Source organism: Tenrec ecaudatus, chromosome 14 (genome assembly GCF_050624435.1).
Source record: "Tenrec ecaudatus isolate mTenEca1 chromosome 14, mTenEca1.hap1, whole genome shotgun sequence".
Taxonomy (NCBI): domain Eukaryota; kingdom Metazoa; phylum Chordata; class Mammalia; order Afrosoricida; family Tenrecidae; genus Tenrec; species Tenrec ecaudatus.
This window is the reverse complement of record NC_134543.1, coordinates 110,566,032-110,853,524: the sequence shown is the minus strand read 5'-3', so window position 1 is coordinate 110,853,524 and position 287,493 is coordinate 110,566,032. Positions and strand designations below refer to the sequence as shown.

The 287,493-nt window shown below is 42.4% G+C and overlaps 2 protein-coding genes and 1 pseudogene across 5 annotated transcripts; 2 read left to right on the top strand and 1 right to left on the bottom strand.

Annotated features, from left to right (window-relative positions):
• Positions 1–72,833: 72,833 nt before the first annotated feature.
• On the bottom strand, positions 72,834–248,459 carry GALK2 (galactokinase 2). Of its 3 annotated transcripts, XM_075531290.1 has the most exons (11): positions 235,475–235,629; positions 220,945–221,033; positions 209,706–209,829; positions 200,306–200,396; positions 196,555–196,701; positions 142,947–143,045; positions 139,064–139,216; positions 120,373–120,583; positions 92,072–92,273; positions 73,185–73,397; positions 72,835–73,096 (listed from the first exon to the last, which is right to left on the bottom strand). In XM_075531290.1, exons 1-10 carry the CDS (start codon positions 235,525–235,527, stop codon positions 73,190–73,192), a joined length of 1,377 nt encoding a protein of 458 aa, XP_075387405.1. In that variant the 5' UTR covers positions 235,528–235,629; the 3' UTR covers positions 72,835–73,096; positions 73,185–73,189. The 3 variants fall into 3 exon arrangements, with proteins under 3 accessions (XP_075387406.1, XP_075387405.1, XP_075387404.1); XM_075531291.1 differs by lacking the exon at positions 235,475–235,629 and adding an exon at positions 248,321–248,459 and having other exon boundaries at positions 72,834–73,397; XM_075531289.1 differs by having other exon boundaries at positions 72,835–73,397.
• Positions 248,460–248,748: 289 nt separating this feature from the next.
• On the top strand, positions 248,749–278,799 carry COPS2 (COP9 signalosome subunit 2). Of its 2 annotated transcripts, none has more exons than XM_075530527.1 (13): positions 248,749–248,840; positions 259,131–259,244; positions 259,929–260,006; positions 266,657–266,782; positions 269,143–269,232; positions 269,350–269,427; positions 270,860–271,034; positions 271,467–271,645; positions 271,739–271,791; positions 274,219–274,316; positions 275,546–275,628; positions 276,113–276,171; positions 276,762–278,799. In XM_075530527.1, exons 1-13 carry the CDS (start codon positions 248,787–248,789, stop codon positions 276,904–276,906), a joined length of 1,332 nt encoding a protein of 443 aa, XP_075386642.1. In that variant the 5' UTR covers positions 248,749–248,786; the 3' UTR covers positions 276,907–278,799. The 2 variants fall into 2 exon arrangements, with proteins under 2 accessions (XP_075386642.1, XP_075386641.1); XM_075530526.1 differs by having other exon boundaries at positions 269,122–269,232.
• An 8,102-nt stretch (positions 278,800–286,901) lies between these two features.
• Positions 286,902–287,493, top strand: part of LOC142426749 (ferritin heavy chain pseudogene) — a 4,821-nt pseudogene continuing 4,229 nt past the window's right edge.

Below are 287,493 nucleotides of genomic sequence, written 5' to 3'. Positions count from 1 at the left end.
CATACAAAATTTACAGGGTAAAAAACAAAACAAATTTAAAAAGACTAAACAAAAAGATAGCAAATATTAAAAGAAAAATTGCTAGTAGTTCAAGGTCCTTTCGTTGGCCTTTAGGAGTGTTTTCTAGGTGTAGCTTGTGAGGCGCCACGTCCTGGCCCGGAAGACCATCCTTTCTACTCCCTCAGGCTCCCTTTGCTCTGCTTCCTCCGCTGCTCCATTGCACGCCCCCAGTGTTTGCCTCAGTGTGGCGGGGTCAGCTCAGTCGCCCATCCCCCATTGTGTCTCAGGTGCTGTCCCGTGTAGGGCCATGTGTTGGTGCAGGATGTCGTATCTCGCAGTGTGGCCAGTTGTATGGTCCTCTCTGTACTATGGGCCCTTTGAGCTGGTCTATCGACCTTGGGCTTGGTGGACCCAGGTGTACTCCACTACGTCCTTTCTCCTTCCTTTGTTTCAGCTTCCTTCTGGATGTGGTGTGGTGGGTCAGTTCCTTTCCCACTCCAGACGATCTATTTTTGTTTTCTGTGGTATTCCCTTCGAGTGTGGGGGTCGGCCTAATTCTGGTTTGGGCCGGCTTGTCGTCCAGCCTCTTTGTGTAGACCTCTGTACTTTGCGTTGCCCTCCTTGTTTGGTGTGTCGTGTTGGGGTCCGTATGCATGTTCCAAATCTGTGGGGACATAACTGATACTCTCCCCCGGGTGGGTTAGTACCCTGCCCCCCCCCATACCATCCATTCAGATTCTCCCCCTCCCGGTTCTCCCTCTCCCTACCCCACTACCCCTTCTTTATGCTGGACTCTCATGTACCTCCCTAGGTGTGGCCTGTCCTCCCTCCAACTATTTATGCTTCCTCCCGTTTATTGTGGGATGGATGTTTATTCTTCTATTTCTGTCATGCTGATTGTACTTACCTCAGGGGACTCATGTTGTACCTGTCCCTTTGGGTCTGGCTTACCTCACTTAACATAATTCCTTCCAGCTCTTCCCATGAAATAATGTGTTTCATGTGCTCATCGGTGCTTTTCAGTGCTGCATAATACTCCATTGTGTGTATTTGCCAAAGTTTGCTAATCCACTCGTCTATCGATGGAAACTTAGGCTGTTTCCAAGTCTTTGCTATTGTGAATTGTGCCGCAATAAACATTGGAGCGCATATGACTGGTCGTGTTTTACGAAGCCAGCATTACTTTGATACCCAAACAGGGAAAAGACCCCACAGGTGTAGAGAATTATAGACCAATATCTCTAATGAACATAGATGCAAAAATCCTTAACAAAATATTGGCCAATAGAATACAAAGGAACATCAAACATATCATTCACCACGACCAAGTAGGATTCATCCCAGCAATGCAGGGATGGTTTAACATCCGAAAATCCATCAATATCATACACCACATCGAGAAGAAAAAGGATAAAAACCATATGATAATATCCATAGATGCAGAAAAAGCATTTGACAACATCCAGCACCCATTCCTAATCAAAACACTCATGAAGATAGGATTGGAAGGTAAGTTCCTCAAGCTCATACAAGCTATCTATGAAAGACCAACAGCCAACATCATAGTCAATGGAGAAAAGACAAGAACAATTCCACTGAAAAAGGGTACAAGACAAGGATGCCCCCTGTCCCCTCTTCTATTCAATATCGTTTTGGAGGTTCTGGCTAACAACATAAGACAGCGGAAGGACATCAAAGGGATCCAGTTGGGAGAGGAGGAGGTGAAACTATCGTTATTTGCAGATGACATGATCCTATACATTGAAGACCCCCAAAACTCCACAGTTGGAATACTTACAGCAATAGAGGAATACGGAAGAGTAGCAGGATACAAGATCAATAAACAGAAGTCGGTAGGGTTTCTATACACATCGGACAGGGCCATGGAAGAGGCGATTAAGAGGGAAGTACCCTTCACAGTAGCCAAGAACAAACTGAAATACCTAGGAATATATTTAACAAAAAATACTAAAGACCTTTATAAGCATAATTATAAAACCCTATTACAGGACACCAAAAGTGACCTTCACAAATGGATGACCCTCCCCTGCTCATGGTTAGGTAGGCTGAACATAGTAAAGATGACAGTTCTTCCTAAAGCACTCTACAAGTTCAATGCTATACCAATCCAATTACCATCAACCTTTTTCAAAGAATTGGAAAAACTGACCACCAACTTCATATGGAGAGGGAAGAAACCCAGAATTAGCAGAGAACTCCTCAAGAAGAAGGACACAATTGGAGGACTCGCCCTACCTGATTTCAATGCCTACTACACAGCTACAGTGGTCAAAACAGCATGGTACTGGCACAATGATAGACACTCAGACCAGTGGAAAAGAATAGAAAGCCCAGGAGTAAAATCATCAGCATATAGGCAACTGATCTTCGACAAGCGTCCCAAAAACGTCAAGTGGGAAGCAGATGCCCTCTTTAATAAGTGGTGCTGGAAACAATGGATATCCACATGTAGAAAGTTGAAACAAGACGTCTACCTCACCCCATGCACAAGAATACACTCAAGGTGGATCACAGATCTAGAAGTCAAACCCCAAACCATCAGGACCATTAAGGAGTGAATCGGGACTAATCTCAGCGCACTGGCCCAGGGAGCACATAGGCTCACTGCAACAGGGAAGGGGACACACACAGGTGATCTGGAAATCGACAAATGGGATCTAATAAGAATAAAACACCTGTGCACCTCGAAAGACTTTGCCAAGAGGGTGACAAGGCAACCCACAGACTGGGAGAAGATTTTTAGTAATGACACATCAGACAAAGGGCTCATTACTAAAATCTACAACACCATCGTGACCTGCAAAAAGAGGAAAACAGTTAACCCTCTAAGGAAGTGGGCAAAAGAAATGAGAAGAACTTTCACTAGAGAGGAGATCAATATGGCCAATAAACATATGAGAAAGTGCTCGAAGTCCCTTGCCATAAGAGAAATGCAAATCAAAACAACCATGAGATACCACCTAACACCCCTGAGGCTAGCCCAGATCAGTAAATCAGAGAGCAACAAGTGTTGGAGGGGCTGTGGTGAAGTAGGAACCCTCCTCCACTGCTGGTGGTCGTGTAGATTTGTACAGCCACTGTGGAAAGCAATCTGGCGATACCTAAAGAAAATGGAAATTGATCTACCTCATGACCCAGCCATCCCTCTACTGGGCATATACCCGGTTAGCTTAAGGTTTAAAGATGATCTCAAAGAAATAGTTTAAGGTATCCATGCAACCTCTATAGCCCCAGAAAATATGGATTCTATGAAAGTTTGTAATTATGTTCTGCATTTTCTCCCTTTTGATCAGAGGGTTCTTCTTCTAATCTCTCTGATCAAAATGTTCAGGAATGGATGGCAGTCAGACATCATCTAGCTACAGTTTAATGTCAAAGGAGGCAGTTGTTCATATAGTAACTTAAAAACCGATTCCATTTCTTCTTCTAGTCCCTGATTCTTTCCTCGGTTGTTCTTAGGAAATGGAGACCAATCTCTGTATGCTGTGAGTCCATAACTCTTTAACGAAATCTACAGGGTTGGGGACTGGACATACAGAAATAAAGAAGGCATCTTGGAGGATCTGTAATGAACAAAGGGTTTTGAAAGGGAAGATGATTCGAAAACTAAAAGGTGTGCTGGAGACGGACAGTGACCTTATACAGGACTTCGGAAACTGTAAACTTTTATGGAAGCAGACAGCCTCATCTTTTTCCTGCAGAGCAGCTGGTGGGTTTGAACTATCGACATTAGAGTTAGCAGCCCAATGCTTAGCACCTGAAGGAGGCTTGTAAACCGATAAGGCATAGCTGAATACAGAAAGAAAGAAAAAGAAAACTCATTGGCTGGGCTGTATCTCGAGCATAAATCGACATAGTATGGCACACAATTTTCTAAACACTTTGTAAAATTAAATGATACATTATTAGCTTATCCTTATATTGCAAACAATGATAACAATCTGTTTTTCTAGAACAGGAAGAGAAGTGAGATGAACTTCAGTAAACTTTGGGTCACTCTAACCAATACTTGAGGATAACCTAAAGGGGAGATAGTTCTGAATGTTGGGAATATAATAGTCATAATAATATAATATACACCATAGTGAATGAAGGGGGAAGTGCAGAGTGGAGACCCAAGGCCCATTTGTTGGCCACTGGAGATCCCCTCACAGAGGGGTTTAGGAGAGGAGATGGGTCAGTCAGGGTGCGAGGTAGTACCGATGAAGAACACAGCTTTCCCCCAGATCCTGGATGCTTCCTCCCCCCAACTACCATGATCCAAATTCTACCTTGCAGGACTTGATAGGGAAGAGGTTGTACACTGGTGCATACGGGAGCTGGAGACACAGGGAATCCAGGGTGGACTATACCTTCAGGACCAGGGGTGTGAGGGGCGATGCTGGAAGAGTGGAGGGTGAGTGGGTTGGAAAGGGGGAACTGATTACAAGGATCCACATGTGACCTCCTTCCTGGGAGATGGACGGCAGAGAAGGGGGGAAAGGGAGGCTCCGGATAGGGCAAGATATGACAAAATAACAAACTATAAATTATCAAGGGCTCATGAGAGGGGGGAGCGGGGAGGGAGGGGGTAAAAAAAGAAGACCTGATGCAAAGGGCTTAAGTGGAGAGCAAATGCTTTGAAAATGATTAGGGCAAAGAATGTACTGATGTGCTTTATACAATTGATGTATGTATATGTATGGATTGTGATAACAGTTGTATGAGCCCCTAATAAAATGTTTTTTAATTAAAATTAATAATAATATAATATACAAATCAACAATAATAATACAACATTCATTGAGTCCTCATTATGTTACAGGAACTTTTCTAACTTCCTTATAGATATAAGTTCATTTAATAAGAGATAACATCATGTTTTAAGTGCACAGTGACTCTTTTGTCCTCTATTTCCAGGTGAAGAAATGAGACACAAGAGTGTAAATAATGTGCTAAAAATAGGGAAGTTTGTCATAAACTGGAATATTTATGCATGCTGGCTAATCTGGAATCATAATCACTACTGCTTTCGACGTAGGATTTATTTTTGTGAGAGATGAAGAATTCCTTCAATGAGGCTCACTTCTCTGTGCGTGCAATTACCTTAGAGTGAAAGATACCGATTGACATAGTCAATTCACATGCAGAGAACGCACCGGAAGGAAGTCTTCCAGTTCTGAGCAGAACTTGATGAGGAAACACCTACCCAAATGCAGAGAAATTCAGGCTAGTCATCTCGAACTCTAATTCTTTCTAGTGTGATTCTGAGTGTGTGTATGAACCGAGGAAGATAAATATTTGGAGAAAGGATGAAAAATGGTGGTCCATGTAAAGGCACCGAAAAAGCAATTCTTGAGAAAGACATGTGCTTTGCACTTTCCCCACCCGAAGCCCCTAGTGAGTCACCATCACATCACCCACCATAGAACTTGGCTTCATCATGCATTCTTCAGAAACTCCCTTCACTTGCCTCTATCCTTTCTCTCCTCTCCCATCGATGTTCCTTGTCTCTCTGAATAAACTGCTTGTTGATGAGTCTGCTTCTTAGGAATTCGGCTATGCATAGGCACAAATAATAATAATCCTAAATATTAGAGTAATTTTTATTTACTTGGTTTATAATGCTCATAGAGTGCAACAAAATTTTTAGTGGTTCAAACAAATATATATATAGAGAAAGCAAAATCACAAATATTGAAAATTCATCGATCTAAATAGAGGTACGGTGTCAAAGTGAAAACTCATATAACATTTTTTCAACTTAAGAAAAATTGGAAAAAACTTAAAACTTTTAAATGTAATTTTAAAAATCATTTCTGAATGTAACTTCTCGGTGTTCTCCGTATGTTTAGAGAGTTTTATATGGAATACGTCTTGATATGAATTTCCGTTCAAGGACAGGCTGGTTTGAAAATGGTAGCTTAAAGTTCATGCTTTCCTCATCATCGATGGTATCCGACAACCATCACAAGACAGCACCACAAATTCCATCGATGGTAAATCTGGGAGGTTGTTTTTGTTGTGGGTAGGTGCCATCGGTTCCAACCCACATGACAACAAAACACTGCCTGGCCCTGCGCCACCCACACAGTCCTTTGATGCTTCGATGCCACTGGGTCGACCCATCACCTTGAGGGCCTTCCTCTTTTTGGCTGCCCCGCTACGTTGTCAAACATGATGTCCTTCTCCAGGGACCAGCCTCCTGCAAACATGTCCAAAGGATGCGAGACAAATCCCTGCCATAAAGACAGATCAATCTGTCCTTTATCGGTCCACAGTACTTTCACTGGAGGTAATTTAAACGGCAGTATCCCAAAGTAGGTAGAAGGGCCACCTTAAAACAAAGGGCAGGGAGGGGAGGGAATGCAGATGTCAGAGGAAGGCTTTTAACCAAAATATGGCACCATGAAAAAGGAGAAACCTGGAAATAAATATTGGACCACACACTTAAAACTGAATGAGGCGCTTTTATGGAGGAGAAAGACTACACCAAAAAGTCAAAGCTTCGTGGCGAGAGAGGGAAAGGATGTCAGAAAACTTGAAGGGGGAGTTGGAAGAAAATCAAAGGGGAATAAGACGGATGAAAGGCAGCAAGCAAACTAGAAGAAATAAGGAAGACGCCCAAAATGTGCGTCAGCAAGTTATCGATGTGAGAGAACACTGGACATAAAAAGGATAGGTAAGGAAAAATTCCTCATGAATCCAAACCAAAATACCAAAAAGATACATTAAAAAATTATTTTTTTAACATTTTATTAGGGACTCATACAACTGTTATCACAATCCATGCATATACATACATCAATTGTATAAAGCACATCTGTACATTCTTTGCCCTCATCATTTTCAAAGCATTTGCTCTCCACTTAAGCCCTTTGCATCAGGTCCTCTTTTTTCCCCTACCTCCCCACTCCCCCAACCTTCATGAGTCCTTGATAATTTATAAATTATTATTTTGTCATATCTTAATGAGGGTTCTTACAGCTCTTATCATAATCTAGACATATATCCATTGTGTCAAACACATTGGTACATATGTTGTCATCATCTTTTTCAAAACATTGTCTTTCTACTTGAGCCCTTGGTATCAGCTCCTCATTTTTTCCTCTCCCCCCATCCTCCCTTCCCGATGAACCATTGATACTTTATAAATTCTTCTCTCTCTCTCTCTCTCTCTCTCTCTCTCTCTCCCTCTCTCTCTCTCTCTTTCTCTCGGCTAACACTGACCACAGTCTCCCTTCACCCACTTTTCTGTTGTCCGTCCCCATGGGAGGGGGCAACATGTTGTGATCCGTCCTCCTTACTCCTCCCCTTCCCTTAGTATTGCTACTCATCTTATTGATCCTGAGGGGTTTATCTGTCCTGGATTCCCTGGGTTGTGAGCTCTTGTCTGGTCTAGTCAGATTTGTAAGGTAGAATTGGGGTCATGATAGTGCAGGGGAGGAAACATTAAAGAATGAGAGGTGGGTGTTTCATCAGTGCTGTACTGCACCCTGACTGGCTCATCTCTTCCTTGTGGCCCTTCTGTCAGGGGGTGTCCAATTGACTACTGATGGGCTTTGGATCTCCACTCTGCCCTCCCCCTCATTCACATCGATATGATTTTGTTTCATTTTGTTTAGGGTCTTTAAGGTCTGATACCTGATCCCATTGACGCCTCATGATCACACAAGTTGGTGTGCTTCTTCCCTGTGGGCTTTGTTGATTCTCAGTTAGATGGCTGTTTGTTTATCTTCAAGCCTTTAAGACCCCAGATGCTATATCTTTTGATACCCAGGCACCATCAGCTTTCTTCACCGCATTTGCTTATGCATACATTTTGTCTTCAGGATTCATGACAGGGAAGGTGAGCATCCGAGTGCCGTGTTAGTAGAACAAAATGTTCTTGTGTTAAGGGAATACTTGAGTGGAGGCCCAATGTCCATCTGCAACCATAATATTTTATAAATAACTCTATGTACATAGATATATTCCCCTATCATTATATATAACTGTATGTACATCGATATGTACCTGTATTGAGGCCTCTATAAATGCCCTTTGCCTCCCAGTTCTTTCCTCTATTTCCTTTTACTTTCCTCCTATCCCCCTATCATTGATGGAGCCACCCCCCCCCCCACCCCAACCCACGCCCCAAGCATCCTATGCCCTCTTCGCCATCAATTTTAGATCACTTGTTTTTCTCTTGTCCCTGAGTTTGTTGGCGCCGCCCCCCCACCTCCTTCCTTTCCACCACCTCCCCGTCTCCCATGTATCCCCAGAACCATCGGTCCCATTGGTTTCTCCTTCAGATTGTTCATCCCTCCTATCTTGTCCAGATAGATATGCATAGACACTAATATGCTCAAAAACAAAGCAAAACATAAACAATAAAACAACTACATAAATAAATAAACACCAACAGCATAAACAGAAACGGCCTCAAACGGTTCCAGGTCTGTCCATTGACCTTTATGAGTGTTTTCCAGTCAAGTCCACTGGGGTGCCACACCCTGGCCCCAAAGTCCACCTTTGGCATTCCCCGGGGACTTCTTTGTTTGGCTCCTCTTGATGCTCTGCTGCCCATCCTTAGTGTTTCAGTCCATTGTGGTGGGGTTGGATTGGGCACATCTCCCGCACCATGTCCCCAGTGCTGTCCCACATAGCGCTATGGGTCAATGGGGGATGTCCTGTCTCGTGGTGGAGCCCGCCCTGTGATCCTCTCTGTGCATTGGCTGCTCTGAGCTGGGATGTTGTCCTCGGGGCTTGGTGGGCCCGATGTGTTCCACTCTCTCTCCTTCCCTCTTTGTTTGCTCCTGATCAGATGTGCTCCACTTCTGGAGCTGCAGCTTCAGTGCTGTCCTCTGAAGTGTGTTCCTCTGGGGTGGGGCTTGGGGGTTGCTCATGTATGTTGCATTCATGGCTTGGCACACCGGGTTAAAGCCTGGTCCCTCTCTCCTTCTCCTGTGGAGATATAAACAAGACCCTCCCCTTGGGTGGATTAGTGCCCTGTTTCCCTGCTATCTATCTCTCTCACTCTCTCCCTTTTGTTTTCCCCTCTGAGACAGTTCAAGTTAATTTGCCAACCTGGCTGATAAATACATGTGGGGTTAATAGAAGGGCAGAGAGATAAATGGCTCTGTGAGCCTCACCTTTCAAGTTCTCAGGTATCTTGCTTTGTGATGGTCGGACCAGGTGCAGCTGCCTTAGCCAGTTCCCGGCTTTGGCTGGCGAGGCTCACTTCCTGCAAGACATCCCTGAGGAGAAGCCACATGGACCTACCCCAGTGCAGTCCTGGGTGCTGGAGCAGCCCTGTGGAGACCCCTGCCAGCGCTGAGATGCTTACACATCTACTGACTCGGCTTTCCTCCTGCAGTCAGCATCATTGTGTCTGTTTTGTGAGATGGAGGAGGACTTTGTGGATTGGTGTCAGACATATGGGTTAATGTTGGACTTGTGGGCTTGGGCAACACTGAGTTGGGATGTTTTCTTGATGTGCACTTACCCTTTATATAAAACTCTAGCTTAAAAAAACAACTCTTATTCATAGGGTTTTTGTTTATAAAAATAAAGCAATTTTTTAATTGTGAATTGGGTGGAAAATTTCAGAGCAAATCCATCTTCATTCAACAATTCATACAGATTGTGTTTCTTGTTGCTGATGATGTAACATCTCTTGTCCCACCCCCTCTGTTTCCCTTTTCTGTCTTAACCTTTCCTGCCTTCTGACATTTGTTCCTGCACAAAAGCTCCCCTTGGTACCTTGGATGGCTGGTTGTTCCAATGAACACTGCCTCCCTCGTGTTACTGATCTCCTTATAGATCTGTGTTTAGCTGGAAATTGAGTCACAAGGATGAGTTCCGTGTCAGGTTTGACAGGTGACTAACGGGCATGGTCTCAAGGGGCCCATCAACCTACATCAGCTCAGTAAGCAAATGCTATTTTAAAAATAATAATAATTTTCAGAATGGTATTTCTCTGGACTCTGTCATTTGTATCTGTAGAGTACATCACGTAGAATAAGCCTTGATCAGAATTTCTGCCTTGGCTTGCACTACAAGAAAGACTGTCCTCTTTAAAAAATAAAAGACAGTTCACTGGAATGGGTACTTCAAGAAGGTGTAAAGGATTACACAAAACATTTTATGAAATCATAGATAAGACGGAGAAATAAAGACCGGGTAATAATACATCTGCAGCAATTTAATGATAATATCGAAATTATGCTGTGCAGTGCCCTTGAGCTGGTTCAGACTCATCAGGTCCTATCTTGAACAGAACGAAGCACTCCCCAGACCTGTACCATGCTCACAATTGTTCTATGACGGAGCCTACCGCTGCAGCCACTGCCTTAGCCCATCTCCCTGAGGGCTTTCCTGGCTTTGACCGCCCTGCTATTTCATCAAGCCCGATGTCATTCTGCAGGGACTGGTCTCCCCTGACAACATGTCTGGAGACAAAGGTCTTAAGACAAAGTCTCTCGACATCTTTGCCTCCAAAGAGCATGCTGGCTGTTCTTCCAGGACCAGGAGTGACGTGTCTGTTCTCTTGGCAGTCCACTTGTTTGTCAGTTTGTTGTTCTGTGGTGCTGTACGTGTTGTGTCTCATGCTGGAAGCTCTGCCACTGGTATTTCGAATGCCAGCAGGGTTAGCCAGGGTGAACAGACTAAGCAGAGCTTCCAGACTAAAAACAGACCACAAGGAAGGTCTTTGCCACAAAGGGGAATTCACCCCAGAAAACATTATGGGCAGAATTGGAAGTTTACTGTTTAGCATATCACTATTAACCTGGGGGTAGTTCTCTGTCCTTGGGGTGGGCTATGTCCTTGGTATGGTTTGTCCCTTTACTAAATATGTTAGTAAGAACCTTGATTACACATCAAAGAGACTGATTGCCAGCACAAAGCTGGAAGTTATAGCTAACACAATAGGAAACAAAATCAGGAACCAAGAAGATCTTCATTAGCTGCCACCAAGAAGCTCGCTGACTCTGAGCCGGTGAGCTATAAAAGGAAGAAATAGCAAGCAAAGATGATGGATCCAAAATCCAGCTACAGGGTCAACTTTGAAAGGTAAATGACTAGTAACAGGAACCTGTATGTCAGTCAAGACTCCAACTCCACCTCCGCTTTCTCTTTCCTCCCCTTTGCGCCCCTGAGACCACCATTAGATGCCAGGGGAGTCGGGATGGTTCTTAAGACTGTGGGCTTTCACTCTCATTTTTAATATATTTTTAAAATTTGGTTTTTAAAGAAGCATATTCCATATGGGTGCACAGCCCATCTCCACAAGTGAAATCAGTAATAATATCCGATGAAACTCCCTATAAATGTGATTCTTGGATATTTTCCCCTCCAATCCTTCCTCCTACCCACTACTACACTACTATTTATATTTTATTGGAAAATAACTTCTTTTTTTAAATAATTTTATTGGGAGCTCGTACAACTCTTATCACAATTCATACATCCATCCATTGTGTCAAGCACATTTGTACATTTGTTGCCATCATCATTCTCAAAACATTTGCCTTCTACACTTGAGCCCTTAATATCTGCTCCTCATTACACACACACACCCCCACCAACTTCCCCCTACCTCATGAACCTTTCATCATTCATATATTATTATTATTATTTTGTCATATATTACACTGTCTGACATCTCCCCTTGTCCTCTTATCTGCTGTCCCTCCCCCAGGAAAGAGGCTATACGTAGATTCCTGTATTCAGTTCCCCCTTTCTACCCCACATTCTCTCCACCCTCCAGGCATCGCCACTCTCATCACTGGTTCTGGAGGAGTCATCTGCCCTGGATTCCCTGTGTTTCCAGTTGCTATCTGTACCAATGTACATCCTCTGGTCTAGCCAGATTTGCATGGTAGAATTGGGATCATGATAGTAGGGGAAGGAAGCATTTAAGTGTTAGTGTGAAATGGTATCTCATTTTTGTTTGAATCTGTATTTCCTGTATGGTTAGTAAACTCAAACATTTCTCCCCATGGTTGTTGACCACCTCCATGTCATCTCTGGTAATTTGTCTTTCGTGCCTTCTGCTCATTTTTATTTGTATTTTTCTTGTTAAGATGGTATAGTTTTCTGTAGATTTTGATAATTAGTCCTTTACCTGATGTATCATTACTAAAATTTCTCCCAATCTTTGGGTTCTCCTTGAACTCTTTTGATGAAGTCCTTTGATGTGCATAAATGCTGTGATTTTGGAAGGTCTCGCCCTTTATTTTGTCTTCTGTAGTGTGTATATTTTTTATTATGTCTGTTAACGTGTCTGCGCCTTGTCTCAGGACCCTTACATTCGTTCCTATTCATTCCTTGATGGTCTTGATGGTTTGGGGGTTTACATTTAGGTCTTTGCTCCATATTGAGTTCTTCTTTGTCCATAATGTGAAGTGTAAGTCCTGTTTCATTCCTTGTCCATAATGTGAAGTGTAAATCCTGTTTCATTCCTTTGCAGGCGAAGATGCAGTTTTTTCCAGCACCATTTGTTGAAAAGGCTATCTCTTCCCCACTTAGCGTGCTTTATCAAAAATCAAGTGTTTGTAGGTACTAGGTTGAATTTCTGGGTTCTCATTGCTAATTCATTGGTCTTCATATCTATCATTGTATCAATACTAGGCTGGTGTGATTACCATGGCTATATATTTGGCTTCTAACTCAGTTTTAAAGACCCAGTTAATAAACTGAAAGTACAGTACACATCACTATACTTTGATAGAAAGTAGCTAATGAAATTAAACAAATAAGAAAGCATAAAATGTTTTAATAGCTGCAGCCTGTCTAGGACAAAGAAAACAATCACGCAATTTGCTTGCTGGGCAACGCCTGGAGTGTTGTGTTTACCAAGAAGCAAAAATAGTAACTTGACTATAAACTAGATTGTCATCGCAATGACTAACTCTGTGGCGATAAAAGCTTCTCTAGGTATTGTCATCATCACACTGACGTTTCATAAGAACGCTTTAAAATTTATAGACTCTCTGTCCCTATCTGACAAATGAAGACTCTGATGTCAAACTTGGGGAGGCTTCTATAGGAATAAATGTAAATGTAAATGCATTTCACTCTCCAGCCTTTTGTTTTTTGTGTGGAAATGTCCATATTTAGAAAAGCTGAACATATACATTTTCTGGGCATATCCTTTTATGTTGGTAGTTGGTGGCTTTTTTTTTTTTGCTTGGTTTGGGTTTGGCTTTTCTGTTTGTCATTTAAAAGCAATACACACACACACACACACCATTATTGCCTACCTTCCATATTTCTGTTGACAATCTTATTGTACTCCTTTGAAGATAATACATGCTTTTATTCTAATCCACCTGTTTTTTCCCTTTATTTTTGTTTTTGTTTGTTTTTTAGTCTGAGTATGATATACCTAAATTTGGTCTTCTTTGCTTTATTCTCAGAGTTATGGCTGAGCTGTTTATGGCTTCCTTCTTCTCGAGGCAAAAATATCTATGCCAGGGCTCTGGAGCTGGGGCAGAGGGCAATACCCAGCTTCTCTCTGAGTGACTGCTGGAAGCTAAGCACTTGGTGGAGGACCACCAGCAGCCTGAGATCTGCTTGTCTTGCCTCTCCTGGCTTGGCACCATTGCTTCATTGCCTTGTGAACCAGGCTGAGGGTTTCAGGGGCCCCAGTGTTCTTAGAATGTCAGGCCCATGATAGAACCTCCATTGCCCAAGTAGAAATTGGGCAGAAAAAGCATCCCCCAGCATAATCACCCTCTACTGGGACTTAGTTTCCGCAACAGGTAGCTTGAGGCAGAATGAGAAATGCTGTGAGCCTGCAAGGAGTCCCAGGAAGAAAACCCTTGACCAAAACAGCAGGGAGAGGGAGCTGTGCCCTATCCTGGGCTGCAGCCCTCTGGGAGAGCCTCTGCTCCTGGGGTGGGACTTGAAGCAAGGACGTGGTCTTGGCTCCGTGCTCACCCAGAGCTTCCTTCTCACTGTATTTTCATAAATTAAAAAAATAAGTATATTCTTCATTTGCACATAGGATGATTTACACGGGCTTGAAACTCCCATGGGTTTTCATCAGCTTCGCCGACGCCAGTCGGCCAGGCTCGTGGCTATCATCTTAGCAATTGAACTTTCGAGATTAACAATTTTTACACCATTTGTTAAAACACCATTTTTAATCCTTCATCAAAAAAAAAAACCCTTATCTGACACACCACCCTGTGTGATCCAGGAAAGAACAGTACCAGCGCCTCGATTCGAAACACCCTGTTTGTGGAATCTAGTGGAACCCCAAAACCCACTTACAGGGTCCCTACACAGGGCGAGTTTCTGGTGAATCCCACTGACCACGGTCTAGGAATGTGAACAGCCTTAATCTCAGACAGCGAGCTCTGTAAAATGGATTTTAACAGCTGGAGCTCTGTAATATGGATTTTAACAGCTGGAATGTAACAGTTTGTCATTAGAGCTTTCTTTTTATCCATTTTGAATTTTTTACTGATTTGTTTTCAAATGATTTTCTTGGGAGCTAATTCCGACATCATATCATTCCATACTTCAGTCATATCAAGCAGTGTCGTCCAACACTACTAACAGCAGTTTCCAAACATTTTCTCCCCTCTTGACTTCTTGATATCAGCTCCCCTGGCCCCCACCACCCACTTCCCCCTCCACACCCCCCACAAACACTTACTCTACTGGCTGTCTTCATGGGTTTGCCTAGCCTGGGTTTCAGATCCTGGAAAACATAACAGAGAGTCGAGAAGGTTACCAACAGTGACAAAATACGGCTGAGATAAGCCCCAATATGAAAAAAAGAACACAGAAAATATGAAAACCAGATCACTCCCCAATGTCTCAGTCACAAGGTTTGAATAGTTCAAGTCAGATTTGTCATTTTAATCTACTGTAGTCATCTCTCCAATGCGCGCTCTCTCTCTCTCTCTCTCTCTCTCTCTCTCTCTCTCTCTCTCTCTCTCTCTCTCTCTCTCTCTCTCTGACGAGGTTATTCCCACATCTTAATTTTGAGAAGCGGGAAGTCACTGGAGGCTTATTGCCTGTGTAGAGCCTGCAATTATGTTTTGCGTTCCACATTCATCCACAGCCTCTGCACAGCAGAATCTCACGATTACAGCTCTGACACTATTCCCTCCTTCGAATTACAATGAAATAATTTACAATCTTGGATAACATGTTGGTGTGCCTCTTCCATGTAGCCTTAGTTGATCTCTGCCTTAGATGGCTGCTTGTTTGCAAACAAATTTTTAAGCCCCTAGACACTATTCTGTCTGATAGCTGGGCACCATTTAGTTTCTTTGCCATACGTTGCTGTAACATCCACATCTTCAATGTCGCCTTCATGAGGGTGAGTGTCAAGTGAGGGCCATGTCTTAGGAGCGAATTATTCTTGGATTGGAGCTAGGATTAAGTGTGAGCCCAAGAGCCATTCCTGAATCTATGTTTGTTGGTTGTTTTTATCTGCCTCTGGTTCACCTTAGAGATATCCTTATTAATTTATGGTAGAGAATCTTATCGATCATCTCCCTGGAGCATAAGGACCTTTTGTTTATTATGTAATTGATTAGCCCATGGCATTAATTTTAAAACACTATTGACAGAGGGAGATTGAACAAATATGTGCTAATTACATGTAGCAATACTTGGATTATTCACCTATATAGAAGAAATCCTTACATGACTGAACGCTATTTACACACAAAAATGGGAGTTGGTGGTGAGACAAAACTTACAATAATACTCACTGACCATGTCAGGCCCAAGTCTGTGGGAATAATACGTCTCTTAATACCACAAGTAGGGCTGTATTGGAATAAGAGGCCAATGTAGTCCACCTACACCACAGTTCAGTACTCCTGGGGTAGCTGTCGTCTGCTTCTTCACACTTCATGTAGTTTCTGTCCTAATTCCTCAAGTCTCAGGTGTGTTTGAAATAGAACCTCCTCCCTCTGGTGGGGTTTGCACACCACATCCCTCTGGCATGGCCTTTGGAGCATGTTTTGCATCTTGAAGATGCAGAGTTCCGCGTCCCAGTGTTCTATGGCACCGGGCCTGGGTCCCAGGAATAATGTATTCTTGTTTTATAAGTATTTTCTGCTTTCTTTCCTATTGAGGTTTGTCTCTGCTTCATTTGGTCAATGTTGTTGGGTCCCTTTTTAGTTTGGTTTTATGTGTTTTCTGTAGAGGGAAGTCGGGACAGGTAGCTATCTGAAGACAGCAACAGGGCGCACAGAAGGGGAGGTGGTGGGGAAGTAGGGATGGACAGCATTGGGACAAGGAAGGAGAAATGGTCCAGAGTAGATTGTGGTGATGATTATGCATTCCTTCTTGTTACGGTTGAACTATTGCATTGTGTGATATAGTAATTATATCTCACTAAAGTTATTTTTTTAAGCATACCTTCTGGGAAAGGCTGAAAATAAAACAATGGAAAAAGATAACGTAAGAGAACTAACTAAGAGAAAGCTGGTATAGTAATACTCATATCACACTATGCAAAATGTAAGGAAAGGGCATTGAAAGGATACAAGCAGATTGCCTACTTAAAAACACATTAAAAGGCTTTTGCAAAATGTAATTAAAATGGCATTGAAAGGATACAAACAGATTACCTACTAAAAAAATACATTAAAAGGCTGCTGCCTAGCGATGAAACAATCCAACAAGAAGACATAGCAGTGTGGACGGGCGTATTTTTCTGAGTGGACTTCTTTCACTTACTGTCACTTCGGCATTTTAAATGTGCTTCTCGTGGGAGAGATCTCTTTTATCATTATTTGTTGAGGGAACTCCTGGGAATGCCTGTGTTCGTTGTGATGACCCCACTTCTGAAGGCCTCCTTGTGATAGCCCTTCACGTTGTTAGTGGGATTTTTGTGAAAGTAGAAGTTCGGGCAGTTTTCGTGTCCTTATTGCACATTTTGGTGTGGGGTGGGGGAAAGATTACAGACGTGTTACAGGTGTGCTTGAAGTAAAATCTAGTGCAACTAGTGGGATTCCTGCCTCGTACCCTCTGTTGTGGCTTTTGGAGCATATTAGTTTTACATTCAACCAGATGTGCACATGTGGTCCACACCACTAGGTGCACTGCCCTCCATGTAGCAGCACTCTTCCCTGTGGGTCCCGATTTCCATGTGTCCTCCTTGCCTGTGCCCTCCTGACTTGTGAGTTCTCATCTGGGACAAATGCTGCCCTTTGGGCCTTGTACGGTGGCTTGCTTTGAATTGTATTCTTCGCGGGTCTTATTTCCATTGTGTCACCCTATCTGTCGTTGGACTGAAAGGTGGGCTCAATTCAAGGTTTGAAGTGCTCCCACCCATCACTACCAGCCAGTAAGTCCGGTCATTGTTATGATGTTGAATTTCGTCCTTGCATTTTCTCTCATTTTTTCCAGGGCCTTCTATGGTCCCAAACAGAAGCGTCAATAGAGGAGCCAGGAGCTGTCCACTTCTTTGAGTCCCAGAGTAGTGGAGGCTGTGTGGCTCAGGTACATTAGACCTGTTGATTAACTGTCTCTTAAAGTCTTTGATTTTCACCACTTTCTTTTGTTCCAGACAGATAGCTATAGTTTATTGTGCCAGCCTGGCCGATAAACGCAAGTAGGATTCACTGAAGGGCAGAGGGATAAATGGCTCGGTGAGCCTCGCCTTGCTTGTTCTGTGCCTCACTTTAAAGGGGTACACTACCTGTGGGATGCCTAGCCTGTGGACTGCGTCGCTGTAAGTTGAGGTTCCTTTAAGCCCACACGATTGGATTGTTCATCTCTGGAGCTGGGGACCGACAGATGATGACAGTTGGGGACCTGCCTTGCTGTTTGCTGCCTGGATATATATAGCCCAGCTCTCTCTACAGAAGGGGGTTGGCAACTGGCGGCTCTCAAGCCTTGAAGGACTGCTAGTGTCTCACTGCTTTATAATTTAACTTTTAATTTCTTGTATTATCTATCTGTATATAATTTAACGGTTCATTTCTTGTATTATATATATCTTTATAAATATATTTATATATAATTACTAACAATCTGGTTTGTCTCTAGAGAACCCTGTCCAACACACAGGGGGAAACCAAAAGTTGCATTCTAAGTTGCCACTCATAAGCTCAGAAGACCCCGGTCACTACTCACCAAAGTTGGAGCCAACACACGTCTTTGCACACTACGTTAAGCCATTGACCTGGATGCCCCCAATACTATGTTCCTAATTTCCCAAGCTCAGTGATTCATCCCCTCAAGGTTTCGGATATGTCTAAGAAGTTTGCCTAACTTTTCCCCTTTTATTCTCTCCTATATGTATGGATATGTTTACAACCCATACAAATGCGTATTTAGAAATATTCTCTGCCAAACCTCTATCTCCCCATGGGTGGACTCCCATTCACTAGCCCGTCTCTATTCCGCTTGCATGCCTCGTTATATTTTCCCTTGGGCCTGTTGCTTGTTTTTACGGAGCATGCGGGATTGTGGGCCTGTTGCTTGTTTTTACGGAGCATGCAGGACTGTGTGTGATCGCATTTGTTGCTGGTGCTTTGTGTTCTTGTTCTTCTCCCAGAGGCTCCGTCTGCCTGTTCATAGTGTGCACACCTCCACCTTATTGTCAACTATCTTGCCCTTCACCCAGGTGAGTGATCTTCCTTCCCTTCCCCTCCCATTCAGGATAGCTATCAATCAATGAATCCTATCGTGTGAGAGTCTTCTGTACTTAGATCGAAGTTAGACCGCATACAAAAAGGGGAGTTTTTAAGAGCTCCCAGGTGTACTGATGTCGCTTGATGTTCAAGAAACCCTTTCTCGATACCAGTGATTCTCAACTTTCCTAGTGCTCTGACCCTTTCATACCATTCCTCGTGTTGTGGTGACCCCCCCCCCACCCCAACCATAACATTATTGTTGTTGCTACTTCATCACTGTAATTTTTCTACTCTAATGAACTGGCGACTTCTGTGAAAGGGTCGTTCGACCCCCAAAGGGGTCACGGCCCACAGGTTCAGAACTGCTGCTCTATGCCTTTCTATTCTGGCCCATGTACTTCCCACTGTACTATAGCAGAGCCAATTATTTTAAAAGTAAAACAGAGCCTTTGATCACGTTATGGAAGCACTCAGTCTTTCTTCCTGAAGAAGTGTCACTACGAAGGACAGGTCTTCCCAAGATACCAACTCTTCAGACCCTAGCAATTCTGTTAGTGCCTTGTGGTCTTGCAAATGAAGTTCCTACTGGTGCTCCTTCTGTTGGTGTGATTGATTGGAAGTTTGGATTCAGTAAGTCTCAGCAGCCAGAGTAGGGGCTTGCTGGCAGCCAGATGAAAGACATTGGGATGAGCGACTTCTTAAGCACCACTTCTCATTTGAATCATTCATTTTAACTATTAATTGTTCACTCATTTAGAAAAAGCTTGGTTTAATTAAAAGCAGGATGAAATTTTGCAAAATCTGATCTCAGAATGTGGGCTTATTTTAAGGCTTTTTGTTAGTGGTGGATATTGAGAATCCATCCAAGGAAGACATTTGAGAGCCTATAATTTACTCTTTTTAAAATAAGAGAATAAACTGCCAGCTTCATTGTTCAGCGCAGAGTTCAGATTTATGGTAAACGTTAGGATGGAAACCTTTGGGTGAACGGGTGGGGACTGCCACTGTGTCACGAGGATTTCGCCTGGAAGTTTTCCCCTTGGAGCACAATGGCTGCCAACAAAGAGGGGAGGATCTGGGCGAGCCCCAGCACCGTCCTCTACCAGGGGCACGAAGGGGAGGCCAACACAAGAGCTCTTGCAAAACTTTTCTCTCCTCAATAGTTGCCCTCTCCACCACGTCTGAAAAGCAAAGCATTCAGGACATCGGCCCCCCAAAATGTGGCCCTTTGACCACTTTGACTTCACAGAATCAAGGTTTGGGGTTTTTTAATGAAAAAAGTGCTTAGCCTTACTCCCATATGCTCACAAGGAACTGCATTCCTTGGCTCCTTTCACCGCCACCCCCACCCCCCACCCCCCACCTCCCACCCCCCACCCCCCACCCCCCACCCCCCACCCCCATCAGCTTTCTCATGGTCGAGTTCATTGGTCCATTCCCATTGCTCTTCCAAATGACCACAAGTGGACTAACAAGAGGTTTGGAGCTTTTGGCAGAGAGCTTCTAATTACTAGATGGCAATTGATAAAAGACACAGAATTGCCTTCACGTCCAGTCGATGGTCATGCTACCTTTCTCCTGTGCAAACAATCCACGGGGAATGAACCTTAGGATAATCTAAAATAATGAGACTCATTAACAGCTTTCTGACTTAGGGGGTAAAACCACACCACTGGACTCATTCTTGAAGCAGCTATAGTATGGAAACAAACTAGTCATTTCACACCAATTATTCCAACGAGTCGCCAAAGAGATTGGAGCTTAGTACTTATTTCCTTACAGACACGTTTCTAAAAGCTGTGTGCCCTAGGATGAAGTCCATCTGCTCTCCTTTGTGACTTCTCCATTTCACCTTCGTAAAGTGAGGACATTCCCTAAAGTGGCCTATCCCTGCCACCAGGGTGCTCTTACCCTGGCCCTGCTCAAAGGCTGCCTTGTCTACACGATCTCTGTGCCCACACCACTGCCCTGAATTTGTTCTCAGTGTCCAGCCTTGCAAATTGGATCCGCGAGCAAGTCATCACCCGTCTCTAACCACTTCATCCCACAGTCTCTAACCACTTCATCCCACAGTCTCGGTGGCATCCTGCACTTTTATTTCTGACACAGTCTATTTTGGGTCTGTGTCTCCTTTGAACTTGGTAATACTTGTTGAACTTCTCATCAGCCTGCACTGCACATGTGTCACCAACGGAGTTGACTAGAATCGCCTCCTCAAAACAGAGACTGGAGCCTTTGCTTCTTGTGGAGCTTGCGGTGTTTTCCATGCAGTTCACAAGAAGTGCGTGTTGAGTAAATATGTAAATAAATGAGTAAAGCTCAAGAATCACGTCTGTGGTACCATCCAACCTGCTTGTCGTTGATGTTAGGGGCCACAACATCTAGGGGGGGGGGGAACACTCTGGCCCTACTTTTTGCCAAGACAGATTGGTTTGTCCTTTTAGTCACTCCTGGTACTCTCAATAGTCTCCACCACCACAATTCAAGTGTGTCGATTCTTCTTTGGACTTCCTTATTCAGACCCTGATAAGAGATAGGTCGATTTACTCTACATCCTAGTATATCGAACTGAAGCTGAAGAAAATAAAGCAAGCTCACAAGAGCTGAAATGTGAACTTGAGTATATCTTACCTGAATTTAGAGACCATCTCAAGAAAAGATTTGACACATGGAACACTAAAGGCCAAAGACCAAAAGACATCAAGAACCATGAACATGAAGAAAACAAAAGATCATTGAGGACCCGATGCAAAGGGCTTAAGTGGAGAGCAGGTGCTTTGAAAATGATGAGGGCAAAGAATGTACAGATGTGCTCTACAAAATTGATGCATGTCTATGTATGGATTGTGATAAGAGTTGTATGAGTCCCTAATAAAATGTTTTAAAAAATAACTAAATAAAAATTTAAAAAGAAAACAAAAGATCGTTAAAAAGATAGGAAAGAAGAGACAAAAAGGATATCAGACTCCGAAACTTGGCTTTGGGTGTAAAGTAGCAAAAGCAAACAAAAGAAATGATGACGTGAAAAAATGAAGCAAAAGATTTCAAAGGGAGACTTGAGAAGGAAAAAGTGGTAACATGAAATATGAAATCAAAAGGGAAGGGCACAGTTAGCATTTCTCAAGATGAAAGAACAGGAGAAAGAAAAAACAACCCAAGCTTTCAGTTCTTTGCCACTGGATAAATTATTGATGTTGTTGATTCAATTGACTCATCTTCCAGGGAGATGATCAGCTATATTTTTCTTTTTTTGTTTGTCTTTTTTTTTTATTTTAGAGTTGCTTACTTGTTTTGTTTTCTCTTGTTAGATTTTGTTTCTGTCATAATATGCCAGCCAAAGTAAACCAGAGCTGTTCATAACCCATGATAAGCAGATGGATTCTGGGCTTCCACTTAATTCTAGCCCCAATCCATGCCTACTTCTTATAACATGGCTGCTTGATACTCGCCTTCATGAAATGATCACTGCAGATACGAGCGCCGAAGTGAAGTGTGATGAAGGAAGCAGATCAATTGGAATCGTGTCAGGAGTCTTAAAGGCTGTATTCAAACAAGCAGCCATCTAAGTGAGGTTTCAGCTAAGTCCACACAGAACAAGCACACCAGCCTCTGTGAGCCAAAGATAACAATAACAAAATTCAAATACGATGGCGGGAAAAGTATCAGAGCTTAAATGGTGAACACCCAATTTGTAGAAGGCGATGGAGGGCAGTGGGAGCCCAACACCCATCTGCAGAGGCTCTAGTCAGATTAAGCCTCTGGCAGAGCCCCTCCAGCCTCAAGCAAGATCCTTAAACAGCTTTACCACCAGAGAGAGATTATTGTAAACTGATTATAATGGTATTTAATATGATATTTGATCAGTTGACCTCCCTCTTAACCCAACCAGAATTTGCTCTGGGCTCAAGTATTTCTTGCTTTTTCCACGAGAAAAAAATTCATCTCTGGCTTTCAAATATTGATGGTGGCCTTTTATCTCTTACTCTATCTTTATTTCTATCTTTATATTATTATTTTCTTCTTGTCTCCCTGTTTTGTTTTTTATTGTTTCTGGTGTGTTTCCCAGTTTGTGAAGCAGAAGGAGTGGATGCATAGAGATGGTAACTGATGCAATGGTTTTTCCTGGATTGAGTAGGGGTGGGGTGGGTAATTGGGGAGCAAACAATGAATGCCAGAGCGGGAGAACTGATTGTGATGATGCATATACAACTCTTTTCAAAAGTGACTTAACTACGGAAGTATATGACATGTGAATATTATATCAAGAAAATTACTTCAGTAATGGCTGCACAACATGAAGCGTGCAATCCATGGCACTGAATGATACGCGTAGAGGTGGTTGAATTGGAGAATGTTTTGTTGTCTGTATTTTTGCCACAATTTAAAAAATCACATTTGGGACTGGCCCCAATCCCAACTATGTGGGGACACACACACACACACACACCAAACACCTCAGAAGAATGCACTTCAGTGGACAGCACTGAGGCTACAGCTTGGGGAGAGGGGTGCGTCTGATTAGAGCAGACGGGAAAAACGAAAAGGGATGGAGATGGAGGAGAGGACATCCTGGTCCACCAAGGCCTGAGGACAGTATTCCTGCTTGGAGCAGACAACACACAGAGAGGACCACAGGGTCAGCCCCACCACGAGACATGACGTCCCTCACAAAACAATAGCACTGCAGGGACAACCTGGAGACACAGTGTAGGAATTGTGCACAATCTGACCCCATCACACTAAGGGCATGCAACAGAGCAGCAAGGGGAGCAAAGTGATGAAATCCCCAGGGAATACCAAAAGTAGACTTTGGAGACAGAGTGTGGCACCCCATTAGACTCAACTCAACGGAAAACACTCATAATGGCCAACAAACAGACCTGGAACTATTTATAGGCTTTTCCATTTTTGTCAGTGGTTTTCTTTTTGTTGTTGTTATTGTTTTGTTGATCTTGACTTCCTTTGTTGTTTTATTCGGTTTTGCTGGGTTTTTGCACTTTTTATTGTATCTCATGTCTATCTAGATAAGATACGCCAGATAAATACTTCAGAGATTTAAAAAATGGGGCAAATGGTTCTGGGGGGATACAGGAGAAGGGGGGGAAGGAGAAAGGAAGGGGGTGGGGGTGGAACCAACCCAGGGACAAAGGAACAGCAAGTGAACTAAAATCAATGGAGAGATGGACATAAGATGCCTAGTGGGGCTTAATCAAGGGCAATGTGGCAGCAAGGAATTACTAAACCCGAATGAGGCCAAACATGATGGTGGGAGAAGAGGAAAATAAAAGGAAATAGAGGAAAGAAGCAAGAGGCAAAGGACATTCATAGAAGTCTAAATACAGGCGTGTGGGGTGGGGGCATAGAGGGTATGGGTATGTGTGTAAAACGAGAGGGGAATAGAACTATATGCTCATATCTATATGTTAAGAATTAAGGTTGCAGATGGACATTGGGCATCGATTCAAGTACTCCTTCAACACAAGAACACTTTGTTCTCACGATCTGAAACTCCATGGTGAAGAAAGCTGAAGGTGCCAGGCTATTGAAAGACATAGAATCTGGGGTATTAAAGGCTTGAAGATAAACAAGCAGCCATCTAGCTGAGAAATAACAAAGGCTATATGGAAGAAGCACACCAACCTGTGTGATCCTGAGGTGTTGATGGGATCAGAAACCAGGCATCTAAGACCCAGAACAAAATCATACCCAAAGGGAATGGAGGGGTATGGGAGGGGGACTTGGAGTGGAGACCCAAAGTCCATCTGTAGACAATTGGACATCCCCTCACAGAGGGGTCACAGGGAAGAGATGAACCAGTCAGGGTGCAATATGGCGCCAATGAAACACATAACTTTCCTCTAGCTCTTTGGTGCTTCCTCTCCCCCACCACTATCATGAACTTGATTCTACCTTATAAATCGGATTAGTCCAGAACATGCACACTGCTACAGATAAGCACCCACAACACAGGGAATCCAGGATAGATAGCTCCCCCCGCCCCAAGGTCAACAATGGGAGTAGAATGGGAATAGAGATACCAGGAGGATTAGGGGAGGGTGGGGGGAGAAAAGGGGAATTGATCACAAGGATCAACCTAGAACCCCCTCTCTGGGGGGACAAACAACGGAAAAGTGGGTGAGAGGTCATGGAGGACAATATAAGATATGAAAGCAATAATCTATAACTTATCAAGGGTTCATGAGGGAGGGCAGATAGGGGAGGGAGGTGGGAGAAATGGGGAGCTGATATCAGGGGCTCAAGTGGGAAGAGAATGCTTTGAAAATGGTGAAGGCAGCATATGCGCAAATGTGCTTGACACACTGGATGACTGCATGAATTGTGATAAGAGATGTAAGAACCCCCAATAAAAGTGTTTAATTAAAAATACAGCAGACAACAGCATTAAAAAATTACACTAGTAATGAGTACAGGAAGAAGAAAATGTTCTAAAATTGATTGTCATAATGATGATACAACTTTTCTAAATATGATTAAACTATTGAATTGCATGAGATGTGGATGAAGTGCCAATAAATCTATTTTTAAAAACACAAAATGTACAGAGAAGAGCCATTTGAATATGCTCTAGGCATTTGTTATGCAACCAATGTGAACATCAGGCCAAAATCCACAGACTTTTGATAAGAAACCAAATATGTCTGTATTCTGACATAACAGAAGAGACACTATATTACATAGTTTTTTTCTAAATCAAATCAGGAGCTGATTCCAGGAGCCCAAGCAGAAAGCGAGTGTTTTGAGAATGATGAAGGCAACGAATGTCTAAGTGTGCTTTACACAATTGATGTATGTATGGATTGCGATAAGAGTTGTATGAGCCCCAATAAAATGATTTTAAAAATCAAATCAAGCCTTCATTATGAAAGCATTCTATGGAGAAAATATTGAATGAGGCAGACAGCATCAATAGAAAATGGAAAGAGTAAGTGACTATATATAAAAAAGATTGATGTTCAGTTATTTCAGGAGGTAGCACGTGATCGAGAACTGATGGTATCGAAGGAAGACGTCCAAGCTGCACCGCAGGCATTAAAATATCAAGATGTTTCAACACATGGATGTAACACCGGTGCGTCAGAATACAGACATATCTGATAAAGTCAGGTGGGGGGGTGTAAAAAAGAGGAAGGCCCTAGATTAGGATCCCTTTGAGTTGGAACTGACTTGATGACATCCAACAACAATTCTAAAATAACGTCATCTCAAATTTGCCCAGCACACAGATTGAGTAAGTATGGCAAAAGGATCCAACTCTGCTGCACACCTTTCCTGATTGTAAATCATGCAGCGTGCCCTGTGATGTTCAAATGACTGCCTCTTGTCTACGTACAGGTGCTGTACAACAAAATTGTATGAAATGTCCATTTTTTGCATTGTTATTAATCATTTGTTAGGATCCACATAGCTGAGTGCCTTTGCATGGGCAATACAACACCAGAAATCATAGTTCTGGTGGTCTCTGCTTTCATTGAAGGTGTCTCTGACATCCGCAATGTTCCACGCCCTTCCACATCTTCTTCTGAATCTAGCTTGAATGCTTTGGAGTACCCTGTGTCTATAGGGCTGCCGTTGTTGTTGAATTATCTTTAGAAAAATTCTAGTTACATGTACTATAAATGTTATTATTTGGTAATAGCAATCCTGTCGGACCGCCTTTCTTTCAAATGGGTATGTAGAAAGGTGGGTTCCCATCAGTTGTCCAGGTAACTGTCTCCGAAATCTCTTGTCATCGATGAATCCATACTGAGGCCTGCAATTCTCGGTCTTCATCAGCAAGTTCTCCTCAATTTCAGCCAGCAAGGTTGCGTCACCTGCATATCTTCCCCTGATCCTGAGGTCACATTCTCCTTGAGACTGCCCAGCTTCTCTGACGATTTACTTGGCACACAGACTGAATACGTATGGTGAGAGGATACAGCCCTGGCACACCACTGTCTTGATTGTAAGCCATGCGGTCCTTCTTGCTTTGTCTGAACAAGTGTACACGTTCTGCATGAGCCCAAGGAAGTGCTCTGTGATTCCCAGGCTTCTCAAGGCTGTCCATCGTTTGTTATGACCCAGACGAATGCCACAGTCAATGAAACACAAGTTAACATCGTTCGCTTCTGTCCTGCGTCCACTGACATCAGCAGGGTTGCCCCTGTTATCTGTCCCCTTTTGAATCCAGCCTGACACGCTGCCGGTTCTCCCTGTCAATGCACTGCTGCAGCTGCTGATGCATGCGCCTCAGAAAACTTTTACTCGCGTGCGATACCAATGGTTGTGTTCTATAACGTGAGCATTCAGCTGGTCATCTTTCTATGGAATGGGTACAGTATGGATCTTTTCCAGTCAAGAAGCCATCTTTCAGACGTCCTGTCATAGATACATCAGTGCTTCTGGTGCTTTGACAGCTGGTGGAAACATTGCAAACATTCCATCAGTTCCTGGAGCCTTGTTTTGGACTAATGCTTTCAGTATATTTGACTTCTTCCTTTAGTATCGTTGGTTGTTTCTTCTATGCTATCCCTTGAAATAGTCAGATGTCAACTTTTTATTATTGTTTATACACTGACTCTGTGTATTCTTTCCATCTTCTTTTGATGCTTCCAGCTTCATTCAATATTTTGCCAGTAGAATCTTGCAGTATTGAAACTCAAGGCTTGATTTTTCTTTTCTTGTGTTCTCTCAGGCTAAGATACGCTGAGCGTACTCTTCCCTTTTAGTGTCCTGATCTAGGTCTTTGCACATTACATTATAGTAGTTTACTTTGTCTTCTTGAGCTACCTGTTATATTTTTTCCGTTAGTTCATTGACTTCAGCATTTTTTCCAGATACCTTAGCTATGCGCTGATTAAGAGCAAGTTTCAGAGTCTCTTCTGGCCTCGATTTTGATCTGGTCTTTCCTGTCTTGCTCATGCTGTTTGCTTTCTTCGTGAATGATATTCTTGATATCAATGCACAGCTTGTCGCATCTTCTGTCGGCGGGTTCAGTGTGGTAAATCTGTTCTTACAATGTTCTGAACTTCAGATGGAGGATAGCCAAGGTTCTATTTTGGCTTCCGTGGTCTTGTTTGAACTTACATATCAGCAATTGATGGTCTGTCCACAGTCAGGCTCTGACCTGCTTTTAGCGGCTGATACTGAGCCTCTCCATTGTCTTGTCCCCCAGATGGGGTCGATTTGATTTCTGTGTGTTCCATCTGGAGAAGTCCATGTGTAAAGCCACTGGTTGTGTTGTTGGGGGGAAAAAAAGACATTTGTGATGAAGAAGTCAATGATCTTGTGAAATTCTATCAAGTAATCTCCAGCTTCATTTCTCTCACCAAGACTGTAATTTCCAACTACAATTCCTTCCTCTTTGTTTCTAACATTTGCATTACAACTGTCAATACTTATTCATGCATCTTCATTGCATGTTTGATCCATTTCAGACTGGGTCATTGGTAGAATTCTTCAATTTCTTCATCTTTGTTTCCAATGTTTGCATTTCAATCACCAATAATTATTAATGCATCTTGATTGCATGCTTGATCAATTTCTGACTAAAGATGTTGACAGAATTCCTTCATTTCTGCATCATTATTTTTAGTGGTTGGTGCATAAATTTCAATTAGAGTTGTGTTGATTGAGATTCCCTGTATTTTTATAGAAATTATACTATCACAACATCATTGTATTTCAAGTTTGATCCTGAATGTCCTCGATTGCTACAAATGTAACACCATTCCACCTAAATCTCTCATTCCTGGCATAGTAGACCATATAATTTTCTGATTCAAAATGACAAATACCGGTACATTTCGGCTCTCTATTGCCTAGAATATTGGTTTTAGATGTTTCATTTCATTCTTTGCAACCTCCAATTTTCCTAGCTTTATAATTCATACATTCCAAGTTCCAATTATCAGTTGATGTTTGCAGCTGTTTCTTCTTGCATTGAGTCATAGCCTGTCAGCCAATGAAGTTTATTGGACTCTGGTTCAGATAGCTTGCTTTGAAGGTGCCTAGTAAATGGCAACTCAAGATTACCATATATTTGCTATTTTCACACTCTCTTTGCTTTTTTAGTGACACCCTAGCCTAGCAGGCATAATTCTGCCTGTGTGAATGGCAGTACGTTTTTTCTGATCTGCAAGCCTCAGTGTCCAGTCACTTAATTTTTTAATCTGTACAAGTCAACACTCCATGTATTTTAATCTGAAAAACAGTCTTATCTGTGTAACTTTACATTTCTCAGCAGCCTTTTAAATTCTGTATCATCAATACTATCAATAGAATTACCATATGTCCCATGGAGATGATTTCTAAAGTTCCTCCAATAAAACCATAAGGATACCTTTAAAGTCAACTGGGGACATAAATAACCATAGATACATAAATAGATTTTGAGCTCACACTAAATTGTTGCCTTAATCTAAGATCAATGAATTCTTAGCAAGTGACCCTGCTCAATACTTGCTCTCATGGAAGAAATTTCTGAAGATATGGGTGCTACAGAAAAGTGTGGTGAAGAAATCAGATGGTGCCCGCCTATCAGAAAGGTCTTAACGACTGATCTTTAAACAAGTCGCTATCTAAGTGGGGTGTCAGCCAAATTCACACAGAAGCAAACCACCAGCGTATGGGATCCAAGGTCTATAAATAGTACAATCCAAGACTAGAAGAGGGAACTATATTAGAGTATAAATTCTGAGTACATGGTTTGCAGAATGATGTGGGTGCCAGTGAAAGCCCCCAAACCCTTTGCAGGGTCCCCCACATGGATGAAGCCTCCCGCGAATCCCCTCTGACCATCTGACCATTGACCAGGGATGTGAATAGCATTCTTAGCAGACAGAGTGCACTGGAAAGTGGATCCCTGCAAATGTAGTTTGGGTAAAATCTCCCTTTTGACACTATTTAATTTTGTTCTAGTTCTTGTCATTTTCTGCTTTCTTTTCAACTGAGGGTTCTCTCTACTTTATTTTGCTATTATTGTTTGCTTTTTCTTCTTCTTGGATGTGTTTTCTGTATATGAATATCAGGATAAGTAGATCTATAGTGACAGCAACTGGATTGACAGTTTCTTGGAATTCCGGCAGGGGACCTGAAGGGAAATGGGAAGCTGATAATGAGGAATACAAGAGAGAATAAAATGTTACAAATGGGATGATTGCACAGAGTTGTAATATGTTTAAACCATTGGATTGTATGGTATGTAAATTATATATCAATCTAATTATTAAAATGTGTATCTTCTTTAATAATTTCTTAAATTTGACAAAGTTTCCAAGAGACTCACCAAGTTCATCTTACCATCCCACTTTGAAGGAGGACAAATAGGATTATAGCCCACTGCATGAAATTGAGGTCCTGAAGTTGCGGTGATCTCTTTAAGATGAGCAAACGAGTTAGTGAGTCCAGTGTAGAGCGACAATGAGAACTCGGGCTTGCTCATTCTGCAGCCTGTGTCCATCACTGCCCAGTTCTTCCTTATCCTCACGTTGTTGGCATGCTTTTTACCCATTCGAATCATTTCATGTGCGTGAAGTATCTTCTAACTATTATAATTCACCCCATCAAGTTTCCAGCGTTCTACTCCTTTATCTTAATGTATCAAGTGGATTTTGTTTGTTAGCCACCATTCCCCCCGTGGAATCTATGGAACGGTCCTCACAATCTGCCTACTGCTTTCACTAGCAATGTGGATCTCATCTCCACGCTCTCAAGATCTTTTTGGCACATAGGTTTCATGCCACACAATGCAATAGAATCTTATTCTATCTATTTTAAATTATTACTTCCAATAAATAGGTGGCATATGGAACCACAGAATGTTTTTCTAATGAATCAAATAATGGGGAATTAGTCCATAAATGATTGTTTAATAATTTGGCTTTTCTTACTAAATGAAATAAATAATAACAATAGATGATGTCATAATGTGAAATGTAGCACATGAAACCAAGAGGTTTGCTTACAACTTCAGAAGAGAAGGAAGATGATCCATGAGGAAATAAGAGTTGACCTTCCACACCAACCATTACACATTTTCCTGGACCTCTCTCTTGTTTTTTAAATCATTTTATTGGGGACTCATACAAGTCTTATCACAATCTATACATATATCTATTGTGTCAAGCACAATTGTATGTATGTTGCCCTCATCATTCTCAAAACATTTGCTTTCTAGTTAAGCCCTTGATATCAGCTCCTCATTTTCCCCCTCCCTCCCCACCACCCCTTCCCTCATGAACCCTTGATAATTTATAGATTATTATTTTGTCATATCTTACACTGTCCGACATCTCCCTTCACCCACTTTTCTGTTGTCCGTCCCCCAGGGAGGAGGTTATATGTAGATCCTTGTAATCGGTTCCCCCTTTCTCCCCCGCCTTCCCTCCACCCTCCCGGTATGACCCCTCACAGCACTGGTCCTGAAGGGATCATCCTCCCTGGATTCCCTGTGCACCAGTGTCCATCCCCTGGACCTGGACCTCCCTTTTCTAGGACATGTTTAGATGTGACTCTATGGGAACATGGCCTCAGCATACGGCACAGCAGTTGTCATTCCACGCTCTCACCAACCGAAACAATGTGAAGAATTTGGTGTGGCATTTCTAGTCCAGACCGGCACGGATTCATTATAAAAGTAAACTCTCCCTGCCCGCAAGTGAATTCTGACTCATCATGACCCTTGATTGCATTGCTGAGACTGTAAACTTTTAGAGTAGCACACAGCCTATCTTCCTCCAGAAAAGCTGTTTCAGCTACCAGTCCTGTGTCTAGCTGGCCGACACCTAGCCCATCGTGCTACGTGATCTCTTTTTATGAAAATAAAGATGATCTCAATTCCTGCCCCCAATCCCCACCCCTGCCCATTAGCTGATTTTTCTGACGTAAATCAACAGGTCTTTTTTGCTAGTCGGTCTTACTCCGGAAGCTCCACTGCAACCTGTTCCACATCAGAGCTACACTCAAGCCCCCACTGACAGACAAGTGGTGACCTCACGTAAGGGGCGTTGGCCAGAAATCCAAAGCGGGGCTCTTGCATGGCGGGTGAGCTTTCCACCGCGGGCTGTCAGTGCCGTCGGTCTCCGTTCCTTTTCCTTGTGTAGTGTTTCCAACAAGAGCAGTGGCTATGACCATGTAAACAAGATAAGCCTTGATATTTTATATGTGTGCATACCTTTTATAGAGATAAATTTATTATGAGGAAAAAAATAATGTTTCAATGCCGCTCACACTTTGCTTCAGGTTCTATTGAGTAGTTGCTTTCTAAATGTTTTGCATTCTGTAAGAACCGTTTTAAACGTTTAAAAATGCAAGTTGCTTTCCTCATCAATACCTTTGATGACGATATCTGTTGAAACGCTAAGCTGTGTTACAACATGTATGTAATGTTTGCCTCCTTGGAGCCTCAGCTCTTTAGTTGTGATATGTGTCACTTTATCGTTGATACCAGAGTATAGAAGTGCTTAAAATTAATCAGTGTTTCTTGCCTTTTGATAACTTGTCCGAACAACAATTTTGTCCTAAAAAACACAAATAGAATTTATATTAAGAGTTTATAGAGTTCCTCAAAAAGTTCACCATAAATTACCAAACGACCCGGAACTGTCATTCCTGAGTATTTACCTGAAGGATCCCTGGTGGCCTAGTGGGCTACGCATTCGACTGTTAACTCATGATCCCCAGTACAAAACCACCAGCTGCTCCTCGGGAGAAAGATGAGGCTTTCTACTTTCCCAAAGACTTAAGGTCTCCTAAGCTCATGGGACGGTTCTATTCTCTCATGTAGGGTCGCTCTGAGTCCGCATTGACTGGATGGCAGTGGTTTTGATTGGTTTGGCGATGTGTACCTGAAGGAAGAAGTTCAAGATACACTGAGGGCATTAGAGAAAAATAAGTGTCCAGAAATTGACAGGATACTGGTCGGGGAAAAAAATTTTTAATGCGTGCACTGGAGAACAAGGGAATATTGCCTGGTTTAAAATCAGAAAAGGCGTTCATCAGAGTTGTGTTCCTTTACCAAAATGGGACATTAGGATTGGAGGAAGACTCATTAACAACCTGCAATGTGCAGATGACACAGCATTGCTTGCTGAAGGTGAACAGGCCTTGAAGCACTTACTGATAAAAAAAAAAAAAAAAACTACATGCAATCTTTAGTATGGAATACACCTCAACACAAAGAAAAGAGAAATCCCCACAACTATACTAGTAGACAAAATTATAATCAATGGTGGAAAAATGTTGACATCGTCAAGGATCTGATTTTACTTGGGTTCTCAGTCAATACCCATGGGAGCAGCAGTCAGGAAAACAGGTGATGTATGGCATTGGGCAAATCGGCTGCAAAAAAAAAAAAGATAAAATGCCAAAAAGCAAAGGCGTCACTTTGAATACAAAGGTGCGCCTGACCCAAACCATGGCATTTAAATGGCCTCATCTGCAAGAGAGAGCAGGACAATGAATACGGAAAGCCAAAGAAGAATCAATACTTTGAATGGTGGTGTTAGCAAAGAACCGTGAGCAAATAAATCTGTCTTCCCAAAATATTGACCGAAGGCTTCCGAGAAGTGAGTATGGAGGGACTTTGTCTCAGGATATCAAAGACATGTTATCAGATGGACCGACCAGTCCCGAGAAAAGGAATCATGCTTGCTAAAAGAGAGAATTGGAGAAGAGACAAAGACAAAGAGCCTGACACAGTGGCTCAAACAGTGGGCTCAGACATCACAGTTGTGAGGATGGAGCAGTGTTTCATTCTGTTGCACACTGGATGGCTATGACTCGCAGTCTACTTCACAGTCACAACAGCTACATCCCCAAGAGACTGGGCTACAGGAACTCAAAAGCAGTTATGTTCCACACATTCTGGCATAAGGTTATAAAAGAGGGCAGAAGTTCCGATTAGTAAACAAGATGTAGCAAACACAATAGCTTCCCCCATATTGTACATACCTCATAGTTTTTTTGATGCTAGGTATAGAATTATACATTACTTTTATGACCCATAATCTACATGCCTATTGAAGCTGTTGTTTTGTTGTTGTTGTTGTTGTTGTTGTTGTTGTTGTTGTTGCTAGGTGCCATCTAGTTGGTTCCAACTCACAATGCTCTGCTCAATCCCGGGCCCTCCTCACAACTGTTCCTGTGTTTGAGTCAATGTTGCAGCCACTGTGTCGATCCATCTCGTCAACGGCCTTCCTTTTTTCACTGCGTGACTGGTCTCTCTGGATAACATATCCAAAATACACGAGACGAAGTCACCCCCATTCTCCCTTCCAAGGAGCACTCTCTGCACATATTCCAACGCTGATTTGCACTCTCTGCACATATTCCAACGCTGATGTGTTTGTTCTTTTGGCAGTCCATAGTACTTTCAATAGTCTTCAACATAATTCAAATATATTCAAATATATTTAAATATATCAACCCTTCTATGATCTTCCTTGTTCAATGTCTAAGTCCAAGTTTCAAAATCATCGGAGATAACTGAAAATTATCTCATGACTTGTAGTCTGGTGTACCTTAGACCTCAAAATGGCATCCTTGTTCTTCAATACTTTAAAGAAAGAGATTCAAGTGTCCATCAATACTTGCATAGACAAGCAAACTGTTGTACAGAATCATACACATGTGAACTATTATGTAGCCATAAAGATAAATGAAATGCTGGTGCATTCTACAGCATGGATGAACCTTTAATACATTGTACTAGCTTTTGTGTTAGACACAAAAGAAAAATTATTGTATGATTCCATTTATATGAAATATAGAGAATAGCCAATTACACAGAAACAAAACCGTATTCGTGTTTACCAGAAAGGGAGAGAAAGAGAAATGGTTGCTAAGGGGGTGTACTGCATTTCTGTTTGGGGTGAGGAAAAACATTTAGAGATGGATTATGGTGGCAATTGTACAAGATGAATGTAATTCATTTCACTGAATTGTACACCTAAAATGGTTAAAAATGGCAAATGTTTTGCTATTATTTTTTAACCACAAAAAAAGTTTCAAATGATCAATCCCTCAAAATATGAAAGAATAATATAGCATTATTCTTGGCAACCAACGGTGATTTGAATCATTGCTTCCCCCCTCCATCCATTTGTGGGGATTTTTGAGGAGGTTAATAGGATCCGTAGCAGTAAGGATCTGGTCATGGGTCCATAGCAATGCCTCCACTCAGGCAGCAGCCAAGTCTCCCTCTCACCCTCAGCTACCTGGTCCTTTGGCTTCTCCCTCTATGGGGCTCTGTCTCGCTGCCCTGTGGTCTCTGTGCCGCTCCTCTGCTCTGTCCAATGGCTCCATGCCACAGTGCCTTTGGACTTCACCACTGTCACTTCAGACCAAGACCTGGAGCACATTCTTCTCGTGGTGCTAGGCTTTCTCTCTCTCGCCATTTTCTTGGAAGGTCCTCCTATTCTTGGGTATGCTACATTTAGTTCAGAATTGGTGAAAACTAAGTATTCTACTTAACACTTAAGTGCTAGCAAGGAAATTGTTAGCAATGTACATTTGTAAGTATTTGAACTTTAGAACTTGTCGACGAGGTCATTCGCACCTACATGAACAGCGTAAGTGGAACTCTACTAGAAGAAGGTATTTTATTTTATTTATTTTATTTGAAGGCACTGTGAGAAAGTCCTTATATTTCAAGTTGCCAATTGAAAGCATGACTTGCATGCAGAAAGGTGGGAAGGGGAGTCTATAAGGTAGACTTGTCAACTTGGTTTGTTTGAGGTCAACTATACACAAACCAATGATTGGTCCACTTTGTTGTTGTTGGATGATGTCCATTTGCCTCCAACTCATAGCAACTCTAGGTTAACAGAATAAAGCACTGCTCTGCCCCGCGCCGACATCACACTTGTTATGCTTGAGCCTTTGTGGGAGCCACTCCATCAATTCTTCGCCTTGACCATCTCCCCTGTCTTCACTTTCCCAAGCACGGTGTCCCTTTCCAGGAAATGAACAGTGAGACTGGCTTACCAGCCACCCTTGATTCTAAGGAAGATTCCGGCTGTTTCTCTTCTAAGACAGATGTGCTTGTTCGGTGGCCGGCATTTCACAGTTCTTTGCCAATGCTCTAATTCAATTGCGTCAATTCTTCCGAGGCCTGCCTCCTTCAATCTTCAACTGTCACATGCACTGAGGCCATTGAAAAACACCATGGCATGTGTCAGAGGCATCTTACTCCTCGAAATGACACCCTTATTGTTCAGCCTTTTAAAAGAGGTATTGCGCAGCAGAGTTGCCCAATGCAATATGTCATTTCATTTCTTGACGGCTGTTTCCATGCGCGCTGATGGTGGGCCCAAGCAAAACAAAAACTGGGCCAGCATATAGAGAAATTATACAGCCACAGCATATAGAGAAATTATACAGCCAGAGCTTATAGAGAAATTGTACAGCCACAGGGAGATATGGTGTAAGGATCAGACAAAGCTCCGGAACTATGATAAGGGAATAGACCCCAGAATACAGTAGAAGATACTCCTGAATATATAAGAACTTATTTGAAATAACCTTATGATCTTCTAAATTACTGAAATCAATTTATTATGATATTTTATTTCTTATCAGGCCCCACAACCCTTGCTTGTTGGCTGCCTGGGTTTTCTCTTTCCATTATTTCTTCTTGCCTTTCTGTACTGGACGGAAGAATCCTTCAGGGAGCAGTTCTAAATTAGGTAGAGTCGAGCGTGCAGCTCTGCACAAGGCAGAGCACGTCACGGGGCTTCCCGAGGTTTGTTTCCTCGGGTAAGTTATGGAAAATGTCACCTAACCCACCGAACTCTTTGTGAGGACAACACAAAAAGAGAATATAAGAGAATACAGTGTATGAACTCTGAAGACCTGTCTCGTTTAAGTTTCAAAAAACAAGATTTTCTCCGACCAGGCATCTCTAGCCCTATCCTAACGTGCTGCCTTGTAGCTTCACCCATTTCCATGGCTAGAATGAGAACAGGGGAGCGTGCTCTTCTATGGAAAAATATATCAGAGTTGAAGGAAATAATGTCTTTTCTCTTTCAGCGATAGACTTCAGTATGACAAAAATTTTAAAGAATCCCAGATCATACGTGATGGCCTTACCGAAGACAGAATCCAGGTTGACAAAACCAGCACTGAAGGTTTGGAGAATATTGATTATTGTTTTTAGATGCTCTTACTTGTTTCGATTGTAATGTAATTTGTGGCTTCAGCTTCACGCAGTGATAGTTATTGCCTTGTCCATCCATATTTCGGGGGGAAAAGTCAATGTCCAAATGCTATTTATTGGTGGTGCCAATCTTCATATTAATGTCTTATTTTAGTATGAAATTAAAGTTCTTATTTTAGTCTCTGTTTTTAAAGCTTATAGTGTTTATCTTTTCTTCACAATACTTCTGGGCACGGGTCCTCCCTCACCCAGTGTACAGATCTCAGATGTGTCTGCTTGACTCTGTCTCAGTAGACGGAAGTTAGAGTAGTAAGGAAAGCTTCAGCAGTGTGCGGTCTGCCCCCCTCAAGAACATGAGCAGTGTGGGGTCTGCCCCCCTCAGGTACATGAGCACTGTGGGGTCTGCCCCCCCTCAGGAACATGAGCAGTGTGCGGTCTGCCCCCCCCTCAAGAACATGAGCAGTGTGCGGCCTGCCCCTCCCTCAGGAACATGAGCAGTGTGCGGTCTGCCCCCCCTCAGGAACATCAGGAGTGTGGGGTCTTTCCCCACCCCCTCCATAGTGAAATAAGTGGCCACATTGAGATACTGCCACACTTGCGTCTTGTACGTGTCGTGTCTCCGCATTCCGGGAGGTGTCCAGCAAGTAGCAATCTCGTGGACTTGTCACCTCCTCTTGCCTCAGCTAAGATGTGGCAAGGTTATTGGCTTGAAATTTAGATTTGATCTCTGAGCCTGTAAGAAACTTTTGCCGTAAATATCTTAGTCTCTATTGTTCAAATTGTGTTTGGGTTATTGAATTTTGTCTGATCCATTATTTTCTATGGTGAATTATGCTGATAAAACAATATTTTCTGAAACAGCTAGTATTCCTGTGTCTCCTGGTCTTTTAATCCAGATGGTTATTGTACCTTAGGATCCCAGCCTTCACAAGGTTGCTGGGGGATGTGTGTGAGTGTGTAAGAGAGAAACGTGTGATCTCGAAGGTTCGATTTGGTGTCAGTGACTGTCACAGCACTTCTTTCCTGGGCAGAATTGATAGATTTTGAAATCAGGGAAATTGGATTTCTGGTCTTCAGCTAGCACTAAAAATAGTTTCTTGTACATTGTTTACAAGTTGGATAAATATAGACAGATGGATTTGTAGCTGAGAGTAGCAAGACAATTGAAGATACAGCTTTGATGGCATATCATATTGCTGCACGTTTGGCCCTGCCTGATACAAACCACTCTGTGAACAACTCGAATGTTTTAAAAAGTGGAGAGAGAGCACCATTTGTATTAGGTACATAACTATCATAAAGCTTAGAAGGCATGAACATACTGAATGGCCAAAAACTATTTTTAAGCCGGAGTAAAAGGTATATAATCTCAGAAAATGAGCTTTCATTAAGAGAAAAGTATAAAGGTCCAGAATTATAACCGATGAATATAGGATAAGAAAGCTTTGGCTTACAACCAACTTGCCTGTAAAAGATTTGGAAATATTTTAAAATAGCGAGCCTGTCTGTTCAATAGTAGAGAGAATATGGTTGACCCCATAGCTGCTGGCTGTGCTGGTCAGATCACAATTGGCGAGTTCCATCCATCTGGAGCTCATCTTTCTGAGAGCGATGAAGACAAGTAGAAGTGTCGTGAAATAAAAGAAGTCAGGAAGCGTAAAGCTCTACACGCCTACTGCTTGACCAGTAGGGTCAAATATTTTTTTAAGTATTTTCATGGCAAAGTAAAAGATTCTGGAAGCCATAGTAATACAAAGAGAAAGATTAGCCTTTATCTACAGTGTAAGGTTTATTAATAAATTTTTAAAAAACTATAGGTAGACAGAGTCAAGCTCAAGATAATGTCCTGAACGTCAGGAATGAGTGAATGACCTGTGGGTTAGTTACCTGTCGTTGAAAGTCTATGAGGGAAAAAAATTCAAAATGTAGCTTTCTAATGATTGTCAACCATTATCCTTTAGTAAATCACTGGGGGTGGGGGAGTGGGGGGAGGGGCACCGCAGCAGCCCTCAAGTTCATCTTAAGACTTAGAATGCCTTTGGGTTCTTTGAATTTAGTGCTGAGAAGTTACGTCTGACTACAGAAGTCTTGTTTTATGAAGTCTGAACAGTCCCCTGGCATTTTTCTGCCATTCTCTTTAATACCTAGTTCCAATACCTAGTTCTCCTCTTGCCTGGTCAGAAGACCCTTAACATTCAGGGATTCTCCTAGAGGAAACGGGAGCTGTGAACTGTGGTTTCCCTGACAAAAGAGCAGATAACAGCATACTTTAACAGCAATACCCATTTCTAGAACATCTGTCTTACTAGCTCCAAAGCAAAAGCAAATTACCACAAACCAGCTCTCTAGACAGACAAGATATTATTTTAATCCAGATCAGGCTTGAGCTGGTTTTGCACCCAGCTTAATGATCTAGCCAGATAGAACATGATGAAAATTCTTATCGGATATTAAGATGAGGAAAAATATTGGCATCATAGTAAAGTCATGCTATCATTGATATTAAGTTTTCATCATCAAAGAATTGCTTTTGATTATAATTGTGTCACCATGATTTGAAATGATGCTCAGAGAGTAGGGATCCTGAGGGACATAAAATCAAGCAAGGAACCATTAGCAACAAACAAGCAAACAGAACTTTCTGTGTCACTCACTCTTATTTCCCCCACAGACGTGGGAAGTAGAAGTAATAATAAATCTCTCATCTAATAATAGATGATTAAGGAAACACTTAAAATATGAGCAGTTGCTGTTCTAGCCTTATCTGCCATAAGGAGTCAGTAATGGAATATTGGCACGGTTATATGTGTAGCTGCTTTCTCCACCTACAAGGGGTTTGCCATCACACTTTGAGTAGGTCACACTACTGCCTTCTAGACTTCCTTGTTCCAATGAGAAGCCAGACATTAGTCTGACTGATGTTCCTTTGTTTGTGACGAGTTGTTTTTTTTCTTGATGCTTTTAAGAGTTCCTCTTTGGCTTTGGCTTTCAACACTTTGACTATGACCTGTCAAGATGTGGATCTCTTTGAATGTATCCTTCTTGAAGGTCACTGGTTTTCTTAGATGTGTTTCATAAAATTGGAAAAAAATTCAGCTGTTAATTCTTCATGTCTCTGTCTGTCCCCCACCCTCAAACTATTTTAAGTTTCTTTTACTCCATTTGTTTTGGTTTTTTTGATGTCTGCTTTGTTTTATTTTTGCCTCTTTGGTTTTGCTGAGTTTGTTTGTTTGTTTGTTTCCCCCCTTTGGAGTGATAACCTGTATTGACCAATCTTAAAGTTTCTGATAAACCAAAAGTCTATGAGATCTTTTTTTGCGTATTTTAGTAAATTAATTTAATTAGGATATTGTTTTTCAGAATTTCATTTCATTATATAAAATTTTTTATAGTCATAATGTTTGATTTATAGGTCTTTAAAAGTAATCATTTGTTTGATTTATTTTTCCCTACAGTCCCATTATATTAGCCCTGGTCCGGAGTTTTATCGCGTTCTGTTCAATTTTGGAGGTCAGAGTCCACTGATTTTATATTATCTTAAGATGCATGAACTAGCTGGCATTCCCAGTGCCTCTAAACAAACAAAGATTAAGCTCACTGAAGTTTTCAAAGAACCATATCCTTTTGTACGCTTTGCATTGATATTATCTGTTTCTATATTAACTTTTTACTGAATGTCTCAACTAAGAACAACTATTGGATACATTCTTTCCAATGCATTTATTTTAGCGTTTGCTTATGTTCATAATCATTTTCCACGTGTTTAGTTAAAGTAGCTTAAACTTAAGACTGACATTTTCAGGTAATTTAAAAAAAGCAAATAAAACCCCACCAATTCATATGCCTGGTATATTTTCTCTCTAGTAAATATCTATCTTTACAAGTTGCCCATGTGGTATGCATTTTCAGGTATTGTCAGCGCTGTCGCCATGGACTTCTAGGCTTCCCCAGAGAGTTTTCAGATATGTGGCTCTCAACCTTCTAATACTGCGACCCTGTCATACAGTTCCTCATGTTGTGGTGACCCCCCCTCCAATCATAAAATTATTTTCATGGCTACTCTATCACTATCATTTTGCTACTGTTATGAATAGGGCGACCCCTGTGAAAGGTTCGTCCGGCCCCCAAAGGGGTCGCAACCCACAGGTTGAGAACCGCTGCCTTAGTTCTAAAGAAAATGTATCAGAAATCTCTCTATTTAAATACATGAGTTGTGGCTCTTTGGTCGTAGCTGGAATTGAAGTTCTACCTAGTATTCTTTCATGCTCCCTCAGCTATCCTGGCTCCAGCCTTGCTGGGGGCTTTAATGATCCCTAAAAATATATGTGTAAGATCAAACCCAAATCACAAAACCCACTTCTATTGAAACAATCCTACCTCATACAGTGCTCCCAAATTGTACCAGGCTGACTCATAGTGACCCCCTGTGGCTTTCAAACTATTTATGGGAGTAGAAAGTTCCGTCTTTCTCCTGAGGAGCTTCCGGTGGTTTTGAACTGCTGACCAAGTGGATCATAGCCCAGTGCATAACCACGACCCCACCAGGACTCCATATGCACAGTCCTAGGAAAAGAAAAAATGTGTGCTCTTTTTATGTCTACTTTGTATCTTTATAAATAAGAAATGCATTCAGCTGTACTAATATTGAGTGAATAGTCCTCTTACCCACTGATATCTTCACTTTTACTGTGTATATTGTGATGAAAGCTGAAAATGGCTCCTTGCTCTTGTTCTTTTTTGAAGACCACATCACATTGTCGTTTACTTTGGTTGTTGAAAGAGAGAGACTGTGCCATCTAGTTTTAGCTAAACTAATGCTCACTGACAGGCCAGCACCTTGAAAATTCTCCTGAAAGTGAAGCTGCGAATTGACAATAATATATATAACACAATAAATGGGGGAAAAAGAAGCAATAGGAAAAATACTTCCTGCAGGAGCTCGGTTTCAGCCACACGTAGAGATGGTGCTTTATTGACTATGCAACGGCCTTTCTACCGTGTGGATCATGACAAGCTATAGCTAATATTTTGAAAAATGGGAATTCTATCACTTCACACAGTTAGGACCTATATTTGGAACAGGAGGTTATCATCCCCACAGAACAAGGGAATAGTGCATGGTTTATAAGGACGTGTAATCAATCGGGAAAGGTATATGTCAGGGTTGCGTCCTATCATGACATTTGTTTAATCTGTATGCTGCGCAATCTGGACCGTATGAAGACGAGAGCCGCACTGGGCTTGGAGGAAGACACAGGGACAACTGGTGCTATGCAGGTGGCACAAGACCGCTCACTGAAAGAGGTCACTGTCACTGGGTGCTGCAATTCAGTGCCAAGAAAATTGGAATCCACACAGTTAGACCAATAGCCAGAATCATGAGAAAGGAAGAACAGGTTGAAGTTGTCAAGATTCATTTGACTTGGATCCAGAATCCATCATCAAAATTCATGAAAGCAGCAAACCAAAAAACATGGTGCATTGGCAAATCTGCTGCACAAGACCTCTCTCTACAGTGTTACAGGGAGAAATGACAGAGATATTTTCAGTCACCCAGATGTGTGGGAAAGTGGGACACTGAACAAGGAAGACTGCAGAGGAACCGATGCCTTTGACACATGGAGCTAGGGAACACTATAAGAGAGCCATGGGCTGCCCAAGGAACAAACAGGGCTGTCTTGGAGAAAGTACAGCCAGCATGTTCCTTAGAAGCAACTTGGTGAAACTTCCCCGCGCATACTTTGGACACGTTATCAGAAAACCATGCTCTTTTCCAGGGACTCTTTTTAATGTCAATTATTTGTCTTTAAGCATAAGAAATAAGTTAAACTTTACTAATAGGTAATAATTAAATAAGCTCAAATATAGAACAAAATCATATTTAATCACAATGTTAGTTTTAAATCAGTCCTGTGTGATAGATGCATTTAAAAAATAAATTGAAGATCATAGCTAATATTTTAGTTGATGCAGAATGATCTACTAATAATGTGTAATCTATCAAGGGGTCATGAGGGTGGGGGAATAAAAAAAGGGAGCTGATACCAAGGGCTCAATAGAAAGTAAATGTCTAGAAAATTATGATGGTACCATGTACAAATATGCTTGATACAATTAACGGATGGATTGTTATAAGAGCTGGAAGAGCCTCAATAAAATGACATTTTAATTTAAAATAACTTTTTTAAAAGACACAGAGGGGAGGCATGTTGGTTGTCAAAGTTATAAATGATCTTTGAATTTCTTTTCAAAAACTTGATAACTCGGTTTAAGGGTTATGAGTTGCAAGCTAGTGAATTATTTAATATGGTTCTCTTAGCCATACCTCTGTTACATTCACCAAATAGCCCTCTTTTTTTATGAATCTGGCTAATGAAGAGGTGGAAAATATTGATTGGGTTGTACTATTTTGCTGTGAATGAGTGTTCACAGAGCCAAGGAGTGGAAAGCCAGGAGTGGAGCAAGTCCTTTGGACCTTGAGATCCCTGCACATCAAACTTCCTTGATCTAGGAGACAACTGTGGCACAAGAAGAGTGACAATGGAGCAGCAACCCCACAAGGAGGAGTGAGAGCATGAGGCAAAGCAGTGAACTTTTTACCCTACAAAAAAAGTGAAGCTGGATGCTTGGGGGCAGGAAATTGGCTTGTAGAGTGGGGTGTGTCTGGGAACTTAATTGGAGCGACTGGGTTTGCCAAGCCACAGAGTCGAAGCTGAATGTTTTCAATCTGAGATTTATGGTGGAGTGACAAGCCCTTTGGGCATTTATTGGCAACTCTGAAAGAACTTTGTATCGTTGCCCAAGCATGGTAGAGGCCACGCCAAAAGCTTGAGGGCCAAAGAGAAGCCTGCTTGTGTGTCTGACAGAGAAGAAACTGTCCTACACTGAATAGAACTGTACCCTGGGCATTTCTCCCATGAATTATAACCTGTGGGCTTCCCTGATAAGCTCATAGTCTTGAGTATCCTCTGTGAGTTTTGTGTGGCCAATGCAATGAATGATCACACCCAGTCACAGAAGTAGAGTGTCATGGGAGGAGCAGTTGATAAGGTCAAAGGGATGACGGGCGGAGGCATGTCTGACCTCTACCTTGTGGCAAACAGCCTTGGGAACCAGAAGTGGTCAAGCGTGGTCCCCATGCTTTTCTTCATAAGTAAAACAGGGGAAAATGCTGATTCCTAAGAGTCAAAGCTGACTGTGTAGTGCATCTCTGTCCAGAATCGTGTGCAAGATGCATTTAGGGCTCCTGATTTTCTCTCCACGTGTTGTCTGTACTTTTGTAGACTACTTCAAGTCCTTTATGGGTTGAGTGTAATCTAACCAAAAAAAAAATCCCAAAGACTAATGATATTTCACAAGTGGCACAGAAACTGTTAAAGACTAGCAACAACTAGCATGTGGGGCCCAGTTAAAAGAAAGCTCTATATGCTGAGTCTCTGTTTTTCGTGTGACTGTAGCCATATCTGGACTCAATGGAGTGTCCTCATGAGCACATGATGTCAGTGTAAACACAGGCTCCCCCAGTCACAAAAGCATAGACAGATATTTCTTAATGTCAAAACTATCTAGCGAAGGGCTATTTAAATGCTACAATTGAGAATGCTGTGGGCTATATCAACAGTCGCCCAGCATACAAAAATAAAAGCTATGCAAAGGAATCATCTGGTGTGAATTATCTGTGACGTGGGAGAAGCAAATTGCTAACAGTGAGAAGGAAAGACCAGGCAGGAACCCTGAGACCCAGGGAAGGTCACCGGTCTGTGCGGCTCTCCGTCTTCGCACCGTGACGGTCCATTGGGAAACATGAGCACCAGGTGCAACATATTTTCACATTATTAAACTAAAGGTGTCCAATAAGCTCAGTCACACGTGCCCATGTAGACTTTTTTATTTCCTAATAGCCAGTGCATGACTAATAACTAGGAGGTTGTTACCAAAGTTGCTATCAGTTGGAGTATTCATTTCAATTGGATGACTAGTTAATTAATCGAGATTAAGTACAATGTAAAGCACATTTTATAAGTACGAATTAGCTGAAAGGCAAATGCCTGAAAAGCACTTCTAATTCAGAAAGCACCTTCTAGTTATTTTTTTTTTTTCAGGAAAGCAGCAAAACTGATAATAGCTCACAGCCATTGAGTCCACTCTGATTCAGCGAGCGACCCCCCAGGACTGAGTCGGTCACTGTGTCACCAGGGCGTCAGTAAAGCAGTGAAGAGGAGAGCAAATGGTTTTCCTTCTCCGTTCCTTCTGCAATGCTCAGGGCCGCAGGAGCTGGAAAGCTCTCACCGACGGAAAGGAAGGCTGTTTCGTACTTTGTGAGTTTGAAAAAAGACATGTGACCCCCACATTCCTTTAACTTCAAAACTTAGGGTGTGGGCGCCATCATGTTATCTGTTAATGAGGTCTTTCGGATAATGGAAACCAGATCGTAGCTTGCTGGGACCCGAGGGCTTTTAAAATACATTTTGCTTCAAACACGCAATCCGGGAAACTGTGGCTGTACAGAGGTGAGACTCCCTCCTCCAAACCATGGTGGGGGGGCTACGCTTTCCTTGCAAACAAGGGCCCAGTGAGCTGCAGCTGGGAGAGGAAGAGAATATGAGGAAGCAGAGAAGAAACCTGAAATTTTGGGTCGATTTATATAGTTTCTTTATTTATATAGAAAAAAATGTTTTACTCTGATGTGAGCCTTCTTCTCCATCGACATGAAGCATTGGATGGAACGAGATGAATTTGCACCCTTTGCAAAATTATTTTCAGTTGAGGGAATTGGACTTTGTCACCTCCCTTGGCCAGAATTAGTAACGAGCTCAATTTTTCCCTGAAGTGATGGCATTTTCACGTTGTCATCTTACTAGAGAACGGTCTTCTTCTATGGCTACGCTAAGAAAAAGAAGCATTAGACACTCCCGTCCCGGTTGAAAGACCTCCAGAAGACTGGTGATTGCAATAAGGGAAGACGCCGCTTTAACGGAGTTTTAGTGGGATCTCACAATAGTGGGAAATGTAGAGAGCAAATTTTCAGGGTTTCAAAGCCATGTTGGGTGCTTTTAAAACCGCTCTTGCAAGACAGAGAATTACTTGGAATCAGGCAGAGTTTATGATCTATGGTGGGCAAGGGTCTTGAGGCGAGCCTGCAAGCAAACTACTTTAATTAGTTCATAGTCTTCCATGCTTGACACAATGGATGGACGGATGGCTTGTGATGAGTTGTACAAGCCCCCAATAAAATGATTTTTTAAAAGAAGAAGAAGCATTTCCTGGAGCAAGCAGCTAAGTTACTTTCGCTTGTGTTCAGTAACCTTAAACAGAAGGACAGAAAAGGATGTGTGGTCCCAGAGTTTATAACACAAGATAGGAAAATATATACAAGCAAGACTTCGAAGCATAGGTGGAGATACGGATTTTAAAAGACTGGGATTCCCCCACCATTTTTCGAAGCCTCCCCTGGATACTCCACTAAAACTTCTAGATTCCCTTCAAGAACAAACGACTTATTCTTCAGCTATGGGGGGAGTCTTCCCTCCAATCCTTGTGGCCGATAGCTGCCTATACCCTACAAGGATTGCCTCAACTGAAGATACAGGCCTCACCCAGGGTCATGCCAAAGGAAGTTTGCATTCTTCCAAAATGGCCATAATGATGTGTCCCATCTAGTTTTAATGTGACCAGTGAAGGGATTGCTATATGCTTCTCTATTGGGGGTTGCTCATTGGGAGCTCCAGAAATTGGTAGAATACCAATTGAAATGTTTCAAGAAGCCAATGAAGCACTGAAGCACTCACTCACATCTGTACCAGGAAATGTGGAAGACAACTGAATGGCCAACTGTCTGGGAGAGATCCAGACCCATGCTATAGAAGGGGTGCCCTGCGCAACACTCAGCTATAGAACAGTGTCACTGATACCGCATGCACGTAACATTTTGCTGAAGGTCACACAATGACAGTTGCGGCAGGGCATTGACAGGTTGCTGCCGGAGATCTAGGCTGGATTCAGAAGAGGACATGGAACAAGGAGATCGTTGCTGATGTCAGATGGATCTTGGCTGAAAACAAAAACAAAAAAAAAACCATGAGAACGATGTTTACTTGTATTTTATTGACGATGCCAAGGAATTCGTTTGTGTGGACCATATCAAACTGTGGATAACCTTGGGGCGAAGGGGGAATTCCAGAACACTTGGTTGTGCTCATGTGGAACCTGTGCATGGATGAAGAAGCAGTTTTATAAACAATGCAATGCTGCATAGTTTAAAATCAGAAAACTGTGTAATAGGGCTGTGTCTTCTCACCAGACTCACTCAATGGGTATACTGAGCAAGTAATCAGAGAAGCTGGTTTCTATGAAGGTCACATCAGGATCAGGGAAGGCTTATTAACAACCTGACACATCCTTGCCTGCTGGAAGTGAGGAGGACTCAAAGCCCTCGCTGATGAAGATCAAGTGTTGCACCCTTCAGTATAGATCACAACTCAGTGTAAAGAAAACCAAAAGCCTTCACAAATGGACCAGCAGGTTATATCGTGATGAAACAGAAAAAAGATTGACGTTCTCAGGGATTTTTGTCTTGCTCAGATCCACAATCGATGCTCATGGAATCCTATTCAATCAAGAGATCAAAAGATGCACTGTATTAGGCAAATCTGTTGCACAAGACCCACTTTAGAGTTATTGCAAACCAAAGATGTTACTTTGAGGACTAAAAGTGTGTCTGACCCGAGCCATGGTATTTTCCATTGCCTTCTCTGCATGTGAAAGTTAGGCGTTGACTGAGGAAGACCCAAGCAGGATTGATGCCTTTGAATCGTGGGAAGAAGATTGCAAGTACCATGGACTGCCGAAAAGGACAAACAGTGCTGTGTCGGCAGAAGTAAGACCAGAATATTCCTTAGCGGCAAGGATGCCGATCCTTCCCTTTAAAACTTTGAACGTACTGTCAGGAGAAACCAGTCCCTGGAGAAATGACCTCATGTTTGGTAAAGTTTCGGGGCTGCAAAGAAGAGGAGGGGCTTCAATGACATGGACTGACACAGTGGCTACCACAATGGGTTCGAGCGTAGGAACGATTGTACGGGTGTCGCAGGACCCGTTTTGTGTTCTGCTGTGCATAAGGTCGCTGTGGGTTGGAATCGACTGGAAGGTACTTAACAACAACAATTAGGAGCAATAGCTAATTAGAGTGTGTGCCCTTCCCAGAGAGCTCATCCCCATTGCTCTAACTCGGACCCACTCTGAACGCCCTACAGCAGTGGTTCTCGACCTGTGGGTCGCTACCCCTTTGGAGGTGGAGCGGCCTTTCACAGGGGTCACCCGATTCATAAGAGTAGCAAATGACAGTTTTGAAGTAGCCATGAAAATAATGTTATGTATGGGGGGGGGGGGGTTCACCACAACATGAAGAACTGTATTAAAGGGTTGTGGCATTAGGAAGGTTGAGAACCACTGACCTATAGGGTCAGCTGAGACATCTATTGAGACTGTACCCAAGTTCAACTACTCCTCTGCCCAATCCTCCTCTCTGGTATTACATACCACGGGTGTTGATACCAAGAACACTTTAGTCACCCCCCCCCCCCACACACACACACAGAGCTCCATCTGAGTCTGCTTCCCAGCTACCCAGACCTGGAGCAGTGTGCTGACTCCCAGAATTATGCCACAGGAGGACAAGGGTGGCATTGGGCTTGGTTCTTGTGTCATCAGAGAAAACAATCATCTGTTCCCCACGTTGCTTCAATAGTCAATTAAATGGAAGCAGCGAGAATTAAATAGTGTTACAAATCAACATTGTCCTGCGGCAATATTTATTCTGATGCTCGAAAATTGAGTCAGCTGCCAGAGTTCAGGTAGAATGGCTTCCAACCTGTACTGGAGTTCATTTTAGGAAAGGTAGACTTTAGCGTGAGATGGTGCGTTGTCAGAGTTGGACTGTTAACCCCAGGTCAGGGGTTCAAACCTACCAGTTGCTCCACAGAAAAAGAAGAGGCTCTCAGTTCCTAATAAAATTTGTAGCCTTGGAAATCCAATATAGGGTCACACCCTGGGGGCATGGTGGTTACATGTTGGACTGATAACTGCAAGGTTGGTGGTTTGAAACCACCAGCCACTTTGCAAGAGAAAGGTGGGTCTTTCTACTCCTGTAAAGAGTTACAATCTCAGAAACACACAGGGGCAGGTCTCCCCTGTCCTGTCGGGTCACTGTGAGTCAGCGTCTACTCCGTGGCAGTGAGAGCAGCATGACTGGTTAGGGACCAAAGTCAACAAACAATCCATCTCTGGTAGTTATGTTTGTATTGTTGGGTTTGGTTGGTTTGGTTTTGAAGACATTTAAGATTAAAAATCTTATGTAGAAGCAGTGTCTACATAGTGTCTACTCCAGTTCTTACTTTTGTCTGCAAAAGCTCTGCTAGATCCAAAGTGAGTTAACAAACCATGATGTCCTCAATGGGTGGCTTCTACGCAAAAGACTAGCTAGATTGCGAAAAATACATTGATGAGATATTTCCGGCCCTAGCATAGGCTTGGGCAGGTCATGGACCGCCCAATGTGGACCACCTGAATGGGACAGTGTATAAGCACCCACGCGGTGCCTGATGACTTTAATAACATGCTTTGAAGGAGGAAAGGGATGTACGCAGGAGAGCTGCTCTGTCTACTGGAGGGAAGACTATGCAGAACAGCAACCTCCTTATGCACCTCTTGACTTGATTTGCCTCTCTACTTGTGGCCCTGGGCTGGCCTTCTCTCCCCTGTCTCAGTCCTCCTTCAGGATCCTCGATGTACTGCCTGCTCTGGGCTGTATGCTTTTCCAGAGACTCCATCTTGCTTAATCAGTGTCTTACTCTGGCTATATCTTCATTGTGTGGTTCCAGGTGCCGGGCTCTTTCCTGCTGCTCATTTACAAACCTTTCCTGAAGGCCCCCTCTGTACCAGTCCTGGGATCTGTGTTGGAGATCTGAGCGCAGCCCCTGATTTCGGGGTACCCTCTATCTATTGTTTCACCGTGTGCACCCACCGGTCAGCTCCACACAACACGGAACTTTTCTCACCTTCCTCCCATGCTTGCCTGGAAAAATCCCAGTGCTCCCCTCTCCCCGTCTCGAAAAGGTGTATTGAATTGGCCTTTAGGAATGGTGACGTTCTACAGAAGCTCCCTTCCCTCGCCTGGCAATCAATGGAATCTACACAGAAACGGTATACTTTTTCAGTCAGTCTGGAAGCAATCAGGGGCAACATCTGAAACACAAATGGAGTGTCTTGGCGCGTTGCTCAAGGATATTTTGAAGAGAAGCTTAGTCTGGAAGAAAATAGAAAAGTTGCCTTTCTCCGTGGAACTAGCTACAAAGGGGGAGTTCACTTCCTTGCTATAATTACACGTCATTATCGGTGTCTACATAATCCAGTATCAAGACCTAGGAAAATCTCACCGGGAGTGAGAAACAAAGAGAAGAGGAAGTAGAATGGAGAAACCAGAGGCAGAGAAATAAACCAGGGAGGCTTTGAAATGCACTGGAGCCAAAAGCACCTGTCAACGTCAATTTTGATAACTCCTGGAGGCTACAATGAGGGGTCAGTTTCCTACGTTTTGGGCTCCAGTCTTCCCCGGAAATCACTGGTTGGAAAGCAAAGGACCTATTCATTCCAAGTCAAGGAGTTGCCGTGTTGCAGAGATTACAGGAAAACACTAGAAGGAGGAGCCACCAAGATAAAACACTGGACCACGAACACGGCAGATCCAAGTGCCCGGTGGGGATGCTCCACAGAAGTGGCTTTAAGCAATGGCCGTGCTGCCTGCCTCACCACTAGCCCGTGAACATGTCCTATCTTTTTTCCCACTAGCCTCATCCTAACTGGTGCCTCGAGTGAAGGAGCACAGCTTCAACTAGATAAAGATGGAGTAAACGAAGATTAGTATCAGGAGCCCTGGTGGCATCGTGGGTGATGCATGGAGCTGCGAACGGCAACATCCACAGTTCAAACCAACCAGCTGCTCCACAGGAGAAAGATGAGTCTTTCTGCTCCCGTCAAGGTTCACAGCTTGGGAAGCCAGAGGAGCAGTGAGTTCTGCCTTGCCCTGCAGGTATCCTGTGAGTCCGAATGGACTTGATGGGAGGGAATCGAGAGCTGAAGATTAGTATGTCAACCAGTCACCGCTACTTTCATATTATGTCAATGATGATGCATCCTAGTTCACAAGACAGAGTCAGGTGGTTTGTTTTTAAAAAAAAAAAAACAGCACTAAGTATTTATTATGTGTTTTCCTCATTCTAGAGCTGCACCGACCAATATGGCAGCCCTTCATGACGTGTGACTACGTAAACTAAAAATCATAAATTAATACACCTTAAAATAAGTGAAAGTTTAGCTCTCAGTTGCCTTGACCCCATTTTCAATGCTCACTAGCCACATGGGACTTGTGTCTGTCAGACTGGGTCATACAGGTATAAAACAACTTATTCCAGAAAGTTCGATGGACAGTACTGTCCAGAACAAGAAGAAAGGCTTTATGTGTTTCAAAGAACTGGAGCTATCGGCAGAGAAGCAGAGGGAGGCCACATGCAGGGAACTCTTTTGCCTTGCCACTCGTGGCCTTCTTGCTTTGGAAGGTCGGGGATTTCAGAGACTATAAATGACCTTACGCGGTCATTCGTCAGTCATTTCTCTAATGAAATTACCAAAGAAGTTAATTTTCCAGTCGGGCTCTGAAATTCTTTCTCCTTATTTTGCTTTTTCACAGTTGAAGTTTTTTTTCTTGTGTTTGTCTTAAGACATTTTTTTGTTTGCCTTTACTCAAAGAGCCTGAATTTCTAGGTCTTGAAACTTTTTATTCCATACTGCTTGGCCTCAACCCATAAAAAGAAATCTTACTCCTTTCAGAGAACTAGATTTGATAAGGAGCTTTAATATGTACAGAATTATTTGATTACCTTTTCCCATTGAGAATATTTCTGATCCTTTGACACCCTTTTATTTAATTCCCTTGGATGAAAATATAGGTCAATTACATAAAATAGACAATAACTCTCTTACTAGGATCCCAGGGATTTCTTTATTAAAGGGCCAGATTTAAATTTTTAACTGCATTTTAAAATATATCCTTACTACTGTGCTTTATGCACAGAAAACCATTGTGCAAGCATAGCCAAATAAAGGCTGAACTACTTAAATGTTATTGTTTGGGGGGGAAAGGAGGCTTCATGTTATTTCTAGATTACTTATAATTGAAGCTATTCTACACTTGGTTGCTAAGTTTCTTTCACAAGCTCTGCCAGTTACTCTCAAGGTGGGGGCCAGGTGTTAGAAGAAGAAGAAGAAATAAAGCGAAAAGACTGTCTTAGGAAGTTGGGGGACAAAGGGGTTTTGTTTCACACAAGTGGTCATGGCCTGTGTATTAGACGTATTTGAGAGCCACCTGGAGCCAGAGACCATTACAAAATTGCTTATAAGTTGCTGTTCTCTTTCTTGCAGGCCCAGCGTAGTTTCTAGTTAGGGTTTTTCCCGTCTTTTAAAATACAAGGCACAAACCACAATTCACCAAACTTGTTATTAAACTAGCTAATGAAATAAGTAGGCTTTCGTTGCCTTAGGAAATCAGGTCCAGGCACTGGGTTGTATCAATTTTTTTAGCCACAATTTGGACTTCAAACTATAAACACAGCTCAATGGAAAAACAGGGTGGGAGAAGACCGGAGTCTCATCTTAGACAGCTAGTCAGTCTCCCCGCACCCACCCACCCATGCACCACCCCAATTTCCTGCAAATGTGGTAAAGCCCAATTTACATCAAATAAGAGAAGGTTATGTTTGCAAATAGTTTGAACAAGCTTCCGAAGCTGAAGAAACAGATGTTCGTGCTATATATCCAATTGCTCAATAAATTCAAGGAAAGCCTAACTAAGCTTTTTGAGTGCTTAGAAATTAGGGCTGAAAAGCAGTAATTGAAGTTCGTACTTAACACAGTAAAAAAAAAAAAAGCAATGCTGGAGGTAAGGCTTCACCAAGTTGACAATCGACTAAAGAAACCATTTCACCACCTGGGCAGTCGGCAGGCAAAGAGGAAAATGCACAGAACATAAGACTGTCACCGCGGTGACATTGACCCCCATAAAAAACACCGCCGGCACTCGCTCCGATGGATTCTACCAGCAACCCCACGACTTCAGGAAGGAGAAACCCTAAGAAGCTCAAGCCCTGTTTATCCCAAGAGGGCCCAGGTCAGCTTTGGGGTGATTACTCCAGGTGTCTTTGTGTTCTCTTTTGTTGCTATTATTCGAATTTGCTTGATCGGGCAGCTCCAGAGTGTCATTCTTTGAAGGCAGGATGTGGAGATGTCATTTGGTCACAAGTAGAGGGCTGAGGAACTTGGCTGGAGTGTACAGTTACAAAGCAACACCGACGTCTGCATGTGGGTTTGGGATGCATTTGTAGAGATGAAGGGGATGAAGGAAATCCAGGGAGTGGCCAAGGTTCTCCTGAGAAACCCTTGAAGTCTCCACTGCTCAAGAGCATACATTATTTTTACATCCTGGAATCTCTCTAAATCAACAACTTGTTTATCCGGCCTCCTTGGGGGGTAAAATATTGCCCATAACTAAATTTTCCAGATAATTAAAGACAGCTATTTGAATCACCAATTAACAGTGTCTTTTTAGATTGTGGTGAAATCATGCAGGCCATCTCAACCATTTCTACGCATTACGTTAACTGTTTTAATCAACTTTTTTCTTAGAGATATTGCCTGTTTCCCTATTTTAACGAGAGAGAAAAAAGTAATTCCTTCTTGATGATGGGCTAGGCTTTCCAAGATGGACTCTCTGACTCAATCGAGGCCAGTAGACACGGAATGGTAAACACACCCCGAATCCTCCCCATGTAGCAGTCCTGGTACTGAGCAATCCAACAAGAGACAGGAAGTCACGGCACCAATGAAAAATGCTGGGTGTCCAGAGTCCTCACGAGAGTGAGTCATCGGCGCGATGTCAGGTTTACCGGTGGAACCAACACAGTAATTCAATCACCATTTGCAGTTTGTCTGAATAAAGCAAGGGTTTTGCTCGAAGAATAAGTGCAGGCACTGGTACAAAAAGATGTATCATTTCTATTCGGAGATGAACTAGTGCGTGACCAAAACCACTGCCATCAAGGAGCTTCCAACTCATGGCGACCGCTAGGACAGGGTCTAGTTGTCCCCCCCCCCCCCCCTGCGTTTCTGAGAGTAACTCTTTCTGGAAGTAGAAAGCCCCATCTTTGGACAGTTTAAGTCACTAAATCGTTTAAACAAACTAAACCAAAAATGTTATTGATGTTTTATAGAGAGAGTCATCTCATTAGTGTTGGTTACTGCAGTGTTTGAAGTCTCAAATATGCCATCTTACAGTAAATCACGTGGTTTTGAAAACTTAAAGAAAAACATTTTGTCACAGACTTGTCATAGTTGACATGATATTTATTAGAGATGCCATTTGAACTCACTCTTTCAGAACTAGTTCATCGTGTGTGTCTGTGTGTTGTTCGTTATGATGCATTTAAAACTGTATCCATGGATTTTCATCCTGAGTTGACTGTACAATCTATGAACTTGGTATTAAATTCTTCAACCAAAGAAGTCTTGCATAAGGGAGACCACATGAATCACCAAATTACCCTTAGAGGAATCTAAATTAGTAAATCACTACTAAGCAAACCAGGAAGAAAAAAAGAAGAAGACACATAGAACTATTCAACAGGAAAAACAGAATGAAGTGGGGAGAGGAAGAAGGAGCAATGTCCTGAGTTGGCTGGAAGTCAAGGTTCAGGACCATGTGCGATGACCCTCGGTGTCAGACGGCTGCTGGATGCAGCAAGGAGGGAGGAAAGCAAGCTGGCCAAGTCCCTGGACCAGCTGCTAACTGCCGACTGCTCTTCTTGCTCCACTGCCATCAGGAGGCAGGTGTCACTTGGACCCTAGACCTGGGGCCCCACAGAAGCTCTGTGGGACTCCTCTAAGGCAATGGTTCTCAACCTTCTTAATGCTGCGACCCCTTAACACAGTCCCTCATGATGTGGTGACCCGCAACCATAAAGTTATTTTCGTTGCTACTTCAAAACTGTGATTTTGCTTCTGTTACGAATCAAGCGACCTCTGTGAAAGGGTCGTTTGACCCCCCCAAAGCGGTCGCGAGCCACAGGTTGAGAACTGCTGGCTCTAAGGAGTATCACGAAGGATCAGGTACTAAACAAAGCCATCTGCCATTTCATTCTAGAACGTTACTGTCCAGCCAGAACGATCCGAGCAGCCGGCTCCGTTTCGGACTGACCAGTAAACTTTCCTTTCTGCCTTTGCCACCTGTCCCATTAAGATAAGAAAATGAAGACATTTTTTAATCACTTTATTGGGGGTTTGCACAGCTCTTACCACAAGCCATTCTTCCTTCCATGTGTCGAGCACAGTCGTACATCTGGTGCCATTTCTTTATGTCCCTACTGGTCACTTTGGTCCATGGGCTGTGTCAGCAAAGGTGGTGTAACATTTTTCTCTTCGGTGCTGGTATAAGCTGGTCTGAGACTTAGTTAACTCCAAGAAAACCTGATCGAAAGGGAGATTCTTTACTTCACTTATACTTGAAACTAAGTCTGAAAGACTTCCATCATCCTCTGAGGTTCCTCAAACATCACTTACCTGTCCGTTCTTCTTCAGAGCCATTTCCACTGCCGATACTATCACAGCCCTCCTTGACCTTCATAGCGGTCTAAGGTCAGCCTCGGTCCATCCGATCTTCCGGTAAAGTCTGATCTGCCAGCTGCCTATGGCCTCTTCCAGAATCACTCCGTCAGACAGTGTCTGCACAATTCCTTCAAAATGTCTTCACTGCCGCGTCGGCTTTGAAACGTTTGCCATACTAACCTGCAGGGAGAAGAGGTCAGAAGTGTTGGACGGCACACCTGTAGGGGTGCGGATTGAAATGGTTGGTAAGAAAGCAAAGAGGAAAAGTGGGGACCCCCAAAATAAGAGATGGGTGTTGAGATCGCCTCGGCTTACCTCACATACCTGCACTTCTTAGAACTTGAGCCTAAACTAAGATAACCAGGGATGCCATCCAGATCACACCAATAACCACCTAAATTGCTTTCAAACTTAAACACTGCTTAAGCAAATAGGAGGAGACGCAAATTAACTCGCGACCAATAGGCGACATTCCGGCTTAAAAACAGGAGTAACAGGAGTCTATTCCCAAGTGGTCAGCAAAGTGCTAGGAGAATGAGCAGAAGTCGCCCGGAAGACTTCCTGGATGTGGTATTCGAGCTTAAATGCCAAGCAGTGAGTTTACGGAAGGAAACTGGGGTTCTGAGTGAGAACTCCAAATCCATTTTGAGTCTCTCTATCACGTCAGCCTCCATTGAGTTCATTCTGACCAATGACCTACAGTCTAAAACGCTTGGCACCCAGGTAGGATATTTGCTGATACTCTCCCAGCCGGCCCTGGGAAGGGGTCAGTCTCCCCTCGGGGCCTTGCCTGAGAATGCTCTTGACAGAAAGCGGAGTCAGGATCCCATGGGGATGAGTCAAGTTCTGACCAAATGGACAACATGCCCAGACCCGATGCCGGAACTGCTCTCCCTGCGACTGTGCGTGCATCCCACTGTGCGGTACAAGCATGCCACCCTGACACACCCCGTTGCCCACTCTGGGGTCCTGCCTGGGACTGTGAGGAACCGATCTGCCGCCAGGAAGGATTTTGTGACAATTCCCTTTGCCTTCCGTGATTTCTATACGTAACCATGTGGCTGTGAACCCTTCAGACATCATTGTGGTCTCCTACCGATCATCTCCCCTTTCTGGATGCTTTGTCTGTGTCCTGTTGGGGTTTAAGAAAGGGTTCTCAATGCAGCATTTCTAAAGTTGAGGTCTTTCCCTCGTAGGACAGTGTGCGAGTTTTATCCACAACTGATTCGTTGCATAGAATTGGGGCTGTTCCCAGGTGCCATCTAGTCCGCTCCGACTCAGCGACGGCACGTACAAGAGACAAAGCCTTGCCCGCTCCCACACCATCCTCACTGTGGGGGCTGTGCTTCAGCCAGGTGGCAGTCACTATGTCCGCCCACCCACGGAGGACCTTCCTCTTTGGCCCTGACCCTTCCCTTGACCAAGCAGGAGATCTGTTTCCAGACCGGTTATTGTTTCATTTTTTTCTGGATAGCATGCCAAACTACCTGAGATGGAGTCTTGCCATCTTACCAGGAGCTGTACCCCTTTCAAGACAGAATTGTTTGTTCTTCTGGATGTTTCAGTACTTTCAATCTTCTTCACCAGTAGCATTATTCAAAGACATCAATTCTTCTCCAAACAAAGCGTTTGTAATCATTCAGCATTTGCCTGCACATGAGACCGTGACAAAAATCCTCTGTGGGGTCAGGCACACTTTAGTTCTCAAAGTGCCGTATTTTCTCTTAAGCACTTTGGAGAAAAAATTGTTTTACAGCAGATTTGTCCAATGCACTACCTCCGTTCATTTGACTGCGGACTGTGGCTCCTTAATGAAATCAATTAAATGAGATCCTTCCCTCTTTTCACCATTTCTCACGATGTTATCTATTGTCCCAGTTGTGAGAATTTGGGGTTTCTCTACATTGATCCAGGCTGAAAACTGTAGCCTTTCCTCTTCGTCGGTAAATGCTTTTCACTTTCAGCAAGCAAGGTTTCGTGGTCGTCTGCATATCACACGCTGTCAATGACCCTCCCCGCGATCAAGATGTTGTGGTCTTTGTCGGGGAGCCTAAGCTGATTGCTTGTCATACAGATTGAATAAGTAAGGTAAAGGGACACAACCCTGACACACACACACGGTCTGATTTTAAACCATAATTCACTCCTATGTTCTGTTCAAATGCCCATCTCTTGGTCTCTGTGAAGGTTCCACACGAGCACAATGAACTATTCTGCAAGGTTTATTCTTCACAGCGTTAGCCATAGTTGGTTAGGAACCATACAGCCACAAGCCCTTGCATAGTCAATAAAACAAGTCAGCCTCTTTCTAGAATATGATTAGGTCCTACAATGTCTCAGGGCCTGGTTATCTCTAATAATCTTTCATTATAAAGGGTGATCAAAGACCCTAGAGTCTGAATTGGTATCTGTAGTGTCTAGGAGCCCTGGTGGCGTAGCGGGTTACTCGTGGGGCTGCTAACCACAAGACCAGCAGTTCGAAACCACCAGCTGCTCTGCAGAGAGAGAGGAGGCTTTCTACTCCTAGAAAGAGTTCCTGTTGGAAACCCCCAGGAGAACTTCTACCCTGTCCTACAGGGTCACGCTAAGTCGCATCGACTCCACTGCAGTGAGTCAGGCTGTCCCCGAGGCAGAGAGATGAGGTTCCCATCTCCTGTAAAGACGGACAGCCTCCTTCAGGACAGCTAGGATCGTGTCGCGCTGGGCTCAGTGATGACAGTGGGCGAGCAGGATGTCTCCAGATTTTGATTTGTTGCATTCCAACCACAACTCTTTTCAAGTCCCAGAATGGGATAATTTTATCTGTCCCCAAATGGCCCCTTCTCTCTTTAATGTCCCCTCCACAGAGCGCATGGTGAAATGAATTGTACGGTCAGTTCAGACAAAGGAGCTGTCTAACGTGTTGCCACATTTATCTCTAAGGAATAGAAGACTTCCAGCCTTTATAATGTATAAGCTTTATATGCTCTATGTTCAACAGCCGGTAAAAACAGTGATGGCTTTAAGTAGCCAAAGAGAATGAAAAATCAGGGTATTCATTAACGTGCATTCACAGAACTCTGCTGACAACCGCAGTGATCGAAAAAGCTAAGGTCTTTGACATCATCAACATTAGTCAGCCCAGAACCTCAAGAGGCAATACAAAAGTATAAGCATCACTGGCTTTCTGGACAATTGGAATGACCTTATGAAAACATGTATATTCAATTTGCTTAATTAATACCATGTACGCAACATTAACACTTCTTAAGAAATAAAATGTAGTACTTTGTTTCAATACCAATCGTATGTAATGAATGTGCAAGGCAAAGAACATACAAGGAACATACAAATATAATGAACATACAAATACAAAGAGCACACAATGAATTCACAAATACTGCATCATGGAAATCAGACTCAAGCACATAATATAAATTTGTTGAAGGATCAAATATTTAAAATCTGGTAGTCACTCTGAAAGAGTAAATAAATAATCGCAGAAAGTAGCAACATGAAAGTCAAATGGAAGCAACTCAAGATTTCTACATAGGAGGAGGAGTCATCATCAGCTGTTCTAATCGATCCACTAGAAGATTGATACTCAAATCCCGCGCTTTAACTCACAGGTCTTAGCCTCTCTGTCCCTTGTACAGAGACATTAAAAGTACCCTGAGATTAAAAAGAGGACGTTTGACATCTCCAGTGTCAGTTGGTTCAAGAAGAATGCTGAGTCTTCTCTTATAAAGCTACTAGACTCTCTTATCATCTGTAACAGGCAAAAGTTGCATTAGGCCGGGTCGGCTAGAGAACAAATCCAGTGACACTCATTTGTGTGTAAAAAGAGCCTTATATCAAGGAGCAATTGTATATCAAGAGAGCATCCCAGCCCAGTCCAACTCAAGTCTGTAAGTCCAATATTAGTCCATAGACTCACATGGCTACACGCACAGACTCACATGGCTACACGCAATGGTGCGCAATACAGGAGGATCGCAGGCTGGTGGGTGCAGAGTCCTGTGGATCGAAGGGTGTTGGACCCATGGTTGGGCTCCAGCAGTCCTTAGGGTCAGTGGCAGAGAGAGAGTAATTCCCAGGGCCTCCTTATTAGAAAGCCACATCCCCAAGGAGACAGCATCAGGCTGTGACCTGGTGGGCAGGTCTGAGTCCACCCTAGCCAGGAGTGTCTAGTTGACATAAAATCATCCAAGGACTACAGGGGAGAAAATTATTAAAGGTGGAGCTACCCAGGATTACAGCAAGCTGCCTCCCTGCTACTCTCCCCAAGTCCACGTCCTTGCCTGTGCTTCCTCACTCCCAAGGCCTCTGAGCAGCTTCCACCTTCTGTCGCAAAACTAGGGTGGGAGGGGGTGTCGAGTGGGAAAACGATGATGGAACCAAGCAAGAACCCAGTCTCTTTGACCTTGGAGCTAAGCACCACTGTCTAAGACCCAGGGGGCCAGGCAAGGGCCAGGCTGGGGACCCTTCTGAACCTGTCCCTGGCCACAGCTGAGGCACCTGACTTTCTGGTGTGTGGTGTCCAAAGGACCTGCTGGAACATGGTCGTGCAGAATGAGCAAAGAAACTTGGGGCCAGGTGTTGCTTTGTCTCCACATGGACTCGTACGGGCAGATGGTTGGGGTGATTTGGCTAGTCTTGACGGCCCCGCCACTGCTGGCCTGCTGGGCACAGATACGTTGGTCCTAAATCCAAATGTCTTTGGGAAGTGGAGACGTAAACTACTCTGCCCCATGAACTCTAACTTATTCTCAAAAGAAAAAAAAGCCCCCACGCACCTTCTCAGCCCATGCTGCAAGGAAGTTGTCACCTCGTCAATCCAAAGGGACTTCCTCTTTTGGGGGGGGTCGAGTGGGGGTACTGGGGAGAAGATGGCAGCCCCTAGTCTGGGGATAAACTCCAGAAGAGAGCAGGCTTCTCCCACCCCCAAGGTTTCCTTGTGCTCGCAAACCCAACAAAGGACAAGCACCGACATTTCTATGGTGCTACCGAGAGTAGAGGGAGACGGTCCCAAGGAAGAAAAAGGGGGGTGAAGGGGAGGAGGGCTCCAGGGGGTGGACTCTTTTTGACCATGTGTGTCACCCCAACAGCAAACCAGGCAAGGCCAGGACAATCTTCTCCCAGAATCTGGAAAGATCTTTGGTAAGACAGGCATACACCTTCCTTGCTAAGCTTGCGGAGAGTATATATATATAACATATATATAACACATATATATATATATATATATATAAAACATATGTGTCTTTGGAATATTGAAAAGCAAAAATGTTACTTGGGGGGCAAAGCAAGCCCTGGTATTTTCAATGTCCTCCTATGCATGTGAAAATTGGACATTGAATAAAGAAGACCGAAGAAGGGCCGATGCATTGGAACGGTGGTGCCGGAGAAGCTTAGTGAAACTACCGTGGGCTGCTGAAAGGACAGAGCTGTCTTGGAAGAAGTAAGGCCAGCGTGCTCCTTAGCTGGAGGGAGGAGCAGGTCCGTCTCCCGTAGTTTGGACATGTTGTCAGGAGAGAGCAGTCCCTGGGCAAGGACATCATGCTTGGTGAAGTCGAGGGGCAGTGACAAAGAGGAATAGGCCCTCAGGGAGCTGGATGGACACAGTGACGAGACCCATGGGCTCAGGCACAGAAACAGTTGGGAGGATGGCACGGGACTGGGCACTGTTTCGTTTTGTTGTATCTAGGGTCGCTATGAGTCAGAACTGGCTCGGTGGCACCTCATGACGACAACAGCAACACGTCTATATTTACACACATTGTAATCAAAAGTACACATACACACCACACACACACTACCAGTATGCCAGTAGAACCTCTGGCATTCATACTTATCTTTTACAGACATCAGAGTAATGACTGTAGACCCTGCATGCACAATGAAATTGATATACAATGGTGGGTAAACAAAACGCTATTCCACTAGAGGGATAACGTGAAATACATATTCACCTATCACCTAGATAGAGAGCACTATAGAGTAATGAAAATATTTGTATATTTTAGAGATGAAACTGTGGGAGAAGAGAACTTTTCTTTTGATTGCATGAATCTGATGTGACGTTCTTGTACAATAAGACTTTTAAAGTCTTGCTGAAAAACTGGTCTGGTCGGATAGGTTTTGTAAGATTTTGGCTTTGTTCTTCTCTGATTCTTTAAAAGGATGCTTCCAGTACTTCACTTTTGGATTTGAGGACTCGTGGGTCCTTACTGTTGTCGTTTACGAATACCGAAAACATTGCTTGCACAGAATAAAATCTCAAAACCAAAGGGTGAAAGTAACGGTGATATTTCCACCCCACCACCGAAGTCTTCGTTGATATGGGGCACCATCCGGACTTGATTTAAATCAGGGGAGAACTGTACTTCCCAGAGACAATTGACTGCAGCAACCGGGGGGTTTGTACAGTGCAGAGCAGAAGTTGTACGTGTCATGAGTAACGCCATTATCAAGCTTCTCTCCTGGAGTTAAATGAGCTGCTCATAGGCCCTCACTGAAAACAAGGTCAAATTGGAAAACAAGGTCATCATGCAGCAAAGGTGTGTGGCCTACTGGGCCCGGCCAAGAGAGGAAGAGCTACGAGGATTCTTCAGAAAGGACAATACCGGGAGGAAAGGGCACTACACTTCTGTGATTTCCCCATTTGGCTTCAGGCTCTCTCTTGAAGGCTTCCTTGAGGCCCATAAGGAGGACATTCTCCCTGCTGCTCTGTCCATGCGACTGTCACTCGCAATCTGTCTCCTTGAGATGAGGACACTCTTACTGCACTGTGTTGGTTTTCGCTTTGTCGTGCAGGGAATTGCTTAATATCTTCTTCTCGCCAATGACTGCAAGGATTCATGCAGGTTGGAAGGGTTTCATTTCGTGGTGGTGAAGATGGCAGAAGAGGCTGATAGACTAGAATACGATTCCATTGTGACCGATTAACCGCGTGGACTATGATAGTGAAAATTTGGAGCACGCACATAAGAATTGATCCATTTTTGCCATCTGCTGGGCTTAAAGGGGCTATCTCAGAAGCAGGAAAGGGCATCGTAGGACCTTTTAGGAAGACGAGTCTGGAGTAGAGCTTGTCCTCAGAACCCCGAGTCCCTGCCCATTGAACTTCTTCCGACTAGAAGAGGGAGATGTGACACCAGAGAAGCCGACGTGGCAGCTTCTAGGGCACTAGACAGAGGGAGGACTTCCTGGCCCAGGGAAGAGGAGGACAGAGAGCTGAGGGCCTTCTGGCAGGGCACTCGCTGGGGGAGTGAGATGCCTCCAGGCACTTAATTGGAGGGGCTCTGTGTGCTGACCCATAGAACGAGCACTCAGCGCCTTCCAGCTGAAGTTTATAGCAGCCTGACCTTGGGCCATTTAATAGCAGCACTCAGCGAGTTTTTGTAACATTGCCCTTTCTGGGCAGAGGCCAATTTGCTATGTGCCTGAGAGGCTGCCGACCAGAGAGATGTGCCTGAGGCTATGGCTGAGAAGAGGTTGTATCCTGAGCATTTCTGATCCTTCCTTGCAACCTGCTGACTAACCCCAATAAATCCCACAATGAATATTGTCTGTGAGGGCTGATGAGTTCCTGGTGCCAGCAGAGGGGTTAGGGGTGCTTTGGGAGGGACAGATCACTAAAGAGGGTTAGAGGGTGGGAGGAATCAGTCTTGGGCTGCTGTTGACTTTGATGATCCTGTTGTTCTGTGAAATCAGGGGTGGTCAGGCAACCCCCCTCCACCCACCCCGACATACTGCAAATTCTTTTTGTTACATTGTAAACTCAAGGACCTCATATCACTGAGATTCGCAATAAAATGAGGCTCACCTTTTGAAAGAAAATTCTATTCTAAAGCCTCTACAAAATTGAGCTGGGATATAAAACTAGAAAGTATCCAGCAATCGCAGCAAGCTCCTCTCTAAATGCTATTTCGGGGAATTTTGATCTTGTCCATCACCACACATGCCCCTCAAATTCTGGGCTTGGTAGGATGCTTGCCAGTACTGTGCCCCCGTAGTCAGTGCGACTGCGAGCAAACGTGATTTGAAACAGATCGGTGACAAGGTAATCAATAGCATCTGGCATGATTAATACAATTGTCTTGACGGCATAGAACACCAGATGGTCTTTGTCTTGAGTCTGAAAACCTTTATGTTCAAATTATATGATGGAATATACTTTAGGGGAGCTTCATAGGTAAGACTAATTGAATTCAAGTTCATTATAAGAATCTTTGGTTTTTCCTCTGGTCATCTCAGTTGATACCCGATAAGAAAAGTAAGATCATACGTGAATGGCCTCCACGGTCCTGTTTCAGGCGGTAAATTCACTTGGCCTTTGCCCAGCCTTCTCAATCAAGATAAGTCGGGTTAAAATGGGCATCCAGAACAGCCTGAAAATTGGAAATAACTTCAAAGGGGGCAAACCACATGCAGAGAAAGGCGGGGGTCGTGCTGAAGCGTGGTTCAGGGTGGGGAGCTGGGCCAGTGCCCCTCCTGTGTCTTAGTGAGAGCAGAGCCTTCAGGGTCCTGGTAATCCCATGAGGCTATGGTCTTGCTTTAAAATAAGCTGCTTCCTTGAGTCACTTGTTCATTTGCCAATTGCTTCCCCCAAACGGAAGTGTCTGCTTTCCTAGACAAGGGTTGAGACCACGGCTAAGGACCCAGCCACAGGCTGACCAGAAACAGATGGGCCGAGAGCCCAGCCTCCTGAGCAGCCCGCTTGCACCTTCCGCGCAGTGAGCAGGCACGGGGCCGAGGCAGCCAACACGTGTTGCCAATTACCTGCCGAGCCTCTCAAGAGTCAAAAGGCACTTGGGCTTCTCCCATTTTTTCGAGGGTCTCAATAGACGTAAAACTGAGGAAATGCCTTTAAAGGAGGGGTTTAATCATTTTCATCTGTGTTTAATACTTACATTTAAATCGCTGATTTTAAAACACACACAAAAATGATTATGGTATTTATGACACAACTAAACCACAGCTCGCTCTGAATAGCGCTTCAGATGGCAAGACCCCAGTTACATGTTCTGATGTTGTCTCTGCCACCTCACAGTGTAAGTCCAGACACGGTCCTCCTGTGTACACTGGAGACCCTTCAGGATGGGGAGGCCCGGCCAGGTGGGCTCTCTTGGTCCACCTGTCAGGTGGACTGTCCACATTTCCCAAATGTCCTGAATCAGAAATGTTTCCTTAACCATAAGCCCAGCACGTTACCTGGTCCGACATATCGTGATCTCATAAAGGAGGCAAAAAAGCAATTTGCAAAGAACGAAAAGGAGTTTAGGACGTAAGTTGATGCCGTACGATTGGTAAGCATAAAAAACAGACTTATTTTTTGCAGCTGGAAGTGATTCTAGGAATCCCTTTAACTAAGCTCCTTGTGCTCATGCGAAGACTGGTTTCTGGGCATCTTGTGGACTCTGAGATTGCGTACACAAAAGTGTCCCGGAGCGGGGGTCCTGTCCAAGGAGCCGTGGGCAAGGGCAAGGTTTGGGGATGAAGGCAGCTTTGCCATGGCGTGACTTGGGGGTTGTACCCCAAGAGGGGAAATGTCAACAGAGAGCTCCGGGGAATAGACAGGGGTGAGCCGTCCCAGAATAAAGGTCAGTCCTAGAAGCAAAGCAAGGGCTCTTACAGGCAGAGTCCCAGGAACGTGGGTGACATCTGGGTGGTGCTGAGGAAAGAAAGGCCGTTTCTGAACTGTCCTCCTGTGAAAATGTTTGTGTGCACGTGTGCGATAGGAATGATTTCCCATAAACGACTCTGGTACGTATGTTGGGGAGCTGCTGCTGCTGCCGGCTGCCAGCCAGTCATTTCCCTGGGAACCCTGTGTGTGTGCAGAGCAGAGTGACGCCGCACGGTTTTCAACGCCAGGGCCTTTCAGAAGCAGATTGCCAGGCCTGTGTTTTAAGGCACCTCTGGGTACGTTCGAACCGCCAACCTGTGGGCTAATAATTGGACCTTTTCTGAGCCTCCCGGGACTTGGCCAGCAAGCTGTTGTTGTCGGGGGCCATCAGGTTGAGGCTGACACATAGAGACCCACTGGACAGCGGAACAAGCACTGCTAGGCCCTGCCCCTCACAATTGTTGGTTTTTTTATATTGTTGGAGCCCTTTGCCCCAGGGCCATTAGGAGTCAACTGCCTCTGGGAAGCTAGGAATGGGTTAAGGAGAGAATGTGTCCAGTTCTTAATAGAACAGATAGGCAGGGTCTAATTCGTTGATGGAGGACATCAAGGGCATTTCCTGGAGATGTTATCACCTTGAAGGGCAGAAGGGCAACCTCCCCATTGGGTAGCTGATGCTGTGAAGGAGACACATCAAAGGGGGGCGGTAAATGGTAAAGTGGCCTGCCAGGTAGGGCAGGACTGTGAGTGCAGCTTTCCACTGGCTCACCTCTTCTTCTACCCCCGCACCCCACCACACACACACACAACTTCATATTTCCTGTGCTTATGGGAGAACAAGATGGCACTGTGCTGGAGAGTCTGTTGAAGCAACAAGATAGCATCTGAGCCCTACTCAGCTGATAGGGATGAGGCCTTGGGTACAGGTCGGTACCTTGGATGTGCTGGGAGCTTCCGCACTCCAAGGAGGGCATCGGGAGGGAAGCCTGAAGAACTGGTTGGTAAGGGAGCTATCCTGACATGTAGAAATGATTGCCGCATTCCTTCACAATTAGGAAACCCCTGCCTTTTAACTTTACAACTTAACTCTAACCTTGATTTTTATAGAGAAAAGAACAAAATTAATGAAGAGATCAAAGTCCTCAGGCAGCGGCAGGACAGAATTGACAAGGAGGTTCATAGGTTTGTTTCTTATTCAACTTTTAAGAGTTAAAAAGATAGATTTTAAACAGATAAATTTATTACACCAAACTGCAAAGGGTTTGTTATGGTAAAATTCATCAACCCATTAATCTGCAAAGAGGTTTTCTATGCAACAGTTCATTTGAAATAAAACTTTCACTTTTCTTGTCCACAAAGTCACCTATTTGACCATTCAATTAACAGCCATAATCATCATCCTCTGAGTTTATTACCCCAATTATAGTCCTTATACCCAAGGCTTTTAAACATAAACCCATAGCCACGCTGGGTCTTGGAAAGATGTCACTGGCAAAACAGCTTATTGAACTTGTCTTCGTAGGCAACTTATTAGTTCCCCTTCTGCCCTGCTACTTCCCCAACATAAACACATATTTTTCCTCCCCTGAAGCCCGAATCAGGCTCAGTTTTCTTTTATAAATTAAGAATATAAAAGGGAAAGCTACAAAGTCGTGACACTAACTCATTTCTTCACACACACACACACACACAAGAATGACCATCAGATGGGTTTGCCCTTCAGAGGAGCCCCCTGTGAGAACACAGCCTTGGGCAGGCCACATTGCCACACTCTGTGTGGTTACTATTTTGGAATTTACAAAGCCAGCTTTCCAGCCACATGAGACAATCGAATCCATTACTTTAGAATTGTCTTTCCGTCCTCACCTGGTTACCCAACTTCCCCCTTCACAACACTGAAATGATCACATCCAGGTCCTCATGTGTCTTACAAATTTGCAGAATCCAAATCCACCAACACAGGGGGAAAAAAGGGGTTGGAGAATGTAGGCAATCCTCCCAGCAACACCCGAGAAACAATGACACATTGTTGGAGAAAGTGAGTGGAAAAAACCCTTCCCTTGGAGAGATGTCTCATGGTCTTATATTTACAGGCAGTCTTTAAGCTTCTATTTTTAATCTTAAAAAGAGAGACCGCCAGAGAAGGAAGGTCTGTTATGAATCGGCGACCCCTGTGAAAGGGTCGTTCGACCCCCAAAGGGTTCGCGACCCTCGGGTTGAGAACCGCTGGCAATCGCCTCCCCTCCTTCAGTCGTTCTCATCTCTCTCTTGCCCAGCTCTTGCCCTGGCCAATCTCTGTAGCCAAGCGTCCAGTGGGTTCACATTGGTTGCATTTCCACCGCACCTGTACTGACTTCTATGCTCGAACAAGGTCCCTACAGCAGAAGGTCTAACTGGAATAAAGCGGTTCAAAGCCCTCTCTTCCCCTCCCGTCATTCCTCACTCAATACCACAGCCTGTCATTCCTCACTCAATGCCACAGCCAGGTGCGTGCAGTCAGTTAAGGCAATTCCACGTGAGCCACCTTCCTGAAGACAAAGCTTCACACTTGGATGTAGTGTACACAGTGTCTGTAACTGAAGGCTTAGGTCAGAATCAGTCATTAGCCTCTACTACTTACGAACTGTAGTACCGTGGCCGGGTTTCTCCGTTTCTAAAGTGGGGTAATAATAGTACCTACGTTATAAGATTGTTATGAATGTGATTAGTACATATACTAATCAATGCTTGGTAAAGATCCTGCATATTAAATGTTTGCAAAGATTAATTGTTGGTGATGTCAGTATCAAGAGCATTAGCTTGGTAACAGTTTTCTATATTTTTATCTCTAGACTGCAAGAAAAGGCTAACAAGAAACCTTTCATTGTTAAGCATGACTATGAAAAGTTCCTGCAGGACCTGGTATGTCCCTGTGTTGGCCCGGATTGACTAGAGAAAAAAATTCATAGACACTTATGTATGTATAAGAAAGCGCTTTATATAAAAGAGGAATTGTATATTGAGAAAACATCCCAGCCCAGTCCAGATCAAGCCCGATATTAGCCCACATGTCCATTACCAATCTATAAGTTCCTCTTCAGACTCACACAACACATGCAATGATGCCGAATGCAGGAAGATCGCAGGCCAGTGGGTGGAAAGTCTTGTGGATCCAGTGGCAGTGGAAGCATCTCAGTGTTGGCATGGGTCTCTGTGTAGCTCCTCCAGCTCCAGGGCTCTGGCTCCATCAGTGTAGCTCCATGTGGCTTGTCAACAGGAATGTCTTGCAGGGAGAGTGTGTGTCCTGACTCCAGGGAGGAAGACAGGAGTTCCCAGAATCCTCAAGAGAAGGCCATGCCCACACCGAGGCTTCATTGGCTATAACCTGATTGACAGGCTAGACTCCACCCCTTCCTCGAGTTGACAGTAAATTATGTAACTGCCACAATCCCCTCTCTAAAATTAATTGGAAAGCACTTCTGTAGCTTTCCTTACAAAAATAATGTTTAAAAAGCAATACTTGGCTTAGCACCAAAGGTATAGTGGCGAGGCAGAATACATTCTTGTTCTTCACTCAGCCACATGCCCGTTTATGGCGATTGTGTTTGCTCACCAGTGCCACCTTATGCCCACTTACTCCTTACTTCTGGCCATGGGAAATGGGCAACTGGAAACGTCCAAAGGTATTCAGAATTTCAAATGAATACAACTGGTTTTAGAAGTCATTTTATTTTCCATTCATAATTCAAGTATATTGGAAATCCTACCACCGTAGATGACTAGTCTCGGGCCTTAATTAGCTGAAACGCAAGATAGAACAAGGTTCTAAACCAGGACCCAAGTGGAGGAAAGAAAGGAGGGGAAGCTGTTTTCTCTTTCCCACACCAGTTTTCCCTGTTCCTCCTTACAGGATGGGAAATCCTGTGAAGTCTGGAGGGCCTTCTATTCCAACAAATAGAACATGTAAAGAGCAGTCTCTCATACTTCCAAAAAGTAGACAATAGGAGGTCCAGAAGAAGACACTGGCTTTCAGCAGATTAGGATTAGAACAATCCCTATTGACTATTGTGTTATGTCAATTACAGAGGTTTTGTGTGGATAAGGGGACAGGACAGAGGGAAGAATCGGGGGGTTAGTCAAATGAATGATTAGTCTTGTTTCTTTGTCTTTTAGCATTTTGAATGCATATATTTCCAAACCATTTTATCAAGCAGTATTGTACAGTTGCTACCCCAATCCATTTCAAAACATTTTCTTCATTCTCGAACTCCCTGATATCAGCCCTCCTCATGCCACCTCCCCCACTGTACCCCCTAGGAACCCTTCTTCAAGTTGTTGTCTGTAAAGATTCACCTCGAATAAGACTATTCTTTATTTACACACACATGACCCCAATTTGGGGGCCTATCTTTCATACCCTTGATAGAGACAAAGGTATATAAAAACATCTTTTTTTTTTCCTTTGGATAATAATTTTTTTAAAACGTTTTATTAGGGGCTCATACAACTCTTATCACACTCCATACATATACATACATCAATTGTATAAAGCACATCTGTACATTCTTTGCCCTAATCATTTTTTCTTTCTTTCTTTTTTTTCCCCCTTTTCTTTTTTTACATTTTATTAGGGACTCATACAACTCTTATCACAATCCATACATATACATACATCAATTGTATAAAACACATCCGTACATTCCCTGCCCCAATCATTCTCAAAGCATTTGCTCTCCACTTAAGCCCTTTGTATCAGGTCCTCTTTTTTTTCCCCTCCCTCCCCGCTCCCCCCTCCCTCATGTGCCCTTTGTAATTTATACATTGTTATTTTGTCATATCTTGCTCTATCCGGAGTCTCCCTTCCCCCCCTTCTCTGGCCGTCCCTCTCCCAGGGAAGAGGTCACATGTGGATCCCTGTAATCAGTTCCCCCTTTCCAACCCACTCACCCTACACTCTCCCAGCATCGCCCCTCACACCCTTGGTCCTGAAGGTATCATCCACCCTGGATTCCCTGTGCCTCCAGCCCTCATATGTACCAGTGTACAACCTCTGCCCTATCCAGCCCTGCAAGGTAGAATTCAGATGATGGTAGTTGGGGAGAGGAAGCATCCAGGATCTGGGGGAAAGCTGTGCTCTTCATCGGTACTACCTTGCACCCTGACTGACCCATTTCCTCTCCTAAACCCCTCTATGAGGGGATCTCCAGTGGCCGACACTTGGGCCTTGGGTCTCCACTCTGCACTTCCCCCTTCATTCAATGTGGTGTGTGTGTGTATATATATATATATATATACACATATATATGTATATATATGTACACACATATATACACACACACACATACTTTTTTTTTTTGCATGATGCCTTATACCTGATCCCTTTGGCACCTCGTGATCACACTGGCTGGTGTGCTTCTTCCATGTGGGCTTTTTTGCTTCTGAGCTAGATGGCCGCTTGTTTATCTTCAAGCCTTTAAGACCCCAGACACTATCTCTTTTGATAGCCGGGCACCATCAGCTTTCTTCGCCACATTTGCTTATGCACCCATTTGTCTTCAGCGATCCTATCATGGAGGTGTGCAGCCAATGATATGATGATTTTTTGTTCTTTGATGCCTGATAACTGATCCCTTTGGGATCACTCGCTCACTCAGGCTGGTGTAAAAACATCTTTTAAAAGACACTGCTCTTGAGTTGATTGCAAGTCATAGCAACCATAGATAAGCCTTTGGATCTTTCTGGGAGCAGGAAGCCCCAACTTTCTCCCACGGAGCAACTGGTGGGTTGGGAAGGCTGACCAACACTTACCCGACAGCACCACCAAGGCTGTTAAAGAATCATGGCTCTCAGACAGGACCGGGCTTCAGGGCTGGGGAAAACACCTGGTAGTATGGCTCATTGGAAACCCTATGCTCATCTGAACAAGCGAGATCCTAATCTCAGCGCTTGTTCACTGCTAGTCCTGACTGGGCCCACAAATGCGTCAAATGAAATGCACCTACAGATCAAATGTAGCCTCTGGGCTATCAGCTTGCAACCCAGGTCTAAATGCTCCCTGGTTTTGGAGCTCTTGGGAAAGCTGGCTCCAGTCAGTATAGACAGTCTTACTCTTCACGTGTTCATGTAAGCCCTTCATTGGGCCCTCTGCACACGCCGTAATGGCCTGTACTTACATGGTTTGCTCAGCTGCGCTGACTCCTCTTCATCTTCCAAAGTCTGCTGATCTTTTAGGTGCTGGCCAAGTTCCATCTTGTACAGAAAGCTTTTTCCAATGGCCCTCGTCCATATCTTTCCCAGGCATTTTTTGGTGGATTTCATGACTTCTAGAACAACACTTGGTAATGGCCGGTGGAAGGATAGTTCTTTTCTTCAGGCCAGAAATGGAGACAAGCACAGAGGAGACCATGGTTCACATGACTGTGTCTGCCAGGGCAGACTAGGTGCCCAAGCTCACAAGGGCTGGACATTGTTAACTCAACCGAGGAGAAACATATGGTCAATAATTAAATAATACCAGTGAACCAAGTACCTTTAGCAGATTATATGCCTACCTCAAATCCTTTGTGGATCTGTGGTAGGTATATAATTTATGTATATATATAATTCTTTTGAAATTTATATATATAATTTTTTGAAATTTAAATAAATGTAAGTATCAGATTATTGGGTTAAAGGAATTTGAATTCTTTCAACAAATGTAAGCTTTCTAAGCTAATTACCATTTTTTCCTAACAATAAAAATGTTTCCGGCTTTAGAAAGGATATTGGCTTTACTAGTAATTTAGGCATAGCTGTTGCCCTTTGAGAAATGCTACAAGAGACTTTACTTAGGCTTTTCTGAAACTGAAATTTTAGATGATGACGTGTAATCTTTGAAATGCATATTAGCAAGCAAAAGCTATCCTAGAGTAATAGAAAATTGAGAGAATCTCTGGATAATCCATGTTTTAAGAACACTGCTATCCCAATTATGAAGATATCAGCAAAACACTTTATAGTCTGAATCATCAAACAACTCAGATATTATTCCCCACAGTCTATCCATTAAAGAATCCCATTGATAAATCGCCATTATATAGGCAAAGGTTTCCGCTACTTTCAAACTTCTCTGTCTTCTAAATATCCTAAACTTTGGCAAGCACTCATAGCTACCCACCAACATGACCAAAAGCAAACCCAGCACTCACTTTGAAGCCTTCTCCTACTCACCATTACCCACATCCCTGCGGCCTGTCCTATCCTGGTCTACCTGTTCCAGCACACCTGCAGAGATACTCAGGGAGCAGAAATCACGATATGGGTGGAATGTCCCAAGATACTACGTAGGCATGCTCTTTGGACTGGAGAGGCTTTTGAGAAAAGGTAGGGAAGAGTAGGCAGAAAGGAAATTCCTTGAATAAATCAAATTATGTGAATTATCATCTAGACAATTCTCCTTTTCAATGTGAATAGAAGTCTTTTATCTAAGTTTCTCTATAAAATGATGAAAAAGCTCAGGGCCCAAAGAATTGAAAGTGATTATACAGGTGGTATCACATGGGTAAAGCAAAAATTAAATGACCTTCTTATCTTAACTTGGGGGGGGGGGGTCTTATAAGTGTACAATGTCTAGGGGAAATGGTGCATCCTTAATCGTGTGTTATTTTAATAGCGTGATGAAGAGCGTGGTGACAGGGAATTTCTGGCCTCCTCATCATCATCGTCATCAGTGGAAGATTTTAAGGAAGAAGATCAAATGAAAGTAGAAAGACACACTATTCAAGAATAATGCATGCAACTCCATTTAATCCGTTTCATTGTAGCAGTATGTTTAATTCAAATACAATTCATGGGGAGGGGTCAATATTCAGTATGTATTTTACACTGCATCTCTAAAAATCTTCAAATCAATAAATCTCAGTAAACCATCCTTAAAAGATCTGTCAAACAGTAATCTTGGCTCTTTTTGGTAGAAAATAAAGTTCAAGAGGGAAAAATGATCATTAGGAAGCATAGAGAGCTTTCAACCATTTCTTTGGAAATACATCTTGATAATAGCAGCCATTCATCCTAATGAAAAACAGAAAGAGGATGAAATGACTGTGGCATAGCAAGTCCTGCCAGTTCTGCAATGCCCAAACAGTTTGAGATGTCTTACATTGTTTAGGCCTCAAGGAAAACCAAAGCCCCGCCTCCAGGTTTCGTGGCAAACAAACTCTGCTTTTCCGGTGCTGAGCCTCCATCAATCCTCTGGTAATACGCTTCCTGCACATTTGCTAGGAAGCTAGATAACTTCTCAGCAGGTACTAGTGACACGGTGCAGCCTCCCCATCCTGCTCCGGTCAGTCGGGATCCTTGAGCCCCAAACTTCCTACAAAGATGAGAGGAGGGGAGGGGAATCAGAGCGTCAATGAAAATGCCTTGTGCCTTATGCCTATAGAACACAAAGCCTACGTAACTTTGGAGACAACAAATGTGCATTTTTGGTGCTGTCAAACATGTTAATAATTTATACTCTTTCAAAAGGCGATTTGAAAATTAAATGTATCTAATGCTCATCCTTGGGTTTGAGCTCCAAATAGTACAAGTCAACGGCACTCCATTGCCCACTTGTAGTCTTGGCCACTGGACGAGTCCTGTAGCAAGCCTATGGGTGAAGGAGGAAGAGAGCGTAAAAAGGAGACAGCACACTCAACATAAGAAATCAGAGGGTCCCATCAAACGAGAGCAAACCCAAACTTGCCGTACACCTTCTTAGGCACAGGAGAGGTTCCTTTCGTGCCTAGTTCAGCTGTATTCTATTTTTTTCTTTCAGCTATATTCTTAAGATTTGACTATTTCACCTAAGAGAATCTAGCCCATAGGATAGCTTAGGATCCCCTAGGATGTCCATGCTGAATAGATTTATCAACAAAGAGCCTATCATTTCGTTCTAGGCTGAGTCGGTTTGCTTCGACCTTAATGGAACTTTGTGAAAATGGCCCCTCAAAGAGGAGGGTGGCCCCACAGATGCATGTTTCCTGTGTCCTTTGGAGCGGGCTCTGACAACTGGACTCAGAAGTCGCCATCAGCTAAACTGTGTCTGATTGGGATGGCCACTATGATGTGAACTCCCGCACGGCAAGAGGCAATTTTAGTCCCCACTGGCCAGGCGCAGTTACAAACCTAAGATCTGAACCGAATTGAAAGGCCCTGCATGAAGGGCAAGGTCACTGGTCTTTGAAAGATACAATTTATCCTGACAACAAAAGTTACCATGCACTTCCAATGCTTCCTAATGACATTTACTCCAAATTAGTAACAGATTAAACACTCCATAATTAACTTAACACAATTTTGTCCCTTTTTTCCATCTAAATGAGCTACTTGACTTCCTGGAAAATATCAATAGACTATTACCCCTACCCTAGAACATCAGAAATGTTGCACAAGTAATTCACTTTCCTCTCAATGATTTTCTCAATTGATTTCTTTTCATCGTGTTTTATTCAATAACATATGCTTTTCAAATTAAAATAGATGGCTAAAGAAGAAAACAAAAACTCTTGCAGGCAAATAAAGATGACTCATTTCATCCTGTCCCTCAAACATTAAGATAATGGTCGAGTAAGTGAACACCTACCTACAACCTACGCTAAAGATTTTCTCCAGCCAGGAGATTCTAGGATTATTTTGAGTTCCTATACTAGCCAAGGGCCCACTTGTTCGATAATAATCATGCTTTTTTTTTTAAGGATGCCATATGTAGTCACATCAAGTTAGCTTTCGCTGAAGAAGATGCTGGGGAAACTGAGGCGTCACTGAAGCATCTCTGGAAGACCCTAAACTTTAGTTCTCAGAAGCCCCTGGCACAGTCTAGAGAACCGCATTGCTCCTGCTTATTTTATTTCTCACCCACCCCAACAATGCCGTGCTTCTGGACGATCTTTCATCGTCTTCAGTGGACTTCTTGGCACACATTCTCTCACAGTTCTTCTCTCTGAACAGTTCTTGAAGACCAAGAATTTAAATTTGAACCTAAAGCTGCGCATCCTTTACAACTCCAGGGAGCAAAGGTTAACGATTTGGACCGAGCATGTGTGGAACCCATGACAACGTGGGACTACGTTTCCCAGAAAACCCTTGCTACCCCACTATGGAAGTTCCTGAGGGTCCCTTGCAAGTTGGGGGACCTTTACAAACACTTGATTGGCATGGTGGGGTGAGGTGGTGGTGCTAAGAAATACCGAGGCCAGCTGGGCTTGCTAGTAGGGTTTCCCCCCTCCCATAAGTTCCTAAATAAAATTCCCTTGCAATGCCCTATATCTTCCCAAAGTAAACCTTTCTCCTGGTAAGACAAGAAGCTAATTCCAGTAAAAAGGGGGTGTATCTTCCAGAGATTCTACAAGGTTCCAGAGCAGAAACTAGAAGTCTTGGTAAACACACTCACTCCGGAGCGCCTCGTATTTCTGGGTCCCTGGTGTGTTCACTACAATTGATTATGGACTGGAGAGCATCAACCACATGGTCGGAACAGATCAGCATTCTTATTTCCCAAATAGAGATGGTGAGTGCTGTTACAAACAACCTTTCCCCCTGAGCTCGTGGCACACGTGATCACAAGTCAGGTGGCTGCTCCAGCAGCGGGTCAGCCGCCTGGTTGCTACAAACACACAGCAGGATGGTTCTCCCAGCAGTGTGCCCCATTGGTTCACTTTGGCATGTGCACAGCAATTCTGAGAAAGATCTAAAACCCAGGAGACCAATATAAAGTTAACGGTAAGAGAAAGAAGGCAGTGAGAAAGCTATATTCACTAACGTTTTCACATTTGTATGTTGTTGGGTTTTTTCCCCACATTTGTATGTTTTTGTCGCTTTGTTTCCTGGGAGAAATCCTGTGAGAAGTGCAGGGGGAGACCGGATCCCTGCACATTCCTCTTATTCACTGGTGGGTCAGGATGAACCACACCCCAATGGAGCTCCAGAAGGAGGACCAGGGGAGACTGCCTGATCCCATAGGAGGTCACCAAAGGGGGATCACGAGTATTTTCCGACGCTTTAAAAATCCAACCTGTACCCACTTTAGCGAGAGCAAGGCTTTAGTTATCAATTTTGAAAAATTGGGCACCCGAGCCCCAGAAGCCAAAATGGGCCAGGGTGTGCAACAGACATTTTGCAAGCATTTTATAAATAATCTCCTAGTTCGAGTCCCCCCGCCCCCCTTCCTCATTGGCTGAGTAGTAGGACGTTAACAATTTTCCATGGACTTAGCCTACTTCCTTAATTTAAAAGTTCTACCGTCTGTGTTAGGCACCATTGACTAGGAAAACTCATACTCATAAATGTAAGCAAGAACTTAATGCCAAGAAGTCATTATATATCAAGAAAACATCCCAGCACAGTTCACCTCAAGTCCATAAGCTCAACACTCATCCATAAATCCCTCTGCAGACTCATGCAGCCACATGCAACAATGCAGAGAGCATTGAGGAAGGGCACAGGCTGGTGTGTGCAAAGTCGCATGGATCCAAGGTCTGGGGTAACAAGACAGGGCTCTGGCAGCTTTTAGGGTGGCCAGCAAGAGGGGCGAGGGGAAAGGGACCCAGTATCTCACACTCTTAAACCAACAATGAGTCATCAGGCTGAAAATTAACTGAGCTGCTTGCAGGTGCCATGTGTTGGCACCAAAAAAATGAACTATCCTACCTCCCCCACTCTATACCCCTTGATTAATCGGATTCGCAGGATATCATTCCCTGGGTACTTGGGTTCTAGCTTTTGTCACATCAGCTATCGATTTGTGCTCTGGCTACTTAGTAATGTCTTGGCCTTCTATTCCCTTAAATTGCTGAAAATGGCCCAGTTTAGCATTTCTTTCTCACAAGAAGACATTGAAAGCATATCTCTTGCACTGTTGTGCATCAGAGAGGCAATATAAGAGCCATGGATATCAAACTCCTAACATCCTCCTAAAACTAGATTGGGACCAATGTCCAAGGTCCTTGGTCTGAGCAACAAAAAGGAGCTTCTGTCTTTTAATGCTGGGTCTAAAAAACAAAGGCTGGGACACCTGTGGGGTAGAGATTATATGGAATTTTCACTTTAATCCTTTCATCACTGAAAAATATATTCCTATAACCAACTACCCAGCACGCGATATACTCAAAACTCACTGCCATTGAGCCCCTTCCGACGCATAGTGACCTTCTAAGACAGGGTGCAACTGCTCTTGCGAGCTTCTGAGACTGTCACTAATGCAAGGGTCAGAACGCCCTGTCTTTTCCCGGAAGAGCAGCTGGTGATTTCACAGTGCCTGACCTTCATGTCAGCAGTCCAGCATGGAACCACTACACCACGAGGGCTCCTGTGCACCCAGTAAGAGTCTGCCTAAAATTTTCTACATTTAAATGAAATAATTTGACCTATAAAGGAGCTCAAAAGAACCAGGTTCTTAGCATAAGGAGAAGTGTCTACCAAAGATGCAGGCCAGACTGGCCCCATCCCCTTTTCATCCTTCTGCGTAATGCTTATTCAAAGCTGACTTTCAAATGTCAGCTCCCCAGCCTACCTCAGGAAGCCTGAAGCCATCCTTCCCCTCTTCCCCAATTACCACAGCGTGCTCCCAGAAAGAGCATTCCCTCAGCTGACCCTTAGCATATATATCTACCGCTGTTAAATGACTAAACGTTGTAAAGCTAGCAGCGTAATGTTTAAAGGGGTCTTGCCACTTCGTGTCGGTGAAAAGACGATTTGGAAAGTGTCAATCAATCATCATTTTCTTGTCGTAAGCTCTTGAATTCTCTGTAGAAACCTCCTTTTGAGGCAGTATGTGGGGTTCTTTTGAATGGTCTAAATTACATTTTCTGTGCATCCAGTTAGAAAAAGAAAGGCTCCCAAATTAAACAGACACAATAGGTGCTTTTCTTTAAAAAAAAAATTAGGGTTTTAAGCCTTCTTGAAAACATAGAGTAAAATTTCTCCACTGCAGACCAGTGTTTGAAAATGAACAAAACAAAATAAGAAATTGTAATTCCAGATTTCTGTTCCCACTACTCACACGGTCCCAGGACCACCTCCTCCTGGCTGACTGTCTTTCCTGTCTTTTGCTGCTGCTTTCCTTCTCTGAGTCTGGGAAAGATTTCTCCACTCGTGTTTTCTCTGAACTTCCCCTTTTCCCTAAAGAGCATTCTGTGAAAATAAAGCCTTTCTGAAATGCCTTTCCATATCTGTCCTATGGCAGGTATTGCAGATCCCACCACACGCATTACATTTACTTCTTGGACGCAGAATTACCTAAACCTGCTAAAGGTTTTCCAAACCTGTGGAAGTTTTCTTCCAAGTTTGTCTAGGCATTTAAACCCTCTTTGAGTTTTACTAGCCTAGGATACTCAGTTTGCATCAACGGATCTACATGACAACTAAACCAACAGAGTCCCAAGTGCGTTTAAAACAATCTGAACAATGAAATCCCAACGATAATTTAGTTCTCAAAAAACTAAAGCCAAACTCATTGCCATCAAATCAATGCTAACTCACAGTGACCTAAATAAAGCAGCTGCCGAACTGTGGGAATATTGTCAGACTGTCAATGAAATGTCTCTAGCTATCATTCCAAAGGCTTCCTCCACCCCCTTGAATCGATGGGACAGAATTTACTCACACCTTCAAAATACAGTAGGGGTGTATAGGATTATCAGACTAGATTATTTTAAAGATTCTCTGAACACTCTGAGATTGATCCACCATCCTCTGGTCTTGCAGGAATTTTTAATATGGTGTTCATATACGGCCTGAAATCTGAACTGTCGGGCACAGTAAAAAGGCATCAACCAGGTTGGAAAGAGTCTCCTTTTTGTTGAGCTGCATCAATTTAGCTCATAAATCTTCTTAGGTATTGAAAACTAAACAAGCCTCTAAGACAAGTTAATAGTTTACCAGGTTTTTAAAATCATTTTATTGGGGGCTCGTACAATTCTTAGCACAATCCATACACACATCCATTGTGTCAAGAACATATGTACATTTGTTGCCACCATCATTCTCAAAACATTTGCCTTCTACTTGAGCCCTTAATATCTACTGCTCATTTCCCCCTCCCTCCCCACACACCCCCACCTTGTGAACCCTTCATCATTCATAAATTATGATTCTTTTGTCATATGTTACCAGTTTTAACCATTGCAGTCTCCTAACCAGCAGACTAAACCAAAGCCCTTTTGAGGCACTAAATCTAATAGCTAAAATTATTGCACGAAGCCCAGGCATTGGAAAAAGGCATGATTCTTGGATCAGCTATGGAATAAGAGGCGTTGCTGGGACACAACAGTGGCTTTTCCTACAGTAACATTTGCCCCTCAAGGAGAAACTCTCCTGTGGATTCACGGGAGACGTTGCAAATCTCAGACTGGCGCTGCTGCTACACTCCTCCTAAATCAACCCAAAGTTCTGAATCAGCCCCAGAGTGCTGGAACTTCAAACGTTGTCAGGGTAGCGAAGCAAAAACCAACTGTAATTCATTCTCGTTCCCTTGGCCCACTGAGGAGGTGCAACATTCTGTGCTTAGCCCTGATACTCGTGCCAATGCTGAGACCTTTCATCTGCAAAGGCCTGTCATCTGTGATCTTCTAAAACAGGAGAAATATCATTAAGCTTATCAGGCAGCACCCCCAGGAACATGAAATTAGGAAAGCCATTAAAGTTCTGATAGACACCTGTACTTCAATGTCCTTCATGCTCTCTTAAGTGAGAAACCAGAGAGGGATTCGCTCCTATGATTAAGAATTCCTTTCTACAGGATTGTCTCCTACACTAGTCTGTGTAACACCCTATACTCCCTAGTATGACATCTAATAATAGAGACTAGAGATTTATACAGGATTTTAGACTTATTAACCACGTAAGAATACCGAGATTTCCAGCAGTCCCACCATCTCACCTGCTGCTTATCGATGTTTGCCCAGATGCTAGCTATTTTACTGTGACTGATCTTTGTAATGTGTTTCCCAATATTCTTGTCCAACCTCAGAACCAATGTTTGTTTACCTTCACCTGGGAAGAACTACAATGTACCTGAACTATAATACCCCCCAGTGTTGCTGACTTTCCCAGCTATTTCTCTCAAATGTTCTATCCTTGATGATGATTTACTATCATTGCTATTTAAAAATGAATGTAAAACACTATAATCGTATTGATGACTTCCTTATATGCACAAATTCTCAACAAAAAAAATAAACCCTACATTGTCTTCTTAAAATTTTAGCTACTGGGGGGCATACGATTTCTAGAGAAAAACTACAATTAGCTCAAACTTCTGTTAAGCTTGGGTCATTTGATTTCTACAGCAGGCATTTCTATTGATCCTAAGAAATTTTTACTTTTCCTAGCTCTAAAACTAGGAGCCAACTGCTTGGGTTTCTGGGGCTTTGTACCTATTGGAGAAATTGGATTCCTAAATTTTCTTGTTAGCACAATCTCTCTCTATATATATATAGTTTAAAACCTCTGAATCACTTTCTTTCCGAATTGTACTAGAGGATCAAAAAGCAGACGAGCCTGCATTAGGCTTCCCAAACAGTCACCTCTTCTCTTTTTTCCTTGTTTGTACATGAAATCACAGGAACAGCGTTTTAACCCAGAAGCACGGAAAACCTCAGAAATGATGTGGTTCCTCTCCCCTACAGCTGGGACCTGTAGCCAAGGAGTTCCTCCCAGCTTTAGCATTGTTGCTGCTACCGTCCAACTAGTCAACAATGTAGACAAAGGGCTTGGAAGAGTTTTAAGTGTTTATGTTCCCTATGCAGTATAAAATTATTAAATCGGGTCTATGACTCTTGTTAGCTTTCAACTTGTTTGGATTTCAATTGAATCAGCTGGAGGAGCAACAGCAATCTAGCTGAGAGGAATTACTAAGGGGGCAGAAGAAGGGTAAGCAGGATAGTGGGACAGGAGGAAGATAAAAGGAAGCAGAGGAAAGCTCTCGGAAGCAAAGCTATGGCTAGAGGTATAAACATAGGTGTGTGCATATGTAAATAAATTAATTCATTAAAATGGAGGTATTGGCTTATGTACACATATTTATATGGCAATACATTGAGGAAGAGGGTGGATTTTGGGCCTCTGCTCAAGCCCTCCCTTTGTTCTAAGAACCTGGCATTATGTGATACTCACCTTCCCAACACGATCCACAATTGCTGAAGACAAAGCGGGTGCATAAGCAAATGTGATGCAGAAAGCTGATGATGCCAGGCTATCAAAAATATATAGTGTGTGGGGATCTTAAAGTCTTGAAGTTAAACAAGTGGCCATCTAGCAGAGAAGCAACGAGCCCACATGGAAGAATCACATCAGCCTGTGTGATCATGAGTTGTTGACAGGTTCAGATAACAAGCATTAGAAGACCCCAAACAAACAAAACCATATTGCTGAGAATGAGGGGGTTGGGGCAGCGACCCAAAATTCATCTATAGATAATAGGACATCCCCTCACAGAAGGGTTACAAGGAAGGGATGAGACAACTAGGGTGCAGTATAGCACTGATGAAACAGACATTTCTCTGGTTCTTTGAGGCTTCCTCACCCCCCTACCCCCCAATATCACGACTCCAGTCCAGACTTTCAGTTCTGGCTAGACCAGAACATGTGCACTGGTACAGATAAGAAAGAGCTCACAACACACAGAATCCAGGTCAGATAAATCCCTCCGGAACAGAAATGGGAGTAGTGAAACCAGAAGGGTAGGGAAAAAGCAATAATCAACACATAACCACCACCACCACCACCACCTGGAGGGGCACCAAGCAACAGAAATGTGGGTGAAGGGCGACAGTGGTCGGTATAAGATATGAAAATAATAAAAAAATTTATAATTTATCAAGGGGTCATGAGAGTGGGTATGAGGTAGAAGGAGCTGATACCAAGGGCTCAAGTAGAAAGAAAATGTTTTGGAAATGTTGATGGCAACATATGTACAAGTGTGCTTAGAACAATGGATGTATGGATTCTTATCAAAGCTATAAGAGGTCCCCCCAATAAAATTATTTATTTCAAAAACTAAAGTGTTACAATTTAAAAAAGTAAATGTTTAGAGAATGATGACAGCAACATATGTACAAATATGCTTGATACAGTTGATGTATTGTATGGATTGTTATAAGAGCTGCATGAGCGCCCAATAAAAAGATCTCTACAAATAATAATAATAATTCAGCTGGAATTACTAAATATTGGCAATGCTTGACAATACTCTTACGAGCACCTTGCATGTATCAAATAAACTTTTGATCTGCAAAACACAGAAATACAACTACTACCTAATATCAAACCAGGTCTATGTATGTTGGCACAATTAAAAGATTCCCTTGCGTCTCATTGGGAAGGACTACGTTTTGGCCCTTCTCGCTAAACCTTGTGTTGCCAAGTTGCAAGGACTGAAGAGCTGTAAGCCTTTGTCTCAACTGAAGAGAGCAAAAGCACCTTCCTGGAGTGTTCTGGAATTCCCATTCTTCTCAAGTCTATCCATGGTTTGCTGAGATCCACACAGTCAAGTGCTTTGCACACTCAGTGAAAGACAAGTGAACGTTGTCTGGTATTCTCTGCTTTGAGCCTAGATCCATCGGACATCCACAATGGCACCCCTTGTTCCCCTTCCTCTTCTGACTGTGGCCTGGACCTCTGGCCGCTCCCTGTCAACGTGCTGCTGCAACCTTGGCTGGATGATCTTCACGAGGAAAAGTTTACTTGCAAGTGAGACTGTTCTACAATTTGTGTATTCTGTTGAGTCCCCTTTCTTTAGAGTGGGTATCAAGTAGATGCCGTCCAAATTTGCTAGCACAGACAAGTCGGTACTTACAGTGCTTCATCAGCTTGCTGAAACGGTTCGATTGTTTTCCATCCATTGCTGGAGCCTTGTTTTTGACTAATGCCTTCGGTGTAGCTGGAGCCTGTCATTCCTGGCGTGGTTAACCGTAAGGTTGTCCTATTTAAAGCAGGCAAGGCAATACCGGTTCGTTTCAGCTCACTAGTGCCTAGAATGTAGGTCTTCATGATAGTTATACGTTCCGTGTCATTTTTGATGACTTTTCATTTTCCTGGATGCATACTTCGTACATTCAAAGTTCTAATTATTAATTGCTGTTTGCAGCTGTTTCTCTTTTTTTGAGTCCTTCCCCATCAGCCAATGAAGGTCAAGGAGGCTTTCCTCCCCCAGGCTTTACTCCATCCATGTGGTTTCGGTCAACTCTACTTTGAGAGGGCCTCAGGTTCTGGCACTACCTCTGGAAATGTTCTATGGCTATTCATGAGGCTTTCTGTATCTGACAGCGTTTGACTGCTATTCATAATGTGTTCAGTGGGCCACTTATCTGAAGTGGACAGCCTATTCCTTCTGGGTCGTCTGTTCTGAGTCTAGAAGCTCTGCTAAAACCTGTTTCCTATGGCTGACCCTGCAGGTATGGGGGTCTGGGAGTCCCCATCACTGGAACCAGTCCCCAGGAGCCACTCAGCGGTTATGGAAAATAAGACAGCAGGGCACAGGGGCCCCTGGTCCCTATGTCAGGACTGAAAGTGAATGTATTTTCCAATGGGGAGATATAATGGGGATTACAGACCTTTCATAAGCATGTAATGTCATACAGCTAACATATGACACAGTCAGAGGGTGATATCATAAACAAGTAACATAATAAACAGGCAATGAGGTGAATCACCATCTCAGCCTAGTGCTAATTGACCTCAAACCACTCTGAGCCCTCCCCAGAAGGGGTGCTACATTTTACAGTGCTCTGGCTATAGAACCTGATTGCTGTTGTCTGCAGATAACCTTCAAGCACAGTAACTAGCCAGACACGAGAATGATTCATCTTAAATGGTAGCTCCCTTAGGACATTCATCTTAAATGGTAGCTCCCTTAGGACGGCTCCTCAATGCAGGGCTATTGTGGGAGTGGGGGTGCACATTATTCAGCTGGAGAATGTGTATTTGAAAACAGTTCTATTTGAGAGCAATGGAGATCCATCTCAAAACAGGACGTTTTCTTTTTTTAATCATTTTTTAGGAACTCATACAACTTTTATCATAATCCATACATACATCAATTGTGTAAAGCACATTTGTACATTCATTGTCCTCATCATTATAAAAACATTTGTTCTCCTAAGCCCCTGGCATCAGCTCCTCATTTTTCCCTTCCCTCCCCATTCCCCGTCCCCTCATCAATCCTTGATAATTTATAAATTATTATTTTGTCATATCTTGCACTGTCCGACGTCTCCCTTCACCCATTTTTCTGTTGTCTGTCCCCCAGGAAGGAAGTTAGATGTAGATCCTTGTAATCGGTTCCCCCTTTCCACTCTACCCTCCCAATATCTCTACTCTCACCACTGGTCCTGAAGGGATCATCTGCCCTGGATTCCCTGTGTTTCCAGTTCCTATCTGTACCAGTGTAGAATTCCTCTGGTCTAGCCAGCTTTGTAAGGTAGAATTGGGATGATAGTGGGGGGTGGGGGGCATTTAGGAACTAGAGGAAAGCTGTATGTTTCATCATTGCTACACTGCACCCTGACTAGTTCATCTCCTCTCCGCAATCCTTCCATAAGGGGGTTCCAATTGCCTACAGATAGGCTTTGGGTCTCTACTCTGCACTCTCCCTCATTCACAATGATATGATTTTTTTGTTCTTTGATGCCTGATAACTGATCCCTTCAGCACCTTGAGAGTATGCAGGCTGGTGTGCTTCTTCCATGTTGGCTTTGTTGCTTCTGAGCTAGATGGTCACTTGTTATGCTTCAAGCCTTTAATACTCCAGACACTATATCTTTTGATAGCCGGGCACCATGAGCTTTCTTCGCCACATTTGCTTATGGACCTGCTTTGTCTTCAGCGATCATATCGGAGGTGAGCACACAATGATATGATTTTTTGTTCTTTGATGCCTGATAACTGATCCTTTCAGCACCTCGTTAGCATGCAGACTGGTGTGATCCTTCCATTGTTGCTTCTGAGCTAGATGGCCACTTGTTTACCTTCAAGCCTTTAAGATCCCAGACACTATATCTTTTGATAGCCAGGCACCATCAGCTTTCTTCACGTTTGCTTATGCACCCGCTTTATCTCCAGCAATTGTGTTGGGCAGGTAAGCATCGTGGAATGCCAGTTTAATAGACCAAAGTATTCTTGCATTGAGGGAGTATTTGAGTGGAGGCCTGATCCAGGACTAGTTTTCTATGCCCGTGGTTGCGAGTGTAGAAACAAGGCCAGATACACTCTACCAAGTCCACGGTTTAACACAGTATTGAAATACGAGTGACATAATTTCCAGCATCACAGCCACACACAAGCCACCACTGTATGTCAAAAACTGGCAGACATAATTATTATAACGTTCATCAAATGTTTCATGGAATGTTTTTAAAATACTGTACTCACAACGCAGCACTCTGTATTATACCAAATGTCATGCATTTTGAAGAAACAGTAATTCCTTAAAGAACAGCTTGGCTCTTCGTTTTGATCCAATGCCCTTGCTGATAGGTATATCTACTACTTCAACCATTCGTTAACACGCCTCTCCTTTAAAATTTTCCTTTTGCTGCCGTATTTTGGTGAATACCTAGAAGGTGCTGTCCAATCCTTGATAATTGTGCCTCTTCAATAAACTCTTTAAATTTACCCTTGGTCTTAGCCAAAAGGCTGAGAAGCAATAAACGCTTTAATTTTAAAAGAAGTTCCAGTTTGCTCTTTGACCAACCACAAAGCACCCAGTAAGCCCTTCATAAGGGGCAAGGTGCAGAGCTCTGGAGAAGGTGGAGAAGAAGTGAAGGAAGACACTCAGCTTGCTATAAAAGCCAAAAAGAGAAAAGAGTTGTGCAATTCAATTTTACTTCATTCAAATAAGCAAATATTAATGTATTGGACAAATGGGTTTTTAACATTCAGAAACATTGTCCCCAGCACAAACGTCTCCATTTGTTTGATTCTAATAAATGTTTGAATTATCGTATTTGCTTAACACATCAACATACGTGTGTGTGTGTGTGTGTGTATATATATATATATATATATATCTGGAGTACCCATATAGTCTTTACCTAAAAAGATTTTTAAGTTTTGTTATCTAGAAACTGGCAAAAAAAAATCTTGGGAAAATGGACCTTCCAGCACAATTTCTATCTTTCTTATAGCTGGACTAGAATATCAGATTGAATACTGATTCAATCTGTATGCTGAGCGAATAATCAGAGGAACTAGATTATAATAAGAAGAATGCAGCATCCGGATTTAAGAAAGATTTGTTAACAGCCTGTGATGTACACATGACATGACCTTGCTTGCTGAAACTGAGGAGTATGGAAGCACCCCCTGATGGAAATCAAGACTTGTAACCATCCATATGGATTAAATTCAATGAAAAGAAAATCAAGCTCCTTACAAGTGGACCAGTAGGTAGCATTCTAGTAAATGGAGAAACGATATAGATCATAGATTTTGTTTTGCTTGGATCCACAATCAGTGTTCATGGAAGCAGCAATCAAGAGATCAAGCGATACATTATAGTGGGTAAATCTGCTGGATAATCCACTTAGAAGTGTTGAAAAGCAAATGTGTTACTTAGTGGACTGGGGTGCACCTGACCCAAGCCAGGGTATTTCATATGCGTGTTTTTTTTCATATGCATGTTAAAGTTAGACATTGAAAAAGGAAGACTGCATTGTACTGCATTCTAATTATATCTACTTCAATGCATTTTAATTATGGATCTGGTGAAGAACATTGGAAGTGCCGTGGACTGCCAATACAACCAGAGTACAACCAGAATGCTCCTTAGAGGTGAGGATGGCGAGACTTCATCCTACGTACTTTGACATGTTGTTGGGAAAGACCAGTCCCTGGAGAAGGAAGACCTTCGATAAGAAGGGGTGCCGTCGTGGCTGCATCATGGGCTGCAACAAGGGGCTCAAGCATAGGACAATTGTGAGGATGGCATGCGACGAGGCCATGTTTCGGGCTGTTGTACAGGGAGTTGCTATAAGTCAGACTCAACTTGACCCCACCTAACAACAACTAGAGGCTAGACACAGTGGTTCCGGATGGCTTTAGATTCAAGAAACTCTGGCCTTCAAAACCTGTTCAAATGAAGAAGTGTAAGAAGATACGCGTGCCTGTAACTATTTAAGAAATGTTAGCCATTAAAGTTCACTGAAGACCACTCTTGACGTCCGGCAAACAGATCCTGTAGGTGTGCGTATGTCTATGTGTTTTGTTCTGTTTTCTTTCAAATAAGTGGAGGAGAGAGAACCAAAGAGACAGGAGTCCCCAAGGGCAGCTGAAATGGCTCTGTCCCCTCTCTTGGATGAGGATACGGATTAGCACAAAGGCCGGGGAAGAGAACACACCAATCAGGTTTTGCATTTGCTTCTTCCCCATTCTAGCCTGCTTGGCAGAATGGGTGCGAGAGGCTGAAGAGGTTGGCCATGGAATTGGAGTTGTAGAAAGACTCCTGAGGAAGAGCAAAGTAACTTATGTAACCTGGGTTGGCACATTAAAATCTGTCATTTCATCTGCCTTCATATCTTGGGCAATAATGTAGCAATGAATCCTCTCTAATTTCAACAAGTGTCAAAATGGAAATAAAAGGCACTACATATTTTGCTCTTAAGTAAAACCAGGGAACCGGTAATGAATGGGCTGTCTCACAGATGACTTGGTTTCAAAACTGTTTTGTGCTCCTCAGTGAATTCTACTTTAAAATTTAGGCATTGCTTAAAAATTTTACATTTTGTTCATTTACAAGAGATATAATGAGGTAAGCAGCATGCTTCCTTCATTGTTATATTTTGTCTTACATAACTTAAGTTTTCCTAGCATTAATTTAATAAGAGCAAACCGCCTAACTGCGTAAGTGAAGTTTCCTTCTTTCTCCCTGGTCCCTTCTTTGGATTCTAAACTGATTTCCTCCTGGAGGAGACTCAAGGGCTGACAAGAATTGATGATCTATCTGTCCTCGATGTCTTCCCTCTCCCCTCCACAAGAATCATAAAGTGAATTCTAAGCCAAATCTATAGGCTAACTGCTCGGCAAGGCTTTCTTTCCTAAGACCGTCTACCTTAGAGCTGAGATCTTAGCTTGTACGTAGTACCCTGAAAAATCTAGGCATAGGAGTTTTTCATCCACTCATTTGATTTTTTTCATCCAAATGCTTTCAAGCCAGTCTTCAAGGGGAGATAAAAAAAAAAAAACAAAAACGAAAGGAACTTTAAAGTTCCCCAAGTGGTCCAGGGGGAGTAATCCAAATATTCTTTGGTGGTCCTCCTTTCTGAATCCATTTCCATTTTCCTCCTCCTTCCTCTGGTTCTCCCTAGGACAATCAGTGTTCTCAATCTGCCCAGTCTTAGGCACAGCCTCCTCGCAGGTGTGAAAGGGGCAGGGCAGTGTGGAGATGGTGGTCGTTCTTAGACAAAACAAGCACTCTATCAGAGTTCAAGTTTGGGGCACTGACGGCCCATATAAGACCTTTTCAGGGCCATTTCTAATACATCCACCACATTTCCTGCCTGGTGCAGAGAACAAGGGCTGAAAAAGTGTCTCCATCTTTGATTTAAACCTTTCCTCATGCTATTACCTGCTGCTGCTCCTGTCTCGTCTATCTCTGTACACTTTTAACCGCTTTAGAGTTGTCACTTTTTTGCCTCATCAAGGACTTTCTTTGAGTACAACAGTGTGTTGACGATCAGGGTGTGCTGGGGCACAATAACGCCTAGGACACTGCTTTGATTGGTGGGAAGGGACCAGCTTCCTAACCTGCTATTGCTTTTGTACCGACAGTGTGGATGTCAACACCATTAGACAAAAGGCAGGTCATGTCTTTGTAATCGTATGACAAAAGAGATTTTACTTTGGGGGGGTCTCCTGAAAGGATTGTGGGGAAACCCATGGATCCCTAGCACACCCTTTGAGAACCACCGTAGTAGATGTAACAAGGAATTAATAAATAAATATGTTATATCCTTGACATGAAATTACTCACCATTTAGTCATGGAGGTCAATTCCCTGACAACTAAAGTCTGATGTGGAATAGGACAGATACTGTAAGATGTTAGATTCTGATTGGTCCTCTAGTCAGTTCCTGATTATCTTTCTTGGGTTACCAATAAGACAGGGGGTCCTCGGGCAGTGCCTCCTTTCTATAAATCTTATGTTGCTCTCAGTCTAAACCAGACAAGTTGCTGGCAAGGGGACTCCACCCTGGCATCCCCGGGTAAGTCAGAGTAGAACTGTGTTCCATGGGCTTTTCCTGTCTTTTGTTACTTCCTGCATTTTTGTTGTTTTTGCTAAGGACTATACACAGTAGGACATACACCAACTCAATCATTTCCACATAAACAATGTAGAACGTAGAATGTAATCAGTGATATTGATTCCAGTCTTCAACTTATGTACTCATTCTCACCCAATTGTCCCTCCCCCACTAACATACATTCATTGCCTCTAAGTTTCTTATATAATCCGTTGGAATTGCTGTTACAATTTGGTAGTGTATAATAGTTCTTAAAAGAACTCAACAGAAACACTTTCACTGATGCTAAATGGGGTTTTCCAAAAATCAAATCAAATGTGGGGGGAGGGCGGGGGGACTGCCTTTCCAACCCCGCTTAAGCTATAGTCACTAAATCTCTCACTACAATCGCATTTGGAAAATGTAAAGTCCCATAAACTGTTAGAGCAGAAAAGACCCTAGAGCTTACACAGCAAGGCACAAGTCCAAAGTCACAGAAGTTGGAATGAAGAGAGCCGGCGCTAGACCTCATCTTCCTAACTTCCATCCTATTCCACCCTGTGCCTCCCCGATTCAGCATAGCCTTGCTCCACTGTCCAACACCATAGCAAAAGCTTCCGCTATATCAAACTTAAAACCGAGAAGAAATTGGGCAAAAATAACCCAAAATTTACAAATATAGTCACATCTCAGTATATCCTAATAGGAAGAGCTGCAACTATCGCAAAACATTGGACTGTGAACCAGGCTTTCCCAATAACTCAAGATGTGCGCTTATTCAATCACTTCACTTCTTGGTGTCTTCTCTAGTCTCTGAGAGGACCCATCCGGCTCTAATATCTTAGGGTGTTATAATTCTGCCCCAGAATTGTGAAATCTGGCTCCTGAAAATATGGCTTTTAGGAAAGCAAGGAAAATTTGGGGGCAAACTCTTAGAAGTCGTGTTGATTCTCCTTCACCTACACAGCAGTGGTCTTGACCCTTCCTTCAAGGTATAATTGGTGTCCAATATCTTCTTGGTACTTCCGCTGTCCGTTCCTCTACTCAGAGCCCCAACAGCAATCTACAGGTGACACTGACTACTCCTCTACTTCACCATTACTCTCTCCATCTTTCACTGCCCTCTGGTCACCCTGACCCTCCCCCCGAAAGACCATCGGGGACCTAATGCACTTGATGGTCTATCTGCACTTAATGCTCTGCCCTCCACATAGCTGCGTGGGTCATTTCTTCACTCCCTTCTGGTCCTTGCTCTAATATCAGCTCCTCAGAGAGGTCTTCTCTCATCACCTCATTTAAAAATCACCTACCGGATCCTTGCGCGGCTACGTAAGTTTGCTACCATTCGCATTGTTTTTCACTGTCATTTGCTTCTTTCACTGATAGAATGCATGCTTCATAGGAGCAAGTGTTGGCTGACCATCCTGGGAAAGGAAAGGCCAGGAAAGAATTCCACGAGCCTGACAAACAGTCCTTCGCTGTTTTTCAAGTAGCAATCAAACGGCTCTCCAAGTAAAGACACTTCTCTCTGGTTTCCACACAAATCATTCCACTTCTACTGAGCAGCATGTGTCCCTTCGATTTATGGGACCGCTGATATTTCAGAGTGGAGCGCTTACAATGGCACCAACTCTGGACGCTCTCTGGCACTAAGCAAACTAAGATTGACGTCAGCTGAGTGGGTCTCCTCAAGTGTCTTGCCAAGGTGGGTTACACTCAAATGCCCGTTTCGATCATTTGAGCTACTCAGCTTACATTTTTCAGGCTGGTAATGTGACAATGGGTGAAGCCGCAGGCGCTAAGTGCTTAATTGTATTTTCATTATTAATTGCGTGCAGTACTGTATATCTTCGCTCAATGGAAATCACAGCTAGCTCTTGGAGAGTTCTCCCAATTTCCCTTTCAGTTTTCCCAAGATCAATGAACCTCAGACAAAGGACCAAACTGGGCAAGGAGAGCAAACGACATCTATTATATCCCTTCTCTGACAATTATCAAGAAGTTGTTCCCAGGATTTTATATGAGTATTCGTCTTTCCTCTGCTGTCTCAACCAGTCATTAATAAACGGGGCTTTCTTTGGTTCTTACTTTTCCAAATTGCTAAACTTGGGCGGGTAGAGATCCTGATTTTCTCATGGCTTCGGCGGCACCTCTCCGTAGGCATTTCTTCTATCAGGCCGGGGGCCTTGATTCCCTTCTTCTGGACAGGATGAAGCTACAACACCTGTCCGGACTTACTAGAACAGAAGGCCCACCTCACTGCTCTGGATTTGGGGCCGACTCATCGCTGCCTCTGTGGGTTTCTGAGACTGTAACTTGTCACGGCAGTAGAAAGCTCAGTCTTTCTCTTGTGGAACAGCTAATGGTTTTGAACTGCTGACCTTCAGTTTAGCAGCCCAACTTGTAACCACTGCACCACCAGAGCTACAGAAGTCCAGTAGACACCAGGAATTGAAAGAGATGAGGAAGGTGTAACTGAGCTCATGTCGGGGGTGGGGGTGGGGGAGTATCTTCCTGAAAAGCTTGATCATGCAAAGATGGGAGCTTCTTTATGATAATGTTGTACAGCGCTGGCTCCAAATCTGGGGTCTTATAAAGTCATAGAATGAGGTCCAGACCTTCCATTCAATAAATATCCAGGAAAAAACAAGCTCAGCTCTATGTCATGGATAACCCCATATAGACAGTGGAGGAGGATATACCTTCACTTAGCACGTTATGAAAATGCTACACTACTTAAACCGTTTTTGGACCACAGCCCCCTGTCCTGGCCCCGGCACTCTCCCAGTCTCACCGACAGATGTCCACCAGCTGGTCCAACTCTGGGCAGCTGCACTCGTACATGTCCCGGCAGCTCACGTGGCTTTGATTCATTAACTCCCCCAGCAGCTGGACTATGTTATCAGGGGCTTCTTCGCAGATCTTCTTAAACTGCAACACTCGCGCTGCCTCGCTGTAAACATGCTTTGCTCGCTGATAGAGTTTGAAGCTCAGAACTGCGGAAGAAACAGCAACGAGGTTAGAAGTAGTTACTGGAAAACCATGTACAAAGAAAACGACAATGGGGAGACAAAGGGCATTTATAGAGGTCTACATAAAGACATGTACATATGTAACTATATTTATACATGAGGATGGGGAAATAGATCTATGTGCATATATTTATAGGGTTAGTATTAAGGTAGCAGAAGGACATTGGGCCTCCACTCACGTTCTCCCTCAATACAAGAATACTTTCTTCTATTAAATTGGCATTCTATGATGCTCAACTTCCCATCACAATTGCTAAAGACAAAGAGGGTGAACAACTAAATGTGGTGAAGAGAGCTGATGGTGCCTGGCTACCAAAAGATATAGCATCTGGGGCCTTAAAGGCTTGAAGGTAAACAAGCAGCCATCTGGCTCAGAAGCAACAAAGCCCACATGGAAGAAGCACACCAGCCTGTGTGACCACGAGGTGCTGAAGGGATCAGTTATCAGGCATCAAAGAACAAAAAAATCATATCATTGTGTGCTTACCTCCCTGATATGACTGCCGAAGACAAATGGGTGCATAAGCAAATGTGAAAAAAGCTGATGGTGCCTGGCTACCAAGAGATATAGCGTCTGGGGTCTTAAAGGCTTGAAGGTAAACAAGCGGCCATCTAGCTCAGAAGCAACAATGCCCACATGGAAGAAGCACACCAGCCTGTGGGGTCACAAGTTGTCAAAGGGATCAGGTATCAGGCATCATCAGAACAAAAATTCTTACCATAGTGAATGAGCGGGGGAGGGCAGAGTGGAGACCCAAAGCCCATTTGTAGGCCACTGGAGATCCCCTTACACAAGGGTCTCAGGGAGGAGACGAGCCAGTCAGGGTGCAATGTAGCAACGATGAAAAATACAACTTTCCTCTAGTTCCTAAATGCTTCTCCACCCCCAGCCTCCACTGTCATGATCTGAATCCTACCTTGCAAGTCTGACTAGACCAGAGGTTGTACACTGGTACAGATGGGAACTGGAAACACAGGGAAGCCAGGACGGATGATCCCCTCAGGACCAGTGGTGTGAGTGGTGATACTGGGAGTGAATAGGGAGGATGGGTTGGAAAGGGGGGACCTATTTCAAGGATCTACATGTGACCTCCTCTCTGGGGGACAGACAACGGAAAAGTGGGTGAAGGGAGATGTGGGACAGAGCAAGATATGACAAAATGATAATTTATAAATTATCAAGGGTTTATGAGGAAGGAGGGAGGGGGGAGGGAAGGGAGAAAATGAGGAGCTGATGCCAGGGGCTTGGGTGGAGAGCAAATGTTTTAAGAATGATGAGGGCAACAAATGTACAAATGTGCTTTACACAATTGATGTGTGTATGGATTGTGATGGGAGTTGTATGAGCCCCTAATAAAATGATTTTTTTTAAAAAAAGAAGAAAATGACAATGACTGAGGCTTTCTAACTTTAATCCAAGTACCGTGAGGGACTACACAAAGGCATTCAATGGCACGGAACCTAACAAACTCTGGATAATTTTGCAGAGAATGGGAATTTCGGAGCTTTTAATTGTGCTCATGTAGCACCTTGGCTCATAAACCAAGAGGCAGTTGTTTGAACAGAGCCCTGTGCTTGCTGAGAGTGAGGAGGATTTGAAGTATTTACTAATTAAGATCAAAGACTAGCCTCCAGTGGGTATTACAATTCAATGTAAAGCAAACAAAAACCCTCCCATCATAATGCATGAAGAAAAGACTGAACTTCACAAGGCCTTCATTTGTCTTGGATCCACAATCAATGCTCAAGGAAGAGCAGTCAAGAGTGCAAATCAAATGCTGTATTGTACAAAACTGCTACAATAGACCTCTTTAATGTGTTAAACAGCAAAGATGTCACTTTAAAGATGCAGGTGGGACGGACCCAAGCCACAGTATTTGCAATTGCCTCAGGGGGATGTGGAAGTTGGACAATGAATAAGGAAGGTCAGAGAATGGACGCATTTGAATTGTGGTGTTTGGTGATGAATATTGAAAAGACTTTCAGAAGAACAATGAGCTCTATCTTGGAGGGCAGACAGCTAGAATGCTCCTTGGAGGTGAGGATGGCGAGACTTGTCTCATGTACTTTGAACACGTTATCAAGAGAGACCAAGCCCTGGAGAAGGACATCAGGCCCCAAAGAGGAAGAGGCTCGAGGAGATGGATTGACCACAGTGGCTGCACCAATGGCTCCAACATAAGGATGCCGGTGAGGGTGGTGCCGCCAAGCAATTTTTCACTCTGCTCTGCACAGAGTCGCTATGAGTTAGAGTGGACCCAATAGCCCCTTGCATGTCCATCTTTACAACCTAAGCGTGTCTATCTTCAAGTGAGTTTTACATTTTTCTTGATGCTGAATGAAACTTTGTGCGTATGCGTGCGTGTGTGAGTTAACACATCCCAAGTGAAGGGAGCGGGAACGTGTATGGAGTCCTACTTCTGGGGCCGGCGTCACCCAGTGGTTTCCATCACAGCGCTGAGCCCTACTCAACACCGCCACAAAGTGAGGGAACCCCTAGAGCGGCGTCTTCAGAAAGGAGAGCACATCAGAGATGGCTGACCCCACAGCAATGTTCTTTCCACTGTGCCCACAAGAAATGACCACTGGACATGCTTATATTGGTAATTCTGTTTGTAAAATGTATCCTACATAAGCAAAGTGATATGTACATATATCACTGACATCAAGTCAATTCCAACTTATAGCAAACCTACAGGACAGGGTACACAACTGCCCCCTTGGTTTTCCAAGACTGTAACTCTTTTTTTTTTAATTTTTTCAATAATTTTATTTTTTTTAACATTTTTATTAGGGACTCATACAACTCTTATCACAATCCATACATACATCAATTGTGTTTAGCACATCTGTACATGCTTTGCCCTCATCATTTTCAAAGCATTTGCTCTCCACTTACTCCCTTTGCATCGGGTCCTCTTTTTTTCCCCTCCCTCCCCACTCCTCTTTCCCTCATGAGCCCTTGATAATTTATAAATTATTATTTTGTCATATCTTGCCCTGTCTGACGTCTACTTTCACCCCCTTTTCTGTCCACCAGGGAGGAAGTCACATGTAAATCCTTGTAATTGGTTCCCTCTTTCCAAGACTGTAACTCTTTATGGGAGTAGAAACCCTCATCTTTCTCCCTGGGAGGAGCTGGTGATTTTGAACTGCCGATCTTGCAGGTAACAACCCGAGGTAACCACCAGGACCCTTTCTACACATCCATACATAATTCTTACATGTGTATGTGTGTGTTTAAGCAGTTAATATTGGGAAATTTTAATTTATGCTTAATCACTAAAATAATACTCCTGCTATTAAAATTCAGATTCCAGGACAATACAACAAGGGAAACTCTTTATAATATAACTATTATTCTTATTATTAATTGGAACTTAATACATATATCATATCATTCCACAGTTCAATCACATCAAGCAGAATTGTACAATTGCTGTCACAATCAGTTTCCAAACATTCTTTTTCTTCCTGGACTGCTTGATATCATCTCCCTTTTATACCACCGCCACCACATTATCGCCTGCTCCCCAAAACCCTGATCCTGCTTGCTGTCCCAAGGTAATATAATTTTTTTCATATTAAGTGAAAAAAAACAAGGCACAAAACTACATGTACAATATGACAGTGATTATGTATACTCATATGCATACAAAGGGACTTCAAAAAGTTCGTGGAAAAGTGAAATAGAAAAATCATGGAATTTTTCCCACCAGTTTTTTTTAATCTTCATTATCTATGAATAGTTACATAGAGAAACAACTAATAAGAGAATTTGAAAATATAAACAGTAGTTCTTGTTATAAAAGAGACTTTGTTTTCCGCTTGACACACTTGATATTTCCCACATTATCTGCACTATAACTCGGTAACTTCAATTACAGACACATATCCTTCCGCAGCAGGTACATCTGCACCGCCCACACCCTGCCATTTTCACCCATGCTGACGAGCGCCTGGGTCGGGATGGGGAGGCTGGGGAAATTCTGGGACGTGTTTGGAAACCACCTGGAGCAATAAGGTCACACATCCAGCAAGGGGAAGCAGCAGAGCAGGTCAGGGACGGCTGACCCCAAAGCCATGTTTTTTATTCCACCATTCTTTTCCCCCAAAATGGCCACTGGGAATGCTTATGCTGATGATTCCATTCATCCAACTATACCCCGGAGAAATCAATCCCAAACTCTTTGACACAAAGTCAAAGCCAACGCACAGCAGTTCCGTAGGACAGAGCAGAACTGCTACAAGGGGTTTCTGAAGCTCAGTCTTTATGGAGCAGAAAGACTCATCTTCTTCCCAGAGAGCTGCTGGTGGGTTGAAATTGCCAGCCTTGCGGTTGGCGGTCCTTCAAAACCACCCGCTGCTCCTTGGGAGCAAGACAAGACTTTCTGCCCCTAGAAAGTTAGCCTCCAAGAGAAGCATTCCCTTGGTATTGTGTTCCTAATTGGACACTTTTGACTCAATTTCTATCCAGCACTTTATAACCCAGGCCAAGTGCTGTCGACAAGTGGGACTTTAAACTCGGCCCTTTCAAGGCACACAGCATCCTTCATAAGCCACACCAGAAGGATTTTATTTGGAAACTCTTCTAAGGGAACTGGGTTTTACCTTAAACACACCTGTCGCAAATCTTAGGAAACCAAATACCCCCTTTAAGTTAAGGCTGAAACACACTAGTGTCAACAGAAGCAGATGACTGCAAGCCCAAGGTTATACAATTGGTGGCAATTGGAATGGGGTTCAGATCTCTTGCTTTGTGGGTGCCCAGTGAGTGGTGGCCCAGGACTACCATATATTTATTATTTTCTTGTTCCCTTTGCATGCTTTTTAAATAACATCTGCTAGTCTAGCAAGCATAGTTCTGCCTTTGTGAATGGATACTATTGAAAGTAGTTTTGCTCTATCTTCAACCCTCATTGTTTGTATAAAGAGTGTCCAGTTGCTTGAACTTTTAATCTGTACAAGTCAACACTTCACATATTGTGGCCTCAAAAGCCAGCCTACCCATGCATAATTTCCTCTTCTCAATCGTATTTTAAATTCTATACCATTGGCTAAATTAATGACACTGTCAATGGATTTGCCTTATGCCCCGTGTGGATGATTTATAATGTTCTCCATCAATATTATAATGATGTCTCTAAAGTGAACCAGAAACACATCTGAACCAAAGATATATGAATGCATGTGGGGCTTACACTTAATCATAGCCCTAACCTAAAAACAAGCAGTTCCTATAACATGGCCCTTGTCGATACTCACTCTCATGAAGAGATCAATGAAGATATGGGTGCTACAGCAAAGTGTGATGAAGAAACCAGATGGTGCCCCGCTACCCAAAAGAATAGCATCTGGGGTCTTAAAGAATTGTCTTCCAACAAGTAGCCTCTAAGTGAGGCATCAACTCGCCTGTATGATCCAAGCACTATGAATAATACAATCCAAGATTGGAGAAGGAAGCAGTATTAGAGCTTAAATTCTGAGCATTCCGTTTACAGAAGGGCATGAATGACAACGGAAGTCCAAAGTGCATTGGCAGGGTTCCCAAAGTGGATTAAGCTTCCAGTGAGCCCCCTCTGACCATAGCCCAGGAAGAACAGCCTAGCTGTCAGACAGAGTACAATGTAAAGTCAATTATAGCAGAAGTAGTTTAGGATAGAATATAACACCTCATCATTTGATCTCCCTTTTGACCCTTTAAATTTGTTCTAACTTTTCATATTTTATGCTTTCCTTTCCACTGAATATTTCGTTTTATTCTGTCTTTGTTGTTAGGTTTTGTGTTCTGTTTAGTTTTGTTCTTGTTTCTTGGTTTTGTTTTGCATGATTTTCTGTAAATGGCATCCAGGGTAGATATATCTAGAGCAGTGGTTCTCAACCTTCCTTATGTCATGACCCTTTAATACAGTTCCTCATGTTGTAGTGACCCCCAACCATAACATTATTTTTGCTGCTACTTCATAACTGTAATTTTGCTAGTGTTATGAATTGGGTGACCCCTGTGGAAGGGTCTTTCGACCCCCAAAGGGGTCTTGACCCACAGGTTGAGAACCACTGATCTAGAGAGACAGTAAGTAGCTGGATTAATAATTATCTAGAGCATGGCAGGAGAGACTGAGGGGAGTTGGGGAGCCTACAAAAATGACTACAGAAAGAAAAAAATGCTCTACAGCTGATTGTAGTGATGATTGCACAACTATTAAGTTGTACGATGTGAATTATTTGCCAATGAAACTATTTGAAAAAGAAAAGAAACTTTAAAAAGTAGTCTTGACATCCCACAGAGGCAGTCCTATCCTGTCCTCTGGGGTCTACGTGAGTTGGCAGCAATCGCGAGTTTGGTTTGGTTTGAACCCCACAGGATTGTCTGGGCGGTACGTGATCTGTTTATGGAAGCAGACCACAGATCTTTTCTTCCGTGATATAACTGGCCGGGTTCAAAGGGCTAACGTTTAGGTTAGCAGTCAACCTTACACCGAACATTTTCCTGGTCCTTAATGGAGGGCTGCTACAAGTCTGACTCAACTCAAAGACAGTGGTTTTTGTTTGTATTACCTCCTGAGTCTCTCTGTTGGTATGATCTCTCTCTCTCTCTCTCTGCTGCTCCCCTTTCAAAAGAAATTCCTCAGGCCCTCTTGGCCATTAAACACTTTGTACGATAGCCCACAATCTAGGATGAGGTGGAGGTATCTGCTTTTACAGGGCCCCTCCAGCATCCCCCACCCAGGGGTGGTATCACCCATTATGGGAAATACTCAGGTTCAGCCCCAATTTGCTATCCTACATGAGGCCATGATGACCCCAGCTGGAAACCATTTCCTGACGGAAGTGTAATCACATTTGCTATCTGCGCCCTCATTTAGCCATATGCTTTCTATAGTAATTTCTGCTTCTAGCTCCTCAAAGAGTTGGTGCAATGCTAACGGCAGAAACCATGCATTCCATCACCCCATGATCATGGAGTTTCCACACGTCCCACCACTAAAATCTCTCCCCCTGTAGATCCTCAAACAGTGCCGGGGGTTGGGGAGGGCGGGGGGGGGGGGTGAGGTGGGGGGGGGCGCGGCAGGGCAAGGAGCTCAACAGGTGCTCAATGTTGATGAAGAGATGATTAGGATTTCCTGCTCAGCACAGTTCAAAGTCAAGGTAGCTCCAAATGGGCGTTGTTGCTTATGGGTTTGGGGTTTTACTTTTTGTGTGATTTGAGTTCCAGAAGGAATTGGTTTTCCAATCAACAAACCATATAGGTTTTGCTTCATGACACTGCAAGGCAGCAGCCCTCTGCCCACTTCCTTCCTCTGTTTACTGTTTCCGTGCGTGCTTCTTCCCTATCCACCCTGCTTCTGCGGTTTCTCCCTGGGCGCATGCTGCTGCCCTTCTGGCTTGGTATGGAGGAAGTGCCAGTACTCATAACCTTACAAACTGTATGAGAAAAGGGGGCCAAATTCCATTTGCTATTGAATCTACAATACTCATACCCAGTGCAGATGAAAAGTTAGTGGAAAAGGAAAGCTTGCAAGTTAAATTCAGGTAGGGGTGAAAAAGGCAGTCAAATGTTTTCTTCTATCAGTATCCAGGTCATGTGAGTCTGTTATTTTCACCAATCAGTTCAACTGAAAAAGACTGTGACTTATATTAGGGTCTGGGTATCAAAAGATGCCAAGCAAAGAGAGCCTTACCAGTACTCAATCCTGGCACAGAACATCACCAAAAATGCTCTGGCTGAAGAAACAGCCCAGGTGGATCTAACAATAACAACTTCTCAAAAGTCTCTGAACAGAGAAAGAAAGGAACAGTCATTGGTTGGTGACAGTGTATTTAATGTGGGCCGCATCGGTTTACATAAATTAAGGCAGGTTGCAGAATATGCATTTGGAAAGGAAAGAAAATGACTTTTGTAACTGCAGATTAAGAAAGCTCTTCTCCTACGGCTGACGTTGAAGCAACATGTATAAAAGACTAGAAAGAGGATTCCATCTATTTCAGCTTTACATATGGACTACTTCATCTCCCTCAAGAAGAGGCCGAGCTACAAAATCAGAGGCTGGGAGAGAGAAAGAGAAGGAGAAAGGAGGCACCCTGTTTCATTTGTGTACTGTAACGTCCCATGGAGGAAGAAATCACCTAGTTTCCAGGTCCACTGCTGTTGCAGCTACTACACAAAAGACACACTCTAGAAACATCAACTAGTCGCAGGCACCAGGCGCTGTGCAGTCGGTTTCCCCACGTGTCAGAGTAGACATGTGCTCCGTGGGAAATTTGAGATCATTTCTTCTAAGGCACCTCTGAGTCAATGCAACCAACCAACCAACCGCTGGGGTAACAGTCAACATGCCGACCATTAGCACCACAGTCACAACAGCACATTGATTTGTCGACAAATCATTTCGCTATGCTCTCTCTGGTGAGAAAAGCTTTCTTTCAACTTTGAAAGTATTGAAATTTTCAAGAAGACAGGAAAAACAATGAACATGCTACATTTAATACCATTCTTTCAAAAGTCACCTATATGTAGCAATTAGTAACATTTGGCCATGTTTGCTTCAAGTGGGCGCCGCCTGCAGTGCTTTAAGATAAGTGATAAGGGGCATTTCCTCCCCATGGTGACAAAGGATTATGTCACTAGGAGCCGAGCTCAATGGTGAGGGGATCATGATAAAATAAAGACACTCTCTTGCATAATCATATCATTATCACACCTCAGAAAATTACCAGTAATTCCTAGCATCATCTCATATCCAGTCCATATTTACATTTTCCCAGTTGTCCACCAGTGAACATTTCTGTAGCTCTGAACCAAGTCCGAGCAAGCCCGTGCTTTGGTTTGTTGTTATGCCTCATGCATCTCTTTCCATCCAGGATTTACAGTGATACGGGTCCTCTGGAATCTCAAGACCACATACAAGGACATTTTACGACCACACCCTGTATTAAAACTCGATAGAGTCCTTTAGGAGGAGTGTGCTTTAGTTTTCCTTTAGGATTCGGTATTTCCCTTTAAGATAAAGTAGAAACTGGCCAGAGATGTTTTAGATTAAGCCTCAGGATCGGTGTTTTGATTTACGACAAGAAACATTCAGAACGTGCCAAACTGATTACCAGAACCTCCCGAGCCTGGCCCCTTGGTGTCCTGCGAGGGTAAGTGTTTCCCGGCAGGATTTCGGAGCGGGGATGTCGAACAAGGGCTCTTGCTGGGCATTCTGAAGGTGCGTGAGAGATCCTCACGGCTCACACCTCCTCACCGCTAGTAACTGACAGCAAGGGAAAGGGCAGAGAGGGCATCTGTTTTCGATTGTCCTTTGCAAACCTTGCCAAGGGCTTCGGCAGATTTGGAGACCACCCTTGCAAGGGAGAGCAGTTCTGTGCTGGCTGGGTATCACAGACGCTCTCGGGGCCCAGCATGCTGGCTCGGTAGGTGCTGGCAACTCATCAGGCCTCTGTTGTGCAGACACTCAAAACTCCAAGAAACTTTATAACTTTGTACATAATTGCTTTTGTCCCTGTCCAGTTAACACCCCTCTATCAGCTCTCATAAGCCTTGGAAGTAATTATTATATTAAATGATGACGGAAGTGGTTTCTTCCTGTGTTCGTTGGAGGTGTGATTACTGCCAAGCAAATTAAATTTATAAACTTCACACTAAAAGTTTTCTTGCAACACTGCTAATATGCCATCTCCATGGGAACCTCCATTTCAAAGCAGGAGATCCCACAGACACTTTGAATATTGACTTTCCTCTAATGGGAATCTGGAAGTCATGACACAGTTTCTGAAACATAAATGGTTCACAGCTATCGCATCCATCAGCATTCTCCAGAGAAATAGAGCCCACAGAATACATGAGGGGGTACCCCCCCCCCAAAAAAAAACCAGAATTTGTTTTTCAAAGCTTTGTATTTAAATTTTTTTACAAAACAACCTTTTCACCGTAAAAGTACTCTCCATGACACTTAATACATTTGTGAAATCCGCGATTCCATTCTTGGAAACATTTTCAAACTCGTCTGTTTGGATGGCTCACAGCACCTCCCTTGGTTTTTTTTCTTCACCTCTTCTCCCTCATCAAATCCCTGTCCTTTCCTGTTCCTCCTCATTCATAGAAACAAAAATTAGTTGCACGCAGCAAGGTCAGGGGAGTCAGGTGTGTGGGGAAAGAAAGGCATGCTGTCTTTTGCCAAAAACTGACCCACTGAGATGGCTGCATGAACAGGTGCATTGTCGTGGTGGCAAAATCAGTCCCTTGTCTGCCACAAATCAGGCCTTCCCCCCACCCGCTGCCCCCCACACTGCTATGCAATCTTTTAAGAACCTCTAAATAGAAAACTTGTTTAGTAGTCTGACCTGGTGGAAAGAACCCCAAAATCACTACAAGTCGACATTTGCATCCATTTGGTAAATTGACAGATATCCAGAACAAGGTTTGTCATCCATTGACATTTCACCTTTTTTGAAACAAGAAAACCTCTCGTACACTTGCGTTTTTCCCATAACGCTGTCCTTGTAACCTGTGCTCAACATACACAGCAGTTTCTGTGGCATTTTTCTCGAGCAGGAAACAAAATTTCATAGCTGCTTGCTGTTCTCTTAAACCAGCCATCACGAAATATGAAGTTCGAACGAACGTGCTTTCAAGAAGAAAAAAAAAAACCTCACTGTGACCAGAGAGAGCCTTCCCAGGTAACCCCACTGGTTGCACTAACTCAGAGTGAGTTGCTCATTGCTCACCTAGTGGGAAAGATACATACTACAAACGCTCCACTCCGCTCAGCGCAATTCCGGTTTTTGGGGGGTGGGGGTGGTACCCCTCATATGTACAGAGTCTAATTATATAAGAGAAAGAGACAAGTAAGAAAGGTAAGTCTGTGCTCAGGTCCCTGCTAGGAACGGTAAATCTGAAAAGAGGCTTTGATTCTATAGGAAGGTGCTGTGGGCTGAAACAGCGACAAATGTCGATCATCCCTAAAAGCACTCTTTGAAGTGGTTTTATATTTGTATGTATGAAATCGCCACTAAGTACAGATCAGTAAGTAAGCACAAGCGAGTCTGTTCTTACTTTGCTTGTTGTGAGAGTTATATAATCATTTTTCAAGTTGAGGATTAAGAGTGAAGGAGAGGAGTCTACCCTGTCAATGAGGCCACTGTGTGGGCATGGCCTTCTCCTGAATGTTCTGGAAACTCCTGTATTTCCTCTGTGGAGGTGGGAGACATAGTCTCTCTCTGCTCACTCCCTACTAGACGTTTCTGAGAAGCCACATGAAGCTACCCTGAGGCAGAGTTTCAGAGCTGAAGGAGCCACATGGGAGACCCCTGCTAGTGCCAAGATGCTTACAATGCCACTGAATCCACAAGGTTTCCAAAACACATATTTCCAATCCACTGGCCTGTGATCTTCCTGAATTCGACGTCATTGCATGTGTTTCATGAATCTGAAGAGGAATTTATAGATTGGTATCAGACATATGGGCTAATACTGGACTTATGGACTAGACCTGGACTTGGCTGGGATGTTTTCTCAATGTTCAATTGCTCTTGTATATAAAGCTCTTTCTTATACACATATGAGCGTCTATGAATATATTTCTCTAGTCTACCCGGACTAATACACTTATTGAGTAATCTGTCACTGGAAAAAGAGAGAGAATGAGGGGATGTATTTAAAAGAATTGGAAGCGAATTTCTCCAGTTTTTGCTTTTGAAGCTTTTCAACTGATTGAATAAGGCCCACCCATGTTATCAAAAAGCAATCCCTTTATTTAAAGTCAATTGATTCACAGCAGCACCTAATTCATATATGATTGAATAACTGGGTACTGTATCCCAAAGCTTCTTAAACTGTGCCACAGCTCCATATGGCTAAAGAACAAACAAACAACAGTAAAAGGCTCTGAACATGCAACGACCAAAACTTAAAATCAAATATGTGAGGAATCCGAGGTGTTTCTGGAGCTCTTGCTTATGTAGCAAATCTCTCATGTGAAAAGGGTTTTCCAAGCAGAAAGAAGCTGCGAAGCCTTGTTAGGCTGCCAAAAGACACTGGGAGAGTTCTCACCCACCACGCAGGAGACCTGGATTGGATGCCAATGAAGGCGCCTCCTTCAGTCACCGCCCTTCTGTCGGTAGAGCTTTGCCTGTTGCTGTGACAGTGCGTGGGTGGCAAAGACAGACTAGAGGGGAAGCCTGGCCATCGACCACTTCTGAAACGCAGTCAATGAAAACCCTACAGATCAGAATGATCCGAGCCGATGGCCCAGGACCAGAAGGCATGTGTTCCCACTGTGCATGGTGTCACGATGAGTCAGGGGGCCAACAAAAGCCTACCAAGATAAAACTAGCCCTTAGAGCCCAATTCAGTTAAACTGCAAAATAAAAATGTCATTTGTTGAATAATTTTTACTTGTAAAATAAATCCTGTTGCTGCTTCTAAGCTTTCCTTTCCCTCTTAACTCAGTGGTTCTCAACCTGTGGGTCACGACCCCTTTGGGGGTCAAATGACCTTTTCACAGGGGTCACCTAAGACTATCAGAAAACACATATTTCTGATGGTCTTAGGAACTGAGACACCGCTCCTCTATCCATCTATATCTCCAGGCGGGGTCGCCCACATGCAGATATGCCCACGTACGAGTACCCGGTGTGAAGACGGTGACCCATGCTACACCATGCTTCAAGACAAAATTTCATTGATTTGTAATTAAAAATAAATATTTCACAATATATAGTTATATATTGCTTTGTGACGAATTGCTACTCTTTAATTATGTTCAATTTGTAACAATGAAAATACATTCCGCCTATCTGCTATCTATATTACGATTCGTAACAGTAGCAAATGACAGTTATGAAGTAGCAATAAAAATAACTCTATGGTGGGCAGGGACCACCACAACATGAGGAACTGTATTAAAGGGTCACGACAACAGGAAGATTGGGAACCACTGCTCTAACTTCTTCCCAATTGCCTCCTTCCCTTCACGCCTTCCCATTGTGATTCTCAGACACTCAGTTGACTCCTAGCTGAGAGCAGCTGCAAGCTGTCCATGTGGAGTGTTCTGCCCATGCTCGTAATGTGGCTGATCCCTCCTCCTTGCTCTGCTCCCAGAGGTCGCAGCCTCGAGAAGCCTTTCCCTCAAGTCCCACCTAGTGTCGCTCCTACATATGCACACATTACCTCCACCCTATGTTAGTCTACCAGCCCTTATTACTTTCCAGTGTGTGTGTGTGTGTGTGTGTGTGTGTGTGTGTATATTCATTTGTTCACCATTGTTATCATCCATCACTAGAGGGTCAGCTAGGAGAAGCAAGGGCCTCCCTTGATTTTTCCCTCACTAGATCCCCAGCAGCTTTCATGGATTCAGTAGATGTCTGTTGGATAAAGGAGTGAATTGTGTTCCATCATTTGTAATAAAATGGCACTAAAACTCACTTCGTAAGCAGTTGTGAGACAATACTAAAGGGGACATAGAGAAGATCTACTGTTTGGGGCAGTTTTTACTTACTAGTGTTTTGACCAAAAAGTAAGTTATGTTGGCTAAAAGGAGCTGTGGAGATAATGTGCAAACTCCAATGTCCAAACTGTATTTACTACCCATTATCACAGATGACTGAGGAGTTTGTGGTGCGGTGGTTAAGGCACCCAGCTGTTAGCCCAAAGCTTGGTAATCCACTTACTACCCTGTGGGAGAGAGCGAGCGAGCGCAGTGTGCTTCTGTAAAGATTTGCAGTCATGGGGCTCCTATGGGGCAGCTCTGCTCTGTCCTATAAGGCTGTCAGGAGTTGGAATGGACTCACCGGCAGTGGGCTTGATTTGGCTCTCAGACAACTAAGAATTGTCTATATTGTTTTTTACTTCAAAGATGTGGGGGAAAGAAAATTTCCCCCAAAAAATGTGTTTCAAATAAAAAAGAAGGAGTAAAAATTTGGTAATGAAAAACTAAAAAGTATTGGCTTTTTTTAGACAGTCTTTGTAACAAAAAGATACCTGCTAACTTCAACCTTAAAAGATGGCTACATCGCTTGTGATCAGGAATGCACTTCTAATCACGTAATCTAAGCCAGAGGAAGATGAGGAAACTCCTGTGCTAGGTCAGCAGTAGATGTCTATTTGATGCCTGAAGAAATCCAGCTGAATTAATTTTTAATTCTGCATCCAGGAATTTGTGGTCTCTTCTTTATTACTTCATCTTCTACTCAAGATGATGTAAAAAAAAAAAAAGGAATGAGTAAGGTGACCCACCCACAGCCCTCGGGTCCTCAGGTTGGTCCTGAATCATAGCAAACCTATCTATAAGTCAGAGGATACCTACCCCTTGGGTTCCCGAGGCTTTAAATCTTAGCAGAAGCAGAAAGCCTTATCTTTCTCTCGTGGAGCAGCTGGTGGATTTGAACTGCCTTGACAATGGAGTTGAAGGGTTAAAACAAACTAAATAAGAGCCCATTGGACAGGAACAAACTGCAGTTGATATGCAAGGGCTAGAAATGCTGCAGGTGCACTACTAAGAAGGAAGGGCTGTGTGGCGGCAAATAGCAGTGAGGATCACCATAGGAGAGAGGCCAGCTGGCGAAACAGGATGGCCAAGGGGTGGAAGTAGAACAGGTTTGGTGCATGAATCAGGCCTGAAGAGAAAAGTCTCACTGGAACCCAATGCAGCCTCCTCAGATGGCTCCATCCTGCTGGAGGCTTTAGCATCCTCCCCTACACCCACTGCACAAACGTCACACTAACAAACCCTTGGGCCTCATCCGCACAATGATTCTTAAATTGGGAAATGTTACATGCGAATCTGGATTTCTGCATTCTCTTGAAAAACTCCGGCCTGGTAGCCCTGAGCCTGCACTCCTGCACAGCAGCAAGTCCCTGGAGCTGAGCAGCCGCTAGCTAGCCGTTTCAGAGCAGGGGCCCCAAGCTGTGCTGCCACGCACATCCAATCACTCATTCACCTCTCATTTACATGTCTGCCTGGCCCCTGTCAGTGTCTGCCTCCGGATCCTGGTCCAGTAAAGCCCTCCAGAGCCGGGAATTTTCAGCTGAGGTAGAGGAAGAAGGGCAAAGCTTTCTCCCCACCCCCTGTGGATCCTCTCTGCCTTAATCAGCTGCTATTACGGTTACTGGGAGTTGAGGTGGTCTGGGGGTTACTCTCTGGGCTGCTGACCACCAAGCCAGTCGGTTGCAGACCACTAGCCATTGCACGGGAGAAAGAGGAGGCGTTCTGCACCCTAAAGAGGTATCGCAATAGTTCTATCCTGCCCCACAGGGTGGCTGGGAGTCAGAAACGACTCCATGGTAGTGAGTTTCACTGTATCACTACCACTAATAAACATCACACCCCTTTGACTTAGTCTTCCTTTCGGTATCTCTTCCCTTTACTCTGAGTTCTGTTAGCCAGACACAGAATAAGACATTACCAGCCCCCCGGTACCTGAAGACCTGGTGTCTTGTACCCTCCATGAGGGCAGTTTGCATTCAGAGGGGCATGGAAAAAACTAGACGGTTTTGCTCTTCGCTCTCAAGAGGGGATCATTTCTTTGAGACAAACCATTCAATAAGGTAACACAAGACAACGGACGCTCAGGCAGCTCCCTGCCGTGACGGCACAGGTACAATGTGAGGGCGGTTTTCCGATGGGGGCTAAGCTCAAAGCTGAGCGCGACAAAGCCCTGGGTGCGGGCAGCCTTCTGACGAGAGGATCTTGGGAAGCGGAAGTTGATGCAGGCAAGCAGCGAAGGGAAAAGAAAGGGTGCCAGGTGAGCTGGTCACCATGTGTGCTGCCAGGGGCCCATGGTTGGTGGTGCAGGGGTACGATGGAGGTCCCTGTAAAGAGTCATGTAGAATGTGCTTCAGAATCGCCCCACCTGTCTGGGGTGTCTATCCACTGACACCCCCACTGCCTAAGCGTTGCCCGAGATGTTTCAACTTCTGCCCAGAGATGACTGGGGCAGTAACGCTGCCTTCTGTGAGACACTCACATCACGGCTGGCGCGGTGCTAGCTGCCAGCAGTCCTGAGATGGGAGGCCAAGCAGGTGGAGCACGGAGGCCATGAGCATCTGCTTACAGAAGCTCAGGGAGCTCCTTGGGGGTGATAACAAGGCCAAGTGTTAAAAAACAAAATGAGTAGGTGTTCAGAAAACCAATGAAAAGAAGGTTAGGTACAAAACAATAGCAGCATCATGGACTGGAAACGGAAGGCAGACAGGACATCGTGAGCAAACGCGCGGACAGCAGAAACGATGAGGGGCTACTTTTAGAGAAGCGTGGTACTTGGGTGTGACCAGAGCATGACTTGGAGACCAAGAAGAGAAACAGCAGGGACACAAGGAAAGCGAAGGAGGAGGGGCAGTGAAAAGGAGGCAGCCCCTCAACCAGATGGATTGACACCGTGACTGTACCAAGATCACTGCCGATGATGGCACGGGACCGGGTGGTGTTCCACTGGGCGGTACAAAAGGGTCGCTAAGAGCGGGACCTCGCTTGACGACCACGGCTCCCCGGACTCACGAGGGGTCTCCTGGGGGCAGTCAGGACCTCCCTCATTCTCAGTACAGTAAGGCTTTTGGGGAGCTTGACAGCGCCAAATGGAACAAAGGGTATGTGGATTTAGAAGAATACAGAGCTTGGTTTTTAGCGAACAAGCAAAAGAGCGATAAATATTTTGAGAATCAGACTGAAGTTGGATGAGGACTTCGTCTCAGGATAACTAATCAAAACTAAATAAATAAAGGGGCTGGGCTGCAAGGGTTAGCCATGTTTATCGTCTAAATGTGTAACGAATTCGTCTCTGTGCGACTCTCCTGCCCCAAATACTTTCCCACTGGGTGAAGGGCTAAAGGCAGTGGTGGCTTTCGCTGTCTCTGCACAATCACGGAGCTGCACGCTCACGGGCCGACCTCTCTGCAGAACAGGAAGCTGCACTGGGCTAAATGCAGAGTCTGGTTTCCAAGAACAGCACTCGGGAGGTGGATGGGGGCAAACCACTTCAGAACCCATGCCGGGGCCCTCTGTTTTCCTCTGCAGCACGGTTATAAAAAGCCCCTGCTCTGCTCTGAGGCATAGAATCTTGGAGAACGTGTGCAGTATGATGGGAAAACATGATATAGTCCTGACTGAAGTCGGGCTGTTGTTTCACATGTATTTTCCTCGTCATAATATTTTTTATAAATGTAAAGTGTCTGAAATGACCAAACCCACAAAAAATAAACTGCTGTTTTCAGCCACATTAGTATCCCATTCCCATGCTGCAAAGACTAAATTGAATTAGCATTTTACATTTAAAAAGAAGGGAGGGAAAAAAAGTCTCTAACTACCTTCTTTTAAAGGCAAAACCACGGATGAAAAAAAAAATAGATGGGCACTTTCAACACAAACCACATTAGTGCATGGAAAACTACATTCCGGGGGCGCAGGGAGTGGGGGGTGGCGGGGGAGAGATTTGTGAATATTTGCAAATCCACAGCATAAAGCCATGTGAGAGATGGAGGGTAACAGCCCCTCACATGTTTATAGCTCCCCTTTTCTCAGCCCTCCAAGAGGAGCAAGAGCCAGCACTGTCAGTCCATTATAAATTCTACACCTTAGACCAGGCGTCCTCAAGCGACGGCCCGCGGGCCACATGCGGCCCGCAGAGCACATTTATCCAGCCAACCGGGTGTTTTTGCCCCATTTGTTTGTGTTGTTTTTTTTTTTTTTACTTCAAAATAAGATATGTGCAGTGTGCATAGGAATTTGTTCATAGTTTTTTTTTTAAACTATAGTCCGGCCCTCCAACGGGTCTGAGGGACAGTGAACTGGCCCCCTGTTTAAAAAGTTTGAGGACCCCTGCCTTAGACCTTGAAACTTTTACCTCAGTCCTCTGTGGTCATTTTCCCCTGCCTTCCACACTAAGGCAATACACTGAACTGGTGGATTTGAACTACCAGCCCCCCGGTTAGCAACCTCATACCAGTAGCCATTGAGTAGTTTGTGATTCGTTGTAACTGACATGCGTCAGAGTAGAATGGGGCTCCACGGGTTTTCAGTGGCTGGTTTTGTTTGGAAGTGGATGGTTAGTCCTTTCTTCCGCGGTCCCTCCCAGTGGACTTGAGCCTCATCCTTTCAGCTAGCCTCCTTGCACCACACTGACCGCCTGGTGATAGCTCTGGAGCCACTCTCATGACAAGACAGGCCCACGGCCCCCTTCCTGTGCATTTCTATCCCCCTCCCGAGTTCCGACGCCTATCATCCGGTGTCTGAACCATCTGCGGTCTCCCTCTCTTTTCCAATCATCCTCAACACCGCTACCGTAATAAACTTCCAAATCATCATTTTGACAGTGGCATTCCATGCACTTCGTTGGATTAAACACTGGCCTGGCATCCCGTTGTCAGCACAAACTGCATTGCCAGAATGCACCTGACGTAAGGGGATAGGAAAGGATAAAAGGAGGAAACAGAAACCCGGTGCTCGTCTGAGGAACGAGGAGTGAATTTCCAGCGCAACACTTGGCCACTGTGGCCCTGTGGTGGTGGTAGGCATGGTCTTCCCATAAAATGCTAAGTTCCCTGAAGGTGAAGGTTATGCCGGCCTCACTCATTGGTGGTGCGCGGTACCTGCTAGCATAGGACCCGGATAAGCAGCCCTCGCTGAAGAAGCGCTGGCGAAACCAAGACTGCCTGACACCTTTACATTCTCCAATATGATCCAAAAGTAGCTTAAAACTTGACAGCAGTAGTTGAATCACGGGTGAAGCTATGTCATGCACCAAGCAAAAGGAACTAAAGCTTGTACTTTGAAGGCCGCACTTTAGCGCAGCCAAGGAAGAGCGATCGGAGCCCTGGATGAGGGATGGACTGAGAGGAGCGAGTCCTCACGCTTCCACCTGAAAAGTCCTGAAGGCAGCACCCTGCCTTCCACCTGGAGCTGGGCAATGCAGGGTGTGGTGCCAGGGAGATAAAAACGTGTTCCTTTCACAGACACCGAGTGAGGTGTCTCCAGTCTCCAGGGGCTCAGCATGTGACGTCCTGAAGGATGAGGGCGCACACTGCTCTCTCACCAGCGGCCGGGAATGCCCTTGTGTTTGTGCAGCTCTCTGGGGGCAGTGGGTGTGCATGAGTGTGAGCGTGAGCATGAGCGTGAGGGGCAGGGGGCGGGCTTTCTCTGGGTTTATGTTTATGTGCTGCCCCATAAACATGCCCTGGGGCCTCCCCGTCTCCCCTTGGTTTGGATTCCTTACCCCTTTCTCATTCTCCATGGGACGCTTTCTCTTTTCATCATCCTCCTCCGCTTCCTTTCCCCTTAAAAGGCTACAAGTCAGGAATGAAGCCCCGATCTTGCTGTTTCTTGTATCGGTGAAGCAAAATGTTAAACCCCTGTTCTTGGCGCATGTTGGATTTTCTCATTCAAGTGACTAAAGCCTATTGCTTCCTTGATGTGGTTGAGGAGGTGGGCTCCGGGCCTGGCAGTGTGATGAGTGGAATCGGAAAGGAACGCAGACATCACAGAGGAGTGTCCAGCGGGGAGACCGACAGAACACCTAAGTCTCGTGGAGAAGGCAGCATCCGGGCTGACTCAGTATGAGTGCTAGGAGGCCAATGCCAGAGGATGGGCAGTGAGGGAGCAGGGCACCTTCTGCTTCATCAGCCCCTTCAGCTCCATGAGTCAGGTGAAGCCCCGAGGTGACATCTGACCCCACTTCTACAACTATGCGAGCCATTTCTTGTTCCAGTGAGTCTAGCCCAACACAGACAGTTCATTGTGTCCTGTCAGCTTGCTATGTATTGGAATGGACTTGATGGCAGTGTGGCCAGAGATCTTCGATGGGCACACCAATGGCTCATCTTTTTTAGAGGAGCATGGTAAATGGATTCTCATTTGTATCGCTGTGGTTTGAGGGGATGAGACGGAGCTGCACAGCCCAGGGAAGGAGGGCTGTCATCAGGAGTGTGGCCAAATGTGCTCATTCTTCTCCTATGGGCCCAGAACATGCCGTTTGTCTCAGCCACGTGACTTGCTTTGACCAATGAAATAAGAACAGGAGTGATGAGAATAGGCATTCTCGGACTGACTTTAAGATGCACATAGTTGTGAAGACAGATAAGGAAGGGCTCTGGAGTCAGACCACATGGGTTCGAATCCCACCTCTGCTGTATTTTAGCTGTGTGACCTTCGGCGAGTTACTGAATCACTTTCTGGCTCTTTTCCTCACCAATAAAATAGAAAAACATTGGAACCTACCTCATAGGATGTTCCCAGCGGCAAAACCATCTGAAGCCAATCTTTATCCCTTCTGTTCCCCTGAAATTAAATCTAGGTAGCCCGTGCTTTATTTCATTTACATAGATATTTAAGAAAAAGCCTATTTGTAAATTCAAGTATCACTACCAAAAGCATTGAGACACAAAGGTCTATCAACCAGACTATTCTGTGAGAAGGTTGTACTGGCTGAAAAACATTGCTGTCATTCCTGGCTTACAGAATGAAAATTAAATAGTCATAGTTATTAATTAGCAAAAAATTTAAAACAAACTCATCGCCATTGAGTTTAATCCTAACTCATAGCGCCCCTGCAGGACACAACAGAACTGCCCCATAGGGTTTCCATCGCTTTCTGGAGACAGACACAGCAGAACTGCCCCATAGGGCTTCCATGGCTTTCTGGAGTCAGACTGCCACAGATTTCTCCCACAGGCCAACTGGTGGGTTCAAACTTCAGACACTTTGGTTAACGGTCAAGTGTTGAGCCACTTGTGCCAACAGGGCTCATGATTAATTAATAGCTATGCCAATAAACAGGAACCCAATTAGCATTTAATGGTCAAATGAGTTTGCCTTTTTCTGCTAAACAGAACGTAAAACAAGCAAATAAACACAACAACCGTACTCCAAAAAAAAAAAGGTCCTTATTCTCAAAGAGCTGCCTTATTTCGGGAGCTAGACTTTGACATTTCAATAGCATAAATATATTGGAGAGGGGAGGGGAAGTAGAAGTTATGGGTGACTGAATCTTTGCCTGGACATGTCTGAAGGTGTTTATGACACAGTTTACAGCCTTGGACAGCAGTGTGTCATTCTGGTCCTCGAAGCATGAGGGCCATATTACTAAACAAGTATTAGCAAATGTTTTTAAAGTACTTAACACAGAGGTTGGTACATGGTAAAGATCCAATAAATGTGAGTTATTGTTAATATCATCATTATTACTCATTTACATGTGTATAATTTTTTAAAGGCTGGACCCAGCCCCCTTCCCCTTTAGCCAGACATTAAGTGCATTCTGAATTGGCCTATTGCCCATCACGTCTCTGTATGAATAGGAAAGAATTAATTGAATAATTCAGCAAACATTGACCATGAACTGGAGGAATACAAAGAGGCATGAAGCACAGGCCCTTGTTCAAGGCTGTACGTGTTGTGGGAAGATGATGTCTTACGGCCCAATGTTAGCTGCTGGGGCTATTTCAGGATTGACTTCTGGGAAATGCCCACATGTGAACTGCTGAAGGAGAGCTTCATATGAGGCTGGAAACATTTCAAGGACAGCTTTCACAGCTGGCAGGAAGGTAGAAACCCCTTTCTCTTTCCCTGCCCCATGTATACCCCCCCCCCACCCTGACTGAATGGTCAACACACACAAGGGCAACCTTCTTAGAGTCAAGAGGACTCTTGTTTGGAAAGAGCATTAAAGTGCCCAACGGGCAACTTACACTAGCACAAAATCAACAGGAACTAACACATGACGAAGAACTGATCGGGAGACTGGCCTTATGCTCACACTTCAGGCCGTAGTCTTCCTAGACACCCTATTTTGTCCAAGAGACCATATATGGGACATCAAAAATAAAGCTCATTGGTCTAGCTCTCCCACCTTCTCTCCCTGCAGCTTCGGTCAGCCCTCGATACATGAGAAGCTTGGGGAATTCAGAAGGTGGAAGGTAGTTTTTAGAGAGGAAGTTAGCCTCATAAGTCCACTCTGGCCCTGGCCTGCCTCAGTCCAACATGGCTAGGTCGATTATGACTCCTGCCGGGGTCACCTCCTCCTCAATGTGGAACTCTTCAAATTTGTGTCATTGTAGCTCTTGATGGAACCTTCTCACAAGTAAATTAAAATTCTGGATTTTCTAATTTCCTGGTTTCAGGATAGCTTCAGGCACCTATCAATAGTCAAACCTATCAGTAGTCATGTGAGGTAAGTGGGACACTCTTAACCCCAGCCTATCATCCGTAGCTTAGGCATGGGGCAGCACACGATAATATCCTTTCTGGTTATAAGCTTCTAGTATGGATTACTTCTACGGAAGTTGAAATATCTATGATGCTATCTCTTTACAGTCACCGTTAATTAGGCAAATACACATTGCTATTTCAAGATGGAAAAGTGAGCCAGTGAATAGAAATCCATAAAATACACATCGGAGAAGAAGATGAAAACCCAGGAAAGAAGCATCCTTCCCAAGTGATCTTCCCAGAGATCTGGAATGTCAGCTCAGCCCATTTTTAAAACATATTCTTCCTTAGAAATGAAATCAGGAATTACTCTTGGCACAAACCTGTCCTCCCTGGCTGGACAGCTGAGATGTCCATTGGAGCCCAAGAACAAGGATAGGTCAGGCAGATGAAAAGTAAAAAGGACTAAATGAAAATTTTCCTCCATCTGCCTTCCAAAAACAACTTAAAACGTATCGTTTATGCATAACAACATAGTTACTATTTGATTTATTCTATTTACTTTGTTTCATACGAATGTTTTATCTTGCAAAAATGAAAACAGTCGACACTACTGAAGAACGGATCTTACTTGGTCTTATCAGAGGAGATCCGTCACACAGATTTTAAGGGTTTCTAACTGAACCACATCTAAAACCAACACAGAAAGATCTGCAGTTTCTTCTCGTCTTTTTAGGGAAGTTTTTTTCTTCTAGAATTCTAAGAACAACAATTGAATCTGTTGAAACCATAGTTTGTTTACAGCCTGGTATCTTCTAAGCTATTTATAAATCAATTTGTTTCATATCTGACAACACTTAATTGGAACTTTAAATTCTGAACCACTGACCCTTGTAAGGGAACGTAAGAAGCAAACAGCACAAATGTTATGAAGTGCCTTTTTCTTTTCCATGAGGCAGAGAGCTAATGAGTCAAGTTTGAGAAACTCACTGAGATCATCTATGAACATCGCGTTTTCACCAAATGAGAAAAAGCAGCTGCACTTCTCACCAAAGGCCATGCACTGGCAGGCCAGGCCGGCCAGGCCAGGGGAGCTTCTTCCTATAAAACGGTGTGGTGGCTGCATCTGATCTCCTTCACCTTCACAAGGACGAGAATCACCACCAGGATCAGCCCAAGGGGATTCCCAGGAGGAGGCGGTAGACCTGTCCCCCCCCCTTTCTGATCCTCTGTACCAATTCCAACACTAAGCAATCCCTCCAGAGAACGTACTTCTCTGCTGAGTTTGATGAGCTGTTGAAATGGCCAAACCCACAATTATGAGGTTTGTTACAGAAGAAATGGGTTATAATTCAAGATCAGGTCGCGCAGAGAGAGTTCCTCGATCAAGACTATCTCTTCTCAACCATGCTACCAGGCACGCCTCTCTTTGGTCATCCTCCTCCCCCCCCCCCACGGTTCTGGCAAGTGTTAACAAAACTCAGTTTTGCCAGTAAGTGCTCAAAAAGGCAGCCCACTTCCCCAGCAAGCCTCTTGCCCAGAGCGCTAAGCTTCCTGGCTCCACGGGCCTGAGTGCCCACCACTTGTGTCATGCTCCTGCTTCTGCCGCGGTCACCATTTCTCTGAGGCTGCTTCTTGTCATCTCGCTCCATGTCCAGGGACACAGCTCTGTCTGCCGAACTGAGAGATTTCACACACAGATTTGGGTTCCAGGTACGCGCTCCACTACTGTCTCTTGTTTCTCCTGAGCGATCCCCTTTCTGCACTTGGGACGGCTCATTTTAAACCTACGGAGACGACAAAACTAACTAAACTAGACGACAAAAACTCTCTAATGTTAGCTAACCAAATACTAGGGTTCCATACAGCTTCTTTGCATGGTCCCACCCCACAAAGGTGCCATACACCTTATTTACAAACTACCCAATCTCCTTGGTGAACCACAAGCTCCTCACATTTGCATAGTCCTATCAAATTATTTGTTAAGAACTACAAAGATTCTGTTGGGCATACGGTTGACTCAATGGGTCAGCTGCTACAGGTCAGAACCTAACAACAACAACAATGTAATAGTTACATACAATAGTTACATAATAGTTTCATATTAATTTGATAGATACAGTGAAAGGGTGGAATTTAGCCTGTCAATCAGGTCACAGCTTGATGCTCACTCCTGTAGGCGTGACCTTCTACTGAGGACTCTGGGAACTTCCTCCGTCTCTCCCTGGAGGTGGGCCACACACACTCTCTCTCTCTGCTTCACCATCCTGTTCAGGAGACACACACTCTCTCTCTGCCATCATCTTCCTGTGCACACGCCATGTGGAGCTGAGTGAGCCGTGCGGTGGAGACCTGTGGAAACAGCCCTGTGATGTTTCCACTGTCATTGGATCCACAAGAGTTTTCACCCACCAGCCTGTAATCCTCCTGCATTTGGTATCATTATGAGTGGCAATGTAAGTCTAAAGAGGAATTTATGTGATGTATGTATATGTATGAACTGTGATAAGAATTGTATGAGCCCCAATAAATTGTTTAAAAAAAAGAGGAATTTATGGACTAGTATCAGACATTTGGGCAAATACCGGACTTACGGACTTGATATGGACTGGGCTGGGATGTTTTCTCAGTGTACAATTACTCTTTGATATAAAGCTCTCTCTTACACATCTATGAGTGTCTGTGGATTTGTTTCTCTAGTCAACCTGGACTAACACAAACAACATGGCTAGAAGGGCCATATTAAGCAATTCACTACAGTGTAGGTCCTTAAATGAAACAAACGACTGCAGGCCACATAGCCTTAACTCTCCCGAGACCAAAGCTGTACAATAGGAAATGGTCCAAAGGAAACTCTAGTCACAAAGTCGCTTTCTTCACCACCTTTCCTTTTAAGTAATTGCCACTGAGACAATTCGGCCTCATACAGCAACATGACCTTATAGGACCAACTAGACCCACCCCTTGGGATTGCTGAGGTTAGAAATCTTTATGGGAGCAGAAAGCCCGAAGGAAAACAGAAGACTGGGACTGACAGCTCTCTCTAGCACTTGTCATTAGTCTAGTCGAGTTCTGTCACTCTCTCAGCCTCAGTTTCCTCATTGTATTGCACCACCAAGAATTGAAGCAATATTCACATCAGACGATGTGTGAAGAGTAAGTGCATAAGCCAGAAAGGGCCAGTTATTTTTGTTTGGGTTTTGTTTTATGGCAGAGGCTTGAAATGGACTCCTATCTGTGCTGGTTCCTAGTGCTTGCTCAAAAGCCAGTGAAGACTGCTTATGACTAGCGAGCAGAGGAGCCAAAATAGATGGTCAGCCGCTGATCGGCACTTTGTCAGGATATGCTCACAAAAGCCGGTCATCTCAGCCATCACACTCATGTCCAGCCCAAGAAAGTCCTACTCCATCCCAGTGAGTAGACGTGGCACTCCCCAAAAGAATGCTCCCCGGTTAACCTAGCCCCCAAACCAACGGACCCATTCTCTCTCTCCCTCCCCACATCGGTCCTCACTGAATCCTTTGTTTTCAGATGGGGTCCTGGATCTAGTTCCTGCACATGTTGCCCATCTTTGCCGGCTCTCGTCACGGCTTCCTCTTGCCTTCTTAGCTGCTGGCCTCAAAAAACACCTCTCCCAAATCAATCTGGTCCTGGGGCTTCTGAAACTCCCAATAATCTCTCCATGCGAGGCCACCTCAAGGTCAACATCCTCCAACTCACGCTGCTCTCCAGGTAACGAAAGCGAGATGGTGGCAACCAGAAAGAAGAGATCCCACGTACCTTTGAGAAAGACATGGGATTCCAGGCTGGGAAAAGTAGGGTAAGTCAGCATTATTTTTATAAACACAATGATATCGATTTTGTGGGGAGTGGGCACAAAAATATACATGGAGGTACATAGAAAGATACCTGCCCTTTGCTTAGCAACTTATCCTTTGTTTCCAAAGGTTTTCTTAGAAATTAAACCTACTCCCAAAGACTGTGGAAAAGGGGGACAGCCCTGTTGCGGGGGGCGGGGACTGGGGGAGAGGCAATGGCATTTATGATGAAAGGCTCAGAAGCCAGGTCAGATTTGCAAACATTAAGTGCCCAGGAGTGGTGTGTGGGCCCAAAGGGGAAAAGGATGAAGAGAAGCATGAATAGAGCGAGAAGAAACTTCACGTCCATGTTCAGGAAATTGGACAAGCGGTGACCCTCTGAAAACTGCTGCACTAAGAAGAGGCGCCACAGAGAGACTGTTTTGAGATGATCATTTGACAGCAAATGGTCTTCACTTCTATTCTGATTCCTGCCTCTCTGCCCAGAACCCCGAAATCCAATGGCACAGTTTGGAGTCCTTACCTGCTCAACAACTGTGTTTAGATGCCTTGCTGCCATCCCATAAAAACGCATACAGAACTTCCCCCAAGTCAGTTCCAATAACTCCCCAACATCCCCATAGTTCAGCCTTCCCTACCATCTTTCTTTTCATCTTTCCTTTTTTTTTTTTTAACCTTCCAACTTAAACATAGACAATTACTCATTCCAATTGAATTCTCGTTTACCAAGTCTGGAGACTCCAGTCACCAACAATTGCATAGCCCAGGCTCTTGTTATGGTTTCCCAGTCGGGATCCCTTTGGGCAGCCTTCTAAATGGCCAGATCACACTGCAATCAGGACTGATTTGCAAATGTTCTCCGAGAATCTACAATCCTCTGTGCCTCTCTGTCTTCAACTCTCTTCAGCCCTTCTCGGTCTGGAGAGAACCGTCATGTTCATTCAAGACCCAGCTCAAAATCAAACCAACTTCTCCAGGTATGTTGTCATCCTGACTTCCCTTCTGCCAGGGTTCCTTCTAAATACCGTTAGTACGGGCCATATGTTAGACTGTGATGGTGTGTGGCACTCTTCCCCCATTAGACACTACATTGCTATAAATAGTCCTGCTTATCTTGACATCCGAGGATCAAGCACAATGTCATTTCCAGAAAGCCTACGTATTGTAGGCTTTTCGGACCATGCAACATCTGCCCAAACTTTCCTCCTTTGCTGCTGAAGCACACGAGCAGGCATGGCCAATAAAGGGGCGCGATCTAGTCAAATTTTATTTACAAAAACAAGTGGCAGATCAGTGTTGGCCTGCAAGTCATAGTTTTCTTGTGTCGGTTCCAAACTGAACAGATGTCCATCAAATTCATTTGGGTCAGCTAATACTGGAAACCCAAACCTAGGCTTTGCCCTCTAATGATCACCTGATCTTGTCCCCAAGTGGTCCGTAGCGGGAGCCTTTAAGACATTACTTTGTAGGCCAACCTAGCAGCCAGTTGTAGCGCTGGCTTCAATGGAGGAGGAGGGAAATGTGGCTCTGAGGTAGTCACTGCATGGCTGATCCTCATGCCAAGTTCCTCCCCTCCCCTCTCCCCCAAAGGACTATTAGACCCTAGCGAGGTATCACTGCCTCCACAATTGGACCAAGTTTTACTTTTGGAGAGGATCGGTAAACTCAAACCCTCCAGCTGTATCTCCAACCTTTACTTGTTTCTCACCTCTGTGTCTGATGGTATCACTGTGAAAAAGCAGACTATTTCAAGCAGCAAATAGAAACAAGCCTCTACACTAGAGTGGGCCACAATCCTTAGCCTAAGCAGTGAAGCAATGCTTTAACTGAGACCTTCATGCTGAAGGAGCTCAGAAAGAGAGGGGATTTATTAAATCATGAGCTTCTTCAGGGTAGAAACCATGACTTACTCACCTTTACCTAGCTATCCCTGATGCCTGAGAGATCAGGAAATGTTTATTAAATGAGCGAATTTATTAAATGAAGAATTTAGATCAGTGAGTTTGGCGACATTTCAACATAACAAAGATCCAAAACCAGGAAGTGCCTTGCTGGGCCATTTTCCCGGGAACCCTGTCGAAGGTAAGACCCCTTCTCCAGCAGACTCACCGTCTTGCGTGTTTGGACTCAGAATCTGGGTCCGGAACTCCTCCAGGCTCATCCCCAGACACCTGCAGATCTCCTCGGGGCTGTAGGCTGCAGGGTGAAGGGCGTCCTCCACGATCATCAACATTTCTTCCAGGCTGACTCCTAGTTTGGCCTGGACTTCCTCCAGCCGCAGGATTGTATCCCAGCGCAGGTTTTTCTGCTTTGCCAGGAGCTGTGAGTTCAAAACAAGATAATGGGCAGTTTCCCTTTCAGCAGCTGAGATGTGCTACTTTAATTAAACAAATCCAGCTTTATACTGTTTCGAGGTTTTGGGGGGGTTGGTATTTGGGTTTTTTGTTTTTCCATTCAATCTATCCAAATTTTCCACCATTGCTTGGAAACATACACAGAATTCAGATGTTTGCAATTAAATATACTTATGTGACCCTCGTGGACTACAGCACAGTTAAGTATCTGTCCTTCCAAACAGACACACACACACAAAGAAATCCTCCACTGCTTTTTTTCCTGTCACTGCTATCCCTTGGGGCTATTTCTATGAATAATTCCCTTCTTTTATCCCTATTCAGTCCATCCCTACTACAAGTCTTTATATAAAGTCCACAGAAAACGCCTCAGATCTCATGTGACCTGGATCCTGAGGTGGACACTGCATGCCCGATCTCATTAGGGCACTTCCTGTTTACTACATGCCTCTTTGAAAATGGCTAATGAATGTAAGTATCCGGGCATTGGGAGCAAAGTCCCAGATTTTAAATGAAAACCTCATTGGCAACCTTATGAAAAAGCATGTCATTAAGTAGCCGGTAGTGGAAGAGCCGTTAAGCTTCCCAAGGTGGCTCCACGCTCACAGTCTGGTTTCCAGCTGCATTCTGAGGTCGCCCCTCAACCTGACGGAGGGAGTCCGTGTAAACCAAACCTTTGTCACCAGGAGCACTCCTGGGAACGCCACTCCAGAACACGTTTCCCTCATTCTTCCTTCCAGACCGCTGGCTGAGCCCTGCAGGGCAAGTGACACCCAATGAGGAGCGCTCACGCCATGAGGTCTCTTCAGTTCAGTCCCTGGGGGTCGGGACAGCAGGTGCAGACCATACCAATAGCAGACAGAGGCAAGCCAGCAGCGGGGAAATAAGTCTTCGAGAAAATGTGCATCTGCTTTACTTTCCTATTACGCCCATGATTTGATTTTCTTTTGGCCGGGAAGCGAGACTTACCAAAAGACCATTGTACTTTGGTTAGGGCCACTTCTGAAGAAGGTTCGTAACAGAAGTTCTTGTAGTCATTAATCCTCTGTTTAAAATCCTGGCTCATACAGTTGAAGGGAGTTAGTGATTTTCAGGAAAAACTGGGAAACAGACAATGGAATGATTTTTTTTCCTGTTGAATTATTTCACTGAACATGGTGCCATTTTTAAAAGTGGGGCCAGGAGCTAAGACCCACTGTTAATCCAGTTTGTTTAGCATTAGAAGGAAAACAAAAAGTGTCACAGCATCAATTCCAACTTTGGGCAGCCCTATAGGACAGAGTAAGCTGCCTCACCATGGTCCGCAGTAGGAATGGTGATGGAGCAGCCTGCCACCTCTCTTGGTCACAGACAGACTGGTGGGTTCAATGCTCCCCTTTGGACAGGGAGCTTACCAAGAGGGGCAGGGTAAGGAAAGAAAGATAAAGCAGTAGGCTAGAGCAGAGCCGGCAAGATTCTGAGACACAAGAGCCAATCCTGTCCCTCGCAACACTTTAAAAAAAATTATTTGAGAGTCATAAATATGTTTTTACAAACAAATGGAGTCACCATTATCTGGATAATATCCTTTAAATTTTTTTCAATTTTACTTCAGAGCCACATGTACCTACCGAAAGAGCGCCGCCTGGCTGGAGAGCTGAGTTTGCGGATCCCTGGACTGGAGGGTTGGCCAGTATGAACTCAGGTGAAAGGGAAGACAGTAATCCCCGAGAGGGAGATGAGAAATCAGAGAGGGGGTGGGCAGGGACAGCTATTAGGGGGGCAGGTTGGAATATAGTTTAAACGGTTGAATCCAAAACTGATCATCTGAAATAAAAAGTCTCTGCCTACTTCACAATTTTTTTAAAAAACTGTTGAAAACATTTTTTAAATGTTGCCTTTTGGTTAACGGCAGAGTGCTTAATCTGCACCCCGAGGACACATCTGGAGTTCATTATGGGTGCTGGTTGGATAGAATTGAGTCAGTCTACGGGCACGTCTTTCAATTCCCTCATTCACGTTCCATATTCTACTTTATTTTTATTTTATTAAGGAGGATCTATTAGACTATAGATTCACAAACTGATTTGGCCTACTACCCCCTTGTCAGAAACAAAAAGAAAATTACTCAGTGCCCAGTGGTAATTAAGAACTTTTGGATTATAGCCCCTATACCAAGGGATCTGCTTTTGCAGGTACCCTGGGGGCAGGATCACCCTCACTGGGACATACTGTCTTAGACTGAAGCTTTATCACCACTCCAATCCAGACTCCAACTGAGATAAATAATGTGGTTGTGTTATATTGGATTTAAAATGTACTTTTTTATTCTTTTACTCTTCAATAACATTGTGAGATGGATATTACTACTCACATTTAAGAAAAAGGAGAGTGACTGGCCCAACATCACCAAACAATGAAGAAACAGAGTTGAGAATCAAACCAAGTCTTGTCAGCGTCTTGCTTGCATCCTCAAGGCCACATTCTTAATGAGATCTGTATGTGTCTATGCCATGCTACGCATAGGAGGGCAGATTACTGCTCGAGTCTTAAAAGTGCAGGCTGAGACCTGTGCTAGTAGTGAACATTGCACTGATTTTAGAAGTCCATGTAGATGGGTGAGGAATGGGGCAGACAAGGAAAGCATCCAAGAACTACCTCAAGTGATGAAGAGTGGCTCCTTCCTAAGAACCTTCCAGTCAACACTGAGCTTCAACTTCCATCTCTAGTCAGCCCCACTGGCAGGTCGGCCACAGGCCCTCAATCCCAGGTAACTAAGCCAGTGATGTGGGGTAGAAAGTCTGCAAGGGATGCCTTCAGCCCACAAGTCTCCATTTTCAAAGGCAGAGTCCTGGTATGCTTCTTCAGCAGATAGACGCATTAACAATTGTTAATTAAGCAATTGTTAATTAACAATTATTAATTAAGCAATTGTTAGCCCAGTTGTCCACTTAACCTGTATCTGGAGGGGCTTACACAATCAATTTGGTATATAGTTCAATTAAGGATGGAATCTACCACATACCCTTGAGCAGTTGAACAGTACACTCCACTGAGGGAGAAAAATCTGAAAGCCACTGAAGCTCTTTAAAAATTGGCTCTAGCATTGGATCTCCACTCAAGCACTCCCTCAATACAAGAACATATTGTTCTATTAAACTGGTATTCCATGATGCTCACCTTCCCAAAATGATCGTTGAAGACAAATGTGTGCATAAACAAATGTGGTGAAGAAAGCTGATGGTGCCCAGCTATCAAAAAATATAGCATCTGGGGTGTGAGGAAAGGTCAAAAGCTTACAGACATCCTCCCCAGGGTAGTTAGTCACCAGAGTACAGGGTAGGCCTCTAGGGTGAGTAGTCACCAGACTGCAGGGTAGGCCTCTAGGGCAGTTAGTCAACCAGACTATATGGCAGGCCTCACTGCCTGCTACTGGGGACAATAAACTATTCCTCCTGTGACCGAGTGTTCTCACCCCACCAATAATGATCTCTACCAACTGAGTCAGGGAACAGGCCAAACTGACTCTGTGACATCCAAAGTTAAGTTATACGCCCATGTTATCAAATGTATACCCCCAATTCCTCCTCTTACTGTTGCATGTTTGTCCCTAGACCACCCCTTCTCATTACTGTATTACCTATAGCACAACCCCTCCCTGTGACGTATGTACTCACCTGTAATTAGGGGACTTACACGTCCCTAGAGAAGATAAAAAGCTTGGGCTAACATTAAAAGGGGAGACTCTCTCTCCCTCCACGTGGACCATCGAGTGGAGCTGAGGTGAGCATGCTACCATGAATTGTGACTGACTCCCATTTATTTCAATACTTCACTTCTATCTCTCATGCTCTCTATGACTTTACTATGATCTTTACTTATTATCGCTGTACAATTGCGCCTACCAGACCCATAATGATGTGTTAGGGGCTGGCTTCCCCTGACACTGGGGTCTTAAAGGCTTGAAGCTGAACAAGCAGCCATCTAGCTCAAAAGCAACAAAGCCCACATGGAAGAAGCACACCAGCCTGTGTGATCACGAAGTGCTGAAGGGATCAGGTATCAGGCGTCAAAGAACAAAAAATCATATCATTGTAAATGAGAGTGAGTGCAGAGTGGAGACTCAAAGCCCATCTGTAGGCAACTGGACACCCCCTTACAGAAGGGTCTTGAGGAGGAGATGAGCCCGTCAGAGTGCAGGGTATCAACAATGAAACATACAAGTTTCCTGTGGTTCTTAAATGCTTCCTTCCCCAACTATCATGATCCCAATTCTACCTTAAAAATCTGGCTAAACCAGAGGATGTACACTGGTACAGATAGGAACTAGAAACACAGGGAATCCAGGGCAGATGATCCCTTCAGGATCAGTGGTCCGAGTGGCAATACTGGGAGGGTAAAGGGAGGGCGGGGTGGAAAGAGGGAACTGATTACAAGGATCTATATATAACCTCCTCCCTGGGGGGTGAACAACAGAAAAATAGGTAGAGGGAGATGATGGACAGGGTAATATATGACAAAATAATGATTTATAAATTATCAAGGGTTCATGAGGGTGGGAGGAGTGAGGAGGGAAGGGGGAAACAAGGAGCTGATTTCAAGGACTCAAGTAGAAAACAAATGTTTTGAGAACGATGAGGGCAACAAATGTACAAATGTGCTTGACACGTGGATGTATTTATGGATTGTGATAAGAATTGTACGAGCCCCCAATAAAAGGATTTTTTAATTGGCTCCGGAAGTGGAAAGATGACTTGCAGATGAGAGAAGTGGGTGGTAGGATCACTGCTGCTCAAAGACACAACTTCCTGAGGGAATTTATTACTTGTGGCCATGCTGGCTGGCCTACTTCACATTGATGAAGTGGTCAGAAGTCATGGCTAGGGGCATTTCATCACAAGTTCCTTAATCTGTAGCAGCATGTAAAAATAAGGGAAAGCAGTCCTTTGTCACCATTCCCCATTTTCTTTTCATCAACTGCAAATATTAACTACTCGTGCCGGACTATGGGGAAAATCCAGAGCTATGGTCTATGCTCTACGAACTTGAAAACCGGCAATAAGTCCCTTGTACCGAGTCGTGGACACAGCACTGAAAAATACCACTACCATCCTATCTTCGGTTGGTTTCTCCCAGAAGCCAGCCTTCAGATAGGAAGTTGATAGCACCAACTTACTCGGGAGGGTGATCCCATTGGAGGGGGAGTGGAAATTCAGACAGAAGTAAGCCAATATAAGATACACTGATGTGGTCAAGTGTTGGGACCTCTGGAAGCTGTATGGTGTAAATCTCGATGTGACCTATGGAAGGAGCAAGAATGCTGGGACAATAATTGGGATCCATAGGACAAGACTGGCTCTCATCCATGACTGGTTGACCCATCATCGGAAGAGGGCTGCCCCAATCATCAGGTAAACTCCTCTACACCGCCTAACTGCCTTAAATGCAGACCAAGCATTCTTCTGCAGCTACGAAAAGGCCCTAACATATAGTCTTGCACTAGGTCTTGGTACTTAGAGAACTGAGGTGATATGAGGGGAAGAGATGGTGCAACATGTTTGCTCCTAATACATGTGTTTGCCTGTCAGAATCCAACTACGTTACTTTAGACTTCTGGATTACATTTACACTAGTCAGTGGAGCAAGCACCAAGTCTTCTCCCCATCACGTCAGGAAAGGATAAAGCTCCTAATCCTTTCTCGGTGCTACTTCTAAAATAAGAATTCATTGCATAGAATGTTTTCCATACAACAAAAGAAGTTGTGTTATTAGCCTTCCTGGTTATGTAAATCACACACTCGTTGTAAAAACTTCAAACACATAAAATTTGGAAATGCAATGCCCAAAAATTCGGAACTCCATCGAAAGCACTATGGTAGTGAACCTTAGAAAAATCAAAGTTCTAGTATATCTGGGTAGGGTGACATCAAAACTAAATTGAATTTCCACTTTTAATGAATAGATAGTCTCATTTCTGAAAAACGAAGCCATTCAGCCTTTTTCTCTTCCTTGACAAAGTATTACTGTGCTATATTTTCCTTTGTGCTAGTAATGATGAAGAAAAGAGTCAGAATTTCTAGCCTAAATGACAAAGTGTTTACTTGGTATTTTAACTTCTCTTTTAATCCCCAGGAGGATTTGTTTGAGCAATCATCACTTAACCAGGTAAACTATGTTTTACATCTCAGAAGCTTCAAATTAGAGTCCATTCAACCCTCTCTCCATCTAAGCCAAATGAATCCATTTTACATATGAAGGACCATCAACCAGAATTGGCCTGATCTACATCTAATGACAAGACCCCATGCCCCATCAAACCATCGAGCTAGTGTGCTTTAGTCAAACGATCTCAGGAGATAAAACATTAATATTGTTATTGTTAAAAAGTGAGTGATTTGACAACTCCTTCCACATTTTTCCTCCCTTACCCTGCACTTCTTTCTTGGCTGGAAACCATTTCCCTTTGTCCGTTTTTGCCAAATAAAAACTGGATTATCTCTCCTACAAGGGAGGACCCTTGTGCATTTTCTCCTAAATTGCCATGTTCCTCCACTTCATGAAATGCAATTATTCCTTTAAGAAACTTTTGTTTCTAAAGGATCTTCTGTCTAGTGTTTTCCACTAAGTCCAGTTTCTGCCATTTTGATAACCATGCTTTCATGCGTTTCTTTAGCGATCCGCACATGCATATGATTTGCCAGAAATGAGATCCTGGCATAGCTGTTGTTACTGTGGAAAGGATAGGTATAGGTGGATGATATAGATAAAGATAGATATAGAGATAGATAAAATATTTTTTACACTCCCTGCCAATTACAGCAGAGCGTTTCCCCAGGATTCTGCAGTACTCATGAACTTCAGTGTCAGTCTTTCACCCTTACCCATCATGCTTTCCCCAACCTTGAGTAATCCCCGCTGTCTGAGTTCTCCACATTCATTTTCAGACCACAGAGTAAGTCTTCAGAAAGCTTCCCAGCTGTGCAGAAGGGACCTAGTACAATTCTCCCTGGACTCTCCCAAAAGCCTCTTTTTCCCAAGGCAAACCACGCATTCTGTGCTCCGGATCTCGTTCGTGTCTCACTCCCTTGGGGGTGCAGCAGAAAGAGCCTGGGCTGTCTCGTTAAACAAGCAAACGTGTATTTAAGACAAGTCACATCTATCGATGCCTGAAATGCTCACAAAATAAAACCAGGCGCTTAGGGCCATTCAACACGCTCATGGTTGTTGTCCACATTAACTAAGATAACAACACCTGCAAAGGACCTGACATACACCAAAAGAGGCCTTCGGTGGAGGTCTCTTGACTTCCTTCCCACATTTCCTCTCTAGATCTTTCTTCCTCATTTGACACCTTCTCTTCTACCTTAAAATTGCAGGTTACTAAAGCTACTTCTCTTCATTTCTCCCTGCTGTTTCACTGTTCAACAGCTAGACCCAGAGGCCCAGACCCACAGCCTCTGGGCTGTTACTAACCATTGTAACTACTGACTGCGGCCTCCTGAGGGTCCTTTCACAATTCTAAAACCACTGACAAATTCATGTGTTGTCTCCCAATCCACCATCCAATTCCTCAAGCGCCTGAAGAACTCTGTGGTTTCTGACACTCTTCAGTACTCACCTTGTTCAAATTCCCTGCTTTATTAGCTTCTGTAGCATTGAATTCCCTTTGTTTCTCTCTGGCCTTTATTCCAAATGGCTTTTTTCAACTTTCATGACTTAATTGAAGCCATGTCTCAGGCTCAACCCCTAGCTTTCTGATCTCCCCTTGCCACATTGTTTCCTTCAGTTACTTGAACTTAGTTCGTGGCTTCCACTGGACTCTCAACACAAACACATCTGAAGGCGATATCCCTAGCCATGCGATCAGCTTCCAGGCTCAAATTTCTAACCACCTGTAAGAAAAATCCACAGGAATTTCCCCCACTTCACAGTCACCTTCTACCCTGCTCCAGCCATCATCAACTCGATGCGTTTACGTAGTTTGTGCACATCTGTGTGCATTTGAGTACTTACTTGAATCTACCACTTTCCAGGCCATAGGGAGTAAAACGAGTCTTGACCACAGAGAGCTCGCAGCCCAGTACAAGGGTCAAATGTTCAACCATAAGTACATAAGGGAGTACTGTATACAATGGTGGGAAAGGGCTATCACTGAAAAATACAGGTCATAGTGAGAGATGGTTATTAGAGAAACTTCCTAGAAGTAAAAGCATTTGTTCCAAAAGGAAGTCAGGAACCTAATTATATAGCGCCTTGTGCCCAACCCTTTCCTAGGTTTAGTCATGGCTTCTCTCCTAACAGTGCCTCCTTGATTATCCTATCCTCACTAACGTCTAGACTGAAACAAGAATTGCTGATGCCAAAATAATATTTCTGAGATAGCATACCACCCCTGTCATGTCCAGGACCAAGCCTGGTGATCTTTGGCACCGTTCTGAAGGTCCTGGACACAATCTGGTTCCACTGAACCTATCACCCCTTGATCCCCAAGTGGCAATGCTCTGTCATTCTGCTGCACTCACCATTCTATGAAGACTCCGTACTAGAGTCTCAGTAGCGTTTGCTCTGCTGAATCAACAGGCTGAGAGAAATTGGCCACATTATTGGATATTTGATTATTTTTCTCCACTCAAATTCAAAGAAACTGCCAGCATCCGGACGACATGATGCCAACTTCTCCTCCCATCCTACCATCACACAAAGAAGAGATTCCTCATTGACCACTAAGTGGCAGGAGCAGAAAAAGTAGATGAGTGATGGCCCTTAACCAGACAGGTCCTGCAACGAATCATACTGCAAATTCTCCTTGAAGTGTCAAGGACCACAGGGAGCGCTCTCCTTCACTGCTTCACATGTGGCCATAACGAGCACCGGATATGCACAAAAGTAAGGGCATAATTCCCCTTTCCTTCTTGATTTCCCGTAACATTTATTACTGGCTTCACACATTTTACCCCTCAATATAATTAAAGGATTCTCTCTTTTATAAATTTAAAACATTTCTGGAAGCGTTTATGCCATTAACTTTCAGAATAGAGAGCAGAGAGAAGACAGAATGAAATTGTAAAAAAAAAAAAAAAAGAAAGAAAAGAAATGCGTATAAAATACTAGAAAAGCTGTGCCCATTAAAGACCCCTGGCTACTTTGTTAATTTAAATATATAAAAATGTGTTTCACTTAAAATTTCTTTTATGCAAGTAATGATTATAAATTTCTATTGAGTTTGCTTTGAAATGCTTTTAATTTTAGTTCAAATAGCTCTACAAGACTGGACTTTAATGAATCTGCATCATTAGGCTTTTGCCAGTTTTCCTGAAACAAACAGTAAAGCTGACCAAAATTGAGAAGAAAGAGTAAACAAAAGGACAAAGAAAGAAGGAGAAGAAAAGGGAATGAACGAAAAAGTCAATCTGAGGACAGCTGAATTGTCAACATTTTAAAAAGAAGAAGAAATTGTTTTTTTATGGGCTTGGTATACTGACCTGTGCTAAGTAGTTACAGAATACATCCATATTTAAAAAGCTAGGTAAGGTAGGAGGAGAGAAAAGTAAGGAAATGTTATTAATTTCACCTCTGCTATGTGCCGCTCCCATCAGTCTCATTTTCAAAACTGCACAGATTTAGCTATTTCTCCACAAGCTTTTCATATGTGTTATCTAAAAAAAATAGAATGTGCCCATATTGTGGTAATTTTTTTACCCTTTTACGGGGGGGGGGATTTAGTTTCTTACTTCATGGAACTATTTCTAAACAAAACTTACTTTCTTTCAAATGTTGCATAACGTGGAAGGAGAAGAGAAAGCAGGCATGTGTGACACAAGCTAAATTCAGAAGCCAACTTCACTGCCCCAAGTACCTCTAAAGTGTGTTAGGCAGTTAAACTCAGAGACATCCTCAAAAGTGATAGGTGCTAAGGTGACTGAAGAGCTGCACCTTTCAAAATAGAAGACCGAACTAGGAGGCACAGGGCATTTATAGAGGTCTAGATAAAGACATGTACATATGTAAATATAGTTATATATGAGGATGGGGAAATAGATCTATGTGCATATATTTATAGGTTTAGTATTAAGGTACCAGATGGATATTAGGCCTCCATTCAACTACTCCCTCAATGCAAGAACACTTTGTTCTATTAACCTGGAATTCCATGATGCTCACCTTCCCGACACAATCACTGAAGACAAGCAGGTACATAAGCAAATGTGGTGAAGAAAGCTCATGGTGACCAGCTATCCAAAGATATAGCATCTGGGGTCTTAAATGCTTGAAGATAAACAAGCGGCCATCTAGATCAAAAGCAACAAAGCCCACATGAAAGAAGCACACCAGCCTGTGTGACCATGAGGTGTCGAAGGAATCAGGTTATCAGGCATCATCAGAACAAAAAAATTATATCATTGTGAATAAGGGGGAGTGTGGAGTGGGGACCCAAGGGCCATCTGTAACAATAGGACATTCCCTTACAGAAGGGTCACAGGGAGGAGACAAACCAGTCAGGGTGCAGTATAGCAACGATGAAACATACAACTTTCCTCTAGATCGTAAATGCTTCTCCCGCCCCCCCCCCACTACCATGATCCTAATTCTACCTTACAAATCTGGCTAGACCAGAGGATGTACAGTGGTACAGATAGGAACAGGAAACAGGTAATCCAGGACACATGAACCCCTCAGGACCAGTGGTGAAAGTGGCAATAACAGGAGGGTAGAGGGAAGGTGGGAACTTAGCACAAGGGGAACTTAGCACAAGGATCTACATATAACCCCCTCCCTGGGGGATGGACAACCGAAAAGTGGGTGAAGGGAGATGTCAGACAATGTAAGACATGACAAAGTAATAATAATTTATAAAGTATCAAGGAGTTATAGGGGAGTGGGGAGGGAGGGAAAAAATGAGGGGCTGATACCAAAGGCTCAAGTAGAAAGCAAATGTATTGAGAATGATGATGGCAGCATATGTACACATGTGCTTGACACAATGGATGGATGGATGGATTGTGATAAGAGCTGTACGAGCCCCCAATAAAATGATTTTAATTTTTAAAAAGCTAAAAGAATGTCCTAACATTTCATTGAGAAGGGCAGCGGCCAACAGACCACATGGCTCAGAGGCATGTGAAGGGTATGGCTATGAAGAGGCTGCCCTGAGTGAAGCAATGCCACCTGAACACTTATGATCCTGATGTGACCTGTTAACTTCTCTAATAAACCCCGTCATCCTGAGTATTGTTTTTGAGTGTGGCCATTGCAGCAGATGATCCCTTCAGGAGAGTAGAGATTGCCATGGGAGGGACAGTTGGTATAAGACTTGATAAAGAAGGTTGGAAGGTGGTGGCATGTCTGACCTTGGCCTCGTGGGATTGGCCTTGTACTGATGTTGAGTTTGACTCTATTACCCTCCTCCCCAATGAAATTAGAGAAAGGAAGACAGCCCTCCCATACCATTTTTCCAGAAGGCTTCTCAGAGACACATTTATCCTGAGACTTCAAAGAGACCATGGGGAGGAGTGTCTGGGCAGAGAAAAGAGCAGATGTGACATAGCTCGATGTGAAGAAGCATCAAGGCGAGAGGACACTGGGCGTCTTTGCTTTTGTTCCTTTCCATTGAGTTGACTCTGATTCCTGGCGATTCCGTGTTTGCAGAGTAGGATTTCAAGGCCATGATCTTCAGGAAGCAGTTCACTAGGCTATCTTCAGAGACCCCTCTGAGTGGGCTCCAACTTTTCAACTAGTAATCGAAGGTGTGGGACACAGGATTTCTCCAAGCTGTCTCCCTCAAATATATGCAAGACAGCTGCTTGGGAATGACTATACTTGGAGGTCAACCATCTAGAGCAAGTAGTCACCACTGTTTATCCCACAACAAATAGGGCCCACTCCCTTCTGATAAGGATAGTAGCAGCCTGTTTCCTTGTAGGAGACCCCTGAGAGGTCAAACCCGCCCAAGGATGATCAAAGTTAGGTCGCCATCTTGAATCTAGGGCCCGCCCATCTTGTCACATGTATAACCCCAATCCCTCCCCTTCCTATTGCATGTATGTCCCTAGACCACCCCCCTCTCATTACTGTATTACCTATAGGACAGCCCCTTCCAGTGACGAATGTCCTCACCTGTAATTAGGGGGCTTGCATGTCCCCAGAGAAGATAAAAAGCCTGGGCTAGCATTAAATCTCTCTCTCTCCCTCCACGTAGACCATCACACAGGGCAGAGGTGAGCATGCTACTATGAAACGTGTTTGACTCCCATTTATTTCAATACTTCACTTCTATCCCTCATGCTCTCTATAACTTTACTATGATCTTTACTTATTATCGCTGTACAATTGTGCCTACCGGACCCATAATGATGTGTTAGGGGCTGGCTTCCCATGACACGAAGGCTTAACTATTTGTGCCACCCAAGAACTCCACAATGGGGGTAAAGAGGGAAAAGAGATGAAGAAAATTATGCATGTCGACACCAGATCTTGTGGGGTTCTCCATGGAGTAACGGACACTTTTTATTCTATTCTGGTGAAATGGGAAGCGTTTTGGAAGGTGTTAGGGAAATCATCTGTTTGCTTGAAATTTCTAGACCAATATTCTAATGGCTCGCTGAAGAATATTTGTCAGACAGACAAGTGTTTAACATCTCTAATACATTCCATAACTGTGAGTATTGTGCCTGAGTTCTATGTGGCCATTCCCACAAATCTGGAATCAAGGAGTAGTGAGAAAGTAAATACAATAGCAGGTAGACTGATGGAACCCTGAGAGAATATAACATTTGTGAGAGGAAGATTGTGCTCATTGTTTTTTTAACCAATGTTTCCTTAGAGAGGTCTTTGATTCACTCAAAGGGAGATTTTCAATCAGGAGCTGTATCTAGAGGTTTGAAACTCAGCAAAGGAGACCTGAGTTGAAGCAATTGATTAAGAATGTGTCAGCATCTGAGAGTTGAAGTTGTGAGAGGACATGAGGACAGAGCACAATAAAGGACGAGAAGGCTAAAGACATGTCCTAGAAGAACCTCAACATCCAGGGATTGGAGGAAAATGAATTCTCCTCCCCATTCAACAAAAAACTAAGAAGGATGGCCATAAAAATGGAAGATGTGATAGGAAGTAAATTTTAATGGAAACCAATGGAAGAAAATGTTTTAAGATTGATTAAATGTATTGAAAAATAAGGATATAAGAATGAAGAAAGAAGAAGACTGAAAAAAATGTCCACTGAAATTACCAAAAAGAAAATCCTGGGTAGCCTAAGAAAGAGCCAGTTCAATATTGTAGAGAGGACAGAGTTTCATATTGGAATCAGCAGGATGTAAAGGAGTAAAGAGTACACATGTAGAGCAATCTTTTGAGCTGTCTAAAGCTGTGAGGAAAATGAGAAAAATAGAAGTACAATAGTAGTTGGAAATATATGAGGTCTAGGGAAAACATGATAGAATATGTCAAGTCTGATGGAAGCGATACAATAAAGAAATGCCAAGAACTAAATTCTAGCTCCAACTCCAGAATAATTCATTCTTCCATCTTGGTCCTGATTGATACTTGCCCTCAGGAAGGGAACACAGAAGGTATGGGTGCTGTAGCAAGATGTGGCGAAGAAATTGGATGGTGTCCAGCTGTCAGATAAAATAGTGTCTGGGGTCTTAAAGGCTTGTCTCCAAACAAACAGCCATCAAAGTGAGATGTCCACTAAGTCCACATGGAAGAAGCACACCATCATCGGTCACCAAAGGATGGCAAATCATATCATTCGAAGTCAAAGAAGGGATCAGTATCAGAGCCTAAAATGTAAGAAGCTGATTTGCAGAAGGCTATAGATGACAGTGAGAGCCCAAGATACGTTTTTGTACATAGGAACCACATAGGAAACAAACCTCCAGTGATCTCCCTCTATTCATAATTGAGGGATGGGAGGAAAGCTGTTACTAAACAGAAATTTCCAAGAAGCCCATAGGGTCGGCCTCACCAAAGACACGACATCCCTTCACTGACCAACAGCACTACAGGGGGCAGAGACACAGTGCGGGAATTGTGCCTGGTCTGACCCCCACCCCACCCCCACACCAGGGCGTAACACAAAGGAAGCACAACAGATCAGCAAGGGGAGCAAAACAACAAAGTCCTTAGGAATTCTGAAAATAGGCTTTGGACTCGGGGGGCAGGGTTTGGCACTACATCAGACCAGTTCGGAAAACATTCATAAGGGTCAGCAGACAGACTTGGAATTAGTCATAGGCTGTTTTTTGTTTTGTTTTCTTTCATGTCTATATAAGATGGGCAGGATAAACAATCCCAAGGAGTAAACAAGAACTGACCGCTCCAAGGGACAGGGAAGAGGAGCAAGTACGGGAAAGGAAGGGAGCAACCAGCAAAGCCAAAGACAAGGGAACAACAAGAGATCTAAAATCAATGGTGAGGAGGGAATACAATACCTGATGGGGTTCAATCAAGGGCAATGTAGCCAAAAGGAAGTACAGAGAGCGAGGAAAGTAAAAGGAAATAGAGGAAAGAACTGGGAGGCAAAAAGACATTTATAGAAGTATAGACATAGGCATGTACATTTGTAAATACATTAATATATAACAATAGTGATATAGGTCTATGTACATATATTTATAGGTTAAGTATTAAGGTAGCAGGCAAGACATTGGGCCTCTACTCAAGTCCTCCTTCAATGTTCTAATAAGCTGGCATTTTGTGATGCTCACCTTTTCAACACGATTGCTGAAGAAAAAAATGGGTGCTTAAGCTAATATGGTAAAGAAAGCTGATGGTGTCCAGCTGTTACAAGATATAGTGTCTGGGGTTTTAAAGGCTTGAAGTTAAACAAGTGGTCGTCTAGTAGGGAAGCAACTATGCCCACATGGAATAAGCCCACCAACCCATGTGATCATGAGGTGTTGATGGGATCAGGTATCAGGCATCAGAAGACCCAAAACAATCATATCAATGTGAACAAGAGGGAATGGAGTAGAGACCCAAAACCCATCAGTAAACAATTGGACATCCCCTCACAAAAAGGTCACAAGGAAGGGATGAGCCAGCCAGGTTGCAGTATAGCACGGACAAAACACACAACATTCCTCTAGTTCTTCAATGCTTCCTTCTGGCCTGTCTGCACCCCTCACTCCCACTATCATGACCCCAGTTCTATTTCATAAATCTGGCTAGACCAGAGCATGTACACTGGTACAGATAGGAGTTCTCAATCCAGGACAGATAAACCCCTTAGGACCAAAAAATGCGAGTGGTAATACCATGAGGGTAGGATGAGGAAGGTAGGGGAAGAAGGGGGCGAAAGGGGAAGCCAAGTGCAATGATCAACATACACGCTCCACCCGCCAGGGGGATGAACAGCAGAAACATGGATGAAAGGAGACAGCAATGGAGTAAAATATGAAAATAAAAATAATTTATAAATTATCAAGGGTTCATGAGGGAAGGAGGATGGGGGAGGGAGGGGTAAAAAGAGGAGTTGATACCAAGGGCTCAAGTAGAAAGAAAATGTTTTAAAAATGATTATGGCAACATATGTACAAGTGTGCTTGATACAATTGATGTATGGATTGTTATAAGAGCTTTAAGTGCCCAATAATACTCCCTCCACACAAGAATGCTTTGTTCTAACAAGCTGGCATTCTTTGATGCTCACCTTCCTGACATGATTGCTGAAGACAAAATGAGTGCATACGTAAATGTGGTGAAGAAAGCTGATGGTGCCCAGCTATCAAAAGAGATAGCAGCTAGGATCTTAAAGGCTTGAAGATAAACAAGTGGCCATCTAGCTGAGAAGCAACAAAGCCAACATGGACGAAGCACACCAGCCTGTGTGATCATGAGGTGTCGAAGGGATCAGGTATCAGACATCTAAGACCCAGAACAAAACCATACCCAGTGTGAATGGGGATGGGGGTGGGGGCTTGGAGTGGAGACCCAATGCCCATCTGTAGACAATTAGACATCCCCTCACAGATGGGTCACAGGGAAGAAATGAACCAGTCAGGGCGCAGTATAGTACTGATGAAACACACAACTTTTCTCTAGTTCTTTGGTGCTTCCTTCCCCCCACTATCATGACCTCAATTCTCCCTTATATATAAGACTAGACCAGAACATGCACACTGCCAAAACTAAGAACCTGCAGCACAGGGAATCCAGGATAGAGAAACCCCTCAGGGCTAAGGGGAATCTCTCCCCTCTAAGGTTAGTAGAGATACCAGGAGGATTAGGGGAGGGTGGGGGAGAAAGGAGGAATCAATCCCAAGGATCAACTAGAACCCCCTCCCAGGGGGATGAATACTGGAAAGTGGGTGAGAGGGGACAGAGGATGATGTAAAATATGGAAATAATAATCTATAATTTATCAAGGGTTCATGAGGGAGGGCAGGCAGGGGAGGGAGGTGGGAGAAATGGGGAGCTGATATCAGGGACTCAAGTGGGAAGAGAATGCTTTGAAAATGATGGCAGCATATGTGCAAATGTGCTTGACACACTGGATGAATGTCTGGATTGTGATAAGAGATGTTAAAGCCCCCAATAAAAGTAAGAAGGAAAAAAAAGACATGTTTCACAATTTTAAAAAGAAACTAAAAAAGTACCCAATAAAATTATTTATAAAAAATTAATTTTAAAAATATATAAACAATAACTTTGTCAGTTGATCCCCCCTCTGGTGCACACTGGACCTGATTTGCTTTCAACATTTTCTGTATTTTTGTTTTGTTTTTGTTTGATCATATGAGGGTTTATCTCAGAGGTGTTATATCATTGGGGGTCACCCTCTTGAAGTTGTGTTATATGTTTTTCTGTTTTTTAGAATATGAAACCCATGATTGCTGAGCCTAGAAGGACAGCAAGTAGAATAAGAGTATTGGGGTGGGGGGTACAGAGGGAGGGAGGAGGATAAAAGAGAGACACTGTCATGAAGTCCAGGAAGAAAAAGAATGTTTAGAAACCGATGTGGTAGCAATTATACAATCCTGCTTGACGTAATTGAACTATGTAATGACATGATATATGTATTAACTCCAAATTAATAATAATTTTTAAAGAATTCTTTAGTTCTCAATGTTTGTGATTTTTTTAGAAAAAAAATGTATATACTGTTAGTTTGATTTTAAAAATAAATTATCTTTCAAGAAACAGAGAAGAGGAGAGGGAAAAAAGATGCTAAGAAGCAAAGTGAGATGCCTGAGACCATAAATGAAGAGTTGGCCTATGCTGGGAGATGTGCAGATATAGGGAAATATGGGAGATGCGTAGACAGAGGAGAGGCAGAGATGGGTGGCAGCAAGCCAAAGTCTGTGTGATCTAATCTGTTTCCAACATGAAGTACAAGATTAAATCACTTTTGAAAGTTAGTTAGGTGAGTTGGGTAATGTGGGCTTGAAGGGAGTGAAAAAGCTAAAAAAAATGGCAGGCTGCTTGTAGGACTTGGTAAAAGCTGATGGTTAAGAATGTTTGGTGAGTTCCATTGGGAGGAGGTCAAAGAGTAGAAAGCAGTGGAGCTCCTGAATCCATTCCCTAGCCATCTTCAGTTCTCCCATGCTTCCTCGTTGTACCACGTGCCATTCCAAATCTTCCTAACAGTTCACGTCTACATCACTGTGCAGCCCCTGACTCAGATGAGTTTCTTTAACTATTTCACATCTCCCAACTCGTTATATCGTATAACCGCTTAAGTACCTGTGACTCTAGCAGGAAGAGGCACAGCCAGAATGCTCCTTAGACGTAAGGCTGGGGACATTTCATTACACATACTTTGGATAGGTTATCAGGAGAGACAACATGCTTGGTAAACTAGAAGGGCAGCAAAAAAATAAATATAAAAAGGGAAGACCCTTGCTGAGATGGGCTGACACAGCAGCTACAACAATGGGGTAAAACATAACAATAAGTCTGAGGATGGAGCAGGACTGTGCAGTGTTTCATTCTGTTGTAAGTCAGAACTGGCCCGACAACCTCTCACAACAACAAGAGCATGCTGTTAGACATAAATGACTATTACTTCTTAAATAGACCCTAGGTTTGATTAGTAAGGTCATCGAAACTATGGAAAAGACAACAACCCAGACTCTCTGCTGGCTTGTTGCCCCCACTAAACATGGAGAAGTCTTCTGGGCACAAGGGGTTACACTGGGCCTGGTTTTTGGTGGTGCTGCTGGTGTGGTTTCTGTTTTGGTTTTGTGGCCAGTGCTGGACTGGAGGATGAGCGTACCACCACTCTTCTCAAGGAAAACAAACCAGGTGTCATCACACTCCACCGATTGACCCCAACTCCTCTCTTTCTCCACACCCAATGTGTCTTCTAAGCGTGGGATCTAATTGCTTTCTATCCAAAGACCTTGTGTTAAAATAGTGTTGCTCTCAAATTGTTGCCGTACAATTTAGGGAAAGAAACAAAGTAATGGGGGACATAAAAAGTGAGGACAAAAACCAGCGCTGCTTTCCCTAGTCTTGCCTGCTCATACCTTAGCAGCCAGGCGACACTCCGTCACCCTGATATTGAAGTGAGAAGTCGCTGCCTTATTCATTTCCACACGGCTGTTGGCAATCACGAAGACGGCTCCGCTGGGGAGTTTCACATCAGTGGCCCTCAAAGGGCTAAATTCTATCAACTTGGCCTGTTGGAAACGTAATGACCAGTGAGTTCTAGGTGATTATAATTCAGAACAGTTTAAACAGCTATGCATTTAGTTACCTCACCAGAATGCTTTTACAAAAATGCATACATTCACTCAGTCATTATTTGCTTATTTATTTATTGACTTGTGGGCAGTGTTCTAAACACTGGGAATACATAGTGAGCTAGACACTGTCTACAATCTGGTATTGTATTTTTACACAAATAAAATACAGAAGGGTTGTTTTTCTAACTGCACCCTCCCCACAAGGACATTTTATAAGTATATGCTATGCTGAATTCTTGATACTAGATTGACTTATACCAGCACACTTACAAAAATATTTTGGGGGGTGGACATAAATGAAACAAATGTGCAACACATGCATTATTTTGGTAGAAATAAAGTAAAAAAAAATACAGCTAAGCAAATGGACAAGAAACATATCCAGGTTGTGTGACAAAGCAAAGCCCATGGAGTTATAGAAACAAATGCTTGAAGCACCTAGCCAGATATAGCCTTGTATAAACACTTTTCAAAGAGCAAAATATAACCTGAACCCAAAAGAATGAAAGAGAGCACCAAAAAAGGAGGGGGGAGTTGTCAGGAAGAGCATAGACAAGTCCAGAGGTGATGGGAGATTATATTGGACCCAAAAGACAATGGGAATTGTCCATCAGCTCTTTGAAGCATTCTTATATGATCTGTACGCATCTGCACACACATACACCTATACACACAAGGATAAGTCATTGTTAGAAAATCTTTAAAATTTTTATTGGACAAAATATATCAAGATGTGAAGTTATTGTTCCTCAGCATATTGTTCATCTAGGTCCGTACACTTCTGAAGGTGGCATTTCCATCTCTCTGACCCTCCCCTGAGGAATTCTGTACTCTTCAATTTATAGTACCTCAAAGCAGCTGTTCTGGCATCCTTAGGTACTCAATTTATGTTCCTTTTCAATAGTCCTTGAGTTTGGAGAAACCAAAGAAGGTCTGAAAGGGCAAGATCAAGGTTGTAGGTTGGATAGCGTAAAGTTTCCAATGAAGTTCTCCTAGGACAGCCCTTCCTGCCCTTGAAGAATAAGCAGGTGCATTGTTGTGATTTAAAAAAAAAATCCTCAATGCAAATTTCTTGGGTTCTTTTCTCACCAATGCAGTTTTCAATTTTCTTGAAAATTTTCCAAAAGCTCCCTTGACCATTCTGGCTGCTTTAAGAAGCTCTATCAAGATTATCCCTTGGAATCTAAAAGAAAAAAAACTGTCACCATATCCTTCTGAGCAAACCTCTCTGCTTTGAATTTTGAGGGGTTCACTGGCCAGTAGAACCATTAAGGAAGGTCCTCTGAAGAGAACCTTTTTGAAAGACGGTTCCCAAATAAGATGTTTAGAAGAAGCCTGTGGGTGTATGCGCTGAAACCTTAGTAGCGATACGCCTTACCTAACACATGGGCCTAACACACGGGCTTGCCCACGCTTTGCCTAATACTCTGACACACGGGCCTGCCCACTTTTGAGATGGACGAGCCAACCCTGGCCCTCACAATTCAAAAAGCATTCAAAAGCCATAAATATATGTTTATAAGCAAATGAAGTCACCATTATCTGAATAATATCCTTTCTGTTGTTTTCCATTTACTTTAGAGCCACATGTAAGTACACAGGAAGAGCAGCATAGGGCTCTTGAGCTGCACTTTGCCGACCTCGGCCCTAGGATCACCTATGATAGGTATGTCTTGATAGTTAAAATAAATGTCAGTGTCATCGGGTTATGGACTAGTATCTCTTCTTGGTGCTATCTATCTGGAGGACCGTGACTGCTCACACACACATGCGCACACACACACACACACACACACACACACACACACACAAAGGGGTTTCAAAAATTTTGTGGGGAAAATAAATCCCACAATCATTTCATTCCATTTTTCCATAAACTTTTTGAGTCTCCTTATATAATATGCATGTACAATTTCCTCCAGCTATCCAAAAGTAGAGTTTTTCCATGAAAACTTTTCACTGTTAAAATGGAAAAAGCAAAGATATAATTATCATTCATTTATATGAGCGTTCCCAGATCCCCCCCACACACATGCACAAAAACAACAAAATAATGACCAAGACATACAAAAATCATATATGGAATCTAAAAGAACACTAACACGATATTCACAAAATTAGTTCAAAGCTATGGCAGATGGATGCAGAAAGCAGCTCCTGAGGCAACCCCACTCTCCCTGCTTGGAGGGCACCCCACCTCTTGAAGTGGCTCTGTACAAACAAATGAGAAACTTGAGTTTGGCTTTTTGCTTCTTTGTTTGGATTTGGTTTTATAAAACACAAAAATCCCCTTTGTATTCCCGTTAGCAGAAACAGGCACTAATGTTGGTTTCTGATAAAAAGCAACGTAATATACAGTGAAATTTCAAAAAGCAGAGATGCTTACATAGGAAGAGAGAGGGAGAGCAGACAAGCAGGCAAGCAATTCAGACAAAAATTGATATTACAGCCGTGAGTCCAAAATCAGCACAGCTGACCAGCAGGCTGGATAATCGGGTAGGATTTCTATGTTACAACCAGGAAGCCTTGGTGTTGCTCTTACTGCCTTCAATGGATTGGATAAGGCCCACCCCAAAGTGAATCTCCTTTAACATCTACCAATTTTAAATGTTAATCATATCTGCATTCACAACAACCTTCCAATTAGTGTTTGACCAAATAATTAGACACCACGCCCTAGCCAATTTGACACTTCAAGGGTGTTTGTGGAGCTTTGGGGATTAAAATTTTATTTGAGAGGCTAAGAAATAACAAGAGGCTAAAGGGATAAAGTGGACTCAAATCAATAATCTGGGTTTTGCTCAGACACTAAAACTAACACCTTAGTGTAAGGACTCTTGACATTATGTCTGCTTGCCGAGTCTCATCCAAAACTCCCACAGTTTTATCTTTGTATGAAATCAAAATTTCCTCATGCCCCATGTCTTTGGTTTAGGGAATCAACAACAAATATTCTTCATAAGAAAGAACCCAGGTGTTCTTGGATAACAGCCAAGTCTGTCAGAATCTGATTTTAAAAGCTGAAAATATATTTTTTTTAATGTCTGGTTCTATTTTGGAAAAGGGAGGTTCATGGGCAAAAACCAAAACCTCTGCTTTGCCTAAGGGAGTTGATAGCCAAGGGGAAGTGGTACCCAGCTCAGGAATTTATTCCTGGCTGACTGTCAACATTCTTTCTCCCACCACTGAAGCCCCAAAAATGTTTACAGAGAAAAATGATACCAAAGTGTAAATTATAAAGAGTGGTTGTGAACATATGTGGTAAGAAAACTAACATTTGGGTTTGAAACCAACGAGAGATTATGAAAATGTCATGAGATAAAGTGATTTGGGATCAGGGTGTGAAAGGAGGTCCTGAGAGAGAAGAACCATGAAATCTCATCCTAACAAAGAAGAAAAGAGAATTGAAAAAGAAGACATGAGACAATTAGACTGAGATGCCAGTCTGAAAGTTTAAGGGCAGTGACAAGAAACAGACTGGGTGAACTGGTGGTAACTGAGTTACCAGCAGCTGGAACATAGTCGACTTGAATGACTACACCCCTAGCCCAAAATACCTATACCCTAGGAGAATAGGTTCTCTATTACCAAGCATGCTAGGTAACTCTGCATGTGGATTTGCCCTAGTAAATTTGGTATTTCCAAATAAAACAATGTCACTCACAGTTCCTTCTTCTGCAAGAAATGATATGGATTGGTCCATGCCTCCTCCTTGAGTGCCAATATAACGCTCACTCTTGGCACAGATTTCAGCAAGCTCCACCTAGAAAAGTCAAATCAATTTGCACTGTTAATATAATCATAATCTATTTTTGTCCATTGATTACCCCAGGCACAAGAATTCCATGACGACAGGTGAGCCTAAAAGAAAAACATACCAATGTTGAGTAGCAATGTCTGTCATGGGTATGGAATTAGATAATGGTAATGTTTGCCATATACTTGTTTTCTCTAAAAGACTGTGTAGTACAAGTAGTTTCTACTATCTTAAATTCTAATATAATTGGGCAATTATTCATTTCTGCCTCAGTTCAGGGATGGTGAATTATTTAACGTGACTCTTTTGGCAAAAGTCTCCAATTCCCACCAAATTACCTTTCCCTGCCTGCGTCTGGTAAGAAGGTCAGGAAAGATACTGTTAGGATTCACCTGTGAGTAATTATATATCGGTTTCCCTGGTGTTCCCTCCTGCTGTGTATAAAATGAGCCCTCTGTGAAGCAGGATACAGGATCTCATTAGCAACAAGGGCCAGGAGTGAAGCGTGTCCTCTGGGCATGAGATCCCTACACAGTGAACCTCCAGCTAGACCATCAGAAGAGCAGTAGAAGAAGAAACAGGAACCAGAGGATGGAACAGAATGATGGGCTTCCCAACCCATGGATCAAGGAAAGATGAGTGCTTTAGTGCAGTAGGCGGGCTTGTAGAGTAGAGAGCCTCTAGGCATTGAATTGAGGAAGATGGACTTGCTGACCCACAGAAGCAGAGCTGCTGAGTGCCTTTGGGCTGAGGATTACTTGAGGGGGTATCTAGAGACACGCAATTCAGGAAGCTTGGTTTGCTAACCCAAGGAACTTGAGCTGAATTGCCTGCAGGTTGAGGCTTACAAGGGAGTGGAATGCCCCTTTGGACATTGTGTTAGTCTGGGTAGACTAGAGAAACAAATCCTTAGAAAGAGAGTGTTTTACTCAAAGGGTAAGTGTACATTAAGAAAGCACCCCAACCCATTCCAGCCCAAGCCCATAAATCCAATTTTAGCCCACATGTCTGAAACCAATCTATAAAGTCCTCTTCAGACTCACGACACATGCAATGATGCCAAATACAGGACAATGACAGGTCAGTGACTAAAAAATCTTTAGATCCAGTGGCATTGTAAGTTTCTCAGCACTGGCAGGGGTCTCTACATGATTTCAGAAGTCTGATTATATCAGGGTGGGACCATGTGGCTTTTCCAACTCAGGGCACTAGTGTAGTTCCATGTGTCTTGTCAGCTGCTATGTCTCCTAGGGAGTGACCAGAGAGAGTTGTGTCCTGTCTCCAAGGAGGAAATGCCAGATTTCCCAGAATTCTCAGGAGAAGGCCAGGCCCACATAGATGCCTCATTGGCTATGACCACATTGACAGACTAGACCCCACCCCTTAACTCTTAATCCTCTCAAATTGACACCAAATTATGTAACTACCACAGGCATTTATTAGTAGAACTGAAACTTTGTAACCTGTTCTGATAATCAAGTATCCTGAGCATACATCAATTGAGTAAAACACCCTTATATATTCGTTGCCCTCATCATTCTCAAAATTCACCTTCCACTTGGGTTCCTGGAATCAGCTCATTTTCCTTTTTTCCCTCCCCTCCCTCCACACTCCCCCCTTCCTCATGAACCCTTAATAATTTATAAATTATTATTTTATCTTATCTTACACTGCCCAGCATCTCCCTTCACCCACCTTCCTGGTGCCTATCCCCCAGAGAGGAGGCTATATGCAGATCCCCGAGATCGGTTCCCCCTTTCTACACTCCCCTCCCTTCTGGTATGGCCACTCTCACAGTTGGTCCTGAGGGGTTCATCTGTCCTAGATTCCCTGTGTTTCCAGATCTGAACTGTACCGCTGTGCATCCTCTGGTCTAACCAGGTTTGCAAGGTAGAATTGGGATCGTGATAATTGGGGGAGAGGAAGCGTTTAAGAACTAGAGGAAGGTTTTGAGTTTCATTATTGCTACACTGAACCCTGAGTGACTCATCAACTCCTCACTACCTTTCTGCAAGGGATGTCCAGTTGTCTACAGATGGGCTTTGGGTCCCCATCACACACTCCCCTCATTCATGATAAGATTTTTCCCCCCTGCCTTTGTTGCTGGAAACCTGGTCCCCTCGGCCCTTCATGATCACACATGTTGGTGTGCTGCTTCCATGTGGACTTTGTTACCTCTGTGCTAGGTGGTTGCTTGTTTACTTTCAATCCTTTAAGTCCCCAGATGCTATCTCTCTCAATAACCGGGCACCATCAGCCTTCTTCACCACACTTTATGCACACATTCGTCTTCAGCATTTATGTGGGTAAGGAGATCATACAATGATGGTTTTTGTTCTTTGGTGTCTGCTACTTGATCCCTTCAACACCTCATATTCACTTAGGCTTGTGTGCTTCTCTGTGGACTGTGCTGCTTCTGAGCTAGATGGCCGCTTGTTTGCCTTCAAGCCTTTAAGACCCCAGACGCTATTTCTTTTTGATAGCCGGGCACCATCAGCTTTCTTCACCACATTTGCTTAAATACACATCTGCCTTCCCTTTCATTATGAATTTCGTCTGAGTTTTTGTGTAGCCATTGAAATGGATATTAGAACCTAGAGATAAATTATAGAGCATACATTCAACTACCTTTATCTCCCTACAGTCAAAATAGGAGTCATCAATTTTATTTTCTAGTTTATGCTCTCTGGCATTTTCATGAAAGGGAAGAATCAGAACACTGGACGCATCTTTTGTCATCTGAGATGAAGATGTCCAACTGATTACCATAATTTTAATCCAGATTAGGGGAAAAATTTTAAAGAGCAAAAAAAAGACCATATTTTAATTTTAGTTGAATTCCTTCATTTCTCCCAATTACTTCTAATAACACTTTTATGTGTTTAAGAGTAATCCTCAGTATTTGAGTAGTCTACCTACTGATTAATGATTTATGTTTAAACTTCTCAAATTTGACATTTGAAATCCTTCTGAAATCCTTCTGAAATCTGGGGTCAATTCCTATAGGACATCTTATTATTTACCACTCAATTCTAGTTACACTTGTCTGCACTGTCATACGTGTTTATGCAATTGAAATTATTTCCTGTTCCTTCTTCTGTATCAATCCCACTTTTATCCAATACCAATTCATTGTGGGCAAGTCACTGAGATGGCCAAGCAAAATCTTCTTTCATGGACTCTGCCTCAAATACACTTCATTACCCACCAAGCTCTCACACAGCTCAGTGCCCAAGTGCCATTTTTTCCTTTTCTCTTTCAACGACACTCTCCCCAGTATCTCCCACGATCTTCCTCATCCTCCACTAATTGCCAAGATCAGCTCAAGCAGGCACTGCACCCCTCTGGAGTTTACCCAAATGCACGCACACCTGTTCTCTGCATTCTTTAGAAAACAGGATTCTCAGTTACCATACTACACTTTTAAGTGTGTGTTTTCTCGTCACTTTACTCATCAGTCCATTAGAGCCCAGACATCATCTCTCTTAGTTATCTGAATCACTTAATTAATGAATGCCCTGTAGTATCTTTAATTATGTCATGCTTCAATCACATCTGCGTGACCCAGAAAATTGCCAGTACTGCTGTTGTCGGGGTTGAGGATTTTCACACTGGCCCTGGATGGCTATTAGGTGGGAACCCAAGCGGCATCATTCCTCACTGGATGTTGCATGTACTGCATCACATGGGGCCATTGTTTGTTATTAACTCAAATATTTTTACCTTTGGTTCATAATTCATATTTAACACACCTATTTTGAATAGGTCATTGGCACTGTGTATTCAGCAGGCTATGCACAATGCCATTATGAGAAAAAAAATCCTAAGTTTACTATATATAACAAGGTTTAGTTAGTGTGAGTGAAACTGTGTGACCAGAACAGTATGAACTTTACAGGATATTTCAGAGAGTATTGCGTCCTTTATTCTCAGAAAGTGAACACAGCAGGTGTGTTTGAGTCTATCATGTGCAACGCCTCAAGAAGGAGACACACGCCCAGCGTATCTCGAGCTCAACAAATCAGCAACCACCAGGCCAAGTATTGGATATATCATTGTCCATAAGCATGATAGAGGTTCAGCTTTCAAGTGAACCTTTCGTTATCCTAATTTAGAGATGAGAAAGATGGAGCTTGACAATAGTAGCAAATTCAAACTCACAGCCATTGAGTCAATTTCTGGTCATAGCAATCCCAGAGGACAGCGTAGAACTGCCCCTGTGGGTGTCCAAGACTAACTTGTTGAAAGTCTCTTTTTTCTCCCAAGTGCCTTTGTGGTTTCAAATTCCTGATCTTGTGGTTATCAGCCCAACACATAACCACTACTCCACCAGGACTCCTTTCAAGGTATACTCGCACAACTGGAAGTGTACCCTGGGGAGTGAGGACTTTAACCTGATTTGTCTAACTCCAAAGCCTGTTTTTTATTTTCACATTGTACTCCAAATTATTAATCCCCAAATGAAGATAATATCACCTACTCACTACCTCAAAGAGATGTAATGAACAAAAGAGCTCCCTAACATAAATATGAGTATTCTCCTCATGAAGAAGAAACTAAAGCTTTATAAAGTTAATGCGTAGCCTCTTTTTCTCTCTCTTAATTTCTTGCTGCTAGCTTTGCCAGACCAGTTGTCTGCACAAATTGGAGTGGATGCGACGTCCCCAGAATCTCTGTTCCAGTGATAGTCTAGCCTCAAAGCCAGCGGACATCCTTCCTCCTGATGCTTTCTCCCACGCTCACCTCTGACATACCAATCCCATGGCCAGACTGTCAATAACAAATATTTCTAAATGCAGGAAAACAAAAAGCACAGGGAAATGTGGACGTCAAAAGATGAAAGAATGACTCATGTTATAATCCCCCAGAATGCAAAACTCCATAACAAATACAGTGGGGGAAACCTAGTACCGGAAGCCTCCACACTTAAGCTCTTTTCCCGCCCATTAACTGTGACCTTTGATAGATTGCTTAACTTGCCTGAGATTCCATTTCTTCAGATAATTTTAACAATAACAATGGTCAGAAGTAATGTTTATTGAGAACTGTGTGTCATATACCATTCTAATTGCTTTGCATGGATTAGTTACCTAGTGACACAATGAATATGTCTCTCCCCATTTTATAGATGAAGAAACCAAGTAGATTCAGCTAAGACCAGGCTAGTAATGAATGGAAATAAAATTCAAACACAAATTGTTTAACTGCAGAGCCCTTATTCTGAGTCATGCTGTATTGCCTTCTACCCATGATTTAAAGATAAGTTGTCTGTCCCTAGCTAAGGGACTAGTGTGAGTATCCAATGGATTAAGTAAAAGCACCTCAGAACTTCTAAAGCGCTATAGAATTGTTGGTTTTATGTTCTGTACAGCAGCAATAATTATGCTCTTTACACAAGAGAGTGGCTGAATCCAAATTGTGTTGCAGTGGTTTACTTGAAAAGGCTCTTTTAGCTGTAGTCTTTGTAAACCCCCATTATAAGACTGGGTGGACCATGATTTGATGTATTGCCTCTTCTTCTGACAGGACTGGGAGAGAAAAATTGGGGGAAGAAGCAGACAGAATAATAATTAAGTTGTGAGTGATTTGTTAACAAGATGAATTATTATTGTAGAAATTTGGAATTCTACCATGGAGGGTGGTCAACTTCGTTATCCAGCAGGGGATCAAATAAAGCATCCTTAGCAGGAACAGGGGCTGTCGCTACCAGCATGAATGAAGAGCCAGAAGCTGAGCACCCCCTTTAGATCCTGAGATTCCTGCACACTGAACCTCCTGCATTCAGGAGGCACTGCTGTGACACCACATTCTGAACAGTGGTAGCAAAACCAAGAGTCAGAGTACAAGACAGGCCATGGGCTTCATGACCAAGAGCAAATAAAGCTAAGCGTCCTTGGCCAAGAGGCTTTCTGGAGGAGGGGGGTGCCTTCAGGCTCTAAATTGGAGGAGCTAGATTTGCTGACCAATAAAGCTACTTCAGCTTTAGGCTTAGCTTATAATGGAGTGTAGGACCCCTTGAGCATTTTTGGGCAACACTGAAAGAGCTTTGTAACATTGCCTGAGGAAGACAGAGGTCAAGGGACTGTGTGGCTAAAGACTGAGGACCAGAGAAAGGTTTGCCTGTAGGCATGGCTGAGAAGAGGTTGTCCTAATCTAAGAACTGCATCCTGAGCATTTCTGATACTAAATTGTAACCTGTTAATTTTTGTACTAAACTCCATCAGAGTCTGACACCTGAATTCTGTGTTGCCTTTATAGTAAATTACTAAACCCAGACGAAAAGTAAAACATGCTGTAGAAAAAGGATGGTTGGTGTCAGAATTAGTGGGGGGGGGGGAGGAATTAAAAAAGGGAGGTACGTTTCTGACCTTGGCCTTGGCCTGATTGAGTTTGGTTTTCCTTCCTCCTGATGAACTCAGAGGAGGCCAAATGCCATTCATACACAAGTCAAATCTAAAGATAGGCTGTATGTAATTAATCAGGAATAGAAAACCTTTTTAAAAACGTGTTCAAGGACTGAGAAAAATTAAATGATTCTGGATATACAACTTAACAACTAAAAGATAACTCAATAAAAAAAAATGCCAAAACTTGAAATAGGCATTTCACTAAAGAAGTTAGGAAGAAGGGAAGATGGTGATGGAGTAACACATACCAGAGGGAATTCGCAGAATTCAGCCCAGGAGAGTTGCTTAGAGGGAAATTCAACACTGCTGGAATGCAGGAGGAGCATCATAAAGATAAGTAGGCACAGGCCCATGGAGTTTTGAGTGGCTGGGGGCTTTGGGCTTACCTCAATGGAGGCCAGCTGGGGCTTGACCTTGGCACCGCCACTGTCTCTGCCAGAGCCAGGACCATTCAGAGCCATTAGAACGGCTTGGTCTCAACACAGCCACAGTTTGCCACCAAGGGCAGGGACTAAACCCTTGCAGCTCCACTGGTGGAATCGGGACTCAGCTACATTGTTGTGTTTGTTTCTATCTCTACACTACATCTCCCCTTCCCTCACCCTGCCCCCCCCCCCCAGGGCTTAGCCAGCTTGCTAATTTTTTCTCCTCTTTGTCTTTTTCTTGGTCTCTCACACACTACTGCTAACCTCCAGACCAATCCCCTTAGCCTAAGGCATTTACACCTGCGCCACACCCAGCTAGGTGAGCTCCACCCTGTGTAGCTAGCCCAAGGCAGTAAAAAATCCCTGCTGAACTCGAACAGGGGATATACTCTGCTCAACTTCTTACAGGGGAATTCCTGTCTGTGTGCCTGGGGTCCTTCCTCAACATTCCAAGCTGCTGCAGGAACCTCTGCCAACCTCCACAACACCAAAGCAGGTAACCCACCAGCCTTCTGGGTCACTCCCCTGAGAGGGAAGCCACAGGAGGATAAAGTGGTAAGTTAATTCCATAATGAAATAAGCTGTAGGCAGTTTGAAGAAGCATTCCTACAAGTCTCCCAGAGAGCCAGGGTTCTTCAACGGCCTGGAAAATGGCACCTGGATCCTCTAAAACAATGCAACACAAACAGCCATCTGCCCCAATAACCTCAACGAAAAAATGGGAGAAACAAAAGGCAATGGCAGACGATGTCCTGAACATAATTACATGCATAGAAGAAGCAGACATTGAGCTGCCACAGAAAGAAATTTTCAGAATACTACTTGGAGTCATACAGGATATGAGGGAAGCAATACAGAAAAAGGATGAACTGATTGAGGGAAATACAGGAGCTTTTGGAGGAGATAACAAAAACCAGAGCAGAAACATGGACCTTGAGAAGCGACTAGAGGAAGCAGAGAACCGCATCGAAGACTTAGAGGAAAGCTAAACATGAACAAAAATCTAATAAGATCATCAGAAGAGCTGAAGAAAACTTAGAGTTATGTCTGGTGCTATGGAGGAGAACAACATTAGAATTATTGGCTTACTGGAGGAAGACACAACAAAGAAGTCATCTGCAACAATAGTGAGATAATTCTTGGAGGAAAGCTTCCCCGGCATCATGAATGAAAACCAGGCAACCATTCGGGAGGCTGAAAGAACACAAGCAAGACTAGATCCCAAGAAGAAATCACCAAAGCACATAATAGTTAATTTATCCAACTTTGAGGAAAATGAGAAAATCATGAGAGCAGCTAGGGAAAAACAAGCAATCACATATACAGGTTCCCGAATAAGAATATTCTCAGACCTATCAGCAGAAACTATGAAGAAGAGGAGAGAGTGGAGTAACATATTCAAAAAATTGAAGGAAAACAATACAAACCCAAGAATACTCTACCCAGCCAAATGGCCGATCAAGATAGATGGAGAAGAGTCTTCCCAGACAAGGAAAATCTCAAAGAATAAGTTAGAAGAAACCCAGCCCTACAAAAGATCCTTGCCAACCCAGTATGGGCAGAAGAACAACACTCACCAAGCATAAATAAGAGACCGCCACATAGAACAACCTCACCCAGAGGGCAAAAAAGGGAAAACAGACCTCAAGATAGCATTGGCTTAAGGTTGGAAAGAATTCAAAGTCTGCTGAGGTAAGCATTTTTTAAAAAATGCAAAAGGGGCATAGGGAAAAAGCTACAGTATACAAACATTCCTGGGGTGAGGACCAGGTAATATGGCAGGGACCAGACCAAGTACAGGGGTACACATGGTAGACAATTAAAAAGGAGGTAGAGAAAGGAAAAATATAATAATAATAAAGAAATAGGTAGCGGGGGCACAGGGCACTAACCCACCCAAAGGGAGGGTATTGTTTATATCTCCACAGGGAAAGAGGGATCAGACTTCAACCCAGTGCTCCAAGATGTGAATACAACATGCTGGCGTGGAGTAGGGAACCAGTGGAGAGGTCTGGGGGACCGGGCCAACTCCAACTACTACGTGGACACCTGCCACTCCCCTCAGAAGAATTTATTTCAAAGGACGGCACTGAATCTGCGGCTCCGGGAGAAGGACATATCTGATCAGAGCACAAGGGAGCAGATGAAGGGGGAGGAGTAGAGAGTGGAGCACATCCTGGCCCACCAGGCCGTGAGGACAAAGTTCCCAATTAGAGCAGCCAGTCAACAGAGAGGACCACATGGCCGGCCCCACTATGAGACATGATGCCCCTCACTGACCCATAGCCCTATAGGGGACAACACCAGAGACACAGTGTGGGAATTGCACCTGATCTGATCCCGCCACACCAAGGCAAAACATTAAGGGGGTGCAACAGAACAGCAAGGGAATGGAGCGGCAAGGTCCCCAGGGAATGATGAAGGTGAACTTTGGGACCAGGGCATGGTGCCCCAACAGACTGGCCTGGAAAACACTCCTAAAGACCAAAAAACAATCCTTGAACTAACTACAAGCTTCCCTTTCTTATGTTTTGTTTTGGGGTTTGTTTTTTTTTTACATTGGTTTCTTGTTGTTTTGTTGTATATTGTTGCTTGGTTGTGCTCTGTCTTGTTTTTGTGCATGTTATTATCTCTGCAGGTCTGTCTAAATAAGATAGTCTGGATGAACAATGGGAGGAGAAAACAACGGGACTGACAGTTCCAGGGGAAATGGGCGAGGGGTGGGTGGGGAGAAAGGTAGTGGTGTTAATAAACCCAGGGACAAGGGAACAACAAGTGATCCAAATTGGTGGTGAGGAGGGTGTGGGAGGCCTGGTTGTGCATGATCAAGGGTAATGTAATCAAGAGGAATTGTTGAAACCCTGGTGGGGACTGAGCATAATAGTGGGACAGGAGGAAAGTCAAAGGAAATAGAGGAAAGAGCTGGGAAGCAAAGGGCATTTATAGAGGTCTAGATAAAGACATGTACATATGCACATTTATTTATATATGGGGATGGGGAAATAGATCTATGTGCATATATTTATAGGTTTAGTATTAAGGTAGCAGAAGGACATTGGGCCTCTACTCAAGTACTCCCTCCATGCAAGAATACTTTCTTCTATTAAATTGGCATTCTATTATGCTCACCTTCCTGACACAACTGCTGAAGACAAAGAGGATGAACAATCAAATGTGGTGAAGAAAGCAGATGGGGCCTGGCTATCAAAAGAAATAGTGTCTGGGGTTTTAAAGGCTTGAAGGTAAACAAGCGACCATCTGGCTCAGAATCAACAAAGCCACATGGAAGAATCACACCAGCCTGTGTGATCACGAGGTGCTGAAGGGATTAGTTATCAGGCATCAAAGAACAAAAAAATCATATCATTGAGTGCACACCTCCATTATACGATCGCTGAGGACATATGGGTACATAAGCAAATGTGCTGAAGAAAGCTGATGGTGCCAGGCTATCAAAAAATAGAGCATCTGGGGTCTTCAAGGTTTGAAGGTAAACAAGCAGCCATCTAGCTCAGAAGCAACAATTCCCACATGGAAGAAGCACACTAGCCTGTGTGATCACAGGTGTCAAAGGGATCAGGTATCAGGCATCATCAGAACAAAAAGTCTTACCATAGTGAATGAGGAGCGGGGAGAGTGTGGAGTGGATCCCCAAAACCCATTTTTAGGCCACTGGACATCCCCTTACAGAAGGGTCTTGGGGAGGAGATGAGCCAGTCAGGGTGCGATGTAGCAACAATGAAAAATACAACTTTCCTCTCGTTCCTAAATGCTTCCCTGCCCCCCTCCACCCGAATCATGATCCAACTCCTACCTTAGAAGTCTGGCTAGACCAGAGGATGTACACTAGTACAGATGGGAACTGGAAACACAGGGAATTCAGGGCAGATGATCCCCTCAGGACCAGTGGTGTGAGTGGCGATACTGGGAGGGCATTGGGAGGGCACAGGGAGGGTGGACTGGAAGGGGGGAACCGATTTTAATGATCTACATGTGACCTCCTCCCTGGTGGACATACATCAGAAAAGCAGGTGAAGGGAGACGTCAGACAGGTCAAGATATGAATTATAAATTGATTATAATTTATCAAGGGTTCATGAGGGAGGGGGAAAGTAGGAGGGAGGGGGGAAATAAGGACCTGATGCCAGGGGCTTAAGTAGAAAGCAAATGTTTTGAGAATGATGAGGGCAATGAATGTACAGATGTGCTTTACACAATTGATGTACGTATGGATTGAGACCCTACTAAAATGATTTTTTAAATAAGTAAATAAATCTCTCCACCAAAAAAAGTTAGGAAGCAATGGTGGTCAAAAAGCACATGAAAAGATGATCAATATATATCATTAGACTCCAAGGAAATGCAAATCAAGACCACAGCGACTGATTAAAGATACCGTTGTACAGCTGTCTCATGTAACTCCTTTCAATAAGTTGTACACTTATAAAAAGTTGAAGTGACAAAGTTGTGTGATAGATATACGAGGGGGTATCAAAATAAAACAGGAAATTTTTCCCCAAAGCTATATATTTAAATTTTTTTTACAAAACAGCCTTATCACCTTTAAAGTACTCTCAATTGCACTTAATATATTTGTCAAATCTGCAACTCCATTCTTGGAAACGTTTTTCAAACTCACCTGTTTGGATGGCTGACAGCACCTCCCTCGTTATTTTCTTCACCTCTCCTACAATGTCAAATCTCTGTCCTTTTATGTCCCTCTGAATTTTTGGAAAATAAAAGAAGTCGCATGGAGAGAGGTCAGGTGAGTAAGGTGTGAGTAAGGGGCAAGAGAAGCATTGTGTTTGCCCAAAACTGGAACACTGAGATGGCTGCATGAGCAGGTGCGTTGCCATGGTGGCAAAACTATTCCCCTGACTGCCACACGTCAGGACTTTTTTGTCACAAACTGTTACTGCAATCTTGTGAGTATTTTCTCAACAAGAACAAAAATAATTTATTTTTTAAAATTCACACAATGAGTTATCACCTCACTCCCACGAGGCTGCCTCAGATTAAAAAATAAAATGGAAAGGAACAAATGGTGAGGGTATGAAAAAATTAGAACCTTTATTAATTGCTGGCAGGAATACAAAATGCATGGCTGCTGTGGGAAACAGTTTGGTGGTTTCTCAAAAAGTTAAAAAGAAAACTAGCATGAAATTCAAACAAAAAACACTGCTAGAGGGTTGATTCCAACTGATAGCAATCCTACCTAGGGTTACTGAGACTGTTTGTCTTTATGGGAATAGGCAGCCTCATCTTTCTATCATGAAGCAGCTTATGGGCTTGAACCACCAAACTTGCAGTTAACAATGCAATGCTTAATCCATAGTACCCCCGGCGCCCCATATAACCCAACAATTCCATTTTCAGTTCTAACCCAGAAGACTGAAAGACAGAGACACAACCTGACACATGTATGTCAATGGTCATGGCAGCACCATTTACGATAGCTAAAAGACAGAAACAACCTAAACACATATCAAAATGAATGGATAAATAGTATGCGGTACATACCTACAAGGGCATATTACTCAGCCCAAAAGCAAAATGAAGTCCTGATTCATGCTACAACATGGACAAACCTTGAAAACATTGTACTGAGTAAAATAAGGCAATCATATAAGGACAAATATTGTATGATCTCACTTCAATAAAATAACAAGAATAGGCAATATGAGACCAAAATTTATTAGTGATTATCAAAAGTAGAAGTGGTGGGAGATGAAAGAATCACTGTTCACATAGCAATGCGTTTTTGTTTATGGTGATGGGAATTTGGCATCAACTCTGGGTAGTGATTATGTAACATAAGTAATGTAATAACTACCACTAAATTATATACTTCAAAATGCTTATCTTGCAAAAATGTATTTTTTCCTACACTTTTAAAAGAAAAAGTATTGTAGACACCCTAGAACAGCCAATTCCCTAGGGAATAAAAGAATTTAAGTCAAATGGGAATGTGTACAGCCCAACAAAAAGCATTTCCATCTGAGCAGGTGGGGGTGCTTTCTGCCAGCAAATAATGCATAACTATCGTAAACATTTTAAATGCAGATCCTGTGGCCCAAACCCTTTACAGTTAGTATTTCTCTTTTCGCATTTCCCTTCTAAGTGTGAAACGGCCTGAACAATCCTAAATGTCGTTATCGGTACCATTGAGTTGGTTCCAACTCATAGCAACCCTCTGTGCCGGCCTCACGATTGCTCTGATGTTTGAGCCCATTGTTGCAGGCACTGAGTCGGTCCACCTTTTCCAAGGTCTTCCTCTTTTTTACTGCCCCTCCTCTTTACCAAGCATCCAGGTGTCTCCTGATAACATGTCCAAAAGTACGTAAGATTAAGTCTCTCCACACTTGCCTTTCATTGAGTTATAATCCAGACTGAAGGCTGTAGTCCTTCATCTTCATCAGCAAGTGCTTCAAGTCCTCCTCACTTTCAGCAGGCAAGGTTGTGTCCTCTTCATTTCATACCTTGTTAAAAAGCCTTCCTCTGATCCTGATACCACATCCTTCTTCCTATAATCCAGCTTCTTTGATTAGTTTATCAGTGTACAAATGGAATAAGTATGGTGGGAGGATACAACTTTGATGTATACCTTTCCTGATTTTAAACCATGTCGCATGCCCTTGCTGTGTTAGCACCATTGCCTCTTGATCCATGCACAAGATCCACACAAACGCAGTGAGGTGTTATGAAAGTCCCATTCTTCTCAAGTCTATCGAGAGCTTCTTATGATCCACACAGTCAGCTGCCTTTGCATAATCAATGAAACATAGGTAAACATAATTCTGATATTCTCTGCTTTGAGCCTAGATTCATCAGGACACCAGCAACGATATCCCTTATTCCACATCCTCGTCTAATTCCAACCTGAACTTCTGGCAGCTCCCTGTCAATGTACTCCTGCAACCTTCAGTGGATGAACTTCAGGGGAAAACACAAATTGACTTTCAGGTGATATCAGTGATGGTGGTCTCTAATTTTCATATTCTGTTGGGTCACCTTTCTTTGGAATGGGTACTGAGTAGCTGTCTTCAGTTTAAGACAAGCCGAGCACGCTCTTCCTGTTTGGTTTTCTATCTTTAGGTATTTGCACATAGCATTTTAATACTTTATTTTTCTTCTTGCCTGCCCTTTGAGATCTCTTGCTCAGCTTTTTGACCTCATCATTTCTTCTATTTGCTGTAGCATCCCTATAACTAAAAGCAAGCTTCAGTTTTTTCTGACATCCACATTTGATCTTTTCTCTCTTTCCTGTCTGTTTAGTGACCTTTTGCTTTCCTCGTGTATTATGTTCTTAATGTTGTCCCACAGCTCATCAGGTCCTCTGTAGTTGGTGTTTAATACATCAAAGCTGTTCTTGAGACGTTCTCAAAAGTAGGGTGGGATATGCTCAAGATCATATTTTTGCTCTTGTGGACTTGTTTTCACATTCTTCAACTTCAACGTGAATTTACATATGAGTAATTGATGGTCTGTTTCACAGTCAACCTCTGTCTTTGTGGATTCCAAGTTCTAATTATTAATTATTGTTTGCACCTGTTTCTTCTCATTTTGTGTCCTGCCCCATCAGTAAGTGAAGGTCCCAAAGGCTTTCCTCCGCCCACATCATTAGGGTCAACTCTACTTCGAGATGGCAGCATTTCCGCAGTCACATTCTGAGTGACTTCCAACCTGAAGGGCTCATCTTCTGACACTGGCTTTGACAATGTTCTGCGTCTGTTCATTACATTTTCAGTCATTGGCAATGATGTGATGCTAACCAAAGGGTTTTCAGTTGCTAATTCCTCTGAAGTGAACACCCTGTTCCTTCATCATTGTTTTTTCTTAATCTGGAAACTCTGCTGTAATCTATTCACTTTGGGTGACCCTACCGGTACTTGACATGCCAGTGACATAGCATTCAGCAGCTGGGTGAGCCAGAGATTATATGACTTCATCTCACAAAAACAGAGACCTTAATAGCACCAAGATGCAAACAGAAGCAGAGATGCCGATCAAGCTGAGTGATGCGAGAGTCCAGGCCTTTTGTATCTTTGGGGGACACTTGAAACAGAACCATAAAATGTTATCCAAAGGATAAAATCAGTCAGAATGACTCACTAAGGCAATAAATTAATATTCCAAATCTTTTTGAATTATGCAAAATCACAATAAATGTCAAAAAGACTATAAGAAAAACCTGTCAAAACTACATTCAGAAGTATCTAGAAGTCGATTGGAAGTGAGCTTCATGGAAAGTTCTAAATTGTTTTGAAAAGTCAATTCTATTTCTCAATGGATAATGTCATCTTTTCCCCTGTGATGGTTAGCATTTATGTCAACTTGTTGCACCCAAGTGGAAGTAGGGGTGGATTCCAACTGATGAATTAGGTCATGGCCTGATCCTGCTCTTGAGGAGTGTGGCCTTTTTAAAGAGAAACATTGGGAGAACTGGCCTCTCTTTTGTGCTTGTCACCTTCCTGCGTGCTTGGATTGCGTATATGGCTCTGGGGCTGCGGCTGGAAGCTCATATGGCCCGGCATGCCATCCCTGGGAGCAGTGGGTGCCCTGCCATCCTGCAAACATTGGATTCAAGGAACTCTCTACCCATTGGCCTGTGATCTGTCCAACTCCTGATTTGCCTTCCTGCTTCATCAACCAGCAGTTGCATGAGTCTAGACGTGACCCCAGTTAACATCTGACGCATGGACTTGAGGTTAGACTAGTCTGGGCCATTTTCTTGTTATAAATGTCTTTCATGATATAATATTCTTTCATATTTAATCCTGGTTTTCATATTTAATCCTGGAAAATCAGCCTAATACACTCCCCCTAATGCCTAGAGGATTCTGAGGCCCACCCACTCTTTCTGTCTTCCCATTCCTCATATGCCAAACAGGCACACAGAAACACACACATACACACACACACACAGCTTGAAAACCATATAGCAAGTACAACACAACTGTAACAAAGAAAGGGTTCACTCCCCTTCCCACCTGGCCAGATTGGTGGGAATAGACAAGTGCTCTTACCCCTGAACACTGCAAGAACCCAGGTCCCTCCAGAATAGTCACTTGTGGCCTCTATCACTCTAGCTCTTCCTCCAATGCACTAATGTCTGGGAATCATTAGGAGAGACAATTTGCGTGAGAAATTTTCCCCAAATTAGTATGCAATAAGCTAATTTCTAGACTGACTCCTGGCCTCTGGGCAGTTAGGAGAAAACTGACATTCTCACAGACTTTCTTTTAATATTACTGAAGATAGTCAATAAGGCTAGTTTATCCCCTTGTGTGGTTCTCTTAGAGCAGGCTGGGAAAGAACCAAAATTTAAGTGGGCTCCCTAAATTAACAGCCTGCCCAACCGCTGGCCATTGGAGCTCTAGAAAGAGGAGACATAACAGGCATAATAACCAAATTTAACCAGATTTAGAAGGGCTAAAGATCTGTGACGGCATTGCCTGGTTTAAATTGGATATTTATAATCATTATAATGATATTAAAAGCCACAAAATGTGAATACAGTAAACTATAACTATGTTTAGCAACTTTAAAGTTGTTGTTAAGGTTAATCCTCCAGTTGGTTCCACTCCATAGCAACCCCGTGCACAACAGAATGAAACGCTGCACAGTCCTGCACCAGCCTCACCATTGGCCCTATGCTTGAGCCCGTTGGTGTAGCCACTGTGTCCGTCCATCTCCCTGGAGGTCTTCCCCTCCTTTGCTGCCCTTCTACTTTACCGAACATGATGTCCTTCTCCAGGGATTGGTATATCCTGGAAACCTGTTCAAACTGTGTAAGACCAAGTGCTCCTTGCCGCTAAGAAGCACTCTACCCATACTTCTTACAAGAGAGGTCAGATCATCCTTTGAGCAGTCTATGGTACTTTCAATAGTCCTCTCCAATGAAATGCATTGATTCTCCTTTGGTGCCCAACGATGTCCAACCACCACTTGTCTGTCAGTTTGTCATACTGTGGTGACTAGTGCGTTGCTGTGATGCTGAAGCCTGTGTGATGGGCGTGTCGAATGCCAGCAGAGTCACCCAAAGCAAACAGGTTTCAGCAGCGCTTCCAGAGTAAGAACAGAAAACAAAGAAGGATTCAGCCCCTCACTTCAGAGGAAGGAGCCACTGAAAGCCGGATGGACAGCAACTTTAATAACACTGCTTTTAAAATAGGGAAAAAATACATAGGAAAGTTCATCCCTCTGAGTAACTTAACTTTGCCTATAGGAAGCCTAACTGTTCAAAACACAAGGCTGCAAAAAAATAAAAATAAAAACGCAAGGTCCTAACCAAGACACTGTCATCCAGCTACTGCACACTAAGTGCCCGTGAAGAGGAAGGAAAGAAACAAACATTGCGTTCATTCATTCATTCAACAGGAATTTTTAAAGTGTCCTCAAGCTAACAAGTCTGTCCTAAAGCAGCACACAATATTAATATTGCCATCAAGAGTTTGAAAGAAAATTTTCTTTCAAACATGTAAAGCCAGCCTGCCAGACAGTTGTTTGCCGGCCTCCCTCATGTCTGCTCTCCCCCCATTTCCCTCCTGCCCTCTGCCCCAGTAGGCAGTCCTGCATGAACTCCAACAGCAGGCACCTGCGCACCCAATGCACCCTGTTGGGCGAGGAAATTCTGGATTCTGTCGGGAAGTACAGGCAGTACAGAGTAAGGGCAGATCTCTCCTGGGCATGGTCCATGTCAGGCCCAAGGTGCTAACGACTCAGCTACAACTAGCCTGGTGCTACCCTATATCCACACCACTGTAAATCATCACTGGGCAGTAAATAATTCCCTGGAAGTATTGTGCATGCCATCTGCTTTCTGTTATGGCCCTGCCTGGTATATCTAGATAAGGTGAAAATGTTAAGCGGCTCCCTTGACTTTTCTTTACCTCAAATATTTTCTCCCTCGGCAATCTTGGTCTAACCCAACTTTCACAATGCCTGGATTCTTACCTGGGGCTATTTGCAAATTCTTTCCCAAATTGGCAAACCTACTAGGTAGAACCCAGCCAAAAAGTGAAAATCCTCATGAAATAACACCTTCAAAGACTGATATAGACCTGCTTTGTTTTGTAACATGGCTGACTCCCAAGCTTTAACTTTAGAGTGTTCTGAAGGAGAGAAAAAAAACAGGATTTCTTTCATTTAAAAAGACGGAGACTATCCGTCTTCTTCACAGCTCTAACTCAAAAAGATTAGTAACCTGGAAAAAAAAAAAAGGCCTGAGGACACTGATATCCAACACCCGAAATGAGCACAGCAGATGCAAATCACCCTGATAGATCAGCCTGGAAAATTCTAGTAAACAATCCAGGGGGAGAAGGGGAGAGAATAAGTTCAATGAAGAAACAACTGTGAGGAAAGGGTTCCCAAAGTCAATCTGAGAAACCTGCTGATCTAGAAGCATCAACAGTGCATGTTAAGCCCTCATGCATGTGTCGTCCCAAAGCACAGGCATCTGTCTACCTTGGACATAACGTAAGCTAATGAAACTGGGGAAGACTTGCAGTTGGGACACCGGGCTCCAGAAAGAACTCAGGCGCGCAGTGAGGGCAAAAGCACAGTCTGGGGTCAACTCCTCCCAACTTCACCAAGCGAGAGACAGAGACCATTCCCGAACCCACCGGACTGAGTGATGACGGGACCTCGAATTTCAGCGTTTTTGCTACACCTCAAACTTCCCTCATGTGTGTATCCAGGACTCAAAGTGGGTTCCTTAATATTGGCAGAGATTCTAGCGGTCTTGAAGAAACCTGCCGCAGATATTCCAGCAGGATCTCGGCGGGCTTATGAGAGCCATATTATTTCATGTACCATACGAGCTCCTGCCTTGCTGAGAGGCTCCGCAGAATGAGGTGAGCAAAAGACGGAAGGCGTGCATGACACTCTGAGATTCCAAGGACGGCCCGTGGACAAACAGCATTGGTGTGACTTGGAAGCATGTTAAAAAAAAACCCAGAGTCTCTGGCCCCACGGGAGATGTTACTGAATTAGGCACTTTAACGAGATGCCCAGGTGATTTGGATGCACGTTGCACTTGAATGGACCCCTCTAAAGAATTTCCTAAACTGTAAGGCTTTCTTAGTAAATTAAGCAGACACAGAATAGTCATCAGGAGGTTACAAATGTCAGATGTCTTCTTAGGCCAGACATTGGGAGTCTCGGTGGTGTAACAGGTTGCACACTGGGCTGTTAACCACAAGGTCAGCAGCTCAAAGCCACCAGGTGCTCCATGGGCGAAAGGTGAGGCTTTCTACAACTTTAAAGATTTACAGTTTCAGAAACCCAGAGGGGTTGTTCCGCGCTCTCCTGTCAGGTCGCTATGAGCTGGAAGCAACTCAGTGGCAATGAGTTTAGTATCATACTTAATTTCCAAAACAACTCTGAAATGTCAAAATAGGAAGCCCGATTTTATAGACGAGAAAATGACAGCTCAGAAAGATAAGGAACTAACCTAAATTCATATGTCTAAAATTTAAGACCACACTGACCTAACTCCCAAGCCCATCAAGGTACCTTACCCCTCTGCCTCAGGAAATGGAGAGTGTGCCCACACTGGGCTCGTGTGAGCAGATGGATCATGCATGACTCTTCAGACTAAAAGGTGCCGTGGTGGAACAGTGGCTTAAGCACTGGGCTGCTATCCAGAAAGTTGGCCATTCAAACCCACCAGTGGCTCCATGGAAGAAAGATGAGGCTGCCTGCTCCTATAAAGATGTACAGTCTCCAGACTCCTATGAAACAGCCCTACTATGTCTTGCACGGTCACTATTTGAGTCGGCATCAACTCTACAGCTGTGGGTATGTATACTGACTGGGCCTCCCTTTAGGTAGCATGAACAATGGAGTTGGATATGAGCTCTGGGATGCTGATATTTTTGAGAAGTCACAATTTTACTTTATTTTCTCCCAAAGCAGGAAAAGAAAATCCTCCTGGCTAGATGTTTCAGGGATGGAGAGTTTGCTCACTATCCATCTGGAGACACATTTTTTAGTGTCTTTCTCTTCTGGACAGTCCAAGGCTCCACATCTTCCCCCAACCCAGCATGATCTCAAATAAGGCTGACATCTCAGTATGATTTCTTCAGTCCAACAAGAATTATAGCAGCCAGCACTGCACATCGGATTCCTTCTAATGTACTGTCTAACATAATCCTCCAGCCCATGTTCTACAATGAAGAAACTGAAGCACAGAGAAGTTCAGTAAATGGCCTAGGAACGCTCAGCTAGTTAGTGGCAGAGCCGGGATTCAAACTCGTAGACTTGGCTTAGTGGTTTGAATCCTGATACTGTACTGTATTGAAATGTCCTACAGGTATCGAAATGCATTGCAGATAGATTGACACAGTGGCTGCAACAGTGGGCTCAATCTTAGGCACCAATGTGAGGATGGTGCAGTACAGGGCAGTGTTTCCTTCTGTTGTACACTCGGTCACTGTGAGTCCGAACAGCACCTAACAACAACAACATACCGTATTCCCAAGGGGGATAGAATTTCAGAGGTGGACCAAGTCCAGAGGACCTAAACAGTCTTCCCTGCCCACTGTCTCTATTATGGTCTCAATCCTAGTGGAGCAGTGGGGAGAGAGGGAGGGAGGGGAAACAGGGAAAAAAGAAAAAGAAAACACATACCAAGATAATGATTATTGGGAAGGGGAGCAGAGGAGGGAGAAGAGCCAACAACAACAACAACAACAACCAAAACAAAAAAAAAAAGAGTTGTGTGGCAAGACAGCAGGAGGCAGAAGCCTGGCCAGATGGATGGAAACAGACAAGCATATGACCCGAGTCTCTGCTACCAAATACCAAAGTGGCCTCCAACGCCTGTGGTAAAGTCTGGTGTCGCTCCCTTGGCTAGCAGAGTGCTTATTTTGGCTTCTGGCCCTCCGAAGACATTAAATAATGATGATGATAATGGATGGGCAGTAGGCCTGCCATCTCTGTGGTTTGGCAAGCGTATCCTGGAACCATATGTCCTCTCCTGCGGTCAGAGGGGCCCTCCCAATCCCCCAGGGAAGGCTCTGCATTCTGTGCTTTGAGCAGAGCAGCCTATCACACCCTGGAGGTTCGTTGGGCAGGAACTCTCGGTATAAGTCGGCGTGGAGTCTCCAGGAGAGGGTAAAGAAGAGCAGGGCACGCTCACAAACTCACAGGGGCAGCTCCACCATCCCATACGATCCCCGAATCAGAAGCGACTAGAAGGCACAGAAGTTAGCGTTTCCGTATTATCCTCAGCATAATAATAAGTATTCAAGTTAGCTCTGTGAACTTTCCCAATTTGAATCTGATTCAATTTTTCCTGATTTGGACCCAAACCAAAGAGGGGAGGCAATGTCTATAAATTACTATCTAAATCAATCAAGCCCATAAAAAGCAAAAAAAAAAAAAAAAAAGCACTGTCAATGAGTGGATTCCAACTAGTTGTGAGCCTATCAGAGTGGAACTGCCTGTACTAGTCTCCAAGACTATAAACATCTTTACAAAAGTAGAAAGTCTCATTTTCCTCCTGCAGAGTGACTGGTGGCTTCCCACTGCTCACTGCCACGCCCATACCTTGGTGTAAATGTTTGCCTCGGGTTTAACATATGTGTGGCTCCTGCTAGCTGTCATCCAGTCAGTTCCGACTCACAGCAACACTATGTGCAACAGAACAAAATACCACCCAGCCCGAGGCCATTTTCACAAGTGTTCTTATATTTGAGCCCATGGTTGCAGCCACTGCGTGAATTCATATTGTCCAGCGTCTTCACTTTTCACTGCCCCTCTACGTTATCAAGCATGACAACGTTTTCCAGGGGCTGCTCTCTTCTGATAACATGCCCGAAGTATGTCAGATGACGTGTCGACATCTTTGCTTCTAGGGAGCATTCCATCTGTATTTCTTTTGAGATAGATGTGTTTGTTCTTTTGGTAGTTCATGGTACTTTCAATACTCTTCTCCAGCACTGTAGTTCAAATGCATCGACTCTTCATAGGAGCATTTCATGGTCTGGTCCAGCCAGCCCTTGGCTTTGTTCTAACTTTCTATGTATGTAGTCACTTTGATTCCTGTGTATTATATTTGGTGAGTTCAATGTATATAGTCCCTGTTTATAGCATTGAAAAAAAATATTTCCAATGACTAGGACATTGATCTTGCAAAGTTCTAGCAAGAAATCTCTGATGTTGTATCTATCGTGGCCATATTTTTCAACTACTAACCTTTCTTTTTCATTTCCAACTTTTCCACTGTAACCATCAGTAGTTATCAATGCATCTTGATTGCATGTTGGATCAAGTTCAGACCGATGAAGTTAGGAAAAACCATCTCTTCAGTGGTTAGTGTGTCGATGTGAATAACAAGCATCTTAACTGGTCTTCCTTGTAGGTATAAGATAGTACTGTACTTCCTAATCCATCTTCAAATGTTATTTTTGATAATGACACTGGTGCTCTTCCTCGTTGTCAATCCTGGCAAGTAGCTATATTACTGTCTAATTCAAAATTGCCAATACCAGTACATTTCAGCATACCAAAGCCCAGGATATCCGTTTCCAAATGCCCTGTTTCATTATGACAACAACTACATTCATACTAATTCCACATGCTAATTGCTAATAAATGTTTGCAGCTGTTTTTTCTCGTTTGGGGTCATACAGGTCCATGGGAGTCGACTCTCCTTTGAGCAGACAGCTCTTCCTCAGTCGTAACATTGACTGCCTTCCAACCCAAAGCGCTCAACTTCCAGCACAGACACTTTGTCAGACAATGTCCCATTGCTAGGCATGAAGTTTTCATTAGGCGGTTTTTGCGGCCTCTTTTGGTATTTGAAATACTGGCGGCACAGTTGACGGTATCCCGGCCACCACAGTAGGATAAACTGAGAGAGGTGCAGGGGAGGTTAGAATAGAGCTCAGAAATCCTAAGGAAGAAACAGAGGCTATCGGACACAGCAGCGCCCTGCATGCACACACCTCATGCCTCCTGCACACAAAGCAATTGCGCTGCCTGGCATAGACTCCTCTCTCTCTCGCTCTCTTTCTCTCACCCAATATATGTGTGTGTTTGTGTGTGTGTGTGTGTACATATATAATAAACCCTGAAAAAATAAGTCTTGGTAATAATTAATGGCTTACTATGTATTTTTTGCATTTTCTATATAAAAAATTGAGTATATAACCACATATGCTTACGGCACAGGCAGCAGCAACCAACGCCATGCATTGTGCATCCCGAGTGTTGTAGCACTCTAATTTTCTCTCAAAAACATTGCCATGACATGTGCCCTGCCTTCTAAACACAGTAAAGCCGGCGCTGCTGATGGCAGCAGCAGGGACAAAGTAACGTGGGATAACAGGTTATTAAACAACACAATAGGGGGAAAGCCGTGAATGCAATAGCCCATATGCTGCAACTGCATGTTGCACTTGGCAATCACAATCCTCAAGAACAAAGGAAAAAACTTTCTAATCTATGAAAGCAGCGGTTGCAACCTTCCTAATGTCGCGACCCTTTAATACAGCTTCTCATGTGGTAGTGACGCCCCAACCAGAAAATTATTTTCGTTGCTACTTCATAACTATAATTTTGTTACTATTATGTAAATATCTAATACGCAGGATGTATTTTCATTGTTACAAATTGAACATAATTAAAGTATAGTGATTCATCACAAAAACACTATGTGACTATATATTGTGAAGTATTTACTTCTAATGACACATCAATGAAATTTTGTCTTGAAGCATGGTGTAGCATGGGTAACAGTCTTCATGCCGGGTACTCTGATGTGGGCGTGTCTGCATGTGGGCGGACCCTCCTGGAGATGGAGAGAGGAGCCGTGCCTCGATTCCTAAGACAATTAGAAATTGGTGTGTTCTGATGGTCTTAGGCAACACCTGTGAAAGGGTTGTTCCACCCCCAAAGGGGTCGCAACCCACAGGTTGAGAGCCGCTGTGTTAAAGGCATGGCTGTCCTGAGAGCTACAAGACTAACAAAAATGTGAGGAGGGGTTCTATTAGAGGTGGAGAAATGGTTAATTATGTGAATTAAGGATAAAACACATAAGTAAATCCCTCTCAGCACAGTGACCCTCACAGTAGGTACAAAGCTTGTACCACATACTCAAAGAAAAGGCAGCACCAAACTACAATCTGGGGTTCAGACAACATACAAGTTATATAACATCCTTTTTCACAGAACAATGTTTCATGAACGATAAGTAATGGGTGACCATATACTGCATAATGTTAAGCATTTTTTGCATAAAGTCATGCTCAAAAAAGTTTGAGCAACTTTGACCTATGGGACTTTACTAATAGTAGCAGAAATTTCAGATAACAAATTACAGGTAATTATAATTCAGTGTTTATTCAATCTACGCTGACACCTTTAATTAAATGTTAACCAATGGCCTGCAACTCTGCATAGAAATTTCCATCCTCACATTTTCAACCTGAAAATATGTTGGGACATCCCAAATGTTGCTAGTGAGGTACAAAACCTAACCCCTTCTGAGTCCGACCAAAATAGCCCCCTTTCCAGTCACAGGGCATGTTTCAAAATCCTGTCGTCTCAAGGATTGAGTCCAGTTCCTCATTACTCTCTCTGGACCAGAAAAGGCCTTTCTCCATTTGCCCCAGTTTTGTAAATCTACTGTCTTTTTTGCTGGCCACCCTTTCCAGTCCCTTCAACCATCAATGAACCTTAATTCTTTCTTTACACTCTCGGCTCACCTACTCCCAATCCTCCTCCTCCTTCGGCCTCGAGGGTTCTAGTCACTACACTTGGTCCCCTGATGTTAGGACATTGTCTATTGAACTCACTGTGATGCAACCTACGCAGAAGTATGAGAGGACATCAAAGCATTGCAGACCATGGAATTCAAAGATAAAAAACTTGTCCACAAACGTTGAGAAGCACCCGCCTATGTCTAATTCGTCCTTCCTTATCATCACCCTTCTGTGGAGATGAGCTCCTCTTACCTCCCTCTCCTTCCCCTCCCCAACTATCACAGAGAGATAGGAATATAGCTGTCAACTGCCAGAGTCCTCATCGGCTATCGTCCAACCTCTCACGCACTCAGAAGACACCCAACCATCCAGTCCACCACAGTTCATGGATCCACGGTGGGTCTCTGGACTAGGAGCACATTCCCTTCTACATTGTCTTCTCCGGAGCCTCTTCCCTATGGGGAGAGAGCGAACCGGGCCTTCTTTGAGTATCTGGCTTTGTCTCATGTGATCTTGGATTTCATCAGCCAAGTTCATGACAGTGCATGTATCAGAGAAAGAGCGGAAGCTGTTCCCACGCGAGAGAAGAATGAAACTGATAAGCAAGTGCTAACATTTAGGTCTCTAGCTCCCATCCAGTCCTGAAGCTCACCATAACTGTGCCGTCTTGGACTGAAAGGGGGGTCACAAATCCTTCCTTTAGGTTTCCATCCCCTGGCAATGTGACTTTCATCTCCCCCATCAAAAGGCAGAATTCCACCTGTCGAATGTGGGATGTAACTTGCTTTGACCAACAGCGTGATGGCAAAAGAGCTTTCCCATGGGAACTTGCACGCTTACAAACCTGAAACCTCAATTGTATCCGGTCTGGGTTAACCTGGCGGATGACAAACGGCCCAGTTGCCCCCATCTTCCTGCTGAAACCAGCCAATCCAAGCCAGCCGTGTTGACCAGCTGAGCGGCAGCCGAGAACTGAGAGCGGACGTCTGAGTAAGCCCAGCCAGCACACAGCAGCAGAGCCTCGGGGAACCTAATCCGCACGGGGTTGTTTTCAGCCTCGCCGTTCTAGGTGGGCTTGTGACTCAGCAAAACTGAAGTAGGCACCTTTGCAGATTCGATCATTCTCTCTCTAACTTATAAATTTTTGTGCATATATGTGCCGCCGAAATAAGGACCCGTGGTCTTTTCATAAAGGCATATCTAACCTCTAACTCTTGCTAATTTCTTCCCCTATTGACTTCATCCCTCTTTATCGCCATAGTACATGCTCCCACCATAGGGAAGGTAATCACAGGTCTCCTACGAGCCCATGCTTTCCTTTGCCTGTCTTTACAAATATTGTATCACCTACGTTTTAGCAGCTTCCTAGTGCCGAGTCAGTGACAGAAGGGCAAACACTGCACTAACTCGCTTCTATAAAGAGATAAGAAAAGACCAACGGAGAGAGCAACGTTTCCTTTCCTACTTCCTTTCTCCAAGGAAGAGAAAATTAGGAGACAAAACTAAGAGAGCATGAACTTTATTACACTAAAGAAAAAGAAAATTAGGGATGAGAGATAGACTTACACATCCGTCAGAAGAGGTTCGTGCATGGGGGGAGGGTGAGCTCCGATTTTGGAACCAATCATGTGTTAGAGGAGTCTACTGGCAGTGCTGTGTGTCAGACATTGAGCTGCTAACAGCAAGATCTTCAACCACTCTGCAGGGGAAAGGTGAGGCTGTCCTCTCCTGTAGAGATGGAGAGTCTCCGAATCCCTAGGTAGGACCACTATGGGTCAGAGCCAACTAGGGTGCTTCATTGCCCTCTGGCTCCTCTGCCACCTCCCTAAGTAATAACTCTCTCTTCTGAGAACGTACAAGTCAGAAGATAAAATGCAACCAATCCAAATACATATTAACCAAAGAGAATGTAAGACAGATATTGGTGAATATGGGTAAAACATCAGCCCTGAATGGATTGGAAGAGTTCCTCAATAAGTGTGGATAGATGAATAAATCTTCTGGATGAAATCTAATTATGAAATTGATAGGATACTAAGCAGTTATCTATAGGACTTCATAAAACTTGTGGGGCTTCGTAAAGTTTTTAGAAAATGGAATTAAAAGATAATGACAACAGAAAAGTGGGTGAAGGGAGACGTTGGACAGTGTAAGACATGACAAAATGATAATAATTTTAAAATTATCAAGGGTTCGTGAGGGAGAGGGGAATGGGGAGGGAGGGGGGAAATGAGGAAGTGACTTCAAGGGCTCAAGTAGAAAGCAAATGTTTTGAGAATGATGATGGCAACAAATGTAAAAATGTGCTTGACACAATGGATACTATGTATGGATTGTGATAAGAGCTGTACGAGCCCCCAATAAAATGATTTTTAAAAAGAAAAGATAATGCAGAATCAATCACAGAGAGCTCCCAATCACCAAAGTTAGGACAATTTTAATAATGAAATAAATTAAATAGTCCTGGTAATATTATATGTTAGCAATAGGGAAAACAGGGTAAGGGATATTCAGGAATTCTCTATCTGACATTTGCAAATTTCTAAAACTACTCTAAAATTGAAAGTTTTGTTTGTCTTTTAAATGGACTTTTCTACAAACTTTTTGGAGCTCGCTTGAACTAAATGAAAGCCTCAATATTTATGCTATCGCCAACAAAGGATCCTATTACAACAGAGACCACATTTTGTTTGTCTCGATTCAGTCAGGCATGAGCAGGATTCCCTAGGAATCCGCACATTAATCAAGGGTAGAGTCTGTCTTTGAAGACCTCATATAAGCCTAAAGGGAGACATACGTGGAAAAGAAAATGAGAAGCAATTTTAGTGACGTTAGAAGACCCGGAGGCCCTTTAGGTCAAGATTTCATGAAGGGGAAGGTTTCCATTGAAACATTTTCTACCTACAGACCTCATCCACCGCCCCACATTAGCATGTCCCAGAACCATGCCAAGTATGGTACTGAGTGAGCCAACACAAGGGCTGGTACCCAATAACCCCTGTACAACTACCTGTCCACTTCCTAGAGATGAGACGTTAGCTTCCACTTCCTAGAGATGGGCCATTAGCTTCATTAGCAAAGACAACACTGTTTACTTTGTTTTTTCCTATAATGTCTCTAACTAGATGACCAGAGAATCCTGAAAGATCAAATGTCCATCCTCACCTCTATCAAAAGGTTAACACACATCAGAAAGCAAGCGCATGACAGACAGCCTTCTGCCCCTAGCCAGCCAAGCTCTTCAGTCCACCTGTTCCCTGGAGAAGCTCTGGCTTCCACCCAACATTTCACTAGACAGACTGCGGTATCATGTGTACCGTTATATACACGACTGATCAACTTTTCAAATCTAACATAAAGCTTTCCGTCTGTGTAGCATAAACCCCTGAAAAGATTATCATAATTAGGGATACGGAGACATGTAAATATTTGTCAGTCAAACCATGTTTGTGTTGCCTGGTATTTTCGTTGGAGTGTGCCATGTCATTACACTGAAATGTGATATACACAAACCCCGAGGGACTGCGAGTGAAATAATGTGACCCTATACACAGAGTGACAGTTTAAAATTACTTTTGCTTTGGTTATTTTTATGTTGGACATCTCAAACAGTTTATTTCAAGCTCGGTACATTTTGTTTCCTAAACAAAACAATGAAGGAGAAGATAAAAATACTTCAAGAACAGCAATACTTAAATTGCAACAATGAAGAATTTTGATTTCCTAACAAGTGGGGAATATTTTTGATTTCGTGAAAGTCAACACTATTTCATTTACATTAAACAAATATGCATCAAATGATACGTTGCATTGTGACAGTATCTATTTTGTTCCATATTGGTCTTTGGAAGGGGCTCCTAGTGGTTACAGTGCATGACTGCTAATCCAGAGGTCGTGGTTCGGACCCACGAGCTGTTCTACAGGACAAAAACCCAGCAGTCTGCTTCCATAATGATTCGCACCCTTGGAAACTCAGCGGGCCAGTTGTTCTCTCTCACAGGGTCACTATGAGTCAGAATCAACTGGATGGCAGTGAGTATGGTTTTGGATACTGGACTTTTAATTTCAAAAATCCACTTTGATTCATATAGCATACCTACACTAAGGCATTCTTTTGTGCAGGCAGTAGATTTCTATCTATATAAATGTTGTAAATGTAACTGTTTACTAGGACAAACAACTCATGTGATGTGATTCATTGACAATGACATTACTACCTTTAGTGCCGCGTTCTCAACCTGTGGGTCATGACCCCTTTGGGGGGTCAAACAATCCTTTCACAGGAGTAGCCCGATTCATATCACAAGTAGCAAAATGACAGTGATGTAGTAGCAACGCAAATAAATTTATGGTTGGGGTCACCACACATGAGAACTGTATTAATAAGGTTTCACGGCATGAGGAAGGTTGGGATCCACTGATCTAGGTGAAAGACACATACATGTTCATTGTACTCTTTCAACTTTTCTATAAGTCTGAATTTTTTCATTTATACAAAGTTGAAGGGGGGAAATCCAGTTCAACATTAACAATCCATTTAATTATACATATTAACTGTTTCCAAGAGTGCACATCTTCATGCAAACAGCTAACCTCATCTCTCGCCCTTGGAGCGGCCGGTGGGTTGAAGTAGAACAACCCCTAACCTGCAATGTCACCTGGGTGCCTTCCATGATCTGTGTACATATAGATCAACACAGGGGCTTCAAGGAGTTCATAGGAAAATGGAATTGAAAGATACTAGGTTGTCCACAAATTTTGGGAAGCACCCTTATGTAATTAACATTTTACAATGTTATCAACAAGTACCAATGAATCATAATTTACATTATTTTAAACACTAAAGCAAATCAGAAATGAGAATTTGAAGATCCAAATTGTTCTAATTAATAAACAACAATAGATAGGTACAAAATATAGTAAGAAAACTATTTTACATTGTCCTACATTAAAACACAGATTTCTGTACATTAATCCTTTAAGGAAGCTTACATCCAGAAAGTGTTTCCAACTTATATATATATTTTTGCTTTATCACCAACTTGTTTCCCAGCATTAAGCAATCTTATTTACAGGAGATATTTTAAAATCTGACAATAATTAAAATATTTCATGCCATAAAAAGAAAAAAAAATACAGTCTCAATTATAAAAACTAAACAGTATTTTCATCTCATTACAGTATGCCAAGATTGGTTGGAAATTTGCATACATTTTACATAGCAATGGCACAATTTTGAAGAACTACTGAACAAATATTCTCTGGATGCCCTGCTAACTACAGAAATCATGGCCAATTGTACCTTCCCTGTAACTTACTTGAATTGAAGGCGATTATGGGCTTTGATGATCACACAAAGTTCCAGGGAGTTCTGCTTCCACTTGATTGAAATAAACACATTCAAAATTAATACTACTGCTAACAGCCTGGAAGGTCTCCTACTACCGGATGCTACCCATGATCGTTAAAACAACTGCATTTTATTGGCATGCTTAAAAATAATTAAGTCGACCTAATGGTCAAAGTGTAACCTGGGTGGCATTCATTAAAGTCGATCATTTGCAAGTGATGCCCAAAAAAACCAACCTCCTTGATGTTGTCCTAAGTAAAACCAGACTGACGCTAACACAAAGCAGGACACTGGGTTGTGAAAGCACAACCTGGCTTTCTAACAGATAGATTTTAAGAACTTTCCCTCTTCTTCATAAGAAATAAAATGCCGGGCACCATTCCTAGTGCGAATATTACCCCCAAGCGAGTTATGATGTTTCATGGGAAAGAGTTTCATTGCAGTAGAAATTGTGGTAAGCTGTTGGATTACCAACCAGACAGTGTTCGACGTGTGCAAACCAAACTTTAACAAATGTAAACTTTGTCATGCGGACCCCCAGAAAAGAATCACTTCCTGTTGTGAAACATGTCATTTTAAAAATAAGATTTGTTTTCTCAAAAATTTCAGGAGGAAAAATAAAACATGAATTCTGTCTTGTGCATTATTCAGTTTAGTCATTTAACTAAGTGAAATGATAACTAGGCAAATATGATTAAATAGTAAGATAAGGATTTTAAAGTATAAATAAGTTATACTAAGTTGGACAACAAAATATGAATTTGAACATAAAATAGCAAGTGACTTGAGCAACTTGAGGTAATGCCTAGCCCGAACCAGTTTCAGAAGCTTGGGGCGTTCCTTCCTAGGCCAGCTCTTTGTGTCTTCTCCCTGCTAAGTTCATGCTGGAGGATCATCAAGACCAGCCATGATTTCCTAAGGAGAGAAAGGGAAATGATATGTTTGCCCCTGTGTCAGCTCTACCTGGAGCTCCCAGGGGAACTAAGAAGGGGAGTGTGTCAAACCTAACAATGTGAAAATCCTCTAGATGACCCCAAACCAGAACCACAAAAGAGAATGCTATTCACACTGACAGGCTTTTTACACCCAACTTCAGGCATGGCACAGGTGACCTGCAGAGGTCAGCAGAGAAGTCCGCCTTATAAGAATCCACCCGACCACAGACTATGCCCTGTTCTAAGACAGACCCGGATCATCTCCTGGGAAAGAAAATTATACAAGCCTGCAAGTTGAATAACTAAGAGTGGAGTGTTTTGCAATTCACTAGTACTTTCATGTCGCTACAGCCTCTTGTCATTAAAACAACTCACGGCCACCGAGTCAATGCTGACTCACAGCGACCCCCCTGTATGTTTCCTAGACTGTAACTGTAAACAGTTACGGGAACAGAAAGCCCAGTCTTTCTCCCAAGTTGCTGCTGGTGGTTTTGAACTGACAACCACACGGGTAGCAGCCCAACTCATAAGCAGCACACCAGCAGGGCACTAATTGGTAAAATGCAATATTATCAATACTGATAGCGAAACCTCATGTTATCAGCTATCAGTATTGATAACACTGCATTTTACCAATTGGAGATTATTGCAATCAATAGATTATTCCATTCCACACTTCTCTTACTTTAATGCCTTCTACTTATCACCTAAACCTAAAATATGATTCTCCAAGTCATTTTCCACTGTCTTAAGGCTTGATAAATTAAGCCTATATAAAACGATCGGTCCATTTACTTGTTCTTAAGTTGTCCCTATCATTGTACCTTCAAGTCCCTTATCTGTCACCCTGTTCTAGCCACAATTCAAGAACCACTCCTGATCAATACATGTGGTTGAACAGCCATGAAAAGTAAAGTTCTTGTTGCCCTTCTACCACATTTGGGGTGCATGTTGCTGCTAGGGGCCATCAAGTTGGTTCCGACTCATCATCACTCTGTACAAGAGAGTGAAACACTGCCTGATCCTGTGCCACTCCCACACTTGTTATGTTTGAGCCCAATGATGTAGCCACTGTGTCGATTCATATTGCCAAGAGTCTTCCTCTTTCTTCAATGCCCCTCTGCTTTCCCAAGCATGTTAACCTTTTCCAAGGACTGGTCTCTCCTTATAACATGTCCAAAGGACATGAGGAAAAGTCCTGTCTTCCTTGCTTCTAAAGCTGTACTTCTTCCAAGACAGATTTGTGTGTTCTTTTGGAAGTCTATGGTACTTTCCACATTCGTTGCCATTATACAAATACGACGATTATTCTTCCGTCTTCCTTATTCAGTGTCCAACTTTCACATGTCTGTGAGGTGATTGAAAATGCCATGGCTTGCTCAGCTGTTTTAACCTGCAAGCTGCTCCATGGGGGAAAGATGAGGCTGTCTGCTCCCATAAAGAATGAAAATCTCCGAAACCCAAGTTCCAGTCTGTCCTATAGCTCACTAAGAGTTGGAGTCAACTCGATGGCTGTGGGTTTGAGGTTTATCTCTGGAGACATGGAGACCAATTCATATAACACAGCCCACAAAAACCTTGTTCTGTACCCCGCTTTGGTGAGTAGCAGCTAGGACCTTAAAAGCTTATGAGCAGCTAGTGGAAAATCCAGCTATTAGTCTCTCCGTATCTAGAGCAATAAATAAATAAACCAAGAAAGCAATTAATCCAAAAGACTAGTGGACAACTCACACCGCAGCCTCCACCACCCTGAGACCGGAAGGACTAGGTGGTACCCTGGTTCCCGTTACCTACACTTCTGATCAGGACAACTGTAGAAGGCCAGAGTAAATCACTGCCTCCCAGTCAATTCTAACTCCTGCCCCCTAGAGGGTAAGATAAGAACTGCCTCTGTGGGTTTCCGAGACTGTAACTATTTACAGGAGTGGCTAGCCTTCTCTTACTCCCAAGAAGCAGCTGGTTGTTTCAAACTGCTGACCTTGTGGTGAGCACCCCAGCTCAAAACCACTATGCCACCAGGGCTCCTCAGGGGGAAAATGGGTAGAACAAAATTCAAAAATATAAAAAGTATCAGACTTACTTGTCTTATAGACTGGTAGCATGCTCAAGGCTATGGTTTTCAGAGACCCCTCAAGCCTGGAAGTGAAAGGACCCCCAGGGATCACCTTTCAACCAATAGGTACAGCTCTGAAGCGCATAACAACACCTCTGAGGGATGCACTCTTTAGATCATCAACCCATATAAGGCCAGACAGGCAGTATTTGCCCCAAAACAAAGCTGAGCAAGCAGGAAGGGACAAGAAAGGTGTAGGATACAAAAAGACTTCCCCAGCTTTGTCTCCCCCAAAGATATGCCAAACATTAGAGGCTGTTTGCCAGCACATGGTGGGAGGTCAGAGGCTTAGAGATATTCTCCCTGAAGGCATCAGCCATCAGTCTGGTCCACTGTAGGTGGGGCTCACTCCCTACTGATAAGGATAGTTTTCCATGGAGAGCCAGAGAACAGGTCAAACCTGCTCAGTGACATCCAAAATTAGGCTGTCATCCTTAATCTTGTCAAATGTATACCTTTAATCCCTCCTCTTCCTAAAGTGTGTGTACCACTAGATTATCCACCTCCCGTTGCTGTGTAACCTATAGTATACCTCCTTCCTGTGAAGTATGTCTTTACATGTAATTAGGGGGCGTGCATGTCCCCAAAAGATACATAAACCTTGGTTAGCAATAAAGAGCTCTCGCTCCCCCCTCATCGCTCCCCTGTCCCCTCTCCCTTTGTCCTCCTTCCCCTCCCTCCCTCTTCTGCCCTGTACCACCAAGAAGAGCTGAGGTGAGCATGCTATCATGCAATGTGTCCGACTCCGTTATTTCAATCTCTCTTTGATCTCTCTTATTGTCTATGACTTTACTATAATCTTTACTCGTTATCGCCGTACCATGGCGCCTACCGGGCCTGTGATGATATGTTAAGGGTTGGCTCCCCTGGCGGAAAGGAAGGTGAGTGGACATGGAGAAGATGGGCAGAAAGTGGGAAGAATGCTGCTCCACTGAGGGTACTGCAACCAATGTCGCAAAACAAATTGTGCATGAGGTGATGAATGGAAACGGAATTTGAACTGTAAGCTTTCGTGAAGCTACAAGGAAAAAGTTTAGGGAGCGGGTAGAGAGGAGGAGGAGGAAGAAGATGAAGGGCAACGATGAGTTCAGAGAGATTAAATAATGTTCTCAAAGAACACTCAAGGTCCTGGGAGAATGAGTGACCATCCTGTGTTACAGACTTGGAACTAACATAATCTTTTAATTCCACCCTCTGGGTCTCTATGTTTAGGCAAAGTGCCTTCCTATCTCATGATTCTTTGTACTTCTGCTCCAATGAAAATTTAAAAATTATATTCATTAATCCCAAATTCTAAACAGTCTCCAATAATACTTCTAAAGCATCTAGTATAGCAGTAACCAAGAAATATTTCATTTGTAAAAGACTTCTTTCTTTGGTCATTCATTTTAGATATATCTGGAAAAAATATTATTTTATATGCTTGTATTATTCACTGTCTATTCACTTCACTAAAAGTTTCTACAAATATTTTTCTGGTTACAGCATTTTCATCTCGAATATGATCCCTGTATCTTACATTTAAAATCCTCAAATACTTAAAAGTAATTGACTTAGAAAAAAATCACAATATACTTGCTAAAAAGCTTCCCAACTCTGAAAAAGTATTAATATTTATAAGTGCTCAATGTTCTTGTGAGAAGATGAGCAGCTAATATATCCAGAGAAAGAAATATTCATAGGAGAAAACTTTTTAATGATATCTCTAAAAACCTAATCCTGCAATTCCAATTTAAGAATTGGGAAATATTTTTTTAAATACTTTTACTGGGGCTCCTACATCTCTTACCATAATCCATACATTCCTCCAGTGTGTCAAGCACATGTGCACATATGCCGCCATCATCATTTTCAAAGCATTCTCTTCTCACTTGAGCTCCTGATATCAGCTCCCCATTTGTTCCCCCTCCAACTCTCCCTCGTGAGCCCTTGATAAGTTATAGATTATTTTTTCCATATCTTACATCGTGTTCCGTCGCCCCTCACCCACTTTTCCATTATTCGTCCCTCTGGGAGGGGGTTCTAGATTGATCTTTGTGATCGGTTCCCCCTTTCTGAAATTTAGGAGTTTTCAAAGATTAAGAAAACTAAACACAATCAATTTCAGAGGGTGTAGATTTTTGCAAATGAGGTCAGTGCACTTAATTTTAAAGCTGGAAATAAGTTCGCGGCTTTGAAGGTTTCCAAATGATTTCCTCCCGTGCACCCAAATCCGTCCTTTGTGTTAATTTCATTCCCAGTCCCCACCCTCGTTTGTTGTTGTTGAACAGTTCTCTTTCTCCCCCCCCCCCCCGCCTTTTTTTTTTTTAGTTTGTTCATTAATTTTAATCAAAACTAAGGGCACACTAACAAAAGGTTAAAAGTGTGATCAATGCAGGTGTTCCGTTGTCTCAGCGCCACCATCTAGTGGGCACTGAAATTACACAGAGGATTTATCAAACAGATGCAGGTTTCCGTTTAGTGAGCAAAATGGGTTTGAGAAGGGCGCAGGTAGTTTACTGAGAATGAACATGTCAATGAACAATACCAGGAGAATTGTGTCACATGATTATACTTGTAAGTACCTGAACAACAGTGTCCAATATCCCTCAAGCTTGGACATCATTTCCCAGCGAGAGTTTTGGGCTTTTTCTAAAGAGCAATTATTTTCATTTCACTAATAACTGAATCTTGAAAAATCTGTTAGAAGATTCAGGTATCATTTAAGCATGAGTCTAATAATTATTGTATAACTTCTAAAAATTACTATCTTAAAAATTGCTCCACCTCCTGCATTACAGAATCTTAATGCTTGAAGAGAACTTGATGATTTAATTGTCTAAAATTACTCCCTCATTTACTAATGAGGAAACTGAGACCCAGCAACTTCCCTCAATTATGTAAATAGAGAGTAGCAGAACAGAAATAAGACCCAGGTTTGGTTTTTTTGGTCCAACACACGCATGGAAAAAATAAATGCATTCTCCTGGGGAAGATACTGTTTTCTGTGGAGCAAACCATTCACTTTATGTTTTTCTTTCATTTACTCAGGTATGGCAGTGATAGAAGAAATAAAAATAGCTGCTTCACAGACAGTGACGGGGAGGAACATTTACTTATTTAGTCCAGTGCAATACACCATGCCAGACATTGTAGAGACACCCATCAGGAAGTAACACAATTATCTCTTGCTTCAAGGAAAAGTGTTTTAAAGGGCAAAAGTTTTAAGAACATGAAAATCCTTACAACAGGGTCAATACAAAAAAAATTGTTATAAGGAGAGAAGAAATTCAAGTTATCACGGATACCTTTGCCAAACATCAGTGTTGATTTAAAAAAATCCTGCAAAAACCACACTCATTGCCACAGAGTCAATGCCAACCTATAACAAACCTACAGGACAGGATAGCACCGGCCTTACAACCATCGTTCAATTAGAACAACCACAATTGTACAATTGCTGCCGCCATCATTTTCGAAACAAGTTCTTTCTGAGACTGTAACTCTTTACTGGAGTAGAAAGCTCGGAACGGGTGGTGTTGAAGCTGGAAAAGCAAACAACATATTGCATTGGGCAAACTTGCTCCACGGGACCTTTTAAAGGGTTAGAAGGCAGAGATGCTACTGTGGTCACTAAGGTTCCCCTGAAGACTAGAGAAGCATTCATTCATTCAGAGTGTGATGCTGTCAAGGAACATTGGCTACACCATAAACTGACAAAAGAATGAACAGGTCTCTCTTGGCGGAAGTACTGCCAGGTTACACCTTAGAAGAAAAAGGTGAAGACTTAATCTCCCTTACATTGGATGTGTCATCAAAAGAGGCCACTCTCTGGAAAATGAAGACAGCCTTTGATAAAACGGAGTGCAGAAGGAAAAGAAATACTGTTTCCCTGAAAGTAAGGCATCCCCCCGAAAATAAGACCTCCCCAAAAATAAGGCCCCCCAAAGCTACCGTAACTCTGGGCAGTAATGGCGGACGACACAGCACAGCTCACTGTTGGCTGCAGTCCGGCCAGAGCAGACAGGAAGTGCAAGGTCTCTTTTAATAAAACAATAAACATGTAGTGTATTCTTCTTCATGGAAAAATAAGACATCCCCTGAAAATAAGACCTAGTGCATTTGGGGAGCAAAAATCAATGTAAGACACTGTCTTATTTTCGGGGAAACAGGGTAGGTGTACTGACACGGTAGCTCAAACACAGCAACGAATGTGAGGATGCTGCACTTACTGTGAGTTGGAGCCAACTCGTCAGCGCCTATCAATAGTTGCCAACTTGCCTGCACCTCTCTCATCCCTAACAGATTTCTATGACTTTCAAGGTTAAAAACCCTCCCCGTTATTCCACTGTCAGTCCTTCTCCCAAGCCTCAGAAGGGCTGAAAGAGCCTGAGCGCCCAAGTGAGCCTCTGAGTAGTTTTGTGTGCTTACGGAGTGGAGGAGGAGCGGGCAGCATGGGCAGGTTATAAAAGTGAAATCCACCATCTCCCTTGGATACAAAATGATAACGTGCGTAAACGATCCGACAGTTAGGCTCCAGGGACTCTCGGGGAGGCAGGCCTCCCGTCAAGGAAGCTGAGAGTCATGACTGCACTTTACAGAGATGCGTGGCCTAGTGTTTGGATCGCGGTTAGGTCCTTTACAAGTTTCCGTATGCTAAGCAGACATGTAGCTGCATTATTCATGATTGGAAGGGGCCTGTGTTACTGCATGCGTGCTGCTAAGACGATATTCCTGCTTGCAACATTGCAACACAACTTAGTCGCAACCTCACTTTCCTAGACCTCCTACAGGGGAGCAAGTCAAAAATGACAGACCACGGAGCCCCGGGGGCCACTGAATAGTGCAGGTGGCTTATTCCTGAGAAATCTTAAAATTCGTCAGTCTCTCCGTCTAAGGAATTTATTTCAAAATGGATTAAACCAGGGTGACACGGTATTTTCAACTCAAGGAAAATTAAACTTGAATGCACATTCACGTAGGATGATGTCATCCTATGCGTTTACCAGGCTGTGACTAGAGTGACTTTTACTTCCGAATTAAAAGACTTCATGGGAAAGAAGTCAAATAACAAATTGAGGATTGTGGGAAGCATATGGGGGAGCTGCAAATGGTGGGTGATGATATTACACTGCCTTTTAATCCCGTCAATTAATTGTTAGTAAACATATACAGAGAGTAAATGTATAGCCAAGACCCCCCAAAAATGCAAGAGATCAATTAATATATGGAAAGGAAGTGTACACTGTTTTATGATCAGAGAAATGTCCAATAAAGCACATATTAGACTGGAAAAGATCAAAAGGATTGATAGAGAGTTGTTGAGAGTGTAGGGAAACAGACACTCATGCAGCACTGCTGAGCAGTAGCAGATAAAGCCTTTCTAAGTAGTAATCTGACGATACATTCCAAAGGTAAGAGGGAATATTTTTACTGCACTATTTCCCATGCCCTAGACTGTATGCTAAGGAAAGACATTTAAATGGGTGAAAATAATTATGCACGGATATTCAAAGTATTTTCATAATAGTGAAAAATTATAAACAAGCTAAATTTTTCTTTTGCGGGTTTAGTTAAATAATTAAGAGTATGTCTGGAAAAAAAATTTTAAGAAGGGTATATCTGTATTTCAAAAAAAAGTTATGCAACAGAAAATTAGGACAACCTACTGTAGGGCCCACAAAGACTACCACATATAATAAAGGAAGCACACACGGTGGAAGACAAAAATAGACGACTTGAACCTACTGAAATAAAACAACCTATGCACATCAAAAGGCTTCATCAATTTGAGGGTGCTCAATGAAGGGTAGCCCAGGATAACCATTTATTTACTACTTTAATGTTCTCCTTGACTTCTTATGACCTATATTAGTCTACTCGGCAGGGTTCTGCTGCTGTGAATGAGTGTTAATGAAAGTTTTACTCTATCATCAACCTCTATTTTTTGCATCACCAGTGTCCAATCCCTTAAGTACTGAATCTGTGTTGTTGTTGTTAGGTACCAGTGAGTTGATTCCAAACCATCGCGACCCTAGGCCCAATGGGACAAAACAACCCCCAGGCCAGGGTGTCCTCGCAGTTGTTCCTGTGCCTGAGTCCATTGTGGCAGCCACAGTCCATGCCTCTCACCCAGGGCCTTCCTTTCCTTCAATGCCCCTCCCTTTTGCCAAGCAGGATTCCCTTCTCCCAGGACTGATCCCTCCTGACAATATGTCCAATCTGACACTATGACTATGCACTAGTCAACAATATATGTACTGCAATCTGAAAAGTTGACCTATAGGTGTATGATTTCCTCTTCACAACAGTGTTTTAAACTCTATACCATTAGCTAAATTAATGGCACTATCAATAAAGTTGCCTTATGCTCCAGGGGGATGGGCACGGGAAGAAAGGGGGGAAATTGGGAGCCGATAGCATTGGGACTGTATAACCCCATTCGATGAGATCAAACAACAGACTTGCATGTGAATGGATATATCGGATATGGAAAAAACAACTATTATAGGGGAAAAAAGAGGGTTCCTGGGGGAGGGAGGGAATATAGGGGAGCTGATGTCAAGGAGTTCAAGGTAAAAGAAAATGTTTTGAAACTTATTGTGGTAGCAATTATACAATACTGCTTGATGTGATTGAACTACGGAATGTTACAATATCTATAAGAGCTCCCAATAAAATTATTTTTAATGAACCATAGATATAAACAATAGATATATGTTTTGGGGTTCAAACTTAATTCTAGCCCTAATCTAAGAACAATAAATTCTTATGACGTGGCCTTACTCCTGAAGAGATCACTGAAGCTACAGGTTCAAAAGCCAAGTGTGGGGAGGAAGCCAGATGGTGCCTGGCCCTCAGAAAGAATAGCACCTGGGGTCTTCAGGCCTGTCGTAAAACAAGCAGCCATCTAAGGGAAGCACCAACTCATCCCGCCGGGAAAGAGCACACCAGACTTTCCACAAGGCTATGGATGTCAGGGAAAGTGCAAAATCCCTTTGCAGGTCCCCGCGTGGATTAGCCTCTGGTGAAGGTCTTTTGATCATAGTCTGGGAATATGAACAGCCTTGCTATAAGACAGAGAACATTATAAAGTCAATTACAGCAAATGTAGTGAGGTGAAGATGTATCACCTTTGATTTTATCTCCAGCTGACCCATTTTAAAGTTGTTTCAGGTTTTAATAGATTCTGCAGTCATTTTGATTGACGTTTCTCTGGGGTTTTTTTATATTTGTCATTGTTGCTGTTTTTGTTGTTGTTATTGTTTGCTTCCAATTTGTGTTTTGTGTGATTTCATGTCTATGAAATTCAAGGTAGGTAAATGTATGGAGACAGGAACTAGATTCATAATTACTGAGGGGGAGGTTAGGGGCAATGGGGAGCTAACAACAACGAGTGGGAGAAAGAAGAAGCTGTTCTGAAATTGACAGTGGTGATGATCACATAGCTCTTCTTCATATGATGGGACCATTAAACTGTATTGTATGTGCATTATGTCCATGAAATATTCATGTTTTTTAAATAGCCAGTGTGAAACTCAATGATATACGTGACCTTGGGAACAAATGAAATGCTATAATAGGGACAGAATAAATTATAAAGTGCCATCTAAAGGACATTGTGCTCAGTAATGTAGAGGGTCATCGAAAAAGAAGTCCTAATGAGATGGACTAACACAGACAGCAGCAGCACAAATGGGCTCAAAGAGAACAATTGTGCCGGAGGCCCAGCCCAGGCAGTGTTCCATTTGGTTGTACAGAGTGTCTCTGTGAGACTGAACCCGCTCAAGGACACCCAACAACTACAACACAACAGAAAAACAAGGCACATGTTTAAAGAACCCAGTAAATGCGTATGTGCTACTGTAAAATTAGGCTCAGTTTAGATGTTTCGGCGGCAAAGAAAAGCCTGGAAGTGGGTAGGAGTGGAATCTAGCTAGTGCTCTGTGTATACCACAAAAGGGAGGATGAGTAAATATTACATTGACTATGACATTTCTGAAAGGATTCATAAAACAACCTCCAACAACTGTTCAAGGTTCCCGGGCTGAAATAAATTGTACTTTTATTGGCATATGACATACAGAGACAAGTGTGCAAGCATAAAAAATAGCCACAACAATCAAGCCAATTGACTCATAGGAAATTCTATAGAGCAGAGAAATACAGCTCAATAAAGTCACAAAGGAATATCTAAGTACCCACCATTAAGAATTACAGTGCTGGTGAGGAATACTGAAAGAGCCAAGGAGTGCTAAAACAACAAACAAATCTGTCTTGCAAACAGTTCAGCCAGACTGCTCCTTAGGGACAAGGATAGTGAGACTTCATCTCGGGTACTTCGGCAGTTTTTCAATGGAGCCCCCATTCCTGGAGAAGGGCATCGTGCTTGGTAAGACAGAGCAGCGGTTCTCAACCTGTGGGTGCAACACCTTTGGGGGTCGCATAACCCTTTCACGGGGGTCGCCTAAGACCATCGGGAGACACGTAAATATTTCACAATATATAATTACATACTGTTTTGTGATTAATCACTATGCTTCAATGATGTTCAATTTGTAGCAATGAAAATTGAACATCCTGCGTATCAGGTATTTATATTATAATTCATAACAGTAGCAAAATTACAGTGATGAAGTAGCAACAAAAATGCTCTTATGGCTAGGGGGTCACCAAAACATGAGACACTGTATCCAAGGGTCGCGGTTGCAACAATGGGCTCAAAGATAAGAAAAATTGTGAGGATGGTGGAAGAAGCTGAGCAGCGGTCTGTTCTGTGGCACACAGGGTGGCTATGCGTCCGAACCAACTCGACTGCCCCAAACCCTTGAGGTCAAGAAATGGGGCACTGTCGGCACTCTAAAAGGTCCCTCCACGTCCCCATTCAGTCCTGTCCCTTCCTTTTTCCCTACACAGTGACCACCTTCAGTCACTACACTGAACTCGATATTTCTAGTCTCCTAAAACGGTTCTAAACATGGGTGTAAATAGCCTCATTTTAAGCATCCTCATTCAGCTATGATCAACTGTTTCCTTTCATGTATCAAAAGGACCATGTTTTACTCTGTTAATGCAATTAAATTACACTAATTGGTTTTCAAATGTTAAAACAATTCTGAATTATTGGAAAATGGGGGGGGGGTGGGCGGAGGGAGGGCAAAACTTGGCCATGATGTGTTATCCTATTATATTGCTGGATTCAATCCACTAATATTTTTTTCCAAATTTTTTGGATCTAGAGACTGACCTAGAACTTTATTTTATTTTAATATTCTTTTGAGGTATAATATCAAGGTGTTATATTCAGTTTAGCACCAAGGTTATGCTGGCTCCACAAAAGCAGGTGTGGAGTATTCTCTCTTCATAGTCTATGGATGAATCTTTCAGTTACTTTTGATTGACATTTCTAATGAACCCAAAATCTGTCAAACTGCTGCAAAATATATTCAATTACCATTATTTACTATGCCCATGGAAATTTTAAATTCATTTCCAAATATTAAGAGGTGTGCGAGGATCATAAGACGTTAGGTTTGGACATCATCTCCGTGTGTTCCTTAGGTCTGTGAGGCAGACTACATTATACTATAGATAATAGCATTAGGGAATTAAAATAGCATGTATTTTAGGTCACATAGATCTGAGGTGGAATCCAAGCAACTTCAATCAGAAACTATTTACCTTTGGGCACTGTGGCAGTTATATAATTTCATGTCAACTTGAAGATATATAAAAGTATAGGAGTGGAGTCTAGCCTTTCAATCAGGTCGGTACCTCCTTGGGGACGTGGCCTCCTCGTGAGGATTTCTGGGAACTTCCTCTCTCTCTCTGCTTTACCTTCCTGTTGAAGAGCCACACTCAGGGAGCGGGAGGAGCCACCTAGAGACCCGAAACTTCTAACACTTGGGAACTTTCCTGACTACCAATGTTTTCCTCCCTTACCTATCTTCTTGCTAAGCTCTTTGCCTAACCTTGCCCCAGGCCCCCTAGCTACAGGAGAGATCAGAGAACTGGATGTAGCCAGACAATTCAACGGACTCTTGGCCACTGTGAAGGTAACAGAGCAGGTCATCTCACTCACCTCCTGCAGAAGCCCAGGACTGTAGGCTACCATCAGTTACTGAACACACTGATCACCAAGACGGACGAGATCCAGAGCCTTCCATTGTCCTGGGAGTCGAGCAATCGTGGGCCTGGGGGTCAGCAGAGGCTACCTCTCGACCAAAATGCCTACCATCTCGATGAAAAGTAAATATATACAAATAGAAGACAAACATGTCTGGCTTTAGTAGAGAGATTACTTATCCCTATTATTTTTTCGTTATTACTTTTGCTACATTCAATAAGTGTAGGAGCTAAGGGGGTTGCACATATTTGGTGTACTTAATACCCCCTGCATTGTTCCAGTTAATTCCTTAAATATTGGAAAAATGCAACTTATTCCTGAGTGCCAGTCAACGTTTGGAGGCCTGAAAACACAGTGACCTAATAATGATCAGGATCTAAAGATCCCAACAGAGTTCCCAACTCACCCTCTAAGTCTGTGGGCGCGTGTTTGCAGCGATAGCGGTTACAATTGAAACCACTTGGAAACAGTGACCCATGCCCCTCCAATCTACGGTTCCCTGATTAGTGCTGTTTGCCTTGGCTTACGTTAAAAGTAAACATGTATTTAGCCTCTGGGGGGAAATGGAAAGAAATCAGAAATGACCCTACGCAACGTCTGAAAAGCAAGCCTTCTAACCTGCAATCAAACAGCTTAGCCACAGCGTCGCGGGCATACAAACTAGTCAAATTCATTAAATAAAGGATTCGGAGTCCGTGCCTCCTCGTTTACTAAGAAGATAAATGCCACCCCACATAACTCAGAGGAACATCATTCTTTTCTGCCGTTCTTTTTTATTGATAAAACCCTGCGAATGGTTATGTATTAACATATTGCATATAAACAAGGTCAGCTTAAAATTTCAACTAGATTTCCGTGCAGGGCGTCCAGCGCCCCCTGGCTGCTGTTCCGGTAAATGCATGGCTCGATCCATGCTCCACCCTCAGCTCAGAGATTCTCTTCAAAGATTACATTTACCATCCTCTTAAGGCCAGCTACTGTAGCTCATTAACAGTCGAGATCTGCCTGGAATGTCTTCAACTACTCTTTTCCTTAACCATTACATGGATGGGGTTTTTGTTATTCTAAGCAAACTGAAACAGTGTCCTTGTAAGGCTTCTACACGTAATAATTAGTGACAGTGCAAATTGGTTTCTGATTTTCCTTATACCACGTAGTAAAATGCTATTCAAACATACAAATCATGGCTTAAACTCTTGTACAACTGTGAGGTCCCTTTTATTTGATAATGCACACTGTCTTTACTTTTTACACACAAGGTCTCCTTTTGAAGGCCAAGAAGTATTGGATTTACATGCAGCTGTATGCAAAGAACGAATACTGCCTTAAACTTTCTCAAGGAAATGGCCCTTATAAGCTTAGGAAAGTGAGAACGTGGACACGTTTGGCACCGGATTCTGAACATTCCACTTACTACGCTTCTCAACCTCAAAGCTCTCACGCACGGTATAGATTTTAAGAGTATCAGCCCGTGTCTACACAGCTAATTTGATCCTGAAATTCAGTTCACTCAATCTGTTCGGGGACTTACCGACTAGAAATCATCCCTGTAGTGAAGTCAAATTGTAAAGGAATTTCATGAGGCTGCATAAGAATTGCTAAGGCTCAGCTGACACAGATAAGTCTGGCTCAGGGAGCTGTTGTAATACATTCAAAGTTACTCTCTGCCGCAAATGCCCTTGGACCCCCTCCCAGGACTTGGTGTCAAGACCATCTTCCCTTCCTTGAAAATCTCCTGGTATCTACGACAGTGTGGCCCTCTAAGCTGAAAGAACTCCATCAGTGCAATTTACACGTCACGAGTCTCTGCTCTCCGACCTACTAAGGTTCTCTTCTCAACGTAGAGTAAAATCCAAACAAGGCTCTACATAGCATGGCCCCTGACCACCGCTCTCAGCTCACCTCCGTCACTGCGCCTCACTCACTGCACCCTGCCAGTGCTGGACCGCCTCCGTCTTCCTACTTCTGCACTTGCTGCTCCCTGTGCCCAGCACGTCCTGGATAGCCACGCAGCCACCTCATTCGGATCTCTAATCAAATACTCCCGCATTTTCTAAAAGAGCAGCTTCCCCTTACTACAGTCTATTTGTCTTCAAAGGTCTCACTCTGGTGTATTAGGTATTATTTGCATAACTCCTTGTCCTCTATCTCCCCACGGCCATCACCAGAGTATCCGTGCCATAAAAGCAGGGACTTTGTCAATGCTGTCCAGTTGTGTCCCTACGTGCCTGGCAGTAATTATTTGTTGAACAAATAAATGCCACTGAAACACTGCTTCCACGACTTAAAATAGGAAACTTCTACTGCAGCTGAGCCCAGTTTCTCAAGGAAACACTCTGTCCCAAAGTCAGTACTATTCCAAGCTTCCCAATAGTAAACAGGTTTCCTGCTGCCTCCGTATGAGCTTCCCAGGTTCCTCCCACCCAAATCCATTGCCATCGAAGTTGCAATGTGCAAGGGGCGGTTTTAGGCCCAATTATACTCCATGCCATTCTGAGCCACACACGTTGTTCTTACAAAGATAATCTGCAGGATGCTTCCCTGCCCCACTACTCCATACTGGTCATTCGACTTTCATCAACCAAGGTAAAAGGGGTTTCTCCTCCTTAGACTATTCCTGTACAGTTCCCCCAAGTCCTCGAACGTGAGTCATCGGAGCATCACTAATTCAATACACTATCTCATGAATTCAAAGTCGAGACCTCCACAAAGCAGGTAGGGGGGCTGGGGGGGGGGGCAGTTCGTGGGTAGAAGCCAGTCTTATACACCTTTCCACCCCAGACTTAACTGTTAAAGATGCCATCTGTTTCCCAGGTTAAATGCTGCACTGTTAACTGTGAGGTCCCTAGTTCCAACACTCGAGCTGTTCCTCAGAGAATGGTCTCCTAAAGATGGACAGCCTAAAACCCCGGAGGGAAGTTCTCCTCTGTCGTACATGGTTGCGGTGAGTCAGAACCTGTTCCAGGGCAGTGAGGTTGGTTTTTCTTTTGGTCCATTTTCCAAACCCCATGCAGTGTGTACCTACAGGAAAATACTTTTTACTCTTGAATCTTGCTTTGTAGGTTACTTCAGATTACCAAATATCGGGGCAAAACAATATCTCCTCCTGAGTCATGCATATCCTACGGACAACCAGATGGATTCTGGGCCCCCATGGAACTCCAGCCCCAGGCCAAGAACAATTAGTTTTAATAGCATAGCCCTGCTCACTACTCTTACCTGCATGAAATGACCACTGAAGATAAGGGTGCTACAGCAAAGTGTGGTGAAGAGAGGAGATGGTGCCCGGCTATCGATCGGAATTGTGCCTAGGGTCTTAAAGACTTGTATTCAAACAAGCAGCCATCTAAGTGAAGAATCAACTAAATCCACATGGAAGAAGCCCACTAGCTTGTGTGATCCAAAGATGACAATAATAAAATTAAATATGGTGATGAGAAAAGTATCAGAGCTAAAATCGTGAAGCATTTGTGAAAGGCTGTGGAGAACAGTGGGAGGCTCAAAAACAATCTGCAGAGGATCTAGTCCGATTACACCTCTGGCAGATCCCCCTCTAGCCACAGGCAAAGGTGTGGAACAGCCTGACTATTCAACATAGATCACTGTAATCCTGGTTATGCTGGATCACACTTGATACTGGGTCAGTTGACCTCCCTCTAGACCCAACGGGAATTTGTTCTAGGTGCAGGGATTTCTTGCTTGTTAAATGACAAAAACTTCTTCCCTGAATCTTTAAATATTGATGGTGGTCTTTTTTTTTCTTACTCATTGTTTGTATTTTTATTTTTATATTACTATTGTCTTTATCCTTGCCACTTCATTTCGTTTTTGTTCTAGATTGTTTGTCGGGGTTCTCGGTTTGTGAAGCACAGAAGGACTGGATGCATAGAGATAAGAACTGATCCAGGGTTTCTAGGGGAGGAAAGGGGAGGGGAGACAGGGAGGGTGAGGGAATTCCCAGAGTGAGCAATGAAGGTGGGAGAGGGGAGGGAGCACTAGAACTGAGGATGATTACACAACTCATTTTCAAGGAGATTTAATCATAGAGGAAAACAAAAGGGTTCTGAGATTGATTGTGGTGATGATGGTATCATTCTTCTTGATATGATTGAACTCTTCAATTAGGCAATATGTGGATTAAGTGCCAATAAAACTGTTTAAAAAACCTTATCTCCTGACTACTCTCTCCTAGCCTCTATTGCTTTCATATAATAAGGTGCCCTGGTGATACAGTGGGTTAAGCATTGGCATGCTAACTGCGAGGTCAGCAGTTCTAACCCACCAGCTGATTCACAGACAGATGAGGCTATCTGCTTCCATAAAGATTTATAGTCTTAGAAACTGTATAGAGTAGGTATACTCAGTTCTATAGGGTCACAGTGAGTCATTACCGACTCTATGAAAGTGAGTCTTTTTTCCAGTTATGTTCAATGAGGCATCTAGCTGTGTATACCCACCCCTTTCAGACCTCCTGAACAAAGTGAGTCCAAAGGTTTGGTTAAATCCATATTCAGTGTGTTAATTATTAAAACTTGTTCATTTTTCAGTCAAAAGATATAAAAATTATTCATTTCTTTTCTGCTACAATTATTTTTTCCTATAAGCACTGTCTCATTTCCTCCTTTGCTTCGTGTTATTTGAATATCTACATAAGCATTCCCATACCCATACAGTTCTATACATTCACCCAATTCATTTTTTCATGTGGCCAAATGTCATATGTATCGATCCTTTTTTTTCCTCCTTCCCTCCGCCTCCCTCTTCTGGTTCTAATCTGTTCTGCTGGTGTTCTCGGCTGTCAGATGGATTTCCCTCCACTGTGTCCCGGGCCATGTCTTGATGCCCAGGTTGGTCACAGCCTTTGTTGCTTTACGCTTGAGGCTTTTTTGGTGGATTCCATGCTTGAGGATGGAGAGGAGGTGGATTGGTTCAGGGTTTGCATGTTTGAGATTGCCCTTATTCTATTCTCATATTCTCCTGGCTCCTATGGACGGTCATCCAAGCCTAAAACCTATTCATAATGTGATGACATTGCTGGTGCCTGACAGCTTCCATCTGGCTTTTGGAGACACTGGTTTTCATTCTTGTATTGGGTCTCCTCTCTTTTCTCTTGCCTTTTCCCAACCAGCTTCAAGCGTCTGTTCTCCAACATGTGTTGAGATGCCCAGGGGATATGCTTGCTTTGGCTTCGGTCTTTTCTCATTTATCCTACTGAATACCCAATAAGCCCTTTCAATCTGAGAAGTCACATTTCCAGTTAAGAAAAAATTTTCTTTTTAATGATTTTCAAGTCATTGTTTTCTCTGTTGCTTCTTTCCACTTGGATGTTGGCTCACTGGAATTGATCCATAATGTTCACACCATTCTTTTATTGTCTGTCTCCTTTCTTCCTATTTTATCTATGAGTCAGCATCAACTTGGTAGCAATGAGTGTGAGATCTTTCCATCTCTTTTTTCCACCTACTTTAACAATGGATTCTTCCAGTCCTTGTACTGAATTTGTTTCAACTATCAGATTTTAATATCCAAAACCACTCACCTTTTATCTATTCCATTGTTTTTAAAACTAGCCATCTTTGTTTTTGAAGGTTTTCTCTTGTCTGAAAACATTCAGGTTTCTGTGGTGCATTCTTCTGCTCCCAGCATTAGCTCTGCTTCTTCTGTGCTCCTTTGTTTCTGTTTTTTAGACTTGCTTGATCTCTGTTCCAGTGTACCCTTCCTTTCAAAGCCTGCTTATTCTTTGATGTCTTATCATATTTAAGAGTCACTAACATGCTGATAAGAAACTTGGCAAATGAACTTTTAATGAAGTCAGGGAATAGCTGAACAATTTGGGGGAGAGTGGGTCACCACACGTGAGAATCAGTAGGTGTTTCTTGTGGATGGCCCCATTCCTCTCTCAAGGACCGTCCCATATCTCTGGAGTAGAGAGGCTACTATGGGCTAGCACTGGCCAGGAGAGTGGAAGTTCACTGTTTAGGTGCAGAATGTCCTGGAGTATTTCTCAATTCCATTCTGCCTCTTGCAGTGTCTATGTGTCCCCTAAGTCCAGAAGATCCCTGATCATTTTTCCAGAGGCTCCTGCAAAGCTGGAAGGAAATGATTCCCTGACTGACAAGGAAGCGTGGGATTCTGAGGGCTTGGTTTGCTCCTCAGAAAGACTGACAAATAAATCACTGCCCACCATATCATCTTGCCTTCTGTGATACATACCAAGTGCTTCTAATTCCTGAGCCGGCCTCACTCACCAGCCATGGAATGAGTCAGCTCACTTCCCAGCTGCATTGCCCTCCCAAGGCACTTAGCTCTGACCTTTCTCTCTCTGCTAAGTCATGCACTATTCTGCCATCCACTTTCCATCCTTGTATCTTGTGGTTTGTAGTTATTTATGTCTCCTTGATTCAACAAAGATGGAGATTCTACTTTCTTTTCTTGTTTTTCCTTTTGCTCAGGGATGATCCTTAAAAGGGATGGTTGGAAGAGGGGCAGTGAAACAAAGACTAAATATGTCCTTGGGGTCGCTCTCTGTCTCTCTCTCTCTCTCTCTCTCTCTCTCTCTCTCTCTAGTAAACCACAACATACTCTTCTACTGGTCACATTAATTCGCCATTCTTGGCTGCCAGACTTTTGGGATGCCTGGCCATCTTGTTTTGCTCATTTCAGACATGCTGCTTCTAGTTTATTAATGAATTAACAAGTTCTAGAGCTGCTTATCACAGGCCGTTCACAGAAATTGTGATTAAAATGAGGTACACTTAGAGAGGGAGCTAGTAACCCACATTCTCAAAGGACTTAGTTTTGTCAAATGGGCTGGTTATTTTTTTTGCTAACCCACTGCCCCTCCACTCTCACACTCCTCTCTATCTTTAGAGCCTGTTCTTTATGGACAGTTCCCTTCACTCCCCTCCCCACCCTTCTCACCCCATTTGCCTCCCTCTTTCCCTGCCAGGAGGCTTTGCTGGTGAGCCAGCACTACAATCACAGTTCCTGAAGTCCCATGACTTTTTCTTCACGGTTCCTGTTGGGTTCCCTGGGCCCTGCACACACTTCTGTAAGCAGTTTCTTCATGAAAACATCTTCAAGCTCTATTCTATGTGCCATGGGCCATGGGTTTCTTACCGTGCCACTGAATGACGTATCCAGAATATTTTAAATTAGCTCATCCCTACAGTCCTTGTGTTCTTAATGCTAACGTTTTTACATACACAGCTGGTTTGTCTTCTAAGAATCTGAGCACATGGGCGTGTCCGTTAGGCACAGAGTCTTTCTCAGTACAGCAAGGACTCTCCAGGAAAGGACACTCAGTCCTAGGAAATACCAGCATCGTCATCACAGGTAGAGTTTCAGGGAAAGCCAGGGTCACCTCGGAGCTCTAGGCATTAGACCGTTGGGATTTTTTACTTTGGAAACGGCACCGGCCTCCAGAATTCATTTTTATGGTTCACATGTTCCTTCTCATTTTAATTTTTCCCCCTTAGATAGCCACCCTACCAAAAAGCCAGGGAAATGCAAAAAATAAGATTGAGCATTCCTCCCACTAAAAAAACTAAATCCATTGACGTCACACTCTCTATATCATCTCTTTTCCATGCACAGCCAGACTTGGTTTGATTCGTGTTCTCCCCTTCCTTGCTAACGCAGGCTCTTGAACCCGCCCCTATCTTGAGCTGTCCCTACCAAAGTTGTGTCTACCTTGTTTGTTGCTAAACTCGATGGATGCATCTCCCGCCTTGTCTTGCTAACTTATCAGCACCCTTTGATGCCGGTGAAAGTCCCTTCAGAAAGCCTTCTCGTCCTTGTCTCTGTTGTTCTCTCCACGTTCTGGTTTTCCGATTCCCAAGGACTGCTCAGTCTCTCCAATGGACAGCTCCCTCTCTGCCCTGGTCTCCAGTGTTCATGTTTGATAGAGCCCCGGCTTAATCTTCCTTATCTTGCTACCTACACTCCACTTCCAGATATTTTGTGTTTGGGGGTTATTTATGTCACCTCAACCACCACTGATATACTAATGAGTCACATACCAACTATCTCAAGTCAGATATCCCTCCTGACCTTCAGAGGCATTTTTTCCCTATAACTCAATACAAGGTAACTTTAGTAGACTACCCCCAAATTCCTCACATTCAACATTTCCCCTTCCCCTCAGACCTGTTTTCTCCATCTACATCCCTCAGTTTCAGAATCACACCAAGCCACATCTGGGCATAAGACGTGATTCTCGGCTGGCCCCTCCACCCAGAGCGAATCATTGGTTCAATCCGAGAGGTACCTTGAGTTTATTGTACATTTCTGTTCAGCCTGTCACGTTCCTAGTCCACATCGTCTCCATATTGCCAATATCGTTACCCTCAAACCCAGAATTGATAAGACGGCCAGAGTGATCCTTCTAAAATGTAGACAGACTCATGTCACTTTCTTCTAAAACCCTGCAACTCCCCTACTGCTATCAGGCTGAAGTCTGAATTGCTCAGCATAGCTCACTGGCTCCTTTGTTCTTTGGTGATGCACATGTAACAAATCATTTGACATGTCAACGTCCTTCAGGGTACCATCAAGTGGCACTAGCTATGTTTATCATGTTGTTCAAGCATTGCCTTCATCCATTTCCAAATGTCTCCTCACCTATAGCAGAAGGTTGGTATCTCCTAAGCAGTGAGTCTTCTCATCCACCCAGCTGCCCTGAAAACCTCTTGGATACAATGGTTTCTATCTATATACTCCCTATCCTAGACACCTCACATTGAGAGAATCACACAATATTTTTCTCTATGTAACTGACTTATTTCACTGAGTATACTGCTTTCACAGTCTAATCATGTTATAATATACTAGGACATTATTGATCTTTAGTGCCAAGTAATAAAAATATCCCTTGGAGGACTGACACATGCCTTATGCAAGCGATGGTATTTTCAGTTGATTCACATGCATGCGAAAGCTGGACAATTAATAAGAGAAAATGGAAAAGAATTGATGATTATCAATTATGCTGTTGACCAAAAATAATGAATATACTGTGACGGACTGCTGGAAGAACAAACATATCTGTCTTAGGGGAAGTTCAATCATAATGTACTTTGGGCATGTTACATACAATCATGTGTACTTTGGACATGTTACCAAGGAGGGACCAGTCCCTAGAGAAGGATGGACTGATACAGTGGCTGCAAAAACGGGCTCCCACAGGGTCCAGATTATGAGCAAGGTGCCGGAGCAGGCAGTCCTTCATTCTGTCAACCACGGGAGCACTGTCCATCAGAGCCCACTCAATGGCGCCTACGGAATTGTACTCACTGCAGTTTCTTTTTCCATCTAGCTATTTCCCCATGGGGTTTATTTTTCCTGACACGTGTTTATCAAGTCTAATCAATGGTATCATTCTGCTATTGCTGTTTGACTAGCCCCTATGACTCTGAATTCTTGGTGTCTCAACTTGGATGCCCTAGGCTCTCACAATCTGAGCTCCTCTGCTCCCAGAGCATACAACTTACCCATTTACAGTTACCCGTCTACATGGGTCGCGATGAGTCCGAATCACGCAGTGCCAGGAGGGTTCCTGTGAGTCAGAACTGACTCACTGGCAGCTGGTGGTTATAAACCGGAAGCGACTTGATGGCAAAGGGTTTGGCTTTAGTTTTGTCCAGATGACAACGAGGGGGAAAAATGTGAATTTCCTGCTTTCCCCTTCCTGTATCCTTTTCCTTCAACACATAACATTTTGAAACTGAATATTTAAACAGGCGTCAATGAAAGTAAGCATGTGCCTTATTTTCTCCTAATCTACCCACAGCCGAGCCTGTGTTTATCAACACGGTAGTACATGCCTAAAAGGAAAAAAAGAGCTAATGACAGCATCTTATTAAAAAAAATTTTTTTAACTCCAAAGCATTAATGAACGCTGAGCAGACCTGCTCTGAACCACAAAGTCAGACATTTATGTGAACTTACAGAGGCTTTCTGACCTCCTGCAAGATTTATGTCTGTTTTAAATAAGCTTTTCCTCTCTCTAATGAAGTTTGTTTGTTTTTTATGTTTACCTAAGTGACTTTGCTGCTAGCATAAACAGAAATGCTACTCTGTCCCTTTATTGCTTGGTCTTCTTCCCCACAAGTGTCAAATATTTCATTTAAGGTTTTGCGTGAAAATAGCAGACCCCAACTAGGAGGCCTAGCATTCCTTGCTCTAAATTTAACTTGTTAATGAGGTGATGGGGAAATATATGCATGGATTTAAGCTCCGCGCTTCACACAAGAGTGTTTCCATACACTCGCTCACAGATGTGCTCCAGGGTTGGAAAGCTCCGGCTACCACACAGTGGTGTCCTCAGAAGGAGATCTTGAGAAATGACAATGCATGGAAGTCAAAGCTTTTCCAACAAAAGCATTGTGACTTCAAGGGGTGGCTGCCCATGACTTTGAAACAAAGAGGTTTGTTGAAAGAGACGTGCACCATTCAGCGTTAGCTACCTTCGATAGGCTCATGCCCAACGCGGTGAGTGTCACCAAGCCAGCACAGCAGACTAGGGCACTGGAGCTGGAGAGGCCAGAATTGGGGGGGATGTTCCCGTCCACCAGGCAATTCATTCCAGTCAGGTTGCTAAGACCAAAGTGTTCCTAGGAATAGAGGAGAAACAGGACTGGTAAATGTAGGGTCAGAGCAGGAAGTAATGGAAATGTGCTCCCATTCCTCACCGGGCTGAAGTCTATCCGTGAACTTCATTGACAGCTTATGAAAACAATTTAGGCAACTGAAGTGAGTTGAGGCCAGACAGGACATTTCAACTAATGGCTCAACTGAGATTGCTTTTTCACTTTGTTAAAAAAAATAAATAAAAATAATTTTTAAAACCCAAAAACACCTACTGATCCATTTTCTGGACGCATCTTGAATGTTCTGTCTTGAACATCAGTCACTGTGAATGGATGTAGGGAAAAAAAAACCCATCAATTATAGCTCCAGGTGTGCGAGATCAGGACAAGAAACACACACTTATCAGAGAGGCTAGTCTCTGTGACTGTAAACGCCTTAACCCACGCAGGAGCTTGCTTTCATGGAGGGTCTTTCTTCCGAAAGTTCTCTAAGAAAAAATGCTCTCCGCTCTGTTGTACTGATGGGCACACCTGGGTGCAAAGACAGTAAGAGGCTTTCCTGAGATCACACTTCAAATAGATAGGAAGCCGGAAGTAGGGCTCAGGTCTCTGACTGAGAACATCACTGCAGATAGAAACCCGGGCCAGTGCAGCCCCATTGTGACTTCATGTGCGTCAGCTGAAAGGGAAAATCGGGTTCTTAGTAGCATTCCTAGACACAATTTAGCCAAAAGGTCATTTTCATGTGACTCAAATGCAAAATCAGTCTCAGGGAGGAATGCAGAACCCAACAAAGCAGGGAAACCACGTCTACAAATAGGAAAGCCCACCAAAAAGATGAGCAGGCTCCCCGGATGCCTCTCAGGGACTAACACATTTAGGATGCCGTCACATAATCACCTTGGTGCTAAAGGATTACAAATAAATCCAGAGTCCTAAGACTCAACACCAAAGTATGAAATGCTATTACATTAACTGATTATGCATTTCAACATATATATTATTCTAGAGGGGGAAAAAATTCAGTAAACTAGTTGGAACAACAAAAGGAACAATAAAAGTCTGAAAATGTAAGGCTCTACTGTTTCTTCATTATACATTTACGTTTGGTTCTTTTCCTCTAGCTGGCAAAACTCATGCAGCACAAAGGAAGCAGTTCGGTTGACGTGTCTCTTCTTTAACTTCAAGTCATCGAAGATGTACTTTTCCAGAAATGCATGTTATAAGCTGACGCACTCCTGCTGCCAATGCCCTTTCATGAAGAACTTCAGACAGCTTGCTTTAAAAATAGGAAAAGAGAATCCTTGGAGAATGCTGCATATTTAACCGTAAGCTGATCCGCACGGTGTCCTGAAGATGAATCATCCTTACAAATGTACCACGCAATGTTTAAATTAAAATACACAACAGATTCAAAAACACAAATGGATTTTGCCAAATCCTGTAATAGCGCTATCCAAAAAGGATAGCATGTTCATTTAGTATAAACAGATTAACTTCTGGAACTTTCTACTATTCCAAGCAGACTAACATTTAATTTTTTTCTGCCAAAGGTTCATTGTACAAACCTACATTGATATGTAAGTTGTCAAACTAAAAAGGAAGGTTTTTAAGACCTAAAATATTCAAAAACAACCCAAAGCAACATACATTATTTAGGTCACTTTGCCCATGTGCTACAAAAAGACACATTGCTATAAAGAAAATCAAATTGGCCTACAAATGGGCTTCAGGTCTCTACTCCCCACTCCCTACCTCAATCACTATGGTAAAATTTTTTGTTCTGATGATGGCTGATATCTGGTCCCTTCAACACCTCGTGATCTCACTGGCTGGTGTGCTTCTTCCATGTGGGCTTCGTTGCTTCTGAGCTAGATGGCCACTTGTTTACCTTCAAGCTTTTAAGACCCCAGATGCTATATCTTTTGATAGCCGGGCACCATCAGCTTTCTTCACCACATTTGCTTACGCTCAGGGAGGAGATGAGCCAGCCAGGGTGTGATGTAGCAACAATGCAAAATACAACTTTCCTCTAGTTCCTAAATGATTCCTTCCCCCCTCTCCCCAAACTATCATGATCCCAATTCTACCTTGAAAGCCTGGCTAGACCAGAGGATGTACACTGGTACAGATAGGAAATGGAAACACAGGGAATCCAGGGCGGATGATCCCTTCAGGACCAGTGGTGTGAGTGGCAACACTGGGAGGTAGAGAGAGGGTGGGTTGGAAAGGGGGAACCGATTACAAGGATCTGCATGTGACCTCCTCCCTGGGGGACAGACAACAGAAAAGTGGGTCAAGGGAGACATCAGACAGGGCAAGATATGACAAAATAATAATTTATAAATTATCAAGGGCTCAAGAGGGAGGGGGGAGTGGGGAAGGAGGGGAAAAAATGAGGACCTGATGCCAGGGGCTTAAGTGGAGAGCAAATATTTTGAGAATGATGAGGGCAATGAATGTACAAATATGCTTTACATAACTGATGTATGTATGGACTGTGATAAGAGTTGTATGAGCCTCTAATTTAAAAAAATTTTAATAAAATAAAATTGTACTTGCCAGGAAAATGCTTCCAAATATTGTAATCCCTACTAATGCACATGATAAACTAGATGATTTGAAGATTTAAAAGCTTCCAATAACTTTCCCAAAAGTTATTATTGCCATGTATCTTTTAAAAATAAACAAAAAGTAAACACATACACAGAAGAAAGGGAACTATGCGACTCTGAGCTCAGCACCGTGACAGAGTGCCGCACAAGACCGTCACGCAGATGCACAAAGTCTCAAAAGAGTCGTGGAACATTTTCAGACACGACCAACAGGCAGTAAGGAACACAAGCTCTCTAGAGTGCAAGATTGGTTTGGGCTTAAAACGGAAACTTCCACCTCTTCTTGTTTTTAACTTAGAATTCTACCACAAGTCGCTTCATCTAAAATAACTGTTAAGATATAAAAATAAAGGTAAAAGTGGCAACTAGTAATTTTCTTTTTGTTTTTTCATACTTTCTAAGCCTGTTATGAGAAAATGGACATATTTCGGCTTCTTGTTCTTATATGACATTAAAGACGTTTCTAGGGTCACACTTAGACCGATAGTTTACCACACCTGAAGTAAATCATTGTAATGCATTGCCATGTAGTTAACTGCTCAATACATTTCAAGGACAGTGCCATTCTTGCGACAATTCTGTGGGATGGAGCTCGGCCATCGTTTTACAAATAACCAATCTGAGACTCAGAGGTCAAATGAGCACATCTGGGTAAGACCTGGTCTCAGACTTTAAATCCTACGACAATATACTCCGATGCATCCGTAGATAAAAATGTAGCTAATAGTACCAAACTGTAAACTGTCTAAAAACCACCTGCATGGTTTTCAGATGCCCCTGACTGAGAAACTAGTTATATGAAAGGCCACAGGCACCCCTATAAAAACAACCCAGAAGCAGCCACACTCACTGGAGCCCCTGAAAGCTACATAATGAGCAACAGAAACACCAGTGAATCTGGAGAACAGGGGGCGTGATCTCTACAGCATCTAAAGAAGTGCTTTAGCAAGTCCATTTGGCACAAGACACAGCATCATCTCAACTGCTGATAGGTGCCTCATACGCCGATTTACCTGAATTCCTTTAAATCCACATAGGAAATAGTTGTGCCACAGAGGCTTCGTCTGGTCGATCTGAATGTTATTGGCACAGGCACTGAAGTCCCTGCAAAGACAAGACATCCTGTAAGTCAGATAGCCGAAATTCAGTGGCTGGCTGCTGCCATCTTGTGCCAGGACAGTGGTACTGAATGGTCCTTTTCGATTAATTTTCAATACACTCGCTTCTTGTGCTACCCCTAAGCAACCAGCACTTCCAGCTGCTGAAAGTTCAGAGAGAGCATTGCAGTTACTGCAGTCCTCGTCGCCACCAATGATCCTTTTTATTTCCCAAGACAGAGGGTAGCCAACGTACTTTCAGATTATCTACCACCTTTTGTTTGGTCTTTCATCAAAGTGTTCATTAAGCGGTATAAACCCCTTGAATGCTAGTCCTCTGAGCCAGCTGTCTGACACACCTCTAACTGTAACAGGAGACCTCTGAGCCATCTTTCTCCACACACTCTGCCACTCATCCAATTTTACTGTCTTCATTTAGGGGGGGGCAGAAAGGAACAAATGAAGCGAATGATCATTCTAATTGAATAAACATATTGAATAAGATTCCAGGCGTGTATACATATGATAACATACACTGACAAGTAAAAAAGTAAATGAAGGAAAAGGGAAGGCTCTTCTGTAATGCAGAACGCCAATTAATTAGATGCAAAATGACTGAAGGAAGTAGAAAGTCACTATTTGGCGAGCCCCACAATAATCACTGTTTCAGGAAAGAATCCTCAATTAGGGGGTAAAACTTTTATGACAAGATATTTGTACAGACCCAACATGCTTTCCCCCCACAAGATACTCATTGCAAAGTGAGGAAATAACAGCTTTATGGTAGAGGAATCCAGCAGACCCCACCTTCACTAAATGATCACATTAGCATCCCTAGGAAAGGGATATCATGTCCCACTTAATGTGGTGCATAAAGGACCCATCACTTCTGTGGTATTCTTGTAGAAGGTACACACCTTCACACTAATGCTGATGAAACAGCAGATAAACCCAAATCAAGGGATTTATACAAAATGACTGGCCAATACTGTTTTAAAATGCTCAGGTAATAAGAGGTATATACCAAAGAGCTGCCCCAGATTAAAGAAGACTAAATTCAACCTGGATTAAATTCTGAACTAAAAAATTCCGTAAGAGGACAGCTGACAACACAACAAGACTTGAGTAGGTCTCTAAATTAGAACATTGTATTACAGCAGGATTCGATTCCTGCTTCTAACCATTGTGCTAGGGTCAAGATGTAAGACGATACATTTTACACATTCTAAGAGAAGGCCGTGGGGAAATTCTTGGTCCTATGCTTGTGACTTGTGCCTAAATCCAAATTTCTTTCAAAGTGAAATAGAGATGACAGACAGGCCCCTAAATGAGCTGGAGGATAAAATACTTGAAATCTTGGGATGGGAGGGTCAGCTAAATGAAGGCAGAAACGAAACGATATCCTACAGATTGCCTGTGTGCTCTGCGAGCTATTTATCTCCTCAGTGGCTCCAAATGACCTGACTGACAGGCTAAACTCCACCCCTTCTCTCTTAAGTCCCAAAGTGACAACAGAGTATGTAACTACCACAGACTTCAATGAACAAGGATGCAACTATCCTAATCAACAAATACTTAATGATCACCTGGGGGTGCAAGAAGTGGGAGAAAACACAGAGAAAGAGCAAACAGACGCATGTCATCTTTGAGCTGAACACTACCAGACAATAGCGTCTAGTGGGAATACAGAGTAGACTCGAGTGAGATCCAGAAGGTATCACTTCCATCTCTCCCACTGGGTCGAGACGGAAGACCACTCTCATGGCTCTGAGGGTAGCGACTCTCCACGGACACACAGAGTCTGACTCCAGCTCACAAGGTGAAAATAATTTGCTCACCGTCAACAATTTGGAAAGCAAGCATAGCTGTGTTAGCAAAGCGACCTGGGTTTTATTCCAAGAAAAGCAAAAACTTGAAAGTCACCATGAAGAAACTAAAGCTAGAAAGAGTAGTATATTAGAAGAAAGTAGAGGAGGAAACTTTCACAAATGATAATAATAAACAATGCCCATCCATAGACAATTGGACATCCCCTCACAGAGAGATCACAGGGAAGAGATGAGCCAGTCAGGGGGCAGTATAGCACCGATGAAAAACACCACTTTCCTCTAGCTCTTTGGTGCTTCCTTCCCCCCACTATCATTACTTCAATTCTACCTTACAAATCGGATTAGACCAGAATATGCACCCTGCTATAGACAAGAGCCTGCAACACAGGGCATCCAGGACAGATAAACCCTTTAGGGCCAACAATGAGAACAGAAATACCAGGAGGATTAGGGGAAGGTGGGGGGAGAGAGGGGGAATTGATCACAAGGATCAACCTAGAACTCCCTCTCAGGAGGAAAAGTGAGTGAGGGGGCGACAGAGAGATATGAAAAGAATAATCTATAACTTATCAAGGGCTTATGAGGGAAGGTAGACAGGGAAGGGAGGGGGAAGAAATGGGAAGCTGACATCAGGAGCTCAAGTGGGAAGAGAATGCTTTGAAAATGATGATGGCAGCATATGTGCAAATGTGCTCGACACACTGGATGAATGTATGAATTGTAATATGAGATGTAAGTAAAAGTTTTTAATTTTTTAAGTGCCAGCTGTTACACAAGTGGAGACGGCTGAAGTCTCTGAAGCCAGGGAAGTCACGGAGGGTGGGGGTGGGGGGGGGGACACACCAAACTTTTGTTTGACTAGTTTTTCCACTTTGCTCTTTCTGAAATCCCTGTGTTGTCTCTTAACCCGGCCTTTTCCTGATGATACAAAGCAGACACTCTTTTCCCCACCGACCCTGAATCCTGGATTACATCACCCATCCGCTTTCTCCACACCTGCTCCTCTATGGCAGAGTGCTGAGAAAAAAATAGTCCTGAGCAGGAGCAGATATGATTTACTGCGCTGTTACTTTCTACTTACATAATTTATTCCTTTATTCTTCCAACAGACATTTGCCCATTTTCTCCACTGTGCATCACGCTAACATTCCCCTTTTAGGCTACCAGTAGCACAAAAAATATGAGATAATTAGAGCGAACTATGAAAAAAGGATGTGCAAGATATGAGGGTAAGTTAAAAGTATTGTGCAAAATCACAGAAATCTTTTATTTAACAAAAACTTCAAAATGTGAAGGTATTGTCTCTTGACATGCTTTCCATGTAGGTCTGTATGGGGGTTTTTTTTGTTTGTTTCTTTAAATCATTTTATTGGGGGCTCAGACAATACTTATCACAATCCATACACACGTCCATTTTAAGGTGATGTTTCTATCTCTCTAACCAAGGACTTCCCGAAATAGGCAATGTCGGCCCCTGAGAACCCCGGCCCAATTCAGGGGGGCTACAAAAGCAGATACCTACACAAGATGGTGGTTGAGAGTGCAAACGTTTTCGATTGCCAATGGGCATTAAGTAATTGTTGTAAAGGAGGGTTTGGGGTTTTTTTTAACTTAAAAAGAAAACATGTTATTGGGGGCTCATACAACTCTTATCACAATCCATACATACATCCATTGTGTAAAGCACATTTGTACATTCATTGCCTTCATCATTTTCAAAGCATTTGCTCTCCACTTAAGCCCTTGGCTTTTTTTTTCCCCTCCCTCCCCACTCCCCTCTCCCTCATGAGCCCTTGATAATTTATAAATTATTATTTTGTCATATCTTGCCCTGTCTGACATCTCCCTTCACCCCCTTTTCTGTTGTCCGTCCCCCAGGGAGGGGGTCAAATATAATTGGTTCCCTTTTTCCAACCCACTCACCCTCTACCCTCCTAGTATCGCCACTCACACCCCTGGCCCTGAAGGTATCATCCGCCCTGGATTCCCTGTGCTTCCAGCTCCTATCTGCACCAGTGTACATCCTCTGCTCTATCCAGACTTGCAAGGTAGAATTCAGATCATGGTAGTGGGGGGGGGGGCATTTAGGAAGTAGAGGAAAGATGTAATCTTCATCGGTGCTACATCGCACCCTAACAGACTCATCTCCTCCCCTAGACCTTGGGGATTTTGTGTGTGTGGTTTTGGTTTTGGGTTTTTTTGTCTTTCTGAAAAGGCCAAATAAGTTTGGGTACCTAAGTTCTAACCCTTGCCCAAATAATTCAGTGATCTTTCCAGTGCCACATAAATATGGCAGTTTTTTTCACCCTCGAGGAAATAAATTGTGCAAATTTTAAATGCTTTTTGAGTTTGGGCAGCAAAAGTAAGTCTGAAGGGGCAAGATCCTGGCCGCAGGACAGAATGGTAAGGTTTCTCAATGAAATTCTCCTAGGACAGGCCTTGCTACCCTGGTAGAATGAGCAGCTACAATGTTGCAATGAGAAACAATTCCTTAGCATAGCCTTCCAGGCCTTGTTACATCACATGCAGTTTTCAATTGTCTTAAACCGTCCTCTTCATAATCCCCCACGATCGCCCTGTGTCCTTCGAGAAAATCTATCCAGAACACCCCTCGAGTGCCAGGCTGGCCTCTCTGCCTCGGGTTTGACTGGTCCACCAGACCCCCTTGGGAACCTCTGTTTTGATTGCCCCGCCCCAATTTTTAAAGGTGTGTTAAGGAAACTGAGAGAAGAAATCTAGTACTGAATGAACTATCTGCATCCTGTGGCCTGATCACCAAGCAGTTTAAAGATGCTTTGCTTGTAACAGATCACACATGGATGACCAGGAACCCTAGTACCATTTATTTTCCATTCACCCACAAATGCTCAATGAAATCTGCCAACCATTGGTGCTGCTGGAAGAAATTTAATAAGACCCCAAAGAAGGAAGAGATATACTATATCCATGGCTTGGAAAATCCAGTTCTGTCAAAATGTAAATTCTCCCCCAGCTGGATATATAGCTTTAACGTAATGCAAATGTAAACCTCAGCATGTTTTTCCCCTACAAACTGACTACAAGATTCTAAAATTTATACAGAATCCAATGAAGTAAAATAGCCAAAAACAATTTTGAAAAAGATAAACAAAATTAGCTCTAATTTAAAGACTCAGTAAAAAATTTATAGTTATCAAAATACTGTAACATTGGTGTAAAGTTAGATAAATAGACTAATGAAACAGAATGAAGTCCATAAAGTCCAAATATTGTCAGTAGATTTTCAACATAGATGTCAAGAGAATTCGATGGGATACAATCATCTTACTAAAAATAGTCTGGAGCACCGCATAAGCAAAAATTAATTTAAACTGTTACCACATAACAAAATTAATTCATTAATTTCATACAAAAATTAATTAATTTCAACTGTTACCACATAGCATAACAAAAAAGTAACTCAAAATGAACCACAGACCTAAATGCAAGAGATAAAACTATGAAACTCAGAGACGAAACATCAAAGAATATTTTGGTAATTTTGGTACTGGTCCAGATTTCTTAAATATGTACAAAAAATACAAACACAAATGTACAAATGTGCTTGACACAATTGATGTATGTATGGCTTGTGATAAGAGTTGTATGAGCCCCTAATAAAATGATTTTTTTAAAATCACAAACACCAAAAGAAAAAATATCAATAACCTAAATTTCACCAAAATGAAAAACTTTAGTTCTTGAAAAGATGTAAAGAAAATGAAAAGTCAAACTACAGACTGGCAAAAGTTTTTGCATGACACAGATATCTGACTTACATTTAGAACATTCAGCAATAAATTATTCCAGTCTAATAATTGGAGGGTAAACAACCCAATTTTAAAATGACAAAAAGATTAGAATAGATCCTTTGATATAGAAGGTGTCCAGAGGCAAATAAACACATGGAAAGATATTCAACATCATTAGCTGTTATAGGAATAAAAACTAAAAGCCACAAGATGGTACTCACATTTGTGAGGGAAAAAAAGCCAAAATTAAAAATACTACCAATTTTCAAATATGTGGGCACTGGAATTCTAATACACGGATGACGGGGATGTGAAATGGTCAATCCATGTTGGAAAATAGGCAGTGTCTTAAAAAGATAAATACACATAAACCACATAACCAAAATTTCACTTATAGGTTTCTACCCAAGAGAAATGAAACTATTTATACATGAATGTGAATGTTGATGGCAGCATTGTCCCTCATAGCGCAAATGTGCCCATCAATAGGTGAATAAATAAAAGCAGCTGGGGTATAAACATGCACTGGAATACCACCCATAATGTGGACAATTCTGGGAGAAATGCTGCCCACTCATAGGGTGACAGGAGAAATCAAGCCCCTTGTCTAGAACAGAGACCTTGGTAATTCACAGCTGCTTCCCTAACTCGTTCCTCCATGTTGCCTCTGCACTTCTTCCTGGGATTATTGCCCCAATAAACTCCTTCATGTATCTCAGGTTCTTCTTTTGTGGAAAATGAGACAGAGATCATAACTATCACTGTGGCAATTTAAATAAATTAATATAACATCACGCAATCACTGGCAAATGCTGATCTACAAAGAGAGAAAATGTGCTTGAGGTAATGTACAGTTTTCTTTAAAGGTACACAATAAATTCTCAACTGTGCAAAATGAGTAGAAAAAATAATTTTTAAATTAATTAATTTATTTTACATTTTATTAGGGGCTCATACAACTCTTATCACAATCTATACATATACATACATCAATTGTATAAACCACATCCATACATTCCTTGCCCTCATCATTTTCAAAGCATTTGCTCTCCACTTAAGCCCTTTGCATCAGGTTCTCTTTTTTTCTTTGAAAAAAATAATTTTATAGCAAAAATTATATGCAAAATCAAGAAGTTTCTCTTTTTATATAGCCTGGCATCGTGTCTGATCTAAGGCACTCATAAAATTTTTGCTGGATAAACAACAGTATTAAAAGCAAATGATCCAATAAACTAGGACTAATAAGAAGTATACCAGCCTTGCATCAAAATATCTCTTTCTAATTAGTCAATCAAATCCATAATAATATATTATAAACATGGAAGGCCGATTCCTGGAATATAATGATGGTCCAACAGTGGAAACTTCATCAAAGTAGTTCACCATATTAAAAACAAATCTTCAATTTCAAAAAAGACATTTGATAAAATTCAGTACTCATTTTTTTAATCATAGCAAATGATAATTTTTGAAACTTCCTCAACGTGATAAAGCATACATATCAGAAATGTATGTCAATTATGTATCAGAGGCCAGAGCATGGAGAGGCAACTGTACCTGAAGTCACAGAGTTTGCAATAGACTTGAGACTTCAGATCAATAACCAGATAGAAACACAGCCTGGGGAGATGCTGGCAAAGGGTGTATGGCAACCTAGGAAATGCACCTGCCCTGAGTTTCCTGGAGATAGGCATACTTCAATAGATGATAAATACCTTATAGGCAAGGACAGAGTTAGTTTGATCTTTGTCCATCTTTCTTGAATAAATGGACAACAACAAAAGAGCTGCTGTCATTGGAGGTTAGGGGGGAGAATGGAGGCGGAGGGGTGGGCAGGGAGCACTAGAATTGATTGTGCTTGCACAACTCATTTTAGGGGCAGTTTAACCAAGCGGGGGGGATGTTCTAAAATTTATGTGGTGATTATTGTACAATTTTCCTTGATATCATTGAACGGTTGAACTGTTGAAGTGTATGATATGTAAATTATGCACCAATAAAACTGTTTTTAAAAAATTTTAATAAAAAGAAAGAAAAAGTACTTCAGGGGGTGGGGGGTGGGGGGGAGCGTGGAAATAGTTGCTGTCAAATCAATGCTAACTCATGACAAGCCCATATGTAAATAAACTTAATTAGTTACCTTAGATTCTTTTCAAAGTCAGATACACATTTCCAATTAAACAGGTGTCTCCTAATGAATTCACTTAGGAAGTGTGTGTTAACAAACCCAGGAACAAGGGAACAAGTGATCTAAAATTGATGGGGGGGGGCGTGTAGGATGCCTGGTAAGGCTTGACCAAGGGCAATGTAATGAGAGGAATTACTGAAACCCAAATGAAGGCCAAATATGATAGTGGGAGGGAGAAAAATAAAAATAAATAGAGGAAAGAACTAGGAAGCAAAGGGCATTTATAGAGGTCTAAATACCGGCATGTACATATGTACTATATTTATATATAATGATAGGGAAATAGATCTAAGTACATATATTTACAGGTTTAATATTAAGGTAGCAGACAGACATTGGGAGTACTCAAGTACTCACTCAAGGCAAGAACACTTTGTTCTAATAACCTGGCATTCTGTGATACTTACCTTCCCAACACAAAATGGGTGTATAAGCAAATGTGGTAAAGAAAGCTGATGGTACATGGCTCTCAAAAGATATAGCATTTGGGGTCTTAAAGGCTTGAAGATAAACAAGCGCCCACTTAGCTGAGAAGCAACAAAGTCCACATGGAAGAAACATACCAACCTGTGGGATCATGAGGTGTCCATAGGATCAGGTCTCAGGCATCAAAGACCCAGAACAAAAAATAATATCATTGTGAATGAAGGGGTGTGCAGAGTGGAGACCCACCTGAAGACAACTGGACATTCCCTCACAGAGGGGTCAGAAGGAAGAAACGAGCCAGTCAGGGTGCAGTATAGCAACACTGACATATACAACTTTCCTCTAGTTCTTTAATGCTTCCTCCTTCCCTCCCCCACTATCATGACCCCAATTCTACCTTACAAATCCGGCTAGACCAGAGCATGTACTCAGGTACAGATAAAAACTGGAAGCACAGGGAATCCAAGATAGATAAACCCCTCAGGACCAATATTGAGAGTAGCAATACCAGTAGGGTAAGGGATAGGTGGGGGAAGAAAGGGAGAACCGATCACAATGATCTACATATAATCTCCTCCCAGCGGGACTTGACAACAGAAAAGTGGGTAGAGGGAGACATAGGTCAGTGTAAGACATGAAAAAATAATAATTTATAAATTATCCAGGGTTCATGAGAGAGGGAGGGGGGAAAGTGAGGAGCTGATAGCAAGAGCTCAAGTAGAAGGCAAATGTTTTGAGAATGATGAGGGCAACAAATGTACAAATGTGCGTGACACAATGGAGTATGTGTGGATTGTGGTAAGAGTTGTACAAGCCCCCGGTAAAATGATTTTTTTTTAATTAACTTAGGTACAAACACAACAACAGCACACACACACATACACCCAAAGCACAAACACACATGAAGTGCCTGCTGCTTGGTGCCATCAGGTCCCTTTTGACTCATGGCGACTGCACGTCACACAATGGCCCCTCTCCATGGCTGTTCCTAGGCTGGAAGCTTATGGGCACAGACCACCAGAGGGAGTTCAAAGTGCCAACTTTTCGGGTCACATGGAGGGCTTCACCGTTGTGCCCTCCGAGGAGCGACCCTAAATACTCACAGGTAGATGGGGTTTGTGTTGGCCAGCTGGAGAGTGGGTGTTGTCACGGGCTCCACGGCTATCAGCATATCTTGCTCCACGGCCATAGGAAGCACAGAATAGCCGCAGTAGTCGATATGCTCTCCTGGGGGGAGGAGGGGGGGGAAGGTGTTGATTATCGTTGTTAGCGTATGAAGCAAATCTCACATAGGCTTACGTTCAGAAGAGTCTTAACTCCAAGTCAGGTTGTGACCGAAAGTTACACCACTCTGGGCAAAGTTTGATTCTGTTTTCTTTTTCCGGGCATTTCAGGGGGGAAATTCGGCTACTGTAAGTACATTATTTTTAGGGTCTGTGAGTTTGTGTTGGTACTGTTCTTGTAGTCAGCTCTGACCCGTAGCGACCCTATGCCTAACAGAGTCAAACACGGCGCAGTCCTGCGCCTTCCTCACCATTGTTCCACTGGCAATCCATCTCACAGAGGGTCTTCCTCTTCTTCCCTGTCCTTCCGCTTCACCAAGCATGAAGCGCTATACTTCTTAAACTAAATCCTCACAAGACTTATTTTTTCACTTTCTCATTCATAATGGAAATCCCTGCATAATGTAAATGGCTGCTAAACAAAAGGTTGGAGGTTTGAGAAAAAAAAATCTAGTGAGAAAGAAAATCTGGTGATCGACTTCTGGAAAAGCAGCCATTAAAAAATTCCTATGGATTAAAGTTCTATTCTGACACCCATGAAGTCACCAAAATTCCAGCCCATTCTAGTGTAGTTTGCGCTAGTAGTGTCTACTTAATCTCTAGATTCTAACAGCCATTGCAATGACTGCACGGAACTTAGACAAAACTCATGATTCAAAAGGTTACAAAGTTAACCAGTTGTAAGGTCAGTGAGAAATGCTCAAGGTTGAGGTTTTCTTATTAGGAAATGCCACAAAGTTCATTCAGGTGTGCTAATAAATGCCCAAAGGGGCATGCCACTCCACTGGAAAAGCCATGTAGCTCAAGCTCCATGGATCAGCAAGTCCAAATCCCCCAATTAAGTGCCCAGAGGCACTCCACTCCACAAGCTAGGCGCCTGCACAAAAACACAAAGTCCATCACTCTGCTTCATGATCTGGCTCCTGGTCCTGCTTCTGCTCCTCCGATGTGATAGCTGTCTTCTGGATCCAGGAGGTTCACTGTACAGGCAACTTGGGTCCAGAGGACTCACTCCACACCTGGCTCTTGCGGGTAATGCAATCCTGCTTTCTGCTTCTCAGAGGGCTCATTTTATACACAGCAGGATAGCACTCCAGAGAATCCTGTACACAATTAATCACCAGTGAATCCTGTCAGCGTCTTCCCTCACCTTCTTACACCAGACCCATGCAGGGGAAGGTCATTTGGTGAGAGCTAGAGACGTTGACTAAAAGAGCCACATTGAACAATTCAGGCCCCAGCACCTCCAACAACTCAATAATTAAAAATCCATAAGGATCATTTTTAAGTATTTTATTTATAGGACCATCAAGCAATCTCCATTCTGTTGCTCTTTTGTATTCACGTTTTAAATATGAGCAAATTAAGAATTTGGCGCATGCTACCTTATATTAAAATTACTTGCGTCCTAAAGGGTGCAGTGAGTCAGAATTGACTTGATGGTAGTGAGTTTCTTGGGTCTCTTCCTTACCAGCCACTGAGCTCATTAAAGGTTAAGATTTGCTTGAATTATATTCCCGATCTCTCAACCCAAACCAAATGCCTAGCAAATTAAATCGGCGCCAGTAAGGTGTGTTGAATTTGCAAGGTGTGGCTGGGAAAAAAAAATAATTAGATAATGTGATTTCATATAATGTGCAAATACAGAAAAATAAAGTACCCTCCTTTCCTCTTCACTCTCATTCCTCTATGATTCATAACAAGAACTATTTTTAACTATTATACCCAAAAGCATCTAAACTTCAAGTTGTTATTCATGGGATTTAAATACAAAATACTAATGTGAACATGGGCTCAACAACAAGCAAATTCATCTCGATTCCCAGGACAGGCTTCTCCATTTGCCTGCTCCTGCTCCTGTGAGAAACACTGCCCAACAAAGGCACTCAAATGTCCTCGGTAAAAGGAAGCAGAGGAAAAATCTGGGAAGCAAAGCTATGGAGAGAGGCATAAACATCAGTGTGTACATATGTAAATATGCACATTCATAAAAACAGAGGTGTTGGCCTATGTACATTTAGTTATATGGCAGTACACTGAGGAAGTGGATGGACTTTGGGCCTCTGCTCAAGCCCTCCCTCAACACAAGAACACTTTGTTCTAACAACCTAGCATTCTGTGATGCTCACTCACCCTCCTTGCACGATCACTGTAGACAGAATTGTTGCATAAGCAAATGTGGTGAAGAAAGCTGAGGGTGCCCGGCTAGCAAAAGACACAGTGTCTGAGGTCTTAAAGGCTTGTAGTAAAACAAGCGGCCATCTAGCAGAGAAGCAACAAGCCCACATGAAAGAAGCACACCAGCCTGTGTGATCATGAGGTGTTGACAAAATCAGGTAACAGGCACCAGAAGATCCAAAACAACAACAAAAAACATATTATTGAGAATGAACAGGGTTGGAGCAGAGACCAAAACCCATCTGTAGATAATAGAACATTCCCTCACAGAAGGGTCACAAAGAAGGGAGGAGTCGACCACGGTGCAGTATAGCACTGATGAAACACACAATATTCCTCTAGTATTTTTCAGGTTTTCTCCCCTCCCCTCCTCCACTATCATGACCCCAGTTCTGCCTTGCAGTTCTGGCTAGATTGGAACATGTTCACTAGTACAGATAAGAGCTCAGGACACACAGAATCCAGGTCAGATAAACCCCTCAGGTACAGAAATGGGAGTAGCAATGCCAGGAAGGTAGTGGGAAAGTAGGGAGAGGAGGGAAGGAAGGGGAAACCAATTGCAATGATTGGCACATAACCCGGCCCCTCCCGAGGGGGTCAAACAACACAAATGTGGGTGAAGGGAGACAGTAGTTGGTGTAAGATACAAAAATAATAATAATGTATAACTATCAAGGGGTCACGGGGGAGGGAAGGAAGGAAAAGGGAGCTGATACCAAGGGCTCAAATTAAAAGCATATGCTTAGAAAATGATGATGGCAACATATGTACAAATATGCTGGCCACAATAGATGCATGCATTGTTATAAGAGCTGCAAGAAACCCCCCCCCCCCAAAAAAAAGCAGTTCAACAATATGCTTATGTTTCTAATAAGCATTACCGCACATAGTACTGTAGGTAGACGGTCTTTTGGTCTTACATTGGTATGCACTTTAAAATTAGGTATTTTCTTGACTTGAAAAAAGAGAGGAATATTTCCCTAAGTTGTCTTTCTCTCCAACTTCATTCAAAATTTACAAAAAGAGTAGTCCTCAAGTGAAAAGCGCACATTTGAATCAGCAGCTTCCCCAGGGAAACACATCCGCTCACAGTAGCAGGAAGCTCTGAACGTCCTCCACCTGTGCCCCTGCTCTTCCCAAGTCTTATCCCCGTGCCTCGGTTCTGCTGCCGCTCTGGTCTGGACACTGCTCTCATCTGCCAGGCTCTTGGTTATTCTGTTCTTTGCTGAAGATCTCAGACCTCAGAGCCTGGTTGGAATTCCCTGCAGAACCACATTTCTCCTAACATGATATAAACATAGGTAACAAGTACAAGAAACGAGGCTGAACATCATTAGGGATTTTTTTTAAAGAAGAGGAAAAAACCCCACTTCTGTTTCATAGCAACCCTATGAGACAGAGTAGAACTAACTGCCCCAACCCTGAGGGTTTCCGAGACTAAATTTCCACAAAAGTAGAAAGTCTCGTCTTTCCCATGCTGTGGGGGAATGGTAGTTTTGAACCACCATTCGCCTTGTGGTTAGCAGCCCCACGCATAGCCCACTAGGCCCCCAGAGCACCTCCGCATAGTAATCAGGGAAAGAAAAGTCAAAACCATCATAACAAACCATTTCAAACACACTAGGATGGCTATTGAGGAGTCTGGTAGTATAGTGATTATGCACTGGGCTGCTGACTGGAAGGTCCACAGTTCAAAACCACAAGCCGCTCATGGGAGAAAGAGCTTTCAACTCCTATGAAGAGTGACAGTCTAAGAAACCCAGAGGGGAAGTTCTACTGAATTATTATGGTCCTAAATGGTCACTATGAGTCAGCATCCACTCAATCAATGGCAGTGAAAGTGAGGTAGGAATTATCCCCCAAAAATAATAACAATTGTGAATGTGGGGTGGAGAAGTTTGAACACTATTACACTGTGGTTGGTGTAAAGGTAAAATGGTGCCACTGTGAGAAACAATTTAGCAGTTTCTCAACATGTTGAATACGGAAAATAAAGTATAAATAAGACTCCATTTAAAAAACAAAGACAAACTAGGAGGGCTTTCACTCTAATACTTCAAAACATTCTAGATAGTCACAATAATCAAAACAGCTTGGTACTGGTACAATGATAGACATGAGGACCAATGAATTAGAATTAAGAACCCAGAAATACAACCAAGTACATGCAGACACCTGACTTTTGAGAAGGGACCAAAACATATTAAGTAGAATAGAGATAGCATTTTCAGTAAATGGTGCTGGAAACATTGGAGCTTCACCTACAAGACAATGAAACTGGACTCAGACCTCAAATTGCATACAAAATTGAACTCAAGGTGGGGTTTAACGGACCTAAATACAAACCCCACAACCATAATGACCATCCGTGAAAAAATAGGGACAAACTTACTCAAGGGCCCTAACACAAGACATAAATACATTACGGAGCATAATGAAAATTACCCATAATATATGGAAAACAAGGGACTGGGACCTTCTAAAAATGCATTTGTGCTCATCTAAAAGAGAACCCACAGGTTTTAAAAAATAGTAATAAATCAGATAAAGGGCTAACTTGAAAATTAATAGAAAACTACAACACCTTAATAAGAAAAATACCAATTTTAAAATGCATCATAAGACATGAATATACAATGTGCTAAAGATAGCATCCAGGCAGCCAACAGCTGTATGAAGAAATATTTGTGTTCATTACCAATAAGAGAAATACAAATTAAAGCAACACCTCACACAGATACGTGGAGCAAAATTCAGAAAACAGAAACTAATAAATACAGGACAGGATATGGAGAGATTGGAATGCTCATACTTTGGTGGTGGGACCATAGATTTGTGTAACTCCTAGGAAAATTAGTGTAGCACTTTCTTAAATAAGTGCAAATACAATTACCTCATGCTCCTGTAATCCTTCTACGGCAACAGACACATGCACACCTATGTTATTTCAGCAATTTCCATAATAGCGAAAACAGCCAAAAACTCTGATTGTAGAGGAAAGGATAAACAAACTCTGGTCCATTCACACAGTGGAATTTTATGCATCAATACAAAAGCAAGGGTGATTCCATGAAACAGCACAAGACATGGACCAAACCAGAGAACATTATGCTTAGCAAACTTATGCTTAGCATTAAGCAAACACAATGCTTAGCAAACAATGGCCACTCCCTGAAATACCACAAGACATGGACCAAACCAGAGAACATTATGCTTAGCAAGCTTAGTCACTCTTATAAAGATAAATAGTTGATGACACCATTATTTTAAGGAAAAACTAAGAAAAAGAAACATGGTTTTACACCAAAGGATAAGACTTTGAAGACTACATGGAGGCCAGGGACAGGGTGGGGAGAGAGAGAGGCAGGGACGTCAAATTATGGAGGGAAGGAGGAAGAATGGGAAGAGAAAAGGGGAAATCTTAATGGGGGGTTAACAGGATACTAGGACTGATCTGATTGGATGACATGGACTGTGCAACTACACAGAAGATGTTTCTCGTTAATAAAAAAAAAGTTAAGATAATTTTTTTTAATGAGTGAAGGTTCATAGCCTTAAAATCCCCCAGATTCCTTACCCCTTGGGTCTAAACATTGGTCTGGGTGGATAGATCAAAAAGGAGGGAAAGTGAACTTGGATTCTTTAGGTCACAAGTTCATTGCAAACACATGAAAAAATAATTTTAATGTGGAATTACCACATTACTTAGCAAATTCCAATCTGAGGTACATACTCAAAGAATTGACGGCTGTGGTGCAAACAGACACAGACACACAACAGACATGTTCATTATTTGTAACACTCGAAAAGTAGAACCAATTCAACTGCCCATTGACAGATAAATAGGTAAATACAGTGTGATATGCAATGGAAGACGCTTCCATTTTTAAAGGGCACTGCATTGTGATGATCAACTTACGACATGGCTAGAAAGCCAGCCTCAAGGTCACCTGTGATTTCAAGGACTCTCAGGAGAGAGAGGCTGGCATGAGACTCCCAATGAAACCTCTGTACTTGGAATCTCCACCAGCTTGCTAATTGCCAAGAAACATCTGTTTTCAGGAGGTGATGCCCTCTCTTTGGGACATGGAAGTTGCACACTGGAAACCTCCCAGACCTCACCCTATGCATCTCTTGCCTCTGCAGACCCTGCTTGGCAGTCTTTATAATAAAGCTATAATGGAGTTCTGTGAGTTGTTCCAGCAATTTATCCGGCCCAGCTTGGACAGGGAGCCAGCAAGTCAGAAGTAAGAGATGCCTGAAAACTCCCAAGCTTGTAGCTAGAACAGGAAGAACCCCCAAGTTTGTAGCCAGCGAATCAGAAGTGAGTGATCCTGCGGGGGCCCTGGGCTTGAGGTTAGCACCATTAAAGGGTCATGGGAAAATCCTAATTTACAGCCAGCAGGTGGCTGTGTTTGAAATCTTGGGCCTATTGGGGCAGAATGAGTACTGTGGTCTTCAATTTGGGAGCTCTGAGCCAGCCCCATGTGGTTGGGATCAGAAAGAGAAGTGCTTGTGTCTAAACAAAAGTATTTGAAGAGGTAGGGGCTTGTGTGCTTAATTCTCTCAAAAGTACATTATTCCTGAATTTGAGATTAATCAAGAATAAATCTCCAAATCAAAATCAAACTCACTGTCAGAGAGTCGAGTTGCATCACGGTAATTCAGCCTAGGGTTTCTGAGGCTGTAAATCTACAGGAGCAAATAGTGTCATTTTTCTCCCATGGAGCAGCTGGTCCGTTTGAAACCCAACATCGTGGCTAGCAGTCCAAAGCTTATCTGAGAGCATCATCACGGCTCCTTAAGAATAAGCCTCAATCTAGCAAACCAAGTTCTACAAATTCTCAAAACAGTAACATTTGTCTCAGCAGGGTTTTGTACGAAAATTCAAATGGTAATGTTGGTAATCAAAAGCACAAACAAATATAAATTCAACTTCCTTTTGTGAAAAATGAGTTACTTATTAAAACTCATGTACGGAATGGAGCACTTACTCCACCTACTTTTCTTTACCATCCTAAAACAATAATAATAATAGGGAAAAAACTCAAGCAAAATTACAATATGAATAATGCTATTATTCTTATCTTACCTAAGGTTTCCTTTTTATCAAATTATTGGCAATAATGGCCAAAGATTAGAAATAAGTTTCTGTACAACAAAAGGAAATTGTTATGTAAAGTGTTGAATGTCAACTCAGTAAACTACTATAAAGGTATTAAAACTGGACTCAAAAATACTTGGATAATATTTACAATGTAGTAAATGAAAAAGATGTATAAAAATTACATGTAGTCTAATTATAAGTATATCAATATGTATGCACATGAATAGAAAGGTTACAGACAAGATCTTTTAATGTTATATTATTTTCTACCAAAAGCTAGTAAAAAGCAAAGTACTTCATTAAAAAAAAAAAGATAAATAGAGCTAGAATACACCTAACATCTGGATCACACTTTAAAAAGCAAAAATGCATGTGATTTCCCAATGTACTTCTAACCCAAAAAGTAAATATAAAACCAGAAAAATTATTCTCCACATTCTAAAAATTTAATCTTCAGCACATAAAAAGATTTTCATTTCCTGTAAAAACAATATCAACAATCTAATTTAACAAATGTGAAGATATTCAAAAATTAACAAAACAAACCTCAAATTCCACTGCCATAGGACCAATGCCTGCTTATAACAGCTCTATAGCACAGAGAACTGATTCACAGCGTTTCTGAAATTGTAAATCTTTACAGAAGCAAAATCTTCATTTTTCTCCCTCAGATTGGACCTCCAGTCCAATTCCTAAATTTAGCATTCCAATAACTAATATACACTGCCAGCAGGCTCCTTGAATTGGCAAAATTAGCATTAATTGCATGAATTGGGATGAAGAAATGTGTCCTTCGTGCGAAAGCACACTTTAAAAAAAATCATTTTATTGGGGGCTCATACAACTCTTATCACAATCCATATATACATCCTTTGTATCAAGCACATTTGTACATTTGTTGCCCTCATCATTCTCAAAACATTTGCTTTCTACTTGAGCGCTTGGTATACCCTTGAGCTCATTTTATCCCCTCACACCCCCTACCCCCCTCCCCCATGATGACCCCTTGATACCTTATAAATTATTATTATTTTGTCATATCTTACACTGTCTGATATCTCCCTTTACCCACTTTTCTGTTGTCCATCCCCGAGGGAAGGGTAATATGTAGATCCTTGTAATTGGTTCCCCTTTCTACCCCACCTTCTCTCTACCCTCCCAGTACCACCACTTGAGGTAGTTAGTTTATTGTGCCAACCTGGCTGATAAACACATGTGGGGTTAATTGAAGGGTGGAGGGATAAATGGCTCAGTGAGTCTCACCTTTCTAGTTCTCGGGTCTCTTGCTTTGTGATGGTCGGACCAAGGTGCAGCTACCTTAGCCAGTTTCCTGCTTTAGCTAGTAAGGCTCACTTCCTGCAAGACATCCCTGAAGAGAAGCCACATGGACCTACCTGGATGCAGCCCTGGTTGCTAGAGCCCCTGTGTGGAGACCCCTGCCTGCGCTGAGATGCTCACACATTCACTGACTTGGCTTTCCTCCTGCAGTCGGAATGATTGTGTCTGTTTGGTGAGATGGAGGAGGACTTTGTATTGGTGTTGGACATATGGGTTAATGGGTTAATGTTGGACTTGTGGGCTTGGGCAGCACTGGATTGGGATGTTTTCTTTATGTGCACTTAACCTTTACATAAAACTCTCTCTTATACATGAGTTTCTGTGGATTTGTTTCTCTAGAGTACCCAGACTAACACACCACTCTTACCACTGGGGTTCATCTGTCCTGGATTCCCTGTGTTTCCAGTTCCTATCTGTACCAGTGTACATCCTCTGGTCTAGCCAGATTTGTAAGGTAGAATTGGGATCATGATAGAGGTGGGGAGGAAGTATTTAAGAACTAGAGGAAAGTTGTATGCTACACTGCATACAATGGGCTCATCTCCTCCCCAGTGACCCTTCTATAAGGGGATGTCCAGATGGTCTTTGGGTCTCCACTCCGCTCCCCCTCATTCATAATGATATGATTTTTTGTTCTTTGATGCCTGATACCTGATCCCATTGACACCTCGTGATCACACAGTCTGGTGTGTTTCCTCCATGTGGGCTTTTTTGCTTCTGAGCTAGATGGCTGCTTGTTTATCTTCAAGTCTTTAAGACCCCAGATGCAATATCTTTTGATAGCTGGGCACCATCAGCTTTCTTCACCACATTTGCTTATGCACCCACTTTGTCTTCAGCGATCATGTCAGGAAGGTGAGCATCACGGAATTCCAGTTTAATAGAACAAAGTGTTCTTGCACTGAGGGAGTACTTGAGTAGAGGCCCAATGTCCATCTGCTACCTTAATACTAAACCTATAAATATATGCACATAGCTCTATTTCCCCATCATCATATATAAATATATTTATTATATGTACATGTCTGTATTTAGACCTCTATAAATTCCCTTTGCCTCTTAGGTCTTTCTTCTATTTCCTTTTACTTTTCTCTTGTGCCACTATCATGCTCAGCCTTCATTTGGGTTTCAGTAATTCCTCTCGGTTACATTGCCCTTTTATCAAGCCCTACCAGGCCTCTTACAACCTCCTCGCCACCGATTTTGGATCACTTGTTGTTTCCTTGTCCTTGGGTTTGTTAACACCACATCCTTTCGCCCACCTCCCCCTCTCCCATGTCCCGCTGGAACCATCAGTCCCATTGTTTTCTCTTCCAGATGGTTTACGGACCTATCTTATCTAGATAGAACTGCAGAGATAATAATATGCACAAAAACAAGACAGGGCAAAACAAAGCAAAAAAAGAAAACAACAACAAAACAAAACAAAAAAAGCCTGTAAATAGCTCAAGGTCTGTTGACCTTTAGGAGTGTTTTCCCATCAAGTCTGATGGTGTGCCACGACCTGGCCCCAAAGCCTATTTTTGGTATTCTCTCTGGACTTCCTGGCTCTGCTCCCCTTGTTGTTCTGTTGCACACTCTTAGTGTTTTGCCTTGGTGTGGTGGGGTCAGATTGGGTGCAATTCCCACACTGTGTCTCCAGTGTTGTCCCCTGTAGGATTATGGGTCAGTGAAGGATGTCGTGTCTTGTAGTGGGGCCGGCCCTATGGTCCTCTCTGTGCTCTGAGCAGGGATATCGTCCTCAAGGCTTGATGGGCCAGGATATGCTCCACTCTCTCTTCCTCCCCCTTCATCTGCTCCCGTGTGCTCTGGTCAGACATGTCCCTGTCCCTGAACTGTAGCTTCAGTGCTGTCCTCTGAAGAGTAAATTCTTCTGAGGGGAGCAGTAGTTGTCCATGTAGTTAGGATTGGGGCCGGTCCCTCAGACCTTTCCACTGGTTCCCTGCTGCATGCTGGTATGTTGCATTCGCATCTTGGAAGCCTAGGTTGAAGTCTAGTCCCTCTTTCCCTGTTGAGATATAAATAATACCCTCCCCTTGAGTGGGTGAGTGCCCTGTGCCCCCGCTACCCTTTTCTTTTTTTCCTTCTCCACCCCGCCCCCTGCCTTTTTAGTTGGCTACCATATGTATCCCTGGATTTGGTCTGGCCCCTGCCATACTAGCTGGACCTCACCCCAGAAATGTTTGTATATAGTAGTGAAAAAGCACACTTTCATGAACTATTCTATTTGTCAAGTTATGGGAAAAATTAATAGAGAGATATTAACATAAATTGTATCCTTTTTTCCTTCCTGTCTTTTTTTTACAGTTTTATTGGCATTTAATTCACATTATCATGCAATTCAATGTTCAATCATATTAAGAAGAGTTGTATAATCAATTTGAATCTGATCACAATAAAGGAGAAGAAAAGTGAAAGAAGAAACTTCCAAAATACCTATTATGTTGACTCTCCCTGGGGCTCGAACATAAAACTTGGGAATGGATCCAAACTTAGAGTTAAACATCTCCTTCAGCTTCAGCAATCTGAAAACAAGAGTATATTAGTTCAGAATAACATTCAACAGAAAATCCGTAAGATGCACATACAAATAACCCACAAGATGGTGGATTTTTTTCATGGGAAAATCAATTATCTTTTCATTCCATTTTTTTCCACGAGCTTTTTGAAGCCCCCTTGCACAAACACATTTCATATACAGGCATACCTGCACTTTGTTTACTGTGTACAGCCGAAAGTGCATTATTTACAAATTGAAAGCTTGTGGCAAACCTGCACCAACCAAATCCATCGGCACAATTTTTTTAACTGCAAGTGCTTGCTTTATATCTCTGTGTAACATTTTGGTAAATCTCACATTATTTTTAGGTTTATCATGATGTTATTGTATATATAACAGAATGTAGTATATTGTAAACATAATTTTATATGCCCTGAGAAACAAAAAAACGTAAGTGCCCGAAACATTTCCTTCCTTGTGGTGGTCTGGAACAAAACCTGAAATATCTTTGAATTATGCCTGCACCCATCGTCAATTACTTCTGCTTAAGGAGCGGAAGCAAACTCTCCTGACACACTTACTTGAAAGCCTCGGGGAAAACCATATTACAGCATTCTAAATGACACGGACAATAAAGCTAAGCCATGCCTCATTTCACACACCTCAAATTCAAATCTAAATGAGGATGCAAATGCACAAAGTAAAACCCTCTATAGCTTCGGAGATAAAACAGGAGAGGTGCTGTCAGGTTTTCCTTTTAACAATGGATTGTCTAAATAACAAAAGCACAAATAACAGTAGATGAAATTAGTAAATGAGACCTCATTAAAAAAAATAGATACTTTGTTCATCAAGAGACTTTTCTAAAAAAAAGAAAAGGTGGAAAACCAGGTATCAGCTAGGAAAGATATCTTCAGAAACATGTATCTGACAAAGATTCTAATAACACACACACACACACACACATGCTTTAACAACAAAAGGACACACAGTCATAAAACGAGCAAAGAACTTGAATAGACATTTCATCAAGGAGGACATTCAAATAGCACCAATCACAGGAAAAGATGTTCAGTGTCATTAACCATCAGAGATACAAATCAAAATTACAATAACCATTTCACTCCCACTAAGATGGCTAAGGTTTTTTGTTTTTTTGTTTTTACCATGAGCCTGACACAAGCCATGGTATTTTCAATTGCCTCATATGCATGGGAAAGTTGGTTAATAAATAGAGAAGATAAAAGAATCGATGCATTTGAATCATGGAATTGGCAAAGAACATTGTGTATTCCGTGGACTGTCAGTAGAACAAACAAACATGTTTTAGAAGTAAAGCTGGAATGATCCTTAGCAGTGAGGAGGCTAGTGAAACTTCCTATGATTGGAAAGGTAATACAGAACCAGGCAGGATTTCGTTCCATTGTACATAGGGGCTCTGTGCATCAGAACCAACGTGGTATCACCTAATAACAACAGCGAGACACAGGTATGAAGAGAGGAAAAATCCCTAACCAGTTAGTTCCAGCTAGTTCCCTAACCAGCTAGTTCCCTAACCAGCTAGTCAATTCCAACTCACAGCGACTCTAGACAGTGTCTGTGAGGTGGCAAGTCTTTACATGAGAAGAGAGGCTCCTCTTTCTTTCAGGGAGCCATGGATGGGTTTGGAGCTTAGGCTTTGCAGTAAGCAGTCTCATGCTTACCCGGCGACCACGTGTTAATTAACCGGGATGAAGGGGATGGTTGACACAGCATGACCAACACAAAGGAAGGCACTGGGAGAAATATAAGTGTTAAAGGCAACAATTTGCAAAAAGAACATCAAAAACAATGAGATATCATCTCACTCCAGTATTATTAGCGAAGCTTTTAAAATAAAAACAGCAGTAGATATTGGTGAGGGGGTAGACAATGTGCAGCTGTTGCCCACTGCTGGTGGGACTATGAATGGGGCAGGCCCATGTTGTCAGGGGCCCAAGTCCCTAGGGAAGGGCATCATGCTTGGTAAAGAGGAGGGCGCAGGGAAAAAGAAGGCCCTCACCAAGATGGACTGACACAGTGGCTGCAACAATGGACTCACATACAGGAACAACTGAGAGAGTGCCACAGGCCCGGGTGGGGTTGCATTCTGTTGTACATAAGGTCGCTATGAGTCAGAACCACTCCAATGGCATCGAATAACATCAACAACAACAACTGTAGGAAATAGTGGAGTGATTGCTCACTAGTTGGGAATAGAAATACCATAGGACCCAGCAACTCCTCCAAGTGGTATAAATCCTAGAGAAAGAAAAGTCACATGAGTAGATAATATGTCCACCCAGGTTCATGGAAGCGCTATTCACAATACCTAAAAAATAGAAACAACCTATATGTCTATCCACGGAGGAATGGATAAACAAACTGTGGTATATCCACGCAATGGAATACTAGGCAGTATGAAAGAATTACAGCGAATCTACAAAGTACCTCAAACGCACATGAACTTGAACGACATTATGCTGAGTTAGTCATAAAAGGGTAAATTGTATATGAGATCACTACTGTTAAAAGTCAACAGAAGGTTCACACACTGGGAGAGTAGTGGCTCGTTGGGGGTTGAGGTGGGAGGCGGGATAGGTGGTGTGGGGGTCCCTGGTTGGAGTGTAGACATGTTTGCTGGGGTGATGAAGAAGGCAACATATGATAAATGCAAGGTTGGCAACAATGGTGGAGGCAGAGCTTAGGCCCTGACAAGAGTGAAAGCACGAAAAGCAACAGAGGAAAATGCTGTCATATGCACAATCCTGCAATCATGGTGATCTCTGTGTAGAGGCATGGATGGACAAGCTGAGTGAGTGTGGGAGGGAAAGGAGTATACAAACATACATATGACAGATATATATATATATACATATATATCAAACATGAATATTTACTTTTCTGCAAATATATTCATGAATGTGGTGGAGCATACAGGGGACATAACCAAAGAACGTGAGGGAATGCGTTACTGGGCCTAAGACACCAAGGTCAATTGATAATGTTCTACATGCTTTTTTGGTCAGTATCAAATGGGGTCTTAAAAGCTAGTGAGCATTCATCGAAGGTGCAACTAATGGTCTGTTCCCATCATAAGAAGAGTAAAGAAAACAGAAAGACATATGGAAGCAATTATTCCAATGGATTGAGCAAAGCAAACATCAGTCTCCACAACCCTGAGACCAGAAGAACTAGATGGTACCCCACTACCACTACCAACTGAAAGGGATCACATTAAAGGGTCCTGGATAGAGTGGAAGCCACATATGGAATAAAATTCAAACTTATGAAAGAGATCAGTCTTTCTAGTCAGACAGAGATTTGCAAAACCTTGAGACTATGGCACTTGAGACATCCTTCAGGTCTGGAACTGACTTCGACCCGGTGGCTCAATCCTCAGCAAAACAATAGACAGGTCTGTAAAGGGTACAATGACATTGATGAAGTCAGCCCATTGTGGAATATGCAATCATTTGAGGTAAAAAGAGAAGCATTTACCCAAGGACAAGTTCAGAAGGATTAAGAAAGGAAGAGGATCGGAAACAAGAACCATCAGGAAGAAGTGGGATACAAGATGAGGGAATTGCCATGAATGAGGCCAAACAAAATGCATATGACTTGCGAAGTGGAAAACTGACTACCTGTTCTGCAAACATCACCCAATCCACAAAAAAAAATCAAAAGTAAAAAAGTATATAATATTTTAAGGCAACAACAGTAATACTATCATATATAAACCTATACTAGCAGTAATAACAAACAATAATTTGTGAGTGGGTACATAGGTGGATAAGTAGTAGATACATAGTAGGTAAGTATGCTAAACAGGTATGTGATGGCATATTGGAATACACCCAAAGTATATGTGGCAAAGGATATTTCCACAGGAGCATTTGTAGGAGCAGCAAATACATCCAAGTATAGGAGAGCATGCCCAATGCCATCAAGTTGATTCTAATTCAAAACAACCCAATAGAACAGAGTGGAAGAGCGCCATTGGTTTCTGAGGCTGCAAGTCTTTACAAAAGCAGATTTCCTCTGATTTCTCCCACAGAGCAGCTGATGGGTTCAAACCACTGATATTCTGGTTATTAACCCAACACAACCCATGGCACTAAGGGTCTCCTGGCATAGGACAGACAGGTGGCAAAGTTATGTAAACTTCTTATCTGTAACCAAATACTTTGAGAGACTGAGTTATTGGGTTTCAGAAAATAGGACATAGTCTCAGGAGACATCTAGGTCAACTGACATCGTCCATAAAGACAATATTCGATATTCTATTTGGGGAGCAGAAACTGGGGTCTTAAAGGCTTGCAAGCAGCCATCTAAGGTACAACTATTGGCCACTTCCCGTCCAGAGCAAAGAAGAGTGAAGAAAATCAGACACGCAAATAAACAACTGCTCCCAAGAACGAATGAACCTCAGACTCCACTAGCCTGAGATTAGCAGAATCAGGTGGTTACCAATTGCTCTGATCAGAATCACAGTAGAAAGTCCTGAACACTAACAAACACGTGAAAAAATGCTCACAATCACTAGCCATCAGGGAAATGCACATTAAAACCACGATGAGATATGATTTTACACCCGCAATGCTAGCCCACATTAAAAAAGAAAACAACCAATGCTGGTGTGGTTGTGGAGAGAATGGAACTCGTTTGCACTGTTGGTGGGCTTGTAAATACATACAATCACCATGGGAAATGATATGGCGATACTTAAAGCAACTGGGAATTGAAATCCCATAGAATCCAGCAATACCACTATTAGGCATAGACCCTAAAGAAATAAGAGACACAACACAAGTGGATGTGTGCTCTCCAATGTTTGTAGCAGCACAGTTCACAAAACCAAGAAACTGGAAGCAGCCCAATTGCCCAACAGTGGAAGAATGGATAAAGAAAAGTATAGGGCGTACACACAATGGCATACTATGCATCCCTAAAAACAGTGATGGCAGCATGAAGCGCTGCATGACATGCAAGGACCTGGAAACCATTATGCTGAGTGAAGTAAGCCAATCACAAAAGGACAAGTATTGTATGAGTCACTACTACAAAGAGAAACATCAAATAAACAAATCTTAGGGACCAGTTCCTGAACAAAAGGGGAGAGGGCTACCTACTGGCCATGAACCATACATCAGCTCCCTTTCACATGCCTCATAAGAGCCATCATGAAGGAGGAGACCTCACATTGTCTGGGGTCACTCCTTCAAGAGGGGGGACATGGGAGAAGACATTTACTTGAGGTTGTACAACATCCAGGCAAGGCTGGGACAAATCAGTGGGCCCTCCACAGGAATGGAAGGAGAACCTTGATGGAAAATCAAGCCAAGACCAGGGGAGGGGGACGTCTACATTTCAGAGGAGACACTGATCGTTGTGTTGGTGAGGATGGTGGGTGAATGGGGAGAAGTAATCCCATATCAGGAAGAGATGCTAAACAATGATTGTAGGAAACCTAGGGGGCAATGGACCAGTTTTATGTTCCTGGGTAGACACTATGAATACCATTTCTACCCAACCCTCAGTGGACTAAGCACCAGAATGACCCTGGATGCTGACCTTGCCAGCAACACCCATAATCCAGGGGCTGCACCAGGAGGACTTAGCATAGAGGTCTGGCTGCATTAACTGAGCCCTGCCTCGAAGTTGCCTGCACCCTTAGATTAAGGACTGGGGTACACTGATGGGAGAGGAAGCAGAGTGGCCATCCTGGAGCTGTGAAAGTGGCAGTCACTGTACTTTGGGGGTAACCCCCAGCATGGTGGGTGCCTAATGGAAAGTAATCCAGAATCACCATATATGTAGTACCTCGCTGCTTCCCTGGCAGCAACATGACAGGTTTGGAACTATTGGGCAAGGATTTGAACTTGGATGAATTGATCCCGGAAGTTTCCCCCTGGCACCAATCCCCATGCTTAAGGTAAGCTGAGCTCAACCGAATCAGAGAGTGAACTGTGTGGGGCAACAGCTCACAAGTTGTGGCTCACGGTAGAACTATACTGGTATAGACTCATCACCTCATTCCTACAGTGTCCAGAATGGTGTGTCCTTGGAAAAACTGATCATGTTACAAGTGCCTTATTCCCCAGGGGGAGGATTGACAATGTTTAGCTTTTCTGTTTCTATGGGGTTTTGTTTTCCTGCCTTTAGTTTGCTTGGTTTTGTTAGTTTGTTTGCCTTTTGTTGTTTGCTGGTTGGTTTGTTGCTGTTGTGGAGGTAGTTGGTCTTATGGGGTTTTGAATTTGCCGAATACAATCGCCAAAGTAAACCTGAATCATGCATATCCCAAGGACAAGCAGATGGATTCTGGGCCCACACTGAACTCTAGCCCCAATCCAAGAACAGTTAGTTCTGATCACATGGCCCTGCTTGATATTCACCTTCATGAAATGATCGCTGAAGATAAGGGTGCTACAGCAAAGGGTGGTGAAGAAAGCAGATGGTGCCCGCCTATCAACTGGAAGAGTGTCTGGGGTCTTAAAGGCTTGTACTCATGAACAAGCCACCATCTAAGCAAGGAGGCAACTAAGTCCACATGGAAGAAGCATACCAACTTGTGTGATCCAAAGGTGACAATAACAAAATTCAAATATAACAAAGAAAAAAGTATCAGAGCCTAAATTGCAATACCAAATTTGTAGAAGGCTATGGAGGCCAGTGGGAGCCCAAAACCAACGTGCAGAGCATCTAGTCAGCTTAAGCCACTGGCAGATTCCCCTCTAGCCACACAGACAAGGGTCTCAAACAGCTTTACTATCAGATAGAGCTCATTGTAATCACGGTTATTCTGGAGCAAACTTGGTACTTGGTCAGTTGACCTCCCTCTTGACCCAACCTGAAGTTGTTCTAGGTGCAGTACTTCTTGCTTGATCCATGACAAAAATTTCTTCCCTGGCCTTTTAAATATTCATGGTGGTCTTTTCTTTCTCATTGTTTATATTTTTACTTTTGTATTATTATTATTATTTTATCCTTATCACTTTATTTTTGCTTCTTTTTTTATTATTTCTGTTGGGTTTTCCAGTTTGTGAAGCACAGGAGGAGGAGCTAGACAGATATAAGAAATGAAGCAAGGGTTTATAGGGGAGGGAGGGTGGCGTGTGGGAGGGAGGGTGGATGAGGGAGGGGAGAGGAGCAAAGAGTGTATGTGGGAGCAGGGAGGGAGCACTAGAACTTACGGTGAGTACACAACTCATTTTAGAGGCGATTTAATGATTTTTTTTAATCTTCTAAAATTGATTGGGGTGATGATTATACAACTCTTCTTGATATGCCTGCACTATTGGATTGTGTGATATGTGGATGAAGTGCCACTAAAACTGTTTAAAAGAAGAAGAAAAAATGTCCTGAACAGAGTAGGAGTAGGAAAAAAAATGTAGAACTAGTTTCAAAATCATTTATTTTTTAACTGCCAGTCTGACTAACCTGACAGAGACTGGTAGGAACCCTGAGACTCTGGCCCATAGACATCCGTCACCACAGGAACTGAGCCCACTCCCAGAGAGCCTTAAGCCACACAATAGACAAGCCTGTGAAGTGACACCCATGAAGAATGAGCTCCTCAACCATCATCCATCTGAGACAGAAAGGGCAGCATTTGCCTAAAAACAAAGCTCCGGAGGCAGGAAAGGGCGGGAAAGACTGGCAAGCGGAAATGAAAAACCCAGGGAGGGAGGGAAAATGCATTCAAAAATAATGTGCACAAATCGTTGAATGGAAAACCAATTAGCTCTGAAAGCAGTTACCCAGAGCACAATAAAATATTCAAAAACAAGCAAACAGCAAACAACAAGCCTTGGTAAGTAAGGACGTGGAACAATCGAAACCCTTACCTACTGCTGGTAGGGATGCAAAACCGTACAGCCTTTGTAGAGAACGCTGGGGTGATTTTCAAACGCTTCCATGTGACACCGATAGAAACCCAAAAGACCTGAAATCAGACTCAGAGACTTCTGCACACCCATGTTCATTGCGGCACTAACTCTTCACAAGAGCCAAAAGTCGGAAGCAACCTAAATGCCTCAATGGATGTTTGGATAGACAAATATGCTGCCTACATACAGTAGACCCCACTGGACCAGTATGGAAAACGAACTCTTCTTACTCACCGCCATCAAGTTAACTCCAACTCCTAGCATCCCGACAGGACAGCCAACGTAGAACTGCCCTGGTGGGGCTCCCAGATCATCCTCCTGAGGGGCAGCTAGAGGTTTGGAACTTCTGACATTGTGGTTAGCAGCCCAACACAAAACTAGGCCTCCATCACTCAGTCTCTCACACTCCCTGCCCTCGAGCCGATGCCCACTCATGACCCTACAGGGCAAGGCAGAAATGCCCGGGTGAGTTTCTGAGACAGCGACTGTTAACAGGTAGAGAAAACCTCCGCTCTCTCCCACAGAGTGGCTAACACTTTCCAACACCAGACCTTGAAGATCGCAACCCAGTGCATAACCACACAAGCTACAAAATAGCTGGAACTGGAAGACAATCTGCTGAGTGCAATGTCAATTACAAAGGGGCAATATTGTATTAGTTCACTTATATCAAGAGACAAGATAAGTCCAATGTGTATAAAACAAAGTTTATTAGTGACTACCAAAGGTGGGAGGCTGTGGAAAAGGGAGAGTTAGCAGTGATGCAAATATTGCATTGCTGAGGGTAGGGGATTGCATGGTAATTACTGTCAACAAGTTGTACACCTGTAAAAGGTGATTTGGCAAAAGCTGTATGGTATTTACAGCAAGAAAAGAAAAAATAGTTGCTGTGGCTGTTTATGTAGAAACAAAAACATCACTGGATTTGGTTTTTGGGGTTGGAGGCTTAAACATATAGTTGGACTAATTGCACATCATGAACACAATTCATCTCATTGAATTGTACAAGTGAAAATGGTTGAAAACGAAAACAATGTGGAAAATTTTTTACATATAATTAACCACAAAAAATTATAAGACTACAAGACAGCTGCTCAGTATATAACAAATCAAAAACCCTATGACACAGTTAAATAAAAATGCTATAAGGAACTTAAACATAGCTATTAAAACCAACAGAATTGGCTAACTGCCACACTGCATCCTACCAGACACAATTTGGATTTTCTCTGGACAAGAATCGTTTGCATTATCATCAGTTTTAAATGATCTTCAGAGGTGTAAATAGTTTAAAGAGGAGGGGGAGTCAAAAGAGTATTTCTACAAAGACTCCAGTGCACACAGGCAGGAGTTCTTTAAAAAAACAAAAACTTGTTTAAACGTGTCTCCACAGGATCAGAGGAGGGCTAAAGACAAGTTATCATGAGAGTATTTGTCCAAAAGGATCCATTCAAACAGTGGCTTCCCAGATGAGCTGCTGGACCAATGAGATTTTAACTTAGGGATTTTTTTTTCTCCCATAATGACATTGTACCTGCTCCTTCTACAACGGCAGCAAGGGCTATCTGAAAATTAGAAAGTCTTATTTCATCTACGTTATTGCTCTGATCTTACCCTTTCAGGCTTCTTTTTGTTAAAAAAAAAACTCAAACATTAAAAAGGAATGTGATTTAAGTATCACATAGATTCCCAAACTGCTAGTTTGACAAGTTGTAAATTGAAGAGTACAGACTTCTTGTGGAAAGAATTAGGGACCTGGAAACACCACACTCAGAAGCATATCGACCTAGATGGAGGATGTCAAGAAATAATCGTTCCACATTTGATACTTTTGTTTAATAAAGGTTTCCATGATTTTTTAATAATACCTCCTGGTTTTTCCTTAAAGATACTCAGTAATATTTCGGTCTGTCCTCAATTGAAGGATTGTCTATAAAATAACTGATCTGCACTCCTCCAAGACATTAATGTCACAAAACACAAATGTTCAGGAACTTTTCTACAGTTAAAAAAAAAAGGTCAGAGACACAACTTAATGCAATGTGTGTTCTTAGATTAGACCAAAGGATATTAATGTTTCTGAGGTCTGTTGATTAAATAATGTGGTTGAATTAATATCAATTTTCTGCTTTCGAGCAATGTACTCTGGTTACCTAAATTTGTTTATAGAAAACACACTGACGTATTTAGGGTTAGTGACAAAGGAAAAAAAAACTATATAACATTGAGAAGGAGAATGATAAAGTAGTATAGTAAAATGTTAACATTTGGAGAATCTAGGAGAGTATATTTTTTTTACTATCATTAGACTTTTCTATAAATTAAAAATGATTGCAATATAAAAGTTTTTTTTAAAAAGAACTATTACCTTATGCTCCACTAATTTTTCAGCTTAGAAAGATTAATCATAGGCCTGGGTTTTGGCAAATATAAAAATGTAGCCGAAGAAAAAGACAACTAAACTGAAAATTACAATACAAAGTAATAAGTGACTGGGCCAAACAAATCAAGTCCTTGTAGAGCACAAATAAAGGTCAGTTAGCCTTTCCTTCGGGAAAATGTGGGTTGCACAGTAAATAGAAATGGGGGGAGAATACACTGGAGACCATCCCCAGCTGTCGGTTTGTCTGACCGTGGTGATGTGCATTGTTGCTATGATGCTGGAAGCTAGGCCACAAATATTTCAAATATTGTAAGTTCTTTTTATCAGCATTTCCAGACTGAAGCAGAGTACTTATGAAAATTAGGCAATGAAAATCCTATGGATTTCAACAGAACATTGTCCACTTGAGTTCGGGGAGATGTGTTGGACTGCTAACCCCAAAGTCAGCAGTTTGAATCCCCAGCCACTCCACAAGAGAGAGATGAGGCTTTCAACTCCCGTAAAGATTTATGTGAGAAACAGAGGCACAGGAAGAGGGTGTATGCGGACAAATTCTTTATTCTCGTATTTTAAGAAGCCTGGAAGGCCAGGATTCTGGGTGGCAGGAGGCCTTCACACTTGTGGGCTAGAGATGAGTCCCAATCACATTCTCATAATTAATATCAATCCCCACAATATCCTCCCATAAGAGTGCTGCCTTAAAGTTACCTCTATATGCACATGGTTGATTGCTTTCTGGCCTGCAGCTATAACTACAGGAGCAGACCTGTGTGATTGCTCCCCCTGCTCAAGGGACAGTCGCTCTCCCTGACCTGCCCCCAGCACTGTGTTCGGTTACTTACTCCTCCAATGAACTCAGGACCTGTAGGGTTAGGGTACAGCCCACTTTATTATGTATGTGGTTACGTATAATTAGAAGGGTTTGCATGGCCCTATGTAATATAAGGTATATAAGATGATGATGAGAATACAATCTCTCTCTCTGCGTGGACCTGGCTCCTGAAGTCATGGCAGAGGTGAGCACCCCAAAACTTTGTCTCTTACTTTCTTCCCTTCAAATATACAACCGCCCCCTCAGAACCCGACAGGATGTGAGACTGGGTCTCACAGATTTAGTCTCAGAAATACACTGTCCTATAGGATCGTCAGGATCAACTTGATGGCAATGAATTTTGTTTTGTGTCGTTTTGGTTTTTAAGGCTGGAAATCACTAAAGCACACAGTAGACCAACAACTGAATCAAGCACACCAATGGTCTTGCAGCTGGCGCGGGACCAGACAGCATGCTGTTCTGTTGTACATGCGTTCAACATGAGTCTGAACCAGCTGAACAACAACAAACAAGACTTGGAGAAGACTCCTTGACGACGCCATCGTTGACCTGGACTTTAAAGGAGCACATCAACGTTTTCTAGGTAAATGAGTGAAAGGCTCAGTTTGTTGCACTCAGAAAATTACTTTTAACTAGATCAGAAAAGGGTGTGAGGAGTCTGGGAGGCAGACAAGTCCCAGATCTTAAAGAATTTTATATTTCATGTCAAGGACCCTGGCCTCTAACACTTGGATGTGAACAGATGCTTAAGGATGGAACGATATCCACTGAAAAAGGTCACCAAGAAAAGTGTGACGTGCGGGTAGTAGGAACCCAGAAGAGAAACAAAGAATTCTAATCTCCAGCTACTGCAGCACACCTGGCATACAACGCTAACGATACATTAGTGGTGGAGAGAAAGAGGGGCTGAAATGAAGATCAGGATGCATGGAAGTCAAAGCAACCGGAGCACGTAGCCGATTAAATGAAGGGAAGAGGAAGGATATGGTAACTGCCAGTTTTCTGTTGGATACTCTGCTAGCCTCTAAGGGGATGAATGCTGTTTCTGCCTGTATAGTATCCCACCCCACGGCCATCGAGTCGATTCCAATAGCACTCTCAGGCTTACCCAATAGCACCCCCTAGGCTGCCAGAGGAAAAATTCAAATTCTGCCAAACTTGAACTCATGCTAATAAGCTTTCATAAACACTGCATACCCCAAAACTTGAAGTGCCGACAGCAGAGTCAGAATGAGTTTCTTAAATTGTCTTTTAATGAAATCAGACCACTTTCAGGAGGGCAGCCTGTTCTTAGACAAAAGGACCACCCTACAATCACCTTTAAAATGCAAAAAGCCTGGCGGCTATAAAAGGAAACAAGTGAAATATTTTTAAGAAAATAAAGAACCAAAATTTACAGAGCTATGGGGGGACAGCCTGGTGGTGGCTGACCCCACGCCCACTCCCTGAATGATTAGATCACCCTGGCCAAGAGCTTCCTGCCACTGAACGCCACCTGGGCGTGGCCTGAGTGGGCTGGCAGTTGGCTTTGTCCCCGGGGTCATGGGGGACACAGCCCAGCAGCCCTGACTCTTTGTGGCATGGTCTGGACCCTCATCTTCACCCAAGTGTCGGTCCTACAGCCTCATGTGGCCCTCACCTTGTCCAGCCCTCACTGATTCAGTGTAAAGACCACCCTTCCCATTCCACGATGAACAGCCGACTCTGAGCAGCTGCTCTTGTAAATGCACAGTGACTCAGTGCCCCTGTCTGTGCTCACCCGGACCCGCACCCTTGCCCACGCCATGGACTTCCAGGACCACTCCTCCTATCTCTCCCCACACACTCAGTGAGGTCCCTGAGTGCTCTGTGTATCAGGTTGACTACCAAAAATAAACTATGATGCCAAATCACCCCAACCCAGTAGGACAAGGTAGACCTACCCCTGTGGGTTTCCAAGACTGTAATTCTCTATGGGAATAGAAACCTTTGTCTTTCTCCTAGGGAGCAGCTGTTGGTTTCGAACTTCTGACCTTGAAATTAGCAGCCCAACGGGTAACCACTATGCCACCGGGGAGGGCTCTATCAGGTAGAGGAGACAGTCATTTTCTCTTCACTGGATGTTTACTCATAAAGATTTGACCAGGTATGCATTGTTGTAAGAGCCTCCAATGAAATGATTTATTATTTTTTAATTACAGTGTGTTTTCTAAATTTCCATAAAGATGTACAGCTTGGCTTCAATGGGAATGCATTTTTACTGTCTGACCAAAACAAAAAGAGCAGCCACAAATCACTACAATTAGAAATGAAAGAGGATTACTAAAGAATTTAAACAAACTCATATAAAGTAATACTATTAAAAATACTAAAGTAACACTATTAATGGTTATATGCCAGAAAGTTAGACAATATAAATGAAATTGAAAAACATCTGAGCAGAAATATAAAATCTGAATAGATCTGCAAAAAGTAAACATATTATTTACTTTCTATTGTGGTGCAGTCGATTCTGACCCACAGAGACGCTGTAGAACAGACTGCAACTATGCCCACAGGTTTCCTGGGCTGTGTTATCTTTATGACTGCCCTATCTATCCCCGCCCCCCCTACCCCGCCCGCTGACCAGCCGACCTGTCGGGTTTTGAACTGTCCACCTTTGGGTTCTCAGTTGACCGTTTAATCACCGTGCCACCAGGGGTCCACAGATTTTAGAAATCCCAAATCGTCCAAGACTTAACTAATAATGGCACCGGGGGCTCCTGCATTTTAAAAGGGGGGCGGACTTTCAAAAGCACAGTGCTGATGGCTCATTGGGTTAGTCACTGAGCTTCTAACTCAAGGTCAGCAGTCGCTTCTCAGGAGAAAGATGAGGCTGTCTGTTCCAATAAAGCTTTGAACTCTGGGAAACTCCAAGGGGCTAGGTTGCACACTGTCCAACGGACTCCACGGCGGTGAGCGAGGTATTCTCAAAGGACACTCAGGGGAGCGGTGGGTAGGAGCTCAGCTGCGAAGCCAAGGTCCACGGTGGCGCCCACCAGCCACTCTGCAGAAGACAGAAAGGACTGCAGCCCTGGAACCCCTACGAGACCGGTCCTTCTATTGGGTCGCGATGGGTCAAACTCGACAGCTGTCAGAGCATGCCAGTTCCAGACCGACCTGGACGTTCCTGCTAAAACCGAGTGCTGCCGTCGGCAAGACAAACAATCGTTTGTGCGGATGCAGCAAAACAGAAAGCGTGTGCTGCATGGCCTTGCAAGTCCAGTCGGCGGACTTATAAAATCCCAGGGAGGTGAGCTCCCAAAGCACCCGAAAGCCCGGGACCCTGTCCGTGCTGAACCACACGGCCGCCGCCTCTCCCCCACCTGAGGTGTGCTGCCACCTGGACCTGGCGCGTGGCGGGGCCTTCGGCAGCCATATGTCGCCAGATCCTCCTTTCTTTTGCACCTTCGGCTGGAGAAGTAAGGCTCCCGAATCAATCACGAGACGTGGACTGTCCGAGCAGCTTTCTTCCGGGAGCCAGCAGGACGCGCTCTGCGGAAATGCCGCCGCTTGCAGGCGCCCCGCCTCCCGCTCCTCCCCCGGGCTCGGCCCCGGCCGCCTGCAGCGCTCCAGGACAGCTGTGTGCAGCGCGGCCACGCTGGGTTCTCCGCGTCCCAGGACTCCCTGCCCTGAGCACAGGCCAAGCTAAGGACCTTTTCTTTCTGCACCCTGTGGGCAAGTCTCAATAGCCCTTTGACCCGGCCCCTTTGGGTCACACACCTTTGTCGTCGGGTCTATTTCAAGCTACCTTTTCCCACGAGGAGCTCTGGTGGTATTGGGGTTACGCAGTGGGTTTGGGTTTTATCCCTCCATATTCACATAGTGCCACAGAGGAAACACCGCTCTCTTTGTTTCTTGTTTACTTTTACTTTTATTACTAATAGCTACTCCCCAAACAACCCTAAAATATTCCTGATTATTCATTATTTCCGTAAACGTCATGCTGCACTTGATTGCCAGATGGTAGCGTTCAGTGGGCAAAAGAAGAAATAATACGCTTTTCATTCTGCAACGTTCAATTCCACCCCTTCATGTTTCAGTGACGTCGAGAAATCCCAGGTGCCTATATCTGTCTTCCACTCTACCATATTGTTCTCTTCCATGATTCTGTTTTTCCTAATTACTCTGCATATTTATTTTCTTGTGTGTTTATCACCTGGCTTACCACCTCCACCAACACGCCGTTAGAAGGTACGGTCCCCGAAACTAGCAGTTATGTGTCCGCAGCACCTAGCACAGTGCCTGGGAGATAGCCTCTTAATAAATAGATAAGGCGATCGGAATGAACAACTCAACAGTACAGTGACCTAGCTAGGACCTCCCTGCTAATAGGTGGCAAAAGGCAAAACTTATCCTTGGTACCTCAGAATGCTGAGATGAAACCCAAGTGAAGCCAGCCTGCAACATACCTATCCTAACGTCCCCAGCGAACCCAAACGTTACCAGTCCAGAATTTCTACAGGTGTAAGTACGTGGGGACCAAGGGTGGGGGCTCTAAAATGTCAAATGACAATCAAAAGCCACGTGACACCCTCTTGGCTTCTGACTACAGTTGGTACATCAGGAAAAGGACGTGACTCTGGTCTCAGGGCTGCTTTCTCACTGATATTCGCCTTGTTCTAATTGGGTTCTCTAACCCATTATTTTCCAAGGAAAAGATTAAATCTTCTTTCTTTTGCACCCCACTAAGTCGCAGTATGAAGTTCATTGTGGTTTACTTTCTGTAAATAGGCTTGAATGAAGATGGTGCCTAGGTGAGAAGAAAGATAGTAATGTTTTTAGGATTATCAGTTATTATAAAAAAAGGGATTTTTTTCAAATTCTTTTATTAATATATCCTTCTATTTTAGTCATTGAAAAGATAACTTGTTTCTCAAATATTGTCTGTAAAATACCAATTTTTATCTAATGTTTTAAAAAATTCACCTTTCCTGTTGCATATGTATGTGGTGACCAAACATTGAACTTCTGAAATGAATCCCAACAGAAAGTCCTTACTTTGGATCTTAAAAAAAAAAGTTCTATTGCAGTCTCAACAAAACTGATGTCTACAGACTTATAGCACTGTAAAACTAGAGATCAACTTATAAAACTTATACATCAACTAGTAAGCTCCCGTTTTTAATACGATTGCCCCAAATGAATAAGAGACTAGCAGGCTAGAATCAAGACCCAGGTTTCTGAACTCATAGCGCACAGTCTAGAGCCGTGGTCCTCAACCTTCCTGATGACCTGACCCTTTCATGCAGTTCCTCATGTGGTGGGGACCCCCAACCATAACATTATTCTCATTGCTACTTCATCACTATAATTTTGCTACTGTCATGAATCGCATGACCCCTGCGAAAGGGTCATTCAACCCCGCCCCACAGGGGTCGCAACTCACAAGTTAAGAACTGCTGCTCTAGATTATCCCTGAATGTGTCATGTTTAAGGAGACCCCAATGAATTTTGTTTAAAAACAAATTATTAAAATAATTAGTCACTCTTATTCCTGAATTAAAATGTATATAATTTTCGTAAACATTGTTCTTAAGATAACCAGTTTTCAAGCTACTGAAAACAATCAGTTACTCTGGAGTAGACTCTAACACCTGGAAAGCTCATGTGTGTCAGAGAGAGCTGTATGGCATGGGGTCTCAATGTCTGATTGTTTGGGAGGCGGATTGCCAGTCCTTTCTCCAAAAGTACCTCAAGAGGGACTTGAACCTCCAGCGTTCAGTTAGCAGCGCATAGTAACCATTTATACCACCCAAAGGCTCCCTCAAACTACAAGAAAACCCCAAATAGGCACCAAAATTTAAAAATAAACTACTTCTCCTTACATGAGGCCCCTTGCATTTTATATATCATTTCCTTAACAATCATATGGGCTACAAAAATAACTTTAAGAATTCATTTAATTGGCTGTTACTAGAGCTGACAACAAAAATGCTTCAATTTTATAGTGTTTTTATTATTATACACACTGAACTTTTGATTAATTTTTTTAAATTTTGCATTCAGGCATACTTACAACAAGGCTTAGAGTCTAAATTATACACTAACAGATGGTATTTCATGATAGACAAAAATAAATCTACTTAAATACTTGAAATTGTTTCTACTCAAGAGATATTCATCTCTATTCAGATAAATTTTTAGCACACACACGCACACATACAAATGACAAAAAACAAAAACTGGATCCAAAGTAGAAAAAGAGACAAAAACGTTCAAGTCATACAGACCAAGGTAACTCTTCGGTACATTTAGGTCTGGGTTGGGAAATCATTTCCTGTTAAGCATCTTCTTCTTGTCTGTGCACAGTGACTACCCACACCACTAATGTCATAACCTGTGCTTTCTTGTCTGTCCAGGAAAACAGTAACCACATCACAGGGGCATTTAATAGAAATGCAAAATCTTGAACACACACTACTGAACCAGATTCTATAATGTAAACCAAATATGTCCTTTTTAACTTGTTAGAAACCACCTTAAAAAGAACAAAAAAACATGACTGATGTTGTAAATTGTACACCAAAAGCTGTTGAATTGGAAAAATATGTGTTGTGAATTGGAAAAATATGTGTTGTATATATTTTTAATACAAAAATAAATTTAAGCATAAAAAGAAACTAGTGAGATTAATTTCAATTATATATATTAACCCAGCACAAGTAGTCTCTGTCTTACAAAGACCTATTCAAGTTACCATGAACTGCACTCAAAGCAACATTTCTCTTGTTTCCATCTTATCATTCAAATATGCCACACACAACGCTGCAGCCTACTTTGCTGATGTTATTCTGGGATACTTACTCACAGATGTTGGATTGTATAGCTTATCATTTCAAAACACTTCCCTGAAATCAAGGACTTCAGTCACTTGAACACATGGACCCACATGCTGACTGCTTGGCTAAAGTCCACACACAGGCAGGCTCAGAAAGCAGTGAGATGTGACTGGGAAATCTGAAGAGAAAAAGCAAAAGGGCCATACAGAAAACTCTAAATTTCTGACTGACAACACAATCCTCGTGCCCCAGGAGGTGATCCAGAACCTTCCACAAGAGGAGTTATAACCACAGCTGACAAAATCCGGTGCCATCCAATTCTTCATCGTTGATGTCCATTTTTATGGTTTGTGTATTTTCATGTGTTATTATATCTATATATTTACATGTTATATTTCCAAGCCCCAAAGACAAAAAGAAGATGCATAAAGAGACCATAATCAAAGGCAATTATAATGGAAAAACGGTGTATTCCCTGCATCTGAACTACTTTATGGCAGTCACTCCAGCAGAAAGCTGCCGTCAGCAGGGCTCTAACAAACTCAGGCCGTCCCCAGGGCTACACACCAGGTCAGTTCTTAACTCTGTAATAATTTGTAGGCATACAGCTCTTATTCAGCCTTACTTTCATTTAAGATAGAAGCCCTGTTAGCACAGTGGGTTATGGATTGGGCTCTTAACTGCAAGGCTAGCAGTTCAAACCCACCAGCTGCTGTGCCGAAGAAAGATGGGCTGCTCACCCATTGCTGGTGAAATATAAAAAGGTACCGTCACTGTGAAAACATTCAGTGTAGAACTGCCATATGATCAACTTTGTTCACTCTTAGGTATATACCCAAATGACATGAAAGCAGGAACTCGAACAGACATGTAGACCAGTGTTCACTGAAGCACTGTTCACAATAGCTGAAAGGTCGAACCCAAATGTCCACTTACACATGAATGAAACGACGAAACATATTATATACACACACATATCGCCCACTGCCATCGAGTCAGTTCTGATGCACAGCAACTCTATATAGGATTTTCAAGACTATACATGTTTAGGGGATCAGACAGTATCATCTTGCTCTCACAGAGTGACTGGTGGATTTGAACCACCAACCTTTCAGTCAGTCACCCAATTCCTAACTCACCACACCACAAGTGCTCCTTTATGTTTGTATGTACATGTGTGTGATTTGTATAGACTAGACACACACACACTTATGCGGGGTAATTCCATTATCTTTTAATTCCATTCCCTTACAAACTTTGATGCCAACTCATAATCAAGGGATATTATTCAGCCATAAAGAAAAACTAAGTTGTAACAGATAGTATGACATGGATGAACCTTGAAAGCATTATAAAGTCAAACATAAAAGGACAGATATTTTATGGTCTCCCTTATATGGAATCTAAGACTAGAGCATTGAAAATCATGGGTGCTACTTTAAAGACTAAGATGTGCCTGACCCAAGCCACGGCATTTTCCATTGCCTCATATGCATGTGAAATTGGAAATTGAATATCGAAGACTGAAGAATAATTGATGAATTTGAATTGTGGTGCTGGAGAAGAACATTGAAATTACCGTGGCATGCTAAAAATATAAACCAATCGGTCTTGGAAGTGGTCCAGTCAAGACGTCATCTTCTGTACTTTGGACATGTGGTCAGGAGAGACCAGTCCCTGGAGGAGGACAGCGTGCTTGGTAAATGGAGGGTAGGCGAAAAATAGGAAGTTTCTCAACAAGCTGGACGGACACTGTGGCTGCAACACTGGGCTCACGCACAGGGACAATAGTAAAGACGGTGCAGGACCATGTAGTCTTTCACCATATTGTGCACGGGGTCACTACGGGTCAGAACCGACTTGACGGCACAGTATTATGGAGGAGCTAGGAGCCTCTAGGGCAGCAGTTCTCAACCTGTGGGTTGGGAACACACTGGGGGGGGGGGTTGAACGACCCTTTCACAGGGGTCGCCCAATTCATAAGAGTAGCAAAATTACAGTTATGAAGTAGCAACGAAAATAATTTTATGGTTGGGGGTCACCACAACAGGATGAATTGCATTAAAGGGTCACGGGATTAGGAAGGTTAAGAACCACTGCGTTACATGAAAAGTAAGCAAGTCACACACTGGGGAAAATAATTTCCAGATAATATATCTGATAAAAAGATTTATATATAGAATATGTAAAGAACTCTGACAGTATACACAAATTGGCAAAAGAAATGAAGATCTGCTTTACTACAGAAATACCATTTAATATATGAATGACAAATAAGCACATGAAAGATACTCAGCATTAATCATACAAATTAAAGTTACAATGATATACCACTACACTCCCACTCCAAAAGGAAAAATAAACCCTCACTACCAGCCAGTCAATACTGATTCATACCGACTTATAGGACAAAGCGGAACTGCCCCTGGGGTTTTCCAAGACTAACTAACTCTCTGTGGGAGTAGAAAGCTCATCTTTCTCTTGCAGAGCATCTGATGGTTTCAAACTTCTGACCTTGTGATTTGCAGCCCAAGATGAAACCAGTATGCCACACTACCACTAAAGTGACTACATTTTTAAAAACTGACCAAAAGTTGTTAAGGATGTGGAACAAATAGAATTCTCATCCATTGTTGGTGGGAATGCAAAATGGTCAAAACCACTTAGTAAAGCAATTTTTAAAAGTTAATGATATGCCTACCACGTGACCATATCATTAAATTAGTGGGTATTTACTTGTACTCACATTATATTATTATTATATAATAACATTACCACAAATTTAGCAGCATAAAATAATATGCATTTACTACCTCATCTTTCTCTGGTTCAAGAGTCAAGTTAGCAATCAGGATTTAGCTGGGCCCTCTGTTTCGGGGTCTCACAAAGTCTTATCTGAGGCTTGACTGGGAGAGAGGTCTCTTTCCAAGATCACCTGGATATTAGCAGCATTCACTTCCTTGTGAGTTGTAGGGCTGAGGACTTCAGTCCCTTGCTGTCAGCTGAGCAGCACTACAGGGGCAGTGAATTATTTAATATGGCTCTTCCAGCCAAAGTCTCTAACTTCCACCAAACGACCTTTCCCTGAATGGGTCTAGTAAGAAGATGGGGGAGAGACTGAAAGGATTCAGCTGTAACTTCAAACACAAACCCTGAAGTGGCATTCTACTGTGTATATAATGAGCCCTCTGGGAATGAGGAGGAGGGACTGCACTACCAGCAAGAGCCACGAGTGGAGTGGGTCCTCTGGACCCAAGATCCCTGTGCAGTGAACCTCCTGGGTCCAGATGACAACTAGACCATCACAGGAGCAGCAGCAGAACTAGGAGCCATGGAAGATCCCAACCCATGGAGCAACTTAAGAGCATTTGCGCAGGAGGCTGGTTTGTAGTAGGATCCCTTTGGGCACATAACTGGGACGGTGGGCTTGCTGACCCACAGAAGTGAAACGGAGTGCCTTTGGGCTGAGGCTTACTGGATCTGGGTACCTCTGGGCACTTACTCTAAGGAGTTGGGTTTGCTGACCCTTGAAACTTGAGCCTTGGGGCTGAATGCCCCTTTGGCATCACTCTGTCACTTTGTAACCTGTTCTGGTAAATAACTACCCTGAGCATTTCTCACTGGCACGACATCTTGGTGACTTCCGTAATAAACCCTTTAATCATGAACTTTGTCTGTGAGTTTCTGTGTGCCCATCGCAGTGGATATTAGAAACGAGGAGGGTAAAATAGCAGACACGAATTGAGAGCAACCAGCCTCGGCTGTTTGTGACATTGCCACTCTCAACATGGTCACGTGCTTCCACAAAGGCAGCTAGAGAGATAGCCTTTCCTAGCAGGATTACTTTACAATCTTGTGTAATATGATCATAAACACATAATTATGTCCATTATATTTGCAACATTGCATTAGTTAGAAGCAAATCACAAGAATCATTCACACTCAAGGGGGGAAAAGTCATTATCCAAGGTGTGGATAATGGGGGGGTGCAGCAGAGATCACCCCACTATCTGCCTACCATATTCCCCAAGAAAAACGATATCTTGTGTCCACACAAATGTTTGCAGTCTATTTATTTGTACTAGCCAATGAGCTGTCATAAAACGTCCATGAACTGTTGATCACAAAACTGATGCTCTGCTCCATAAACTTCACCCAATTAACACTAAAAAGTTAAAGAAGAAGAAAGATAATGAAATTTTTTCATGAAAAAAGCAAATCCAGATACTCATCAATCAGAGACTGGATAAACTATGGTACGTACATACGACGGGATATTCATCAATAAAAATAACTAAAGAAACATGCAACGGCAGGGCTGATTCAAAAAGTAACTGTCCTGAGTAAAAGAAATCAGGGCGGAATTGGCTTTTACATAAATGATTCCACTCAGACAAAATTCCAGAAAATATAAGCTCATCTACAGGACAAGACATGTGACAGCAGGGGTAGAAGGCCTGGTGCTGTGGTGGCTCTGCATCGGGCTGCTGGCTGCAAGGTCTGCGGTTTGAATCCACCAGCTGCTGGAGAAAGACAACTCTCTACCCCCTTCAAGAGGTAACAATCTTGGCAACTCAAAGGGGCAGCTCTACCCTGTGTCCCATAGGGTCACTGTGAGTCATCATGGATTTGATGGCAGTGAGTTACTTTTGGAAGAAAAGAAGAAGGGGTAAGAAGCAAATGAGGGATCTTCAAAAAGCAATGAACGGTCTTCTGCTGATGGTGAGCATGCTTATTTCTTGGTTGTGGTGATGGGTTCCCAGATTGATATATATAAAAACATATCAGACTGTACACTTTCAGTATAGTGTCATGTACTTCAAGACAGCCATTAAGTTATACTTGAATAAAGGTAGTTTTAAGTATTAAAAAAACGAGAATTCACTTCCAACAAGGGTCCCATGTAATACCAACACACTATGTTAAAATATTTGTTAAATAATGTACCAGTGGATGTCAAGAAAAATATCATAATCGAACAAAGTATTCAGGATAGGCTGTGTGAATGAGGCGGCAGATTCAAGGACAGAAAGAGATTTTGATGGGTAAAGATGGAAATAAGGGAATTCCTGGGCACAGATTAATTAATATATTTCCTCAACAAGCACTAATTATCATGTGTGTACTCAAGCAGTATGCTTAGCATAGGATGACATTTTCAACTGTTTTTTACCAACCTTCAGACTGGGATTAATTAATTTGGGGATTGCCAAGGAGATTATGCTCAAAATTTAGCTGCTGTCTTCTTAACTGCTCCTAGTTAACACTTCACCTAAATCATTCTTTTCTCATCAAGGAATAAAAAATTACATTACACAGCAACAAAATATGCAAACAAATTTGATCAACACAAATTAACATACAGTATTAAAATATAATTCATGTGAACTTGGCTAATAGGTAATCAATTTCAATATTGCTATTTTAAGTAAAAAGCGAAATTAAGTATTTCTGATTATTCTAAGCAAATAACCCTTTTAACTACCTTAGGATTCCATTTTCTCTTTTGAAAAATTAAGTTACAAGTAACAATGTGATTTGCTATCCAAATTTCTAAGAGCGATAAACTAAAAAATCTCACTGCCACCGAGTCAATTCAGACTCAGAGTGACCAGATAGGGTATTGGTAGAATTGTTCTCCTGGGTTTCTGAGACTGTAACTCTATGAGAGTAGAAAGCTTCTTTTGGTTGTACACTGGTGCATATGGGGGCTGGAGGCACAGGGAATCCACGGTGGATGATACCTTCAGGACCAGGGGTGTGAGGGGCGATGCTGGGAGAGTGGAGGGTGAGTGGGTTGGAAAGGGGGAACTGATTACAAGGATCCACGTGTGAACTCCTCACTGGGAGAGGGACGGCAGAGAAGGGGGGGAGGGAGACTCCGGATAGGGCAAGATATGACAAAATAACGATGTATAAATTACCAAGGGCACATGAGGGAGGAGGGAGCGGGGAGGGAGGGGAAAAAAAGAGGACCTGATGCAAAGGGCTTAAGTGGAGAGCGAATGTTTTGAGAATGATTGGGGCGGGGAATGTATGGATGTGCTTTATACAATTGATGTATGTATATGTATGGATTGAGATAAGAGTTGTGTGAGTCCCTAATAAAATGTAAAAAAAGAAGAAGTGAGAGATACCGTTTTTTTTAAAAAAAGAAAGCTTTTTGCTGCCTCAGCCAGGACAATAGTGATCAAGTCCAGGACAGTAGTGAACAAGTCCAAGTGCTTAATCAGTGCTATGCAGCACCCTGGATTTATCATCTGTCTGTGTGGCGTGGCTTTTCTGAAAGGGACTGTCCAATTAAGTTGCAAGGGGAGGGGAGGGGTGGGTTGGGATCTCCACTACATCCCCAACCCTTCACATTGATTTGCTGGCTTCGAACTTGATACCTTTTCCCGTCTATACCTCATGATCACACAGGTTTAAGTGCTTCTTCCTTGTGGGCTTTGTTGCATCCCTAAATGGCTGCTTGTTTGACTACAAGCCTTTAAAGCCTCAGACACTATATCTTTTAATACCAGGGCACCATCAGCTTTCTTCACCACATTTGCTTCATTCAGCATTTTGTCTTCATTGACTGCGTCAGGAGGGTGATATCATAAAAGGCCACATTATTGGAACAAACCACTTTGGTACTCAGGTAAGCTTAAAGTAGAGGCCCAAGTCCATCTGCTTCCTTGTTGCATTTGCATTTGTATAAATATATAAACACATATACCTATATTTAAAGTCCCCGAGGAATCCTGATCGTAGACTTTTGACTCCAGGGGGTGGGGCAGCACTTGGCATCCCATCTGAACTGGTTGGGGCTTATGCACAAGAGAACCACAGTGAGGTGACCAGACGTCCCACTTTTGGCGGACAGTCCTGATTTTTAACAATTTGCTCTGCATCCCGTGGTGTTTTAAAAGAGTGCCGATTTTTGGAAAGAATGCATGACAAACTAGGGAACGGCGGGAGAACGGGAAGGGAATATATGGTTTTCGGCTGCCATGTGGCCATTTTGCCAGGATATGAGTTTTATATTATTTTTGTTAATTTTATAATGTTAAACTTTAATAACAACAAATAATTGTTGAGAACTGATTACCGAGAACTGCTTATCAAAGTTCACATTGCTGATCAGTTTTCAGAATTCTTAATCAAGATTTTTAATGTTTTTAATGATTTTTAATCAAGAACACCCCCACCCCCACCCCACTCCCCAGTCAATGGTGTCCTGCTTTACCAATGTTAAAATCTGGTCAACTTAGCCTAAAGGTGAAAGGGGGTAGGAGGGGCACCTAGACAGCTCCATCCCTTTCTGCAGGATTAGCAATGGGGACTTTTAGTATGTGTGCCATTTGGACACGAAGGCTTAAAACCAAAGGGGTGTATGTGTTGTTAGGTAAGTGTGACCCGGGATATGGAACCCTGAAAGAAAAGGGGACTGGACTGATGGATTATAACATGTCCTTCTCGCTATTTAACAGAGAGACATTCATCTGCCCTGTGTCAGGATCCCTGATAGAATTGTGACTATTTGTATGTTCTTTATGTGTGTTTATCTATACAAGATAGGCAATACTACAGAGACAGTGACCGGAGCAACAGCTCCTGGGGGCATGGGAGAGGAGGTGGTGGCAGGGAGGAGAGCGTGAGACAATAAAGACCGGTAAAGGGGTGCAGGAGGGGCTCTAAAATGGGTGGCAAAAAGGATGTGGCTTTTCTGGTAGTGTTTTATCAATAGAATTGTATCTGAGAGGAATTACTGAGAGGTGAACAATGGGCAAACATGATAGTGTGCAGGAGGAAAGAAAAAGACAAAATACAAAAGAAGAAATAAATAAACATATATATACATATATAATTATTTAAATTGGAATCTTTGATGTGGGCTTTGGGAAATTATAACCTAGTGAAATACCATGTGGGGAAGTCTTGGCATTTAAAGAGATCATTAAAGACTATTCTGATTTTAAAGTTCTATATGCAATAAATGAGTTTTTAATATGGAATGGTATTGATATTAATAAATTATTCATTAATAATGATATTGTAATTACATAAAAGGATGCCCTTTTTTAGGAGATACTTGTAGATGAATTCATGTGGAAGGGGAATTTTACTTTAAGTTGATTCAGGAATACTACATATGACATATATGGGATATATATTTATGCATATATAAATATATAAACTCGTATACCCCGACCTGCTTTATTAGGTGCATATACACAATAAAGCAGGTTGTGGGTATATAAGTGTTTAGTTGGTTATTATTTTCATTTTTCTGTACATTTTGAAATTTTTCTTAATACTAAGAGGGAAAGCCAATTAGGAAATATATTTGTATTTACAGATAAGATAGTAAGATTGCTATTAATATGGCTTTTAAGAACTATGGCCCCAAAAATAACAAGTAAACGGACTACTAGTAAATCTAGTCTGTACCTCTTCTTGGAAATTTTCCTGAGCAAAAATTAACGTGACAATTTTATTTAAGCTGTAGAACTGTTTAAGATAGTCTTCTTTTCACAACATCCTAAATATAGAGTGATAATGGCTTTGATTTGGGGAGCAATGGTTGTTATACTCAAGAAAAAGATTACCAACTGTCATTAAAATCATCATTCTATTTGCTGTTCCATTAGGCTGCTACCTCCTCAGGTGAGAGTCTGGGCTTTCTACTTCTGTAAAGAGGTACAGTCTCAGAAACTCAGAGGGGCAGTTATGAGTTGGTGGAATCCATTCAATGGCAGCGAGTTGGGTTTGGGTTTATACAACTACATAAATTCAAACGGAGCTCACAGTCATCAATGGTGACTCTCAGCGTCCCCCTGTGGATTTCCCAGGCCATACCTATTTACAGGAGTAAAAAGTTCAGTCTTTCTCCTCTGGAGCGGCTGGTGGTTTTGAACTGCCAACCACGCGGATCACAATCCAACAGTAACAACTATACCACCAGTGCTCCTACTATATAACTAGGTACAAGAAAAATTCAAAATTGCTTATACGTTAACTATTAAAACGTAGGGATTCTTGTGGAGAGAGCTAGAAGTTTATACAGAAAATGCTATTTGAAAGTCAGGTTTTGTTGCTTTAATTTCTTTTCTTTTTTTTTTAATTTCAACTTCTGCTAGCGATTTTGTGCTTGCTGCATCAGAAACAAAAACCTGTCAGCTTTTACGAGACGGCGAGTAAAAGTCAACTTGTAACTAGGTGAAAAAACGGAGTAAGACTTGTGGGGGCCTCGTTTGGGGGATGCTTAACCTACTTCCTAAACAATGGTCACAGAACCGTTGTACTAATCACCAACATAACAAACATTGCGTGCAAAATGTGTTGCTGGAAAGGTCTCCCCACAGTACGGGGACACCTATCTCCAGGTGCGTGTGGGCGGCAACTTACATAATGAGGCAGGAAGACGACTACCTGTCATATAATACGGGCATGTCAGCCTATCCCCAGAGAAGCCGCTGACTCCAACGTCCCAGGGGAGGGAGAACACCGTCCCCGAGCCGGGGAGGCTGGACACCCACCGGGCGCTGGGCGAGGTTTCCGAAGCCCCAAGCTTGCACGCCGCAGAGCCCGCCTCCGCCTGGGGCCCCTGAGGATTCTGCGGTTGCTAGGCTGGTTGCTAAGGCACCAACGGTCTCTCAGGAAGAGCGGGTGGTGTGCTCCCGATTTGGGGCCGTGCTGATTCCGCGCTGAGTGGCGCACATTCGTTCCGGGAGGGCATCTTCAGCGCACTAATCAGAGCGACGGGAAAGCGAGGAGCTGGGAGGGACGCCTGTGCGCCGCAGAGGATTGTGGGAAGGGGTTGTCTCCAATTTCTCCTCCCCCCCGTCGCCCCCCTCCTCTCCGGCCGGCCAAGATGTCTGACATGGAGGATGATTTCATGTGCGATGATGAGGAGGACTACGACCTGGTGAGGCGCAGGGAGCGGAACCTTGGGGCGGGAGGCGGCGCCTGACTTTCGGGGTCAGGGCAGGGGCCCGCCGCGGCCTCTCTCCGCGGAGCGTGTGCGTCTCCCAGCCTCTCCCGGTGCGGTGACAGGACGGGTTTACCTCCTCCCGCTTCGCGCACCGGGCCCGGACCCTGCTTCCCCGGTATGGGGGAGGGGAGGGTGAAGGCGGCAGCGTCGGTGGTCCTGGGCGCTGCGCTCCACGTCCAAGTGTACCCCCCGTTTAGACCGACACCCCTGGTCCCAGAGGCCCAACTCTGGGTGCCTCCCACCCCCTCTGACCCTGGGCGAGCCGTCTAGGCCCCGGGTCGGCTCCGTCGGCACCAACATTTCAGGTCCTTCTTTACTCGCGAAATGCTGGAAATTGAGAGACCCTTACCTTAGTGCCCCCGGGCCTGACTCAAAACGCCACTTTTGCATCTCCCGGAGACGTGCTCCAAAAATGTAGTTGAGGGTTGGTCTTGCTTTGGACTAACGGGTGATGGAAGACGCCCAAAGCAAAGGTGAACCCCAAACCCATGGTCGTGGAGTCAGCGAGCCTGGAGGACAAAGTAGAACTGCCCCATGGGTTGTAACCTTTCTGGGGTAACTCGCCCATCTTTCTCTCGTAGACAGCTCTGGATTCGAACCTTTTGGTTAGCGGCGGAGCACTCAACTACTGCACCGCTGGGGATGCTTCGAGCAAAATAGCTGACCTGGGAAGGGAGGGAAGTTAACTGCTGAGGGAGGTGGTTTTGCTTTCTTTGGGGTGTTGGTTTTTGTTGTGTTGTTTTTTTCTTAAGGGGTTCGATAGCTTCTTCCTTGATTTATAATTTTCCCAGTGTTCAAAATTTAAATTATCAACAGTGTGGAAACTAACGAATTTATCAAGCCGAATGGCGACTATTAAAGATTCAAGGTTAAATTCATGATCGAATTTACAGGTTTTAAAGAAAAACCCAAACGTTCCGGGTTGCTGTTCAAAAAGTTGGCAACATATGTACAAATGTGCCTGATACAATTGATGTGTGGATTCTTGTAAGAACCCCCAATAAAATGATTTATTTAATTTTTTTAAAAGGCAGGGGTGATCTTTGTGGGAACGAAGAAAAGTTACTTGTACAAAGAATTCTCATCAGCCTTGCTATGTTTATATGTTTTGTGGGACCTTTTAGTGCCAGATAAGATGTTAGTACCCGTATGTTGCATTAAATTCTCGTCTGATGGCAATCATTTTTAGTTAATCACCCTTTTTCAAAAGACTGGGTATTTCGACGGAACCGGATAATATGCTTGCTATGACTTGAGAGTCGGAAATTTTTATAATTCTTCGAGTTAAGTGTAGAGTTCAGATTATGATTATGATTTCAGACTTACATTTTGATTTGTCCAAGCCAAATAGGTTACAGGTAGGCTGTGTTATGTATGTATTTTAGTTTACTTGTTTATACATTTATGTTAAAGGTGTTTTGTAACCTTCAAAATGTTATATTTAAAGGTGTATTTTTTTGTATAAATCATTTTACTGGGGGCTCTTATAGCTCTTATAACAATTAATATATCAATTTTATCAAGCACATTTGTACGTATGTTGCCATCGTCATTTGCAAAACATTTTCTTTCTATTTGAGCCCTCCATATCAGTGCCTCTTTTTTTCCCTCTCTCCTTTACCCTCCCATCTTCGTGAACCCTTGATAAATTATAATTATTTCCATATCTTATACCATCCACTGTATCCCTTCACACACGTTTCTGTTGTTAGTCCCCTTGGCAGTGGGGGTGGGATGGTGAGAGGGTCGTGTAATATGTCATGCCTATCATAGCGATCGGTTTCCCCTCCCCCCCCCCACTTTCCTCCTACCCTCATGGTATGGCTACTCCCATTTTTGTACCTGAGGGGTGTGTTGAGAGCGCTTCCCTGTGCCAGTGTACATACTCTGGTGTAGCTGGATGTGTAAGGAAGACTGGGGCCATGATAGTCGGGCTGAAGAAGCATTAAGGAACTAGAAGAATGTTGTATATTTTGTTGGTGCTCTACTGAACCCTGGCTGGCTCTTCCCTTCCTTGGGACCCTTCTATGAGGGGATGTTTAATTGTCTACAGATGGGCTTTGGATCTCTATTCAAATGCATATTGTTAGAATTTTAAAATCTTTTTGCTCACGTCTTTCTTGAAGAATATTGATTACATTTACTTTATTAGCTCTATAATTAATTTGAAAATTGTCACTAAGGAATAACTGAGAATCATAATGTCCTATGAAAGGCTCAATTTCTGTAAGAATTTTAATTAAATATAGTGTTAAATACAGCTCCTCTTTCCCAGCCATTAAGGGTTCAGCTTACATGTACAGTATGATGAAGTTGACTATAGTTATTTAACAGATTTTTTTATTTCTAACTACTACCAGCCCCCTGCGCCCCCCCCCCCCAAAAAAAAGGTGTAAGATTTTACAATACTACAAAATGAGATGAAATAATGTTCAGGATTCTGTTGCCTGTCTCTAAAATAGTCACCTAGATTTCCAATCTGCTGTCAGGTAGTGAAAACTTTATTATTACATCTAATAACAGCTACACTATTTGTTGTCAGAAAAATTAGTTTTTAACTGACTTCCTTAACCAATTTCCACAAATCGTTATATATTTTTTAAATACTTAAGGAGGCTGATTCATAAAATTTATAATTTCATGTTGCCAAAGAGAAAGTTTTGTTTTGCTTCCTTTTTTAAGTAGTCATTTTTTCAGGATCAATTTCCCTCTTTTAAGAATTTAGAGTTTACAGAATTGGTCCATTAGAACAATATTTTTTAATGTATCCTTTATTTGGAAAATTTGCTATCATATAATTTTAAAAACATGTTAGAGTATTTTGGACCACTTGGTTAGAGCATATCTTTTATGAGTTTATTGATAGATACTAAGTAGGCATGTTGCAGAGATCTTGGAAGTTCACTTTCATATCACTGCACTACAGCACACAAAAGTTTTCCCACTGCATATAAAAAATGTTTGCACTGTATTCTGTTAAAGTGTGAAGTGGCTTTGTGAAAAAACAGTCTAAAAGTGAATACATGCTGTTGGGAACAATGGTGCTGATCGACTTGCTACACTTGACTGATGCTGGGTGACCATACCACTTGGATTTGTTACCCAAAAAAGTGTGATACATATTTCCAAATTTTACTTGGTTTTGTTCTTTCCCTGTCTAGTTGAAATAATTAATTAGGCTGCTACTTGCAAAAGTAAAAATTGTTTCAAAAACTAAGTTTTTATTCTCCCTCTCCCCTAAAAAAAGAAGTTCCCCGTGTCTAGGAAAAAGAGAGGACAGCCTTGCTAATAGAAGAAGAAACAGAAATGTGGAAGAGTTCTCCATACTTAACTGTTTGTTCCAGTACAATGTTTCATTTTTATTAGCAGTAGAAGCTGGAGTTTTTCTTAGTAGTCTTAGGTAAACTGGCAATTGGGAGATGGTAGTGGTAAAAACTACTTTTGCAGATTTATCGATTGTATGCTAGTCTCCACTATAATACCATTCATTAAGTTAATTACACCACTGATAAGTTAACAATATTGTAATTCTACTTCAGCTATTCTAGTATGAAATATGTGATTCTTTTAGTTAGAATTTAAGAGACTGGCATCATGCCAAAAGTTATTCAATAGTACCTAGGAATTCCTTAAGTCAGAGTTCCTATTTGGGACAAAAAGTTAACATGGTCCCAATGGATGGAGATGGGCCCTGGTGTTTTAGGTAGCTTTGGTGGCAGTGTTGAATAAGCCTTGAACTGCTAACTGCAAGGTCAGCATTTCAAACCACCCCTTCTCTGTTTTCATAAAGATTATCCCTTCAGAAACCCTACAGGGGATGTTTATGGGTTGGAGTTGATTTAGTGGAAGTAGATTTGGTTTTGTTCTGTATTTGGATAAGATCCCTTTAAAGTATTATAAGGAATAAAATGATCTGAAAGTAATAGTAATTCCACTTGGTTAAATACCAAGGTCTGTGTCCTGTTGTATTTCTTTTGTCAAGCTCATAGCTGAAGTTAGTAAGTAGATGTTACTAGTGTGTAGTTTTTATGCCCAAAATTATACTACGTTTTTCACTACATTTTTAGTGGGGAGGGAGATGAGTCTCATTTTTTCTATAGGGCTTCTATAGAAATCTCTTCATTTGCCACTATCTTAATCAAGTCAGCGGATAAATGATGTGTTGGGAATTTTGTTTTCTGTGTTCAAAATAACCATAGAAGATGGTTTATTTAGCAAATGGAAAAATGGTGCTTAGATCTTGAGGAAAGAATTTAGGGTCAATTCAAATTAAAAAAGAATAAACCCAGTGGTAGTAGGAAGCAGTAGGTGAAATAACATGGGACAAGGATACAGGAATAGCCTTTAGGAATTTCTGTGTTCAGTAAGAACTAACATGTTAACTATTGGGTAGATAAGGAGCTTGGTATTGGGCAACTACTACTCATTTATTTGGACATTTTACATTTACAACAATAGTAAAAAGTCTCCCTCTTTCCCATTAAATAGGGAGCTAAAGGGAGGGGAGAAGGGCCAGGATTGTGAGAGGGTATGAGACCCAGGACCACCAGCTGCTTATGTTGCCAGGTTGGGAGGAGGAGTCATTCAAGCTGCAGCCTCTGCTGCTGGGCCTAAGTAGCTGGCCCTCACTTATGCACAAGGCCTTGTCCTGGCAGCTGCTTAGTGGGAAGATGGCAAGATGGAGTTGCTGTGGTGACGGTTCAGGTATGGTGTGGAGCTTCCTGCAGCCAGTTACATGAGTGCTTTTTTGGAGGGCTGTGAGCAATGGGGGAGGGCACACTACCCATCCAACTCTCACAGAAAGCCCTGGTCTGTAGTCGCTAACTATGCTGCTAAGTGTGAAGTTAGTGTATAATTTTGCTCTGAAACTCACTTGTCCCAATGGCGTAGTATTACCTGACAACTATAAGTTGGGTATTTTAAGTGATTAATTACTTGGTTTAATGGTATGGGCAAAAGTTTCCAGTGCTGCACAGACATTTGGAATTGTACATGTAGCCTTCATGAAGGTATTAGACATTACAGTTAGGCTTTTAAGAAAAGTAACATGTTTCCATTCAGGCATTGTCTACTTGGAAGTAGTCATCGGAGGTGTAAGTTAGCAGTAGTGGGGGAATGCTTCTCGGGAAATGACTAGGCATAATGTCCATTAGGTGTATCAATGGGATTGCATGGGATGTATCAGCATTTCAACATGTTTCCAATCATTGGTTTTCTTTAAATAGAGTACTCAATGATATAGTGCTTTCAATGCATTATGTTGGTCAAGACTCTTAGTTACAAGGGACAGAAATGCAAGTCAGACTAACTTAAACTAAAAAGAGCGTTTATCTCTTCCCATTACTAGGATATTCCATTCTGACTAGATTCATGGGCGCAGATGGTGACACCAGGCTTTTTCTGTTCTGCTGCTCCTTGGACCATGCTCCTCACTGTGCTTGCTTAAGTTACTTTCTGTAACGAGTCATCATCCAAGTAACATAAGCCCAAACTTCTATTGACCCATCTGACGTCTGTGTGCCTTTCTGTCCACCACTCACTGTAGAGGGTGGTACTTGCCGGTCCTCTCTGGGTGAGGCATTGTCATGAGAATGCACACAAGGGCCACAGGAGGGGAAGCATGAGTCACCAGGGCTCTGTCCAATGAATACCTGTCTACTACAAATGTAGGATGGAAAATGCGCAAGACCATGTAAGCCTTATTTGTTGGGTGAGAAAATATAGGTAAAAGGCCTGGAAGTAAATTATGAATTATTTCCATCTTTTTTTTTCAACCTTGTTTTAAAATTTTACTTCTTCCAAACAGTGAACTTCTATTATTTTTATGGCAGGAGGCAGAGAGCAGCAGTGTGCAGAGAACAGTTACTTTCATTTGGTCTGGGCACTCTACAGTAATTGCCACTGCTCAAAAAAATGTTAAGACTAACAAACTTGTCCTTAAAACCTGAAGCATGATTAAGCTAGCTATTTAAATAGGTAATACATGCCCACGATTCAAAACAAAATTATAAAAATGTATGCAATGATAGTTCCTTATTCCCCATCTGCCCAGTTTCCTTTTCTCCCCATAGGCATTTATCACATCCTTTTCTTTAAAAAGCAGAATGTAGGCATCTACATATTGTTCTATATTTTGCGTTTTATTTTTCTTAGAGGTGATGATGTAAGTATTAAATTTATTTACTCATTGCTCACTGATTGTATATGTGTACTATGTTTATTGATGTGCACTTGACCTGTTTTCAGTGTTTCTAGAAAGTGTGCAGCATGGGGGGGGGGTTGTTCTGTGTTTAACAGCTTCAGCTGGTAGCCAAGCTTTGTCTTTTGAATGAGTTTAGTTGAAAAATATATTCAGAGCTAGGTTTGTTCAACACGTTCGATCTTCGAACTAGATCCCACTTTTGTAGATGAAGAGCACCTGACCCTGATAAAACGGGCACGGAGAAGAGTTTGGAAGTGTTATTGATCTACAGGGGTTCCATTGGAATAATTCTGTTGCCCACTAAAGTTACTGTTCCATGGAAATGATTGATTTGGGGTATAAGTTTTGGTGGGTCCACAAAAAGACCAATTGATTATTTCTTCAGTATACTCTGTACATTTAACATAAAGTAGTCCAAACAAGGGTAATGAAAATGATAACGGGATACTGCTCTTGCTTGTAGAATAAAAGAAATGTAAGGCTTTTCACTTTGACTTAAAATCATAAATTTTGGATAAATAAAGTGAATGTATACATTCAGTCTTAGAATGAACTCATGTTGCCTTAGTGGGACATAGAAATTTCCTCTGGGGTTTCGCTCTCAAACTTGACAGAGAGGTATATCATTGGGTGGCTCACTTAAATAGATTGATGAGAGTGTTAGAACTAGAGCCCCAGGACTGTGACTTATCGTGGACAAATACAAGGATGCTCTAATTTACACCATTAGAATGGAATTCCGTAAAGTTTAGATAGTTGTGAGTGGCTAAACCACAAATGTTACCTAGGACTTAGATCATGGCTGAATTCTAAGATTAACGTTAAGCCTACCTCTCGTGTGTGTCCAGACCAAAACTGAGACAGTCTTTTCTGGAGTAGAAAAGCCCCATCCAGCAGAAGAAAGATGGAGCTTTCTATTTCTGTAAAGAGTTACAGGCTTGAAAACGCATAGGGGCAGTTCTACCTGAATCTATATGCTTGCTTCGAGCCGGCATTGACTGGACAGCAGTGAGTGGGTTGAGTATCAGGAGTGAGCTGCACTTTTGCCTGTGTGTAAAGCAGGCAGCCCCCACCTGCTACCACCAAGTGCACTGAAGAAAATGTCATTAGAAGGTTCTGGATATAGAGTGAGAGGAAAATGTGGAATAGAATTCAAAGTCATAAAAGAGATCCGAATTTATTGGTTGGATAGAGCCTGGTGGGACCCACAAACTAGTGGGCTCAGAGTAGTCCTTTGGGTCTGAAACTTGAGTTCACCCCTGTTAGAATAATCAGCTGTTAAGATCAGCAGGGTTAGGAAAGGAGGAGGAGTGGAAACAAGCACAGGGAGGAAGGAGACATGGTGATGGGACATTGAGTGATTGGAATGGATGAATTCAAACCAAAAAGTGTATACAATGTTGAATGTCAAGCTGATTGTAAAAGAAAAAAAATTAAAGGAAAAAAATCTGATTCAGTTTTCCTTTCAACGATTCATGCACATTCGTTTCACTGATATGATCCCCAAGTTTTGGCGTGGACCAAATGAGCCTCAGCTTGCTGAGAAGTAAAAGAATTGGGGCCCATTATATGGGGCCGTTTTTTGTTCGCTGTATAATAGCGCATCAAATCTTGTCTCAATTGTGATTTTTATTTTGCTAAAGCAGCTAAAGCTTAAAAACCCTGTGCTATCTGGAGCAGGCGAGGCCCCATGCATCGCAGGTGGACAGTTTTGTACTGTAATCGGTAGTTGTGTGGACAGGGAAATGTGATAGACACAGCAGGAAATGTACATGGTTGTTTTCAGCAGGGTTATAATTGACCATAATTTCCAGGTGGTTGAGGTTACTCGCATTTTAAGTCCTCACACAGCATTTTCTGTTTACCCTTTGCTGGCAACTCTTCGCCTTCTGCTGCCACGCGTATCTCTCTGCTTGTCCCCCACTCATCTCCTGATCTACCTCTAATCTGCCCATGAATTCATTCCAGCACGTAGCAACCAGAGACCCAAAATAAGGCAGGGTGGAAAAAAGGGTTCCACATTTCCAAAGGTGTAGATAGAGTAAGTTGTGAAGCTGTAATTCTGTACTCAAGGACACTTCGAGAATTTAACCAGCTTCCCTGAAGAAATGATATTATGGCTGAGATTTGAAACAGTGTGCGACAGTTAACCAGATAGAGAGGGGTGTCATGCAAACATGGCAGAATCATTTGGAAGGTCAGGCCAGGCTGGCTACAGCGAAGTGAATGAGGAGGAGGAGGGGAGCTCGAGATAGACAAGATTGAACACATTTGCTAGAGCTCAGATTTTGATAGTTTTTGTGTTTGCTTGTTTAACTTAAAGAGCTCGCTTTTGAGGCAATAATGAAATAATGTACATTTTATAAAAATTACTCTATTTACCCCAAGAAGATTGTTATATGCCAGTGATAGAAAGCAATAGCAAACTTCAGTTACCTTCTGCATGTGCTTTTATAGATTATTATATATAAGTACTTTAAAACTTACTCATTTCATGTAGCGGATAAACTCCCATTTTCAAGATCCATTTCAGACACCACGTATAACAAACACCATTGTTTTCTCTTTTTTTAAAACATTTTATTAGGGGCTCATACAACTCTTAACACAATGCACACATATCACCATTGTTTTCTGTACAGTGACTTATTCTTAATTATTTTTAGCTTGCTCAGTTTCATTATAGTCAAAGCTGAAGTACGAGGAGTTAAGAAGCAATTAAGTGATTATGAAATTTATTTACTGCCTCAAGTTTTATTTCATATTTTAAGAGAAAAGTTCCCAGGGAATTCCATGTTAAACCTAACTTCAGGAGCGCCACCCCTTCCTGTCTCACACAAGCATAAAGCCTCCAGAGGGCGCAAAGGCACTGTCTCAGTTATAATGTGGCCTGGTTTCAGACTGCCTTACACTGAACCACTCTGTGTGTCTCTTACTCTCTTGGGCCTTTATGATCCTTTACAAAATTGTCAGACATCTATCAGAAAGTCTATTAATTGTGTTTAGGTTTAGAAATATGAATGCAGTACTGTTCTTGTATTTTTGTGTTTATTTCTAGAAAACTGTTCTTGACATAAATTTGCCCTTTTAATGACTGCTGTTGAAAGGAAATTGTGTTGTATATTCCTAAAATAATGATTTTTGTTATGCTCCGTGTGTGTGTGCAGCTTTCTTACCTATATTTTTATTTCCAAAATTATACATTTATATTTTGTAATCTTCATTATTAGAGTGAATATCTTGGAGCTTTATTAAATTCATGTATACACAGCTCTACAAAACAATTCATATATTTTATATTTCTCTTCTGCCTTATTGTTCAATACTGGTTTTCACTAAGAATTAAATGTATGCAATAGAAATGTCATAGAATTTTATAAATCCATCTTGTTTTGCTTATTTTCTTTGGTTATAAAACTATTAAGGTGTGTTAATATAGTTAAGCAGCTGTTGAGTAATGCAGAAAAGGAAAATATTCCTACTAACTTATGTCCATATTTTATACAAACATTATATGTTATTTTCATACTAACCCTCTCGAGCTTTAATTTGCTGTGTGAGTTAAAGGAGGACACTTCGTTTACAAAAGGAAATGCTCTAGTAAGCACTAAACCTCTTTGTCATTGTGGACTGTCATCTCAGGTATGTAGGCCATGCTAGAATATTGAAATTGGGATTTAGGAAATAGAGAAAATTAGGTTCCAGAACTAAAAGTAAATAATTAGATTTTTCTCAAGTTCCATGCCCAGTAAAAGGTTAACTAGAATTGGAGTATTAGCCTATATTCATTCTTGGCCTTTGTTTGTATTCATTGTATAGGAATAACAGTTTTGATACAATATGGTCCTGTTCTACCCACTTAACGTTTTTCATAATGGTTAATATCACTGGCATTTTACTTATGTATTCAAGATTGCCTTGTTTTGTACATTTATATGGTTTTCCCACATTAACAACAGCCACTCTTTACAGTGTGATATGTGGGTTTCTTTTTCATTTTCATTTCTCTTTTCAATACACAGGAATACTCAGAAGATAGTAACTCTGAGCCAAACGTGGATTTGGAAAATCAGTACTACAATTCCAAAGCATTAAAGGAAGATGACCCAAAAGCAGCGTTAAGCAGTTTCCAAAAGGTTCATGTTTCTCTCCAGTTGATTCTGTCTTAAAGTTGTGGGGTTTTGTTTTCGTTTGTAAACAGTATTTTAGATGGGGAAAAAATCTCTAGTGATTTTATATCCCAGAAATATCTTGTGGGCATGTGAAGTAAAATTCATTCAAAACCTAGACATTAGTTGTTGTGTTAGGCCGGGTTGACTGGAGAAACAAATCCAATGACACGCATAACGTGTAAGAAAGCTTTATGTCAAGAAGTAATTCTATATCAAGCAAACATCCCAGCCCAGTCCAGATAAGTCCATAAGTCCAGCACTAGTCCTTAAGTCCGATACTAGACCGTACGTCCCTCTTCAGACTCACGCAGCCACATGCACTGATGCACACTGCAGGAAGATCATAGGCCAGTGGGTGCAAAGTTGTGAGCATCCAGTGGCAGTGGCCACATCACAAGGTCTGCAGCAACCAGAGTCAGTCAGCAGGAAGGTGATGGCAGAGAGAGGGTGGGAGGTTCCCAGGACCCTCCTTATGGAAAGGTCACGCCCACAAAGAGGTATCATCAGGCTGCGACCTGATTGATAGGCTAGACTCCACCCCTACACTTTTGTCTATCAACTTGACGTGAAAGTATGTAACTACCAAAGTTGTCATTGGAAAATGGCAAATTTAGTATTCAATTTGAACTAAATTTCTTCTCTTTTAAGGTCTTGGAACTTGAAGGTGAAAAAGGAGAATGGGGATTTAAAGCACTGAAACAAATGATTAAGATTAACTTCAAATTGGTAAGATTTGTGTTGAGGAGAATTAGCCATCAATGGCCTATGTGGCGGCAAATATCACTATCTCTGTTTCTGTGAAACGCATCTCTCGACATTTCTTTATTTAGATTGCTTTGCAGCCATGCCTGTATTCATTAGAAGAAAAATTTGTAAGAGACAAAATATTTCTGTTTTAGAAAATGTATCCCTTAATACAAAGACAGTGTTTAGCTGCATTATTAATAGAGTGACTTTTACATTTTTTAGTGTTTATTTTGAATTTCTAAAATTCTTTTGTATGTAAGAGTTCCTCTTCCACTGACTAGGCAAAATTATAGGGTTCATTTTTAACACCTTCTTTGCCTTTCATCCACAGTTTTCCGGGGGAGGAACTCCTGTTGCTTTGTGCATCTTCAAATATAGCTAATGTCTGCCTGCTTCTTGGTATGTCGACTGACTCCTTTGGTCTGAGCCAGCGTCATCCCTGAGCTCCGCATTGTTGCCATAGCCTCCTGATTGTGCTCCCAGATTCCGTGTTGCCTTCCTCAGTCTGTTCTCCACGTGCAGCAGAGTGATCTTTAAAATGCAAGTCAGGTTTTGTCGTTCTTTGTGTAGAATCTTCTAATAACTTCCATCCCCTTCAATAAACCCCAAAATCCTTTCTGTGGCCTATAAGGTCCTGTGTAAGCTCACCTTTCTGGCTTACGTTGGCTGTTTTCTCTGCATTAAAGCTACAATCAGCTTTATGGCTCCCAAATAGTTAGCTCTGTGGCTCTTTTTCTCACTTGATTTATCTGTTCATATATATGTATGTATATAACCATACATTAGCATTTTTACCAACATTGCTTACCTTCACCTATCCTGCTATTTTTCTTCATTTATATCACCATTTGCTCTTTTTACGTATTTATTGTCTTCCCCCTCGCCACTCCTCTCTCGCCCCAGTAGAGTATAATCCTTCAGAACAGGACTTTGTTCTACTCCCTTGTATAGAGTGGCTGGAACTTAGTTGGTATTTAAATAGTTTGTCAAATGAACTCATAGATAAGTTGAAATTGTCACAATGTGTAATCTCATAGAAGACAAATCATTGGGTGAAGGGAGAAGTTGGACAGTATAAGATATGACAAAATAATAGTTTTTAAATTATGAAGGGTTCATGGGGGGGGAGAACACAACATCAATTTCATTGATTTGATCAAACCAATTTAAGAGTACAGGTAGAAGTGGTAAAAGAAACAGGAGATGAGTCCTGGACTATGAGGGGGCTTCTAAAAGTTCATGGGAAATGTCATCACCTTTTACATTTTAACACGGATTTTTTTAAGCTTCCTTGTAAATGTGAATTTTCGCTCACTAACAGTGAAGAGATTTTTGAGAGGAAATGGAGCTGAGAAGAGCAGAGTGATGCTCTGCGTGTAGTTCAGGAGACGAAGTGCCTTCTTTACCTTGTTCGTTTTCCACACTTTTCTTCTCTCCCCCCATTAGCACCTCAGTCCCAGCATCTGAATTTCTTGAATTGATTAGTATCTTGATCCAGCTTACTTTCCGTCATCGTGCATCCAGAGTAGAGCTTGGTCTCGTGGTGAGTTCAGAGCTGGGCTGCTCTGCTGGAGGAAGGCTAGGCTCTGCTCCTGCAGCGATGACAGCCTCAGAAACCTTACGGAGCAGAGAGTCGCTACGGGTCAGGCTTGACTTGATGGCAGGTGGTTTATAATCTTACATCCTACTGTTCTTATTTAAAAGTTTTATTGGCATATACGTCACATATACAATTTAACTGGTCAATCGTGAAGAATTGTGGGGTCATCCGTTCAGAACATTTTCTTCTCGTACTCGTGTTAGCTTCCCGAGTTCCTTACTCTCCCCTGCCCTGCCCCTAGGTAATTAGGAATCCCGTGACTGTCTCTGTGGGTTTGCCTGTGCTGGATGTCATTACAGAAAATCAGAACAAAACATAAACGCATCGTACTGCTTGTGATGTGCTCCCACGCTAGTGTTTTCTCCCACACGAATGAGATAGTCCCCCTGGTTTCTGTCACCATGATCCACATTTTATTTTAGCTCATCTCAACCCTCCAAACAGGAGGACTCTCCCAGCCTGTTAAGTATTATGAAATGTATTGGACTCTAGTTAAGGAAGGAACAGTATTTATTTTGCAGTTACTCTTTAGTTCTCCTTTGGTACTCTCAGAACATCCCATTATTACACCAGGACCCTGTGCTTCCTTCCCATTTATTGTTTGCAGGAATACACAAATAATTACTGCGCTGACTTGTAGAAGCTCTCAGGAAGAATGAAATCTAGTCTCAAGGGACAGAGATTTTGATTAAAATAGCTAGTGATATTAAAATTCTCAACTTTTAACTGCGAATTGAAATAATAACAAGCTCTTTGTGGAAATCTGCTGTCTTAATAAGCTAACAGTGACTTTATTTTTTGACTCATTTAAACAATATGATACATTTGAGACTTGGGTGGACATAATGGGAAGTGAGAAAGGAAAAAAGTTGTCTTATGGTCTACCTTCTTTGAGGTTCTGTCCCTGCCATTCCACGCTCCTTTCTTTTTTGGTTGGATTCATAGTAGGCCCATATTGCTGTAGTCTTGGGTTCGGGGTAGTAAAAAGATGAGTTAGTTACCAACGATTTGATGTGCTCGTCACTGCAGAAAAAAACCAGGAAGATGGGGTACTAGAGTGAAAGGTGCATGAGGTTGGAGGTAGAAGACAAAAAAAGAAAGAATACACTCACCACGGAGGACAGAAGTTTGCCTTCAAGACAAACAATGGAAAATGCCGGAAGCATCAAAAGAAGATATAAGGAATAAACAGCCACTGTACCAAAATCAGTTGGTCAATGTTGGTCCATTTCAGGATATACGATCAAGAGCTGATGAGGTTGTAGGAAGAATTCCAAACTGATGAAAACAAGACTGTAGCAATTAATGGACTATCTATCAGTTGAAATATTTCAACAAATGGATGCAGCCTTAAAGGTGTTTACTCATCTGTGCCAAGAAATTTGGAAGTATGCTACCTGGCCAACCAACTAGAAGAGATCCATATTTGTATTGCAAAAATGGTGATCCAGTGCAGACATGTTCAAGCAATGTCATTCATACGTGCAAGTAAAATGTTGCTAAAGATAACTAAAAGGGAACTACCAAAAAATTCAAGGCGTTTCAAGAGAACCAAGGGGTCAGGGGTATTACAGCTAATATCAGGTGACTCCTGGCTGAAAGCAGGGGATACCAGAAAGATGTTTCCCAGTTCATTGACTATGCAAAGGAATTGACTATGTGAATCATAAACTATGGATTATATTGCAAAAAATGGAAATTCCGTGTTATTCTCACACAAAACTTGTACACAGACCAAGAGGTATCATTTGAACAGAACAAAGTGATACTACCTGGTTTCAAGTCTAGAGAGGTTTGTTAAGTCATGTTGACTAGAGAAACAAGTCCAGGGACATTTGTGTGTAAGAGAGATCTTTATATCAAAGAGCAATTGTATATTAAGAAAACAGCCCAGTCAAAATCAAGTCGTTGAGTCCGGTATTAGCCTATATGTCCAATACCAGTCTCTAAATTCCTCTTTAGACTCACACAGCCAAGTGCAGGAAGGTCACAGGCCAATGGGTGGAAAGTCTTGTGGATCCAGTGGCAGTGGAAGCATCTCAGCTCTGACATGAGTTTCCACATGGCTCCTCCAGCTCCAGGGCTCTGGCTCCATCAGTGTCGCTCCATGTGTCTTGTCGGCAGGAAGACGAAGCAAAGAATGAGTGTGGGTCTGGCTTCCAGTGAGCCACTTATCTCCATAGGGCCTCCAAGTGAGGTCATGAAGCTGCAACTTGATTAACAGGCTAAACTCCACCCCTTCACTCTTAATAATCTGAAGTTGACACCAGATTATGTAACTACCACAAAAGGTATGTGGTGGGGGGGCAGGGGGGTATGTCAAGGTTGTAGTTTTTCACTATACTTATTCAGTGTATTTGAAGAGCAAATAATTTGAAACGACTGAATGAAGAAGTGCCAGCAGAAGTGAAAACTTAGTAACCTGTGATATGCAGATGATATAAACTTAGTAGATGGAAGTAGATTTAAAACTTGGGTAAGGTGTAATACTCAACATAGGAAAAAGAGAAATCCTCACAACTGGACCAGTAAACAGCACCATGATAAACAGAAAAGTTGAAGTTGTCCAGGTTTTCATTTCACTTGATCTGCAGTCAGTACTTGAGGAGGCAGTAGGCAGTAGTCAAATGATATAGGGGTAAAGCTGCCTCTTTAAACTGTTAGCAAGCAAAGATGTCACTGTGAAGAATCTGGTGGACTTGACCGTAAAACTCAACTGCTGTTGAGTCATTGCTGACTCAGTGACCCTGTAGGACAGCGTAGAACTGCCTCTTGAGTTTCCAAGACTGTAACTGTTAATAGGAGTGAAAAAGTCCCATCTTTATCCTACAGTTCAGCTGATGGTTTCGAACTGCTGACCTTGCAGGCCACAGCCCAACACCTAACCACCATGCCACTGAGGCTCCATGCTACTTTCAGATACTTCATGTATATGGAAAAGCTGAAATGAATAAAGACCAAAGAAGAATTTATGCATTTCAGTTACGGTGTGGCGAAGAATATGAACTGTCAGGAGAGAACAAACCTGTCTTGGAAAATCACAGCCGGAATGCTTCTTGGAAATGAGGCTAGTGAGAGTTCCTCTCACATATTTTGGACATGTTACCAAGACAGATGAGTCCCTGCAGAAGGACATTGTACTTGATGGAGGATCAGCCTGAAAAAGAAAGACTACCCCCACTCCCAGCCGTCACCATTCCCAATGAGGTGAATTGAGCCAGTGGTTACTATACTGAGCTCTCTTCAAGAAGCAAGTGTTGTTGTGCGATGATGCTAGACCTAGACAGGGTAATGTTTCTGGGGTACTGTGAGTCAAAACCCATTCGACAGCAGCTAACACAAACAGCATTAAATAGCACATTCGCTTGAAGCCCTTTTCTTGACATCTGATCAGTAACTGGGCTTTCGGAGATTCTTTCATTTCAATTATTTATGTCAAGCAGCCAGTGAGGGAGAAAAATGCGGTAGAGCTTCCTGCTAAAAAGAGTAAACCTTTTGAGAATGGCAAATCTGTGTAGCTTGTTCTTTAAGTGGGGGGTTTTGGTTAATACCAATCACTTTGATTTTATATATCTTAGCCTGTTAATATCTTTTTATTATTTAAATGTGAGGAGCAGTATCAGAAATTTGGGATATCTGTAAGTTGGATTTTTTCAATGGACTAAGTAAATTTGGTTCATGTCTGATAATCTACTTATTTCAGCTTCAACATAAAATATTTCTAGTGTTGTATACATATTTATGTATTTTTTCTATTATCAAATTTTGTTATTTCTTAATTATGTACCAATACAAAATATGTAACTTAATGTTCATGATACTTTAAGTGAAATAGGACTTTATAAAATCTGGCCATAGTCACTATAGGATACTCACCTTCCTGACACGATCGCTGAAGACAAAATGGGTGCATAAACAAATGTGAAGAAAGCTGATGGTGGCCAGCTATTAAAAAATAATAGCACGTGGGGTCTTAAAGGCTTATAGATAAAAAAGCGGCCTTCTAGCAGGGAAGCAACAAAGCCCACATGGAAGAAGCACATCAGCCTGTGTGATCTTGAGGTGTTGACAGGTAAAGGTATCAGAAGTTTAAAAACAAGCAACCAAATCAATGTGAAGGAGCATGGTTGTCATGGAGACCCAAAACCCACCTGTAAGATAATTGGATAGTCCCTCCCGGAAGAGATGCGGCGTGGCACCGATGAACCACATACCTGTCCTCTAGTTCTTTAACAGTTCCTCTGTTAAACGGTTTTTATTTGTTTACCTCAATCATGTGAGATTTGTGTGTGTGCATTTGTATATTTAAGATCGCTCTGTACATGAAAGTCAAGATAGATGACCCTTCAGAAACAGTTAGAGGAGTAATGGTTCCCTGAGGGTATGAAGGTGGGGGGAATGGGGAGCTGATAGCATCAATGACTATATAACCCAAATCGATTAGCTCGAACAACAGAATTGTATGCGAAGGATATGGTGGGTTTTGTAAGATATGGCCCAAAAAAAGTGGAGGAGTATGGTCAGGGAGGGAGACAATAAAGGGGAGTTAAAATCAGAGTTCAAGAAGAAAAAATGTTTTAGAATTGTGGGAGCAATTGTATAACACTGCTTAATGTGATTTAACCATGGGATATCGTGATATCTGTAAGAGCTCCCAATAAAATGATTTTTTTTAATTTAGCCGTGGTGTAAATAACATACACAGAAATAGGGTCAGTTTCTAAATCTGTCCTTAAATTGAGTGAGCACGTAAACCGGAATAGTTTGATCTGGTTTGGATCTAACATCGGTCAAATATTTGTCATATGTAGTATACTTTTTTATGTATAAAAGCATTAAAGAAACCCTTTCAGATATTTTGAAGCATCTTTAACATAATGTGGTAATAGTAAAAATATTTTAATGCATCCCACAAAGTAGCACCCATTTACTATTATATTGTATGCCCATGAATTTTATGTTTCTATGCTTCATACAAGTTGAGGATAAGTCTAATGCATTTTTAAGAGATTCTATTTTTTTCTTGCAGACAAATTTTCCAGAAATGATGAACAGATATAAACAACTATTGACCTATATTCGGAGTGCAGTCACAAGAAATTATTCTGAAAAATCTATTAATTCTATCCTTGATTATATCTCCACTTCTAAACAGGTTAGATTCCTCTTTTTTTCCTCTTGGTACCTATCAATATTTTTTGTTACTTATCCTGAGTGCCCTGTTGTTCATGTGCTTTAAGAAAATATCTATTAGTTTTAATACTAATTATATGGTATTTGTAAAGTATTAATTCCAAATTTACTCTTAAATAAATTCAGACGCTGAAATAATCCATTTTTGCAAGTTTATATTAGAATTTTGCATAGTTACCATCATAGTTCCCTGTAATAAACTCCATCATCACTTCCATTCTGAGTCACTAAAAACTTAACACTTTGAATCATACTTGGTTTATAAATTTGATTCTTTGTTTCACTCTTTGGGTTTCGGTCCCCAATTTATTCAGTCTATTGCCGCTTTTCAGTGAACAGAAAACCCCAAGCCCAGCCCCCGTGGCAATGGTGAAGTCTCGTGATGCAGCCCAGGCACAATCAGGTGCGGTCTCGACTTCCGCGAGCCGCCTGGGTCATCCAGTGCTTGCTTTGGAAAGCATTAACGATTAGGTGCTTGATAAATGCTTCTAGAGAGGAGAGAGAAATAAAAGGAAGAATGGATAATAAAACTAAAATCGGTGCTTGGGGAAATGATCATGTTTTCATTCTTTAAGAGTTTTGTTATCGAGGAAAGCAATGATTATTTTTATTGATACTGAAATTTTTCTTCAAATTGTTTTTAATTCGATTATTTTTTCGTATTTTCAGCAGCATAGCCCTAAGGTTCATCTTCCTTACTTTATAATACTTGAATGCGCACATTCTCTAGAACATTTGGCAGAACATTTAATACTTTTTATACTCATTAATAAAAATGTTCGTCTTACTGGCCTCTTTTATTCCTGTTTCTACTCGATAACATTTTTATTTATTGAAGCAGTAAGTAAGTTGGTTCTTTATGTATAGAATATATAATGGAAATAGAAGAAGCTAAATCTACATATGCAATTAGGACATAACCACCTAATGATTCTAAATCTGGAATTATGTTATATATCATGGAGATCTTTTTCTTTCTAATGTGAGAATGAGAATGCTTTCTAAATTTTACAAAAAAGTGTTATAGAGCATTTTTGGTTCTGTAGCAAAATTTTAAATGTTATGCTAGTGGTTCAGTGGTCATATAAGTAAGTGATTTTAAAAGTTAAAGATTGCAGATTCTTGACAATAATAATAATTAATAAATTATCAAGGGTTCAGGGGGGAGGGGGAGCGAGGAGGGAGGGGAAAAAACAAGGGGCTGATACCAAGGGCTCAAGTAGAAAGCAGGTGTTCTGAGAGAATGGTGATGGCAACATATGTACGAATGTGCTTGACACAATTGATGTATGTATGGATTGTGATAAGAGTTGTATGAGCCCCTAATAAAATGATTAAAAAATAATAATAAAGTAAAGAAGAACCAGGAGCAAAAAAAATCGCATATTCTGTAAGTTATATTACGTTGGGCCCTCTTGCCTCTGGCTCGCAGGAGGTTGAGATCTATAGAATAAGGTAGTCAAGCAAGGCCAGAGCCTGAGGTATAGCGGGAGTCGGGGGCGGAGTCTTATAATGCAGCACAGACAGTGATTTTTGTGAAACAGTGTTCCTCGGCAAATCGATAACAAGAAACAAGCACCACCACCTATAAATCTAGTGTCATTGCTGGATACTGGCTCATAGCAACTGTCAGGACAGAATACTGCTGCATGTACATCTTCACTGAAAGGGAAAGCCTCATCTGTCACGCCCCCGCCCCCCCCCCCCCACACATACACACCCACACACCCAGCCGCTTGTGGTTTAAAATGCAGACCTGACAGATAGCAACTCGTTTTGTAATCCGGGCACCAGGGCTCTGTTTGAGATCGCTAAAGCTGAGCTGCTCTTGGCTCCCCTTCAGCACAGTGCAGCAGCACGCCAGTCACTTAAAGAGTGGTCCCGTTCATTATCAGGGACAGAGCTAGTTCCTCTTTGTTTAGCAGTTTGTTTGTTGTTTGCTACATGGTAGATGCTAAATGGTAGATGCTAAATGAATGTTGAACGGATAAGATGAACACTGTTAATAACAGTAAAGCTACCTCTATTTGTACACTTACTTGAGTTAACAGAAAACAAGCTACTCGTTTGGGAAGGAGAAGCCCTTAACCAGAGCATAGAATTTCTAGCCCTATAATTTATGTGGGGAAAATGTTTTCGCCTATACTGTGCTTAAGTTTTGTTGATTTTTATGGACTGTAGAAAACATTCAGTATGATACATGTAGTGTATCTTATTTGTGTATTAAAGTTCAAAGATGCACTTTTAGTTTGCTCAAATTAACTTTATTAACAGGTACAAATTTGCTGTTTACAATTATAGAATTCTGATTTTTTATGTCAGATGGATTTGCTGCAGGAATTCTATGAAACAACACTGGAAGCATTGAAAGATGCTAAGAATGATAGACTATGGTTTAAGACAAACACAAAGGTAACAAATTACCTTTTTTTTTTCTTTTGAAGAATGAGTGGAGAGTGCTTACTAAACTAAAGATGCCCACCTTCTCCTCCTGAAGTCTTCTGATTTTAATAACTGTCTCTCTTTCAGCTTGGAAAATTATACTTAGAGCGAGAGGAATATGGAAAGCTTCAAAAGATTTTACGCCAACTGCACCAGTCCTGCCAGGTATTCCTTCCTTTCTTAAAATTGTGTTTGTCATAAGAAGGCCAAGACATAACTGTGTTTGAAATATTGCTTAGGAGTGTTTCTGATAGGCATTAGCTCAAAAATAAGAGTGGAATAATAAGTTATTATTTTAAATACTAGAGGTTTTTTCCCCTGAATATTCCATTTCATTCTGTTTTAATCCTAATTTCAGTCCTTTTATGACCTGAGCAGATACCACTAAACTGACCAGTTGTTGATCCTTATTTGGAGTCAACCTGTCTTAACTAGTTGTATGTCATATGAAAATCTGGCCAAGATATTTCAGCATGTATAGTAAAGCTAAGTAATTTGTATATGAATCACCTCTCAACACTTTCCATAGAACTGTTCATATACTTGTGTGTGTCTGCCAGACACGTGGAATACGCCTACTGTGACTGAGGAGCTGAGTTTCAGACGTAGTGGAAATCGTTTCTAGGATGGACAGCTCGACTCAGCTTTTTAACTGTGGGCTGTGGTTTATATTTGCTTCTTTGTCTTAATCAGATATTAGTTAAAATCTTACTAGGAATACTGTTGATATTTTAGAAATTTTCCAAAAGCATGCACTATGATTTTAAGCATACCTGTCATCTCTGTGGGGAAAAGATTGCTGAGGAAATCATTCCAGTGACCTAAGATGTAATGGTTTGCCTGATACGATAGCACTCATTTATGAAGTGTTTCTTCACTACCCATTCGTGGCCTGGACTGCCGTGGACCGTTAGTCATCTTTCAGAGCCAGGTTCTAACCCCGGAGCCCTTTACCATTTCACAAAAGTTAGTTTGTTCCTCTCTCTTCTCTTCACGGCTCACCTAGGACAATGATGATTTGGTATTGCTATTTTTCTGCTGACAGATTAGTCTTTTACGCGATTATGAACTTTGGAGCTCAGAAAGCTTGGCTAATTTTAAGTTTTAATCTCCCCAAAGTAAGCCCCAATAGACAGCACATGGATGACATCTAGAAAATACTTTTTTTTAAATTGAATAAATAATGTCTGAAAAGATAAGTAGTATTCTTCATAAAGACAAGTGTTACAGTATATGATACATAAAAATAACTTTTGTCTTTTTCTTATCCATTGACTGGATCATAGAAAGAATATTTGGTTTCTTTTTTGGCCTTATAAGTAATGTTCTAGGTCATGTATAAATTATGAAGTGTATTTTCATTCATAGCATTATAAATTTAAGGTTCCTGGGCTAACTCAAAAAGTGTTATATTTATTGTAAGCTAATAACTTTTATTGGGCCAACTTAGATTTGGTTTTGTTTTTAATTATTTCCATTTAAGTGACTTAAACTATTTGCAACAAAATGCTTTCTTAGTTAATATCTGCCTACGTGCTAGTTTATTAAATAAGATTGTCTCTAGGTTCCATCTTAATTCAAGTATTTGCTTTCCTAGACCGATGATGGCGAAGATGACCTGAAGAAAGGTACACAGTTATTAGAAATATACGCTTTGGAAATTCAAATGTATACGGCACAGAAAAATAACAAAAAACTTAAAGCGCTCTATGAACAGTCACTTCACATCAAGTCGGCCATCCCTCACCCACTGATCATGGGAGTCATCAGAGGCAAGTGTGGTCTGAAGAGGGTGGGCAGTGAGGTGGATGCTGCCGGGCTGCCACTGCATGCAACGGACTTGAAACACACGCTGGGGAATTCTTAAAAAGATGGAAATGGATTTTTAAAGTCAGCGCTTTTGTCTCATGAACTTTATTTTAGTGTCATTAGTGATAATGAGAAGTTCATTCTCAGAACCTGAATAATTGCTTTCTGCACCACCTGCAATCAATGATTTACAGTTGCTTGTTTAGTCCTTTCTTCATTGGTCTTTAATACAGAACGTGAATATTTTAAAATTAAAGTATGTACCCTGTTGCCAGTACTCTTCAAGTTATCGAAGTAAAAGACTACAAGCCATTGAAACCTTTTCATTTGATGTTTGTAACGTTGACAGTCTTACTGTAAAGAACTGAAAACGTCATCTTTTCTCACATTCACAGAATGTGGAGGTAAAATGCACTTGCGAGAAGGTGAATTTGAAAAGGCACACACTGATTTCTTTGAAGCCTTCAAGAATTATGATGAATCAGGAAGTCCCAGACGAACTACTTGCTTAAAATATTTGGTCTTGGCAAATATGCTAATGAAATCAGGAATAAATCCATTTGACTCCCAGGAAGTATGTTTGCTCTTAATCAGTTTCTCTTAGCTGCCTTGTAAAAGTGAATTTTTTTTTGTATTCATACATAAACTTTTTTTTTACTATGTTTAGGCCAAGCCGTACAAAAATGATCCAGAAATTCTAGCGATGACAAATTTAGTAAGGTAAGATTTTGTATTTCGGTTAAGATATATTTATTTCTTTAAAACAGTTCATAAAGACAGGAATTTTCAAAACTCACTCTTCTCACTCATTGCTATGGTGTTGATTCCAACTCTGCAACCCTCTAGGCCAGGCCAGGGCTGCCTCTCAGTTTCGGTTAGTATACATCTCTAAGGGAGTAGAAAGCCGCCTCTTTCTCCTGCACAGCCACTGGTGGTTTTTATCTGCTGACCTTGGAGTTAGCAGCCCGCGTGTAACCACTACCTCACTAGGTACTTGAACTTAGCACTCTGCCTTTGCCCTTTTTAAAATACATATGCTGGTTTTAAACATTATGAAGTTTATGAAAGTTGCATCTTCTGAAGTCATTTTTTAAATGGTGCTCTCACAAAATTTTATGAAGTATGTGAGTGTGTGTGTGTGTGTGTGTGTGTGTGTGTGTGTGTTTCAAAGCATTATTTCACAGTCTTTATGGCTGTATCTGTCTTAATCCGAAATGAAATTATCAGTTGGTCCACATAAGCGAAGCCTTTCCTGTAAGACAAGATTATTGTATAAATGTATTTCTTCATTCTATATTTTCTCAATGATAAACTGTTAGTTTAAATGTTGACCCCAGACAGTTGTCTCCGTTGGTAGGGGGAAAGTGTTTGTACTGGTTAGAAACACATAGGTTTGTTGAAAGCTTGAGTGAAAGAAAGTGTGGGTAATAATAGTTAGCTATTGAAGGACCACCATTAAAAACTCCTCTACTACTTTATTTGGCTATGACTTTGAAAAGGTGTTAGGCTTTTATATAGAATTAAGGAGACTTTAATTTAGCTGTAAAAAGAGGAATCAAGTTGTTTTAGGAGCATTAGGAATGGAGGATAAAAACTAAATTGCCATAATAACGAATCAATTCTTTATGTATTCTTTGCTCTTTTAATGTTTGTTCATTTGATTTTAGTTACAAAAGGTGCCTTCTCCATCTTCATTTCAAACAATATTCCATTTACATTGGGTTAAAGATTAACTTCATAATCCTTTTAAAAATTATAAAGATAAATGCTAACCAGTAGTTTAAACTCTTAAAACTCTTCAATCTTAAGGAACATTTCACCTTGGACATTAATGTTTTATCTAAATTAAGTTGGTCAGCTATATTAAAATGGGTAAGAGGACCGATTGCTAGAACTTAAAAAGTAACCGCTGTCTTTACTCCAAGGAAACCTCTGTATTAGAACTCAGACATATTTTAATGCTAAATTTTGGGCCAACCAAGTGAGCCCAAAGGCATTTCACACTTTTGAGATTTAAAAAGAGAACAAAAGCCCGTACGTAGTAGAAGAGTGTGTCTTCGTTAAAATTGATGTGCGTGAAAATGCTTTTCACTGTGTGAGTACGCCCTTCTGTAGTAAATTACAGTAACTCCTCTGGGGTAGGTGAGAAAGTAATGCTTCCTAATTTTATCTTCCTAGTCAGTTGCCAGCAGACTAGAGGAAAGTAATTCCTGTTGGAGCACTTGAATCACCTGTCCCTAACATGAAGTTACATTGCGACCCAACAGATGGAAGCACAGCAGAGGGCGTGCAGTGGCTGATGATATGTCTTACGTAGAAAGCAGACAGTGGTGCCATGTCCAGAAGGTTGGCTTCTTCCTTCTCAGCACCTTAGCAGTCCCCATAGTGTATCACACAATTGATCCCAAAAGTAGGTATTAGGCACTTGACAGAATCAATCGTAAACATAAATCAGCCTTTGGCCTTCTGCAACAGGGGATTCCATTGATCTCTACTTTGTGTGTGCCTCATTTGGAACTGACTTCATCCTACTGATGTTTCCACTGGATAAGTGGTAGAATTGTATGGCTAGATAAATTTGAAAATCAAATACTCCCTTGGAAAGGTTTTGGGAGTTTGCTGGTGGCTTTCTGGAAGGAAAAAATTAGGAAGCTACATTTTCTTAATACCCTTCAGAGAGATTATACTTTCTTATTGAAAAGATATGGCCAAACTGATGAATACAGTGATTTGCATACACTTGGGTTTGGCTTTTATGTTGTTGTTGCTTTATTTCCCATTGAGAACACTTACTACTTAAATGCACAATTTAATTTGAAAAACATCAAATAGTGAATAGTTGCTAAATTATTGTCAGGTCTTGATAATAGTTTTAATTAGAAATTATAAATATGATATATAAACCCAAAAGAAAGTTTTGTTTAGAAGGTTTATTCTTTCTTACAAAAAGCCAAAAGCAATAAGGAATTCATTGTATTTTTAAAAGAATGTGCTCTGATTTCCATGACTTCTTCCTCGTAGATTAGAGAAGCTATGATATAATGTAGATTTTTCCATATAAAATTTGGGCAATAGCTTCTTTGGGTTATCTGATTTAACATGAAATTTTCATATTTGAAAATTTTAATCCTTTTATTTTTCTGTTAGTGCCTATCAGAATAATGACATCACTGAATTTGAAAAGATTCTGAAAACAAATCACAGCAACATCATGGATGACCCTTTCATAAGGGAGCACATTGAAGGTATGTTATTTCTGCGCCATGGATTCTATTACTACCCTTGCCATAATCAACAGTGCTTGTTAATGAAGCTGCAGGCATTGACCTGGTGGTTTTGCTCTTTTTTTTTTTTTTTTTTTGCAAAGCATATGCATGTGTCCTATTGGTGTCATGTCATAGTATACTCCTTAAAATTGCGAGACTTTTTTAGAAAATCATTTGCCAGTTTCACACTATGAATACCAAGGTCATAATAGCTGCCCAAAGTTAGGTCTTAGGGCTTATTCTCGACAGGTAACAAGAGCTTTGAGAACATGCTGCTCTGAGATGCAGTGATGAGGCGTGCTACCATTAGGAAGATTTTATTCTAGTGAGTGAATGAGAATTTTAATAGTGTGCTATTAGATCACTGTATTTTCTTACATAACTTGCCAACTTAAAAGGTGTGTGCCCACATAGTATGTATAGGAAACGAGTGAGAAGAGTGGTTTACCAAAATAAATGTAGTGTGCATCTAGTTACTTTCATAAAGATATCACAGGAAGGAAATGAGTCGTGCCTTCATTCTGGGACCACTCTTACAGTGCCGTCTGCCCTCACCTCTTGGGCTGTGTGACTCGTTGTTGTTGGCATGTGGAGACAACGCGTGCAAATACTTAAGTTCCATCTACATCAAGAAGATCCAAAGGACATTTCAGAAATAATTATCTGTCTCTCTCCACCTTCCTCTCTCATTTAACAGATACTTTAAGGTTCCTGCATGAACCTAGGATTGTAAGTTTGTGTTGCATTTTGTGGGTACAGAGAAGAGCAGAGAAGCCTTGTCCTTAAATTCAATCTAGTTAAAAAATTTTTGTGTGATGACATCTGTCAAGGGGGAAGTGTTATAAAAAAACTATATCATATGAAGGCATGAAACAAGAAACTTCGCTGATGTAACCCAGAGCCCCGGAAAAGATGGAAAGGACTGTGGGCAGTGTGTTTCTGTGGAGCGGGCAGAGTTACAGCACGAGTCAAGTCTGCAAGGGGGAGCAAGAAAAACCACAAGAGCGACAACTTCTGCTCATGCAGACTTCTTTCAGAACCCAACGTTTTAGATCGAGACACCTTGGTCTGTGCCAATCAGAAGGATATACTTTGAGATGATAAATAGTACTGTAGTTAATGAGTATAATTTAGAAGTACATAATGATTCACCAAGACATCATCATGTTAAGATACAAATGTTGTTTTCCTTTTTATCTTTTTCCCAGAGCTTTTGAGAAACATCAGAACACAAGTGCTCATAAAATTGATAAAGCCTTACACAAGAATACATATTCCCTTTATTTCTAAGGTACTTATACTCATGCATTTTAATGATACTTGTAGTTATAAATGTAGTGTACTTAAACCTCATTCTGTTTACAAGTAACTCACTTGATAAAATCTTATAAGATTACTTTTTTTAAAGAAAGCATAATGATGTTAGTTTCCATGTGAGTTTTCTTTCTTATTTTTCTTGAGTTAATAGAAAAGAGCTTTTAACTTGGCAAAACAGAGAAATTGAGAAACACTAACTATTTATTTTTTGGAAAAAATAGTAGTGGCTAAAATAGACCATTTTAGTCATGAAAATATTTCAAGAGTTACAGTGATACCTTTTCTCAGACTTTCATTCTCAGAGATGTGTTGAAGTGCTGGTGGCCTTGTTTAAAAGCTCTTCGCTGGTTTGCTTTTAAGTGATGGAACAGAACTTAAAGTCAGAAGAATTACATAAAATCATGAGCTGTTTAAAATGTCATTTACTCAAATTATATGTATTGGGTCTTTTGCCTTAGGAGTTAAACATAGATGTAGCTGACGTGGAGAGCTTGCTGGTGCAGTGTATATTGGATAAGTAAGTACTTTGTCTTTTTTTTTTAATCCCAGATGTTTGAGACCATATTTTAATTAAAACTTAGGAAGGAGGCATTTGAATTCTTGATTGTTCATGAAAAGCACTTATAAGAGATAGCTGGGTTTGTCTGTAATGCTATTTAATAGATGGATGGTCACGTGAAACATCTCTGAAAAAGCTTGAAATAGATTTCTTAAAGGATATTCGTTCAGTGTGTGACTCATAGTACAAGTAGAGAATTGTTTAATGGGTGCTGTTTACGTTTGTTTTTAGGTACACAACACTTGCACCATTACATCATTCTTAAGAGTAGTACATTATTTCTTTCACAAATAGCCTTTGCTCTTGATAGCTGGTGGGTCTGTACCAATTCTTTTAATGAATTGGTAATTGAGGTAGTTGAAATCTAATTTCTGCCCAGTGTTTAAGTGTTATAAGCTGCACTGAACTCAATACATTTTTGTAGACAGCAGCTTTTTCTTTTGCATTGACTGACATTTTGGATGATTGTAAATATTTTTAAAGAACTGATCCAGAAGATCTGCTGAGTGAAGATGATGTGTAGACATACCTTCTCTTTTTACTTCCAGCACGATTCATGGCCGCATTGATCAAGTCAACCAGCTGCTGGAACTGGATCATCAGAAGAGGGGCGGGGCGCGCTACACGGCGTTAGATAGATGGACCAGCCAACTAAACTCTCTCAACCAGGCTGTAGTCAGCAAGCTGGCTTAGCCGAGAGCCGGCTTTTACAGACGTGCTTCAGGCAGCAGTGCAGAGATGCAGTCCTTACAAACTGGGAATGGCAAACTACTGTCGGGTGATGCGTCCGGAAAATTATTGGAGTTATGGCAGAAGTGCTTTTTTGATCAACTGGTTTGTGTTTTGCTGCTGCATTTATCCCAAGAAAAACAGCTTTAATCTCCAGAAGAAAACCAAAATGCCATGGGATTTATGCTGTATTGACATCTTGCCCGAAACATACAACATCATAGTAATTTGTCATGGGCAACATGACCAGAGAGAAGATTTTTGTCATGATTTTAAATACACTGACACGCTACTGTTGGTTAAATTGAAACATGTTTTACCTGCAGAAATTCTCTCACAGATAACCTGCAATAACTTGAAATGCATACCCTTTTGAACACTTCATTTTCTCCTGTGTAAATTAAAATGTCTGCTGCATTTTGCAAAATGTCAATTCTCCAAAAATGTGTCCGCATATTTCTGTACCTGCAGTGTAGTAAAGGTGTAGACGAAGCCCCGTAACTACAGTGGCGTACTGTCACTTAGGTTTCAAGCAGCAAAATAAACAGTGCAGCTCAGAAATTGTAGTTTGGTTCTTGATGTGTTTTTATTACATTGGGTTTGTTTCATTTTGTTTTTAGTACCTTAGAAATTTCAAGTTATTTTATCTTCTGTTGATGATTTTAAAAGGAAAAAACCTGAGGGCAAATAAGTTGCTTGTTTGCTTTTAGGTTTTTCTAAATAGCCTTTATTGATCAAGGAGAACTAGTTTCTAACAAAATATTTGCATAGTGTTGACTTTGATAGTGACGCTTTAAATGAATCTCTTTTTTTTTTCTTGAAGAATGGTATTCCTTTTTAAAGGATTAAATTCTAACTACCAGAATATTCACTATAAACAAATATTTGAGAACGTAGACAGCTAAATGAATGTTACTCTGCGTACTGATCATGCTAGAAAGTTAAGTGTAACTCTGGCAACCGACCATTGTCCACAACCTTTGGGTTTTCTTCTTTTGGAATTGCATTCAGAGCTAACTTGAATCCCGTGTCCTGTTAACTGTATGATTACATAAAAAGCAAAAGTATTGCCAGGCTTCCAATCTTGATTGACCTTAGGCAACATTGTTTGCCACCAATGACCGATTGCAGTTTCTAAAAATTAAATCTGCATGTGAGGCAATCGTAGACAGACGCAACCAGCTGTGAAGGCAATTCCAAAAGAGTGGGAAAGGTAAACTGCGCATGGCGCCCTCGGCAGAAGAATGAACTGTGACCTTCCTTAAAGACACTCGCTCGTTTGAATGTATTGAGATTTGGATGTATTTGTTTCATTTTTAAAAGGTCATTATTTTATAGCAAGCAAAATGAAGATTAAGAGAATTCTTTTGGTTTTTCTCTTTGCTCGTTATTATATAAAAAGTGAGTGGCAGTTACAGAGAAGACTGGTAATTGAAGGGTGGCAACCAAGAATTTTTGACTATTGAATTAGATTTTATAAGCAGTGGGAAGAGCATGGACTTAAAATAAGGCATGCTTATTTGGTTTTGTCAAAATTTTAAGAAAATGTGATATATATTTATACTAAAAGTATATAACCCTTAGATGTAGGAAAGCAATCAGTTAATGTCTTTAGCGGATTAAGGCAGTATTAAATACAGGTACATGTTGAAAATTGTAGAAAAATGAAAGTGGAAGACACAATGTCGGGTAGGGAATAAAAAAGTGAGATATAAAAGTATGTGTATTTTCTTGTTTTACATAAATCATTTGTGAAAAGTGCTAAATTTTTTTACAGGAGTGATATTAGGATTTATTTTTCAGTATAACTTGGAGACTCTTTGTTACTCAAATAAAAATGACAAGTATCTGTGCCTATATTTAAATATGTATGCATGTGGTGACATGGGAAGCAAATCCCTGCGGGCTGAGTTGATGGGATTAGATCGCAAATGAGCTGAGTGGTGTGGTTAAGCTCCGACCTTCCAGCTCCACAGTGTCGCGCTCTCCTGTGATATCTTTGCTGCGCGCAGTAATGCATTCCAGTCTTTACAGGGAAAGTGCGTACTTGGGGTTCTTTGGAAAATTGAGCTACATAATGTAACAGTATCTAGCTATACCATACTTTGTATATGTCAACAGGGGGGTTTTGCTCAATATCCTATTCCCCAAACACAGGGTTTTTGGTTTGGGTTTTGTATTCATTTGCCATGTGTGCTCATAGAAACGGGCTCTTTAACAGTCAGACTAAGGCATCTTCCCACGTGGAGCGTGTGCATGCGTGTGTGCACTTCTGTGCATTGATTCGGGTGGGGTTGAGATTTGACTCAGCCAGGGCTTATCAAAGTAAAACTCAAGGGAAGTGAAAAACTGAATGGCAAATTCTGAACAGGCATATGCGATGGGACTTCAGAAAGTTGGTGGGGAAGCTTGCATGGTTTGTCTTATTTTGGAAGCCCCCATCGTGTTGTGTAGGTGATCGCTCACATACACTTAAGTATGGCTTTCATATCTGTACCCCTCCCAAGTCAGTGAACAAGGTTAATCGTGTATCTTCTTAAATCTGCTGAGAACTTGATTTCACATTATGAATGTAGTTTAAGTGAGGCTGCTTTTCAATGGGCTATTCTGTGGGTGGCGCCGTGTTCTTTGTTGCTTTATAATAAGATTATTCGAGACTGAAAAATAGCTATTCTTGATATAAAAGATAAGTGACAGTAGAAAAGAAACTTATTCTTAAGCGTTCGGATTCTTGTGTTAAGCGAACTGGTAAATACCGTTCTTTGGGATTGGGTGAGGGCAGATTATGTTGGTCTAAAACATTAATTAGATAGTCCTTAGGACGAAAAGATGTTTGCGACCTATGGGTCGCCACCCCTTTGGGGGTCGAACGACCCTTCCACAAGGGCCACCCGATTAATAACTAGCAAAGTGACGGTTATGGAGTAGCAGCAAAGATAATTTTATAGTGGGGTCACCACCACATGAGGAACTGTATGAAAGGGCCGCAGCATGAGCAAGGTTGGGAACCCCTGCGAAGTGAGTTCCTCCTGCCTCTGTTGAGTGGGTCAGGTCCTCCCATTATTTACCAAGGTTGGTTGGTTGTCATGACCCTTTGCTGGTCGTGATCCCTGTAGTTGCTATTTTAAATAAGCCTGAGACATTTTCATCCCGTTTTCAAGTGATACTTAAGTGTATGTAACTCTACCTAAACGCAGGTTCATTTTAAAAGCATTTCTTTGTACAGCTATATGACTAGAAAAAATATATTATTTTAAAAGAGATGTATGCCACTTTGAACAGCTACTTGATGTAAAATAATAAAGGAGTTGACCTTTAAACGTATTTCAAGGTGTTCATACATTTCCAGGTATTCAGAATAAGAGAACGGATGTCAGGTCTTGAGGTTCCAGAGGCCTTGACTCTTCATTTGTGTGACCAAAATAGTTTTGTCATTTTTGTGTGGGTGAAAGTTGTATTTGTTTTTGGTGAATGTCTCTGCTTTAGTGTTTTGTTTTCCCTTAGAAGCTTATGTTTATTTTTGGTACAATTTTATTTTATTTTAGGAAAAACAGACCATTTTTAAATTTTTGGAATGTAGTTCTGGCAGCAGGAGGAAGCAAGAAGATTTGGGTTTTAGTTCTGGCTCTGAATTGAAGAATCAGCAAGACACCTTGCTTAGCAAGTCACTCGATTTCTTTATCCTGTTTCGTTTTTCTTTTTTATTCCCCTCCCCACTACCCCCCTCCCTCATGAGCCCTTGATAATTTATAGATGGTTATTTTGTCATATCATGCCCTATCTGGAGTCTCCCTTCCCCCCCTTCTCTGTCGTTCCTCTCCCAGGGAGGAGGTCACATGTGGATCCTTGTAATCAGTTCCCCCTTTCCAACCCACTCACTCTCCACTCTCCCAGCATCGCCCCTCACACCCTTGGTCCTGAAGGTATCGTCCACCCTGGGTTCCCTGGGAGCCTCCAGCTCCCATATGCACCAGTGTACAACCTCTGCCATATCCAGTCTTGCAAGGTAGAATTCGGATCATGGTAGTTGCGGGGAGGAAGCATCCAGGATCTGGGGGAAAGCTGTGTTCTTCATAGGTACTATATCGCACCCTGACTGACCCATCTCCTCTCTTAAACCCCTCTATGAGGGGATCTCCAGTGGCCGACACTTGGGCCTTGGGTCTCCACTCTGCACTTCCCCCTTCATTTACTATGGTATATATATATATATATATATATATATATATATATATATATATATATACTTTTTTTTTTCATGATGCCTTATATGGTCCCGTTGGCACCTCGTGATCGCACAGGCTGGTGTGCTTCTTCCATGTGGGCTTTGTTGCTTCTGAGCTAGATGGCTGCTTGTTCACCTTCAAGTCCTTAAGACCCCAGACACTATCTCTTTTGATAGCCGGGCACCATCAGCTTTCTTCGCCACATTTGGTTATGCACCCGCTTTGGCTTCGGCAGTTGTGTTGGGAGGGTGAGCATCGTAGAGTGCCAATTTAATAAAAGAAAGTATTCATGCATTGAGGGAGTGCTTGAGTAGTCCCGTTGTTTTTCCTCCAGATTTTGGTACAATTTTAATTAGAAATTTGAACCCCCTTAATGTAAGCATAAGGTAAGGCACAATGTTTAACCGCTAACTGAAAGATTAGCAGAACTCACCAGCTGCTTCACCCAAAAGACCTGACAAAGTGTTCCCGTAAAGATTCAAGCCTAGGAAAGCCATGCAGTGTTTCTACCCTGCCCTGTAGTCGGAATCAACTTGACGCTGCACACAATGAGAGCCTACCTATCAGGTTCTATTTAACTCAGTTATGACATTTTAATCTCTTCCCTTTAGGCGGATGGTACCTTTACTGACAGACTAACCAGACAATCAGAAATATTATTTACTTCCATCTGAATCATTAGATGAGATTTGAAAGGGTACGATTTTGGGAAGTTTAGGGGAATAAAAACATAGGGAATCAACATTTTCTTAAATGCTGAAATTAGGTCCTTTTAAAATCAATTGCTAAAGATGGTTTTGTTGGACATTAGTCATTTTAATTTAAAAGAATGACATTAAACTGGTTAGATCTAACCTCTAGCAGTTTTAATCATTCCATGAAATCAAAAAACCTTGCCACTTTGTTATTAGCATAGTAACGATGAATGCTAAACATCTCATTGTAATTAAAATGTCTGCCTGCCCCTTCTGCTTTCCTAATACAATACTAAATGTTCATCATCTATTTTGAGTAACACTTTGGGGATAATTTAAGCTATTCAGTTGTACTTCACAAGATACAGGACATTGATAAGGATAAAGTAAAACTGATATTTCAAGGTTTTATAATTGGTTGCATTTTGAGTTTTCTTAATTTTGTCTTATGCTAATGTCCCGAAGCTTGTGCTGGCTAGATGATAAGAGATATGTGGGAATGTCGCAGAGGCCGTCTGGAATCTGAACTCCCACACGTTATTAATTGAAATTGATTAATAATGTATAGAATGGGTTACAGATTATATAAAGCCTACGTACTCAAGGATTTTGTTACTCATCTGGCAGTATGCCTTCTTTATAATGTTTGCGTTGCATTTCACCTCTTAAGAACTAAGCACTGTGTAAATAACAGTTGCATTGTACACAGTGGATCTGAAAGTATAACCTCTGCGTCAGTGAATAATTCAGAAAGGTATTCCTTGAAGACGGAGTATGCTATGTCTCTAAGGAAACTACTGGAAACCGCGATCTGCCGTGAAGTGTCTGTCGGTGGTGCCATTGGTCTCTCTTGAATCATGTTAAGATCTGCCGCTGTAGGGTTGCCATGTGGAGAAACAACGTAGAGGACTTCATTACATACCCCCAAATAATATTCAGAATGTGAGCGCTGGCATCACCACAATAAGCAGGGGTGGGCCTTGTAGAAAATGTACACGACGAAAATCCTTTGCAGGCAGAGGGAGCTGGATCAGGTATTTCAAATTTGAGGGAGGCAATGAAGTGGAGGCTAGGAGCCAGATTGTGTGGAGTTGTATCGTAAAGCAGTTGTGGGAGCACTCCCACGGAATGCACATTCTGATCACTTTTTCAAAGGTCACTGGCTATTGTGTGACTGTGCTGCAAGAGCCAGCTCTGTTGCAAACTTGAAAGCAACGTGAACTAGGATCGTGAGAAGTGCTCAGAATGGACATAGTCAAAAAGTTTGCCCACGAATTAGAATGGGGTTTGGGAGGGAAAGATACATAGGATGGGGCCTGTGAACAATTGTTTGGGCCTATGCTTAGCAGAAGAGGCAGAGCCAGAGAAAGAAACTACCCCAGGAGTTTGTGGATAGAGTGGGATCACAGGAGCTAGGCATTTCAAAAGGAGTGATTTGCAATCCTGAGAAGTTAAATAAAAGAACAAAGACTGGTCCTTGGAGTTAGCAAGATAGAAGTGTTTGGTGATGTTAATTAGCATTTTTTAGCGGAGCCCTGGGGGTGGAATATCTGTTCCCATGAAGAAAGTGGAGAGGAGGTCATGGAGACAGCTGAGGTACACTGGTTTGTATATTATATTAACAGTTTCAGTGACATGTAATTCACACACCGTACAATTCAGTGGTTCAAATATCTTAAGAGTTGTACAGTCATCACCACAATCAATTTTAGTTCTTGTACCCATTAATTATTAGGTCCCTCTTAGCCCCGTAACCCTAGGGAATTATTAACCTAGTTACTGCCTCTGTGGCTTACCTATCCTGGATTTCCTGTAAAGGAAACCATACAGGATGTGAGGTTCACGTTCTTGAGTAAAGAATAGGACGTAAGAACAACTCAGGGTCCAAAGATTATCTATGGGTAATAATAGAGCATGTTTGTGTATGGGTCAGAGTGATTCAAGTGTCTTGGTGAGGGATTGATACAGGAGAGGGGATAACTGAACCAAAGTGTCTTCAGTCAGCAAAGGGATAGCCACCCTCAGGCAGTGCAGATTTAAGTCTCCCCTTTTACCTCCTGAATTTTCAAGAAAAATATGAAATTCTGAAATAGAGCAGACCATGACTCCTACGTAAATACCAAACAGGCTTTTAATGAAATATGCCCACAAAATGTTTCAAAACCACTTTTTTTTCCAACACTATAAAGATGTAATTTTAAAAATTTAACTCTCCAGTAGCATCAGGTAGTTTGAAATGAACAGCTGCACCTCACATTGTCATCGTTCCATTTTCAAATGGCTTTTCTAGTGAGTTTACTCAAAACTGCAAGCTCTGGCACACCTGTCACAATTTCACGTGCAAACTTTCGTTTGGCATTCATTTTCTTTAGTCCATCAGTCATTCAACAGTGTTTTTTGCTTTTTTCACCCACAATTTCCATTTTAAAAAAATATTTGCAATTACCGTATATACTCTTGTATAATCCGAGGTTTTCTTCAGCACATTTTTTATACAGTTTTTGCGGTAAAATTAGGTGCCTTGGCTGATGACGGGTGGGCTTATACTCTAGTGTATACAGTACCCTTTTATCACGAATTCTTATTTTAATGGTACTATTTGAAAAATATAATCTGGAGGACTGATTCTTTGAAATACACTAAGATTTCTTTTGTAGCTGATAGTGTTGTTGTGATTTTTTCCATTCTTGAGTCCAGATTCATTTATTCGGAGTGCATTCAGCATGTCTTTGTGTAGTACATTTTCTGAGTCTCGAATGCCTGTCAATATCTTGATTCTTTATATATAAATGGTCATTTAGTTAAAAACCTTAAGTTCATTCTCCGCTGCCCCCCCCCAACAGAACTTCAGAAGCTTTCTACTGCACCTAGCATTACTGTTGAGCAATTTGAATTGATCTAACTCTTTGGAAATTATCTTTTATACCGTTCTGCAGCTTGTAAGACTGTCTTTGTGTTAAATGCTTTTAGCTCACTTTAACAGTTCTAGGTGAGAGATGTTTTGTTAATGTCTTATTATCCCTTTTTCCCTCTTTCTATTTTGTAGATTTCTTTGTGTAACTATCCTTAATAGGAGTGACCATCATTTTTACTACTGAAGAAAAGATAGTGCTAAATCGAGGTACACACAACCTTCCATTAGAGAACTCGAAAGGGCAAAGAGATTATATCATTTTAAATATGAAGCCCCAGTACTATATAGGCCCTGAATACTGTATTCATGGCAGATAATGATCTAACAGACTCAACAAATGGACTTTTCTGGGTGACCAACAGAAAGCTAGCTGGCCGCAGCTGCCAAACCCCTCACCAGAATGCAGCCACCTCAGTGTGCTGTGCAGACCCAAATGACGGAACATCTCCATTCCTTTCCCTGGTCCACATCATTCTGTCATTCTTCCCCTCTTTAGCGGGTTCTCCAGCTCCCTCTCCTTGTGTCCTGACTCCAAAGGCACAGGCCTAGGGGTCTGTCATCCATCCCCACCACTGTTATAGCTGGTCTGCTTATAAAGTGGCAAGAAAACAAGCCAAGCAGATACCTGCTTCGAATCTAGCTGGGCCACCACGTGTCAGGAGGATCAAAGCCTGAAACTGGGCCAAACATCTTAGTCACCTTCATAAGTTTCCAGATGTAGGGGATAGTATGCATTTGGTACCAGTACCAGGGTTAGAACCCCGCTAACTTACGCTTTCCTTTGGCTTGGGACTAATGTTTTGCTGTAAGTATTGCTGTTTTGCTTTCATAGTAGTGTGGTCACATCAGGCACAGAGGAAGATATTGTAGGATGGTTTTAGACAATACAGAGCCGGGCACATGAGATCCAAAGTTCACGATGGTAGAAGATAGGGAGATCGATAGTGTTTTCTTTCAAAGCTCCTTTGCAGAAAGTCCTGTTCCCATTTAGCCCAAACCACACAGATAAGAGAGAGGCCAGCAGATTTTTCCCTGGAGAAAAATGAATCGATATATAGATGACCTCTTTTTTGTTTCTTTTTAGTCATTTTATTGGGGGCTCCTACAACTCATCATAATCATCCATCCATCCATTGTGTCAAGCACATTTGCACATTTGTTGCCTTCATTTTCGAAACATTTTCTTTCTACTTGAACCCTTGGTATCAGCTTCTCATTTTCCCCCCTCCCGCCTATATCCTCCCGTCCTCATGAGCCCTTCATAATTTATAAATATTATTTTTTCATGTCTTACACTGACCGATGTCTCCCTTCACCCACTTTTCTGTTGTCCATCCTCCTGGGAGAGTGTTATAGGTAGATCATTGTGATCGGTCCTCCCTATTTCCCCCACCTTCCCCTGACCCTTCTGGTATTGCTACTCTCAATAGTGGTCCTGAGGGATTTACCTGTCCTGGATTCCCTGTGTTTCCTGCTCTTATCTGTACCCATGTACATGCTCTGGTCCAACCAGATTTGTAAGGTAGAATTGGGGTCATGATAGTGGGGACAGGTGGCCTCTTAATATTTAACCACAGTGAAGCTTCTTGCCCCATAAACTCCCTTTACACTACCAATAAAACTCTTTTTTTTTTTTGATAACCCTCTGCCACAGAGCACTCTGCAGTGGAGAAAAAGAATCCAGAGTATAGGAGCTACAGGTTTCCGATCCTTTCCATCATGTAGGGCAAAATAATCGCTGAAGACACGTCTATGAAGGGTTGTATCTACTTGCCTGCCTTAGAAGGAGCCTTCCGTGTGGGGGGAGTGGGGGCATTTTTCTCTGGCCTTCACCCAGAATATCCAGCTGTTCTTGACGGTTTATCCTTAAATTTAAAAATGTTTCGTCTGCCTTTGATATGGACTTTGCTGTACACCTTGGGGCTTTTAAGAGGATTCATAATTCATTCTCCAGATTACTGATCTGTCCGGGAAGAAGTAAGGCCAGCGTGCTCCTTAGAAGCAAAGATGGTGAGACTTCGTCTTACACACTTTGGACATGTTGTCAGGAGAGACCAGTCCTGACGAAGGACATCCTGTTTGGTAAAGTGGAGGGGCAGCAAAAAGGAGGAAGGCCCCCACGAGATGGACGGACACAGTGGCTACAACCATCGGGACCCTCAAACAGGAACAATTGTCAGCATGGTGCAGGACCACACAGTGGTACGTTCTGTTGTGCATGGCACCTAACAACCTCAGCATCCCTGACAACAAGCGGCTTCTTCAGTTAAGAAATGGGAGAAGACTGGGTTATACGCATGTTGTTTGGCTCTCAGGTCCAGGAGCTGAATGAAGATGAAAAATAAAGCACTGAGGAATGTGCTTCACACCAATAAGGTGACAGGATATGCACTACCTTCATGGCAGATCCACCGCCAGCTCTGTGTAGTCGTGATTCTGGCTGAACGGAGGAAAGCGGAGCAGAATTGGAGGAAGCAGCAAGCTGTGTTTGTATGCAGGTGGGAAACTAAGTGATCCCCGTGTCATCAGGAGAAGCCAGCCCGCCACCAAGATAAGGCCTAGGAGTTTCTTCTCACGGGAATGCCGTTGTGTTGCTTCTTGCTTTTGCCTCATTGTAACAATCCAGACTCCAATGTTCACAGTGTAGTCCTGAGTGCTTGGTGGTAATTCTGGCTGTAAACCTGCTCTCAACATGCACTAGGCTAGAAGTGACTTC

Excerpts from the sequence above, each read along its gene's own strand:
- GALK2 (XM_075531289.1), bottom strand. The coding sequence starts at position 235,527 with ATGGCTGCCGAAGGCCCCGCCACGCGCCAGGTCCAGGTGGCAGCACAC. Across the intron at positions 120,584-139,063 it reads AGTGTCGCCTGGCTGCTAAG|CTCCTGGCAAAGCAGAAAAA; the intron begins GTATGAGCAGGC and ends TTGAACTCACAG. Across the intron at positions 73,398-92,071 it reads CAGCTGGTGGACATCTGTCG|GAAGTTTGGGGCTCAAGGAT; the intron begins GTGAGACTGGGA and ends TCATCTTTGTAG.
- COPS2 (XM_075530526.1), top strand. The coding sequence starts at position 248,787 with ATGTCTGACATGGAGGATGATTTCATGTGCGATGATGAGGAGGACTAC. Across the intron at positions 274,317-275,545 it reads CATAAGGGAGCACATTGAAG|AGCTTTTGAGAAACATCAGA; the intron begins GTATGTTATTTC and ends TCTTTTTCCCAG. Across the intron at positions 276,172-276,761 it reads GTGCAGTGTATATTGGATAA|CACGATTCATGGCCGCATTG; the intron begins GTAAGTACTTTG and ends TTTTACTTCCAG.